At 34.3% G+C, this 221,368-nt stretch overlaps 2 protein-coding genes and 2 long non-coding RNA genes across 6 annotated transcripts; 3 read left to right on the top strand and 1 right to left on the bottom strand.

The window, feature by feature from the left end:
- Window positions 1-36,653: 36,653 nt before the first annotated feature.
- Window positions 36,654-39,272, top strand: LOC141447841 (uncharacterized). Its single transcript, XR_012454616.1, has 3 exons — window positions 36,654-36,912; window positions 37,518-37,678; window positions 38,130-39,272. It is a non-coding gene; the product is annotated as an uncharacterized lncRNA (long non-coding RNA).
- A 3,743-nt stretch (window positions 39,273-43,015) lies between these two features.
- LOC141447839 (uncharacterized) lies at window positions 43,016-201,518 on the top strand. Of its 2 annotated transcripts, none has more exons than XR_012454614.1 (3): window positions 43,016-43,251; window positions 56,833-57,041; window positions 200,363-200,501. XR_012454614.1 is itself a non-coding variant. In XM_074115720.1 (3 exons), the coding sequence occupies exons 1-3, from the start codon at window positions 107,825-107,827 to the stop codon at window positions 200,594-200,596; spliced, it is 1,224 nt and encodes a 407-aa protein (XP_073971821.1). In that variant the 5' UTR covers window positions 107,598-107,824; the 3' UTR covers window positions 200,597-201,518. The 2 variants fall into 2 exon arrangements, 1 of the variants encoding a protein (XP_073971821.1); XM_074115720.1 differs by lacking the exons at window positions 43,016-43,251; window positions 56,833-57,041 and adding exons at window positions 107,598-108,644; window positions 198,757-198,926 and having other exon boundaries at window positions 200,363-201,518.
- Window positions 201,356-203,020, bottom strand: LOC141447840 (uncharacterized). The gene is made up of 2 exons (XR_012454615.1): window positions 202,913-203,020; window positions 201,356-201,480 (listed from the first exon to the last, which is right to left on the bottom strand). It is a non-coding gene; the product is annotated as an uncharacterized lncRNA (long non-coding RNA).
- Window positions 203,021-203,554: 534 nt separating this feature from the next.
- On the top strand, window positions 203,555-220,140 carry LOC141447838 (maltase 1-like). Of its 2 annotated transcripts, XM_074115719.1 has the most exons (11): window positions 203,555-203,719; window positions 203,882-204,099; window positions 213,262-213,441; window positions 213,882-214,039; window positions 214,142-214,267; window positions 214,426-214,658; window positions 215,589-215,769; window positions 216,195-216,408; window positions 216,503-216,695; window positions 218,215-218,340; window positions 219,140-220,140. In XM_074115719.1, the coding sequence occupies exons 3-11, from the start codon at window positions 213,339-213,341 to the stop codon at window positions 219,270-219,272; spliced, it is 1,467 nt and encodes a 488-aa protein (XP_073971820.1). In that variant the 5' UTR covers window positions 203,555-203,719; window positions 203,882-204,099; window positions 213,262-213,338; the 3' UTR covers window positions 219,273-220,140. The 2 variants fall into 2 exon arrangements, with proteins under 2 accessions (XP_073971820.1, XP_073971819.1); XM_074115718.1 differs by lacking the exons at window positions 203,555-203,719; window positions 203,882-204,099 and adding an exon at window positions 204,977-205,209.
- Window positions 220,141-221,368: the final 1,228 nt, after the last annotated feature.

Here is a 221,368-nt window from a genome sequence, read left to right as displayed (position 1 = left end):
CTTCTGGAGGTGAAGTTGTGGCCTATCTAGAAGGCAGCGTATCCCTAATTATGTGATTAGAGATAATATAGTAAAGAGAACTATAGTGTATAAGAACTAAAGAATCTAAACGCCTAAAATGGGTATGGCGATCTATTGAGAATGGACGAAGATCGCTGGCCGAAAAGAGTTCACAACTACCTCCCCTCAAAAAAAAGGCGCAAACGAGGCAGGCCTAAGAAGCGCTGGATAGAAGATGTAGAGTCTAGCATGGTTGCTAGAGACTCAAAGAAGGAGTTTGGCTGTACCGAGAATTATGGCTTTTGGGTGTCGGGGATATGACCTAAAGGTTGTTACAACTCACCCTCAAAACATTGTTTTAATTTCCCCTTCAAGTTAGTTTAATTGGTAATTAAAACTAGTTAAAAAACCTAAACAGACCATTCTAAAGTGTTCAAAGAATAAAATAAATAAATAATAAAATAATAATAATCTTGTAAAGACTGAACCAAGGTAACGTTTTATAATCCAATTAGACCTGATAAGGCTGCTAGGTTCTGAGGTAGAGAGAAGGAGGCTGATATTCAAGATATGGTAAATTGCTCATGGAAAAGAGTCATTTCTATAAGCGACTTGTTTGATAAAATACTTGTTTATCAAGAATCTATAAACCTGCGGACATTCAAGTACTAGGTAAATGGTTTTCTTGAAAATCAAGCGAAAATAGCCCAAATGAAAGAGAGGTATTGTGACAGATCTTTGGCCAAATGGTGATTGATGCAAAAAGTTTCGAAATGAAGTAATGCGAGAACCTCAATTGTATACAAATAATTATTATTGCCTTGAATAGTAATCAGTAAATAAAATGGTTGGCTGAAATTATTATAAGGCTGCAGAAAATGAAATGAAATAAAAATAATAGTACCTTGTTTATCAACAAAGAATAGAACCAATTAAAAGCAATCCAGACAATTTTATTTATATTTAGATGGCCTTAGCTAATGACCTGTTCACGGCTAGTTAGATAATTGAAACAATGTAAATAACAAGGTTACTACAAGTCTTAAGAGTGTTTTTAACTAATCAAACATTATTAACTTAATGTTGTCTTATCTTTTGTAGGACAATTTAATGAAAAACCAATAACTTGTCCCTAACAAATATATCCAGTTAAGTCTTATTGGACATTACGGAAGTAGCTAATTAAATTTGACTGGACAAATTGGTTTTGTACTAAAGTAATTCCCACTCCTTTACAACCCTTTTCAATAGCTCTAATATTGTTTATTGTTTAAAAGACATATAAGACTTACCGCTTCAACTTCTAGCCGGCTATTTTTATTAACGTTTTTGCTACCTTAGCAAAAAGAAAGTTTTAATATGGATTTTTGATTTTAATATTAGAAATAAATTATTTACTCTACTATATATAAAATAAACCAATTATCTTTTATTTTAAGACGAATTGGGAATCAGTCTGTGAGAACACGCACACTGAGAACACGCACACTAAGCCAATTAATAATGTTTACATAATCCTAAATATATACGCATATTCTCTGTATAACTTATTTCTGAGAATTGAATAACCCAATTCTGTAAACCGAATAATTTAATTCTGAGAATGTATTAATCCAATTTAAATAAATTGAATACTCCAATCGATGTTGAATAATCTAATTCACCCAATCATAAATTTTGTAAATAGTTGAAACTTCAATAATATCATCGACATGTTTTTATTATTATTTTTTTTTTAATTTTATTTATCTTACAGTTTCGAAAGAGAGGGATCTGCAATCGTGCAGATTTTGAGGTTTTTACAGCACTACAAAATAGTTCTAAAAAAAAAAAATCACAGAATAATTATTATATATTTCTTGTGGTAAACTTTAGACAAAATCGATCAGCTAGAAGTGACCAAATTCTGAATCAATATTTTTCAGTTTCCGCGTTTTTTTTTCGAAAACGGTTTCAATTAGCTTCATAGATTTTTATTTTTCTAACCGCATTTAAGTAAATAATAAATCCTTATCCTCCAAATTTGAACCAATAAACTACCTAATCCAAATGATTATGTTTCTTTGATTGAGACCGGTTACGAAGTTTCATCTAACTTCATCATGCTCTTGTAGAGACTTATATTACGATATTCTACTTAAAACACGCTACCCAATGGATGAATTGCAACACATCGTTTTGGTTTTAAAACCTCAATCTTAAAGAATAATATGTTTTCCCTCACGGGAACTTGCCAAAAAAATGTACGTGCAATTTACTATTCTGTTATTTCAAGTTAAAGTGGCCTTCTAGATTAAAATTATTTTGTTTTCATTTTTCAGCGGGTAGCAGTATTTTATTGCTCATAAATACACAAAGTACTTACCGATCAGGACAAAATTTTTGATTTCGACATTTTACCCGAAATCTCCATTGAGTCCAATAAAGTATTTTTTTTGGTTTAGTGAATGGAACGTTTTGAAGTCGGAAAAAATTAATCGAAAAGTTTTTGTTAGAGATACTGAGAAAGGTGGCCTCGCCAAAACATGGTTCAAACCATTAGTTGAAAAGCCTTAAAAGTGGATGATTAAATTAGTTTGATTAACGATTAAAATTAAATTAATTCGGTGATTAAAATTAAAGTTCAATTAAATTCCCTGATTTAATCAATAATTTTATTTAACGACTTTAATAATTTTGATTAACGACTAAATTTGAAATTTAGTTCTCTAATTGTCTGTATAATTAATAGGATAAATTTCGCCGATTACATTCTGATAAATATTTAAAAAAAATTAAATTAATTATATTCATTAATGATTAAATTGTATTTTTAAAAAGTGCCCACATCTGGTTTTTTTATTTTTTTTTTATTTTTATTTTTTGGCAATCGCTTCCGCCATACAGCCAGCATTGTCTAGGTGCTTATCACTAGAATATCACTCACTCTCCATTCTTACCTACAAATACATTCGCTTCACACATTCATCATGCTACTATATACCGCTATTTACATAAACTACTGCTAATGGATGGAGCAGCACTCTGTGCTCCTGCCATCCTTCTACGGGCTTAACCAAAATTAAAATCACGTAATCCTTCTCTAAGCATTTTCTTCCATTCATTCTAATTCGGCTATAGCTTTTAAATACATTCATATTTCATTGCTAGCTCTGCTATCGACTTAAGCACATAAATGTTGGTGGAGAATATAATGTCTTCGTAGCGAACACATCTGGTTTGTGAACACGTTATCTCTAAAACTAAGCACCATAGAAAGCTCAAGACTTATATATCATTTGGGTACCACTACAGAACCCAAATACAACTTAGCTTCACCGAAGTAGTTATTTCAACATATGTTTGGGAAGTCAATAATACTAAATAATATATAAACTTCTTTTTTCTCATCCGCAGAACGATTTCTAGCAATTATCATGCATCAAATGATACAATACGATCAAAAACCCCAAAAAATTTGCTGTATAGATCCAAACGTATAGTCTAGACTAAGGAAAAAAACAAAAAAAATGAGCGGTAGGAACTGATTCATACATAAGCCAAGTGTTGGCACCCTCCGGAAACAATCTTAACGACGGATATGATGTAGTTCTACACCATAAATCTGGCCACTTTAATAGCATTATTGATAACTGTGTGGAAGGAAGAGGGCTTTCTTGCTGGAGTGGAGATATTATCTGACGTCAGAACGATTATGGCACCTTAAGTGTTAAAAGCGAAATCTCGTATTTCCATTTCCGGGGCCAATTAGAATAATAAATAAAAAAATCTCGGTTTAGTAAAATAGAATTTAAAAATAAAAAAAAGTCTAATATTTGTTCGTAAGTATTCTATTTATCAAGGTAAGTTCTTTTCTTCAATTTTACTTCCTTTCACTGATGGGCGGTAAGTACTGTAATAGTGATAAATTTTTGAACTAAAGTTTATACCGGGGATATGCGCTGTGAAAGTCCCTAAAGAAACTAATTTTTTTTTAAATTTTGATTTTAAAATGCGTCTAAATTTGAGATTATATGGCGCCTGGATTCTTTTTCAATGTAATTGCCAACTTCTGGACCATATTCCCTCAATTTCATCGGACTGTGAGTTTTAAAAATCCGGTTTCTGCACCTAAAAATCCTAGTAAATTAACCACTAAGCTAAATTCTACTCTCCTGGACTATAGTAATTTAATTGCTAAATTAAAATTGTAATTTATATGATTCAACTAGGGTTTGTTAGAAAGAAATACACCGGCCAATCATCAGCTAATTAGAGTAATCCCTCCAGTTCTGTCTGTGAACTAGTGTTTAGGAGTCTAGTGAGCGGCTCCTGCATGGCCAAAGTATGAAGGGTGGATTTAGAGTTTTCTGTGAAAATATCCGTTTTAGGGTCCCCTGAGACCCCAAAATTTTTTTTTGTTTATACAAAATGGTTTGTAAGTATGACGTGGGTTTTTGGGTTCTATCTGTGTATGAGTGAGGTCAGCTTAACTCTTTATTTATTGATTTACTTATTTACAATCTGTACAATCTGGAAATATATATAATGAGTAAATAGGAGGTAAATATTATGAACTGGAGCGGGAAGAGCAGGAGGAGAGAAGCTTCCCAGCGGTAGCACTCTCTATAGGAGAGAGCGGAATGTGAAGAGGAGAATATGAGTAGGAGAGAGGAGAGATAGGAGAATAATGACGTTTAGTTCTTCAGACTGTAAGGAAGTCCTGGCGCCACTGGCGATTCAGTCGGCGAGGAGGATTGTTAGGGATGTCAGAGGAGGCGAGAGACAGTACGAGAGGATTAGAGCAAGTAGAGAGAGCAGTATAGTACTGGCGATTCAGTAGGTGCGGAGGATTGTTAGGGTCAGAGGAGGCGATAGTTAGTACGTGAGGATTGGAGCAACTAGAGAGAGCAGTATAGTACTGGCGATTCAGTCGGCGAGGAGGATTGTTAGGGATGTCAGAGGAGGCGAGAGACAGTACGAGAGGATTAGAGCAAGTAGAGAGAGCAGTATAGTACTGGCGATTCAGTAGGCGCGGAGGATTGTTAGGAAGGATTGTTAGGGTCAGAGGAGGATTGTTAGGAATGTCAGAGGAGGCGAGAGACAGTACGATAGGATTAAAGCAAGTATTTCTACAATCTCTGCGATAATATGATTCATTCCTGTTGACTGGTTGTGTATATGTGATAATTTACACAACGCACTCTGGCTGTCCGTTAAACGTTGAATTTCACTACGCACTGGCTAAAGCATTTTTTAAATTCAACGGTTCCACTGCCGGCTTCTCAGACAGCTATACGAACGAACCGAAGAATGGTAAACGGATCAAAAGAGGGTAGTTTAGCAATAAGAAAAAATTGAATGAATAAGCCAGTGTGTTGGCACATATAAAGTCACTTGCACTAAGAAGGGAGTTTTATATTCATTATAATTACAGGACTACCTGCTGACCTATACAGCTAAAACATGTGTCAATCCAGCGTCTCCATGCCCTAAGCATTATTCCCACCGTAGGTAACACTAGGTTAAAACAAGAAAGTCGAATGCACAAGGGGGGGTTAATGTACAACACCCGTGATTGTGTACTGACTTCCGGGTGGGCGGTACACTTCAGTTCCCACACTTCCTTCCACAATACCTTGTCCTTATTTTCATTTCCAAAGTCCACTGACTTGACTTGACGAAATGATTATGGCAAATCAACTCATATCGGCAGAAATGACAAAAATAAATCTTTTACTTAGTAAAATCTCTTTTCTTTGATCCCCCTTTAGATTCTTTGACAATAATAGTTCAGTTAACAATGTAAGAACCATGCTGAATGTAACTACGAAACTGATGTTTTGTAAAGAATAGTTAATTGCTTGACTATGATGGAAGGCGATTTTTTTCATGGTAGGGCGATATTACGTTATGAGATGAACTGCAGTGAATAACAGGGCATTTGAAAGGCTATCCAGATTTATTAAACAGTTAAGCGCGTTTGACGTGTATATTCGTTGTGAAAAATATAAAATTGCCATTAACTATGTTATAAAAATTCGAAATTTTAATAAAATACAATAAGAATACTATTTGATGGGATGTTTCCTTTATCTTACCAATAGAACTGCCAAGTATTTTATACGGTTGGGGGGGGGTGAGGAGTCAGTCAAATGATAAGTGGTTGGTACATGTTTGGTCTCCGCATTAGAGATTGGGGAATTACGCACACAAATAGAAGCTCTCAACCCTTGTGCAATGCCGTTTTTACCTTAGTACGAGCATGATTTCATTTTGCGCAGAATTCAAAGCTCTTTTCTTCCTTGTAAGTCCTCTTGCGTCCCTAGTTAACTAGAGCAATGCATACGTGAAGCGGTGCAAGATTTTTGAAATGCACAGAATGCTCTGTAATCTCAAGCCCCAGAAATTGCAGAAAAAGTCGCTTGCAGTGACTATTACGACGTTGTAAACTTTTGGTTGTTTTGCTCTGCGTTCGACGTGTGTACACGTCATTGTCTAATTTTAATTCCGCACACTGTGAGGGGTTTTTAAAACTAAATTCCACTTAGATTAGATTAGATTAAATTAGGGCGGCCTCAAGGCCTACGCCACCGCGACCCCTATGGATCTATTATGGCTCCCCGACTTTAGAGCTCACCCTCCAGACCCGTCCGCTTAATCAGACTCTTAATTCTGGAGAGTGGCTCCTGGGTAAAGCTCTCAGGTCTTGGTTTTTCCTTCCCGAGAAGTAACATCCTTAGCCATACAAGCCCTTTACACTGACACAACACGTGCAGTGCCGTTTCCTCTTCTTCCTGACAGAACCTACAAAGACTATCATCTGCCAGGCCCATGAATTCCACTTAAGATACATCAAGAAATCTCTAGTTGAGTAAAATAGTAAAGCGCAAAATGTGATATGAAAAACTTACTTTGCTCCACGAAAATCCAAACTGGAACCTGAAAATAAATAAATTTATGAAAATATTGAAATATGAAGTATATAAAGTAATCGCCTATTTTTTTAGGCAGGGCTTAACGTCCACCAATTACCAATTAGGTGTCGTGGATGAGGGCGGAAGCACATACTTCATTATAAACACATTTTTTTAACAAATAAAAAGTAGCCATACGCGGGATTCGAACTGGTGATATCCGACTCACAAAGCCACAATCTTGACCACTAGACCAACACTCGCCCCAATATTGAAGTATAATAATGATATAATTATAATATAAAGGGCCCATAAATCATTTAGCGCAATTAGCAATCGTTTTAGCGACAAACCAAAATCGGCGATTTGCAGCAGTCTGACTGACCGTTACAAAAAACGCTTCCTCCTAATTCAACCCTAAGATTTCCGCCCTTAAAATCGTACAATAGAAAAGTTTCACCTTTTGAAATAACTTCTTTTCATTGCTAAACACCTTATCAACTATTCTTATCAATAGTAACGATTCTTAAGGGGACTTCTCTTAGCTATTCAAATACTCCAGAGTAACGGTTTTCAACAGTACTCGAATACTCTTTATTTTCCTATTGTACCACCACCATCACACCACGTTATGTACGTGTTGAAAAAAAGTCAATTGTTCCTTCTGAGACTCTTGGTAAGGAGTCCAATAATAATAATAGACTTCCTACCACGTCAAAATGGCGTTCGATTATTTCATTTACCAGCCCATTTTAGTTAATACTTGTACGTATTAAAAGAATTGGTTTATTGCTTTCCCACTGTTGTAGGTGCGAATGTTGCGATGTATTCAACCTTTTTGACGTTCAGTGTTCACCAAAACCAGCGTTTTAACTTTCTTGCGGCAGAAAAATGATTTTGGTCTTTATTAACAATGGATGCTTGCATATACAGGGTGTACCTGGAGCAGAGGTCGAAACTTTGGGAGGTGATTCAGCAGCTCAAATGCTACAAAAAATATTCTATTCACTTTGTCCCGATACTCATTAGTGTCCAAGATATTTGTATTTTTAACTTTTCCGACGGTATTCGCGTTTTTCACCATAAAAACGGCCGTAACTTTTCTACCCTTTATCCCACAACAAATCTACTTATTCCAAACGAAAGAGCATTAAATTTTCTATAAATCTGCTTAATTCAGAGCCTCGAAACGTTTCTTATAAAAATGAAATTTTTACTTTAATGCCTAAAAAATTTGTTCTCGATGATTTTTGTTAAAAGTTTCAACTGTATTTTTTCAATGATTTATGAATCAAGGAGTCACCCAATTACAGAAAAAGTTGCGCATTTATTGTGCTTTAAGATCAAATGGATTTTTTAGTTTTTAATAAAACCCTACCCCGAACAGAAGGATGTAAATGCAGAAAACTGGGAAGTTGCGGAACCGACTTTTCACTGATGTCAAATTATTAATTTCCTCGAATGTCCATTTCAGTTTTTAACGATTATTATTTAATAAAACGGAAGTAAAAAATACAGTAGCAATAAAACACAGTAGTAATAAAATACAATAGGTAAAACGACGATATATATCTTTGAATTTATCCGAGACTTATTTTAAAGCGTTCTGGTGGCGGTGATAACTGGGCAAGCTGCACATGCTGGGACGTGAATATCTTCGGAACGGAGACCAACATCGTCTGTAGTAAATGGTGCGGAGCTGAAGTGAGAAAGGTCATTTGACATTGTTTGGCACAGTATCCTCGCAGCATATTTAATTTTGGCCAGATATTAAGGGAAGACCTAAGTAATTTATTCTTACAAATTGCATTAAGGCAAGCAAATTTGGAGGTAACTTCTATTTTTTCTCTGTCTCCTTTCCGAAATTAGGACAATAGCCTTTGAAGGCTCAAGCCCTTCGCGTTTTGAGACCCTATTTAATCATAATAATTTGTATGTATTTAGCTACAAAACATTTACAATACATAATATGCAAAGTTAAGCAAAATAAAATAAATATAAGCAACAAATTAACTAATATTCACAATACGAGGGTCGTTTGAAAAGTCCGTGCAAAAATAAAAACTACTTAATTGTTTGGGGTAAACCTTTTTTATTTTTCAACATAGTCTCCTTTTAGGCTTATACACTTCGTCCAACGCTGCTCTAGTTTGTTGATCCCTTCCGAATAATAGGATTTGTCCAAGTCTGAAAAATAGCCATTCGTTTCTGCAATCACCTCCTCGTTTGAATAAAATCTTTTTCCCGCCAGCCATTTCTTCATATTGGGGAACCAATAGTAGTCCGAGGGAGCCAAGTCTGGAGAATAGGAGGGGTTATGAAACGAGTTGGAACCCTATTTCCATTAATTTTGCGATCACAACTGCTGAGGTGTGAGCTGGTGCGTTGTCGTGATGGAAAAGGACTTTTTTGTGGGCCAATCGTGGGCGTTTTTCTTGCAGCTCGGTTTTCAAACGGTCCAATAACGATGAATAATATGCACCTGTAATAGTTTTACCCTTTTCCAGATAGTCGATGAGGATTATTCCTTGCGAATCCCAAAAGACAGTCGCCATAATCTTTTCGGCCGAAGGAACGGTCTTCGCCTTTTTTGGCGCAGATTCCCCCTTGGTAACCCATTGTTTAGATTGTTCTTTGGTCTCAGAAGTGTAGTGATTTATCCATGTTTCATCCACAGTGACGAAACGACGCTTAAAGACCTGTGGATTCTTCTGGAACAGCTGCAAACCGTCCTTGCAACACTTCACACGATTTCGTTTTTGGTCAAGCGTGAGCAATCGCGGCACCCATCTTGCGGATAGCTTTGTCATGTCCAAATGTTGATGCAAAATATTTTGTACCCGTTTATTCGAGATGCCCACAGCACCAGCAATCTCACGCACCTTCACTCTTCTGTCATCCATCACCATATCATAGATTTTATCAATGATTTCTGGAGTAGTAACCTCAACAGGGCATCCAGAACGTTCAGCGTCACTTGTGCCCATATGGCCACTCTGAAAATTTTGAAACCACTTATAAACTGTTCTAATCGTAGGTGCAGAGTCACCATAATGTTTATCAAGCTTCTCTTTAGTCTCCTGAGGCGTTTTGCCTTTCATAAAGTAGTGTTTAATCAACACACGAAATTATTTTTCGTCCATTTTTTGAAAATCACTCGACTTCCTCGATTCAAACGAATGCCAAACACAAAAAAATAGTCCGATCTGGCTGAAACTTGGTGTGTGTTCTTCCAAGAGATGCTACTAACTAAACATAACCTCGATACGCACCAGTGGTGCTATCTCTCTGACTTTGCACGGACTTTTCAAACGACCCTCGTACTTAAGACATAAAATTAAGAAATATTCGTAGCATATACATTAAATTTAAAAAAATTGCTGGTAAATTTTTAGGTGCGATCTTGAATAACCAAATATTGCCTAACTTTAATCAATTTCTAATAAGTTTTTTAGCTACTACACCGTGAACACAGTGGGGTTTCCAGCATTTTTGGGCTTCTATTTCAGTAATAATAATGATATTATTATTGCGGTAAATGTCTATTTGCAACATTTAACGATATGCAAGCGACTGAATCAATCAATGGAATGCTATTTAAATATACATTGCAAGAATGAGTCACAGACTACCTCATCATCATCCGCTCCTTGTTCCTTTTATATTAACAATTATTGTATTGTCACGTGCGCCAAGGATTTTGGTTAATCCAGTCTGTAATCAAGGATTAACTATAAAATAGAGGGTGATGATGGGTTTTATCAGAAGTCAACATGTTCGTACAGGCCTGTACCATCAACATCATCGCACCACACTCTTTTTTCTAAACCCGTTCTTTGTAACGTTCAAATCAAATTCTAGGAGTCTAGGGGGCCATCTGTTTTATTGCACCTACCACTGCTGGCAAGTTGTATGCGTTGAACTTTCAACAAAAGGAATCTTGTTTTAATTGTATCTGGGCTTGCTTGGCCCACCACTGCCATTGTTATTATATCTTTTGTCGGCGCTCAAGGCATCAAACAAAAGTCATTAGAATTCATTTTATTAATTTCTATTTCATTGATTCGCTTCGTTATAACAGAGCCTAGTTAATTAGAAATAGTGCCCAATAATAAAAATATTATTTAACTCTTTTTAATGAACACATACTGGCACAATCTCCTATAGTGGAGTCTTTATTGAAACATACCTCACTCAACACTCTGTAATCCGACTGTCTTTTGAAAGGGGGACGGTAAAATGAAATTTACCAAATGCAAAACCCAAGTAATTGACGAAAATATTCAATCGTCTGATCAATAGATTGATTAGGCCAGTGTTTTCCTAACATTCTGGATGGTCATTCGCTCGCAATGAATGTTACGACTCGCTGCATTTTTAATAGTTTATGAATACTATTCGTCCAATAACTAGTTATCCGGTAACATTATTATCCGACTAAAAGCATTAATTGTAATTGCTCGCCATTGCCTAGACATTAGGCAATGGCGCACAGTATTCAAATGCTACTACAGACAAACTGATATCGCTAAGCCTGGTAAAGAGGTGGTATCGCAATGGATCCTATAAAGCTGAGGAAAATATATGGTAATGATAGGTGAATCGCTTGGTTCAATACCGTACTATGGAACTTGAGTTATAATGATTACATTAAAGTGAAACATTAGTAAATTTCATCATCCAATATCTCTTATGGCATTGCATCCCACATGTTCATATTTCTGTCGACTGTAGAGATAGTTGTAGCCTATAATTGTACCAAAATACGTAGAATTCCGTACAACAGAATTAGAGATATAACGATTCAAAGTTTAGGTAAGGAAGAAGCATTAGAGAATTTCATCATCCAATATCTCTTATGGTATTGCATCCCTAATGTTCATATTTCAGTCGATAGTAGAGATAGTTGTAGCCTATAATTGTATCAAAATACATAGAATTCCGTACAGTAGAATTAGAGATATAACGATTTAAAGTTTAGGTGAAGAAGAAACATTAGTAAATTTCATCATCCAATATCTCTTATGGTATTGCATACCTAATGTTCTTATTTCTGTCTATTTTAGAGTTAGTTATAGCTTATAATAGTAATTTTTTTCCCCAAGAATAAACTTTTTGAAATCCTACGGCTCCCAAAACGTGGTTTTTACAAAATGGTCTATATTTTGTGCTATATCTTGCCAGCAAAATTTATTTACGCTAAATTGCAGGAAGTTAAAATTCGAGATCTGGTTTAGGTGCTACTATCTGACTCAATCGAAAGTATTTGGACAAAATCAGCCAATCTGGCCAGAATCATCAATGGCCCCGCTAAGATCATCATAAATATCGCCATCTTGTAGAGAGATTTTCACCGCTGAGTAGTTTCTCTTTTCCTGCTTTTCATGCACCATTTACATCATCTCCATCATTTTTACTTATTATTATTGTATATATTTATATAGAGATTGTAAATTACTATGTGATTAAAAAATTATATCTGATGTAATTTTAAATTCTAAACTAGACAAATCGCAATATACGAGTATGTTGTAAGGCAAGTGTTGAAGATAGTATGAAGAATATATACTTTCCAAAAACGCTTCTGTATGACGAGCTCATTTATTAAATTCATCGAACATTAATTCAACATCAAAGCCCTACTACTTTTTGAAGTAGTTTTGGGCTGTCTGCACGAATAGTTTGGTTAGTGGTCTAAACAGCACGAACCATACTTACCACGGCGTGCTCATACACTTATAATCTTCACATGAGGTCTTACAAAAGCGAGCAGAGTAGGCTGCTACTTGGGTTTAGCTAGCACATGCTCGGCTATATAGTTAAGCACAAAACGAACTTATTTTTATGTTCACTCTTGGCTACTTTTTTTGGTGCTTGTATTCACCTATACTAGAGACGATTATGCTCGATTTGCTTCAAACGTACTTTGGAAAAGAATAAGTCGTAACTAAATTATAAAAATAAGAATCTTGTACGATTAGTTAGATTTTCTCTGTGATTTAAAAGAAAATGCTTTTTCTTATCCAGTAAACATGGATTTCCGGTGTCACGCAAATAATAATATTCGAATACCTAAATAAGTTCGGCCATTACACTCCTGAAATGAAGGCTCTTATTTTAACAGTTTTTTTTGAAGTACCGAAAAGCCAGCAAATGGGCAGATTATGAGATAATCCAGGCCAGCAACTTCCTGGGTCAGATTATGGCGATTCATCTTAGAAGGAGAAGAGATAATATAATAGAACCTAGACTACTAATTATGCCGATAACTGCACCAGTAGGCTAATCGATTGATTTGAAATTTCAGGTGCTTCCATAGTGACGTCACAATCATAATTTCGCATGATAGAATTTGAATCCCTCTTCTAGCAGTAAAGAAAAAGCAAACTACCTGGCACGCACATTTGCACTACCTGTTCTTACCGCAATTTACGTAAAAAATGGAATTTCGTTTTTAATATAAAATTTGTGCAGAAGAAATTTGCTCGAAACAACTAAGTCTATCCGGTTCAGTGGTGCTTCCGTTCAATCGATTTATTCCAAATTTGGATATTTTATTTTTAAATTCCAATTAGTTATATAGGTTATGAGGTCGAAAATACGACATGTCTGACACTTTGAAACCGGAATCTGAACTTCCTTTCTCCCAAACTTCATGAAAAAAATCATAAATCCCCTGTGGGACAATGGGCACCTAAGTTTTTAAACGTAACATAATTAAAATTAAAATAATAATTATAATTAAAATGAAATGTAAAAGAAAATCGTTACAGCTATTTTGGAGAGAGAGAGAGAGATAGAAAAATCAACAGGTATCGCTTTCGGTTGGCTGACTATCTAATTGCCATGTCCAATGGTAGATCTGTTTCGATAAATGAACTTCCCACTAAAGTAAAGTAATCGCCTATTGGCGGGGCATAACCAATTAGGTGTCGTGGACCGTTCGCGGAAGCACCGTACTTTACTATAAATAATTTTTTTTTCAAACAAATAATAAGTAGTCAAACGCTGGATTCGAGCTGGGGACGCTCGTTATCACAAAGCCACGCTCTTGGACCACTAGACCAACACACCCGCCCAAACTTCCAACTATTTGTGATTATTACCGTTTTTGAGTTTTACTGATTCAAAGCATACACACACAAATTTGTAGAAATCAATTTTTTTTTTTTCCTGGACATTTTGATGAAAACCCAAAAACTATTGAAAATGTGGTTATTTTCGCTGTACAGGATAATATCTTTGATTTGTATCCTTTGTAGCAGGCGTGTTTATTGTTTCTCTGACCGGTCTTTCGAACTTTCATGCATCATTATAGGTAGATTAATGGTTTAGTGGAGATTTCAAATGCACCTAAGTGCCGCCTCGTATTACACTTGATTGTTGAGCGAGACAGGTTTCATTACATACATATTATTATTTAATAAGAATAATATATCACCAAAAGCATTTTCGGCGTAAATTCGCTCACTTCTTCCTCCCTATAAGATATAACTCTAGCTTTACGATTATAAAACATTGAACGTAAAGATCCCTTAAACAATTCAATAGGTTTCATTGATTTTTTTCATTATTTCTTCGATACATAAAATCAGCGATATTAAATTCCATCAGCAAAATCACCATACGAGGTGCGGCTATTAAATAACGAGACTATTGCTGTAAAACATTTTATTTTTAATGTATACATATTTAGTTATTATCACCTTCAATATACACCCCTCCCCTATCCCTACAACGCTCCATGCGAATTTACCATTGTTCGAAACAGTGCTGGAAGTCTTTTACTGTGAGCTCCTCCATGACGCGTGCCGCTTTTTCTTTCACAGCTTCAACGGACTGAAATCGTGTCCCTTTTAATGCAGATTTGACTTTTGGGGAACAGATAAAAGTCAAATGGGGCCAGGTCAGGCGAATAAGGCGGTTAGCCTAAAACTGAGATGTCAGAAACGTCTTGACAGAAAATGCAGTGTGAGCTGGCGCGTTGTCTTGATGGAGAACCCATGATTTGTTCTTTTACAAATCGGGTCGTTTTTTTCCTTACTCTTTCACGGAGTTGAGCAAGCACCTCACGGTAGTAATGTTGATTAATTATAATCGATATTTTCATCCGTTTTGGACGTGGAAGGGCGTCCCGGGCGGTCATCATCTCCGACGTCTTCTTGGCCCATCTTGGAAACGCTTGAACCACTCGAAAACTCGCGCACGTAATTAACATTCAGCGCCATAAACTTCTTTTAATAAAAGATAAGTTTCAGTAGCGGTTTTACCAAGTATCATGTGAAATTTCACGACAATTCCTTGCTCTACTACATGTGTAGTATGTTGTTTTCGGCAAAATGAAACTAACAGCTTTTACAACAAACGACGGTTCCGATCAGACAGATTTCTCTACAAACACGTGAGACGCTGCAATCGAAAGAGAAGGCTTTACGCTGCACTGAGCTGCCGGTCGTTAGATTTTGGCGCTTGCATAGTTCTTCTGTAGCAGCATCAGTCTCGTTATTTAATTGCCACACCTCGTATACCTTCATCATCAGAAGTTAAGAAAAATAAAATATTTGTTGCAATTATTACTCCAGCTATTGACTGCCAGTAGTCAGTTTAGAAATAACTACCAACAATTTGAATAAATCAGAGTAATTTTCTGGAACGCCCATTAAAAAAAAAAAACTAAAGTGTGTAATTAGATGAATGTTTGGGCACATGCTACAAGTATGATATAAAACCTGGTCTTATAAACGGTTATCTTTTTTTTTAAAAAAAAGAAAAAAGCAAAAAGTTGACTGTGGGGGGGGGGCAGCTGTTTTGTATCCGGCGAGTTGTCAAGAACCGCAGGGAAACCATTGTCCATACTGGCGGGTGGTAACATCTGTATTAGATGTGCTATGAGCCCCGTATTTCTCAACAAATTGTTCTGTAATATTTAGCAAGGCTAAACTAATCTTAATCATTATATAAGTATTAATTTCTTCATTAAAAGTAATTTCATCCAGAAATTTGTTTTATTTCATTTTTAGGTTTATAAAATCGTAAAATGGTAATGAATTATTTCTATGTGGAAATTATCAGAGGTTAATTAATCGATTTCATGTAGAGAATTTGTCTTTACTTCTATTTCCGCCATCTGTTGGCAGCATTGTCCAAATTTTCTAAAATATAATGCAAGCATTTTATTTCTGATTCATCAGACATTTCATAGGCAATTATTCTTGCTAATAAAAGAGCAATAAATTCTCTAACCTCCACCGAATTTCTTTCTTTTAACTTTAAATAATTTTTTAAAAATGTCTTTAACTTTATTTGTGTATATAAACGTTTTTTAATTCTATGATTTAGTAGCAAGATGCATGGGAAGTGGTTAACTGTAAAAGTTGCAGTGAATTCTAGGTACAAAGAGTTAGTTTAAGAATATTTTGAAACAAAACCAAAAACAGGGAAGGGATTAGCTATGCGGTTAGCGTACTGGACTCCCACACGGAGGTCCCGGGTTTAAATCCAGCTGCTGACCCTTAGATTTTCTCTTCCTAGAAGCTTCTTACAGCTCCACTGCCCGGTGATGGACAGTGTTGTCTGTAACGAGAGCACACTGTCCGGAGGCCGGCAGTGCACTGAAAAAAGCTCTGGGCGCCAATAACCTGAGATTTGACGCGCCTTAAATCATAAAAAAAAAAAAAAATACCAAAAACTTAAAGCATTGAAAAATTAAGGTAAGTTCATAATTAAATCCAATCTAGAAGGCAGTGGTGACAAACAGCTGATGCTTTTATTTTCAGAACAGTGAGCACTTTCGCTGCACAAATCAACTTTTCTTGAAATATCTTAAATTTAAGTGTGAAAGCACTTAATTCCGTCATAGTTTTTTATATTTATAATAAATTTCCTAAATAATAAAGATTAACACCATTAAACGACAAAAATGTTTTGGCCATTTGATTATAAATAATTTATTTCAGAAGCCATTTTGCTAAACACCGTGCTGTAATCTTTGCAACTCAAATTTAGTAGCAGCTGCTAAATGATAACGGTAAATTTATTGAATTTATATTATAAACAGAATTATAAAATAAAACAATGTTCATTAATCGCATTTCGGCACTTTTTTTGTTTTATGGAGTTAATCGAGTTGTGCAACTGAACGGCTCATAAAACATCGGCATGTAGTTGGTCCCAATCTCTACAACTATCAGAGCCACTAATACGGGACAAACATTCATTGGCAAAACTTTTGGTCACTTTTTCAGAACCAACATCCAACAAATTAAGAGTTCAAAATACGAGGGTCGTTTGAAAAGTCCGTGCAAAGTCAGAGAGATAGCACTACTGGCGCGTATCGAGGTTATGTTTAGTTAGTAGCATCTCTTGGAAGAACACACACCAAGTTTCAGCCAGATCGGTCTATTTCTTTGTGTTTGGCATTCGTTTGAATCGAGGAAGTCGAGTAATTTTCAAAAAATGGACGAAAAATAATTTCGTGTGTTGATTAAACACTACTTTATGAAAGGCAAACGCCTCAGGAGACTAAAGAGAAGCTTGATAAACATTATGGTGACTCTGCACCTTCGATTAGAACAGTTTATAAGTGGTTTCAAAATTTTCGGAGTGGCCATATGGGCACAAGTGACGCTGAACGTTCTGGACGCCCTGTTGAGGTTACTACTCCAGAAATCATTGATAAAATCCATGATAAGGTGATGGATGATAGAAGAGTGAAGGTGCGTGAGATTGCTAGTGCTGTGGGCATCACGAATGAACGGGTACATAATATTTTGCATTAACATTTGGACATGACAAAGCTATCCGCAAGATGGGTGCCGCGATTGCTCACGCTTGCCCAAAAACGAAATCGTGTGAAGTGTTGCAAGGACGGTTTGCAGCTGTTCCAGAAGAATCCGCAGGACTTTAAGCGTCGTTTCGTCACTGAAACATGGATACTTCACTACACTCCTGAGACCAAAGAACAATCTAAACAATGGGTTACCAAGGGGGAATCTGCGCCAAAAAAGGCGAAGACCGTTCCTTCGGCCGGAAAGATTATGGCGACTGTCTTTTGGGATTCGAAAGGAATAATCCTCATCGACTATCTGGAAAAGGGTAAAACTATTACAGGTGCATATCATTCATCGTTATTGGATCGTTTGAAAACCGAGCTGCAAGAAAAACGCCCACGATTGGCCCACAAAAAAGTCCTTTTCCATCACGACAATGCACCAGCTCACACCTCAGCAGTTGTGGTCGCAAAATTAATGGAAATAGGGTTCCAACTCGTTTCATAACCCCCCCTATTCTCCAGACTTGGCTCCCTCGGACTACTATTTGTTCCCCAACATGAAGAAATGGCTGGCGGGAAAAAGATTTTATTCAAACGAGGAGGTGATTGCAGAAACGAATGGCTATTTTTCAGACTTGGACAAATCCTATTATTCGGAAGGGATCAACAAACTAGAGCAGCGTTGGACGAAGTGTATAAGCCTAAAAGGAGACTATGTTGAAAAATAAAAAAGGTTTACCCCAAAAAATTAAGTAGTTTTTATTTTTGCACGGACTTTTCAAACGACCCTCGTACATAAAAATGAGAAATATAAAAAGCTTAAAGTAATTCATTTGATTTTAGTAAGCTCTCAGATTATTTTGATATATTTAAATTATTTCAAAACGTTATGTCGACAATTTTATGAATTAATATTCCTCTGTTCGTTTAGAAAGAAGTAAAAATGTTAAGTTTTTTAAAAAAAAAGAAAAACATTTGTTGCAGTATAAGCTCTCTATTTCACTAAACAAACTCACCATAATGTAATATTGAAAATAAAATAAATAAATAAAAAATACGTTAAATAAAAGATATTAATAATGAAGGCAATAAAGCACATCTTGTTAGCACAGCAAAATGGCGGAATTTTGCATAATAAAGTAATTTTAGAAATTGCATTTATTCCAAGATGTCCATTAATTCACGCACATAAATATTACATTAAAAAAAAAAAACAGTAAATGGGTAATATTAAAAACAATTCATATGTATATGTAATGTCCTCTTCAAACAAGTACATGTAATTTACTTTACAGTCGCAATAGATCGCCATATTGTTTAATGCATAAATTACAATTTGCGCAGGAAATTACAAGTTCAAATTACATTCTTCCATGTTTTCTTTTTTTTTTTGATACTTTAGAAGTTTATTTTTAGTTAGCTGTTATATTCTTTATTTACTATTTCCATCTTTTATAATGTTCTGTTCTTTTGTTCTTCAATGGGTTATTTGTAATTTATCTGCTCCCTTTAACAGTTTCATTTATTTTACTCAATATAAAAAATTCATTTATTAACAAAAATCGTGTTTAAACACTTAGCATGACTCTCTCTACCCGAATTTCTCTAGGTTTCCTTTCTTAACTTCGAATTTGTGTGTATTTATTGCAGAAAAAAAGTGAGTATCCAAGAAAAAAGAAAAATCGATTAATTGGTGCGCTTTAGTCGATACAGTTGATCGATATTATCTAAAAGCAAAGAAAGATCAAGTAGTACGAACTTTATACTCTATTAAGACTCTGTTTTTTGTGTTGTGCTGACCACACGCAAATACAGTAAAAAGAACTGTTTTTCCCAACTGAGGGAACCTTAAAAACGTTTATTTTTCTGATGAAAATTGAAAATAGGAAATGTGAAAAATATAGTATTAATTTCCCTTAAATGGGAAGGAAAAGATGGGCATATAAAGAAATATGATTGAATCCGCTGTACTGAATAATCCATTTTTATCCATTTATCCCTCTTAAAATGCATATTTAGTGAATCTATGAATGGTTTCGAACTTTCATCCATTGTCAGGGGTCTTAGCAAGTTTATTGCGAGTTGGTAATATAAGTGAAGTCGAAATCTCTACCCCAAATTGATTATTCTACCTCTGATAATGGACTTCAAGTCCAAAATAGGACGGGGTTACAATAAACGTAATGTTATGTCGGATAAATTCCAAGATATATATATCGTCGTTTTACCTATTGTATTTTATTACTACTGTGTTTTATTACTACCGTATTTTTTACTTCCGTTTTATTAAATAATAATTGTTCAAAACTAAAATGGTAACTTTTCTTTTGGTTCCTTCTCCAAAACTTGACATACGAGTAAACTAATAATTTGATATCAGTGAAAAGTCGGTTACGCAACATCCCAGTTTTCTGCATTTACACCCCTCTGTTCGGGGTAGAGTTTTATTAAAAACCAAAAAAATCCAAATCATCTTGAAGCTCAATAAATGCACAACTTTTCCTGTAATTGGGTGACTCATTGATTCATTAATCATTGAAAAAATACAGTTGAAAATTTTAACAAAACTCATCGAGAACGAATTTTTTAGACATTAAAGTAAACATTTCATTGTTAATAAGAAATGTTTTGAGGCTCTGGGTTAAGCAGATTTATAGGAAATTTAATGCTCTTTCGTTTGGAATAAGCAGATTTAGTCTAGGATAAAGAATAGAAAAGTTATGGCCGTTTTTATGGTGAAAACGCGAATACCGACGGAAAAGTTAAAAATGTAAATATCTTGGACACTATTGAGAATCTGGTCAAAGTGAATAGAATATTTTTTGTTCCATTTGAGCTGCTGAATCACCTCCCGAAGTTTAGACCTCTCCTCCGTGTATACCCTGTATACATCTAATTGAAAATGATGGAAACGTCTCATTTATACTTCTACTTATACTTCCTTGGGCTTTACTTAGACCGAACACTTTCTTAGAACCCCCACACTAGACTTAAAAGAATAGAACTAAACAAAAGCTATCGACTACTTAAAAGACTCTTAGACGACAGATCAAAACTCTCTCTGGACAACAAAAGACTAATTCATACTTCTATTTTGAAACCCATCTGGGCTTATAGAATAGAGCTGTGGGGTTCAACCAAACGCTCCAATCTCCAAAGGATTCAGTCTCTTCAATCTAAAATACTTCGAACTATTGTACACGCTCCATTTTATCTCTCCAACCTCACTATACAAACTGACCTTAACATTCCTTTTGTCACCCAAGTTGCTAAAACAAGATACAGAAAACTCCACTTCAACCTGCAATCTCATATAAATCCTCTAGCTCAAAATCTTTCTTCTAGAACTCTTCCTGACAACCCGGACAAGACGTCTTAAAAGACAGTGGCTTCGTGATCTCCTCTCAAGTGAAGAGAGTGACTAACCATTTAATGTTTTGGAGTGTTACCACTGGTTAACTTCTCCACTCGTTACTTATCATTTATTACTCTCTTGTATCATTGTTACTTATAGCGCTAATTCTAACTGATTGTAGTACAATAAACGCAAAAAAAAAACATACTTCTTCAGAAAATTGTAAAGTTATACGCAGTTACTACATTCAAGATTTAAGTTATTTTTTTCAGTAGAATCAATGCAAATAAAAAATACGTTATATGCTTTTAGAAAAAAATAAATTAATAATAATAAAAAAAAATTAGACAAAGATGAAAACAGGAAGTAAATGTGTCGTTAAACAAAAGGAAGGACCAGAACATGACGTTGTATACAGCATATACACACACATATACATTGAATGCGGGGGCGGTTTTATACAACAATAAGAGAAGACTGGAGAAGGACTAGAGATATAGAGGCGGCAAGAAGGGGAATGGTGGAAGTTGGAATGGTTCCCTGCTGTGTTAGACCTGTCAAAAACTGGGTCCGATAAATTTTGGGAAAACATTACCGTAACAAAATTTATTAGATTTAATAACATAAAATACTGTGTACGAAAGTTTTCTACTGTATGTGTATGTGTGCTAGTAAAGATGATATCCTGCTGGGAGAAAGAACAGTGATGTTGTTGTTGATGATGCGATGATGAGGATGTTGCAGTGTTAGATAGATCGAAGCTTACCATCATCCCTTTGGAGTATTTGTGTGTGTGTGTCTATGTGGATGTACTTATAAGTACAATAGACATTATATACTTAATAACCATCGTGTACAACAAACTTACAAACATATTTAATAAATTTTACCGGCTCACTCACTCATTTATAAATAACATGAACTCTATGCACTCACGAACCCAAATACGTCAATGGTTAAGCACTGAAATATCTTTTACACTTCATTGATCAGTGAAATTTCCAGTTTCATTAATGGACAGCTTTTGCACATTTTTTTTTTCTTTTCAAAGCGGAAGTGACCTATTATTCAAATTTAAGAAACGAGGATGAAACCAATTGAGTTTTACTGAACAAATTGGGGAAGGAAACAATCATATCCGGCTTGCCTAGTCGGGAAGAAAAGCTAAAGTCTTCTTTGAACCCTAACACCACTTTTCTACAATTCCCAAAATCCGCACCTAGAAATTTTATCAAACTCGCAAAATTCGAAACTTATTTAACTCTGACACAAATTATAAATTGTAAAAAATAAAGAAACATTACGATATTAAAAACTTTCATCAGAACCTACTGTCCCTATTCTGTGGCCATTTATCATATCATCACCTTCTAGATCATCCTCCTAGACCAGTCTTTCTTAAAGTGGGCGATAATACCCCCTTTGTGGGCACTGAAGACCATCAGGAGGCCTCATAGAAAATTAAGGAGGTGTTGAAGTGGTTTAGGTGGGTGGCGATGACTGATTTTTGTTTTTCTAATATTTTAAACTAAAAATCAAAACCTACCTACTACACTACATCGATTATTTCGTTATTATTTATTTCGTTTTTTCGTTAATTTTGGGCTACAAAAGCCAATCCCGCAGCTGTACTCTGGATGGTCAACGATTTTTGATAGCATTCCCATCGTTGTATGTGTGTTGAACGTGGATTTAGTGCTGTGACAACGCTGCTAACTAGAAACAAGAAATCATTTGCGTGTTACCGAACGCGGTGACTTACCGGCTGTTTTTTTGAATAAATTCGAGCCTGATATTAACCAAACTTGTTAAAAATCATCAGATTCATCCTTCACATTAGATTAGTTATAAAATTTAAATTTAAATGTTTTGTTTTTAAAAATTTAAATGTTTATAGCTCTCATTAGAACAGTAAGTTGGAACTTAGAAACCAGATGAGACTAATATGGCATGCTGCAATTAAATTAAAGTAATGATTCCTATTATGATTTTTAAGATGTGGTAAAGTTAAAAATTTTTGGGGGCGCTAGATTGATTCTCAAAGTGGGGCGGCAGACGAAATAAGTTTGAGAACCTCTGCCGTAAGCGATCAAAACACCACTGGGTAACTCCTCGCAGTATTACAGCTGGGAAAGTTCTCTCCACTCAGTTAGTGTGTAGCAGTATCAGTTATTGTCACTGATACTCTTTCTCTTGCTTTGTGTTGCTGGGCCACTTTTGTAGCCCTCACAGGACTCCATTTTGAAAGGGAAAAAGAAGAATTACTAAATATTATTAGAAAATATTTCAGAACTGAAGACAACTGTTAGTCATTTGGAAAAGTTGGAAGATATTTTACACCGAATTTCCTTTTATTTTTATTTATTTTTTTTAAAGAAAAGAAAACATAGATTGACATCCTAAAGAACGCATTTCACTTTTCTAAAACGCCAGTTTACGGATGTCAGCAAATTAGTGCTATTACCGCTACTTCAATTGGAGAAAACAACGTTTTCTAACCTATTTCGTTTAAATCAAACCAATTCAAGAAATTAGAGACATTATTTTCGTGTTCCAGTTATTATACTGATAGTCCTTACATCTTTAGAAGTATTACATCTTTGGGCCTATCACTGAAGTGTTCAACCACTAACCACTCCTGGATACACCTGTGAGCAAAATTCTGTCATTCTACTGCCAAGATTGTTAGCGCCCTATACCAGAATTAACAATTATTCTTATCAAAGCCTGGGGAAGATTAAATACGTTTAGTTCAACAACAACGTAAAAATTCGTATTTCTGATAATAGTCAAATTAAGTTAATTAAAAGCCTGGAAGATTTTGATAAACTATTTAAAACTACTAAGAAAGATGTAAGTAGTGTATTGCTGTCTGAAGACGATGTTGAATATGGGTACCCTGATTCTGATTTTTCATCTACATCACAAGCATCAACCTCAAGTAAACCTAAAAAGAGGAAAGTAAAACCTCATGGTACTATGGATCTTTTTTTACGACCTTATCCCAAAAATCTGCCAAAACCAAAAGTATAGATTTGAAACTCGGCGCAAACTCAGAAGAATTTACTGGTAAAAAAACTAAAAAGGTAAAATGATGTCTAAATATTATTACCACCATTTTATATGTTTACTTTTCTTTGTCAACAAAAAGCGTTAGTTTATTTTTATAATTACTTTTTATTATTATTATTATTATTTTTTTTTAATGATTTAAGGCGCGTCAACATCTTAGGTTATTGGCGTCCGGAGCTTTTTTCAGTGCACTGCCGGCCTCCGGACAGTGTTCTCTCGTTACAGACAACACTGTCCATCACCGGACAGTGAGCTGTAAGAAGCTCCTAGGAAGAGAAAATCTAAGGGTCAGCTGCTGGATTCGAACCCGAGACCTCCGCGTGGGAGTCCAGTATGCTAACCTCATAGCTAATCCCTTCCCTTACTTTTTATTATTATTATTATTTATATTATTTCGATTTATTTTGTAATTTACTTTAGTACTTTGTGAATCGACTCAACCCTTGCTGTAAGAAATCTTAAAAGAAATAAAAAAAGATTGATTGATTTACTTAAGTACACTTTTTTGGAGATTTTTAATTTAAAGTTGGAGAACAGTAGATATAATGTGGGGTTCCCGGCACAGGGTAAATGGCCCTTGCTCCCTCACTAACCATATGAGAAAACCCCCTTTTTCTTTAAACTTTGCCTCCATTGCGCACTTTTAGATCTTTAACTGTTGTATGAAAAGTTTTCTTTAAAAGAAACAATTAAACGAATCGGTTGAGGGTGAGAAAAGAGTGGTTAGGTTATCCTTTACAGTGCCATTTCGGTATTATGTAGAGTTTTATTCGAGGTTTAAAGAAAATTAAAGGTTGGTACTTTAAAAATTGTATTAAAAGGACTAATTAAAAAAATAATAATTCTTCTAGAAGGTAGCAGTGCACTGCAAAAGGAAGATGATCCTAAGGATATCCAGCAAGAGATTCTGCCTAGGCATCCTTCATGGAAATCCAGGATAATAAACAAGTATACTGGAAGTGCAACTTCTAGTTACCAATTTATTTTTATACTTTTCTGGAATTTCCAAAATAAAAACATCAATGGTTTTGTATACCTACTAAGTAAGATTCTAAATGTGCGCCACCATTTTTGATTACAAAGTTTTTTTAGTGAACATGGATTTTGGTTCGATTCTGGGGAGAAAAGGAATGTCAAATTAAATTTTCATTCATAACCGAAGTAAAGAAATCGATTCTTTGGCTCTAGGTTATTTTTATACTGTAAAATCAATAATAAAACGAAAAAAGGCAAAATTAATTTGAATTTTACGAACGATTTTGCACCGAGAAGTGTAGGATAAACATGGGCGGTGTGAAGTGCTATAAATCTATGTCTCCCTTTTGACAAACCTAACAACTTCCTCCATTCTCACTTCCTTGATTTTATCTTCTACACTTTTCTTCCCTCGCAGTTGAAATAATATTTATTTACATTTTCTGTATTATTCGGTGGAATTCTGATCATTACATTATCAACAAAGTGTTTGCCCCTTCTTTTGGTGCTCGGATTAGAAGCTTGCTCCGTAAAGGCTGGAATCTTTCTCTTTTACGAGTCGATAAACATGAAATCATACAGTTCCAGTAACGTTAGACCATTTGGTAAATTGGCCAAAAACTGTCAGATAGGCCTCCAGTAAGCTAATCATTGGGATGTCTTCAATGAAGAGTTGGTTCCTGTTAATGAGGCAGTTGCATCTCCTTTGAAATGCATCAGTTTTTACTTAGTTTTATTTATTCTCTAGTTGCCGTCTGCAATTTTGGAGACTAAATTTTCTTTCACCGGAGACGGACATTTATGCATCATGAACTAGATTCAAAATTTCACCGGAAACCGGTGGAGATCCCTCCGTCAGGCTAAGCAAATTCTTGGCCTGCCGAAAACGGCTGTGGCTGGCTTCAACAGGTCCCGGATCCCCCATTTTGGTTCAGGTGTTTAGTGGATATGAGAATTTAGCGTATCATCTTTTCAAATGTGGCCTTACCCAGTCGCCGATGGTGAGGCCAATGAGACTGTGCGGCACTTTGTAGAGGTGTGCCCTGTTTATTCTAAAACTAGATTTCTCGTCTTCGGGAGGTTAAATGTTTCCCTACCGGAGATTGTGGCATCTGGTAATCTTTACCAGAACTTTCTAGGTTTATTCAGTCCACTGGGTGATTGAGTCGCCATGCTCCCTAGTGTCCTGTTGCTACTTTATTTGTTTATTGTCCTGCTATCCGCCGAATTTCAGCCGGTTTTGTTGGTCTTGAAGCCCCGGTGTTTTCAAGAAATCTTCATTGAAGACGTTTTTATGGAAGGCTATTTGTTCCTTGCGGGTATGATCAATTTTTTTTTTCTCATGGTCCATTTGAAGGATTCTGCAGCAAAACTTGGTAACCGAAAAATGGTGATAGATGGCAGGAGCTGCCGCGTTATTAGAAATTTGGAGTGACCGTTGGACTGCCAAAGAAAAACAGATTCATTCCTTTTCGTACGCTCGACCTGGCCAGTGCCTGGAATATCGTTATCGTCACTTGTAAGTCATACACCTTGTAAAGTAAAGTAATCGCCTATTTTTTCAGGCGGGGCTTAACGTCCAACTACCATTTACTAGGTGTCGTGGACGGAGGCGAACAGCAAACGTACTTTACTATTTCTCATTTAACCATTAAATAAAATCCAAGGCCTAAAGACCGGGAATCGAACCCAGTACCACAATGCATATTAGCTTTGCAGGTCTCGCCTCTTAACCCGCTCGGCTACCGTGGCGCCTAAGGAGTCATACACCTTGTATTTTCTTAGTATTATTTTGTATGGGAGTTTTCTATTATTTTTTGTATTTAGTATAATTATTTTGTGTATATTCAGGCGGGGCTTAACGTCCAACTACCAATTAGGTGTCGTAGACGGAGGCGACTAGCAAACATACTTTACTGTAAATTTCTTTTATTAACCATTAAATAAAATCCAAGGCCTAAGACCGGGAATCGAACCCAGTACCACAATGCATATTAGCTTTGCAGGTCTCGCCTCTAACCGCTCGGCTACCGTGGCGCCTTATTTTGTGTATACTTTTCAGTCTTTATTTCTCTAGTTTAGATCATATAGTTTCTCTCTCTGTTATGTTGAGTTATATTGTTCCTTTCTGTTAATACAGTTATTTTATGTTCAATTATAGCACACGAGAGAATCTTATTTTGCTCCCTGTCGCCCCGTATGATTCGCTTCCCTCCTCTTAGGCTGGAGTTATCTCGCCAGAGGCGCCTTTAAGGGTATTTATGTTTTGGGGTTGGTTAGGGGTATCGTCTCGGATAGCTCCGGCTATCTGGTGCCCTGATACCGTTCCTGAGAGAGGAACGAAAGGGATCTCTTCCTAGCCGGTCACAATGTGGCTTCCATTTCTTTGAGTTTTGTAAGAAAAAAATATAATTACAATTTCATTATATTTCGCTGTTCATTATATTCTAAGATGAACACTGGACAAGCAGAATGTAAGAGAATTTTAATGCGCTCCATTTTTCTGTTAATACCAGAACATTTATTGTAAATTAAAATTGGGGGATGTTAATAAGAAAAAAGGGACCAGAAAAAAGTATTATGAGCGGTAATATTTATTGCCCCAAGGAGAGGGGGTACATAGAAAAAAAGTTTGGGTAAAGTTTTTGGCCAGAGAAATGATATCATCGAAAGAGAAAATGTGATCATTTGTCATTAAATGGAAGATGGGAATATGGTGGGCGACAGCAGACAATGGGCCACAATTACACCACCGGCCCTTCTTCAGCGATGGGCCGTCCTACCGCCACACTAAGTACTCCGGCCAGCAGTCTACACACACAGAACTAACTAATGAAACTTGTCATCCTCAACACTTTATACTGATTTATTATCTCACCCTTCCCACTAATACTATTACTAATTAATTTATTACATTATCTCCATCTCTCTTCCCCTTTTACAATTTCAGTTTTTAATTTTTTAATAAAACCGGAAGAAAACGAATCTTCTTAAGTTGACCCTAAATTAAAACTCATCCTTCCTGTAAGGTCGTTCTAAGATTGCTTTTGAAAGCCACAAAGGATTCTTCGGGGCTGCGCTGGGTACACAAAAGTATGCCTAAGAGTTGCCTAAGACCCTATGCCTTAACTCGCACAAAACGGCTTAAAGCCGTGAATACACACTATAGGCAAAGCATGAAGAGATGAGGACTATTAAAATTTTTGAGGCACCTAGAAGAAGATCTCCCCACTCTAGGTAATATTTATCTTTTAAAACTTCTACATAGTATTGAGCGCTTTATTGCACAGTTTAGATTATCTGGAAAATATACAGGGTGATCCATTTAAAACGCACCAATCGCTAATAACCTTTTAGGAAACCGGAATTTTGAAAAAACCCACGAAGTAAACTATATGTTTTTTATTGTCTAGTTTTCAAATTTTTCAACCCCGATGCTGTATCTTCATTTTTAGCGAAGTTACGGCTAAAAACCTGTTTAAGGTTTCGTAAGGACCACTGGTTTTGACTATGATTATGAAAACTACATACAAAACTGTGAAAAATGACGTTAATTCTGTTTCGATATCCCTAATATTAGCCGAGATATTTAATATCAAAGTTACAATTTTATGTATTCGTTAATTTCGATATTAATTTTCCACCAAAAATACACGTTTTGGGAGGTCCTCTGACTGTAAAAAATGTTATTTGTGTCTCAAAGAACAAAAATAATAATTATTGAAGATTTTAAAAAATGTAGAGTATGTAATGGTTATGAGAGAATCAGGATAAATTTGTTTTATCAACAAATAAAAGTAACCATCACATCATTTTAATGTACTCCAGTATGCAAGGCTTCTTGACCTATGATTACGGTAAGAATATCTTGCCAGGGAGGAGCGGGTGTTGGTCTAGTGGTCATAAGCGTGGTTTTGTAAGTGGGAGATCCCCAGTTCGAATCCCGTGGATGTAGTCATTCACAATACTTAATGCATCATAACACTTTTTTAAATAAAATGTAGTCAAACGTGGGATTCGGACTGGGAATCTCCCACTTACAAAGCCACGCTCTTAACCACTCGACCAACACTCGCCCCCACTTATTTACTTATTTTTCTAAAACTACATAAAAAGCTTTGTAGAAAATTATTGGATACATTTTTTTAAAAAATTAAACAAAAAACTGGAAAAAATCGATTTAGTAATGGATTGTGTTCAGTCGAACTCATCTTTTCGCGGCGCCCCCTTCTTTTAAATTTCGCGCCATGCTTTTCCCGCGTTTTGGTTCCCGCCAAACTTCTGTAGCCTCGCATCTTGTAACCTTCATTGTGTTTTCACTTCTCTTCTTTCTAGGCTACTGTGCATCTCGTCATCGGCAAGAAGAAGGAGCAACAACCGCCTTCCTGTATCCTTTACATCACACTTCTCTTCAGCATCAGCTTTTCTCCATCTACATCTGAAGGGTTATCTCGGTGTCTTTTGTTTGCCCTCTTTATGGCCCTGGGCCCTTCAGGCCTTGACCCCACTTGGTGTCCAACCTTGTCGAGGTGGTGAGGCTTACGCACTAAGGGCACTAGAGATTAACCCTCTCTAAAACTATCGCGTTTTCCGCTTCTGGGCTTAGGCGTCTTCGCGCGCCTACATATTGATTGTTTTCGATTTTTGGTTACATCAAAAAGACCACTTTGTTTCATGTTCTGTGTTTTCCCACAAATTAAATATTTCAGTTAAATTCTCAAATTCATAAATCTACTTCCTTTTTTAGACAAATTTGGTACATAATTTTACATGAAATCTAAACTTCACAATTAAATAAAAAAAAAAGCGAGCACATGTACAAGGCGTGTAGATTCAAAACTAACCAATAGTTGGCCAGAACAGTAACATTAGAAAGGCCTTTTTTGTAGAAAGCTCTGCAATTGTCAAATTGCCAATACAATTCCAGAATAAATGAAATAAATAATTTATTATGTTACCTACAGTTAATTTAAAATCGGCATGAAAGAAAAAACCGTATTAATGCAAAAAAGAAAAAGAAATCCTAAATCATTTTGAATTTAAATTTAAGAACAAACTAAATAAAAAGAAAAGACTAACCGCTGTGTTTACTAAACTTTCGAACAAAATGGCTACCTGATAAGTAATGTATGAAATTTATTAGACAAAAAAAAATATATATATATATATAGAAAAATCAGAATATGGAAATTTAGCAACACTTGAATACAAGAATTGCATGTTCTCTCTTAATTGACAACCATTTTATGCATTCTGTTTGCAAAATGGCTACTTTTAAATTACCTACGGACTTCTTTATGGCATTTTATATTTATAATATGCTGAATGTATGGATTATTATTGCCAGAAGGTGGAATGAAGAATTATTTATTTTGACTTTAGTAATTTATGTGTGTATAATTTTTTATTCATTTTGCATGAATAACTCGGAGCTTTTTTAAGAAATCCTTGGACTTCAGGATTTCTTTTCCAAACATTTTTTTTAGCAACATTAAAATTGATTGGCTGAATTACTGCACTCCAATTAATTGAATGTACAGTTATTCCAGTCACCATCTTGTTTCTGCCTCATCCAATTGGGAAATACGTTTCATGTTATGTTCTTTCCTCATCAAAATCATTGGTTCCATAGTATGGGGAATATAAATGTGATTGTTTACAATAAATTTATGAACACATCAATGAAGGAAAATGGATTAGCTCCAGTGGTTATTGCACTGCCTTTAAAAATCTTCTTTAAAGGAGCCTCTTACAGCTCATTATTTGATGGTGAATAGTGGTATCCACAAATAACGAGAGAGCAATCTCAGAGACCGGCAGTGCACTTAGAAATATAACAGATGCCAATGACCTTAGAGGCTGGCATGTTCTTAAAAAAAGAAGTAAGCTATGTTTATGAAAATTTCAAAAACTACTATCTTAGGTCGTACTTGGAGTAACAGATTTTTTTACAATTTGGAATTTGGTTCAAGCTTTGAACACCTTAATAGCTTCTTAATATTATGTATGTAATGAATCTGTACATTATTCAGAAATGGGGCTTTAGATATTAGTTGTAGTTCCCTACGGAACCACTTAAAAATTCAATTTAACTGGCAAATTGCTTCAAATAAAAGTAAGGTAATATATTTAAGCGAAACCTACAGCAATTTTTAAATCTAAGGTGGCTCCCAAAAAGTGAGAGTGTTCCGGCTTCGAACTGGGCGTTTCTGAAATGTTAATGAGTCCGTGAAATAAGATGGGTGATAAGTAGAATTAGTTCGTTAAACTCAAATGGATTTATTGTCGAGGAAATCTCGAAAAAATAAAAATAAGCAACAGTTCATTTAAACTTTCGGTTGGCCAAATTTCGGACGAATTTGAGTTTATAGGACTTCATTGGAATTTCCTGTCAACAGACACAGGCAGAGTTTGCTCAAAACATTTATTTTTTGGGGGGTACCAAGCTAAAGGCGCTAAAAAAAGTATTTCCAAAAAAACTTTAATCAAAAGATGGGCCACGATCGCATTACCTCCTCTTATTTGGAGTAAGTATATTGTTCAATAAGTATTTAAAGATGAAAAACTGAACTTATTTATTTTTTTTTTACTGAAGGGGCGGGTGTTGGTCTAGTGGTCAAGAGTGTGGCTTTGTAAGTGAGAGATCCCCAGCTCAAATCCCGCGTGACTACTTTTTATTGTTAACAAAATACGTCCACGACTCCTGATTGGTAGTTGCTTAGTGATCTTAGCTTTGCGGTGCGTGGTTTCAAACTCCTAATTATCGTGATACTGAACGTCGATAACTCTCCTCTATAATTTTAATTCTCTACAAGTTTGTTTCGAAAATTCAGAATTTTAAAATTCAAAGAATTAAAAACATTATTAGTGAATCCAACTTAAGGCAATGGATTTTTTTTTTTAATCCTAATTTTCACTATGAATATTGATTTACTGGTAACTAAGATGCAGTGGAGAACAAATCACATGGCGACGCGGATGTTATTTTACAAGCAATTGTTAGCGCACAATGGATACGATTTGTTCCAAAGAATTCCAGCCATAGTATGAATTCATTTTATTTTCTCTTCCCGTCTTTAAAAACAGATTTTTTCTGGGAATAGAGTAACTCTAAAAATAAAAAGTAGGGTACCCCTCCCGGATTTGTAAATAAATTTGTAGTTAAATAATCCGTTTAACTAAAAAGGACCTTTTACTAAATGGATGTTTTAATTTTACGCGATATTCTAAAAAATGAATCCAGAGATTTGCTTTAGATTTTGAATTCCATGTCCTACGATTGTTCTTTTTTTAAAAAATATTTTCCTGGAAAATTATTTCTGGGGGGTCCTGAGAAAACTGATATTGAGTCCTGACCAAAGTGGAATCGGAAGAACAATTTGGAGATGTATCGCTAAAATAATTTTAACAGTATTAATAGGATTCATAGATTTAAATAAATCTGTCACCTGAAAAGGCGATTTTATTTTACAGGCTTTTTATGATGTAGAAGGAAAATATAAACTTTTTTCCCTTCAGCTTCCCTCTGTCTTTAGGGAGGAAGCCTTGAAACACTGTGATCTGCCTATTGCCAACATACACCCCTAAAGATCCCAGTACATATGTATGTATACTGACTTATCTTGCGTTCTTCCTAAAAATCACTTATACCATCCAAGGGTTTGTGCTCTACAAGGAGAGACGCAGCGTCCAACCAGGGTACCGGCCTCCTCATTTCTTGCTATACGAACATGTCCTGACTTTCCTTCTCTTTACCGAGGTTACTAAGTTTGTCTCGGGCATTTCCAAACCATTTTTAAGCTGGTTAGATGTGAACTGAGCGTTTTAATGAAGTCTAGCTTTTGTATTTAAGAAACAAGTGTTTTTTTTTTTTTAAATAACAAGGCGCGCCAACACAGCCTATCACCGGCTGAAAAGAAGCTCCTAAGAAGAGAAATCTAAAAGCCAGCAGCTAGATTCGAACCTGGGATCTCCACGTGGGTACCCAATAGCATAGCTAATCCCTTCCCAAAACCTGTATGTTACTGAGCAGAAAGATGTTACGTAGTGTTGTTTGTTATTGGATGACATACGTCCGGCTTCAGAGAGCAGGAGTAGTCAAAGGCCACTGAAGATGAAGAAAGATGAAGTAAACAAGATTAATTAATAGAAACCGATTTAATATTCAGATGGTATAAGTAAAATAAATTAAGTTAAATTTGAGAAACATATAAAATTAAGTTACTTGATTATTTTAGATTTTAATTTAAGAATTTTAAACAAGATTTATGCTCCAACAAGAAATACGGTTCTGAGAGCTTATGATTCTCATTAAATAACTATAATAAAATCTAAGGTGTGGTTAATATTAATTTAAATGCATGAAATCAGTCGTGATAAAGTAAGCCACGCCCTGACCAATAAAAGCAGAATAAGCCGGTACAAAAAAGGTGTGGTCTTCCCTTTCATTTTTTATCTTTATTTTACATTCTGTTACTTCTGCAAGTTGTTTCGAATCACACTTTTTTGAATCTGATTACATTAGAAGTATAAAATAGAAAACAAGTAGAAAAAATGTTTATTTTCGGCATTTTTACGATATAAATTTTTATTACATAATTCGATAATTTATCAAATACCTACGGGGGGAAAAATAGTAAAAAAAATGTAAATAGTTTTTTTCTCAGTAATTATTAGAAAAAAGAAATGGCTAATCTCATTGGACAATTGAAAGTGTGAAACGTAGGCGGTCTGTTGGTATTGTTGGCTAATGACGTCACGATAAAGTAAGCCACGCCCTGACCAATAAAAGCAGAGTTAGCCAGTACAAAAAATTGGTAGCCTTCCCATTCATTTTTTATCTTTATTTTACATTCTATTACTTCTGTAAGTAGTTTCGGGCCACATTTTTTTGATTCTCGATTGAATTAGAAGTATAAAACAAAATATTATAAAGAAAAAATGTCTATTTTCGGAATTTTTTGAATTTAAGTTTTTATTGCATAATTCGATAATTTATCAAATACCTATGGGGGAAAAATTAGTGAAAAAATGTAAATAGTTTTTTTCTCAGTAATTATTAGAAAAAAGAAATGGCTAATCTCATTGGACAATTGGAAGTGTGAAACGTAGGCGGTCTGTTGGTATTGTTGGCTAATGACGTCACGATAAAGTAAGCCACGCCCTGACCAATAAAAGCAGAGTTAGCCAGTACAAAAAATTGGTAGCCTTCCCATTCATTTTTTATCTTTATTTTACATTCTATTACTTCTGTAAGTAGTTTCGGGCCACATTTTTTTGATTCTCGATTGAATTAGAAGTATAAAACAAAATATTATAAAGAAAAAATGTCTATTTTCGGAATTTTTTGAATTTAAGTTTTTATTGCATAATTCGATAATTTATCAAATACCTATGAGGGAAAAATTAGTGAAAAAATGTAAATAGTTTTTTTCTCAGTAATTATTAGAAAAAAGAAATGGCTAATCTCATTGGACAATTGGAAGTGTGAAACGTAGGCGGTCTGTTGGTATTGTTGGCTAATGACGTCACGATAAAGTAAGCCACGCCCTGACCAATAAAAGCAGAGTTAGCCAGTACAAAAAATTGGTAGCCTTCCCATTCATTTTTTATCTTTATTTTACATTCTATTACTTCTGTAAGTAGTTTCGGGCCACATTTTTTTGATTCTCGATTGAATTAGAAGTATAAAACAAAATATTATAAAGAAAAAATGTCTATTTTCGGAATTTTTTGAATTTAAGTTTTTATTGCATAATTCGATAATTTATCAAATACCTATGGGGGAAAAATTAGTGAAAAAATGTAAATAGTTTTTTTCTCAGTAATTATTAGAAAAAAGAAATGGCTAAATCTCATTGGACAATTGGAAGTGTGAAACGTAGGCGGTCTGTTGGTATTGTTGGCTAATGACGTCACGATAAAGTAAGCCACGCCCTGACCAATAAAAGCAGAGTTAGCCAGTACAAAAAATTGGTAGTCTTCCCTTTCATTTTTTATCTTTATTAATACTTCTGTAAGTAGTTTCGAGTCACACTTTTTTGATTCTCGATTGAATTAGAAGTATAAAACAGAAAATATAATCAAGAAAAAATGTTTATTTTCGGAATTTTTTGAATTTAAGTTTTTATTGCATAATTCGATAATTTATCAAATACCTATGGGGGAAAAATTAGTAAAAAAAAAAATAATTTTGATCTAGTAGGAATTAGGTATTCATCTTTCAACTAGGAATCTGGGAGATGATTGGGAAACTTGATATTCCAGCGTCTGGTTAAGTGTTTTTGTCTCTCCCCAAAAAATGATAAATAAAATTTTATCCAAGATGTTCTGGAAGCCTAAAAAGTTAGTTCTGAAATGGAACGTAACAGTGTTGCCTTTCTTGTAGAATGTTTTTATTTTTTAAACAAAATTGAAATAGTACAAAGCTGATGCTATGTGAATTATAAAATCAACACGCCATTCCTGTTTTATTAATTAAAATATGTGGCTGTTGGTTTTGTCTTTTGTGTTGTGAGAAAATGAGGCCGGCAAGAAAAGAAAAAATTATAATTTCATAAAGCAGTGTTGGCGCTAATTTCTTTTAACCTTAAATTAAAATGTTCATTAAGTTATTTGTGTAAGTTTTTACGACGAGGTCATGGAGGGACGGCGCTACTTTCTGCGTAAGTTAATTTGGATTTACTTCATTTCATTCTGCTAGTATATCACCACTAATCTCATTTATATTTAATATTTAATAATTCAGGTTGTTTCCCCTGATTTCTTTCTCTCGTGGTTATTTATTTTCTCTTCTCTTGATGGTTGTTTTGTTAATGAGATTTTTTTTTCCAAGTTTTACATTTTTCATTTAAAAATATTTTTAATTTCTTATATAAATCTTTGCGTTAAGAAAGGTTGCGTTAGTTTGGGATGCTTGCTACCTAATTTTGGGCTGATGTGCCTCTAGGAAAGTCTCTAGGAACATCAGCCTAGATCTACCTAGAAAAACGGCACTCCTCCAAATGGTGCTGTCAGTAACTGATTCCATATGCCAGAAATAACAAATTATTCAATTCCCTGAACTATGAGGAGAGTGAACACATCTTGCATTGACTTCCACACAGATAGTTTGTATTCCTTCCTTAGAGAAAATTATGTTCCCAACAGTCATACACTTAAACAAATGAGATCAAAATAATGTGGAGATATTAATAGCTTAAGTATAATTTTGTTATTATTCAGTTTCTATATATATTTTATTTTAAGATATGTTTATTAATTTTTACCAGGTTTATATCAAAATGAGATCAAAATAATATGTATTCATAGCTTAAGTAAATTTTTGTTATTATTCAAGATTTCTAAATATTTTTTTTATGTAAGATATGTTTATTAGTTTTTACCAGAATATATAATCCTTGGCCCAATCTTATGCCAAAGAGTAAAGTATAAACCACAAATTTTCTTGAATAGTGTAAGAATAAACTTCATCCGATTCTCTAATATTAAAGTGTAGTTTCAATTTGGTAAGCTATGCTGTGATTACTGAAAAGTAGTATCAAAGCTGGCAACTAGAGGTCTCACTTACTAAGAAATATTCATGTGATATCCTAATTCCATTATTATTTCCAAATAGACTAACCTTTCTCGCGGAGGGAACAGAGTATGTTATTCTTATTCTATTTGTCAACTGTCTTTTGTAATCTGCCGGAGGGAAGTAAAAAACATTGTGTGATTTTTTACTTTTACAAATTGTGCGAAGTGTTAGTAAAGAATAAAAATTGAATAGGATGATCTTAAGTGCGGGCGAGTTGAATCAACGCTAGAGACATGTGCAAGTTCAATTGTTTCTATCCTATCAGGTAAGTTTTTATAACCTATAAATTTCTTGGTTTCAACAGTTATCAAGTAATAATATTAACCTCAATGAAGGGATATAGTGGGTATTGATGATAGTAAGAAAATCCATCTATGACAATTACTTCATATTGATTCAGTAAAAATAATTTGTTCTAGTAAGTAATCAATGAGAACAAGAAGGCTCTTCTTACCTTAGGTGACAGAGTGAAGCAAGCTTGATCTTCACAAACTAAAGCACATCATCAGATAATGTCACTGCACAATTCACCATCTACAATGAAGAAACGTATTTCAAAATATTTCTACAAAATCAGTTTTAAAACTGCAGATATATTTAATAGGAATTTAGCTTTACTGCGAAAAAAAATTGTTCACTCAAATCGCAGATTAGTAAGACGATAATCAGTAAAATATGTAGTTTTTGTGGTAGATTCGAATTGCCTTATCTAATAAGAACTATTATAAGAACTATATAGTTATGTAGTACATTATAGTTTCTTTCAATACTTTGTAATTCAGGAATTCAAACATCCTTTAAAGAAAATAATTTCCCTTCCTATTACTATTTTATTTTTCTCTGAAGGTAATGTGGTTTTTCTTCTTTTAGAAAAATAGAACAACTACCCGTTTAAATAGAAAGTTTGCGAGTAACTCAAGAGTGCTTAAACAGTCAGGACAGAAGCCACAATGTAAAACAGATAATTTTCATCAAGCCCTGGAGATGACCTAGCTAGTCAAGCTTTCGACAAAAAATTTAAAAAAATTATGGTATGTAATTGGCAATAATTTTTCTACCATTAACTCATTTAAGTTTAATTAAAAATTTCTGTTCAGTAGTAACATTTATGCATTGATTTAGTAATACTGCTTCTGTAATATGATGAGAAATGTTTTATCTGAACTGTTCATTCCTTATTCTATCTTCTATCTAGCAGTCAAAATTTGAGATTTTTTCCAATCTATTCAAATCAACAATAATTTGTTTTTAAAGATTACGTACCTTCTAATTAATATACTAAGTCACACATATAAAAAAAAATTAATCTATAAAAATTTAATTAAAATTTATTCTCGCCATATTGGATGTTTCTGATCCAGTCTACCCAAATTTAATTTGAAACACAAAGAACTATTAAAAAAAGGTACTAATAATGAATTCTCGTCATATTTTATTTAAGGATTTTCTTCGCAGATTATTGAAAATAACTTTAATTAACAGGCTAATAATTATTGTGAAAGTACTTCATTTATCTTGGCACACAATGGGCATTACCGAGGGAACAAGTGGCATTGGAAAAGAGTTTAAGAATACATATATTATATTTTCTTAAATATATTAAACTTATTTTGTTTCTATATTAAATAAAATAATTGTATTCAATAATCATTAATGTAATAATAATGAAAATATAATTAAGTATAAAAAAAATTTAAATGTCAAATTTATAGACTTTATATATAGTATTAAACTTTATTTTTGTTTCATCCACACAAAAAATTAAAATTTGGAATTACTCTATTTATTATTTACTACTATTATTTTAGAATTTATATCTATATAATTTGTCTTTTTATAAAAGTAATAAGTCTAAATCTTTATATAACATTTTCTACAAGTTCCTATGAAAGCAGTTGCAATGACGTCATTCTAGAAGTGTTCCAATTATATTTAATTAATTAAGAGCTTTTTAAAATTATATTATAAATGAGATTATACGTTCTGTGGTTAATAAAAATATCATTAATTTTTTGTGTAAATAAGTTTTTCAAGAATGTAATTTAGTGGAAACCTGGAATTTGAAAGCTGAATCAATTATCATTTAAAACATAAGAAATGGTTAGTAAAAATCTTAGATCTTGGATTTTTGAATTTAGTTTTGCATTTTGGAATTTAATTGAATAAATTGAATGTGTTGTTCAATATATGGAGAATTTGGAATTATTTTTACGAAGATTTAATTAGCAATTATGTTGTTCTTCGTTTAAAATGTGCATTTTAGTTCAGTACAACAATTTGCCATATTTGAGTTTCTCCTCCTTAAGCTTATGTTCAAATATGTTCAAGAAATGCCATCAACAAGTCAAGCTATCATCTTCAAGTAATTGTTAATTTTTACGATTGAAGAATCAATATCGTTTACACTTACCAGATTAAATTTCATATTAGGACAACAATCTTATTAGAAATACTCCAAGAATGAAATGCTAAGCATAATATTTTATGTGTTTAAGAATGAGATCAATTTTAGAAAATTAGTTAAGAATCTGAAAATGCGTACATAAAAATAGCATGGAAATGATTTGAATTATTTTGTCTCCAAGCGATTAACTTATTAAATTCCAAAACTTATCAACTTATTTTTTTTTTGCTTAACCTATTATTTTAATTTGAATTTGGTCATTCTCAATTTAGATCTGGTACTCCTATAACATTTTTATGAACTGCATTTAACATCCTACTATTAACATTTTTGTTTTCATTATTTCCAATTTTACATTAAACATTTAATTGTTAACATAAACTTTATTCAAAAGTACATTACCAATGCATCTCATGATTGCTAAGTTTATTTTTAATATTTCGGATTTAAAAAGATGTTGCAAACATGAGGAAGTCTTCCAAAAAAGTAAAATGTTATATTCTTCTACTCCTTATGCTACTTTTATCTTGGCCACTCTCAACTAAATATGCAAGCCTTCTCGATCATGAGTTCCTCAGCCACTGACTCCTCTTCTTAGTTACCATGTCGACCTCAACATCTGGTCAATGTAAGCCTTTTCCCTAAAGGGTACTCTTCATAGCTTTTCTGAAGTCATGCTGTCTATCCATTCTATGCAAATGGCTCCACTACCGAAGTCGTCCTATCAGATCTTTATCCTTGAATGATTAATTTTTCTTACAAAAATGCGACCACTTTTAGAAGACAATTTGCTATTTTCAAACGATGACTGTTAGCCAATGGTGTTCATACTCCATACGCTTCATCAATAGATAACCATTCAATTGAATAAAATGTAGCAAGTTGACACATTTTAGCCGTTAGATGTCTTTTTACGACCAAAATCCACTTAGATTGCAAGGTGATCATGTTTCATTACATATACTGATAAGAATATCTAACCTACAAGTATTCTCTTCCACTTCATCGAGTACATTTCTCCACTTTATAGAACTAGAAAATTTGTCACCCACCTGAACTCAGCCGCAAGCAACTCTTATCCTGGGTGCCATCATAATATGCCATCATAATCATAATATAGATATTATCTATTACAGGTTTTTCCTGTGTTAAATCTTGTCACATTTTGATTTGAATTTGATCATTCTCAATTTAGATCTGGCACTTTTATAATTTTTTTGTGAAGAATTGAGGTATTTTTGTTTTTGTTATTTACAATTGTGAAATAAACAATCTTTCCTCAACAAACAAAGATTATAAGATTCCAGTTCATTTATCACCTCTGTGATATTTAAATGCAGTTTCCCTACCTGTAGCCACATTAAAGCAAATTTAAAGAAACATTTCAAAATTTTTTAAGTTCATGAGCTTATGATAAAGGAAATGAGAAGTAAAGGAACAGAGAAAGGCTAAATTAGGTGCTGTTCTCTTCTTTAATAAACCAGAAACTGCGGATGACCCGGTTACCGAAGGTTGACTAACATACAGGTTTGGACAGTGAAGATTGTAATTACAGTTTGTCTATGGCTATTCAGTAATACACCATCTGAAAAGATATTTGCAACAGCATTTAATGAGTGTCACTGGTGCCATGAGGACTTCCCCTACTGCGGCCTTGGAGGTTTGATTAAATTTGCCCCCATTGCACATATATATTCAAGGCGTTGCAAAGGCCGTTGTCATTAGGCTTATGATAGGACAAGCTCCCATTACCGTCAGGCATGGTGGAGCGTATCAAGAGTTATACGAGGAGCTGGAGGCCGACCCAATTCGGCCGACCCAAATGGACTGCGACCATTCACTTATGGGTGCAGAGTAGGTCTCAGGAGTGGTGGCTTGCCACCACTGGGCAGAGACAGGCGAAGGAGTTTATTAAAGGCTATTCGCCGAGGCTGACTGCAGAATTAATCCGTCAAGGCCGTGGGGCTATAAGAATGATTGTAGGCCTATTAACTGGCCACTGCAGCTCAGAAAACATATGCATCGCATGGGCCTGGCAGATGATAGCCTCTGTAGGTTCTGTCAGGAAGAGGAGGAAACGGCACTGCTCGTGTTGTGTCAGTATGAGGGGCTTGTAAGGATGTTACTTTCTCGGGGAGGAAAAACCAAGGCCTGTGAGCTTTACCCAAGAGCCGCTCTCCAGCATCAAGAGTCTGATTAAAAGGACAGGTCTGGAGGGTGAGCTTTAGAGTGAGGGGAGCCACAATAGATCCAAAAGGGCGCAGTGGCGTAGGCCTTGAGGCCGCCCTAGTCTAATCTAATGGCACCAATGATCTCTGCAAAGAAGTCGTGGTCAAAGTGACATATCTTCCTTTTTTAAAATTACTTTTATTGAATTTAAAAGTACTTTTGCATTTAGCTTTCTGGTTAGTGTTCTATTTCTTTGAATCACAGTTTTTTTTTTAAATAAATAGTTTACCATGCAGTAAGCTAGTAGTTAAACAGAGGTTTTATTCGTAGTAACTTTAAATTGCTGTTACATCTGGTGACAGCAGGATACTTTTTCTAAATTGTTTCAATTATTGTCATTATATAATTAAACCAATTAAATAATGTGAGACACAGTTAAAAAAATAAAATGATTAGAAATGACAAGAAACTAATGAAATTAAAAAATGAATATACATAATTTATGAAGGGTGTGTCTGCTAAAAATAAAAATGTTGAATTTGCATCAAGCAATTATAAACATGAATTGCAGCACCTGTCAACAGTGGAGGGAATAAAAGAGAGAAAATTAAAGAATAGAAAAACATTTATTTTAAGAATGGTTAACGTTACAGATATTTAAATATAGCAACAAATACATATACTTAAAGTGGGCATACTCGTATAAGTGAGAGGCTGACTGTATGCATGGTACACCAAGATGTAGTCCAGCTGGTTGGTCAGCTCTTCTTGGTGGTCATTTCTCACCCTCACTGGAAATTGGTACCATCATTCTATCTTTGGCAGGCCTGCAGTAGACCTCCTGCTGACAGGAAATGAGTCCCAATATTTGGATCTTCAAACATGTATCATTCTCATCTATTTTAACTCAATATATTTGTATTCTTTCAATGGAAGCTGTTTTCCGTTCTTGTCTTTTATCTTCTATTTATAAAACATCTGAATAAGGACATAAAATGAATTAATATTTTAATTATTAATTAATATTTACTCTACAAAAAGATTAAGTTTGTTGCATTATTGATAAAGCCTATTTTTGATAGATATTAGTTATAAGTTTTCTCTCAGTAGTCCCTTGATAAAAAATTGATATTAATGATAAATCTTTTTTTCTATGATAAGACACAAATTCTTATCAAATTTATTGCTTTTAGAAATTCTATAATGGATATTGTTGTAAGAGTTTTTTTATATCTTATTTCTCAAGATCTTTCTCATAATTCTGGATTTTTTTTTCTTTAGAGCATAAATTCTTGAGAAATCAGATCCCTTGAAAATTTAAAATACTTGGAAAGAAGACTTTCCAGCTTTACTGCATGGACACAGCAATTACATATGTATGAGATTTGAGTCTGAAGCAAGTTTATTTTTATATTTCATATGAGCACAGATTTTGTTCGCTATCTTTTAGAAATTTTAGTAAAAGGCCATTCTATGAAATATTGCACTTTTTAGCTTTTTAAACGGGACCACAACTCGAATGTACACTGTTAATCCTAAAAGAAGTAGGTTAACCATTCGAGTAGGTTAGGCTGGTCACCAAGAACCATCAGAACATTGATATCATGCCTAAACTCCTTGCTAAAGGATAGAAGTTAATTTCTTCTTGCATAAACAAAATATACATATGCATAAATGTGTTTGTTTTGTAGGGATTTGTTTCTAAATAAGTTTATATAAACAACGATATTTAATCGATGTTGTTAATCGATATCCCAAACTTAGATGATATAGTTCGATTAAAGCATTGCATAAAACCAGTTACATTACTCTCTTCTTCGCGATATGATTTGTTATCTCTACTGTAATAATCATTACTTTCGTAATTTTTCAAATTCTTGAAAGAATATATCATGAAATTAAGTAACTTCTAAAGAAATTGTTGTATATCATCATTTAAGCTTCATTCTGCTTTTTGTTTTGTTTCTTAAACAAATTGAAAATAAAATCAGTCAGTTAGGATGTTATATGAGATTGTGATTGCAATTAGAGGTGAGTTTATACATTAAAATATAATTACTGATATAAGTTTTGTTACAAATGGCAGCTCAACTAAAACTAAAAAAATTATAGGGTATGAACTTCGAAGAATAGTTGCATTTTATCCTTTTAACCACTTCTTGTGAGCACAGTAATAAGTTGTGGTCAGCCCTTTGAGATTAATAAACTACAATTATTGCGTTGTAAATTAAAATAAATTGATTGCATGAGTATCTTAAAAGAGAGATCTAAGAATGTTAATAAATGTTGTGAACATAATGTACAACCTTCCAAACTTGAACAGTATTCAATAGAGTATTCATTATACCAAGTTTGGTAACAAAGTTGTATAAGGGTCAACGTTTTCTAGGAACAATTGTCACAAAAATATTTTGTGAGTAGGCGAGAAAACAGGTACAGTTGCCATTCTGGTCATTTTCTTTATTTTGTATACCGAACAAACTTTCTCCTTGTTCAGACAACATTTACAATTCATCACAACTAACTAACGCTTAAACACATTAAATTGAGACTTTTTTTTGTCTGTACAGTAGTAGCGTACTGTTTGAAACATCCTACTTTTGGGTGGTCCCCTTTTTTGGATAGGCGTTTGTTCTTAAGAAGAAGTGCTTACTAACCTTCAATATGTAACATACACCTAAGGTAATCATTCAATGTCATTTGTTTTTTGTGTTTACAAATAGCTTCTAGTCTTTGTAATCATTACCATCTCTGTTATCTATTAAGGATAGGGTAACCTGTCTAAGAGGGAGTAGTGTACGTCCGGGTACTTGGCATTTTTGGAGATATCTGTGCCAGACATTACTAACAGCACATGCTAACCTCCCATACATTCGTACAATATGTGCAGGATCTTCAATAGTTTAAAACTTCTTGAGATCCCAGAGGCAATCTCTAGCTTTTACTCATCATCTTACACATACACAATCCAATTCATTGGTCTTAGCATTTTATGTTAGGATATTCTATCCTAATTTCCGCCGACGGTCATTGACCATGGCAGATGTCTTTATAATTTATTTTGTACACCCAGAAATGTATTTTATTTTTATTTTAATAAAAAAAGACTGTATAAATAATATCCTATCCTAACATTCACAAAATACTTGGTTTGGTGTTCACAGAAGGCTATCACTAGAATATAATTCATCAACTATCAGAATTCACACGTTTATACTGCACACTGTACAAACGCCTACAATAAATGAACAAATACTAACTAACAGATTTAAGGGGACAACAAATGATTTGTTTTAGTTTGGCTTTTTAATCACTCCTCAAATAAACATAAGTCGAAGTATAGGTTATAATTGTGACCCGGATAATGGTATAATTATATTTTCTTTTAAATAAGTGGTTCTTGATGCGTTTAAACCTAAACATATTTTATGTTTATCCAGTAACTGCTATTTCATTCCTTACTCCCATCAAATCATCTGAATCCTCTCTCACGCCAACCATCCATCTAAGCTGTGGACGACCAGCTCGTCTGAAACCATAAAACTGCTCAGTCAGCCACATCCGGGGCAGTGTGTTCAGTTTTTAATTATTTGCAAGACTTTATACTGTTAGTAGAGCCGTTACAGTTTCAAGTTGGTCTTTTGCCTCCAAATGTGACCTTCTAGCACTGTACCATATATTATATTCTTCTATAAATCTTTTTCTCGACGGAGAGTAGATTTTCTTCATATTTATTTTAGAAACGGTCCTAATTACAGAGCCTTAAATTAATACAGGCTTAATTTAAACTTTGCCCAATCTTCATAATACTTATGGTCTGTGTTATTATGATTGTTTTTATCTTTAAGTGCATAGAAAGTGCAATTCATCTGATGGCACTTATGGTTTAATCCTTTCAAATAAACTGCAAGTGCACATTTCTGACAATATGAGTTTTTGAAGCAATATATTTTGGTGTTCAGGTTTCAGAGATGAAATTTTCCTTTTTCCATAAAATTATATTCGTACTCTCCTTGGTTCAACAAAACTTCTGTTTTGTATTTTTCACCATTTCAATGACCATTTTATATTGTATGAACCAAACATTTACAAAATAGAAATTACACCCTTTAAATACTGCTTTAGTGCGAAATTACTTTAAAATTGTCTGTTCAAATAGTAGTTTGCTTTGGTTATGGATATTTAGTGAATTCAAGTAATGCGTTTATACACTAGAAAAGTATAACAAATTGCCGGATAGTAGAAGCGTCTGGAAAGTGACATATGCGCACAAAGATTTCAACTAATGTTCTGTTTGTAGACGCTGGTGGTCCTTCTTCTCTTTACTGATTGACTGACAAGGGTATCGGGGTTTCAGAAAAGAAAAGAAATATAACTTTTTCCTGCAAGCCAAGTGAAAATGATGTCTTGGAGATGTTTAGTTCTTTCTTAGAAGACGAGTTTGTCATAACCCATCCAAACTACTATTGGACACATACTTTTTATTTATTTTTTTTTCGGTTCATTTTTCTTTTTGTTTTTTTTTTATTATGAACTGGAAATAGTTCCATTTTCTCCTGTTACAGTATTCTTATTCCAGATAGCGTGCAGTAGTACTTTTATTACTTTATTGTCCCATTTGAGCATTAAATGCTGAACTGTTTGAAAATCAAATGGACCCAGTATCTCTTAAAGAAGATGAGCCTAGACTTAGAGAAACATGGGTAGGTTATTTACATTTCTCTTTCTCTTTTGGTGTGAATCACGCAGGGTTTCAATTTTGAATTTTCGTTTTTAATTGAAATAATCGTTTTTGAGGATACCTGAACACGAAACCTTTGTTTTTCAGTTTTATTTTAGTTTATTTTTCCAATGGCACCTGGAGTCCTTTTTTACTGCACTACCCACCAAACGGTGTTCTCTCGTTACAGACACAAAAATATATTATTATTTTTTATAGTTTTAACCAAAAGAACTGTTATTAGCCCTCTATGTTTGTTCGTAGTTGCTTATTTAAACAAAACGAAAGAGAACTGATATTCTCTAAATAATCTTTTAAAGCAAATATTCGGAATGGACAATTTACTGAACCGATTTCTCAGTTAATTGCAATTTTCTTGATTGAATATCTATAACTTCACTAAAAGTATGAAAAGAATCTACGAGGGTCGTTTGAAAAGTCCGTGCAAAAATAAAAACTACTTAATTTTCTGGGGTAAACCTTTTTTATTTTTCAACATAGTCTCCTTTTAGGTTTATACACTTCGTCCAACGCTGCTCTAGTTTGTTGATCCCTTCCGAATAATAGGATTTGTCCAAGTCTGAAAAATAGCCATTCGTTTCTGCAATCACCTCCTCGTTTGAATAAAATCTTTTTCCCGCCAGCCATTTCTTCATATTGGGGAACAAATAGTAGTCCAAGGGAGCCAAGTCTGGAGAATAGGAGGGATGTGAAACGAGTTGGAACCCTATTTCCATTAATTTTGCGACCACAACTGCTGAGGTGTGAGCTGGTGCGTTGTCGTGATGGAAAAGGACTTTTTTGTGGGCCAATCGTGGGCGTTTTTCTTGCAGCTCGGTTTTCAAACGGTCCAATAACGATGAATAATATGCACCTGTAATAGTTTTACCCTTTTCCAGATAGTCGATGAGGATTATTCCTTGCGAATCCCAAAAGACAGTCGCCATAATCTTTCCGGCCGAAGGAACGGTCTTCGCCTTTTTTGGGGCAGATTCCCCCTTGGTAACACATTATTTAGATTGGTCTCAGGAGTGTAGTGATGTATCCATGTTTCATCCACAGTGACGAAACGACGCTTAAAGTCCTGCGGATTCTTCTGGAACAGCTGCAAACCGTCCTTGCAACACTTCACACGATTTCGTTTTTGGTCAAGCGTGAGCAATCGCGGCACCCATCTTGCGGATAGCTTTGTCATGTCCAAATGTTGATGCAAAATATTATGCACCCGTTCATTCGAGATGCCCACAGCACTAGCAATCTCACGCACCTTCACTCTTCTGTCATCCATCACCATATCATGGATTTTATCAATGATTTCTGGAGTAGTAACCTCAACAGGGCGTCCAGAACGTTCAGCGTCACTTGTGCCCATATGGCCACTCCGAAAATTTTGAAACCACTTATAAACTGTTCTAATCGAAGGTGCAGAGTCACCATAATCTTTATCAAGCTTCTCTTCAGTCTCCTGAGGCGTTTTGCCTTTCATAAAGTAGTGTTTAATCAACACACGAAATTCTTTTTCGTCCATTTTTTGAAAATCACTCGACTTCCTCGATTCAAACGAATGCCAAACACAAAGAAATAGACCGATCTGGCTGAAACTTGGTGTGTGTTCTTCCAAGAGATGCTACTAACTAAACATAACCTCGATACGCGCTAGTGGTGCTATCTCTCTGACTTTGCACGGACTTTTCAAACGACCCTCGTACATTTTAGCGATCTTTTGAGGAAGTGCAACTCTTTAGTATGTCTTTTTTAGTGGAAAATTATAGATCTACCACTTAAATAATGTTTATGCGGTCTTTGATTAAAACGGCTTGACCGGAAAGGTTCATTTCCTGGAAGGGGTCTCAGTTGTCTACTAATTTTCTCTGAAAAGATTCCATTTGTATTTAACTTACTTCTTTTTTTTAATTACTCGCATAAAAGCCTTAACAGAAAAATTAACTTTTGTGAATTCCGGTAGGCGAGTTGGGATAGTTCCTCTATCTTCATTTAACAGCTTTGTATGGTTTTCTTACTTGTCTAATATTAAATCAGAATTAAATTAAGAATTCGCTTTACCGGAAGCGTGAATCTATTGCTCGATTTATTTTTAGCATCAGTAGAACCTTAAAGACCTTCCGTTTCATTTTAACGACATTTTTATGAAAATTGATTTTAAAGTTTGTTCTGTCAAAAGTTTCTTTATTAAAAATCAAACTATGAACTCTATTTCATTTAATTTTGGAGGTCAATTTTTGAAACGCGTGGTCGTTGACATGCAATAAGGATTTGATCGTGTCGATTAACCCATCTGGTTACCGTAATCTCCGGTACATTTTCGTTGATTTTTTTTGACAGTATCTCTTTGCATTCACGGTTTCATCGATTTTTTTAAAAAAAATTGTTTTGAATAACTCTAGACTTCGACTGCTATAACCCCATGTTTTTGTTTTTTAATAGAGTTCCATCTTTGGGAAGTTGGCCAATGCAATGAACAGCTAAACTCCACACTTAATATTTTAACAAATCTTTCAAATCATACGGCATCCACTTTACGAGTTTTTTGTTTGCACTTTTCCAATGCACTTTTAACCATGAACTGCAGTAGTGTGGCTAACCTTCAGTTACATTTCGATCCATCGAACTGTTTGATTGGCCAGCTTCCACGATAATCCTTTAAAGCAGCGTTTCCCAACCTTCACTTTGTAGTACATCATGCTAAATTGTACCAGTTCGTAAAAATGATTGTATTTCGTGAAATTTGTTATTCCGAGTGTGTTATTTTATTATTATTATCTTTATTTGTATAGAAATACAGGGTATCTGTTAAATGTTCACTTTATAAACTTTGTAAAGTTTAAGATCTTAGTTTTAACAATTTTTTTAAATAATTAAAATTGCTTACATATTTTTCTCTTTAAAATTATTAAGTAATTTACAAAATTCTTCTTTAGGATTATTATATTTGTGCCCAAATCATCTAAATTAATTTCTTTTAAGCATTCAACCACCTGTAAGTACCAATTAAATTTAATGTTGCTTGGATAGAGCTTACTCATTACAATCAGTCTCTTTAAGCAGATTTTTACATAGTTATCATTTAAGTTCTGTCTCATGATAATTCTATTAAATTTTCTTTATCTTTTATTTGATAATGATGTAGCTTTTCCTAAATTTTCTTTATAGAAAGGGGTTTAAAATCCAATTATCATTTGTGTTCTTCGGTTTTTGGAAAATACTCCGACAATTTTAATCCTGTTAAATGTGCTATTATATTTTCTCGTATATCTTGAGACAGACTAACCTTATTATATATTGACAAATTTACTGTATAATATTATTAATTAAAATAATTTTTATGAATTATAGGAAAAAACTTCGTATGGTATTTTTATTTTTTAATTTTAATTTTTTTTAATGTCCGCCATTATTGATTATTTTTCACGTAACACAGGTTGTGAAACGATGCTTTAAAGCATCAACTTCGATTATTATGTGTGGGCTAACTTTTAGATCAAAATGACAAGATTTTTCAGGAATCAACGTTTGCCTAGTGCTTTCACTGACATTATCGTCGCTTAATCACCATTCATTTTTCTTGAAACCATTTCAGCAGTGATTTGTTCTAGATATGAACTTATAATTGAAAATACGAGTTCCTCGACACAATTGGATGGTTTTGGTTATGTTTCATGGCGATCTGTATTTTCTTTGGAGGATAGATAATTTGTGTTTTCTAGCCTCCATTACAGAATGTATTTTGTAACAGGAAACTAGATAAATTTTTAAAGTGAACAAAAAACAATTGTTTACTGAATTTTTAGAATAATGGAGAGCTAGCTGGAAAATATAATGGAGGCTGTGTATTTAAGATTTTGTGGGAGTGAGAGCAGATATCTTTGGAGGTGGTCCTCGGTTGGGGTCGGAAGTGGAAGTGTCAAGATATTTATTTGTGTAAGGAGGGCAACTATCCATATACCACACCAGCTTCCATATGTTCGTCTGTGTGTGGTGTGCATGAGTATATATCTCCTTGTGTTTGTTTGTTGGACAGTAACTTTGTTTGTTTTCCTTTTTACCTTCTTCTTAACTAATTAGTCATGGCTACTAACAAATCACGTGACCACGCCTTCTTCAGCTATTGAAACAAGCTGGGTATCTGTGTGTGACGATTGTATTACTTGAAACACACACAAATACACACCCAACTAACATAGTATCTCCTCACTTCATCCAGTTCCGCCATTGAATGCTTCTGGGTAGGTTTTGTCTGCTCCTTGACGGTGCGTTTAGCCAAGGAGAAGATAATAGGAAATACTGATATTTAATTATAACGGCTGTATTTTTGGGTAGGATTAAAATTCTACGGCGGGCCCTTCCCACACTGGGGTGTCATTGTGCGTGGCATTAAATTATTACCAACCTTAGATTCTAGTTATTAACATGAAAACGTGCTGTTTGTAAACATACCGTCTTCATTAACCAGTTAACTGTTTATGACGAAGATATTCGTCACGAAAAAAGTGTAAAAGTTTGTGTTATGACGAGTATATTCGTCATGCGTTTTCAGCAGTGACCATCGGCAGTTAATTTTGCAATTTTAGTTAAAACTAAAATCTGTACCTCGGAGGGAAAAGGCACCATGGTCCATTTTTTTCGATTTTCAGATTTTGGCATCATTTTACAAATTTTTTGTTGCTCTTTCTACAGGTGTAAAGCACTATGTCGTCCTATGTTTACTATTAAGCGATTTATGTATTTTTAAAAAGCACTATGATACTTCATTACTTAAGGGTAAAAGGTACTACATGGGCATAAATTTTTTCACAATGGAGATGAAAGTAAAATATTTTAAAATATGGGAGTTAAAGTGGCCGTACCTAATGTAATAATTATGGTGAGAAGTACAGGAAAGAGTATAACCGGAAAAGTGGAACAAAAAATGAATTTGGAAAAATATCTTTATTTGGCTCCCCTGTAAAATTTACTTTTTGTGACAAGGTGCCTTTTCCCTCCGAGGTACAGAAATATATTCGTAAACTGCGAGAAGTTTGGAATATTTTGGAGGCCAAGTCGAAATAAAAAGAACTAATAGAAGATATAGTATGAATTAGTCTTAGTAAATGTTTCCTTACCTTTTATTAGTCATCACTGAATCAACAACGAATTCATATATTCTGTTAGGCTAGACTATGCAATAAGTGGCGCGCCTGGTAATAAAAAACGGGATGAGGATCCTTTTGTTCCCTATTTACCTGTATTCAACAGGCGGAGCTTTTGGCTCCTGTGCGGGGTTCAAGATTTAGCGATCATCCAAATTGCTGAGTCGTGGGCTACTAACCTGCCAAGATATTTCCCTGCAAAATTGTTGGTATTTTATCAACTGGTCAGGGATTCATTTGCATAAATACCAGTCTGTAATGTTGCAACCTACTCGGGATAATTGCACCAATCCAATTTCATTTCAAAAACATACTCTCGGTTTGACGAATATATTTGTCATCGCTTAATTTGTTCGACGCACCTAGGGGCCAGATTTTCTATTTAGGTCGAAACAGTTAACTGGTTAACTTGGGTGGTGACTACGTAATCTCTTTCAACAATTTCAATTCGTTCATACAATTATCGCTTTCTAATTGAAGAAAATACCTTTTTTATCTATCTCTAATCTTTGGGGTTTTCACTGAAGTATATCGTCGTTGTCAAACCAATATCTGCTATATGCAAAAAGTATAACTTTCAGATATTGAATAAAAACGTTCTCCTGTAAACTTTTATATGAAGCAGATTTTCGAAAACTAATTTAAATTAAAGTTATATGTGATACGTTATTTTATTTGATATTTAGTTATTCCAATGTAATAATTTATTTATTATTACCAAATTAGAGTAATTTGTGCTCATAGCAGATTATAAATGGCCAATTATTGGCACATAACAGGTATTAGTGAAAAAACATGTCTAATTTACATTTGTATTTTATTATCGTTAGACTTATACATGAAATGGATGGTAGTCACGGTCAATCAAACCACATTTTCAATGTTATATCTAGTACCATTGAACCTGCCACATTACGTATACAGGGTGTTCTCAGCCTAAGACTACCGTTACTTCGGGAGGCGATTCTGGGCATCATTTGCAACAAAAAATTCCATATTAACTATGGCTCGATTCGGCTCCGTTTTATAGATATTTTTAATTTTATGTTTTTTCAAGGCATCACTACTTTTTAGCAAACAGTTGTCTATACGAGGGTCGTTTGAAAAGTCCGTGCAAAGTCAGAGAGATAGCACCACTGGCGCGTATCGAGGTTATGTTTAGTTAGTAGCATCTCTTGGAAGAACACACACCAAGTTTCAGCCAGATCGGTCTATTTCTTTGTGTTTAGCATTCGTTTGAATCGAGGAAGTCGAGTGATTTTCAAAAAATGGACGAAAAAGAATTTCGTGTGTTGATTAAACACTACTTTATGAAAGGCAAAACGCCTGAGGAGACTAAAGAGAAGCTTGATAAACATTATGGTGACTCTGCACCTTCGATTAGAACAGTTTATAAGTGGTTTCAAAATTTTCGGAGTGGCCATATGGGCACAAGTGACGCTGAACGTTCTAGACGCCCTGTTGAGGTTACTACTCCAGAAATCATTGATTAAATCCATGATATGGTGATGGATGACAGAAGAGTGAAGGTGCGTGAGATTGCTAGTGCTGTGGGCATCTCGAATGAACGGGTACATAATATTTTGCATCAACATTTGGACATGACAAAGCTATCCGCAAGATGGGTGCCGCGATTGCTCACGCTTTGTGAAGTGTTGCAAGGACGGTTTGCAGCTGTTCCAGAAGAATCCGCAGGACTTTAAGCGTCGTTTCGTCACTGTGGATGAAACATGGATACATCACTACACTCCTGAGACCAATCTAAATAATGTGTTACCAAGGGGGAATCTGCCCCAAAAAAGGCGAAGACCGTTCCTTCGGCCGGAAAGATTATGGCGACTGTCTTTTGGGATTCGCAAGGAATAATCCTCATCGACTATCTGGAAAAGGGTAAAACTATTACAGGTGCATATTATTCATCGTTATTGGACCGTTTGAAAACCGAGCTGCAAGAAAAACGCCCACGATTGGCCCACAAAAAAGTCCTTTTCCATCACGACAACGCACCAGCTCACACCTCAGCAGTTGTGGTCGCAAAATTAATGGAAATAGGGTTCCAACTCGTTTCACATCCCCCCTATTCTCCAGACTTGGCTCCCTCGGACTACTATTTGTTCCCCAATATGAAGAAATGGCTGGCGGGAAAAAGATTTTATTCAAACGAGGAGGTGATTGCAGAAACGAATAGCTATTTTTCAGACTTGGACAAATCCTATTATTCGGAAGGGATCAACAAACTAGAGCAGCGTTGGACGAAGTGTATAAGCCTAAAAGGAGACTATGTTGAAAAATAAAAAAGGTTTACCCTAAAAAATTAAGTAGTTTTTATTTTTGAACGGACTTTTCAAACGACCCTCGTATTCTTATGGTAGGTGAATTCCTTTCATAACGCCGACGCTGTTTTGAGGCCTACTTTTTTGCAATTAATCAAAAATAACCCCTATGTATTGTATACCTTTCGAAAGATGTTTGTATGTAGATGTTTTTCATCAGTAGTGCACGTTTTAAACTTAAATAATATTTTTAAATAAAACTATATATATATTATATAGTTTTATATAATATATATAATATATTAAATAATATATTTAAATAAACAAATAAATCATCGAGAACGAATTTTTTAGACATTAAAGTAAAATTGTCATCGTTATAAGAAACGTTTTGAGGCTCTGTATCGAGCCTATTTATAGGAAATTTAATGATCTTTCGTTTGGAATAAACAGATTTGTTGTAGGATAAAGGATAGAAAAGTTATGGCCGTTTTTATGGTGAAAAACGCGAATATCGACGGAAAAGTTAAAAATGCAAATATCTTGGACACTATTGAGAATCAGGCCAAAGTGAATAGAATATTTTTTTGTTGCATTTGAGCTGCTGAATCACCTCCTGAAGTTTCGACCACTCCTCCGTATACACCCTGTATATTATATTTGGTCTTATCAGGTCGTACAAGATTAAAATGTGTAGTTGTGAAAGTATTAGAAAAATATTATTTACAGAAATGGCAGTCAAAAAAAAAATACAAATTTCCGTTACATTAATTTCCTTTCTGTTAAGATCAATTTTCTTTCCTCTTTTCCCCTTCCCCCACTCACCGGTTTTCCATCAAGTTAGTTCGTATATAAATGTCAGGAGAAAACTCCTGTTTTTTTTTTTTTTAACGACATAACCTACACTGGGAAAACAATTTGAAAAAATATAATAACCCTGTGTCTTCCGCTACTTCTAAATAGAGAGTCCCCTGGATATGACGGCCTGGGAATAGTCAAAACTATGTTGAGCCGGCCACCGGCTGTGAAACGAATTTAACAATAAGAATGGAATATGGCAAATTATCTAGTGTTACAGATGTCTAATTCAATTTGTAACGGACATACCGTGAACTGTATATATACACAGCAAACGGATGATGCGTTATTTACTTCTAATACTACTTATTTGATTATGCTTGTTTTCAATCGATCTGGTTTCTTTTTTTGTCAACTAAGTGACAACGTGAAACTTTTTTTTTTCTTTTTATAGAAAATATTTCTTATTTTTATCATCATTTTCCAGTAACTTATCATCAGAAGTTTAGAGGAAAGTGTGAAATATTAATGGAATTATTACCGGAAGTAATTGTTCTGATATATTTAATATAAAAATCGTTAATAATTAATACAATTTTGCGGGAACACTCTCGCGCCTTTCATTTACTTAAATTTTCTTGAAATTTTGTATTATTTTGGCAGGAAATTTGACATCGCTCTTATGCCTTTCAGCGTCGAGCTCTTAACCAAAGGATGTACTCTTCCCTGTTTGCCAATTTTTGGATAGAAGACCTAGTCTGACCTCGCTTTTGTGCCAATCGCCCGATGTAATCCAAATAGCCCAATCTTGGTCTGCCTCTTGGTCTACAGCCTTCAAATTTGGCCTCCATCAAGCACCTAATCTTCTCCTCTCCACTTCTCCTGCAGACTTGGGCAAACCACCCCAACTGCCGATTCTCCAACTTGGTTACGAAGGCTTGGTACCTCTAAGCTGCTCCTTATTGTTTAATTTCTAATTTTATCACGCTTAGTTTTTCCCTTCGACCCGGCGGAGAAATCTCATTTCGGCAGCTGTAACCCGACTTGCATGCTTATCCCAGCATAGTCCACGATTTTCTTAAAACTTTTCAAATTGTTTTACTGAATAAAATATTTACTTAAATTTCATGTATTTTTAGGCTCTTTAGCAAATTTCCCCTTTGTTTTTCTAGAACGATTTTTCATTTGTGAGTTTAAAATAAGTGCATTTGCTGCTGGGGCGACTTAAAAAATTAATGCAGTTCAGTTAACAGTGATTTTCAGTGAATGCATTGCTTTTTAAAAGTTGATTGCAGGGATTTCCAGCCTGGAAATTCTTTCCTAATGGCCGGATGTCCATCCTGATGTGCTTTTTTAGGGCTATCTAGGAATTTCATGCGCTTCAGGGTATGGCAGAGCACCTGGTCTTGACTTTGTGGATGGTTTTTAAAGAGTATTGGAATGATGAATTAACATGAGAAGTGATTGAAATTACCTACAAATATTGTCACTGTTAGTTCATTGTTCTCTTCATTGCACTTGCGCAAATAAAATAGACCCATTTTATTGATCTAATTCGTAACTTGTGATGAAAGATGGATTGCTTTTGGCTACAGGAATCGTATTTTGTAGGAACTCTCTCGCCTCTTTTACTTACAGCACTGCAGAGGCTAATACCCAATAAAACCCATGGTTTTTTTGCCCTTTTTTTGGCATTGGCTTCCGCCATACAGCCAGCATTGTCTAGGTGCTTATCACTAGAATATCACTCACTCTCCATTCTTACTTATAAATACCTTCGCTTCACACATTCATCCCTCTACTATATACAACTATTTACATAAACTACAACTAATGGATGGATCAGTACTCTATATTCCTGCCATCCTTATAGCTTAACCGAAATTAAAATCACCGTAATCCTTCTCTAATCATTTTCTTTACATTCATTCTAATTGGATATAACTTTTAAATACATTCATATTTCTTTGCTAGCTCTGCTACAGATTTAAGCACATAGATGTTGGTGGAGAATATTATGTCTTCGTAGCGAAATGTTGCATCTAAATTAAGTACCTGTATATGTCGTCAAACACTATATATTTTTGAAAACCATTTAAACCATAACTGCTGAGTGGTTTTTTCCCCCCCAACAACTCGATAAAGTTACGCCTCCAATAGCCGCCATTGTTCAACAGAATGGTTTCGATCCAGTGGATTCGCATGACAACGCCCGTTTACGTGTTTTACAATTCATTTTCTGGGCCACCATACTATCCGGATCACTTGCCAAAGGTTGATAACGTTTTCAAGCCCCTGGATAACTTACTAGTGCGATCTTCACTATTCGTTGAATTCTTTGAATCCTGAGGAACCAATTTTTAATAGGGATGGATTAAATTGAACGAATATTGGTTAAGTTTCACACTTTTAAAAATGACCATCGGAAATCTTTAAAATTTTTCTCTTTACTCGTATATTAAAAACATAGATACCCAGCAATTGAAGCGTTACGTCATAATAACATGCTAATTGATGCTGAATGTGGTTTCCAAATTATGAATGAATGGTTGCATTTCCTCGCAAGATACACGCTTTTCTTGCCCATTTATTTCTAATTTTTCTGTTGCTTTTAAGTAGTTTTTAAATTTCTAAATATAATTTACACTTGATTGATTTTATTTTTATTTTCCAGGTACTTTTAGTGTCTCCGGGTGTGATTAACGAGAGTGTCTTTTTGTTGCTAATTTTAATAAAATGATTTTAAAACTTATTTATAAAACAATTTAGTTCAGATTAATTCAAAATTCCGTAGTTAATTAGTGCGTTAAATGTTTTTTTAAATTGTGTCTGATGTTGGATTTGTAATTGGAGATTGCTTCATGTACCATCCATCAGATAAAGGTAAGCTGTTTTAAGTTATATTTTGCTCATGCTTGAGATGCTATTGTTTGTCATAAAAATTAGTATAATTTTTAAACTATAACGTTATATTTGAAAAAGTCTTAGATGAAAATTGTGACCATCTTCTAAGATTGTCTCATTTGTATTATTACTGTGTTGTACTTTTTGTTTGAGGTTTTTTATTTTTAATCATTTATGTAGTTACAATCAATGTATTGCGTTATAAGCAACAAGGGTAACTATAAGCAACAAGGGTAACTATAAGCAACAAGGGTAACAATAAGCAACATATCAGAGTGGAGAAGTTACCTGGTGGTAACACTCCAATAACGTTTTACTCTCTATTGACTCTCTTCGTCAGATAGGAGATCACGAGGCCCACTGTCTTTTAAGACGTCTAGAAGTGTTGTCTGGAAAATGTTCTGGAAGAGATAGATGTTGTACAAGTGGATTGTGATGAGATTGAATGTTAAGATGGCATTTTCTGTAACGTGTTTTCAGCCACTTGTGTTGCACGAAAGGAATGTTCAAGTCTGTGTGAATGGTTACGTAGAAAGGAGCGCTTAATATAGAGCGAAAAATTTTAGACTGCAAGGACCTGGATCCTTTTCAGATTTGAGCGTTTGGTTGAACCTCCACAGTTCGATGATGAAACTTAAATACAAACTATTTACCCCTTTACATATTTTAGAAGAAATTAATGGAACAGAATAATGTATAGCTTACTTACTTATACACAATAAAATACATTATAAAAGACGAACAGATAACTTCAAACAATACAAAACTGAACATAACCTTATTAAAAAATAATAAAATGCCTTCTATTTATTAAACTTAAACTCTAAACCTAACCTACAATTCAATAAAAAGTAAATTCCTCTATTACAGTTTTCCTATAATTTAAGGCATTTACAGTAAAAATAAATAAATTTTGCCAATTCGATATAATATTACTGAGTAAAAACCCATTTCGGTAATTCGATATGATCGCAGTTCTTTCTTTTATAAAGAGTATCACAGAGAGTAAACAAATTAAAACTATCCGGTAGGACACTTGTCTAAGGGTTGATCGTCAAACAGTGCACGGAAAAGCGTAACGTTCAAAAACACCCAACCAGGGCCGGATTTAGATGAAAAGAGGCCCTAGGCTATTCCACTTATGGAGGCCCTTTCACCTCCCACTTTTAAGTTTGTAAATTACATGAGAGATTATAAAATACATCACTACTGTGATATACGTACAGTGGTCAAAAAAAGTATTCATACACTAAGTTTTTTTACTTTATCTACAGAACTTTGGTTTCTAGGATGAATATTTCTTCAGCACTGAAATCGAAGATAGTAACAATGAATTTAATGCTCTCATTTTCTTTTATAAACATAAAGAATTGATTAAAAAGCAGAAAAACAATTTATTGTATGCAAAATAAGTATTCATACACTCAGTCTGAATGTTATAATTAACGCAAAATACCTAAATACCTAATATTTTGTAAGCAATCCCTTTGCATTTATTATTGCCTGAAGCCTCCTTGGCATAGATTCCTGATGGTCTGTGGCGTAACAAGGGTTCCTGAAGTTAAAGCGAGGCTTTCTGAGAGTTGGCGTGCTCATCGAAAGCGCATACTTCTTTCTACAGGATAACGATCCCAATCTTACAGCCCAAAAAACGAAGGAATGGCTGCTTTATAATGCCCGGAAACAACTTCTTACCCCTCCACAGTCTCCGTATATAAACCCTATTGAAAATTTATGGTCTTGTTTGGAGCGGAAAATTCGAAAATTGAAATGTTCTTCCAGAAAAGAGCTCATAACCAATTTAAAGAAATCATGGGCAAAAATCACATCTCAAGAGACACTAAACCTGGTGGAATCTATGCCAAGGAGGCTTCAGGCAATAACAAATGCAAAGGGATTGCTTACAAAATATTAGGTCTTTAGTTTTGCGTTAATTATAACATTCAGACTGAGTGTATGAATACTTATTTTGCATACAATAAATTATTTTTCTGCTTTTTAATCAATTCTTTATGTTTATAAAAGAAAATGAGAGCATTAAATTCATTGTTACTATCTTCGATTTCAGTGCTGAAGAAGTAGTCATCCTAGAAACAAAAGTTCTGTAGATTAAGTAAGAAAACTTAAGTGTATGAATACTTTTTTTGACCACTGTATATCGATATGTTAAATGAAACAAGTTGTTATTGGTACTATTTTTAGAATAGTGTAATTTTAATTTTGCTAACAATTTGAATGTAGGCCTCTCTTGATCTTGAGGCCCTAGGCTGAAACCTAGTTAGCCTATAGGAAAATCCGGCCCTGCACCCAACTTTGACAATTTTTTTTCTCTTTTTCTATAAAAGAGAAAATTCCAAAATTTTCTTTAAAATATAGGGCAAACCCTCCTTTATAACTGTAATTTTTTTGCAACAACCCAGATCTAATAGATTTTGAGAAAAACATTGCCGAAAATGGGCAAAATAAAATAATAAATCCCTAAAAGGTTGATTCTATTAATTATCTACTGACCCTTCCATATGGATAGATGATATGGATGACATAGCGTGCAAAGTGAAATAGCAAAAGGACAAAACTAGGAGAAAATAAAGGGACAAAGAGTAGATATTTAATGGATGACTTAAGAGAAGAACTAGACATTTCTGTTTGAGGTCAACCCACCTTTTTGGGTATCATAAATCCACAAACACACACACACACACAGAGAAAGATGCCTCTTTTTATCTCTTTCCATATTTCTTGTCTCGGTGGAATAATTTTTTTCACCATCTACCGACAAGTTTGAGAGAAAAGATCGTTAACGCGAATAGGCTAAAGATGACACAAAAGGTTTGTTTTTTTTTTCGAGAACAGACCGCACAGTCTCCTTACTCCTTGCCCTAAAGGGAGGGTTATGTCCTTCCAGAATTCAATAACAGGTACGTCTCAGGTCTGGGGAACCCATATCTAAATTTTTACATTCATTATGCCCAACTATATATATTTTTTTCTCCTCTTTCTCTAAGACCTGAACTGAAGAAATGATGCCTTCATAATTTGTGTCCCCTGCTGTAAATACATAGTTGGGCAAACGCCAGGTAATAATTCAATATAAATTATATAACAATAACCAGAATAATATGGTGATTCGTCTGAATGTAAAACCTCTCTACCAAAAGGGTACAATAACTATAAAAATAGATGTAGTGGGGGGCGGATTGCTTCGTGATGTAAACACAATTTATAGTTGACACTATAAATTTTTGTAAAATAAATTTAAAACGACAAAAAAAAATGTGCGTAATTAGGACGATTTTCAAGGTTATATTCTTCAATTTATAGTTGTCATATTTTCTGGGCATTACGAGTAAAATATTTATTGAATTTCAGTAATGTGATGTGGAAAACCGGATAGTTTTTTGGTATGGGGTTCTACTTAATTGCGGTCCGAAAGTGTTTCCACACCATTGGTGTTTAGTGAAACTGGTTAAACCACATCGTCTTGGTTGATGAAAAAAAACCCTCCTGGTTTTCTATGGACATTTTACTAGGAAAATGTCAGAGCTGTTAATTAAGGATAACCATTTCCTTCCTTCTAGCTTTTCCTTCTCCTTACTAGATATTCTGAAGATTACTTTTCCAATTCAAATTGAGGAATCTAGTGCTCTGATAACTGCAATAGGATTTCTCCTCCATATGGCAACGTTGTCCACTGTCTTAAGCTTTACATCGAAGCTATACGAGGTGTGGCTATTAAATAACGAGACTATTGCTGTAAAACATTTTATTTTAAATTAAACATATTTAGTTATTATCACCTTCAATATACACCACTCCCCTATCCCTACAACGCTCCATGCGAATTTACCATTGTTCGAAACAGTGCTGGAAATCTTTTTCTGTGAGCTCCTACATGACGCGTGCCGCTTTTTCTTTCACAGCTTCAACCGTCTGAAATCGTGTTCCTTTTAATGCAGATTTGACTTTAGGGAACAGACAAAAGTAAGGCCAGGTCAGGCGAATAAGGCGGATGGCCTAAAATACTGGGATGTTGTACTTGGCTAGAAACGTTTTGACAGACAATGTAGTGTGAGCCGGCACGTTGCCTTGATGGAGAATCCATGACTTGTTCTTTCACAAATCGGGCCGTTTTTCCTTCACGGAGTTGAGCAAGCACCTCACGGTAGTAATGTTGATTAATTATAATCGATATTTTCATCCGTTTTGGACGTGGAAGGGCGACCCGGGCGGTCATCATCTCCGACGTCTTCTCGGCCATCTTGGAAACGCTTGAACCACTCAAAAACTCGCACAAGTAATTAACATTCATCGCCATAAACTTCTTTTAATAAAAGATAAGTTTCAGTAGCGGTTTTACCCATGTTAGTATCATGTTTTCGGCAAAAGGAAACTAACACCTCTTACACAAACGACGGTTCCGGTCAGACAGATTTCTCTACAAACACGTGAGACGCTGCAATCGAAAGAGAAGGCTTTTACGCTGCACAGCGGTCGGTCGTTAGGATTTGGAGCATTCATAGTTCTTCTGTAGTAGCATCAGTCTCGTTATTTAATAGCCACACCCTCGTATTGAAACTGACAAGAACTGAAGAACCGCTTTAGAGTGCTCTTTAGATTTCTATTCAGTGTAACTCTAGTAATATCCATTGGTCTCAGTTAGTATCAATTTATTATTTTTTATTTAACCAACTTTTTTGCTTTCCAAGACCATTTTCAGGGCTTTAACATGTGTACAATACATTAATCAGTGAAAAAGCAACTGTATATTACAATGCATCATTACTTTTTTGTGCACTGTCCAACGATAGCTAGAATCCCAGTAGCCCAGGCTGTCTAGCAGAACACTAGAGGAACGAGATACCGGAAGTAGGCGTACCGCACTTTGATCTGTTGATAAAAGTGGCATTTCCGGGTAAAAAATAATGTTCGCTAAGTTTACAATCGTAATTTCAATAAAAAATCGTTGAGTTGAAAAATAAATATTTCAAATTTGGGAATAGTATTTTAGAGATTTAGTCGCTCTCGAAAACAATACATGTTAATATGCGAACAAGATCAAAAAACACAATAAATAAAATGAATTTATTCCGTGATTTATCGGATATATTTTAACAACTTTAACCTTCTCAGTTTAAGTCACTTAACTTGACAATTGAAGCGTTTAACTCCAATTATAAAACATCTTTCGAAGATAATATTATAATCATGTTTAGATATACCAGGGTCCTTTGAAAAGTCCGTGCAAAAATAAAAACTACTAAATTTTTTGGGGTAAACCTTTTTTATTTTGCAGCATAGTCTCCTTTTAGGCTTATACACTTCGTCCAACGCTGCTCTAGTTTGTTGATCCCTTCCGAATAATAGGATTTGTCCAAGTCTGAAAAATAGCCATTCGTTTCTGCAATCACCTCCTCGTTTGAATAAAATCTTTTTCCCGCCAGCCATTTCTTCATATTGGGGAACAAATAGTAGTCCGAGGGAGCCAAGTCTGGAGAATAGGGGGATGTAAAACGAGTTGGAACCCTATTTCCATTAATTTTGCGACCACAACTGCTGAGGTGTGAGCTGGTGCGTTGTCGTGATGGAAAAGGACTTTTTTGTGGGCCAATCGTTGGCGTTTTTCTTGCAGCTCGGTTTTCAAACAGTCCAATAACGATGAATAATATGCACCTGTAATAGTTTTACCCTTTTCCAGATAGTCGATAAGGATTATTCCTTGCGAATCCCAAAAGACAGTCGCCATAATCTTTCCGGCCGAAGGTACGGTCTTCGCCTTTTTTTGGCGCAGATTCCCCCTTGGTAACCCATTGTTTAGATTATTCTTTGGTCTCAGGAGGGTAGTGATGTATCCATGTTTCATCCACAGTGACGAAACGACGCTTAAAGTCCTGCGGATTCTTCTGGAACAGCTGCAAACCGTCCTTGCAACACTTCACACGATTTCGTTTTTGGTCAAGCGTGAGCAATCGCGGCACCCATCTTGCGGATAGCTTTGTCATGTCCAAATATTGATGCAAAATATTATGTACCCGTTCATTCGAGATGCCCACAGCACTAGCAATCTCACGCACCTTCACTTTTCTGTCATCCATCACCATATCATGGATTTTATCAATGATTTCTGGAGTAGTAACCTCAACAGGGCGTCCAGAACGTTCAGTGTCACTTGTGCCCATATAGCCACTCCGAAAATTTTGAAACCACTTATAAACTGTTCTAATCGAAGGTGCAGAGTCACCATAATGTTTATCAAGCTTCTCTTTAGTCTCCTGAGGCGTTTTGCCTTTCATAAAGTAGTGTTTAATCAACACACGAAATTCTTTTTCGTCCATTTTTTGAAAATCACTCGACTTCCTCGATTCAAACGAATGCCAAACACAAAGAAATAGACCGATCTGGCTGAAACTTGGTGTGTGTTCTTCCAAGAGATGCTACTAACTAAACATAACCTCGATACGCGCCAGTGGTGCTATCTCTCTGACTTTGCACGGACTTTTCAAACGACCCTCGTAATTACACAAAAAAACAACTGTCCCTCATTTAGCTTGATTTTCCGCTATTAAAATAGTAAAATGGCGGAAAAATGGCAAAATTATAAATCACTTTCAGGTATGTTCCTCTTGGTCTGCACTAACCTTATGTTATCTAACTTTTCAGCACATCTGTTATTTTTCTTCATTCGTCCAAAATTGATTAACGATTTGCAATCGATTTACCGTGAATAACATTTCTCATCTTCTATTGCAAATTGCAACCTAAGTTCACACCTAATTTTCTGCAGGTGAAAACTTTGGCTTTTTATTAGCTAAATAATTAATTACCTGTCTTCTAGGATAATAGAGCTTCTTGTAGAAAGAATTATTTGTAGAGAATAAAAAGGAATCGATTTTGGCGTAAGAATTAAAGGAGTTTAAAAAAAAAATAGTATTCAATTTAGTGTGTAACACATACTGAAATCAATTTTAGTGGAAAGAATTTGAAACAGAAACGATGTCTTTATCTAGATAAATGGTTCAACTGAAACTAACAAATCGTTCTAGAGTCCATTCTTCTTGAGAAACCATTTTTTTTTAATTTCGGAAGTTTAGGAACATATTTAATGAACACCACTAATACCTGTTACTTCATATCTAACTTGCGGGGTACACGACCTAAAATAATCAACAAAGATTAATAGTTGCGTAGAGTCCGGTAGATCGCAGTACGCTTGGAATAAAATGGGTAGATAAAGTAAAAAGTTCAGAAATTAGAAAAAAATAAATAAAAACAAAAAACGCGAATACCAGGTGGTTCTATCAACGAAAATGCTCAAATAGAACTGAGAAGGACCAAGTTGGTGGACTGTACGGTGTTCCGGTAGGAAGAAAAAAGAACAAATAGGCAGTGCACTTGTTGAAGCGACGAACTTAAGCTGTTCTGTGGTTAAATTTGGACTTTAAGAGGCAAAAAATTAGGAAAAATTGGGAAATAAAGGGGAAGGATTTATTCCAAATTGGAACTAAATTCATTTATTTTATATAATTTGGTACATAGGAAAGTTCCAAGTCTGCGGAAAGTGATCAGTTTTCTCTCGATTATTATTGCGGAAATTGAGTTCATGTCACCCAAGAAGGATTTTCCGCACTACTAACCATTTGGTAAACATTGATTTTTCTCTGAACGGCTGTAGGAATTTATTATCTTTCTATAGCAGTAATATAAGCTGTAAAATATATAAGAATATAAGCTGTAGGAATAATATCTTTCTTAATGAACAATAATAATAACGGAAAATTGGAAAATTGAAAATAATAAAGGGTAACCAGATTTAAAGTTTGAGAATTTCACCGTTTTGGTGGTAACAGAAATTGGTATTCCTCGACTTTCCAAAAAGATAACAATAATAAACGACAATTCTAGAAATAATATGGTCACATTGGAGCTTCTTTTTTTTTAAACAACTTCTTTTAAAACTTCCCATGAACTTAGATGGAATGGCTGCTGAAGAATGAACACTGTAGTCGAACAGAACAAAAGGGATCACAGACAAAAAAACAACAAGTTGGACTTAACCCTTTTGAGCCATACACAAGTCCTATTCAGTTTATCTGCAGCCGGACTAAAACCTCTTGGCATAGTCTTTCAATCACTCCACAAATTAAGTCTACTTGGCATAACACACCCTAATTGGCAAACAAGCAGACATTTTGAATTGATTGTGGTAGTCTGATGGAATTATAGAGGAATCATGAAGACGGTATGAAGAATCAAGGGTCTTCAACGTGAATTTTGGTGCCCCCTTTTTTGCAGTTTCCAAGGGTTTAGGATTGCACTGTGGGCACTGATTAGGGCGCCAAATCGTGATATAAAGGAAATGACGTGGTACACTTCCGGTTGAGGAATCTACTGAACGCGGGAAGAGAAAATTCGTGCGGGTGTTTCACTTGTTTATGAAGTTTCGAAGCAGTTTTGAGGAAACTTAAAATTACTCAGGAAAATCAAAATGGTTCATTTTTAAATGTTTAATGTATTCAGAGAGGAAAAAAAACATTAATTTAATCTCAAATTAATTAAAAATTTCCAGAAAATAAGTCAACATTTAAATATTTATGACGTAGGTGTTTACAAATATTGTTGGGTTAAGAATAGTGTTTGAGGGAGAGGCCACCGATCGACTCCTGGCTACACCGTCCGGCAGAAAGAGCATGCTCCAGCTGGTAGCCACTCCCCCTAGCGTCATTCTATTGGTTGAACAACCAGTCACTTCCTTTATAAGAAATATGACTAACATTACCATTATCCTAGATTGGATATATATATCATATTTTGAAGGACATTTTATGACGTTTTCCAATTTAATGCAACTTGTTGATGTATTCTTTTGATCCGTACAATCGACCATTTTTATATTTCTTCTTAATTGGATTGTCTTTGAGTTATTGGTTGTTTCGTCCATGAAGAGGGGGAAAAAAATTTAAATTCAAAATTGTATTTATTGGTTTGCAAATTACATCACAATTCAAATGTTCTTATTTGCTGAAAAAAAAAAAAAAATAGTCCACTTATTTATTTGTGAGGAATATTGAAACAAGATGGCGGACAAATTTAACGCGCTCATGTGATGTCCTTACTGAAATGTTTCTGTTGAGCAGTAAAGTGCTCGCAGTGCCTCGATAGCCGAGCGGTTAGCCGAGATGAGGACTGTAATGCTAAGATGTGTGGTACTGGGTTCGATTCCCGGTCTCGGCTTTGTTTTTTTTTTTTTTTTTTACTTAATGCATATTCTTTCTTTTCTGTGATGCTGCAGCCCATGCAGATTCTTGGCCTCCATTAATTAAGGTTCCCATTCTTGTCGTTCTACCGCCTCTCTCCTTCACTTTCCTCCTTTTAGAGTCTTCTCAAAGTCGTCCGACTAAGGCGCGTCTACCTTGGGGCCATTTGCCCCTTGGCATGTCCTTAGTACGCTCCCGTCTCAAGCCATAATCTCTGTCCATTGGCGTCCTAGCTACTGGAAGCCTGTTACTCGTAACTCTTAAAAGGAACTCCGTTAATTTGGCACTTCGAGATATCTTCTTAGTTCTTACTATCAGCTTTAAGGTAGTTTCCGGCCGCAAGTCTGAACCAAATATCTTCGCTAAATCATTGTCATGATCTTCAGGTTTTTAAAAATAATCCTTCACTTCGAAACACTACTTACCCACCAAAAGAATCAACAAAACGTCTCTCTCTCCTCTTCATAAACCAAATACTTTGCTGCCTCCACATTTATCTGTAACCCATATCTAGCAGCCATCCGTTTTAAGTCTATAAAAACCTCTTATAAAGCACATGTTTGATCTAGCAACTGTAGCTACAACGTTTGCACGGACAAGACATTTGATAGTGTGATTTGTATGTTACCTCTTTGGTTTGGGAGTTCACAAACGATTGAAAATACCCGATTGACAAGAACTAGGTGATGACGAAATTCTGTGGAGACTTGAAAATTGCACTTAAGCACCACTAGACTAACACCCACCCCTCCTATTGTTAGTATTTCTACCTTATTTCTGTCTCTATGTTAAAGTATGCTTCATCTAATTATGGTATCTATACTTTGCTCTCTAGTCCTAACTTCTTCGAGGAACTAAGAGTACAATCTTATTTCATCTTTTGGTGAAATTTTTTATATTCTGAGCCCCCTAATTGGAAAATCTTAGTTTTTTTCAAAATCGAACCCTTTTTTTTTAGTGTCTATGTGTGTGTGATCAGTAAAATTCAAAAATATGAATCCATTAACCATGCTTCTATTTTATAGATGATTCTGTAACTCATCTATGTTCACGGCGCTCATTTCGAATCTAATTAATGTTTTGAGCTCATATGTTTTCTTATTGAATGGAAACATTATTTCATTGTAGGAGGAAGATAATATTATCTTATTAACAACAATACCAAACTTTATTATTGTAATAAAAAAATACACTTGTGGCTGTCCCCAATAGAATCATTAATAAACACATTGCAGCAATCAATCTGAAATGTCATTTAAAAATAACAATGATATGTTTAGTTGTGTGTATAATATACATCCAACTGGCTCAAGTTGATTGATGTTAGGGTAGTCCAAGGGGGTGTAGTGAAGGAGGACTGTTAATATAAAAAAAAAATACCCAACCCAAAGGGCCAGAAGATCTGGGCGTAGCAAAGGGTGACAATACATATGTAAGTTGTCCCTTTTACACGTAGATTGAGTATCTAACCTTTGTTAAATCTACTCTTTAGTAGATTTTATAGAGCCTGAGGCGGCCTTTTTTTAAACGTAGGCTTTCTAGTGATGTCTGATTAGAAAATAGATAACATTATTGTAGCATCCTTAGATAGATAACCTTACTGATAATAATAGCGGTAAAAACATCTAAAGAAACAAAGGTGAGGATTTAATGGGCCTAAAAACAAATCAAACAGAAATGACTCAAACCTGTATTTCAACTTATTAATTTTTCTAACTCCGAATTTTAAAATGCACTTAGGGTAAGGTTACTCAACTTATACCCCTTAAAAAAACGTTCTCAGAAATCAGAGAGTATATTGGTAAACACATACTTATGGGTATCATTGGAAACCTTAGTAAACCCTGCTTCTACTTATTGCACAAAAATTAAATAGTCTGCCCAATTTTTCCCTTAAAATCCAAAAATTTAAAAAATTGAAATCGGTACGACTAAGGAAACCAGTACCTTAAGTCGTACCACCTGCTGCTTAAGTCATATCTCGAGCTAAAATTAAATAAATATATAGTTTATTTACAAATAAATATATTTGGACTTGGAACTGGAGCCAGCAAATTCACATTTGCCTTTATTTCTCTCGAAGTCTGACGTGATAAGTTGGAGACTGAATGTGAGAAAATATCGGCAGCAAGTGTTTCAATTTCCTGTATTTGTCCACGACTTGTGTAGGTGTTGTCCTAGAGTCGACGGAAGTGGGTCGGGGCTGACGGACTTTCAATTCAGTTTCAATATTCTCTTCTGGAGTCGGTAATTGGACAATGAGCACTCATTATTGAACCAGAGAAGTCTTCATCCCGACGAAAGACGTTTCTATTATATGACCACAATCCTGTAGATTTTGAAGCCGTTTATGGTAATATCGAACAGATTTTGGTTATGCTTTACCCCAATAACTCCGAAACGGTACTTTGTTTAATTCTTTCGCGAAAGGATTTATTCTTACCTAATTGATGAGGCTTCGTTATAATAACTCTTAAGTGATTTAAAAGAAGAACTGTCCAATGGTTGAAGACGGAGTGCTCATGTACCTAGCCCCGTAGTTATTGAAAATGTATTTCAACTGATACAAATACCGGTGGTACGATTTAGGAAGCGTAAATGGATACGAGATGAGACACAGCGTACAAGTCAGTTAATAAAGCCCTAAAACTTTTTTGAAAAAAATCTTTCACAAAACCGCAAGAGGCAAACAGATCACTAATAGATATATAACTAATACTAAAAAAGCAAAATGTATTTACCTAGTGTTTTCTTGCCTTAGGAGCTTCCACACAACAGATGGAAATTACACTCAAGCCGGCGCGTTGTCTTGATAGAGAACTCATGATTTGTTCTTCCACAAATCGGGTCATTTTTTCCTTACTCTTTCACGGAGTTGAGCTGGCACCTCACGGTAGTAATATTGATTAATTATAATCGATAGTTTCATCCGTTTTGGACGTGGAAGGGCGACCCGGGCGGTCATCATCTCCGACGTCTTCTCGACTATCTTGGAAACGCTTGAATCACTCAAAAACTCGCGCACGTAATTAACATTCATCGCCATGAACTTCTTTTAATAAAAGATAAGTTTCAGTAGCGGTTTTATCAAGTTTTGATGTGAAATTTCACGACAATTCGTTGCTCTATTTCATGTTAGTATCATGTTTTCGGCAAAAGGAAACTAACACCTCTTACACAAACGACGGTTCCGGTCAGACAGATTTCTCTACAAACACGTGAGACGCTGCAATCGAAAGAGAAGGCTTTACGCTGCACACCTTTCGGCCGTTAAGATTTGGCACTCGCATAGTTTTTCTGTAGCAGCATCAGTCTCGTAATTTAATAGCCACACCTCGTATACCGAGAACAGTCTTAATTCATTAAAACGCAGATTGCACTGCCTTCGCGCATGAGTACAACTGAGCAGTATAACTGTACTCTGTTACCATTTGTACGACGGGAAGAGTACTTTTGAAATCATTGAGGTACGATTTAGGCACCGATACGACTTAGGCGACTTTCCCCTGATTATTTCTATCATTGCATTGAGAAACTGCTAACTACAACTTTGGTGTGCAGCGGATGGAAATAGATTGCGAAACTCTGCCCTAATAGTAATAATTTGAGTGCACTAAGTAATATTTAACTTAATGTGGTATTTAATTTCTGAATTTGTATATTTTTAAAGATGTTTGATATATTCTGAGCTCTTTTTCTGATATTCGTAAACTGTTCATAAATAAAATCCTTTGGCAATACGAGTATAATATGCCTAGACGAGGATATAAATTATTATTAATTCGATCGTCATTAAATAATGAAATTAAATGTAAAATGCAAAGTTATTTTTTAAAAAAGTTCAGTGTTTACAATAACTGTATTATTATGGAACCATCTTTTTTTAAAAAATGAATTATTACCAATTAGTGTTTGAATACAGGAGGCCAGTTTGGAGTATGAATAACAGGGCCAGGTATATAAATGTTCAGGAGTCAACAATATCTTTAAGAGATACAGATCTCCTTATCTCTGACATCTCTGAGAAAAAAACATTCTTTAGTTTTTTATCTTTTTCACCCCAACTGATCCACCCTTGCTAAACATAAAGTGGGTATACATTTACAAAGAAAATAATAGAGAAAACTACCCTCTCGTAAAAATGGACATGATAAATTCTAAAAATATTAATAATAAAAAGATGGCGGAGTTTGGTTTTACAAGAGGTTTAGCTCTAGAGTGCTGCGGTGGTGATAACTTGGCTCTAACTGTTGCTATGATTTAGCCCTCATGTAAATGAGCTCATTCTTTCTAAGTGTACGTGAGTTTTTGTGTTTGTACTAGTTACACACATCAGGCCGACCACACCACAGTTCCCCCGCGCCCGCGCTACCACAGCCTCTAACCATTATCCACAGCCTACACGATAAAAAAGTTTATGTGGACTTTCCTCCGCCCCCAATCTTGACCTCCTCCTTTTCTTCTTCGTCTTCTACCACCTCCTCTACCTCATATGAAGTTTTGTTTATAAGCTGGACATTCGAATAAATTCAAATAAGGTAACACTTTAATGTATTAAAAGTCCCCTCCTCCTCTCCTCCAAACTTCGACTTCGTGTCTGCACTTAAAAGAGAGAGACGAAAATAAAAATAAGAAAAATTGGTTGTATTCGATTCTTTGTATTCTTGGTAAAGTGGTATAACTAGCTAGAACAATGTCACAAAGAACTGTTTTACATACAAATCGCTACTATTTCCGTTTGCATATAATGATTCATAAAAATTTACTGGTTATTTAGTTATTTTTATTGGTGGAAAGAGATTATTTGTTTTTTTTAGTAGAAAAGTGGGGAGAATCAAATCCTCTTTAATAAAACAAATTTTTTATGGAACCAAAACAGTGATCAGATATCTCAGTTTCATTTATTTTTCTTTGTTTTTTACTACCAAAATATTCAAATAAATTCTGCTGAATGGTTTAATTTATAGACATTTTTTTCAAGATTTTCTGAAATTCCATTCATCTTTTGTAATTAACGTTATTGTGAATGAATCATTTGGGGCAGAGTAGATAAAATGAGAATTTTTGTCTCATCTGTTCTTCTAAATGTTAAGATTCTCCATTCTTCCATTGATAAAGTTCTGTACTTGGGACCCTAAGTGAACAAAAAGACTCAGTTGGTACTTGAATCATACTAAACTGACGATACAAAACTGCTCTTACGTCTTTACCATCTTACTCTGAAATCTGAAATTGAAGCCCTTTTATACGTAACTATTCTTGAACCTTGAATAGAAATGTCGTCTACTTTTCAACTCCTTTGTGGACCACATACATTGATCTAAACAATCAGAACAGAATACCCACCAATCTTTGATTTTTAAAATATAAAAATTATTGTAATTGTTAATAAGCACAAGCCCTGAAGATGACCTAGTCCCTTGATAGCAAAACTTTGTAGATATAAGATCCAAAAATTTGAAAATATTATTATTTGACGTGCCAAGTAGTTTTTATGTATTATTTATGATTTATTTATGTATTATGTATGATTTATTTATTCAATAGATCTTATCTTGTCTGAAGAAAGTCTTAACTTATTAATAAACCATTAATTAAAAATATAAAAGTTTTTAATCGGGCCCCGTGCCATGCAAATTTTGAAACGTGCTATCTTTGGCGCGATTGCCATTGATTTGCCATCACTGATCTAGTCCCCATGATCGAAAAGTTGTCAAAAATTAAATAAAAAAAATTATAACTGAAATTAGCAATAATCTTTTTTCCTTTTGAATCTATGAATCAGCCAATTCTACGGATTAAAAATACAATTTATGATTAAAAATACAATTTAATCATAAATTTAATTGATAATTTTTTTTTTAATTAAATTTTATTCTGAATTTAATCGGCGAAATTAATCCGTTACTTAAATTGATTTAATATGAGACTTCAACTAATGGTTCGGATCACGTTTTGGCGAGCCTACCTTTCTGAGTAACTCCAACAAAATCTTTTCGATTAAATTTTTAATTCTTTGACTTCACAAGCATGTGACTCACTAAACCAATCCATATAATCACTTTAAACCATTTTGGTGACTCATTAGAACCACATAGAACCACCTTAGATTCTCATTTTAGGAGGGGTTCATTTTAGGAGAAGTAAGGTTTTCTAAACTTCCGTTTATAGGTATTTTAAGGTTTTACTACCTTTAAGTATTTGATTATTAAATTTCTAAACAAACTTCCAAGAAGATAGGAAATTAATTTACCTAAAGTGCAATTTTAAAGAAAAGCTTTTTCTATAATTAACTATGGATTTGCAGAACGGATTCATTCGTAGCTGATCCAATGGCGTATTTTACCTTAAATTTCAGTTTGGCTTGTAATTACTCGTATTTCTCAATTAATAGTTTGGTTCAGAGGGAATGTGTCGCATTCTATCAACATTATCATTATTTTCTATGCAATTCTAAGTTATAAGAGAATTCAATTAATATTCGTAAGTAATGGTAACAAAAAGTCATGTGAGTGTTCATACGAGATTCTTTTCATGAGAAAGTAAAGCGAATCTTAATTTAATAAAAAAAATTCTTGAAAATTTAGAATTATTTTTTTCGAATAATTTGTTGGCATTATTTCTCAATATCTGCATAAGATTAATATTATTACTAAAATAATAAAAAAAAGTTAATAAAATATGAGAAAATAATGAAAGATTAAGAAAAATAAGTGAAAGGTATTGAAGAACCATTATTAATACGCTTTGACCCAACCCATAAGTCTGTAACTAGTTTTCATTGGACGGGGCGTGGTTACACTAGAGGTGGGCATGACCCGCCCACCGCCTGTAACCTTACTGCCTTGTGATTGGCCAATACTTTAAACGTGATAATTTCAATGAAATAATTAATTTAAAATTTTTTTTCCAACATTTCTCCCATAGGTATTTGATAAACTTTCCAAATAAGTAATAAAAAAATTTTCCCATTAAAAATACGATAAAAAATATTTCTTTTGGAATAATACTTCATAATTTACCCAAGTATCGTTAACAGAAACAAAAAAGTTGAGAATTTGTATTGTTTAATCGTGAAATAGATAAAAGAGAAATAGGCTAGTTAGCCGCCATTAAATAGGCTATAAGCTTACTTTACAGTCCAGTCGGTGGAGAGCTCTAGCGGCAATTTTTGTAAACATAAATGCAGTTTCTACATTCATATTTAACCATGTTAGATTTATATAGGACCACCTTCCACTCACATTTAACCATGCTGACGACTCACTAGACTTATATAGGGCTATCTTATTTACATTTAACCATATTGACGACTCATTAGACTTATACAGGACCACCTTACACTCATATTCAATCATGTTGACGACTCATAAGACGTATATAGGACTATCTTACACTCACATTTAACCATGTTGACGGCTCACTAGACATATATAGAACTATCTTACAATCACATTTAGCCATGTTGCTCACTCACAAGACCCTATATAAGTCCACCTTATACTTAACATATTTAACCATGTTGGTTACTCTCTAGACCTATATACAACCACCTTACACTCACATTTAACCATGTTGGTTACTCTCCTCTAAACTTATATACAACCACCTTACACTCTATTTAGCCATGTTGGTCACTCACAAGACCTATATAGGTCCACCTTACATTTAACTATGTTACTCATTCACAAGACTTATATAAATCCACCTTACACTCATATTTACTCATGTTGGTTACTCTCTAGACCTATATACAACCACCTTACACTCACATTTAACCATGTTGGTCACTCACAAGACCTATATAGGTCCACCTTACACTCATATTTACTCATGTTGGTTACTCTCTAGACCTATATACAACCACCTTACACTCACATTTAACCATGTTGGTCACTCACAAGACCTATATAGGTCCACCTTACACTCATATTTACTCATGTTGGTTACTCTCTAGACCTATATACAACCACCTTACACTCATACTTAACCAAGTTGCTCACTCACAAGACCTATATAAGTCTTCCTTACACTCATATTTAACCATGTCGGTCACTCACAAGACCTATATAGAACACTTTATTCTTACGTTTAACCGCGTTGGTGACTCACTTGACTTATATAAGTCCACCTTACATTCACATTTAACTATGTATGTTATTCACTAGACCTATGTAGAACCACCTTACACTCATATTTAACCATGTTAATTACTCTCCTCTAAACTTATATACAACCACCTTACACTCTATTTAACCATGTTAATTACTCTCCTCTAAACTTATATACAACCACCTTACACTCTATTTAACCATGTTGGTCACTCACAAGACCTATATAGGTCCACCTTACACTAACATTTAACTATGTTACTCATTCACAAGACTTATATAAATCCACCATACACTCATATTTACTCATGTTGGTTACTCTCTAGACCTATATACAACCACCTTACACTCACATTTAACCATGTTGGTTACTCTCTTCTAAACTTATATACAACCACCTTACACTCTATTTAGCCATGTTGGTCACTCACAAGACCTATATAGGTCCACCTTACACTAACATTTAACTATGTTACTCATTCACAAGACTTATATAAATCCACCTTACACTCATATTTACTCATGTTGGTTACTCTCTAGACCTATATACAACCACCTTACACTCACATTTAACCATGTTGGTCACTCACAAGACCTATATAGGTCCACCTTACACTCATATTTACTCATGTTGGTTACTCTCTAGACCTATATACAACCACCTTACACTCATACTTAACCAAGTTGCTCACTCACAAGACCTATATAAGTCTTCCTTACACTCATATTTAACCATGTCGGTCACTCACAAGACCTATATAGAACCACTTTATTCTTACGTTTAACCGCGTTGGTGACTCACTTGACTTATATAAGTCCACCTTACATTCACATTTAACTATGTATGTTATTCACTAGACCTATGTAGAACCACCTTACACTCATATTTAACCATGTCAATTACTCTCCTCTAAACTTATATACAACCACCTTACACTCTATTTAACCATGTTAATTACTCTCCTCTAAACTTATATACAACCACCTTACACTCTATTTAACCATGTTGGTCACTCACAAGACCTATATAGGTCCACCTTACACTAACATTTAACTATGTTACTCATTCACAAGACTTATATAAATCCACCATACACTCATATTTACTCATGATTAAGTTCCAAATAAATTAAAAGTGAATTTAATTTAATCAACTAATTTTGGTCGATTAATTTTTTTATTTTAATCGTGATTATACCTAATTAAATTTGGTTTTAATTCAAATGGAATTTAATTGTTTAAATTTTTGTCCAACTCTGCTGCGGAGTTTATGGGGTCTAACTTTAGAGTTATCTATTTGATTTTCATTTGAAACAATTCCAGTTATCACTAAATCGTCGCTAACTTTAACTTGAAGAAACTTATTTCTTCTAGAATTCCTTATGTAAACTAAAAGGAATATAAGTTGGGTGGGTGTAATAGTTTTCGAAAGAAAAAAGAAAGAAAAAAAATAAAAGAAGAAAGAAGTTAAGTGAAAAGATGGTACAATAACAGATGATTTAAGAAAAAAAATAACACAATGTGATCCATGAAGCGTGGCCAGAAGTAGCAAGTGTCAAGCATCTAGTCCTAGACAGGTGTCTGAGTAGGACATTTCTAGAAATGTAACTGTGATGCAGGTAAACTAGAAATACAGAGTTCTGGCAAACTTACTTATTACCTAACTAACCGTCCCCTGGTTGGCTGAGCAATCGCACGGTCTTCGTTACCTACTTTAATTTTCTTGAAACTTAACTTCCTCAAATATGAACTTTAGTTAAAATATTTAATCATTATCATTGGGTTAAAATTGCCAAAAATTACAAGAAATTTATTCATTGAATCCCGGTCAGCTTATTTTTTTTTTTTTCAAATTTAAAATTTTGGTTACACACTCACAGTTTTCATTAATATTTAAAGTGGGAAATTTTAAGGATAGCTCAAATATCCTTTCGCTTAAAAGTGATTTTTAGGAAAATCTCAAAAACGGCAAAATTAATTCTGTGAAAATGGCAGTAATTTTGTCCAAAAACTTAGGGCGGATATTGGTCTAGTGGTCAAGAGCGTGGCTTTGTAAGTGGGAGAACCCCAGTTCGATTTTCGTGTATGGTTACTTCTTTTTATTTGTTAGAAAAAAATTGTTTATAGTAAAGTATGTGCTTCCACCCTCGTCCACGACACCTAATTGGTAGTTGGAAGTTAAGCTACGCCTTAAAAAAAATTGGGTGATTACGTTTTTACTTGTCCACAAACTTATTGTAGGGATCTGATGATATAACATAAGTTACGCTGACAACACTATCTACGGACAGACAGACTTACAGATTCTCTAATTTGGAAAAGACATGTCAAGGCATCTCAAAACGGATATTCCTGTGAAAACTCAAATTGGGAAATTTGACACTCTCGGGATACGTTGAGAAATTTATAAAGAAATCATACTGCCAGTAATGTACCCAAATTCTGTTGGGGAATAGAACTTTTGATATAAAAATATATATTTTTTCTCTCCTGAATTCTGTTTGATAAAGGATTAAAGACTCAAAAATAAATAAGGAGCACCCAGCAGTCCAGTTTATTAGTATTCAAAGACTGCTATAGTCCTAATCTAGAAGGAGGAGGAGAACTTATTTCTTAGTTTTGTCGTGTGTTCTAAAAATTTTGGTAATTTATTTTACCGTTTTGTCGGGTGGTTTTGTTTATGTAACTGTTGGAATTAATTATATTCTTGTGAACGACAGATTTATTAGCAGCTAAAACGTCTTGTTGAGAATTTATTAAATATAAATTATCTTTATTAAGTTTGCTTGTTGACTGTGAATAAATAAATTAGAAAATTCGAGTCACATCCATTGGCGTTAACTAAATAAATAAATAAACTAAGTTTTGTAGTCCAGATATCTTTAGATTCGACAAAAATATTCATAGATCGATTGCTGAAACCAAGGAAATCATGTAGAACGATTTTTAGAGTAGAACACATCAAAAGTTTCTACATATTCAAACAGATTTGAATCGGTAGAACAAGCTGGGCTAAGGCAAAATGTCTTGCGACATGAAGTTGAGCATTAGAGATTTGGAAGGTGGCTCCAACATGATTTCCAATTAGGGATCTAGAACTAGATTTAAAATCTCATCGATATAATTAGGATCATGGTGAACACGGAAACATTGTGTTTTCTTCTCCGAAACACAATCTCAACAGGCTATCCACCGCCATGCCTTTGCATTCCTTACCTTTTTTTTCGTCTACAATGGTCTTTTATGAGTCCTACGATCATCCGAATGTCTGCTCTGCCTTGTATGAGTACTAGCCAATAGTTTGGCTCCGTGTACCGGGCCTTCCACTTCCACCTCTGCCTTCTTGGAGCCATCACTGCATATATGTCTTCTCTGTTGTAGTACACTCTTCCAAACCTCACCGTTCTGTGTAAAAACGGTTTGCTGAGGAGCTGACTTGGGGGGAAGAGACATCTATGGAAGATAGAATCTACAAACTGCGCGCATTTCCTAGTTATCTCATCCTTATCAGTCCACGACCTAGGGTAGTATGTTTAACAATGGGAATTAGGCGCCTCGGTAGCGATAACTGTAAAGCTAAGATGTATTGTTGGCTTAGTGGGTTCGATTCCCAGTCTTAGGCCTTAGATTTCATTTAATGGTTAATATGAGAAATTTTTTATTTTACTTTATTTATTTTTTTAGAGTTTTCCCCACAGTGAGGATTCCCTCGCCCAAACTAATTTAATTTTTTATTTTTCCCCTCTAAATCTCACTTTTTTTTGCATCTTCTATTGAAACACCATATCCAGCCATATCCTCCTTAGCCCCATCTTCAGCCATGACAGCTTCGGCCTACCTCTTCTCCTTCTTCTCTCTGGGTCCCATTCCATGTGCCGTCTAGGAATCCTTTGCTCTTCCATCCTAGAAACATGTTCAAGCCACTCCAATCTTTTCTCCGTAATTCTTTGGAGGATGTCCTTCTCTAATTCCATAGTCTTTCTTATCACCGAATTTCTAACTCTTTATAAAAGAAATTAATAAAAGTAAAGCATGTATGCTAGTGGCTCCGTCCACGACCCCTAATTGGCAGTAGGACTTAAAACCCGCCTGAAAAATTAACTATAGGAATTTGGATTTTGTTTGACCAGGACGATAGTCTGTTTTAAAATAAGGATTTACGCTGAAATAAAAGGCTCCTAATGATTAAGAAATATTGCTAGCCGAGAATGATGTGCATCCATTTTCAAATCCATAAATGGTTACCCGTAAAATTTGATTGCTAAACCAAACTATGTTCTAATAGTTACTATATTGTGACAATGGCTCGGAGAAATGCTCCATAAATGTTCATAACTTTTTATAGCATCAATTATAGCTTGTTGCATATTGTAGTAGAACATAACCAAGGAAATGAAAAGTACGCTCAGCATGACTTCTTCCGTTTCACTTCTTTCACCGATTATCACACTTCTATACACTGTTCTTTTTACACTTATAAAACTGAACAATAGTCTTCCTTCCGCTTTCAAATCAAGATTCTAATTTATTGATAAGTATTTATTATTTACTTTAATTTAGTTTAAAGCGCACTGTAGCCGAGCGGTTAGTGGCGAGGATAGCGACGCTAAGATGTTAACTAGTACTACGTTCGATTCCCGATTTAGAACTTGGAATGCGTTAATATCGTAAATTTAGGGTATCCACCTTCTTCCTCAACATTAGATCAGTAGTTTGGTATAAAAAATAATTTAATTTAAAATTTACGAGGGAAATGTAATTCCCTCGTAATTGTTGGGTAGTTCTTTGAGGGAAATAACTGCAAAAAAGTGTGCAAAAGGATCTACAGTTTGCAGACACCCTCAGGCTCCACGAGTCGCAAGAGCCATAGCCGTCCCTCGGATTCTGGGCCCCGCTCGGGCACTATCGTGCTCTCTGGGATCGGAGGAAGGCTCGATTGCATGCCTTTGCTCTATACCGTACGCCATCCATTTTCCAAGTAACCTTTCCCAACGGCCTAAAATTGGGTATCAAGCAATCTAGTTTAGAAATCTATCTGCGTTTATCCTCTTCATAGTACCACGAAGGGAAAAACCATCGAGCTAGTAGAGATCCCGCTAATTATACTCGTAAGGAGTAGTTCAGATTAAAAATAAATTAGATACGGTGGAATTAGGAACAGGATAACCAGACGTTGTTAAGGGAAACCTCGTACATAATTTAACGGTATGTAAACCATCATAAGTCATTAGATACTGAGGCAGATATAAACTCAAATTATAATATTTATTACCGAACTTCTGGTTTGGGAAAACAATATTTACATTTTGTTCAAAATATGGTTAAAAGGAGGTTGATTAGTCAATTGAGGTTTAATAATTATAAATACACTATATTGGAATGGGGTACTCCATAAATTTGAATGATCAGAGAGTGATTCAGCAGCTCAAATGCAACAAAAAGTATTCTATTCACAATGGCCCGATTCTCAATAGTGCCCAAGATATTTACATTTTTAACTTTTCCGTCGATATTCGCGTTTTTTACCATAAAAACGACCGTAACTTTTCTATCCTTTATCCTACAACAAATCTGCTTATCCCAAACGAAAGGGCATTAAGTTTCCTATAAATCTGCTCAATACAGAGCCTCAAAAAGTTTCTTATTAACACGTTCGCGGACGGCTACTGCATATGCAGTGCTTTCGCTTTGTTCTAGTGGGTCACCACTGCATATGCAGTGCATTCGTTTTCTTTAACTGCAATTGCAGTAGCTGACTCTTTCGATTGCAAAATTGAGCAAAATGAAACAGTTCTGCTAATGCAGTTTTTTTTTTTTTTCTTTATTTATATATTTTTGGTGCTATATAGTAAGATGTATCAAAAACCTCTTGTCCAATACCATCTAACAAACCGGGAAATTGCATTTACGGAGGGTGCTCATATCAGTACCCTAGCTAAATTCAGGCCGTCCGCGAACGTGTTAACAATGAATTTTTTACTTTAATGTCTAAAAAATTAGTTCTCGATGGAAGCGTTGTTTTACTTAAAAAAAAATTAATTTGTTCGTACATAATTATGAAATCAGACTTATTTGTATAAGATAATTGTATTTTAAAGCAAATAAACTGTCTATGTCCCCTCGTAAGGACTAAATAATAGTGGAGATTTCTGGCTTTTTTGAATACTATTAGGATGATTGCACTACTCGTACCTGCTGAAGATAAGGGAAAGATAATCTAACCAATGAAGTTTCTACCATTTTATTGTAAAGCGGGGGCGGTTTTGACGCATGTTTTTACGCGCCCAAACAAACGGCCAAACTCTTTTCACTACTTCTCTCTGTTCCCTTTAAAACATATGGCTTCGCGTGTAACCTTAATAATTTTTTATTGTCTCAACAATGAATAGCCATCTTTATTACTAAGAGTCACGCATTCAGAAAGAGCTCTCTCTCTCTCTTCTCCAGTTACTTACACACATTAATGCACAACTACACTGTTAATGCGTGTGCGTGGTGCTCGTTCAGTAAAAACCTGGCCTCCAGTAGACCTCGTGAGATTCCATCAGACTCATTATAATATGGTAATGGCCATCGCTGGACGACGTCCGCCACTCTAGCTTCACCGCCAACTTCACTTATTTACTTCCATCAAAGTGAAATAGATAGAGTGAGCAAAGAAACTAAAAACATCTTTTCTTTTTCTTTTTGTAAGTTCCACCGCATTTATATATTTCTATAAACAGAAGTTTTATTCTCTCGTCTACAGACACACAAAAGCGATTCTCCTTCCTGCTCACATCCTGCAGTTGGATTGGTAGCTCGTTAAGCTGTATCGCTTAATTGGCATTCAGATATATATATATTCAAAAATGGCCGCTTCCCTCTCTATAAAAGAATCAGAGATATAAAAATACGCTTCTGTCAAAAAGGACTGTCTATTGGCTTATTGTTTATTTCATATTTACTTCTCTCCATTTTATCTTTTGTCTAGTTTAAATATTGTTACGACTTTTAAAATAGCGGCTGTTACATTTTACCATCCCACTTAAATATCAATTTTATTATTGTTATTACTATAATATTCTTTTGGTTATTGTAAAGCTTTATTTATTACTAATACCATAGTAGAGAATGTTAATAACGAAGCTTTCAAAAAATTTAAATAAATATATTTTTATCGCAATGTTTAATTGTGGGAGAATTTCTTTCACGGCATCTTTTCACCGGACAACGTGGTTGGAGCATTGGCAGGGGCGTCTTTTCGAATTCTACTACTAAGATGGTTGATTGAGAGTGAGTCACCAGAAAGAGTTACCGACAAACTTACCAAATTATGCACTAAGTAGAGAATTAAAATAAACCACGATAAGACTAACACTATACTCTTCACCAAACGCAGACCCTCTTTTAATAGACGAATTAGACACAATAATTCTCTGATTTTGCGGTCTACCCACGTTAAAGTACTTAGGCATAACTTTGGGCAACAGACTGATTTTCGCTACACACGTTCAGAAAAAAGTTAACGCAGGCAAACTGGACTACAAGACTATTATTTCCTCTACGCTCACGTGACTCCAAAATGGCTGTGAACCAACAAACTCCTCCTCTACAATGTGGTCATTAGGACGATGTTGCTCTACGCCTGCTCCGCCTGGAGCCTGGACTTGTAGTAGCAACATCAATAAACTCCAGGACAACGCTAGAACAAATTTCTGAGACTCGCAACAGACTCTCCACGACGCACTAGAATTGACTCACTTCACAGAGACTGCGTCCATTATCTTCCGGTACACTCCTATATCCAAAATCGTCTGCTCAAAACTCCTTTTTATCCTAAACTGCCATCCCAATCCACTTTGCCGCGACATAGCCTCCTACAGATCCTTCTATTCCCTAAAGACACAAAAGGCTAAAACACATCCTTTTTTAACTTTCTACACCAGCTGCAGGTTTTTCCTTTTTTTCCCTGCATTCTTATCCTACATCTTAACCTTTCTTGTTCTTCTCATTTGTTATGAAGGTTACAGTGTTTATTGTAATAGAGCTTTATTCTATTCTACCAGAAAGAGTTGTTCGTCTATGGAGATGGATACTGATTTTTGGAGGTCTATTTGATTGGATGTACAGTTGAAATGCATAATCTTTTTTTGGGCGAGAGGAAATTAATTGATGTTGAGTATCCAGTAGCTTGGATTGATACTAACGTTCTGTGAGCGTTCCAGGTGCATCTGGAAGTTTGCCTGATCACTGGTCACCACCACTAGGCCCACCTGAAGAGTTTCATACTATTGGGGCATTCTTCTAGATCAGAGGTGTCAAACTGGTGGCCCCCGAGGTAATTTCTTGTGGCCCACGATGTTCTGAAATAAAATGAAAATAGAAAAACGTTTTTATGAAGGAAACAACTCTTAAGGGAATTCGAGACAAAATAGTACACACAATTCCCAGTTTCCGTTAACTACTGAAGACGAGTATACACATGGCCCAGGGACTTTCTTTCTTTGGAAGACTTAGTTCCAGAGACGTTGAAAGCGATATGTCTGCCACTCTCAGTGGAATTCCAGAATGATTCCCTTTTTAAAAGACAAAGTAGGAATTCCCAAAATATATTCTTTCAAAAATATCCAAAAATGTTTGCTGTACAAATTTTGTGTTATTTTTTGGGGTACGTTTTTGTGCGAGCAACTATTTCCGTCTATGAAATTAAATAAAACGGCATGCAGATCAAGATTGACTGATAAACATCTATCTGCCTTAATGAAGATTGTCTGTTCTCAGTCTCTGAATCCATATATTGGGAAACTAGGAAAAATTTTGCAATTATATTGTGGCCCGCATGAATCTTGCCTGTTGCACCAAGTGGCCCGTGGTTTAATTGAGTCTGACACCCCTGATCTAGATCCACTCTCTAATTGGAAGCTTTACATAACTTAATCAAAGTCTTCTGCGCGGTTCTCACGATAATCTGAGAGGATTCCTGAGATCTCGAACAGGCTGTAAGGCCTGTTCATGGTTGCAAGAGCCACAGATAATATATACATGCTCCTGTCTGGAACCATCAGGCTAACAGCAAAGTGCACCATTACTCTCCTCCTCCATTAGCTCGTTTAGAGTATTCTCCCCTAAATGACGCTTGCTTGATTATAAGTATGAATACGTCTGATTCAGTGTTTCTCAAAAGTGTGTTCCTTAAATTCGCCTCTTATGTTCCGTTTTGTTAAAAAGAAGAAAATACTAATAACAATAAATCATGTTTATTATCAGGGGTATTATTGAACAAATATCATTCTCCGGCAAGACTGCGTATTATGTCGGTAACACCAACGCGTTTTATGTTGAATGAAATGTGTAGGAGAGACTTAATCAGGTCCTTACCATTTCGGAAGTATGTAAATATTACATTATGTCTGCAAATCGAGTAACTAATCAATAACGCATCCTTCATATATTTAATTAAATATTTGAAAAAAAGGAACCCTGTCGAAAAGAAATATTCATTGGTAAAAAAAAAAGTATGATTGCTTTTAAATTTGTTTTATCGATCCAAGTCGATTAAAAAAAATAAATAAAACGCCATAAAATCGAAAAACTTAAAGCTTAAAATATGAGTTCAGTCCTTCAAATCAACTTCAACACGTAGAACTTAATATTTTGGTACTTTATTAATCCGCAACAAAAAAAAACATGTGAAATGTGTTCAGCAAATTTAAAAAGATTGAAAAACCACTGGTCTTATTTATGTAAACTTGCTGATATTAATATTGTAGCGATAATTTCTGCCCGGTCATTATGTACTACAAAGAAATGTAATCACACTTTATAAATGTAATACAAGCAGATAAATAATATTATTAAATGGAAGTGTAGAAAAGATTTAAATATAATAATAATAATGTAGAATACTATTCATTTATAATTAGAATTATAAATCTTGAGATGTTAAAACATGTCCAAACACAGCATCAACACACAAACTGAAAGCGACTTAAAAAGAGATAGAGAAAAAAAAGAAGATAAAACTATCTGTTATGTTTTTATCTTCTTTTGGCCAGCCTATAAGATACAATTTAACATTGAGTAAAATATAGTAGTTTGGGTTGATAGAGCGAATGTATAGAGTTTTAAAAAAAATAAACTGGTTTCCTCACAGAGAGTGAGAAAGAGAGAATAGAATCCTCTATGTCTCTCTGGTAATGCTGAGGAAGGACGCTGAAAGAAGAGAAAGAGATCTGCAAGTGTAATGAGCCCTCAGGGGGTAATATCATCCAAAATGAGCATTGATCATCTCTATTCTTCTATTCAAATATTCTAATTACATCCAATCATATTTATCTTCCATATAGTTTTAATTTTATTGTATTTTATTTATTATTTTACTTTCCCACTGATTTATATATTCCACTTTGTCTTTTTTTTGCCTGCGTTAAAAAATAAAACAAAATCAGATTTAATCATGAACATTAAATAGACTAGCACAATAACATTTGCCGGGCACAGAACAATATGAAAGGGGTAGTTCTAAATGTGTTTCCGAGTCTTCGAATCTGATTCATTCCAGAAGCTTAACTTAGAGAGAATATTCTAACGGGAAGATAGATTTATTGTCAATCTCAAGCATAAAATGACTGAAACAATTCGTGACTGAAATTTGCAGTTAATCTATCTGCCTCTTGGTTTAAAGAATAGGTTCCATCCTAGGTCCTATCCTGTTCATCACCTACATAAATTCTCTACCCAAACCTCCTCATGTCGACCTTGCCTTGTACGCTGACAACGTGGCCATTTACACATCATCTTGGAGAATGGACACCATCAAGAGACTTACTCTTGCAATAGACAGACTAACAAAATTCTGCAGTAAGTAGAGAATTAAAATTAACCACGACAAGACTCTTCACCAAACGTAGACCCTCCTTTAACCGACAAATCAAACATAATACTCTGATCCCGTGGTCTATCCACTTAAGTACTTAGGGCTAACTTTGGACAACAGACTGACTTTCACTACACACGTTCAGGACAAAGTAATCGCAGGCAAACTGGACTACAAGACTATTATTTCCTCTACGCTCAGAAGCCTCCCAAATGACTGTGACCAACAAACTCCTCCTCTACAAAGTAGTCATTAGACCGATGTTGCTCTACGCCTGCTCCACCTGGAGCCTGGACTTGTAGTAGCAACATCAAGAAACTCCAAGACAACACGGAACAAATTTCTGAGACTCGCAACAGACTCTCCACGACGCACTAGAATTGACTCACTTCACAGAGACTGCGTCCATTATCTTCCGGTACACTCCTATATCCAAAATCGTCTGCTCAAAACTCCTTTTTATCCTAAACTGCCATTCCAATCCACTATGCCGCGACATAGCCTCCTACAGATCCTTCTACAACATACAGACACAGAAGACTAAAGCATATCCTACTCTAACTCTCCACACTAGCTGCAGGTTTTTCCTCCTTTTTTCCCACAATTCCAATCCTCCACACCTAACTTTTCTCTTTCTTCATTAGATTAGAAGGTTGAATTGTATAATACATTACATTTACACTTTTATATTTATTTTATGTATACATTTATTGTAATAAATATTTATTTTATTCTATTCAATGAATTAAAGAATCAGTCATCAAAAAAAAAAAAGGTTAAAATATTCTACTTTCTATGACTATCAGAGTACCTCTTGGTTGTGTCTTGGCGAACTCTTAGTGGACTGCCTCAGTGTTTATTTCCTAAGGCTGTTTGCCCAGCAAAGTTCTGACATATTCCCCTGATTCTTTCAGTTCTGTCACTCAGGTTAGGCCTCCCCAATTCAGGGTCTTGAATCATTCTGAGTGTGAGCTATTTCCAGCAGAATATCCTTCGTCTAAATATCTCTCTTATTCTAAAGGATTTCCTTCAAAAACTAGAAGCTTCTTGTACTGCTACATTTGATTACTTCCGCCTGATCTCTTCCTAAACAGCCAGAACTTTAAAACACAGAGCTTATGCTCCTCCTGTATTTGTCACACTCTAGCTTAGGTTCTCCCTTTTAAATATGACGCGATGGGCACTCCCTTCTCCAGTTTTCTGGCATCATTTCTTCTAGTCAGTTTATCCAGTCAAATTTATATCTAGCAGGCACTTGTATTCGTGGATTTTTTTAAGAAAAATCATACGACATTACGGTTAAATAATGAAAACAGATATTTGTTTAAATTAAATTAATTGGTGATTGATCCGGGATGCAATAACATAGTTACTGAGATATTAATTGAATGCTCACTATGGTTTTTATCTATATGTAAATTTGTAATATATATAAGTAGTTGAGAGAATAAATAATGTGCTTTGGTCGAATATATTCGGTGTAGTTGTTATACGAGCCGTGGTTGTTAGCAGGGGGTGTATCAACGACATTCCAAAGAAGTAAACTACCCCCTTTAAGTCACCATCACAACCACCTGAAGAGTCTTCTACTTCTCTTCAGTTGGTCATTTACATCTTATGGATCATAAATCTATTTTCCTTGTCTCACACACTTATGTATGCATACAGCCATGATTTACTGACAGCTGTTTCTCTTAACTGTCTTTAATACTGACATAGTTTATACTGTTCCACCCAAACTATATCTTCTTTGAATATTAATTTCCTTTATGGTACTTAGAAATTACTATTTTTTTTTCAAAAAAAAGTTTGTAAATAACTGAAGGAATAAAAAAAATGATGAAGCTCAGACAGTGTTTGCTTTCAGCCACTTGTTTACATGAATAGATGGCATTCCTAACTCGAGGGAGGTAGAACACTGGTTAGTTTGACAGAAAGGAACGTGAGGGCAATCTTGATCGATTAGGAAGTTGAACATTATGTGCGCATAATCGTATTAATATTAGATTAGCTTCTACAATAGTTTAGTTCTACGTCTGAAGCGTGTAAGTTTCCGTCAAAACACTACGTTCATTTTACGGAGATGATGTTACATTAAGTTCAAGACTGTGCTTGATTTTACCAAATATTTGTCAACTAAGTGGTACTACAATCCTGGTTGGGCCTTCGGCTTCTCCAAAAAAAAGACAGTCACACTTTCCACATATGACACCTTACACCGAACACCTTCCTACATATATACAATGTGAATCAGTAAGTAATGCCCATAGGCCTACTGTGTGTAGTACATCTAAAGTGGAGTTCAATGTCGTATTGGCCAACTTCTTATTTTCCACTGTTCTTAGGTGACGTCACATTATTTGTTGTTTTTTTTTTTCTAAAATCATTACTTTTTTGCAATAAAAAATGTTATTACTCAGAAAGTTTTAGTCCGAATTCGATTCTGACGACACGGTTAGAAAGACAGATAAATTTTCTAAAAATTGACATCATTTTGAAGCATAAATTATTCTCCAAACAGCCTTAATCTTCCTCCTGGATACTGGAAAAATAAAAGTAATCGAAATTTTTAAGAAAAAACTCATTAGGCCCTTATGTGAACAATTATCAGACCTAGGTGCTGGCACTTTTTATAAAAGTTTCCTTGTTTAATGGGCTTTTAAACGGTGTATCATTTTCCAGGATTCCTTTTATGTTCGTACGAGAAATTTCGTTTGTTTTGCCAGAAAACTTGTTCAAGAGCACACAACAGTGCTAGCGTATTCTGTTGTTTAATTCACTGAACTCTTTTAGATGGATCAGTAGTCAATTTTTAAAGTAGACCGTCTTAAAATAAGGTAGTCAAAGGTTACCAATTGCACTTTAAAAATTTACTTCTAATCTCTCTGAAATATTTGACAAAATGAAATATTTTAAACTCGTGGAAACGGGCATGAGGCCATGGAAAATGCAGTCTGTATTCCGGAACTGCCTCCTGGTCCTCGTGCAACTCCATATATGAATACCATATCGACGTACACTAAGTACTCTAACTACTTTTTTTGTTATTAAAAATGTTTATAGAAAATTATGTGCTTTTTCCTCTGTGCACGACCCCAATTTTGGACATTAAACCCTGCTAGAAGGTTATTGATTACTTTATTTCGCTTACCGTTAAGTTTAAATCTAAATATTGATCTAGAAGTCCGTTCAGAGCATCTAATTGGTAGTTAGACTTCTTCTGCCTCATGTTAATATAGAAATCTTCATTGTTTTCCTCATATTTTGGATCCTGAATAAATACTTTATCTTGCAAGTCTATCTTACCTCATGCACTAGCAGATTGGTACGTTCCACCAGCCCAGGGATCCCCAAACTTTTTACACAGGGGGCCAGTTCACTGTCCCTCAGACTGTTGGAGGGCCGGACTATAAAACAAACTATTTTAAAGTAAAAAAAACGGGAACAAATGGAATATTTCAAATAAAGAACAAGTAAATTTAAATCACCAAACTGCCCAGTATTTCTGTGGGAATTATGGACCTGCTATTGGCTAATTAGATGGTCAATGTCCGGTTTAGTTATAGTGCTTTGCCTTTCTTCCTACTTCTGCTGTTATTTTACACTGTTTTCGGAGCCGTGACGCGTGCATCCCGCGTCATCGGTAGTAGTATCGACTGTACATGAGCGACGCAGCGCTTCGCGGCACCGCCACATATAGGCTCCTCTCACTGACCACCAATGAAAGAGATGCCCCTTCCGGAAGTGCGGCGGGGGCCGGATTAATGTCCTCAAGGGCCGCATGTGGCCCGCGGGCCGTAGTTTGGGGACTTCTGCGCTAGCCACTAGTATGATTTGATCAGCACCAAGGGTGTTGTTTTGTGGATTTTCTCTTAAGCTGAGGGTGGCCTATTTTTTGCAAGATTAATGTCAGGCCTTCTTCTCTTGAGAATGCTTCAACTGACCTTACCCTAACACTTGACTAACTTCAATTTTGCTTCGTTTTCCTTGCCATTCTCTAAATGTATGATTTCAGATTCTCTGGCCTAATCTTTTCCTGGTTGAAGTGAAGTCGTTTGCCTTGCTGCCTTTTCAGTCCCCTGGAATCTTACTTAAGATCAAAAGAAGCACAATTGCTCTACTTTTTTTGGACAAATTCACTTACTTCCTTTCAAAACTTGCGCATAAAGGAATCATTTGAGAATTTGTTTGTCATCATCTCGAAAAGGCTTTAAGAACTGAACATGTTACAAACGTACCTATCTTCTTTTGCTTCCTCTATGTAAAGAAATGGTTGGTGAATCGCAAAGCCACCCAGCTGTATAAACTGAGTGGCTTTGAGCGACAAGCGTTCATCTGTAGGTTGTTTTCCTTCTGTACGCTATACTTCGTACACCTTGTAGCATCTTTGAGCCGTCTGTGTAAATGATGACCTATTATTTAGGTATAAGTAAATATTACGAACATTACAGAAAGCCGTTTACTGTACGATATCACGTCTTTGAAGAATTACTCCTTAAGAAGGAGACACAGTCAGTAAAGTTACTTGATATTAAAAAGAACTTATTTGATTAAGCCGTGTATTAACCAACCTATAATGAAATTATTCTGGTCGATTGCAAAGGAAGTATGATGAATAGACGGCGGGGGCGGCTTTATATCCTAGTTTTGCGGCTGAATCCAAATCATACAAGGAAATTACCCGCCCATCCTGCCTCCCATCCGCCGATGTTTGAGGAGGGTAGCTGTTGTTCATCAGCCACACATAACCCAAATCTGGGTGCAGGGTGATGATTACAATAAATGTTATTTACCAAACCACTGTGACCGTACGTCGCTGACAAGAGAGTCAACTACTACCACTGTTGTTGATACGACTGCAGCCGCCTCTTGCCGTCTCCCTATATAAGGTGACTCATTGCGTTCCTCTTCTTCTTATCCAACTATACTGAGTCATATCAACATACGCCCACTTTTAATTCATATTTAAGTACAAGTTAATTCGGTTAAACTGGTGTTCTCTAAAACGTGCGCATATTATATGAATGATTTACTAGCATAATTGTGTTCTATTTGCGTTTATATGTGTGAGGTTTTATTCTCTCTCCCACTCTATCCACCGTAGGGATTTTATCAACATTTAGCATCCCAGAAACATGGAATATTGTGAGAGAGAAAAATCCATAAAATTGCTTTATGATCAAGTAATTTTAATGCGTCACTCCTCAAGGATACGGGCTTCACTGCGGGTACCTTAGCCTAGCAAAATAAACAGTAGCTTGGTGTACCGATTAAAGAAGCTGCCTAGGAGTTGATCATTGGATTCTGGCGAACCTAGAACCAACAACTCGAATCTCATCTCCATCACAATGCATATATTTAACATTTGTCTAAAATTCTATGATTAATGTGCATTCTGAAGAATATTGTTATATACTTTCTTTAATAATAATAGCAAACCGTGATTAGGGAACTGACTAGCTATGCGGTTAGCGTATTTGATTTCCACGCGAAGATCCCGGGTTCGAATCCAGCCGCTGGCCCTTAGATTTTCACTTCCTAGGAGCTTCTTATAGCTCACAGTCACAGGTGGTGGACAGTGTTATCTGTAACAAGAGAACACTGTCCGGAGGCCGGCAGTGCACTGAAAAAAGCTCCGGGCGCTAATAACCTCAGCTGTTGAAGCGCCTTAAAAAAAATAAAAAATAAAATAATAATTATAAACCGTGATTAAGTTTGGACATGTTAATTTCAGCCATAATTTTGTATTCAATTCTTTTGCCAAGCTTTCAAACAATAGATTCTATGCTATCTTCAAGGCTTACACTTATTAATAATTATAGTTCGTTTTACATTGTGTTAACATTAAAGGTGTCTTCTGTCCTGACTTGTTTAGCTACTTCTTCTTGGTAAATTGATGCAAATTAATTGGCGGTTGAGTTAGTGATTGAATCAGTAGTAATTTCTAAATTCTAAAGAAGTGAAAACTGTCATGAGCCTAGAGCCTGGAAATAAGTTGAATTGATTAGAGACTCGCTTGGAGCCGACCTACTAGACTTAAAAGACAAGCAATGACGAAACGTGCGAAACTGCTTTACAGACTTCTTGGACGACGCTCTAAATTACCCATTGAACTCAAACGCTTAATATACATTACTATCCTCAAACCTGTGTGGACTTACGGACTAGAGCCGTGGGGTTCAGCCAAACCTACAAACATAGGGACTGTACAGATATTTCAATCAAAACTGCTCCTTTCTACGGTGGCTAACCTCACTCTGCACAACGACCTCAACATCCCCTTCGTACACCAACTCGCCAAGACTAAATATCAAAAATTCCATACTGCTCTCTCCACTTGCTCCAATCCTCTAGTACAGTCTTTCGCCTTCTCTGACATTCTTAACAATCCTCCTCGCTGACTGAATCGCCAGTGCCCCGCGACTTCCTCGCAGTCTGAAGGACTAAAAATCATATCCTGTAGAGAGTGCTACCGCTGGGCAGTTTCTTTCCTTCTGCCTTTCACGCATCCATTTATACTTCATTCTCCCTATTTACTTATTGTACGAGGGTCGTTTGAAAAGTCCGTGCAAAGTCAGAGAGACAGCACTACTGGCGAGTATCGAGGTTATGTTTAGTTAGTAGCATCTCTTGGAAGAACACACACCAAGTTTCAGCCAGATCAGTCTATTTCTTTGTGTTTGGCATTCGTTTGAATCGAGGAAGTCGAGTGATTTTCAAATAATGGACGAAAAAGAATTTCGTGTGTTGATTAAACACTACTTTATGAAAGGCAAAACGCCTCAGGAGACTAAAGAGAAGCTTGATAAACATTATGGTGACTCTGCACCTTCGATTAGAACAGTTTGTAAGTGGTTTCAAAATTTTCGGAGTGGCCATATGGGCACAAGTGACGCTGAACGTTCTGGACGCCCTGTTGAGGTTACTACTCCAGAAATCATTGATAAAATCCATGATATGATGATGGATGACAGAAGAGTGAAGGTGCGTGAGATTGCTAGTGCTGTGGGCAACTCGAATGAACGGGTACATAACATTTTGCATCAACATTTGGACATGACAAAGCTATCCGCAAGATGGGTGCCGCGATTGTTCACGCTTGACCAAAAACGAAATCGTGTGAAGTGTTGCAAGGACGGTTTGCAGCTGTTCCAGAAGAATCCGCAGGAATTTTAGCGTCGTTTCGTCACTGTGGATGAAACATGGATACATCACTACACTCCTGAGACCAAAGAACAATCTAAACAATGTGTTACCAAGGGGGAATCTGCCCCAAAAAAAGCGAAGACCGTTCCTTCGGCCGGAAAGATTATGGCGACTGTCTTTTGGGATTCGCAAGGAATAATCCTCATCGACTATCTGGAAAAGGGTAAAACTATTACAGGTGCAAATTATTCATCGTTATTGGATCGTTTGAAAACCGAGCTGCAAGAAAATCGCCCACGATTGGCCCACAAAAAAGTCCTTTTCCATCACGACAACGCACCAGCTCACACCTCAGCAGTTGTGGTCGCAAAATTAATGGAAATAGGGTTCCAACTCGTTTCACATCCCTCCTATTCTCCAGACTTGGCTCCCTCGGACTACTATTTGTTCCCCAATATGAAGAAATGGCTGGCGGGAAAAAGATTTTATTCAACCAAGGAGGTGATTGCAGAAACGAATGGCTATTTTTCAGACTTGGACAAATCCTATTATTCGGAAGGGATCAACAAACTAGAGCAGCGTTGGACGAAGTGTATAAGCCTAAAAGGAGACTATGTTGAAAAATAAAAAAGGTTTACCCCAAAAATTAAGTAGTTTTTATTTTTGCACGGACTTTTCAAACGACCCTCGTATATTATATTATACAGATGGTAAATAAGGAAATAAATTAAAAAAAAAAAGAAATTGGTTAGATTCTTTATTTAAAAAAAGGAACTTAAAATTAATAATAATTAATGAAAATGGTAGAGTTGCTTTTATTTTTATGTTTCTTTAAAGATTTTTTTTTTTAAGTGTACTATAAAAGACATTTTTCTTTTAATGGTAAGATTTGGGTCGTTGATCAAATAATAGAAAACGCAGTTTTTAGAATATAATTATTTAGTTTATCTGCACGTTTCTCTGAGTATCTTTCTTACAAATATTTTAGAGCTACTTACAAAGTTTCTGTCTCTCATCATTTAATGATATTCCCGTGTTAATGGTCTTTTAAAAACTTGCTCGTTTTGGTTATTAAACCTGTTGATAGTTATATAAAAGCGTGAGTTAATTTAGAGGAACATTCCTTTATTGCAGAGCTTGCGTAATTCTGTTACCAAACATTCACCATTATAAAAAATTCTTAATGAATGAAAGGCATTAACAAGCTGAACAATATTTAAATGACACCTGTCTAATATGGACAAGAAATAAATCAGTTATTAAGTAATATGGTATTTTGAAAGTTTTCCTCCGGGAAGAAAACAAACCGTAAATTTGAATTTAAATAGATTCGTGATTAGTTGGAATGAGTAAATGTTGACAAGTTGTTTTCTTTGGAAGTAGTTTCATTATAAGGGAGTTGAGATAAGTTGAACTGGCTAAGGATGGATTAGAGGTAGTTGGAGAGCGTGTTCTCATTCTCAGTGTTTGGTTCGGGCTCCAGCAGCTCCTACTTCTCCTTCTTGTAGGAGCGCCGGCCAGGGCTGAAGTAGCAGCCACTCTGATGACCGCCTGCCCCTGGCCTTCTTCGCTAAGTCGTGGTTGTACTCAGTCACGTTTTAGTTATTAACTTCTCTTTGCTGGCCATCAAGTAGCCTCGGCTTCACGCATCTAACAAATATCATCCGCAGTTCGCCCCCACTTTTTGAAACATCCATTTTCTAGATCTACTAGACTTTTAGTTTTTTATATTGGTTATTGAACCAAACAACAATTATCTACATTTCAATCTATATTATTTATTTTCTTATTAATTAATGTTTTTAATTATTACTGTAACACGGAAGAGGAAAGATTGCAATCGATTCAAATTGTCGATGTCGAATCTCTCTGAGAACACCCTGAGGATACATGATTGTGGATCCACAGTGGCACGTGTGTTTTTTTTTTTTTATATTTCTTACTAATTTCGGATTTTCAACCATCATGAGTGGTTGAAAAAAAAAATTGAGTTCATATCCGAGTCCTTCATTCTTGGCACTCATCTAAGGAATGAAAAATTTCTCTCTTTTATTTCGGTACAATCTCAAAAACTTGATGGACTTCTTTTTACATTCCTTAATTAGAGATAGGAATCACTTCGTAAATCACTGAGATTCTATTGCAATTCTAAGGCTACAGTCTTGAATGGACTTGATTATTTGTTCAAGGATTTCCCTGACAAAATTTCTGGACTCCTGAGGAGCTTCTGTGACCTTCTTTTTTTTAAAAAAAAAAAAATTCCTGTGTTCCCCCAGAGGAATCAGGATGGTCTAGACACCAGCTATTAGGGTTTCCATTGAATTTTGGTTAACTTTTTTTTTTTGGCTCATAATTTTGTTTAAGTTCTAAACATTTTCTCGAAAACAATGCTTAGGGTCACGGTTTCTTAAAAAGAATAATTTTATTGTAGTAAACATATTTAAGTTATAAATATATAGGCTTCGTGACCGTAAATTATTAAACTAGGGAATTCAAGATTGGCGAGGAATCGGTCAAATAAACACAACAACTCGTCTTTTTTTTTGCCAACGATTCGACAAATATATTGTCTTCTTCAGGGCCTGGATATTACAAATACACAAATCCAATAAATTTAGAGAATCATATCAGTAATATCCAGGCACTGAAGAAGACAATACGAGTATATTTGTCGAAACGTTGGCAAAAAGTCGAGTTGTTTTTTATTTGACCGATTCCTCGCTAATCTTGAATCCTTAGTATAAGTAAGTAATATTGAAGTCAACTATATTTTTTAGTAAAAATGCTGTGTTTAAAGTAAATTTTTGAATTAATATAGTTAGGTTGAGTATTCTCACCAGGATTTACATAATTTGAAGCTTTTATTTCTGTTTCAGGTGAGTCACGCCATTCTATGAACAATTATGCTAAAATACTAATGGTAAGTGATATTTTTTTTTTGAAAAACTAGAGTAATTTTGCTTAATTTTTGTGGCAGCGCCAAATCTCAAGTTTTTATTACATTCGCTCATTCCTTTATCTGATTTGTCCATACACGAAATTCGATTAACTCATTTTATGCAGTTTAATTTAATGAAGTTGGTTTTTTGTTTTGCATTTTTTTTTGGCATTGGCTTTCGCCATACGAGGGTCGTTTGAAAAGTCCGTGCAAAGTCAGAGAGATAGCACTACTGGCGCGTATCGAGGTTATGTTTAGTTAGTAGCATCTCTTGGAAGAACACACACCAAGTTTCAGCCAGATCGGTCTATTTCTTTGTGTTTGGCATTCGTTTGAATCGAGGAAGTCGAGTGATTTTCAAAAAATGAACGAAAAAGAATTTCGTGTGTTGATTAAACACTACTTTATGAAAGGCAAAACGCCTCAGGAGACTAAAGAGAAGCTTGATAAACAAGGTGACTCTGCACCTTCGATTAGAACAGTTTATAAGTGGTTTCAAAATTTTCGGAGTGGCCATATGGGCACAAGTGACGCTGAACGTTCTGGACGCCCTGTTGAGGTTACTACTCCAGAAATCATTGATAAAATCCATGATATGGTGATGGATGACAGAAGAGTGAAGGTGCGTGAGATTGCTAGTGCTGTGGGCAACTCGAATGAACGGGTACATAATATTTTGCATCAACATTTGGACATGATAAAGCTATCCGCAAGATGGGTGCCGCGATTGTTCACGCTTGACCAAAAACGAAATCGTGTGAAGTGTTGCAAGGACGGTTTGCAGCTGTTCCAGAAGAATCCGCAAGCGTCGTTTCGTCACTGTGGATGAAACATGGATACATCACTACACTCCTGAGACCAAAGAACAATCTAAACAATGGGTTACCAAGGGGGAATCTGCGCCAAAAAAGGCGAAGACCGTTCCTTCGGCCGGAAAGATTATGGCGACTGTCTTTTGGGATTCGCAAGGAATAATCTTCATCGACTATCTGGAAAAGGGTAAAACTATTAAAGGTGCATATTATTCATCGTTATTGGACCGTTTGAAAACCGAGCTGCAAGAAAATCGCCCACGATTGGCCCACAAAAAAGTCCTTTTCCATCACGACAACGCACCAACTCACATCTCAGCAGTTGTGGTCGCAAAATTAATGGAAATAGGGTTCCAACTCGTTTCACATCCCTCCTATTCTCCAGACTTGGCTCCCTGGGACTACTATTTGTTCCCCAATATGAAGAAATGGCTGGCGGGAAAAAGATTTTATTCAAACGAGGAGGTGATTGCAGAAACGAATGGCTATTTTTCAGACTTGGACAAATCCTATTATTCGGAAGGGATCAACAAACTAGAGCAGCGTTGGACGAAGTGTATAAGCCTAAAAGAAGACTATGTTGAAAAATAAAAAAGGTTTACCCCAAAAAATTAAGTAGTTTTTATTTTTGCACGGACTTTTCAAACGACCCTCGTATAGCCAGCATCGTCTAGGTGCTTATCACTAGAATATCACTCACTCTCCATTCTTACTTATAAATATATTCGCTTCACACATTCATCCCTCTACTATATACAACTATTTACATATACTACAACTAATGGATAGATCAGTACTCTATACTCCTGACATCCTTATAGCTTAACCGAAATTAAAATCACGTAATCCTTCGCTAATCATTTTCTTCCAATCATTCTAATCGGCTATAACTTTTAAATACATTCATATTTCATTGCTAGCTCTGCTATAGATTTAAGCACATAGATGTTGGTGGAGAATATTATGTCTTCGTAGCGAAATGGTGCATCTGTATAAGTCGTCAAACATTCGTTTCCTTTCTACTGCATAACGTGGACATATCATTATTATAGGTTTGAAATCCTCCTCCTCATTGCAATCTACGCAAAGAGGAGAGAGGACCTTTTGTTGGTCCTGTGGAGATAAGATCCGCACACCGCGTGGTTCGCTCTCAGCCTGCTTATTGTCGTAACAACCCATTTATTAGTGACAGTTCCTTTAAACCATGGTTGTCTAGGTAACTGATCAGCCGTAGTTTTTCAGAATCTCCCTTTATTATCATTACTGTAATCTGTAATTACTTATAGCGAAAGTTCTGCTTCATTTACCGAGTAGAAAAATGAAATAATCAAATATAGCTTGGTTTTTCCGAATAATCAGTGCCAATAAAGTTGTTAACTTAGTATAAAAAAGTCAAACGAAACTATTAAACTATAGTTTGATCTTCAACACTGAACTGAATTAATCATATCATCCTTCACACCTTTCTTGTTTTTTTTTTTTACTGTCCTATTTTAGATCTTCTTCCATCTTCAGAATTGGACTCATTAGGTTTGTGTAAACAACTTTGACTTGCACATTATTAAGCTTCTGACACATTTTCTGACTGTATGGTGACTTTACTGACTAAATCGAACTATATTCACTTATTCTATGAGCTAATTCTTTCTCTCAGCATTATTTTTTTGGGTTTTATATTCTTTATTATTAGCCAGGACATTAAATGAATTTGTTTTCTCTCAGTTATTCATGCACAGAACACGGTACCTAGCTTTCTTCCATTAACAACTTCTTGTAATGGAAAAAAAAAATTATTTATAACAAGAATTCTCAATGAATTAATGCCCCTGTCCCCTCAGGAATGAAGTGAGAAAGTTTTGGGGCTGCCTAGGGACCCCTCTCTAGAAGAAGGAAAAGAAAATTACGGTTATTCAGGTGAAGGCTATTTAATAATAAACAATAGCAGTGCGGAGGTTATTGTGCTCGGCAAGGTTATTGTGAAGTGTGGACATTAGGAGGGTGAAGAGGGCAGTCCTCCTCCTCCTCCTGCTCACCCCCCAAACCCCCTTATCTTAAATAACTGCAAACTAACTGTTCATTAATTGTGTTTTATTTCGGTTCCCTTCTTTCAACCCTATTGCCCTTTCGCTATTTTTTTTTCAACTATCTAAATCAATAATATCGTATATATACAATAAAATTATATGGTTTGGTAGTTTTCGAAGGAGCATTGTGATATTCTATTAGTTTAATTCCTTACTAAGTTCATTGTTAAAATTGTAAATAGCACTTTCTAATATTGGCAATTTTACGCGAATTCGTTGGAACTAGTATTATATTTTTTAGTAGTTATAAGTGATTGAAAGAAAATTGTAATAAATCAATTCCCTAATTGGAAAGTAGGACAAATATTAGGTTTACTAGAAGAAAATAAGGCAATTGTTTTATTATTCCCTCGTGAAGGAATGGCGATCATACTAATCTTCTATTTAGGGGTTTACACGGAAAAATACACGTACGGAGCGCCTCTGAGGGCGGAAACAGAGTTTTTTACTTAGGTTTGCTACGTCACCCATCCTGACTATTTAGTTACTGATTACCTAATTACTGTGTACCTAAACATTCAAGGATAGCAGACACTCTAACCTTTGATATTAAAAAAAAACAGTACAAAAAAACTGTATAATTTTAGTTAGGCAAAAGCCCTAGAGATGATTCCTTGACCAGGGGTGAGCAAAGTGCGGCCCGCGGACCGCTTGCGGCCCGCGCCACAAAACGGCAAATAATAAAAATTTAAATCATAAAATATTTCATATTTTATGTCAATAAAGTTTGGTAATTTTCGCTAGTACAATTATTGTCTCAGCGTTCAAATCTTATATTAGTAATCCGCGCTCTTTCTTTGTACGCCATTTTTACACCGACACAAAGCGTGTTGTCGCCGACGAAGCTACGGATTTTCGCTTCTTCTCTAGTTATTTATTTTATGGTGATATATGAATGTGAATGCAATCGCATTATTTTTATTTCGTCTGGCTTTTAATAGAAAAAATGATGAAGGAAGAAATGAAGCAATTTCATAGAAGTAACTAATGCCGTTTTTTTGTTGATTTGTTAATAAATTTCATTTTAATTAATAATCTGTATTATAAATAGATAAAAACAATTAATACATAAGAACCCGAAATAAATATAAAAAGAAATATATATATACTGCGGCCCTCGGTAATATACCAATACCCATAATTGGCCCTTTACAGAAAAAGATTGCCCACCTCTGCCCTAGACAAAAAGCTCGGCAAATAAATGCGAAAATTGTGACTTAAATAATTGCAAAACAGTCACCAAAAATGGTGAACGATTTTCCGCAATATTATTTTAGTTTATTTTCTTGCCAGAGTCCTAAAATTATTTTAATTGAAATTAAATTAAAATCATCAATTTTTTTCTATTGAGACAAGAAAATAATAATTAATTCAATAATTAATTGTTAATTAGAAAGTCTTGGTAGAATTTACATCCATTTCTTCAGCTTTATGTCGAACTGCCAGTTAAATATCGACACCGGAGACTAAAAACTCGTTACTTTAAATAAAGTACTCAATTAAAAACTGGTTTCATAGTGTTTTACCAAAATATTAACATAATATAATTAATTTTTTTGTTTTGCAAAGAACTGCACAGATATTGCAACACTTAAAAACTAAAGAACATGATAATAGAACTTGCATATCATACATAACATGTCATGCGGCTAAATATATGACAAAGGTAAATAGAAATCACATATTGCTGTTATTATACCTAAACTATAGCTAGAAATACGCATTGATCGGCTTGGTTTTCGGAAATATTTACATGTATGAAGGGATTACGGCTTTAAAAGTTTACTGAGGCTCAATTAAACCCAACTAGTACCGCAATGCATCTCTATATTGCGGTTCTAGCCTCAAACTGCTCAACTATAATGACGCCTTCATTAAGTTTAACTCTTATCAATGTCATCTCAATATTTTGTTAATAATGGCGTAGATGTAAACAACAAGAATGCTAAACTGATTTTAAAAAGATTTTACCCTCGATTTTTAAGTGGTCCAACTTACTCTAGATCAGTGATGGCGAACCTATGACCCGCGGGTCAGACACTGACCCACAATTGCTAGGCAACCATTTGTTTGTTTAAGCGGTTGATTTAGATTTTCTAATTGTGTGAATAATTTATATTCTATCTGAATTTTTTTCAATCACGCATTGACACAAAAGCAATTTAAATGCTATCTATAACCTTTAGTTTGACTACAGTTTGATTACAGTTCTAAAACGCAAATGATGACAAATGCTTTTTCTAGTATTTGAAATAAAGCAAAAGTATTTACAAAATATCAAATAAAATGTACAATTTTACTCATATTTTGTTTGTTAAAAAAAATCACGAACTCAAAGCAAATAACCATATTTAGATTTTTCTTCAGATAAAACACACTTTTGTAAGGTTTTGTTCAGTTATGTTTGTAAAAAGAGACTTCCATAGCACTTGTTTCGTCCCGTTTTACCCGTTAAAGCAACTGAATTTTAAAGATGTTTAGTTTTGAAAGTATTCAGTTTAAAATTTTTAATCTTAACTCTTGTGTAAATGGGCGTTAGTGACCCAAGAGCTAGTACTAGAAAAAAATGAACAAAATTTGACCCACGTCTCAAAAAGGTTCGCTGCTCTAGATCCTTGCCATCACTGCGGGTACCTTTGGCCACATCAATAACAACACTTCATTCACTCACATAATAATACCCACATGGTCTCTCTTGAGGTAGTTGTTGTTATGTATAAACTACCTATTTAGGTGTAGCGTACCGTAAAGTAAACATCAGCTCACCGCTTCAATCTTAGGTCCTACACTCTGGGACAAACTTTTTGTAATTAATTAGAAAATAATTACCTAATCACTTCAATAGTTTACTAAAAAAAAGCATTTTGATTTCTAAATAAAAAAAAAAAAGTTCCATAGATAGCTTGGTAATATAATTAAAAATGCAACATAGTTTACAAAAGTTGTGTACAAGACACAAATATACAATACTGTATATGCATTTACAGACTTACAGACAAACAAACTTTAAAAAAAGTGAACTATAAAAAGCATTATACAGAACCTATAAACTGTCTTGAATATATATATAGACAACGATTTCTTTTACTTCATATAAATAATAAATAATGTTTATAGTTTTACCAGTTTTAATAGTTATGTTTGTGCGTAACGCACCGTGTAGGCAGAAATTTTATAACAATATAGCGTTGTAATAAATAAAATACAAAAGATTTGTATTATACTAATATAGTATTAACAACATTGTGTTATTTTTATTTATTTAGTTGGAATATTCTTAAATATGTAACAAACTGGGATAATATGGTAAAATTAAAATAAAATAAAAAAATCTTTTTTATGCTTTCTTAGCCATTTTATGAATATTATTTAAATTTTCGATTAATAATTTCCGATAGTTTGTGGCAAAAGTTATTGGGACGATAGCTATATTTATTAATAATAAGCAGGGGTGCCATTTACAAGGGTCGTTTGAAAAGTCCGTGCGAAAATAAAAACTACTTAATTTTTTGGGGTAAACCTTTTTTATTTTTCAACATAGTCTCCTTTTAGGCTTATACACTTCGTCCAACGCTGCTATAGTTTGTTGATCCCTTCCGAATAATAGGATTTGTCCAAGTCTGAAAAATAGCCATTCGTTTCTGCAATCACCTCCTCGTTTGAATAAAATCTTTTTCCCGCCAGCCATTTCTTCATATTGGGGAACAAATAGTAGTCCGAGGGAGCCAAGTCTGGAGAATAGGGGGGATGTGAAACGAGTTGGAACCCTATTTCCATTAATTTTGCGACCACAACTGCTGAGGTGTGAGCTGGTGCGTTGTCGTGATGGAAAAGGACTTTTTTGTGGGCCAATCGTGGGCGTTTTTCTTGTAGCTCGGTTTTCAAACGGTCCAATAACGATGAATAATATGCACCTGTAATAGTTTTACCCTTTTCCAGATAGTCGATGAGGATTATTCCTTGCGAATCCCAAAAGACAGTCGCCATAATCTTTCCGGCCGAAGGAACGGTCTTCGCCTTTTTTGGCGCAGATTCCCCCTTGGTAACCCATTGTTTAGATTGTTCTTTGGTCTCAGGAGTGTAGTGATGTATCCATGTTTCATGCACAGTGACGAAACGACGCTTGCGGATTCTTCTGGAACAGCTGCAAACCGTCCTTGCAACACTTCACACGATTTCGTTTTTGGTCAAGCGTGAGCAATCGCGGCACCCATCTTGCGGATAGCTTTGTCATGTCCAAATGTTGATGCAAAATATTATGTACCCGTTCATTCGAGATGCCCACAGCACTAGCAATCTCACGCACCTTCACTCTTCTGTCATCCATCATCATATCATGGATTTTATCAATGATATCTGGAGTAGTAACCTCAACAGGGCGTCCAGAACGTTCAGCGTCACTTGTGCCCATATGGCCACTCCGAAAATTTTGAAACCACTTATAAACTGTTCTAATCGAAGGTGCAGAGTCACCATAATGTTTATCAAGCTTCTCTTTAGTCTCCTCAGGCGTTTTGTCTTTCATAAAGTAGTGTTTAATCAACACACGAAATTCTTTTTCGTCCATTTTTTGAAAATCACTCGACTTCCTCGATTCAAACGAATGCCAAACACAAAGAAATAGACCGATCTGGCTGAAACTTGGTGTGTGTTCTTCCAAGAGATGCTACTAACTAAACATAACCTCGATACGCGCCAGTGGTGCTATCTCTCTGACTTTGCACGGACTTTTCAAGCGACCCTCGTATAGTGATTACCTTCCGTTAGTTAATTGCAACATCTCCGATAATATAGCTAAAAACCGAAAAATCAATTTCAGGCGAAAAGTCCCTTGTAATGCTTTCTCTCCTACAATTGCTGTAGTCAGTGTTTTTAGAAAATCTCTCTCGAACCTGTGGCCGAAAAAAAGGATCATACTTTCAAGGATTCTGTAAAAAAAATATATACGCATAATTTATTCGCTTTAAATAAAAGAATAGAAACTAGGTCCTTCATTTCGAATTCTTAGCCAAGGCAATCTAGATTTCAAGGTTCCATTATTATGAATAATTTGTTAGCCGAAACTATGAGATGAAAGTTCTGGTTTTGGTGTAGAGGATTGCACAAGTACTAGTCGACTTTTCTGACCATGTTCATTGACGTCGTTTTAGAATAATTACCAAAGAAAATTATGCTTGATTCATCATGCCTAGGCACGTTTTCACGTATTTATGTATGACCAATTAAAATATTACTTCTCACAGTTGACAGTTCAATAAGATCATTATAGTTTTTTATTATTAGGTTATTAAAACTAGTTTTCTGAAGGTAGTTTACGACAGAATCACCAAGACTCTTGGATAAGCGATTTCTCATTTTATTGGGTGAAAATGATATTTTTATTAAAAGTAAAGTAAAGTAATCGCCTATTTTTTCAGGCGGGGCTTAACGTCCAATTAGGTGTTGTGGACGGAGGCGACTAGCAAACATACTTTACTGTAAATTTCTTTCATTAACCATTAAATAAAATCCAAGGCCTAAGACTGGAGAGTCGAACCCAGTACTACAATACATATTAGCTTTACTGGTCTCCCCTCTAACCGCTCGGCTACCGTGGCGCCTAATATTTTTATTATTTTAATTTGGTGTGCAACCAAAACTGTTAATGTCGCTTGAAGACTTCTTATTACTCTGCTTGTTAGCTGCCAACACTATCCATCTAACAAATAAGAAGCTGATAGTTGGATACCAATCCCGGATTTGCGCGTGTGAGTCCATCGTACTAACCCCAAACAAATACCTTCAATTATTATTTAAAACAAATACTATTCTTGCAAAATAAAATATTTTTATTTCGTCTTTTTGTTACCATTCACGCATATTCCTCGGTTTATAATTCAACTTTGGACGTACAAAGTGGCTGAGACAGGTGTATTATTGCTATATTAACAGTGTTGCCAATAGTCTGCCTTTTTCTTTTTAAAAAATATTGAAGATATTTTGAATTCTAAAAAAATGATTTTTTGTTTTCTACTTTAGAAATAGCTTTAAAATCGTGTGAGTCCATTTTCAAGATAAAAGACTAATTTTTTTAAAAACCAAGCTCTTGAAAATCAAGAGAGGTAGCCCCGAGGCACTTTCCATTTATGTTTTAAGTGTTGTTGAAAATGTAGAACTTTATTTGTTAAAAAACACAAAAATCTGGATATTAATACAAATATATCTGAAATAGAAAAGTTTTAAATAAAAGTGAGATTACAAATTGGTGAAACTGGCACCGCTTTCTCTTCTAATTTTATTCCAATTCTATTGGCTAATTTCCTGCTATTTTGCAATTTTAAAAGAAACTTTTTAACTGCACTTACCGAATATTGAAGGAAAATAGCCATATTCCAGAATCAAAATGCAAAATATGAAAGTACAGTAATTTATAATAATCATAAAACAACATAGAACCAATCTGCAGCATGCGCTACAACGTATTTGGTTGCGTTGGGTATTTTAATTAAAATATGCCTTTCTTCTAAATGATATAAAATCGATACTAGAAGGAAGTGATCATGGGGAAGCGAAACATATACTTGCTGAGACCATTGCCTCTTAGATCGCTTAAGTGTAGCTTATTTTTGTATAAACATGGGCTTCTTCTAGGTACAGTTGAAATGTGTAAGTACAGTGTAACCTCGCATAACGAGCACCTCTCTTAACGAGTAATTCGCATAACGAGTAATTCGCATAACGAGTAAAACAAATTGATTCTTATAGCGAGCGATGTTTCGCATAACGATAGTTTTCTAATGACATTTCGCTGACTGCGCAGTTTTCGCTGACTCATCGAAAACTGCGCATTCTTCGATTAGTCATTCCTGTTTACGCATATGCGTTTCATATTCTCCACGTATCTAATGCATTGATACAGTCGAAACCGAACTTCACCGAATGAGTGGTGTATAGGGGAAGTCCATATAGTGATATTTGTGTTTAAATATTATTGTGTTTATTTTGTTATCCCTCTAACAAAATGGCTTCGAAAAGAATTAAAATAACGTTAGAATTGAAACGTAAAATCATTGAGAAACGAGAAAATGGTGTAAGTGTGGCTGATCTAGCAATTATCCCCTTTTATTTTAATTTATATAAAAAAATTGTTTCGCTTAACGAGTACTTCGCATAACGAGTAAGGTTCTGGAACGAATTATGCTCGTTAAGCGAGGTTCGACTGTAGTTGGATTGCAGCACCCTTCCGGGCTAGCTTTTACACCCCCATAACTTTACACACAAACGACACAATGTACTCATAAAGGCATTTGTAATTTAAAGATAGTTATTTGAAGGAAGTCATGATAGAACTCTTTGGCTATTTTTTTGGCTTAGCCAATTACTGTGCTCATGGATATTAGAGAAAAACTTAATTCGTGAACTGATTTTTAGCCACTCATGGCCATTTTCTGCAGTCTCTTACAGTTTATGGTTAATTATTATACATATGTTTGGAGAGAACTGAATAGGAATTGGTTGGGAGTTAATACTTGTTTGAGATCAAGTATTAGTGTACTGAAATGGGCGATAACCGACGACGAGGAGCTTTAAGCGCGTGGAAGAATACATATATCTGGGCACCCGAATAAACACCAGTGAATATATGGAGGCGGAAATTTAATGAAGAATCCTTCCTGTGTTACTAATAATCTACGTACGAATCTAATAGGCAGGAACCTCTTCAAATCTATAATAGAATGATATTTAAAAATATATTATAAGCAACCAGTTCTAATGTACGTCTCCAGAGTGCTGGACATGAAGAAGAAATGACGAGCCACTCTGTAAGATCTTTTGGGCTATTAAAGGAAGGGTTATCATGAAGAATACGTAATTGGAAGATGGTACCACAATTTAAGAGTCATCTGATGTACTGCAGTTGCTTTATCATCTCACCAGTTTTGTACGAAGGCCGTTTTAACCAACAAGTATATCGTAGGAAGCTGTTAAAGATAACATGAACATTCCTATTTCTGTCCAGTATCCTAAGATGGGAACAATAGGAAAACCAGGCGATCAATCCAAGGAACCAATCAAATAGATTTATTGGAACCAATTTCTTGTTTGGAGCTGCCAACTAACAATAGATAAAACACCAATGTTTATGATCGACTCTGCTGTTTGGAATTTGCACTTGTTTGTAAACAAAGTGAAATATAGTTTTGCTTTAATATTAATTAATTAGATAACTTGCTAATTTATCTGCGATCTCACTCACTACTTAATGAACGGCTGAAAAGAAATTCATCAAAGAGGAAGTTGTCTAAATCAGGTTGATTTCCAGGATAAGGAAAAAGAGATTTTCAACGGACAAAAAAGGATGTTAAAAGCAAAATTAACGAAAATTATATTTAAAGGCTATATTTTTTTCACATTCAAAATCTATTCATGTTAGGCCTAAAATATTGTTCCATCTTATTTCTACGACCATTCGATTTCACAAAATACATATTATGCTGTAATCAGAAAAATTAAATAAAGTACATATTAGTAATAGGAATTATAGTGAAGATATTTGGGTTTATAGTGAAATGTAGTAGACGAACTGTTATAAATTGTTTACTACAAGAAAATAAAAGTAAATATCGATAGGGTCCTTAAGCCTGAATTTCAGATGTTTTCTGTTGCTAAAATGCATCTAGAAATAATTGTTATTAAAGAAATTATATATTAAAATGAAATATTGTTAGCATTCGTTTACTTTTAGAATATTTTTATTACTGTAGATTTTTTGTTTTGAAAAGTGATGAACTGGAAACATCTAAGAAATAACCTTCTATTTCTTCAATTACGTCGAAACATGTTAAAAATATCGTACAGTTCGTCCGTATAGATTTGTAAAAATTGAATTTAGTGTGCGCTCAGTAACCTTACCTGTCTCACTGTTAAATTTCCCTAGACTATCAACCTTATCGGCAAAATTCGTCATAATAATTGAAGTTAGTTGGTAGAACGTAATTATTGCACGATATTGTTACACAATATTCCTGTAGCTGATATAGGGAGACGGCCAAAAGTTGTATGCGCAGCATATAAATGGCTCAATGCATGAAAAAAAAGTGCCCATGCTACCTCACTTTTCATGTTACTTATTTACCTTAAATATACAGTAAATTCCCGTGTAATTAATAGTAAAGACATGTTCCAGTAACCTGTAGTGAGATTGGATAGTTATAAAATGGGTAGGGTAGTTTGGTGCGCAATGGACGTAATATAGGATTGGTGGCTCGTGACTTAAACAGCCAATAAGAGGTAGGTATAGGCGTGGCCTTGTAATGAGGGGGTTTGGCGCTATTCCAGCAACCGCAGGGGCTCCAGTCACGCTGAGAGCATACTGCTTGATGTGTCTCTTTACGAGAGTTTTGCTAGTGTACGGGCTTTGAATATTATTATCATTGTTTTTATTATTATTATTTTTTAAACTTTAATTTAATTTAATTTATTTTTGTTGGTTACTATAACATTTGGGGCAGATGAGTGTTACCGTGTTTGGCAAATAACGCAAGTGAATAATATGACAATCAGGTGACATGTGTAGCACAAAATGTTGAACGCGTTTGTGGAAGGCGGCCCTCATCATCACGCGCATCACCACACTCACCCCCATCACCATCATCATCACCATCACCATCCTGGACTGATGGGTCTGAAGGTGTCACCACCGCCTCCGGCCGCGGCGCCGCCAACCGCGGCATGCACCTTATCGCAGACCGTGCCGCCAGAACAGCACCACTTCACTACGGCACACCACCAGCAGAACGGCTATCATCATGCCGCTCCGCCGCCCCCACCGCCCCACCATCACCATCACCATCATCATCACCATCATGGACCTCCTCCACCGCCACCGCCGCCGCCGCCACATCACCATCCTACCGGATATCACCTATTCAAAAGGGAAAATGAATTCCCCCAACATACGGATATGTATAGCCATGATGCTTATCATCATGGCCATGCACCACCAAGTCTAGTATACCCAAGACCAGATAGTTACCATCAAGATCTACTACAGTATCCGCCTCCGCAAAATGGTGCATTCTTTAGGTATATGCGACAGCCGGCCAATTTAACTTGTTTATGGACAGAGACTAATAGTAAATCTTGTGGTAAAACGTTTTCTTCTATGCACGAAATAGTTACACATCTAACTGTTGAACATGTTGGCGGACCGGAATGTACATCGCATACCTGTTTTTGGCAAAGTTGTCCAAGAAATGGTAGACCGTTTAAAGCTAAATATAAATTGGTTAATCATATTAGAGTTCACACTGGGGAAAAACCATTTCCATGTCCATTTCCTGGTTGTGGAAAAGTGTTTGCAAGATCGGAAAATTTGAAAATACATAAAAGAACTCACACAGGTTAGTGCTCTTTCTTTTTTTTAATTTTTTTGTTTTGTTTTTGCTGGAAACAAGAATCACAAAGGCCGTGGATATTTGATTGAATAGTTTTAAGGTATCACAGAGTAATAAATTAGAGGGGAACTACTCAAATTAAAACTAATTTCCTTTTCGCGTACGTTATAATAGTTATATTGTTATTCTACACATTTTGGGGGGGGGGGGGCTTTTTATGCTGTGAAGTTGTGAATTTAGTTTCTAAGTAGATATAAATTGATCATTTCAAATAACATGGCGAGAAGGAGCTTAACATATTATACCAAAATTAAGCGTATTTCATTTTATGTCTAATCTTATCCAGGCAGTAATAAAGAAGAATTCATTGAAATGATAAAAATCGCAGAAATCTAGAATAAAAAATAATACACATCTAGTTAAGAGAGTTAGTCCTCGTTTATTTACTGTTACCGTGTACGTATTTCCTAAAAAAGTCACCCTACAGTGGGGCTAATCGTTTCACTACCCTAGAAATGCCCCAAAATAAATTTGCATAGAAAAAAAAAAGTTTAAGATAAAAGTTTTAGAAATTATGTCCACAATTAGTGTGCGCAGTTAATTGAAAATAGCTTTAAAAAATTTGCTAATAACTGCAAAATCTATTGTTAAAAAAGCCCTTCCCATTGATTGACTATGTTCAGTACCTTGTTTCCGGTTCGACTAGTATCACCTAGATGAAATTTCAAAAAAATTTAAACGTTCTACTATTCTCAGTTTTTTTGACTTATGGTCGATAGATACAACAGATAGAAGATGGCTCTGACAACGGCCAATTTGAATAAACCAAAAATTGTCCATATTTTTTTTTCGATTGCAGTACTTCATTTCAAAGATTTTTTGAAGTTTCACGTTTGACTGCGTTTTTAAACATTTTTATTTTATCTATATAGTTTCTAGGTTTGCAATTTGGTTTGCATCATTATAAGCCGCTGCTTAAGCTGAACATTTCCTTACGTTTGGAAGTTTGTCCAGGTAGAGAGATAGTAAAATTAAAATATTTCGTCATTTTATTATTTTTTTTAAGATAATTTTAACTTTTCATCACTTAAATTTTTGAATTTATTATGGGAAGTATTTATTTTTTAAAAAATCATTTTTTGCCACTTGTAAGAGAAGGAGGTCTGTAATCGGAAACGAAAATTCGAAGTATAACCCATTGCTGATCTGCGGTATTCTATTTCCCATCATAAGAGAAAATTGATTTAAGAAGGGTAGTTGAATACCTCAGGCTAGCAATGGGTTATACTTCGGATTTCCGTTTCCAATTACGGACCTCCTTCTGTAAGTAGTGGCCAAATGATTAAATATAACTGCTCCCATAATGATTACAAGGATTTAATTTATTTTGAAAATTTAAAATTATCCAAAACAGAAACGAAATATCTTTTTACAATTTCTTTCTGGCCAATCTTCAGTTACAAGAATCAAATTTATTAAGAAAATTTCAAATTTGTAGCAAATAGGTTCAACGGAAGTTTGTCTTTCTTGAACATTTTAATCTCATTGTCTCACAAAATATTTCCAAACCATCCGTGACAGTTCAATCACATGTAGGTCTAGTGCTTTTTTATTTGAAGTATTTCACAATTAAAAAAAATATTAGTGATTCCCAAACGGTTGTTTGTAATTATCCAATGAAAGCTGCTAATATAAACGGCATTCAATCGATTCTTTTCAATCGATTCTTTTTTTGTATGGGCGATTAAAATATGAAACATTTCTTCTAAACGACATTGCAGTTTGTCTGGTGTACGATAATCGAATTGTTTCTTTTAAAAATCCGTAAAAGAATCGTGAAAATTTTATCCATTACCTAACATCAAAGAAATGAAGCTAATAACTGCGTATAATCGCGGAAAAGGAATCATTTAATGAAGCTCTTGTTGTTGACTGATTCCGTGATTCCGCATGAAACCTTCTATTATGTAACTCAAGTTGAATATATTTGAATTTGGCGATTCAAACCCATTAAGATGTAGTTGAGTTTGTGTGAAGCATTTTAGGCTATATTAAATAATGATTTAGGTAAGTTAAAGTTAGGAATTATTTTTCTTAACATTTTTAACAGTACTTAATTTATTAAAATCCAAATTTAAAATTTCATATTTTGCTTCAATCAAATAATATTTCTCTTAATTTATTTTCTAAAAGTAAACTTTTAAAATAATTTTTATTTTATTAGAAATTGTAAAGTAGTTCTACTTTTTCTGAGTCAAAGTTAAAATTTTTGCTAAATTTTGCGCAACATGAGAAATATAATAGTAAAGTCCGGTATGCTGATTCGGATCTTCAGTATCCGAAGCCTCCATTAATCCTGGAGACTGCAGAATGAATACCTTTCTCTGCTTATCCTTCTTTTCACTTGAAATCGATAGGCTAACGATCATTAGCCATAAGCTGTTAACCATTCAAAATCTTATGCGCTTTCTTTATTAATACACAAAACTTCATCATAAATTTTTAAATATTTCTCTCACAAATTTAATTAAATTCAAGTCAGAGTGTTTCTACTTAATCTTGATGAACCATACCTCTTTTTAATGGCTAGAACTATCAAAAAGAGGAGGTATTTTGCTATGACGGACAAATTTCAGATCATTAAAAAATTAACCATCTAAATACTAAATTTCGCTCTGGTTTCAATTTATAAGCGATCCATATTGGTGCATTGCAATACTGTTTAGTCTTCTACAATCAAAGAATAGAATTAATAATATTCTCTGTCTAAAATATTGAGGTTCTAATCAAAACTTAGTTTTCAAAAACATATTTTAGTAGTGAACTTTCGGATAATATGTTCTCTTTTACCAGCATTGATTGGTATTAATGATTAATATTCTCGAGAATTTATTACTTTTATGCAGAAATAATAATTTATATTTTCCTCAGAGTTTTTTTTTCTAAAACGCCTGTAAATTAATAATCTAACGGATCTAGTTTTTCAGTTATAATTTATTCTTGCCGTACCTCTTTGGCAAAATAAATATAGCGAAAGAAAATTAATAGAACAAATTCTTAACGATTAGTTCGCTTAATTTATACCATGCTATAAATCAAAAAGGCAATAACGACTTTTTCTTATTGTAAAAGAGAAACAAAAAGCTTTGTTATTTTATGGCAAATAATGGAAGGTAAAATTCTTGACCAGAATTAACAATATTGCTGGTCAGAACGAGTCTTACATTGTAGTTTTATTTTCTAAAGAACACAATTGTCTTTGAAATTTGTCAGAAAATAAGCATTTTTCGGAGATTTTTCGTTTTAAGAATCCCAGCAGAAAATAAAATATTAAATTTTGCTATTTTTTTATTGATCTCTAGATTTAAACTATGCTATTGTAGGCTTTGGTGAGTTCAGTTTATGAAATACAAGCTTCTAACTTGCATCATTATTCTTAGGATTATTAAGTTTTCTTGCCCTACTCAAGAGGAAGTTTGCTATCGTGAACATTTCCTTTTTTTTTTCTTCGATGAAAATGCACGCTTTGAAGACCACGCCCGGTGTACAAAATTATTGTTTTTACACGTTCATTTTTTTTTTTTTTTTATAGTAAGGGCAAACACCCAGTTACAATTAATAAAATATAAAACACTGCTATACATAATGTATTCATTGATTTGGGCGGCCAGCATAATCCCAAAAAAAACTCAATTGAACTCAAAAAGTTTCATTTCTAAATTCCGGGATCACGATTGGACCCTCACAATAATTAAGCTTTTGCACTAATCAACTAAAAAAATAGGCATTGCTTTAGGTACTTCATTATCTCCAAAACAAGGCAATGAAAGCATATTAAGTATTTATTCGGCACATAAGAAGATAAAGAGTATCTTGGTGATAAGCACAATCTGCATTTCCTTTGCTAATTTTTGGTTTCTATCAGGGTATTTACTTAGCTTATGAATTTCCCGTACGCTTCTAACTGTTTTGCCATTAAAAATCGCTAATTTGACTTCTAGCAGCTCACTCATTCTCAGAATGTAGCATTATCGTTTAGCTTGTCCGACATTGGCGTCCAATACATGGCAGGGCAGACCGAACTCTCTTCGGCACGTTCAACTTTGTTTCTATTCAACGCTTTAAAAATATTTGTGTTCGGTTGTCTTTCTGAATTAAGCCAATCTGTCTTATGTTTCTTCAAGGCCTATGGTTTAGAATTGTCCTGTATTTCCTTTGTGATCAATCTAGGAAACATCTTTAAAACGCTAAAATATTGGGTAGGTTAAAGATTAGATTGTTATGGTTCTAGGTCTTGATGGAAGCCTCTTAAAAATTAACTTTATTTTTGCGAACAAAATTTTAATTTAAAAATATTTAAAAAAAAAATCTAGAAAGGCGCAAAACTAGAAACTATGGCTGCCCTTTTCTGTAAATTCTATGGTTTTTTTTTTTTTTTTTCAAAATTACAGATGTGTGCCCAGTTTTAAGATAGATAATCTAGAGAATATTGTTTTCTTAGCTGTGTCGGCAGCATGCTAAGTTTTGGGTTCGAAATTGAACTTTGAATGGCAGTTTTGTCTCTGAAGGCGCACCAATTCTTGCGCAATCCAACACCTCTTTTTTCTTTAAAAAATAAAAACGTTTTCTGGTTGCGAGTTTTAAGTCATGAAAGTGTCCAGACAGTTTCTACATGGTTTGAGAAATGACTTACTTCTTCACAAGGCTGGAGAATGAGATTATTGCGCTTCTGAGGGTCTTCTTGTAGGAGTTCGAATACAGCTTATAGCCTCTAGTGGTTTCAGAAGTTATTACTTCAAAATTCTATTTTACAGGAGGTTTGTAGTCATGGATTAGAGGTTATCTTAGAAATCGCCAATTCCATATTTTCTGAAAAAGCGACAAAAAATAAATATTGGAAATGAACCGTCTAATACGGCAGAATTCGAGAACTGCAGTCCGGGAGATCAAAGAAGCGTAGGTGTTGAACACTAGAGAGTTGTATTTCTTATTTTGTGAATAAGTGTAAATAGAATGAAAATTAATTGAATATAAAAATGAAAATTAGATGAGACCAGTTTCTGTTACAGTAGCTGTAGAGGACAATCTCAAACTTCTGCAGATTAAATTCTTTCTGTTTTTACTTTAGCTAGTTCTTCTTCATTTATTTCTTTGGCCAAAGATAAGGGTCGGCATGTTCTTTGTGTTACCGTCTCAATGGGCTAATTTGTCCACAGATGTATATTATTTTATCAGATATTCTCACAATCTCACCAATGTTTATTTTATATTTTGACTTTTCTTACTGTTCACACTATTCACATTTTTATAACTTTAATCTTACTTTAAGAGACAGCCAGCTATTTTATTTAAATAACTTATATTTACACTCACTTTGGGTCGGATTAACTTTTTCATAGAGTTTCAATATCTCGATAAATTTATTGTATCGATTATTTTATACACTATTGTTATGCGTTATTCTTAGTTTTATTATTTATTAGACTACTTCATGCAAAAGAAGGTCTGCTTCTCTTTTTTTGCGGCCATCCAAAGTCTCGTAAAACCCTCATTTGCAAGTTGTGTAAAACTTTTTTTGTAGACTTAGAAGAACGTTTTCGCTCTTGTAATTAATATAGTTATGAATGATGTTGAGTCATTCAGCGGTTTGAATGAAATGAAATAGACAATGTGAGCTTCAAAAGCTAATTACCAGTTTTTTTAAGTATAAAAAGCTTTAAAAAAGTTAATTTAAACTTTTTTTTTTTTAAAGGAAACTTTATTCTAGGAAGCACTGGAAAAGCGAAGTACGGTTTTATAGTTTTACTTTTACCGTTTTAGCGAAACTGTACGAGGGTCGTTTGAAAAGTCCGTGCAAAAATAAAAACTACCTAATTTTTTGGGGTAAACCTTTTTTTATTTTTCAACATAGTCTCCTTTTAGGCTTATATACTACGTCCAACGCTGCTCTAGTTTGTTGATCCCTACCGAATAATAGGATTTGTCCAAGTTTGAAAAATAGCCATTCGTTTCTGCAATCAACTCCTCGTTTGAATAAAATCTTTTTCCCGCCAGCCATTTATTCATATTGGGGAACAAATAGTAGTCCGAGGGAGCCAAGTCTGGAGAATAGGGGGGATGTGAAACGAGTTGGAACCTTATTTCCATTAATTTTGCGACCACAACTGCTGAGGCGTGAGCTGGTGCGTTGTCGTGATGGAAAAGGACTTTTTTGTGGGCCAATCGTGGGCGTTTTTCTTGCAGCTCGGTTTTCAAACGGTCCAATAACGATGAATAATATGCACCTGTAATAGTTTTACCCTTTTCCAGATAGTCGATGAGGATTATTCCTTGCGAATCCCAAAAGACGGTCGCCATAATCTTTCCGGCCGAAGGAACGGTCTTCGCCTTTTTTGGCGCAGATTCCCCCTTGGTAACCCATTGTTTAGATTGTTCTTTGGTCTCAGGAGTGTAGTGATGTATCCATGTTTCATCCACAGTGACGAAACGACGCTTAAAGTCCTGCGGATTCTTCTGGAACAGCTGCAAACCGTCCTTGCAACACTTCGTTTTTGGTCAAGCGTGAGCAATCGCGGCACCCATCTTGCGGATAGCTTTGTCATGTCCAAATGTTCATGCAAAATATTATGTACCCGTTCATTCGAGATGCACACAGCACTAGCAATCTCACGCACCTTCACTCTTCTGTCATCCATCACCATATCATGGATTTTATCAATGATTTCTGGAGTAGTAACCTCAACAGGGCGTCCAGAACGTTCAGCGTCACTTGTGCCCATATGGCCACTCCGAAAATTTTGAAACCACTTATAAACTGTTCTAATCGAAGGTGCAGAGTCACCATAATGTTTATCAAGCTTCTCTTTAGTCTCCTGAGGCGTTTTGCCTTTCATAAAGTAGTGTTTAATCAACACACGAAATTCTTTTTCGTCCATTATTTGAAAATCACTCGACTTCCTCGATTCAAACGAATGCCAAACACAAAGAAATAGACCGATCTGGCTGAAACTTGGTGTGTGTTCTTCCAAGAGATGCTACTAACTAAACATAACCTCGATACGCGCCAGTAGTCTATCTCTTTGACTTTGCACGGACTTTTCAAACGACCCTCGTATAATTACCTCTTTTATTATTATTATTTTAAATTTTTTTGCGTATTTCATTTCTTTTAAAGAAAACTAAAATTTTATTATGAAATTTGACATTTGAGATTATTTAAATGAAATATGCGAACAAAAAATTTGTTTTTTATATAAATTCTGAAAAAGAAAAACTATAACGTTCGCTTCAAATTGTTTAAAATTTGGTTTTCACCTGATTTGATTTAATATTTTCATATTTTCTCGCAATTAGTGAATTTTCTTTGATTTTAAAATATATAGATTACATATTAATAGATCTAATAGTTGGTTTTGAATAATTTTGTCTCGGGATTTATTTTGTATTTTTTTTATAAGGTTTCGAGGGAGGTTTCGGTGTTAGGCTCCCTTGTAAGGTGTTATTTTAATTATTCTGAATTTTGGAAAATCTGTGTTGAATTTTTTCTTTACCATCTGTTTAATTTAAGGGAAACTGAACTTTTAAAGATAATTTATCTATAATTATAGTTCTTTTTTTTTTTACATTTCAATTCCATCAACAAATGAGATTATTAAAGCCTTTTTCAGTGCGTTGCCTGCCTCTGATTACCGACAAAATGTCTATCATTCGAACCCAGGATCTCTAAGTGGGAATCCAATACGTTAAGCACTGAACGAATTATCTATTCTAATTACACTTCGGACTATTTGAGGTCCTCTTGTGTAAGAGTAAAACTATTCCTGCGTAGAAGAGATGATGGATTTTTTTTTTGCGCAGTGATTACGTTGACTCTAAGTGTAATGCTTACCATAGCTTTGCCAGAAGTTCATCTAATTTGTGGAAGTATGCAGCTAAAAGCTCCAGAGAAGCAGCTGCATCCATATTTCCCCCCCACTTTGAGAGCTGGATTACGAAAATGCACTTACTTCCCTCCAGTTTTTCTCATTTTATTGGTGTACAAAGTTATGACCTTGGTCATGCATGGGCTCCACCTTAAAAGAAAGAAAAAAAAGAACTATATCATAAAAACAACTTTAATTTTTAGTTTCTTGTTCAGTAACTTAAAAAAAATAAAAGTAAACTTTATGAAAATAAAAACCAAATAAATAAATAAGTAATGTAAGAGAGGGTCTGGCTGTGTGTTAGTGGGGAACTGAACGTGGTAGTGGCTGCCCAAAAATGCCCAACCTCGTGCTGCCCACTTCTTGTAGCTGTGCTCAAGGAATAACCGGCTCGTCCAGCTTCTGGTTTAAACAGACCTCCTTCCCGTCTCCGCAACTTTAATGTTGAAAGATTTTTAGATTATACTTTTTTAAAAGAAATACATAATAAATTATCCGTTCTTTATGTTTAATATTTCACAGTTAAATTAATATATTAAATAGATTAAGATCTTTACTTTAAACAAAAACACTGTAAAGTCTTTAATCTGGACAGGATATGGATCGAAATTTAGGTCTCGTACAGATTACGTCACAGTCTGGAAACATTCTGCTGTAATCTTCTCCATTATATAAATTTTTTTTAACTTTTACGATGTTTTTATCAAATTAGCTGAACAATATGGATGAAGTTGGCTAGTATATTTTCGATTTTTTTTAAATTTTGTAATATAAAGGTGGCACTGTTTTTTGAGCCAAAAATAACACGCTCCTAATGAGAAAGAAGAAAGAAAAATGCCAATTTCAGTCATTATTATTGTTCTCTCTCTCAATGGCACTAGAACCCAGTTAGTTGGGTCCTGGCCTCCTCGATTTCACTCCGCCAGTCGTCCCTCTCTCTTGCAACCGCCATCCAGTTCCTAGTACGCAATTACTGCCTGGGTCATCCTGCGTCACACTGTCGAACCATCTTAGCTTTGGTCTCCCAACTCTCCTTTTACGGTCAGGGACTTTCTGTAGAAGCCTGTACGGGATCTCTTCGTGGGCCATTCTTGCGACATGTCCAGCCCTAATCTAAGCCTGATTAGCTTAATTAACGCTATAATGTTCGGCTCTTTTATCAGAGCAAACAGCTCTCTGTTTGTTCTGCGACGCCAAGTCGTGTTCTCACGTATTGGGCCGAAGATCTTACGCAGTATTTTCCTTTCGAATATTAAAAGGCGTTGTTCATCTGCTTTCGTGATTGTCCAGGTTTCGGAGGCATATACCAGGACAGGGCGAATAAGAGTTTTATAAATTCTTAGCTTGGTTGCCCGGTCCATCAACTTACTTCTCTTGTGCCTATAAAGGCTGAAGTAGCACTCTTTCGCGGATATGATCCTCCTGCTGAATTGTTATTATTATTACTACAATTATTATAACCATTATTATTGTTGTCATTTTCATTATTATTATTTATGAGGCGTCAACATCTGATGTTATTGACGCCAGGAGTTTTTTCCAGGGCCCTACCGGGCAGTGTTCTCTCGTTTAGATTTCCTAAAATGATCACAAAGTTAAATGATACAGCAGAAACTAGGCCTCAAAGTAGCTAACTCCAATAAACTTATTGATCAGGCTCACTTTTATGATTATATTATATTGTATTATACATACATGCAAATTAGATGGGTTGTTTCGCTTCTGGTCAGACATAGCCATAATTGAAATATTGGCCCCAAGTTAATTTCTGAATTCCTATAAAATTAATTGAACAAGATAGAAGCATTGGCGCTGGTAGAAATGGGCACTTCAAAACCTATAAGAGCTGGTTCGACTGAAGGGAGCCACTTTACCTGTGATCCAACATTTATTGTTTTTTTTATCTACTCAAATTTTATTATTTATAGTTGGCAAACTAAAAATATAAAAAATTATAACCAAAAAAATAAATAGAAAGCTAAAAGATTTATGATTTCAAGTTATTTGGTCGTGGACGGAAGTCATCAATTGTCGTGTAAACTAGAGTTCTAAAACAGGTATGATATATGTCCGGCTAAGGCAGAGGACACTTGGGAGTCGCTTGGTTTCTTTTTCTTATTCTGAAGTCCCGTGTAGTTAGTTGGCCACAAATAAAACATCTCATAACAGGACGGATAAGCTGGATAACAGTCATTCTACCTTTTGTGTAATAAGACATTCCTCCTCACTTGGCCACGGCCGTCTCCGTCTTCTCATGCTGGCCAAGATCACTCTTATAAACCACTATCTTCTTCTTGCTTTCATTGATTCTTATGTCTCCATTCATAATTTAATAAACTATTTCAAGTATTCTTAAACCTTGTATTATGATATGTAGCACGCGACAATATATATTATGTACTTGGATTTTATTTAATAGGTTTCTTATTTATCTTTATAAACTGTCACTTACTTACTATACTAGACACTCCGGAAGGGTAAAATTTTTGAAGTTGAATTTGAATCGGAAATATCCGGTTTTAAGGCCCCTTTAGTACAATTTTTTTTTCACTTCGACTAGTTTGTCAGAGTATCCGCCATAACGAAAAATCATGACCATATGGTTTTGGTTAAAAATCGGCCAATCAAAATTACCTCTTTACTAAGTAGATATTTCCTTTTGTGGGGCATTTTCTCGGAAATGGCTTCCATAATTATGCAGTTTAGTTGCAACTATACTATCCGTAAATGTCTATTTTTGGTATCCAATAGCTAACATCGTGTTGAGACCAGGTAGTTATGATTTTATTGATAGAACAGAAGCTTTTTTTACTGTAAGAAATAGTTTCGGCTGTAAGAGATAAGTGTAGTCTAGGGAGAAGAAGAAGGGACACTGTTCAGTGACATCCTCACCTTGAAGGTTTGTAGATATTGGAAGAGGATGGACAGTGATTATTAGAAATTACCACTGTTTGTCGTGGCTGCAGTTTAATAACTAAATAATTACTTCGTGAGTATCCGTTGCATGGTTAGACTTCGGCTGGGACGCCTCTTCTAGATGTTGCTTCAACAACCATTAATTCAGGTCATAAGATATAAGTAAAGTAATCCCCTATTTTTTCCAGGCGGGGCTTAACGTGCAACTACCAATTAGGTGTCGTGGAAGGGGGCGGAACCTCATACTTTACTATAAACATTTTTTTGCGAACTAATAAAAAGTAATCATACGCGGGATTCGAACTGTGGGGAACTCCCACTTACAAAGCCACGCTTTTGACCACTAAACGCAACACCCGCCCCCAAATTAACACATAAGATAGCTCTGTAATGTATTAACATATAGTCTAGGACAGGGATCATCAAAATGGTCGATAATAAGGGATCGATCCGATCTAGGGGGTCGATTAAGGTTCGATGAATACCAAAGCTATGCAATCATAAATGTATGGACAGCAACCCAGTTTTTTTTTTTTTGACAGATTTTTCATTTTGGAATGCCATTTTTAAAAACAAAACAATCCAAAACTTTGTAATGGCGGCATTCCCTATTTTTCCTAAGCTCGTATATGGTTGAATCTGGTTGAGACCAGGTAGTTATGATTTTATTGATAGAACAGAAGCTTCTTCTTTTGTTTTTACTGTAAGAAATAGTTTCGGCTGTAAGAGATAAGTGTAGTCTAGGGAGAAGTAGAAGGGACACTGTTCAGTGACATCCTCACATAAACTGTAAACTGTATGTGAAGCTTCGAGGCAATTTAAGACTAAAACTAACCCAATTTCGAAACCAAACATTGCTAATCTTACCAAGCGTCATCAAGCATCATCCTTCTCATTGATTTTTGCAGCAAATTTGTAAGGGTCGCTAGTCAAAAAAGGTTTGGCTGTACCTGGTCTAGGATTTTCGCCTTAAAAGTCTTTATCTATCCTTTCATCTTTAACGCATCATCACATTTCTTCATCTTTTCTATTCCCGCTCACTGCGCAAGATGATCTAGCCTAAAAAGTCACTCTCCTAGTTCTAGTACAGTAGAATATTTTAATTCGTTCTACTTTGTGTTACCTTTAATAATAATAATAATTATTGTTGTTGTTGTTGTCGTTAATAGTAGCATGCTCTTTATATAGAAGTGTTTCTCATTTTGAAAACAATAAGCCTCTTGGTTAAAGTACTAAAACATCATTAACTTATTGATGAACACAATGAAGAAACTACATTGATGGCCGATTGAAGTGGTTATAGAACGGCAGAGATGGAAGAACAAGAGGTGTTATTGGAAAACAATGAACAATTATCTTCATTGCCATATAGCACACGCATACATTGGACCAATCACTTCCTTTTGTTTGTACATGTTTTGTAATAATTCATCATAGACCAACTTACATTGTTCGCCTTATTTTCTAGTTTATTGTCTAGTTAATTGGATTAACTGTAGCTAGCTATAGTTCTTATATCTCCTATTTAGCTATAACGTTATTATTAATAAAATACCTGCTGAGGTACCCCTTACATTTCTTACTTTAGTATATTTTTCACAAACATTTGTTCGTTAGGCCCAATAGAAAATTAAATCGCATTGAATTCGAACTTAGAAAAAATAAGATTAATAGCACAAATGCGTCTAACAGGTAAAAAAAACTTGGTAGAATTATAAAATTAAGAAAGAAAGATACAAATTTAACCCAACAAATACTTGCTTGCTATGTTCGCTAAAAATGGCTGATGATTTGTGTTCATTTTCTTTTTGAATGCCCAAAATTTTCTGTTCAAAGAGACAAATATTTAAATAGTTCAATATGTTGTAGGGTTTAATGCCCCAAATAATTGTTTGGAAAATTTACTAAAAATTGATAGCGTTGTTAAACTTACTAATATTTTTGTTGTACAGTCTCCTATGTATAAAAGAAAGAAATTAAAATAGGAGGCAATTTTAGAATAGCGAAAAATGAGTTTAGCAAAGTCGTATTAAAGGAGCGGAATATTCTAAAACATCAAAATTTTTAACTAAGACTTCATTGCATAAGACAGAGGGCTGTACCACATATTGTCACGGTACTATAGACGGAATCCTACCCATGTCGTTCTTCTAGAAGTGCCCTTTTTGCCAAATTCTGCTAGAAGAATGTATTAAATGAAACCATCATCATTACAAGTCGTTTATCAAGGTTAAAGGAAATGTGAGAAGCCATTTTGTAGAAAATCATCTAAAAATGAAAAATCTCGGACTTCCGGAAGAATGATTTCGAGCATTAAGTTCCGGTCAGGTCCCCTGCAGGGACTTCAATTGAAATAATGTTGTTTTTTCTTTTTTTAAAATTTAAAATTCACGACTGCAACAAGCATATGTGATATAAGATAATAATATCATGATTATGGATAGGAGAAGGCACCCAGTGATGTCACTCCATTATCATGCTCTTACTATACTGCTCTTTTGATGAGCGTAGAGAGCGAAGCCATCATCTTGGAGGATTACCTGGTATTGCAGAAGAAGATAGGTGTTCTGTGAGAGGGTTAGGATGAGCTGCTGTAGAGGAATGAAATTTTAAGAAATGAGATTTAGCGAGGTCTTTGACGAAAGGGATTTTGAGATGGTGAGGTTAGAAATATAGAATGGAGCGTTAAGTAGTTTTCGTAGTATTTTTGGACTGTAATGTCTGGGTTGCGTAGAGAGTTGGAACGCTAAGATCGATCCCCATACTTCGATGCCGTATGACCAAATAGGTCGCAGTAACAGAAGATATAAGAGTATTTTGTTATGTAGGTTAAGTTTCGAACGTTTGTCAAGTAGTCTGGCGTGAAGTTTGTAGCGTTGGTTAGTTTCTAGTCTTTTCAGTCTAGTTTGGGGAAGTTTTCTGCGATATTTTTTAGACATTGTCCATTTAAACCTTCTTTTACGGCCCAGAAGACCTCAGAAGCTTAATTTTTCCATCTGAGTCCACGACTTAGACAATTTACCTATTTATAGACGATTAAAATCATTCCATTTTTCACAATATTAACCAATAGACGTTCTGTATTTCTATTTCTCCACTTTAAGAGGACTTTGTGTTCAGAACTAGGGAGGGGAGGACAGCCAGTCTACCATGAAATTGTCGCAATTTAATGGGGGAAGACCATTGCGGTAACTCACCAATCAGATGTTGGTAAACATCTCCCTTTTTGTATAATTCATCCCTTCCCCAATTATTTTATTATTTTTTAAAGCAGATCTCCCCTCCCTTATCTTGTTACAACAAAAAATCTTTTGAACAGTACATAATAATTTTTTTTCAGGTCACCTATTTCAGTAATTTTGATATTACAAATCTGATTTGTGCCACAGCTTCTAGAATAAGAAAATTTCAGCTGTGGCACTGCATTTCATTTTAGCCACTTTTCTTTAATTTTTATCAGTTTTTTTCCCCTTCATCTCACTCTAAGAACGTTACGTACCAATGTCATCATTCTTTCATGCAGAATGCTTGCATAATCTTGGAGACTAACTGTCCAGTCATCTTTCTCAATTTCAAGAAAATTTAATTATCTAAATGGCCGTAAGAGGAATTCGAGCTCTGTGTTTACGCTCCTACTCAATAGGAACTCACCCAAAAAAAGACTAAAATTAGTTGTAGTTTTCAATTCTTAATTATTGGAGAGAGAAAACAAAATGAAATTTATTGCATTTAATGTGAAATTATTCAGTGGGATGGAATTAATTTTTAAAATATGTCTGTAAAATATATAATATATTTTTAATCATTTATTGAAATTTGCAAATGCAACGATTGTTGCAACAAGCAAACGTGATATAATATATAACAGTGGCGTGAATGAAGATAGGAGAAGGCAACCAGTGGTGACACTCCATTAACGTGAATAGATGCACTATCCTGCTCTTATGATGGGAGTAGATCACGAGGCCCTCTTCTCTGCTATTCTCCTTGGAGGATTACTCTGGTAATGTGGAAGAAGATAAGTGTTCAATTAAAGCAGTGGTTCTCAACCTTTCTAATACCGTGACCCCGCAAAACAGTTCCTCATGTTGCCCTGACCCAAAGCCAAAAAATAATTTTGGTGGCTACTTCATAACTTTAATTTTGCTACAGTTATGATTCGGAATGTTAATACCTGATATGCATTATCTATTCTCATTGCTACAGATCAAACATAATTTAAACATAGTGATTAATCACAAAAACAATATTTAATTATAACGGCGTGCGTTCCAGCTGAATAGCGCGGCTTCTCAGCGGCTAAAGCCATCGGAAAATACATATTTTACATATAATACATATAATATGGGGTCGCGACCCACTGGATGAGAACCGCTGAATTAAAGGATTAGGATGAGCCTGCTGTAAAGGAATGAAATTTTAAGAAACGAGTCTTAGTAAGTTCGTTAATGAAAGGGATTTTTGAGGTCATTATGATTGGTAAATTTCATTTCATTATGAATTATGAATAATAAATTATTATGAATGAATACATAGAACGGAACGTTAAGAAGTTTTCGTAGTATTTTTGATTGTAAAGTCTGGATGAGTAGAGGGTTGGAACGTTTAGTCGTTCCCCATACTTCGATGCCGTATGACCAAATAGGTCGCAGTAGCAGAAGGTATAGAAGTCTTTTGTTTTGTAAGTTGAGTTTAGATCGTTTGTCAAGTAGTCTGGCGAGAAGTTTTGTAGCGTTGGTTAGTTTCTTGTCTTTTCAGTCTAATATGGGGATTCCATGTCAACCGTTAGGCTAGGTACGGTCCAAGGTATCGTACGCTGTAAAATACGATATAAATATATGTGTTCTTTTTTTGGCATAAGAAAAAATTCAGTTATGAAGATATCCTAGTAAAATTTGGGTATACAGTTTTTTCTTTAAATGAAGATGAACCGTTCGGCTTAACTCGCTACAAATTAAGGATGGTCACGATAGAATTGTTACGATGAAAATGAACGATTGCCCTCAGGTGATTTAAAGAAAAAGAGAAGCGAGAATCCGATTTCTAGTCCTAATTGATGCTTGCTAGGGCGCCTAAAAGAGGCAGCGGGTTGTGTTCCTTCACCTTCAGCTGAAGATAATGGTCAAAAAAGTTGATGATGGGGGGGCCTTCAATCAGCCTGCTGAAGACCTTCATTCTTTCACGAACACTTCACACACTCAGAGACATATTCATTAGTACCCTATTATTTCAGCGCCTTTGGGTTCCGCCCACATCTACCGTGCGCCCATAAAAGCCCTCTGGGGGCTTCTCTTTTTTTCCTCCACCCCCCTCTCTCGCGGTCAGCTCTTCCATCTACTATTTGCTTTTTGTAACTTACACTAATTTGATGATAGCCTGCCCCCAGGGCAGTCCGCCCTCCACATTATTGAATCTGCCACTTTACGTTTGCTTTTCATCAATTCATTCATACTTCCAAAGCCATACCATTGCCACCGCTTTAGTATTTTCATTCATTCTTTTTTTGCTGTTACTTTTGAATTTAGTAGGAGGTTCATAAGCGGATAGTTTAGTATGGTAATTACCAGCTGTTGACTAAATTGCTAGTAGTGTGGTATAACACTGTTTCTAACCCCGAAGGTTTTTATATCAGTTTGATGGAGAGAATTCGACTTCTACCTGAGTTTCTGTCACACATTGAATTTGCTATCAAAGTGAGTTCTACTTACGCACTCTTTTATCGAAGGTCTTTGCCGAGAATCATCTCTTCACCCGATTGCCCTTAGGTTTTTTCGACTGAAGAGATAATTACTGAATGACAGCATACGAATCTTTGCCACAAGCCTCTGTTGGTCCAGGTTAGCGACAGTTATCTCTGGCAGTTTATCCATAGATGAAGGATAAAAAAGGCTAATAGAAGAACCCTGAACCTTGTTGTAGTACAAGGGCGATTCTCTTCCCAGCATATGGCTGGATTAACCTGGGAGCCCCCGCCTGCAGGATGTGTCAGAAAAAGAATGGATATTGCCTCTCTTGTTCTGTTTGACGGTGTGGCAACTGCTGTAGCTCGCTGTGGCCACTGGAGTTCACGGTGCCTTCGGGTATTGGGCCCTCTTCATCACTGTTTGCTTTAGAATGATACTTGTGTGTTGCTGATGATTTCCTCTATTTATGACGAGACTACCGTTATTAGTAATTAAAATAAATAATAATGCTTGAAATGTTTTAGCTAGGTCACTGTTCTGTTACTAGAATTTGTATATATTTTTCGTGTAAGTCTAGCCAGTTTTATAACAACTAATATAACATGTCCTTCGAGTTAATATTGCAGGTAATATTTGTTAGTGGGAAAAAAATATCTTTCTACAACCTTTTTTTTTGGCGTTTACTTTTGCTACAATCAGCGCGTTGACGCTATAAGTAACAGTGACAAGAAATAACAGAAATATACGAGTGGAGAAGTTACCCAGTGGAGAACACTCCAAAACATTAGGCTATTAGTCACTCTCTTCACTTGAGAGGAGATAACGAGGCCAGACTGTATTTTAAGACGTCTTGTCCGGGTTGTCAGGAATAGTTCTAGAAGAAAGATTTTGAGCTAGTGGATTTACGTATATGAGATTGCAGGTTGAATTGGAGTTTACTGTATCGTGTTTTAGCTACTTGGGTGACAAAAGTAATGTTAAGGTCAGTGTGTATAGTCCAGGTTGGAGACATAAAATGGAGCGTTTACTTATAGTTCGAAGTATTTTAGATTGAAATTACTGAATCCTTAGGAGATTGGAGCGTTTGGTTGAACCCCACATCTGTATTCCATACGCCCAGATGGGTTTCAAAATAGAAGTATAAATCAGTCTTTTGTTGTCTACAGAGAGTTTTGATCTTTCGTCTAAAAGTCGATAGCGTCTGTTTAGTTCTGTTCTTTTTAGTCTAATGTGGGGGTTAAATTCTAGAACCTAAATAAAAAAAAAATATATTCACCTTTATTAAACTACTTGTTTTCGTAATCAATGTTTTAAATTAAAATTTGAAATAAAAATTTAAATTTAGAAGCAAATTTAATTATTATTTAAGCGTAATTTACCGTAAAAAGATTTTATTCTAATCGGATATAACTTAGGAGAAAGACAACTTAGATGAGATCTAGAAGGCTTCTGATATATATATGTATATTTGTAGTGAGATAGAACAACAATAAGGAGCTGGCATGATGTCAGTAAGTGGGATTGGCAGGCCTGTATATTACAAGACTAAGAGCTCGGTTACACTAAATTAGATGTAGTCACATCAGATCTTTGGCCGACAATATTACCAACTCCTAGCTAAACTTTTTCCATTGTCAAGGCACACACTTGTACCGATCCAATCTATGATGTAGTGGTTGGTATACCTCGTCTCTGATACACACACATAGAGACAAACACAAATTATATATACATCTTGACCAACCGGTTTTCAACTAAACTTACAGATACCCCACTCAGATATAATTACTATACCATTCTAATGTAAGATTTTTTTATTTTATTTCATTTTTATTATTATTTTTCATTTTTAAAATGTTAAATAAATAAAATGAAGAAGAAAAGCAAAGGGTTCCCACAATAAGTCAACACGAAGGCCTCCTCCATAGAGGATAGAGGTTCCCGATATTAATAGCTTATTTGCTCTGACTCATGGCTTTAAAAAAAGCTAAAAGCTATAACTGCCTAATATATCTATTTATTTCAGTTGGCTATTCATAAATTTAATAATTTTTGTGAATTACCTTTCGTTATTATATATATCTGGTTCCAATCCAGTCTATTTATAAGTTACCGGCAAAGAGGGTAACCGTCTTATTATAATCTAACGCCTAGTTCTTTATACAAATTTTTGTGGGGAAAAGTTAGATACATATTTGTTAAATACATTTCCTTTTTACAAATTTAAGTATAAATTAAAGCAAGACCTACAAGAGAAGAGAAAAAAGAAAATTAAATAGCATTTTAAGTATAAGTATTAAAAATAAATACTGGGACCTTTAAGGAAATAGCTTCTAGCCAACGAGATGGTTTACTGGGTCAGGACAATAAGAATTTCAAGGTTTGAAAGAGTAAGAAATGAAGAAATAGAAAAAAAAGTGAAGGTTGCAAAAAAAAGAAAATTACTGTAGAAGTTAGGAGGAAAAGAGAACTAGATGGCTAAGGAGATCCTAGACTGGGAAGCTGGAGGAAGAAGAAGAAAGAGCAGGCCCCAGGAAAAGAGAACTAGATGGCTAAGGAGATCCTAGACTGGGAAGCTGGAGGAAGAAGAAGAAAGAGCAGACCCCAGGAAAAGTGGATAGATGGCGCCCGAGAAAGCCTCCACTGTTCAGGGCTGAGAGAAGAGGATATCCAGGACAGATCCAGAAGACTGAGGAAAACCACAGTATTCAGGAACTCTTAAGAAAAAGAAAAGGGAAATTATTGTAGTTTTAACGAATAATTCAGTAATTAAGATTTATTAAGGACAGACATCTATCTAGCCTTACAGACAGGGTTGGCCCAATTATAAGTATAGAAAAAATGATATAAATCTAGAGTAATATAAAAAGCGTTATAAACAAAATAAATAAATAAATAGTAAACTGAAAAGTAATAATTATAAATAAAAATATTTCTCCGTCAATAATTAGGAATCAAACATATTTACAAATTAGCATATCTATCTCGAGTAAATTAAAATTTAAACAATTTAAAAAATAATAATATTAAAAATAAAGTAAAATATTAATATTAATAAAAAAAAAAAACATAATACAAAATGTAAAAAGAAAAGAAAAATTATAAATTACAAATTAAAATAGAGCAATTTGCAAATAAACATATTCTCCTAACCATAAATTAATAATTTTTTTTTTTTTTAATTTATTTCGTTATTTACAATCTGTATAATATACTATACAATAAGTAAATAGGGAGAATGAAGTATAAATGGATGCGTGAAAGGCAGGAGGAAAGAAACCGCCCAGCGGTAGCACTCTCTACAGGATATAATGGTGTTTATGTCTTGAAACTGCAAGGAATTTGCGGAGCCATTGACTATTCAGTCGGCGAGGAGGATTGTTAGAGATGTCAGAGGAGGCGAGAGACAGTACGAGAGAGGGTTAGAGCAAGTAGAGAGAGCAGTATGGAATTTTCGGTATTTAGTCTTGGCGAGTTGGTCTATGAAGGGAATGTTGAGGTCGTGGTGAAGAGTGAGATTAATCACCGTAGAAAGGAGTGTCAACTATCTGTCGGCAGGAGTTTTGACTGAAATGTCTGGTACAGTCCGTATGTTTGTTGGTTTGGCTGAACCCCACAGCTCTAGTCCGTAAGTCCACATAGGTTTGAGGATAGTGTTGTATATTAAGCGTTTGAGTTCAATGAATAATTTGGAGCGTCGTCCAAGTAGTCTGTAAAGCAGTTCGCACGTTTCGTCATTGCTTGTCTTTTAAGTCTAATATGTCGGTTTCACGTGAGTCTTTTGTCTATTAAGGGCCCATAATATAAATTATGAATAATATAGTAGTAAATATCTGCAATTATTTAAACGAAATCAGCAATTTTCTGTATTTTAACAAATTATCTAACCAGTAAATAACAAATTTGCGTATTTATTTGTACAAATTAAATCCAGGCCAGCTCATACATATCGATACATATTCCTAGTAGAATGTTCAATTGTTCTAAGATCTTGATACAATCTTGGTCTTCTTTGGGTTGTAGGCTCGGTCAAGGTGGTAATGAGATGTGGATGGCCGTGGTGTGAAGGGTGAAGAAGAAGTTTGTCTGTTAGTTTGGTCATCTTGAATGTCGAGTTCTCTGTGTAATTCGCCTAGTAAGCCATGGGAGGAGTTCAGTGGGCTATTCGTAGTACTTTATTTTTGTAAAATCTGTAGAACTATGACTTGTAAGCAATTTCACTGGTATGTACCATTATTTTAAGACAATTCCAAAAAAAGACCAAATAATGTAAGAAATTTACGTATGCATAAAGCGATACAATTAAGTGAAAGATAGAACTCATTGTCCGGAGAGAGGGCGCTGACCAGTACATTCTTATTGGCTCCCTCCTTGGTGCTCACTATGTGGCCATCGTAAGACTCGGGAATATAAATTAGAAGAAACAGAAGACAGATTTCCCACCATTTATTACATTCAACTTTGTAACTACCCAAAAATAGATTAGTCCTATATTCGTGTCTGGCATTAATATCTTTTTGTTTATTTATTTTTATTTTTTGGTTAAACAGAAAAAAATTCCCTCAGTTCAAAGTAACAAGTTTGTATATTTGAATCGATTAATTATTTATTGGTGTTTACAAAAATTTAAGTTGCCTGTTTACTGCTAAATAATAAATCTTCTTTTCCGTCGTAGAAACAATTAAGTTCCTCATGTAACTAATTCGATTAGACTTGAAGTGAGCACCCAGACACTTTGTCCTTCTGAATTGTTCTGAAGGTAGTTGGCTGCCCGGAAATCCTTTAAAGCTGAACAGATTTCTTTAGTTTTTGGGATTTTTTATTAAAATAAATTTTTACACCTATAAAGTGAAGGTTTATAATATGGCGTATAACCAAATTTGGATACAAAAAGAAAGTTTAAAAACAAACAAACAACCGTGGACAGTTACCAGTAGACTCGATATGACTTTTTGAACTACAGTACAACCTGGATTAACCGGGCTGACCGCTGGTTATAACCACCCCGGAAAACTGAAATCCCGGTTAAACCGAACACACAGTATTACGTAGCAATATATTACTGTTTCGTCCCAGAGATCAACTCGTTCCTATCTTAGACGGTAATCCTTTTTTTTCTTTTTTACATACATATTTTTATTTTATTTTTTTGTTTATTATAAATCTCATGGTCTTTTGTAAGACCATGGTAAATCCCAAGAAATACAGTACTAATTGCACCATATTTTGGGTTTTTACTTACATTCATACATATACGAGGGTCGTTTGAAAAGTCTGTGCAAAAATAAAAACTACTTAATTTTTTGCAGTTTTTCTTGCAGTTCGGTTTTCAAACGGTCCAATAACGATGAATAATATGCCCCTGTAATAGTTTCACCCTTTTCCAGATAGTCGATGAGGATTATTCCTTGCGAATCCCAAAAGACAGTCGCCATAATCTTTCCGGCCGAAGGAACGGTCTTCGCCTTTTTTGGCGCAGATTCCCCCTTGGTAACCCATTGTTTGGATTGTTCTTTGGTCTCAGAAGTGTAGTGATGTATCCATGTTTCACCCACAGTGACGAAATGATGCTTAAAGTCCTGCGGATTCTTCTGGAACAGCTGCAAACCGTCCTTGCAACACTTCACACGATTTCGTTTTTGGTCAAGCGTGAGCAATCGCGGCACCCATCTTGCGGATAGCTTTGTCATGTCCAAATGTTGATGCAAAATATTATGTACCCGTTCATTCGAGATGCCCACAGCACTAGCAATCTCACGCACCTTCATTCTTCTGTCATCCATCACCATATCATGGATTTTATCAATGATTTCTGGAGTAGTAACCTCAACAGAGCGTCCAGAACGTTCAGCGTCACTTGTGGCCATATGGCCACTCCGAAAATTTTGAAACCACTTATAAACTGTTCTAATCGAAGGTGCAGAGTCTCCATAATGTTTATCAAGCTTCTCTTTAGTCTCCTGAGGCGTTTTGCCTTTCATAAAGTAGTGTTTAATCAACACACGAAATTCTTTTTCGTCCATTTTTTGAAAATCACTCGACTTCCTCGATTCAAACGAATGCCAAACACAAAGAAATAGACCGATCTGGCTGAAACTTGGTGTGTGTTCTTCCAAGAGATGCTACTAACTAAACATAACCTCGATACGCGCCAGTAGTGCTATCTCTCTGACTTTGCACGGACTTTTCAAACGACCCTCGTATGTACTTAATGACCCTTCAAGAAAATCAGGTATAAAAGAGTTGCTGCCTCGACTACAATTATGTTACATCGGAAGACAAAAAATTTGTCCTGTCGCCACCGAAAATTAACTTTCCAGGTGCACCGATCCAGGTGTTCTTATGATGACTCAACATGATTCCGGTTAATCCGAATCCCGGTTAACCGAGGGCCGGTTAATCCGAGGTTGTACTGCATTTGTCGGAAAATCAGGTGAAAACAAGACTTCCATTATTTCAGGCTTGCTTTCTGTCCAGTCCTATCTTGAGATCATTAAAGAAGATGGATACAAAATTTCTTACATTCTAATTGGTAATATCCATGTCCAAGGCCAAGTATTCAAATTGGGCATCATAATTCATCAAATCCCAATTTACCGGAATTACACGAAACAAACCAGGTTTTGCCATAGGATTTTAAAACAGGGAATTCCCTTGAAGATTTGGATTGAAATTCTGTCTTCATTGAATATGGAATACCTTGAATATTAAATATTTTACTTACGATTCCATTATATACTTAGATTCCATTATATACGGTTTGAAAAAACAGAACTATGTGAGAAAAAGCAAAACGAAAAAACTACTAAAAGAATAGATAATGTTATCAAATAATCTTAACAAAAATAGACAAACTGAATTTAAAAACTTATTAGTTTCCTTATTTACTATTGCTATAATGTCTATTTTCTATTTATCTAGTATCTATTTTGTTATTCTTTAAATTTAATTTTCTTAATTAACAATTTTGTTCAGGGATGGCGAACCTTTATGAGACGTGGGTCAAATTTTGTTCATTTTTTTTTTTTTTCCTGTAGTACTAGCTCTTGGGTCACTAATGCCCAAGAGCTAGTACTATGATCACCCTATATGTATATAAACTCTCCTATATATTTACAAAATATATACATCGAGCACTTTTAACAGTATTTTACGTCATCAACAATCAACTGGAGTAAAAGGGAAGTTTTACTGCATATTTTTTACTAGTTACTTTTGGCCTTTTCTCTCTATTATTAGGGTTCTCATTTCTGGGATGTTGGCCTTAAAATAAGGGGTTTTTATCTAATTACCAAACGCTTCGAAACGGATATGTACCTTTATATTGATAAAACCATTGGGTTCTGATACGATAAATAAGTTGTATGGAAGAAGGTTATAGCTGTTGTGCTTGTAGTCAGGTGACTGCAATGGCGGCCTATTACTATGGCCTTCTTGATTGGGTTTTGATTACGTGGTTTATTATACATCAAGTCAGAATGCTCTAAAGCAGGGATGGCGAATCTTTTTGAGACGTGGGTCAAATTTTGTTCATTTTTTCTTTAGTACTAGCTCTTGGGTCACTAATGCCCATTTGCACAAGAGTTAAGTTTAAAAATTTTAAACTGAATATTTTCAAAACTAAACATCTTTAAAATTCAGTTGGCATAACGGGTAAAACGGGACGAAACAAGTGCTATGAAAGTTTCTCTTTTTACAAACATAACTGAACAAAACCTTACAAAAGTGTGTTTTATCTGAAGAAAAATCTAAATATGGGTTATTTGCTTTGGGTTGTCGATTTTTTTAACAAACAAAATATGAGTAAAATTATACATTTTATTTGATATTTTGTAAACACTTTTTTTGCTTTATTTCAAATACTACAAAAGCATTTGTCGTCATTTGCGTTTTAGAACTGTAATGATCAAACTAAAGGTTATAGATAGCATTTAAATTGCTTTTGTGTCAATGCGTGATTGAAAAAAATTCAGATAGAGTATAAATTATCGCACACAATTAGAAAATCTAAATCAACCCGCGTAAACAAACAAATGGTTGCCTAGCAATTGTGGGTCAGTGTCTGACCCGCGGTTCATAGGTTCGCCATCCCTGTTTTAGTTGTTTATAAACAATTACATAAATATTTTGACAAAAAAAGCAACCAACAATGGCCAATCACTTCCATTCAAAACATTAACCACATCTATTACTGATAATTCGAAATTTCCAAAATATTTTAACCTTATTTCACTCAGTCTGGGGCAGACGTCCAAAGAAGTGGTATATTCGATCGACTATTAAACCTTCACACAAATGGCAGCACTCATCTTCATACTGGTGGAAGGAATAACCATCCAGTCGAAGAACACCGCGCGCTTTCATAATCAAAGAATGTAATTAATTATATTTCTATAATTGATTTTTTTAAAAAAATGGTTTAAAGTATAGAATAAATGAAGAAACGGAAGTAGAAATCTTAAGAAAACTGAAGGAAATAGCTGTCTTCAGTAAGTAAACAGGAAACTATGAATGAATGGACAAAAACTAGTATATTGATACAAAGTATTGTATGTTGGTCATCAAGATAAGATTTTTGGTACAATAAAAAATACAAATAGCAAACTAGAATGGATGTCTATGTACACAAAAACGCAGATAAACAGTGAGAGAGATGTTTGTGTAAACTAATACTATAAGTGTAGTAGAGGAGCCTCGCAAGTAAGAAGAAGTATGAAGCGTAGTGAAGTGGGTTTATAACACACTTGGAGAAGTGGGCATTGTCGTTGATCGTGTGGTGCGACACTTAAAACCACAAAGGTATTTCTTTGCAAACAATTACTAACTGGCAGGCAGCCCTCTTTGTGATAGCGGCTAGTTTACTGGCAGCTAGCAGCTACTTTAGGCTTTCGGGTTCCCCCTATTTTGATATTTCTCCTTCAGTTACTATTCACTAATACATTTCCAGGTAAACCGAATAACAGATATTCATTCTCTCTACAACACCTTAACTTCAAAAAAAGTTTCTACTCTCTTGTAGTATATGTTATATTTACAGTTTCCGTTTTCTAGGTCTTTGCTTAAAGTAAAACTTACAAAATAAGCTCGTTTCTTTTTTTTTTTAAACCATTCCAATAACATAGAAGTAGGAATGAGATTAACTCAATGGTTGTACTGGATTCCCACGCGGAGATACAACCGACCAACCCAGCTTGCTTGCTCCAATATTTTCTCTTCCTAACTATCCGATGCTGGACTGTAAAAAAAAATAAAAAATATAATAATCATTCTGTCCGACGCTGTAGATTTTTAGATGTTAGATAGATAGATAGATTAAATTAGGGCGGCCTCAAGGCCTACGCCACCGCGACCCCTATGGATCTATTGTGGCTCCCCGACTTTAGAGCTCACCCTCCAAACCAGTCCGCTTAATCAGACTCTTAATTCTGGAGAGTGGCTCCTGGGTAAAGCTCTCAGGGCTTGGTTTTTCCTCCCCGAGAAGTAACACTCTTAGCCACACGAGCCCCTCACACTGACACAACACGTGCAGTGCCGTTTCCTCCTCTTCTTCCTGACAGAACCTACAAAGGCTATCATATTGCCAGGCCCATGCGATGCATGTGTTTTCTGAGTCTGCAGTGGCCCAGTTAATAGGCCTACAATTATCCGTTTTAACCCCACGCGGCCTTGACGGATTAATTCTGCGGTCAGCCTCGGCGAATAGCCCTCTAATGTACTCCTTCGCCTGTCTCTGCCCAGTGGTGGCAAGTCTCCACTCCTGAGCCCTACTCTGCACCCATAAGTTAATGGCCGCAGACTTAACACATGTCTTTTTGGATGTTAACGCGCATTTACATTAAAAATCTCAAACAACAAAAATAACACTAAATAAACTGCTCCACAAAAAAAGTGGCGCACTTTGAAAAAAGCGTTTATTTTTTGTTTTATCACATTTTGGGGAAAGATTATTAGTTTTAATTATTTTCATAAACTGTCAGGGAACAATTAATCGAATCAAGGCCCAAAGTTTCTTGTAAATAGAGAAGCAATTCCTCGTTTAATCCCCTTCGGTCTTTTTGTGTAAACAACAACGTGAACTTTACCTCAACAGTAAATAAATTTATTGACCTCTACAGTCGCGTTTCGACTTTTTTCAAGCTGAAAGCATTGCAAACTCTTAATTACAGCAGAGCAAGTGGCCCGTATTATTGCATTAGTTGAGGATGGACGGAGTCAGCGGTACGCAGCACGAACGTTAGGGTTGCCTGAGACCACCGTCCGTAGAGCCATCCATCGTTACCGGGAGACAGGCCTCTGCACTCGCAGACAAGGTTCGGGTCAACCAAGAGCCACAGAAGCACTTGATGACCGATTTATTAGAATTCACACTCTGAGAAATCGTACATCAACTCCTTCTGAAACTGCTCAAACACTGCTTACTGTTCGTGGAGTTTCATTCAGTGCCGAAACCGTACGAAGAAGGCTCGCTGAAATGAATTTACGCCCTAGGAAGCAAGCCACAGGACCATTGCTTACCGTAGACCATCGGAGAGCCCGTCTAGAGTTCGCTAGGAAACACCGCAACTGGTCTGAGAACGATTGGAGAAACGTTCTCTTTTCAGACGAGTCCCGTTTTGCTCTCTACGCACCTAGATGGGAGGCGACGAGTTTACCGAAGGCCTGGGGAGCGCTACGCTCCGTGCAATACTTCTGGTAGACTACCATTCGGAGGTGGTTCAGTGATGGTGTGGGCTGGGATTTCTTTAGGGGCTTAGACTGAGCTCCACGTGTTCAACACGGCAATTTTGAATGCAGATTTGTATGTGAGGGAAATTTTGCAGCAATATGTGATATCCTATGCACCATTTATTGGGGAAAATTTTATTTTTATGCAAGATAATGCCAGACCACACACTGCCGCCTGTGTTGTTCAATATCTACAGGATACTAGCATTCGTGTTTTGAGGTGGCCAGCACGCAGCCCGGATTTAAATCCAATTGAACATCTTTGGGATGAGCTGGGTAGGCGATTAAGATGGAGAAACAATCCTCCCAGGAGCTTAGAAGAGTTGCGAGGTGCTCTGGTGGAGATATGGGAGGAATTAACACAAGATTTCGTGAGAAATTCAATAAGGAGTATGCCGAGGAGATTGGATGTAGTAATGCGAGCAATACACGTTACTAAAATTCTTTTTCTCTTTTTTTAATCGGAAGAAATACTTTTTTTTTCAAATTCATTTTTTGCCGAGAAGTACTTTTTTGTTAAATTAAAGGTTTTTATTTCTTTTAGATCATTTTTTATTTTATTTTAGCCCTTCCGTAACTTTATACTTCTTATATTTGCTAACCAAAATAAAATGTAGAACAAAAAAGTTACAGAGAAAAAAAAATAACGCATTTTTAAAGTGCGCCACTTTTTTTGTGGAGCAGTGTAGTTCAATGGTTTAAACATGGCGAGTTACTTGATTATATGTAGTCAGCACAACTTTTTTTATTTTTTAATCATTTATTTAATTACTATCAACGCATTGCGTTATAAGCAACAAGGGTAACAATAAGCAACATATCACACATATCAGTGTGGAGAAGTTACCGAGCGGTAACACTCTAATAACATTCTACATTCTACTGACTCTCTTCATCAGAGAGGAGATCGCGAGGCCACCTGTCTTTTAAGACGTCTAGAAGTGTTGTCTGGAAATGTTCTGGATTGAATGTTAAGATGGAATTTTCTGTATCGTGTTTTTGCAATATGTGTGCATCGAAAGAAATGTTCAAGTCTGTGTGAATGGTTTGATTGGTGACGTAGAAAGGAGCGAAGAATTTTAGACTGCAAGGACCTGGATCCCTTTGCAGATTTGAGCGTTTTGGTTGAACCCCATAGTTTGCAGATGCCATAAGCCCAGGACTGGCTTTAATATACTTACATATATAAGTCTTTTGTTGTCTAGAGTGAGTCTTGATCTGTTGTCGAGTAGTCTTTTCAGTTATCTCAAGCGTCTGTTGAGTTCTGTTCTTCTTAAGTCTGAGTATGAGGGTTCCATGTAAGTCTTCTGTCAAGGTAAAGCCCCAAGGTAGCGGACTACGTTGACTACTGGTAAAGGAATAAGATTGTAAAAGATAGGAGGAAGAGTGAAAGTAATGTTTTGAGATTTAGCACAACTTAAAATAGAAAATAATTGCAATAAGTTCTAAATTTCTGATATTTATTAAAGAAAAATTATTTAAATAAACAATCTTTTAAATAAATAATCTTTTTATTATTATTATTGGTTATTATTGTTTTAAATTAATGTAATGGTTTGTTTACGTCGTTGCGCTTGTAAAAAGCTTGTTCAACGATGTACCGGAAACAAGTAGGGCTGGATAGAACTGAAATTACGAAATTCTGTAGTTATACTGTCTCAGACGAGCGATTAAAGAACGTTATAAGTCATCCGGACTGAAATTAAAAAAAAAACGGAATCTAGGTAGCAGCGAAAGTAATGATAAAATGTTTTAATTAGTGACAAATTAATATTTTGTTAATGAACAGTTTGTTCAGAGAACTGTGTGTAGAGAAGTGAAAGAGGAAATAAGAAGAAAAACAGTGTAAAGTAAGAGTTTAAAAAGGTTACTTGTTTTTGCGTCATTTGTTTACAAGCCATAACTAATTACAAGCAGCGCTGCCATCTAGATAAAGTGAGGGGTCGTCCCAGTCTGTCTGCTGTTCCCCGTGTCTGTCCTGTCTGTACACTCATGGGCACGCACACATGTCCGCCTAAATACCCCCATTCAGGACAGAAATAAAATACTCTTTACTGTTTTGTATACATCTTATTTACATTCTGAGTCTTCTTCCCCTAACGCCTTTTTCTTCTAATTTGTTATTCCCTCCTATTTAACTAAATTTAACAATAAATATAAATCATATTATAATATTTTATTAAGTGTTAGTCTGCCATTATTTTTAAACTATTTTCCTAGTTACTAAGCGGATACATGCACTAGTTGTTGTTCCACAGATCTGAATAGACACTGAGAGAAATCTAAAGCTATTACTCTCCTCTCATTGCTCCAGTAGACTCCAGTCTTCTATTCTTATTGGATGACTTCGCCGTTGGATATCAAGAATTGGTTTTAGCTAATACTTTCACCTCTTTGGCTGTTTAGCTGCTTTGTGAAGCTCCCATTGGCTACATTTTCCCCCTCCCTTATTACAAGCCAACCTTACTGCTAATGCATCGTTTTAAATTGAAATTTTTTTGTTTTATTAATAAAAAAAAATAAATAAAAAGGGAATTAGCTATGAGATTAGCGTGTTGGATTTCCACGCGGAGATCCCGGGTTCGAATCCAACTGCTGGCTCTTAAATTTTTTTCTTCCTAGAAGCTTTTTACAACAGTTCACTGTCTGGTGATGGACTTTGTTGTTTATAACGAGAGAACACTGAACGGAGGCCGGCAGTGCACTGGAAAAAGCTCTGGGCGTCAATAACAATAATGTTGACCCGCCTTAAATCATTAAAATAATAATAATAATAATAATGATTTTTGGTGAATATCGAGGTGCGGTCTTAAATAAAAACAACTTTTTTGCTCTATACCAACGTTTCGGTAATTTTTACTACCTTCTTCAGGGTCTGTACAAAAGGAATATTACACTAATATAGATAAATTTGAAAACTAAAAAAATACAAAATAAATTAATAAAAATCTATTTAATTTTATATTTTAGAATTTTTGTATTTTTTGTTGGTAAGTCGGCAGTATAGAGAATATAAAGGAAGGGGGCTAGAATGCTTCCTTGAGGAACTCCAGCGAGTATTGGAAGGATAAGAGAAGAAGAAGAACCTTGTTTTACTTGGAAGAAACGGTCGGAGAGATAAGACTTAAGAATGAGGTAATGGTTAGAAGACAGTAGGCGTTTGAGTTTATAAAGCAGTCCCGTGTGCCATACCCTGTCAAATGACTGAGATATGTCAAGGAAGACACCCGGGCAGTACTGCTTTAATTCAAGGGAAGTAGCGATTACATCCACCACTCGATGTGCTTGGAGAACAGTCGAGTGGCAACTCCGAAATCCGAACTGATGGTCAGGAATGATATTTAAAGGGGCTATTTCAGTTTGGAGACGGAGTAGAAGAAGTTTTTCGAGGACTTTCCCCAGGATGGGTAGAATTTATAATAATCTACTTTCACAACATATTATTATTTGTGATTAACACAACGGTGAATACTTATTTTTAAAAATGGCAATCAACGAATAAAGTAGCGCAGAAATTGTATTTTCTTCATTAAATTTAGTTTCATACAATTTTATTCGAAGATAACTTTAAATTTCAATTTTATTCAAGTCTTTTCCCTTCTTTCTTCTTTATAAAGAAAATCTTTATATAAAAAAAAAGTCTCAAAGAAGTCTTTAAAGAAAGTCTTTTCTTTGGCCAAAGTGTCTTTTGTACTGAAATGAAAAGTGAAATTAAAGTCAACTTCAAATACTTTTTCTGTAACCATGTAAGAATGTTCTCATTACTCAATTATAATCAGCTGTGTAATGCCCAACTTTACCTCACTAGTGGGGAAAAATTCCCATTAGTGTCACTTTCCTCACCAGTGAGTGAAAAAACTTTATTGTGCTTCCTTGATATAAGAAGTTTTGTTATTAAATATTTTCTGTAAAACTTTAATAAGCTTATTTAAATTTATTTTATCTAAATAATTAAAAAATAAATATTAAAAAATAAAATAAAAATTGAAAGGAATATAGAAATAAAAATAATATTTTAATAAATAATTAGATATTTTTAATTATAACAGTTAAAAAGGTTATAGTGTTACCTTATAGAAATTTAAAATGGATTCTAGTGATTCCTGTTTAGTTTTTTTTTAGTTAATAACCCAAATGGTTGCAGAAAAAATATAATATTTAACTCGAGTGTAAAGTATTTTCCACACACTCGGCAATTTGCACTTGCACTCGCCTCGCTTCGCTCGCTCGTGCGTGCAAACCCTGCCTTGTGTGAGGAAAAGTACTACTTTCCACACTTGTTAAATAAATAACTATTTTATAGTCATTTTAAATTTGTACGAAGAAAAAAATATAGCTAAAAGCTACTGTGTGCAAACGATACTTTCTCTTCCTTTAGTGGAGTAAGAGAAAATGGAGAAGAGAAAAGAAAAACAGACCAAATGAAAGGCTTTTGTTGAAAGAAACTAGATTAAGATATTTCCTTATAAGTAAGAATATGAATTTAGTGGAGGGTGCAAAATTTAGAAAGGGGTTCTAACACTAAGGGTGCGACAGTTAGTTCTTGATGTGTGAGAAAGGTGTTTTGATGGGCTGGGGTGTGAACTGAGGTTGTATAGGTGTACAGGAGAAGGGAGATGAAAGATGTGGAAAAGCCTCCGGATTGTATTGTGTATTGAAGAAAACAAGGTGGGCGTTGTCTGCGGGTACTTGTAAAGATGAAAGGGACAGCCGCAGCTCTATGGACCACTTCACCTAAATCTTCACCAACTTTTTCTCTCTCTTAATAGCATTCCGCCTCGGCTAGTTTGCTTCCCTTCGTGCCTCCATTCAGCTATACACTCTATTTACACCTACATACCTCATGGTGCTCAACGTACTTCACTCACAACTAAGTGGCCTCCATCATGACCTGTAACATATTTCCTACCTAGGTATAGTTCTTGATTATGTAGCGTTGCATGGCAATGATTGTGAACAGTAGCTCATTTCTCCGCAACTTTCCCTTCTTTACTCCACCCTTTAACGAAGTAATGGAGTTCTAGTCACAAAGCTTTGTCCCGATCTTAAAGAAATCGTTGTTTTTCTTTAACGACCATGTTCTTTTGTAAAAGCTAAATCATTTCAAAGCTGAAAACTGTCATTCTTTCAGCCATTACATAAATACAAAGAAATAAAGGGTAATTTCTGGTTATTAGCAGTGTTACAATTAATTTACCCTTTAAAAAAAACACAGTTTAAAAAATTAAGTATTAATGGTAGATTAAACGCTAAAAGGTGTACAAATCAGCAAGTACCACATATTTTATTAATACTTGAATGATTTCATTGAGTAATTTTTCTCTACATTTTAGTCAAAACTTCATTGAATTTTGTTTAATACGAAAAAAGATATAACGGTTTGAAATTTGATTGATTTGGAACCCTCCAAAATTCAACCTTCTATATCTCATTAACTATTTCCACCAAAACATCGCAATTCATATCAGTTATAGAGCTAACTTTTCTCTACATTTTAGTCAAAACTTCATTGAATTTTGTTTAATACGAAAAAAGATGTAACGGTTTGAAATTTGATTGATTTGGAACCCTCCAAAATTCAACCTTCTATATCTCATTAACTATTTCCACCAAAACATCGCAATTCATATCAGTTATAGAGCTAACTTTTCTCTACATTTTAGTCAAAACTTCATTGAATTTTGTTTAATACGAAAAAAGATATAACGGTTTGAAATTTGATTGATTTGGAACCCTCCAAAATTCAACCTTCTATATCTCATTAACTATTTCCACCAAAACATCGCAATTCATATCAGTTATAGAGCTAACTTTTCTGTACAATTTGATGAAGAATTCATTGAATTCTATTCAATAAGAAAAAAGATATAACGGTTTGAAATATGAACGATTTACAAAACCTCCAAAATTTAACCTTCCACATCTTAATAACTGTTGCTATTTGTAATAATAGTTTTGGAGAGGTCCTTACTTGCTGGCGCAAACTCCGCTTCTTAAGAGACTTCTAAAATGCAAGTCTGTACAAAAGAGAATTTCATTAAGTAAATCGCAGAGAGAGAATATGATCTGTTTTTGAGCCAGTTTTTTCTCCCCTATTTAACCAATCTAATAAATCAAAAAAATAAGAACCATTTTTAAAAATTCATCAAAAACTTTGTATTAGTTCCGTTAAACGAATTACATATTCTACTTTAAAAGAAGCCTAACTTTAAAAAATTGTCTACGTCTGCATATCAGCCTTCTTGCCTAGGTCGCCTGGAATTATAAGTTTTCATCTATAAAGGGTGTTCAGCATAAGACTACGGTAACTTCGGGAGGCGATTCTGGGCAACATTTGCAACGAAAAATTACATATAAACTATGGCTCGATTCGGCTCCGTGTAATTTAATAATTAATTAATTTAAGAACTATATTCAAAATATAAAATTTACATTATAAATAATAAAATAAAATAAAAAGAAGAAAAATGAATATGATGTTAAATATATAAATTTTGCTAAAAAACTGAGGTTATTTCATGCAACTTCACGCTCGGTTCTATGTTATGGGGCCCAAGTTTGGGGCTGGCAACAGTTTGATGAGGTTGAAAAAATTCAGCGCTTTTTCCTTAAAAAGATATTTGGATTGCCACAGAATACCCCTACCTACTTTTTGTTGCTTGAAACCGGTCTAAACAGTATGTATATGTATACGTATCGGCTGCATGTAAGATATGTTGGAAAGGTATTGCTGATGGCTGATGGCAGGTTACCTAAATTTTTGGCTAAATCTATGATTAATAAAAAATTAGGTTGGGCCAAGGAATGGCTATCTCTTGTCAATCACTTTAATATTGACCTTGGCAATAATAGAAACATTGTAGAACAGTGGGATGAGAATTCGGGCACACTGTTGCGAAGTATGATTAATTTTGAAAATAATAATTTATACAAGAGAGTTAATGATAGCACGTTTCATTCACTATACAAGCATCTTAAGTTTCAGTTTAGTACAGGTCACCACTATCTAACAACTCAGAGTTTTTTGGAGTGTAAATTAATTATAAAAGTAAGATCAGAAATGATTAATTTAAGATGTAAACCATGGATATCTGAGTTCTCATCGGATTGTTTATTGTGTAATATGGGGCTCAAGGAAGACTTGCACCACTTTTTGGTGGTATGTCCTGCTTTTGAAAATTATAGATTGGAAATATTGGGGGAAGATAAGATTTCTACGGAAAGCATGTTAAAACTATTGAATGGCCACAATTGGTCTCAAATTGTAGCCTATGTACGATGTGCTTACAAATATAGACAGTCTGTACTTGAAAACTGTACATAGTCCACCGGCATTATTCTGTTTGTTACTGCGGTTGAGTTTGTTTTCATAGGTTCTTATATTTAAAGTGTACAATATATGAAATAAAATATAAGTATAATAAAAATTAAATATATAAATAAATAAATAAAATATATATATATATATATAATATAAAAAATATAATATAAATAATATAATATAGTATAGTATAATATATATATGTGATTGCGAATTTGATTTCATATTAGTGATTATTTCATGTTACTGTTTGTGTTGGTTCATTGGATTTAATTATATTTATTGCAATTAATATGTAGATATGGGACACATTAAGTAAATAATAAATAATTGGAAATGTAGGCAATAGTTATATTGGTTACTATAGCTGTGTTAAGTAATTATTGAAATTGTTTATTTGAAAATTTTTTGGGTTTGTTTGGTTATTTTGATAATTATAAATATCCGATATTTTTAAATAAGTTTATTTTTGGGGAATTACGATATGTTATATACTTGTATTGTAACGCGGAACTCGCCTGACGGTCACTGTACCCTAGGCTATATGATTCAATGAATATTATTTGTGCAATTTATGTATTTTGATCATAAATAAATAAATAAAATATGATGTTAAATGAGTGTTAGGCACCAATTTCGAAAGAAAGGATTTTCGTTTAACGAGTTTAGAACTGTGTGCTATTCTTTAGTTAATTAAAGAAATATGCCTAATAATGTGAATAAATCATCATTTTGAACTACTCAATAAACTTTTGGAATTAACAGGTTGTGGAGAGCTAATGAATAAGCCGAACACAGGAGATTGTGGAGAGCTAATGAATAAGCCAAGAACTTATTACTCGCTCTGATCCCCAAATTAAATAATAGTGGATGGAATACTTCACGGGACCGCCAGTACACCTCCACGATCGTCTTAGCGTTCAGAACACGCTATCTTATCTGGAAAATATCTAGATTACTCCCGCCTAGCTTCTTCACTATTCCAATCTACGAAACCGTAGATGTATAACATATCGCGATATTCAATATTCGAATACGTTGGCATAATGATAGCAAAATGACAACTAAATATCTAATGAAAATGTAGACTTTAAACTATCTTTTCTTCTTAATGTGTTTATTTGTTTTTATAAGCCGTATTAGGATAAAACAGTTTTTACTTGGAGATTAGAGCGATAAGTAAGTTCTCGGCTTATTCATTAGCTCTCCACAACCTGTTAATTCCAAAAGTTTATTGATTAGTTCAAAATGATGATTTATTCACATTATTAGGCATATTTCTTTAATTAACTAAAGAATAGCGCACAGTCCCAAACTCGTTAAACGAAAAATCCTTTCTTTTGAAATTGGTACCTAACCCTCATTTAACATCATATTCATTTTTCTTCTTTTTATTTTATTTTATTATTTATAATGTAAATTTTATATTTTGAATATAGTTCTTAAATTAATTAATTATTAAATTACACGTTTGCAAAAAAATCGTACTGGATTTGATGATTCTGATCAGTTATATTCTTATGGTAGTTGAATTCCTTTCATAATGCCGACGCTGTTTTGAGGCCTACTTTTTTGCAATTAATAATAGATTTCTGCAACAATTTTTAACATAACCCCAATGCATTGTATACCGTTCGAAAGGTGATCGTATGTAGATGTTTTTCCTGAATAGTGCACGGTTTTTTCATATAAAAAGTTTTTGGAAAAAATTAGAAACTTGCAATTTCTTATGTTTGGGCCACAAAGTAAAATACTTATTATTATTATTTTGGAACACAAATTAGCTTATTTAAAAGGAAATTTAACCTTCTTTCTAATGAGCTTATTAAAATAGCTGTAGCTTTAATAGTTTGAGAAATATAGACAAAGATTTGCTAAAAAGTAGTAACACCTTGAAAAAACATAAAATTAAAAATATCTATAAAACGGAGCCGAATCGAGCCATAGTTTATATGGAATTTTTTGTTGCAAATGATGCCCAGAATCGCCTCCCGAAGTTACCGTAGTCTTATGCTGAACATAATAATTCATTTCTGTTCCTGACAAGCCTCTTTCCTGGATGAAACCGCTGTCCAGTAGTTCCCTATTCTGAAAATGAAGTAATGAAAAGAATGTATTTGCAGTTTTTTTTTTTTTTTTTTTTGTCTGGAGAGGCTTAATACCAAAGAATAAAATACCAAAAATTAGGTATCCTGAAGATCGGTTTGTACCATTAATATTTCCCAAACATGTTGAAAGTTAGGTGCACGCAGGGCTCGAAACTTTGGATCTCCCATTTTCCAAAGTCTATGCTCACAACCACTGTACCTAATCACTCCCCACAATAGATTATAACGCTAGTAAAACAAAAAACTTAATAATTAAAATAGAAAAATTGGATAGTTTCATATTTATTTCTTCTGTAAATTAAAGATAGACAACAAAGATTAGCCAGTACATATTATATCCTAAAATAGGTGAGAAAATTTATGTCACTTGAGAAAGTGTCCATGAAGGTGTTGCGTACGGACATACCACTACCTTGTATTTGGTGTGTAAGTTAGATAAGGTCCTTCTCAAACATAATCGCAGTGCATGTTTAGACCAGCGTAAAGTACATGAGCTCAACTCCTTACAACCATTGTAATATGTGCATAGACTAGATACCCATGTACAGCTGGACCACAAACCTACCATCACGTATACAATACTACCAACTTACATCTAGTATTTTTCCCTTTTTTTTTTCCTTTCTTAACTTATTCTTCACTTTTGGTAGCCCTGACCAAATTACACGCTGTTTTGCATCTTTATTTTTACACTTCACTTAATTTTAATTCTTAAGTTCCACTTCATTGGTGCTTACAATTTACTAACACATCTCATCTTTTTTTCATCTGTCGTATATTTTTCGAGCTTAACATGTACTCAGTACAAGGGCTACTGTATAACTCAGCCACAATTATTTTGCCCTTAAAATATGAAAATGGTGCTTGTTACTTTACTTTGAAACTAACAGCAGATTTGTTTTAATGCTGTGGATATTTAGACATGAAAAAGTAAATATTTTAGGTTGTTCATTCATTCATCTTCAGATGAATTCATTTTACCATTAATTAGTTATAATACAAACTTAAATTTGTTACGCCATAACTCCATAAGTAAAGTAATGCCTGGCTTTATGTTCATGTGCCAAATTAAGTGTCGTGAACGGAAGCGACTAGCTTATCTATATACAAAAAACTATAGTTTACGACAGAGTAAATTATAGGGCATGTATGAACGAAATTTCCGGTTATTTTACTGCTTTGAGTTTTAGCGGCCGCAATTTCAGAGCTGGTTAAGACCCATAAAAATTGTCAACTCTCAATATCTTCTCAATTTACGGATCTCTACACAAGAGAACTATAGCTTATATCTGAGTAAAGTATAGTGTATAAGAGAACAAAATTTCATACTAATATGTGGTTTACACACGCAGATATAGGGGGCGCAATTTCAATTGGAGTTATTACTCAATAAAATTTCAAATATCAATAAAATCTCAATTTATAGATCTGTACTCTATAATACTGTAGCTTATGAGTAACGTATAAGTAGAGGGAAAATGGCGGTTCTGGCGCACCTAAATTGTGCCAGATCCAAACACTTCCAAATCTGACCGGGTAATCATCGAGTTCAACGAAGCTGTAAGCCATACCCATCAGCCCTTTTCTACCCCCACCTATCATCGAATTTGACGAGGCTGAAATCCGCACCATCACAAAAAAAAGAGGAATCGTTTTAAAAGATCTAAAGATTTAAATCGGTATAGATATACTCAGATCTCAGAACTGTTAAATAATAATTTTGTTCAGAATAATGTTTGAAATAAATAGGTTTATGACAGAGAAGTTTAAAATAAAAAACAGACTAAAGGGTTTTTTTAAGCGTATGCTTATTTTTTTCGGAAAATCAGTTTAAAAAAGCACTCACACAAAACAAATAGGGTGAAGGGACCGGTAATTTAGAGCTTAAGAAAAAATTCTAGTTTCGTTTAGAATATCTTCCGTTATTTTGGCTCCAGGTGTTGGTTGGTACAGTTGTGCCGCTCCATTAGATTGTATTATGTATTATTAATATTTAAATAGTAGTAAATTCGATTTTTATGTCAACCAAAAATTATTACTTTTTTTTTAAAGTATTTCGGTGATTGACATACCGAATTTTCGGTGGTACCAGTGTTTGACATGGGGTGGGACCAGTGATTGACAACAAGTATATTCCTGAAACGACCTAAAAAATTCAAAATACCTAAATCACTGTACCACTTAGATTTTTAACAAAAAATCATTCTTATTCATAATTAATAACAATCGGTTTTTAAATTGCCATACCTAAATAATGTAATATTTTTCAACATTACTCTTTTTCATGCAGTTATTGACGATCAACCCTTATACAACTATCCTACCGGAGAGTTTTAATTTCGTTCAAACCTTCTAGGGCATCTGCGTCATTCAATTATCGAGAAACTTCATTATACAAAACGTTCAAACTAGTATTGGTTACTTTGGCTCAAGAAACAGTTCGCTTATCCTTCTTGCAATGATAGGATGACGGTTCCGGAATGCGTTCTACCAAGATTTACCTAGTAGGTTATTATTGAAAGGGTTCGGTATATCTAGTTTTTTAATAAGTTGCCACACACTCATCAATAGATGGCTTTTAGTGATGGGAAACCCAGCTAAAAAAAATCCTCTTCCGCAGAGGAGAGTACTGTACATGCCTCCATTCGTCTGCTGACTGTAGATTTACCTTTCATTGTACAGTAGGGTAACTGGCGCGACTGGGTGTTTTTTAGCAGCTTTACTAATTGATGTTCCTTGACCTACAACTACCTCCCGCAGTTAACAACACATTATTGGCTTGAAATTTTGTTCATTTATATACTACACTATACTGAGTTATAAGTTATATGCTGTAGTTTTCTTGAGTACAGATCCATTAGTTGAGAAGATATTGAGAGTTGAAATTTTTTTGGGTCATGGTTTTGCTGTGAAATGGGGCCCTTATAACTCCCACAGTAAACAACAGATTATTCGTATGAAATTTTGTGCTCTTACACACTCTGTTTTACTGAGTAGTATGCTATAGTTTTCTTGAGTACAGATCCATTAGTTGAGAAGATATTGAGAGTTGAAATTTTTTTGGGTCATGGTTTTGCTGTGAAATGGGGCCCTTATAACTCCCACAGTAAACAACAGATTATTCGTATGAAATTTTGTGCTCTTACACACTCTGTTTTACTGAGTAGTATGCTATAGTTTTCTTGAGTACAGATCCATTAGTTGAGAAGATATTGAGAGTTGAATTTTTTTTGGGTCATGGTTTTGCTGTGAAATGGGGCCCTTATAACTCCCACAGTAAACAACAGATTATTCGTATGAAATTTTGTGCTCTTACACACTCTGTTTTACTGAGTAGTATGCTATAGTTTTCTTGAGTACAGATCCATTAGTTGAGAAGATATTGAGAGTTGAAATTTTTTTGGGTCATGGTTTTGCTGTGAAATGGTGCCCTTATAACTCCCACAGTAAACAACAGATTATTCGTATGAAATTTTGTGCTCTTACACACTCTGTTTTACTGAGTAGTATGCTATAGTTTTCTTGAGTACAGATCCATTAGTTGAGAAGATATTGAGAGTTTGACACCTTTACTCTAAACCAACAATACATCCTAGCTTTGCGGGTCTAGCCAATAACCGCTCGGCTACACTGCCACTTAGATCATAGTTTGTGTTACTTCACATGGAGTATCAAATTTAAAAAATAATAAGTATGAACTACTTTCACTTACTGCAATAACCAAAGTTTAGATAATACAATTTATTCAGAAGACTTCAAAGTTTCAAAACTTATTAAGCTCTTAATCTATTATACAGTTTGTAAAAGCGTACATTATAATGAAGAGGCTCTAGAGAGAAGTCCATCCACACAACTCGCCCTTCTACTCCTCAAGAACTTTCAATATCCCCAGAAAATGAATTCAATTAAAAGTTATAGACCTCGTCATCCTCTGGTGACTTGTTGGTCGGTAAATAATTACAGAGATAAAGCTTGTCAGGAACGTGCATACGTGGTGTGGCTATTAATTAACAAGACTATTGCTGTAAAACATTTTATTTTAAATTTATACATATTTAGTTATTATCACCTTTAATATACACCTTTCCCCTATCCCTACAACGCTCCATGCTAATTTACCATTGTTCGAAACAGTGCTGGAAGTCTTTTTCTGTGAGCTCCTGCATGAAGCGTGCCGCTTTTTCTTTCACAGCTTCAATGGGCTGAAATCTTGTTCCTTTTAATGCAGATTTGACTTTAGGGAACAGATAAAAGTCACATGGAGCCAGGTCAGGCATAAAACTGAGATGTTGTACTTGGTTAGAAACGTCTTGACAGATAATGCAGTGTGAGCCGGCGCGTTGTCTTGATGGAGAACCCCGTGACTTGTTCTTCCACAAATCGGGTCGTTTTTTTCCTTACACTTTCACGGAGTTGAGCAAGCATCTCAAGGTAGTAATGTTGATTAATTATAATCGATATTTTCATCCGTTTTGGACGTGGAAACGCTTGGAAAACTTCTCGGCCATCTTGGAAACGCTTGAACCACTCAAAAACTTGCGCACGTGATTAACATTTATCACCATGAACTTCTTTTAATAAAAGATAAGTTTCAGTAGCGGTTTTATCAAGTTTTGATGTGAAATGTCACGACAATTCGTTGCTCTACTACATGTGTAGTATCATGTTTTCGGCAAAACGAAACTAACACCTCTTTCACAAAACGACGGCTCCGGTCAGACAGATTTCTCTACAAACACGTGAGACGCTGCAATCGAAAGAGAAGGCTTTACGCTGCATAGCTGTTCCGGTCGTTAGGATTTGGCGCATGCATAGTTTTTTACTGTAGCAGCATCAGTTTCGTTATTTAATAAAATAATCTAAAATTGTTTTAAAAAAAATAATAAATTAAATTTTCATACTCTTTAACAAGGGACATCAAATTTTTTTTTCAAGTGATGGTTTAAGTTTCGTAAATTTTGGACAGATCGTAATATTTCAAAACTACGCTTAAAAAAAAAGTAAAAATGATTCAAAATTAATAAAACTTGAATAAAGTAATAATTTAATTGTAGCATAAAATATGATTTTTAAGTCGTAACAAAAAAAAAAAAATTAAAAGAAATAAAGCCACCGGAAACTATAGCAACATAAAACTGTAACACAGAAAAATAAATTTTAATGAAACGAGTTGTAGATTGTTATGTGTGAGCTTCATAAAGAAAAGTGATATACCTTCAGTTGTAAAACACACACACATTCAGGAGTTACCTTGCTATAACAACATACACAAAAACAAAATGAAGTTTAGGTATAAAAAAGACAAAAAAAAAGTTTTGGTATATTAAGAAAGACGTGGCTAAAGGAATTATATGACACAAAAGGTACATTTAAAATCAAATCGTCGTGGGTCTCCTGGTTGCGTGGAGTGTCTATATAGTTGATGTAGTGACTGTATGATACTATCTTACTAGTGAGGTTTGTATGTTCGTATGTTAGTGAAGCTCCTTCTTTGCTTGGCCAGCTATATACTTGCTTGCTGCTTGCTTCAAAAGCAACCCATCTTCACCACTTCTTCCATCTTCAAGAGTTCGTTTTTTAACTACCCTCCTCCCAACATCCACTCCCTGCACGTTACACCAACTTCCCCCCAAACGTCCTCTCCAGGGTATTATTTATGGCTCTGCGCTATTGTTTATTTGTACTTGTGTGCATGGTATGTATATTTATATATATATATATATATATACTTGGTCACGTGACTGGTCGCATCCTCTCCCTTTATCAGTCCTTATCTCTCTGTCTCTCTCTCCTGCACTTCTGTTCTACGGCCTCATTTTATTTTAACACAATTTTATGAATAAGAATTTCTTTCTCTAATTTATATCCGCGATTAAAGCTTAAATATATTGTTACACTTTATCATGATTTTGAAAATTTATTTCTTTAAAAAGAAAAATGAAAACCAAAGAAAATATCTGACTGAGAACTCTCCTATAATTTTTTTTTTTTACTCGAGGATTTTTATTTTTGAAGAAAATCGTGGAAATCTAGAAGAAAACTTTAAGCAGAGAATTTTGGTAACTCTTATAAGAAACCATGAGTTCTCCTAAAATCGCACTTTAAAGCTAAACCTAACCCCTTCTTACGAGGGTCGTTTGAAAAGTCCGTGCAAAAATAAAAACTACTTAATTTTTTGGGGTAAACCTTTTTTATTTTTCAACATAGTCTCCTTTTAGGCTTATACACTTCGTCCAACGCTGCTCTAGTTTGTTGATCCCTTCCGAATAATAGGATTTGTCCAAGTTTGAAAAATAGCCATTCGTTTCTGCAATCACCTCCTCGTTTGAATAAAATCTTTTTCCCGCCAGCCATTTCTTCATATTGGGGAACAAATAGTAGTCCGAGGGAGCCAAGTCTGGAGAATAGGGGGGATGTGAAACGAGTTGGAACCCTATTTCCATTAATTTTGCGACCACAACTGCTGAGGTGTGAGCTGGTGCGTTGTCGTGATGGAAAAGGACTTTTTTGTGGGCCAATCGTGGGCGTTTTTCTTGCAGCTCGGTTTTCAAACGGTCCAATAACGATGAATAATATGCACCTGTAATAGTTTTACCCTTTTCCAGATAGTCGATGAGGATTATTCCTTGCGAATCCCAAAAGACAGTCGCCATAATCTTTCCGGCCGAAGGAACGGTCTTCGCCTTTTTTGGCGCAGATTTCCCCTTGGTAACCCATTGTTTAGATTGTTCTTTGGTCTCAGGAGTGTAGTGATGTATCCATGTTTCATCCACAGTGACGAAACGACTCTTAAAGTCCTGTGGATTCTTCTGTAACAGCTGCAAACCGTCCTTGCAACACTTCACACGATTTCGTTTTTGGTCAAGCGTGAGCAATCGCGGCACCCATCTTGCGGATAGCTTTGTCATGTCCAAATGTTGATGCAAAATATTATGTACCCGTTCATTCGAGATGCCCACAGCACTAGCAATCTCACGCACCTTCACTCTTCTGTCATCCATCACCATATCATGGATTTTATCAATGATTTCTGGAGTAGTAACCTCAACAGGGCGTCCAGAACGTTCAGCGTCACTTGTGCCCATATGGCCACTCCGAAAATTTTGAAACCACTTATAAACTGTTCTAATCGAAGGTGCAGAGTCACCATAATGTTTATCAAGCTTCTCTTTAGTCTCCTCAGGCGTTTTGCCTTTCATAAAGTAGTGTTTAATCAACACACGAAATTCTTTTTCGTCCATTTTTTGAAAATCACTCGACTTCCTTGATTCAAACGAATGCCAAACACAAAGAAATAGACCGATCTGGCTGAAACTTGGTGTGTGTTCTTCCAAGAGATGCTACTAACTAAACATAACCTCGATACGCGCCAGTAGTGCTATCTCTCTGATTTTGCACGGACTTTTCAAACGACCCTCGTACCTCCAAAAAAAATATCTAAAATCGATTTGAGGGGATATCATTTACAAAGAGCTAAATTTTTCCAAAGATTGTACCAAATTTTATAGAAATTAGTTTTTAGTAAATCTCAAAAAAAAAGTAAAAAATAAAAACAAACATTATTTTTTAAAAAAATCACGCTAATTTCCAGGCATTAGCCACTTCAACGGATTTTGGACTCGTATAACCGTTCCCAAATATCGAGATTAGTAGGGCGTTTGGTCTAGAAAGTCTATGGACTTTAATTCAAATCCAGGCATACTTCCCTTAGATTGTCTCTACCTATATGAGTCTCTACGGATCATTTTAGAGAACTGCAACGAGAGAAAACGCTTCAATGGCCGGCATTGAACTAAGATATCTTTGGGCGCCAATAAATTGAGGTTTAACTCACCTTTATTGCAAAAATAATTAAATAAAATTAAAACCATTCGTAAATCTAAACCACATTTTCTTAAATATCCTAGGATTACTGGTATTGAATATACTTTAGATCAGTGATGGCGAACCTATGACCCGCAGGTCAGACACTGAGCCGAGCAAGCTTTTTCACTGATCCACAGTTGCTAGGCAACCATTTGTTTGTTTACGCGGGTTGATTTAGATTTTCTAATTGTGTGCGATAATTTATATTCTATCTGTATTTTTTTTCAATCACGCATTGACACAAAAGCAATTTAAATGCTATCTCTAACCTTTAGTTTGATCATTACTGTTCTAAATCGCAAATGACGGCAAATGCTTTTTCTAGTATTTGAAATAAAACAAAAGTGTTTACAAAATATCAAATAAAATTTATAATTTTACTCATATTTTGATTGTTAAAAACATCGACAACCCAAAGCAAATAACCCATATTTAGATTTTTCTTCAGATAAAACACAATTTTGTAAGGATTTCTTCAGTTATGTTTGTAAAAAAGAGACTTCCATAGCACTTGTTTCGGTCCCGTTTTACCCGTTAAGCCAACTGAATTTTAAAGATGTTTAGTTTTGAAAATATTCAGTTTAAAATTTTTAAACTTAACTCTAGTGCAAATGGGCATTAGTGACCCAAGAGCTAGTACTAAAAAAAAAAATGAACAAAATTTGACCCACGTCTCAAAAAGATTCGCCATCCCTGCTTTAGAGCATTCTGACTTGATGTATAATAAACCACATAATCAAAACCCAATCAAGAAGGCCATAGTAATAGGCCGCCATTGCAGTCACCTGACTACAAGCACAACAGCTATAACCTTCTTCCATACAACTTATTTATCGTATCAGAACCCAATGGTTTTATCAATATAAAGGTACATATCCGTTTCGAAGCGTTTGGTAATTAGATAAAAACCCCTTATTTTAAGGCCAACATCCCAGAAATGAGAACCCTAATAATAGAGAGAAAAGGCCAACAAGTAACTAGTAAAAAATATGCAGTAAAACTTCCCATTTACTCCAGTTGATTGTTGATGACGTAAAATACTGTTAAAAGTGCTCGATGTATATGTTTTGTAAATATATAGGAGAGTTTATATACATATAGGGTGATCACCCCCTACTAACTTGGGCTTCATCAATTCTGAGTCTTGAAATAAGAAATAATTTCCTCTTGAAATGGGGACTGGAATGGTTACATTGCGATTGACAGTTGCAGAAGTGGTAACTTGTTAAAAGAAGAGTTCAAAGATTTAAAATGTTAACTTAATCTTTGTATTAAAAAGATGAAAAGTAATTGAAAACAAACTCTTTGATCTCTTATAACCATTTAAAAGGTAAATAAAAAAAAATTAACTGGCTTAATAATTTCAGAACCGAACAAGCAGCACTTTGAAACTGAGGTGCCTTCTTCGCTATTCGTCAATTAATAATTAATGTTACTCTCTTTTACTCCCTTGGAGAGTGTTATTGTAGCAAAAACTTACAGAAACTTACACAGATTATTTACACTAGGCCAAGTACAATATTTCAATGGAGGTAAAAATGAAAACAAAGAAGGGTGAAGTACGTAGGATCTGTTGGTAACTAAATCAATTTTTGAATAGGTTATATTCAATAAAATAGGCAGCCCTTGTCCATTGAAATTGGACTGTTTCAATACTATAGAACTAAAGTTAAACGCAGATAACTTGCATTGAAAGGGACAGAGTGTGGATAGGCAAGAAACATTCCCTTTCTGAAAGTGTAGTTTAATTGAAGCAGTTCTTCTGGGCTTCCAGTCAAAAGATCTTCGATGGAGGGAGAAATCCAGAATTGTCCTATTGGGATGGATTGGATAAACGAGTTAAGAAGAAGAGGGTCCACTGTCCTAGCGAACAGTTCACTCCTACCTAAGGCTACAATTGGCAGGCTTAATCAAGCAGCTAGGACTTCAGTAGTCTTGGTGAAATGTCCTGTTTTTGTGTAAGGCGAAATCAATCACGGAGCAGTCAATGATTGTCGGTAGCAAGGTTCCTGAGTGGAGGGGGTAGAAGCCGGAAGTTCTAAGGTTTTTGGCGCCTGGAAATTTCTCTGATAACCTTCTCATAGGGTTTTCAAAGCTACATGCACTCTTCATTTCTGTATTGGTCCCCAGAAAGAGAAAAATCTGAGGTTACTGCGCCTGGATTTGAACCCGTGACCTTCGATTTACTAATTCACCGCGCTATCATCTGTACTAATGCCTTCCAAGTTTTATTAGCCTGCTGCTAAAGAATAAAAGAATAGACAATATTAAACACAAAGCTAAATAGATAAACAAAATAATCCAGATCTAGGTAAATAAATTTACTACTGAAGTAAATAATCTGTTGATGACAGGATATACTGATCAGCGTAAGATATTATGTTGGTATGATTGTTAAATGTAAAGAAGTAACATATAAAGTACTTTTGAAGCGAATATAGTTTGTGTAAAAGTGTATTTATGTGTGTTTGTGTAAAATAAAAAGAGTATTCTACCAGAGATACCAACTTTGGAACTGTAAAACAACAAAGAAATCAAAGCAGCATATATCTATACATATATATCCATATATCAAGTATATATATATTTTTTTGTTTGTATGTGTGTAGTGAGTTGTGACCTCTAGGCCGACCTTTCTCAAGAACACCTATATACCTTCTGGGATGCCATGGGAAAAATTCTTACTAATAACCGTAAAGGTAATATTGTCAACATTGGTGCATATCTCAAAAAGTTTTATAGTCCCTTAATTGTGTACGTATATACCGAAAAAAATAAAAATGATAATAAATAAAAAAGAAAAAAATAACCTCGAAAAATTATCTCTACCTAAAATTACAATAATACATCATTTTAATGACTTAAATGTGAAAATATAATAATTTTAGCCGAACATTATGATAAAAAAGGGATATAATAATTCATAAATTAAAACTGATAAATAAAAACTGTATTTCTTACAAATGTGATGAAATATATAAATATAACATTATATTTTTGGATTTCTGCGTTCTTTTGGAACTTAATTCTACGTAGCACTTGGATGCTTCGGGCTGATGGTTTTGAAACTGTTGAACTCTTCTTTAACAACACTTTAAGTTTACAAAAGAGTACAAACCAATAGTTATCTTGAGATGAGGTAGATATAAAATTGGGTTGCTAGGCAAGCGAACAGTGACGCTGAAAGTCTTGACGAAGATTGATGTAAAATCTACTTAAGACTTACTTTAAGTTTGTGGGCTAGCCGTAGATTTAGAGTAGCAAAACCGGATATTTCCTTTCTAGAATGTAAATCTATTTTCATATATTAGATCTGGGTTGTTGAAAAAAAATTACAGTTATAAAGGAGGATTTTCCCTATATTATAAAGAAAATTTGAGAATTTTATCTTTTATAGAATAAGAGAAAAAAATTGTCAAAGTTGGGTGTTTTTCAACGTTACGCTTTTTCGTGCAGCTTTTGACGATCAACGTTTATACAACTGTCTTACCAGACAGTTTTAATATATGTATGTATTGTGGAATTGTCTTCTTCAGGTTATAAAGGTGCATATTAAACCTTCTCTGTCGTAACTGCTATTTACCGTTTTTATAGTGTTTTCGGCATTTATCATTGGAATCTAGAACTCAGCGGGTCATTCACCCATCACCTACGAGTCCCTACTAACAATACTGCGGTTTTTTGACAGGAATATTTGATGCCACAGATCATTCTGTCAGACTGCCCTTATAGAGGCTCAGACTCCAACTTCTTGGCTATATTGTTGGCCTGAGTGGACCACGGGAAAGGCTGTCCGGATTGTAGCCACAGAGGCTGCTACAATGGATCAACTAGACCTTCCCCTCTAGGAGGAAATGAGAAAAAAACGTAATGAAGACAGCAGGAACAAAATGGATAAAGGTCAAAAACCTAACGATAAAGTTGGGCAAAATTCTGCGCGGATTAAGGCGGACGCGATTCGGTAGCACATTCTATTTATATATTGCTTTCATTAATAACTGAATGTTGCTTTGATTGAAAAAATCTAAAATAATTACTTGATTTACAAATAAACGAAGCTGAATCTACCCAAGAAAAATACCCAAGGCATTTCACAGCCTCCTGCACTTGCGGAGTTCTCCACACAAGTTGTGGTCACCACTTAATTGCCTTGAAGATTCGAAATGTGTACGATTACCTTCGGGAGTTGTCAGATGGATACGGCGAGCTTTTAACAGGACTGTTGCTTCGAACTGTGTTTTGTTCTCCATATTCCAAAAATGGACAAACCAATCTTCCAATTCATCCGTTCATCTTTACTCACAAATAGTAAATAATGCTTGTTTAAATTTAAAAGTTACTTCCAAAAACAGTTTCGTACGTATTTCTGTCAGTAAATTTAAAAAGTATTATTTAGAAGTCTGTGTTAAATTTAAATTTTACTGAGAGTTCCCTCCCACATTGAGGGCATCTCCCAACTTGTTTTTCATGACATTTTTTTTGTATTTTATTAACATTGATAGAGGTACGTTAATATTAGGGGAAATCTGACATCAGCTACAGTCTATCCAGATAAAATAACTACGCTCCTACATAAGATTGGTTCTGTTCTGAAACTGTATTTTAAAAAAAATGGGATCTTTTCTAAGAAATCATAACAATGAACGTATAATAAATTTTATAGTTATGAGAAAATCGAAGGCATGGAATACAATGCAACATCCAAAAAAATTAAAAAAAAAGGAGATTAAGTAGCTAATCTCCATGGGATGCTGTAGTTGAGATATCCCCGATAGCGATGGAACAGGTAGCGACAGGTGTAACAACTTGTTTTCCAATCCATGTTATCATCAAACATTGGAAAAACTGTTGTCGCCATGAGATGATGGGACATTAATCACATGTACTACCGTTTATTTATCTTCTTATCTCTTTTGTTGTTTTTATTAAATTCAACGCGCAAATAGTTTAATCATACATTTAATATAGTCAAAACAAATATTGCTTCAATTGTTTTTTGTACTCCACATTATCAGTGTATTTATTTTTTTTCACTGAGCTTAAATATTTATCTAATTGCATTAAAATATTATTTTTCTTAAATAAAAGAAAGATAAATTTATGTATTTTCCTCCTTCACGTCTCAGCAAGTGTATAATTTATGCATTAATTTGGTTCATAAATAATACATGGACTTTGAGAAGGTCGTGGACCTGCAACCTATAGTTCTAAGATATGACTGGTAATGGATTCCAGTTGTTTTTATCGGCGAGTTTAATCGCTTGTTTAGGATTCTAGTTTTTTATATTTTTAATTTCAATTTAGAACTTTTATAGTTTATTTGGCAGTTGAACTTTTATGATGGATTGATTCTGTATTGAGAAATCCTGACAAAATTCTTACTGAAGGGTTCTGAAGTCTTGTAATAAAGCCTTTGCCGTTCATCCGATCATCTGCTTTGAGAACTCTTTATCTTCTTTCACCATCTTTTCAGAACATTCCCGAGATTATCTAGTTCAATTCAATTTAGATCCCTCCTTTTGGAATCTGCGGCCTTCAAGGGATTGATCTGTATAATTTTTTTTTGTTTTTAAGACCTCTTTTTATGGCCTGGCACAGTCGTAATCTTTATAAACCACGGGCTTTCCATTCTTTGTCCTGGTTAATCGGGTCTTGGTATCTTTTTCTTGGGGAGTTTGTCAAATCCCAAATTATTGAGGTAATGCGAAGTTTTTATTGGTAATATTCTTGTATTCTGCCCTGGCTGTTCAGAGAATATTGAGTTGTGATTCGAAATTTATTGATCGATATGATCTACTGAAAGATTTGTAGTGTTTCAGCTTAGATATTCGTTGAATAAAAAAATGATACTCAATATTACAGTATTTCCTGTAAGAACGATTACGATGTATTGTGCATTTCTGCTGCTATTGATGCCCGATAGCGAACTCTTGCAATGTCTCCTCTACGTCACTGCTTTCATCACCATATTCTAGCACAACACACACACACACACAAAAAAGAAAAGGGAATAAAATTGGAGGGGGATGAAGTTGAAGGGAGAGGTAGTTTTTAGGGGAGGACCAAGGTTAAAAGCTGTGTTCAAATTCTCCCGGATATACACATTGGACGGAAGGAGTCATATGCTTTGAGCTGACGTCAACCCTCAGGAACCTCGACTCCCCTCTATATTTTTCTTTTATAAAGATAGCAATCACTTAGTAGATATGTTTCTGACAAGATGATCATCCACTTCAAGAACATCTGACGTTCAATATCCTCTCCGCCTCTCGCTGCATCTTTAGTTTCTACGTCATTAACCTACTAATTGTTGTCATATATTGAATTGTCGTTTACTTTGTTTGTTGCAATAGCGTTTATGCTGCTATTACATACTTAACAACAGTAGAATCAAGTATAAACAACATCGTTTAATCGTAAACAATTTGGCATTGAACTCGTCACTTTCAAACTATAATTATGGAGCTTTTTTCCTTCATCCCCTCCACAAAATAATCAGATAAATCCCAATTATAATGAAATGGTACTTTGTTTTCTGTTTTTTTTACTTTCCTATTGCTCCTCAGAATGCCCTAAAACAGGGGTCGGCAACCTATTTCAAGTAGAGAGCCATTTTTCTTTAAATAATTTTAATAAATCTTACCAAGAGCCGCAAGGATGATAGTGTGAACACTGAACAACTCTGTAGATCATTTGTATTTTCACAAATTATGATTTTATGGTATTCAATAACATTTAAATGTTTTATGCATTTATTTTTACATATTACAAAGTAAATAGACAAATAAATAATAACTAAACTTGTGTTTGAATGAAAGTATTATATAATTAAGTACTGTATTTTAATATAATTCTATTCAATTTCAAACCTATCACATTTAAAATTCTTTTTGAAAAAATATATTTACCTACTTTAATAAATGAAATTTTCATCTGTTTCAATAAAATTAAAATATATAATATACACTGATGGACAAAATTAACGCACCACCCTTATTTTTTTTCATTATTTCCAATTTGTGCAAATTTTGGACTTTCAAAATATTGTTGGCTGAAAAAATAAGCCATTTGTAACTACGGCCATCTGAAGAATTTAGGCCTACTCTCACCTCATCTGTAAAGAGAACTCTCTTCCAGTTGTCTTAAGCCCAATTCACATTTTCACGTGCAAACTGAAGCCTGGTCATTTTGTGAACTGAGGTAAGGAGGAGAGGGCCACGAGCAGGATGTCGGGCTCTAAGGTTACTTTCATTAAGTCTTCTTCTAACAGTCCTGCTGGAGATGGAAACATTTCGGACTTGCCTTTTGAGACTTTTTATCTCATTTCCCGTTATACTCCTGTTTCGCAAAGCCAGGTGCCGGATGTACCTATCGTCTCTCTCTCTCTCTGCTGTACATCTCTTCTTGAATGACCTCTTGTCCCCATAAATCGCTTTAGACAAGTGATGTACGTCAAAAACAAAAGCGGAAGATAATTTATTTAATTTTAACTAAACAAAAACTGAGTGGTGCGCTAATTTTGTCCATCAGTATATTTTGGACAGGCTGAAATGCCATACAATTTGGATAAAAGAGCCGCATGCGGCTCGCGAGCCGCGGGTTGCCGACCCCGGCCCTAAAGCGTCTTTTCCAAGACACAAAGTTTTTTTTCTTTTTTCTTATTCGGGCGCATCAACTGCTAAAGTCATTAGCGCCTTTAAAGTTGCTTCGCACATGAAGCTAATGGGTTGCTTTCTTATTTTGGAACTCAGATAAAATGTAAAGTAATGCCTATTTTTTTCAGACGTGCAGCCATCAAATTAGGTGTCGCGGACCCCTATATGATTTTTTTGGTTTAGTTTTCAAATTTTCCTAACCCCCGATGCTGTATTTTAATTTTTGGCGTAGTTACTTGTCAAAAAAACTGATAGAGATTTCATAAGGACCACTGGTTTTTGACAATGATTATGAAAACTACATAAAAAAATGATGTTGACACCGTTTTGATATCCCTAATATTTGTTGAGATATTTTAAGATCAAAGTTACAATTTTATTAAAACTGTTCGGTAGGGCAGTTGTATAAGGGTTGATCGTCAAAAATTTTGACAATTTTTTTCTCTTTTTCTATAAAAGATAAAATTATCAAATTTTCTTTAAAATGTAGGGCAAATCGTTCTGTATAACTGTATTTTTTTTTTGCAACAACCCAGATCTAATAGATTTCGAGAAAAAAGTTGCCGAAATTGGGCCAAAACGATATTTTCAAAAAAAATATTCTTGTACTTGTTCTTCACTTATTCATTATTGGTTTTCAATATTAATTTTCCACCAGAAATACACGTTTTGGGAGATCCTCTGACTGCAAAAATGTTATTTGTGACTTCTAAGAACAAAAATAAAGATAATTGAAGATTTTAAAAAAATGTAGTGCAATGTAATGGTTGTGAGTGAGTCAGGATAAATTTGTTTTATCGTCAAATAAAAGCAACCATCACATCAATTTAATGTAGCCCGTATGCAAGACTTCTTGACCTATGATTAGGGTAAAAATATCTTGCCAGGTTGTTGGTCTAGTGGTCAAGAGCGTGGCTTTGTAAGTGGGAGAACCTCAGTTTGAATCCCGCGTATGCAGTCATTCATAACACTTCTTTTTTTTAAATAAAATTTAGTCATTTTTTAAATGTCTCTAACGTGATTATTTTACGTTAATGTGTGATTGTATGTGATTTGATGAGAAAGAGAGAGTTTATGTAAGAACGGGCGGGGGAGAGAGATGAGAAACATTGAGCGAGAATAAAGTGTCTCGAAATCTGATGCATCAATCATTGATGGTCCTCCACAGAATCCAATCAATAGAAAAATCTCAACGGAAAATCCGTTATTCTTACCGAAATGTCCTCAAAGTGGGCTGGCTGGACCATCAGAGAGCAGAAGTACTTTCATCCTCTGCTATATAAAATCCACCCACCCATACAACATTACTTCTCCAGCGACAGCGAGTATGCGTGCACTAAACATAGACGTGTACAGAGTTGGAACACCTTTTTAAATGATTTATGACGAGTCTCAACTGGACGTAAATTTATGCTTTGGCTATAAGTACCATTGGGTCGCCACTTCTCAGACCTACTGCACTACTAAAAATACAGGACCTCTGGCTATGTTGTCCAGAAATGTGACCCATCGTAATATAAGAAAGAATCCCTTCTATGGAATTGGAGATTCACCCTTCTCGCCCTTCGTACCGATACCATTGTTCTTAAAACTGACCATCATCCACCCATGTCGCCTGTATGTAGTCATAAAAATTTGTGTATAAGTTTCTTTATATATATATTTTTTGTTTTGTTTTCTATACATGAATATGTTTAACCAGAACTATTTAAAAGACCACCTACAGTAATTATTTAGGAATATTCCTTTTTAGAAATAAACTTAACTGGTCTGCTTCTTCGGAAAGTATTAGCGCTAATTATGAATAATTTCGTGTAAATTGCTCACTAAATTGTTTAGGATAATAAGAATTAGTGAGTAAAGTTAGTAATTTTGGTACTGACATTAATACAGATTGTTCAAATTTATTTTTCTCTCTGTTTTCCACATTTTACTTTTTTGGTAATTGAATGCAAATTTTTTCATCAAGATTTCTTAAAAAGTAATTAGGATTTTCTAGTTTTAATATAATATACTTATTCGTCCAAATGTAATTTGCGAGATTAGAAGTCGCAAATTCTATTAAAATATTGTATTTAAAGTTTCTTTGATCTTTGTAAGTGATTATGTATTCACAAAAATGATTCATTAACTCAATTTTAACTTGCAATATAATTTGCAAAAAATGTAGTCTAGTTATACACTTCTTTCTTCATTATGGGATCTTTTGCAGTTTTTCTTTGTTCGAAATAGTTTTTCTATCGGTCCCTTCTGTAGTACTTTCTTATTTCATTTTCGTGCAGCCAGTATCGATCGCTTTAATGCACTCTTGGAAGCTCTGATTGTATGCATTGGTGTCAGATTGCCACGATAGCTGAGCTGACTATAGAAGAGGGGTTGCAAAGCTAAGAAGTGTTGGTAGTACTTAGCAAACTAGGTCAATAACTTATTAATAAACTATTATTTTAAAATTACGTGGCCAATCAAGGAAAAAAAAAATTGTCTTTGAACAATTAAGTATCTTTGCACAAATTAAATTTATCCTGCTACAGAGGAATGAAATAGAGGAAGTGGTATCAGGGAGCTTGCAGGATGCCAAGTCAAAAATGAACGCCATGAACGTTCTACCACGTCTGACATCTTTTCTCGTTCAAAATGACAGTAAGATGAACTCCATGCGTGCCTCCCCTTTTACAGCCAACTCCAGATATTGCCGAAAGTTAGTCTTCATGTTCTCAATGCATTCGTAGCTCACGTATTTAAAATAATTTGTCAAACTAAAGCGGTTTAATTCATACAGGAAATCGAACAAGTTTTTTTCTTTTTTCTGAAAAATATTTCGGATAGACTCAGGTTTGGTGTCAATAATATAAAGCTTCGCATCTGGGTGCAGTTTTTATGAGTTCCATATTTGTCGAAAATTTGAATCTTTAGAACAGGGATGTCAAAGTGGCGGCCCCCGAGGTGATTTTCTTGAGGGCCACATTGTTCTGAAATAAACTTAAACTAGAAATACTTGTTACGAAGAAAATATCGCTTAGGGGACATCAAGGCAATACCGTACACACAATTCCCTCTCTCGTTAACCCTTTAGCTACTGAAGACGAGTATAAACGTGGCCCACCTGAAGATCAGCGGGCGTGTATAAACACGCTGACTCAGTTCCTGGCGACGTTTGGAAGCGATATGTCTGCCACTCTAAGTAGAATTACGGAATTATTCGGTTTAAAAAGACAAAAAGAAGTAGGAATTCCCAAAATATATTCTAACGTTCTCAGTCTTTGAATCCGGATATAGCAAAACTTCTACGAGGATCGCTGCCCAAGTTTCGGCTAAAAAAAGAATAATTTTCGTTTTATAAATACAATTATATAGTGTTTTAATTATTCTATCCATATTCTTGAATCCTCACTTCAGAATATAAATTGAACAAGATTTGTAAATGAGATGTGGCCCGCTTGAATCTTGCCTATAGCACCAATTGGCCAGTGTTTTAATTTAGTTTGACACCCCTACTTTAAAAGTTGGTTGATTCCGTAAAACGAAGTCATTTTGGTGTTTTCAGGTCAATTTTTCCTTTATATTAACACTAAAAATCCATTAAACAGATTATAATAATGTTCTTATTCAGGTGTATATTAAAAACATTTTTTTTTTTAAACAAGGTATTAAAATTAATGAATGGTGGCGTGTGTTATGAACCAGAAGGGAAATTCTAAACAGGCAGGTGTTTGTCTTAAGCGGAACACTCGATATCTCCAGACACTTCAGACTGGCTGAAGTACTTGCAACACAATCAATGCACACAACTATTTTACTCTAAACAACACTAAAAAGCAATTGTTTTGTGAATAATAACAATACTAAAAACAACTGAAGATGGTCGAAATCCTTTCTCCTCACTATTGTCTGTAGGACACAGGTATTATGGTACATTGGAAATAATGTATTCTATCGGGCTAATTGAATTTGTATATACCGCTATCTTTAGTTACGGTTGGTTCACCTGCTTCTTGTTGTATTTCTTTTCTTCTGTAATATTATTAGCGTTCTCTGCTCTCTTAGCCCTCTCAAAGGTGTTAGTTTTGGCGAGACGTTTTTTAGGTGACAGACTCATCAATCAAGAACAGTCAATGCACTCATTTGTGTGATTCCCAATGAAGATTTGAAGATGATTTCAAGATAGTAGCCGGGTGCAAATTTTTGGGAACTTTAACTTCAAATCTGGCATGAACAGTCACACTTCCGTTTATCTCACTTCCGTTTTCCAAATTCTGTCTAACCAATTTTCCTTCAAACTCCGAACGGTTTGTCTTATTAAATTCTTAACGCTTTAAAAGAAATCTGTCCCTTTAGTTTATTAAATTTTTCCAATACAAGTTGTAGATTTATGTATTTGCAATCACTATATAAAATTGTAATAGCCGTTTGCGCTGAAAATCTAAAAATAATGAAAAATCTATTCAATTAAGTGTTATTTCCGGTGAGTCGATATTCCTAAACTCAGAAAATGTATTTCCACATTTTATTTTTATTAATGTTATATAGGTGGTAAGTCAGTACAATTAACAGTAATGGCACAATAGAGGTAATTCTAACTCTCCTAAAAGTGCCTTTAAATAGTATTTTTTTGGGAAAATGTTTAAGTTATAGATCTACATTAGGCAAACCAGGTTTAAAGAAAATCGTTTTGGTGCCGTTTGCAAGAAAATCCTAACAATTAGCAAAATTGCTTCATTAAGCCAATTAAGGTGGTGTAACTTTTTTTTGGTTGACCAATTTTGACCAAAACTTGATTGGTTCATCCTCTTTTTCAAAAAGAATTACAATTCTATATTGTCACCTTCAAAATAACTTCCTTCTGAAGCCACACAGCGCTGGAGACGTTTCTTCAAACTCCTCATAGCAGTGCTCGAACTCCGATACTGGAATAGCCTTCAGATGGTCGGTTACAGCCGTTTGATTGTTTTCCGACTATCCCAAAATGAGTTCTCTCGAAGTGATTTTTCAACTTCGGGAAGAGAAAAAAGTCACAAGGACTCAAGTCAGGCGAATAAAGAGGCTGAGGAGCCACAGGAATGTTTTTACTGGCCAAAAACTCTGGTTTATTGAAATTGCTGTGTGACAAGGAGCATTATCGTGATGCAACACCCCACTTGTTCTTGATGTCTGGTCTCACACGAATGACCCTTTTTCAAAGTTTTTCAAGAACCGGTCAATCAACACTTTTACCGTATGTAAGTTTAAAAATTTTATTTAATGAATCGGGATGGATTGTTACGGTTTTCTCACTCTTCAGTGGGAACAATAATTCCAGTAGGCTACTGGATGGGTTGGTCCTTTTTTGCTTCAAACGTAGCGTTTTATTGTATTAACAAACAGTTTTCACGCTAAAATTATGACCAATACAATGAAAAAAATAAATAGAAAGTCCAGGTGAATATATGAATAAGATTTATTTAAATATATGCAAACTTCATAAAGTTGCAGATGGAAACTTTCAGCCAAGATACAAGATTAATGATACACCCAAATGTCAATAAATAAATAACCAACAAAAAGGCGGGGAGAAAAAAAATAGGAGAGGTTATAAAAGAATGATGGGCATTCTCCTGGTGGATGATGTTAACCGTCTTTAGAGGTGTCAAAAAATGCCCGTCCAGTGAACGGAGAGTATCCAAAGAATGTCTTGGTCCCAGGTAGCCTCCAGTTCTAGTATGCGCAAAGCCAATGCCACCCGCTTCTTCCCATCATCCGCTTCTATCATCCTTCTAAAAGACTAAGGCTTCTGATATTTATGAGAGATTCTCCTTTTTTTTACTATATATAGATATATATTCCCTCTCTCTCACTCACTATAAGCAGGCCTCCCCTCCCTCCTCCACAATATTGAGTGTATATTCCTTGCGCCCGTGTGTAGGAGCGTTCGTTGGTTTGACGATGTGTTTTCTCTTGTTCTTTTTGGGCGCCTTCTCACGGATATGTTTTATTGGGACGGTCACCCGTTACATGGTGTTTGTGAGTTTTCCTTTTTTCCTCTCCCCTTTCCCCTATCTTCTCCATATTTACAAATAAACTACGAGACTTGCCAGACGAAACTCATTCCTGGCTCCTCTCCTTTAATTTTTTTAAGATTTATCAAGCTTGTCAAAAGAAAAAAAAAATGAAAAATTTTAAAATAACTAGTGTGAACACTTACTAGACTATATCTTACTAAATATTTCCATGGTTTAGATTAATTTTTCACCCGTAGTTATTTGATTAATTATCTGATTATGTAATAAAAAAAATCCCATCTTAAAAATGGGACAATTAATGCTCTTTTTATTATCATCAACGTAACTGCCACCTTCCGTTAGAAACACGAACTTTGGAATAAATGACCAAGATACAAAACCAATAGCCGTAAGACGAACTCCGGGAGCCATTTTACCACTATCTTTTTGCACAAATAACTGAAAATATTGAATTTATATATTTATCATTTAACTGCTGCATCTAATAACCAGTGCAAAATTTGGTATTTAGTTTGGAAGCCTAGAGCGGATGTTGGTATAGCGTGGATTTGTTTGTTAGAGATCCTCAATTTGAATCTTGCGTTTAGCTACTTTTGATTTGTTAGAAAAAATGTTTTGTAGTCACAAATATGTGCTTCCGCCTCCGTCCAAGACATCTAATTCGATAGTTGCAAATTGGGGATTACTTTACTTTTTTTTAGATTCCACTGCAGTTTACAGGGAGAAAAACATTATGCATTGAAATGCATAGCAATACATTTTGCTGGAAACATACTTAACATATACTCATATACGAGTATAGGGTTACAATTCGTCCCGATTTGGCCGGAACTATCCCGATTTTACACACTTGTCCCAGCAGGTTGTTGAATATGTCCCGGATTTTTAAAGGTTAAAAAAAAAAAAGATTTAGTATTTATTAAAATATGAAGAAACTTGTTCGTTTTCTTGGAAGACTGAGTGGTGACGTGGGTTTGTTATCATAAAAGATCTTCAGTACCAATTGAGCGCTTATTTTCAGCAATGAACAATATATGGCCAACCGAAAGAAATCGTTTGCTTGAGTGTAACGTCGGTGCCTAATTATTTTGGTAAAACTAATATAAATTTGAAATCTAGTGAATTTTATGACCTAATTAGAAATTATGGTTTTGGTTTTTTCGACCGTTGTTGATAGATGATTTTTGGTGAATATCGAGGTGCGGTCTTAAATAAAAACAACTTTTTTGCTGTTGAACTGTTGCTTATGATGATGTACTCATAGCTCTACATTAAACTTCACAAACTTTTTTTTATAATACCCTGAAGAAGGTAGTAAAAATTACCGAAACGTTGGTATAAAGCAAAAAAGTTGTTCTTATTTAAGACCGCACCTTTATATTCACCAAAAATCATCTAATTAGAAATGACTTTCTAAAAAAAAAAGAAAAAAGTACAACGTTACGGATGTACGTTTACTTTTGTGATACTCACTAATACTATTAATTTGTAATAGCAAAATATAATATTTACAAAAAGTATAAGTTAATAAAGTGTTACTGTCCCGGTATGGCGTAAGAAATATATGTTGACCCTGCTCATATATAATTTATCATTTGCAAAAAACATTTTTCTGTGTTCAGAGACCGCAAAACGTTCGTTTCCCGTAAAAATTCAGTTTCAAAAAAATTTGACAATCGCCAGGATTTGGTGAAAATAAAAATGTTGTTTTAAATTAATTTGATTGTTTCATGTATCAGAAAACTGCTCGGAAGTTTGGCCAGGTTACTCCCCAGACTAAGGCTTTTTGCGTTACTTTATCTCATCAAAGAAATTTTTTTTTTTTAGAACGCCCAACAAAGACTAGTACCGCCTCCTTCCCCGTAGGAGTACGACTAGTCTCTGTCGCAGCTCTTTACCTTCTTGAAATCAGGAACAGTCAGTGTGAACCGTGATATCTCTTAGACGACGTGATGTTTACATCTGTCAAAAATAGAGCCGTGACAGTCACGCTTCTTTGTTTGCCGTTATTCTATTATATTGCCTCCATTTTTATTTGTTCCTTTAGGGAAGAAAAAGTCAAACTTTATACCAACTAAGATTAAAGCCGATGAAATAGTTTTCTGAGCGTACCGCTTGTTGGAGAGTTGGATGAAGTGGAATTGCAGCTTAAAGTGAAATTCATTTACAGTTGTAACACTATAGAGTTGTGCTACGTATACGGTACATGATTCAACACTACCTGCGTCTGATCAGCTGTGGAGGATTAAAGTATTAAAATGTAGAATATAGAAAAGTGGTAAAACTCCGGAAGAAGTACCAAGAAATCAAGAGTTTTCCACATTCAGGTCAAGCCTACACCAGAAGTATTTGTGGCCACTGAAAATGAAAAATTTGTCTCAGCGATTGAGAAACTCTTTCCTCAATTTCCCTGGCGTTTAAATATTGGCTCGAAGAAGATGCCTTAAATAGCAATAATTACGAAAGCTGAAATCGTTCATTCTTTTAGAAAAAAAAACACCTTCGGATCCGAAACTGCGGTATCGTTCAAAAGTCGTTAGTCAAAAGGGCGCTTATTGTTTTTTCGCATTTTTTGTTTTTTTTTAAACGTCACCTGCAGTTTAGTACTTGTTCGCTTGTTCAGATATTCATTACCACACTCAATTTTATTTTGTAAATAGGTTTATGGCACAGCTCTGCGGCGACAAACCAAGCCTAAATAATTTCTCCAATTACCGTACAGTTCTACAGTGTTCAGTAGAGCGTGATTTCAGCGTAATGAACACTTTTTAAAATTGAATAATATTATTACGAGAGTAAATGAGTAATAATGTGAGTAAATATATTTCAAAAAAAAATTCAGAGCTTCAAAAAGAACATGAATATTTTGAAATTGAATACAATTTTAGTCAAACTTTATTTGTATAGAAATATAGGGTATATTGTTACAAAGGAGTTCAAGTTTATGTTCACTTTGTAAACTTTGTAAAGTGTAAGATCTTAGTTTTAAACAATTAAAAATTGCGTTCATATTTTTCTCTTCAAAATTATTAAACAATTTACAAAGTTCTTTTTTAGGATTTTTATATTTGTTTTTTATGGAGTGGAATTCTAAAACTTTCATAGACTGGGCAGCTGAAAAACAATTAATGTTACCGGCTCGTTCTTATTACACATTAAACAATGATCTTTGGAGTTTGATTGTATAAATTACATTATTAATTTTAAATTTAATAACATAAGGGCCACCCGAACTTATTTCAGAAACAATTCTTATACCATGAATAGAAATGAATTTATCTAAATATTGTTGACCAACATTTTGTTTTAAATTTTGAGAATTCCAAAATATATTAAAGATAATGTTATTTACTTTATTTAAATCAGTTAAGTGCAAAAAGAATATGTGAATTAGAAGCTTGAAAAGTTAGATGAGTATTTACATCAGGTGGTATCTTTTGCTTCAGGTTTTTGGGGTTTTCAAACTCCTTTTTAATCAGATCTGCTGGGATTTTTCTTCGGCCCGCTGTAAAAAGATTTGTGAGAATAAGATACCAGTTCAATCACAATAAGTTTCCGTAGTTAAATTGACTAAATTCATTAAAAATGAAGAAGCTAGTTTATCTCCCCGCTGTTATCCTCGTTGAACTCTATCCGAGAGCACATTCTTCAAGGATTCCATTAAAGAGCTAGAACTGAATAGTTTGAGACACTGATCGCTGGATTCTCTAAATGAGATTTAGTAAATTTTTAAATAATAATTATTTAAAACAAAGAAGAATTATTAAAATTACTTCCTAAATTTCTTCACAAGTGCTGACTAAATACAAAAGAAGATTCATTAGTCCAGAGTCCTGTAGGCCAGTCATTCTGTATTAATTTCTTTATAATAAATTAGGAGCAGGTAAAATGCAACAAAAAAAATGTATTGACGATCTTCTCCTTAAAATATCTACTAACAATGACTTGGCTGAAATCGTAGTTTCTGTTTAAATCTTCTTCATTATCATTAATCAATCTTATTGCCGACCATTAGTTTTTTTCTTTAAAAGGAGACAAAGGTTTTTTCTGTATGGTAATAATTCAGGATGTTCGTAAAATGTAATTTAATTCTCGTACAGGTCAATTAAATCAATATTCGATTGCTTAATTATTGGTGGGCTTAATAACGTACTCACTCAGCAATTGGCAACACTGAACTCTTTTGAAAATATGTAATTTTTTTTTTATTTATTTTATTTATCCTTTTAATGAAATTTCCACCTGTACCTGCAGGTACAATAAGTAAATGCGATAAGTGTATTAATAAATAACGTGGCAGACGTGAATGACGGTCATCCAGTGATGGCCGCCATTAGTCACCCAGTTGGTCACGGCGCCTCAGCCGTCTTCGAGGATTGGAGGGTAGCTGTAGTTGAAGACAAGTTTGCAGCAAAAAGGGTTGGGATTAAATGAGAGTTTTTGGTGAAAATTTTTATATCGGATTTTGGCAAGTTCGGAGATGAGTGGAATTTGGAGATCTGTATGTATTGTGTGGTTGCTTACATAGAATGGAGCGTCTACTATGCGGCGGAGTACATATTTTGGATTGGAGTGTTTGCAGTCTATTGATGTTGGATTTGTTTTGGCTGTTCCGTAAAGTTCGAGTCCGTAAGTCCATATTGGTGTGAGAAGAGCTGTGTAGAGTCGTTGTTTGTTCTGTAGTGAGAGTTTTGAGCGTTTGTCAAGTAGTCTGGCTAGAAGTTTGTATCGTTTGTTTAGTTCGGTACGTTTAAGTCTAGTATGGGGGTTCCAGGTAAGTCTCTTGTCTAGGTACATTCCAAGGTACCGCACATGGTCGGCTGGTCGGATAGGTGTATTTGTAATTTAAGATTTTTTTTTCAAAATCTGCATTAACTCTTCTGATTTAGTTTAAACTTCTACTTTCTTTTCACGTATGGAAAATCGAGAGTAGATAATTTGTTTAATGATTCTTAAAAAAGAAAAACCAAATCTTGAAAATAGTTCCAATTTGATTGATGTCGAGGAGACTACGTTGTAAGCTTTCAAAACCTCAAGCACTTTCGGTAAGAATTTTTAAACAAAATTTTCAGAAAACCTTTAAAAATGACATGCTGCCATTATTTTACTAAGCTTAGAAAAATTTGTTGCATTCATGATTGAAATTTAAGCAATTATCGAAGACCAGAAGTGCATCTTCGGTGCTGCATCTTCAGTTAATATATGGATATGTGCATCGGCCCTTAGTATCAAAACGTTGATTTTAATATTAAGTTTGAGCTTTCTGTCTACTTTAAGTTTTACTTTCGTACACCAATACTTAGACATTCACAAATAAGACCAATTGTAAAAACTCAATTTTAAAAAAATCTAAAGTAAAATCAAAATGGCCACCATTTTAGATTATTTAAATATTTGTATAACAAAATGTGTGACAAATAATGCCATCTTTATGTTGGTAATAATGCGCATAGTTTGACATGTTTCCCCTCTTGATTTAACGCTTCATTAGCACAAACCAGAATATGAAGCCTTCAAGGGGGACGATACTGCCCTCTTAGCCGTTCTCTTGTTACATCCCCACCAATTTCATCCATGATGGGTGAAATGGGTTTTGATGAAAATGCTATATAGTTTGGTGAAATCTGGTGAATAGGTAATGCTTTAAAATAATTTGATAATCTGGTGTGAAGAAAAATCGATGTGTCCATCGATAGATGGATTTGACAATACAAAAATGGTTAGTAATTTTACTGTACACCAAACACTCTTCAAAACATAGGCCATATTTCTTATTTCCTCTTACTGGGTAAGGAAAGTATTGCAATCGTGATCAATTTCCGGTTTCGATTTTACACCGGATATTCCGAAATATCTCAAAAACTAAACTTCGCGGGGCGCTGAAACTTAACATATAGGTTGGGGCCTACCAGTGGTTCCGACTGCAATCTGGTGGATCCCAAATCCTTTACAGCAAGTTCTCTCTTTTTGGGTTCCCCACAAAAAATGATTACAACGACTTTCTTCAAGTAATGCGCCAAAAATGGTTCTCAAGTTCACCTACAGCTATTATTTGAAAGATTTTTCCTAAAGAAATTGAATTTAGGACATTTATCCTTGGTTTTCTTTTAAAGGTCCCTCTTAATTTCATTTGCAAGAACTGTATCACTTTTTCCTTAATAAGTTTCTTATTGCAGAAGGATACAAGCTGGTCTAACTTAATTCATGTTTTTTTCTTTGTTCGGATTGTTGGGATAATTTCATTTATCATCTCAAGAAGTGAACCAGATTAGTGTTCGATGTTCAGTTATTTGTCCTAATGAGCCTTCTCAATCAATCTATTCCACTCACCTCGCAATACGGCAACCATCTTCTTATTTCGAAACTTCTCAAATCCAAAATTCCACCTCATCCTGCCATTTGAGTTTCAGTCTTACTCTGCTTCTGGACCATCCATGGCAGCCATTCAACATTCTCTGGGAGTAATTCTGGACTTCTCGATTCTTTTAAAGTGCCCCAATCATCCTACCAGTCCCGTGACCCTGTGGTATAGCTTCAATATTCTCTTTTGTCCCCTCATTTTGGGGCTTCTCTTCTTCTCTGATGGGGGTCACAATTCTTTCATAGGATTTCCTCTTGCATTTAATGAACCTTTCAAACCTCGTTTGTGATCACCCATGTCTCACTAGCTTACTACCATCTTCATTCTTCTGGATGGCGTTTTGAAACGTAACCCTTTCTTTAATGCCCAAAATCACCTACTAGTTGCCGAGATTTAGCCCCTGTCTACATTTCCTTATTAGTAGAAATAGAAATAGAAAAGAAATTTATTATTCTGGGACAATTGTCCCCTAAGAATAAATACAGGAACAAATAGAGGCCTTAACAGTTTGGCCTGTGATTATAGAGAAATTAAATAAATATTTACAAAAGTGAAAATATAATAAGTGAAAATGAAAGTAAAAATAAAATAATAAAACAGCAGAAATTAAGGAAATAAATTAAAACAATTAGAATTTCGGAGGAAGCTGAATAGAAAGGAGATAACTGAATAGACGGGATTTAAAGATGGATAGGGTAGGAGCATGGCGGACAGATGAAGGCAAGGAGTTCCATAGAGAGGTAGCACGTATGAGGAAGGACTTGTCAAAGGATGAGGTACGGTGAGAGGGAATATAAAGATCAGATGAGCGAGATCTAGTGTTACGGGAATGGATGGAGGATTTAAACTTAAGGAGTTGAAAAATATAGGAAGGCCTTTGAGACTGGATGACTTGAAAAAGGAAAGAAGCCAAAAAATATTGGCGGCGATAGACAGGAAAAAGCCACTTCAACTCATCGTAGCAGTGCGAAATGCGAGAGTCTCTGGAAATGCTGAAAATAAATCTTATGAAGCAGTTCATGAGGCGCTTAAGCTTAGCTTCAATATCACCAGATAGACCGCCATACACTAAACAACCAAAAAAAATAACCTTGCACTATTTTTTAATCATTTGTGTGATGTAGATACAAAGCATTCCGGATTTGAAAGAAGAGGCTTAACAGACCATCAGACTGCTAGCTTGGGCCGATGTTTTCACATATTGCTTCATCAACTTCTGGGTAACCATTCTGCTGCCATTTTCTAGTGGCCTTCTTCTCAGCTAGCCACTTGAGATCAAGAAGTCGCTGCGAATACGCGTTCCCTAACAATACCAAAAAACTTTTAAAATGGCAATCACAGTTCTAGTTACAAAGTAGACAAAGAATCTAATCCTTGAAGATAACTTTGATGAAGTTGTGTAACTTTTTGGGTTAAGCTTATCCACTGACAATCTCCTAGCTCATCATCCTCACGCACAATCAATTCAAGTACCGCTTCACATTAAGTTAACGTAGATATAGATTCTTTCTAATATAGAAATATTAAAATAATTTGAGATTTTAAAGGAGAGAAGTGATTATCATTTAATTCATTCGTTCTGTAAAAACTCAGTTCCAAAATGGGTTCTCTTGAGCTAATTTGGAACTAGCAGTTTGATTATGGTTGAAATTAGGGTTTATACTTTTTTGTTTTGTTTAATAATATCATACGTATTAACTGAATGATTGAATATTATGAATACAAAATAGTAATTTGTAACTGGAGACAGTATAAGAAGGGATTGAAAGCGCTGTATGAATACTACAGCTCAATTATATAGTATTAAATGGTTGTTGTTAAGGGTGTAGGGCATTATGTATTCATGAGTTGTCATAGAGACGGGACGGACAGATAGTGTGAGGCTGCACTGTGGCAGATGTTACTGCTATCTGTTCGGGTAGCCTGCAGTGGCAGCTGATCTGCCCCCTCTTACACCGTTTCTAGATTATTATATCCCACTCACTTCACAGAGAACTGTTTTACAAAATGGCTGCTCTCCTCTTTGGAGAGTTATCTGCCACCACCGTTTACCTCTTGTATTCCAGTACACAACCTCCCTCTAGCTGTTATCGTCTTCATTTCTCTATTCACCTACTTCTCTACCACCAAAATGTATTTACTATCACTACATGAAACGTCTTTTTCGTTCCATTCTTAGTACAATATTCATGCAAGATTCTCCTATCTTCCTTAAAAAAAATGACAAAATTTGGCGTATTATAATAACTTTTTTTCTAACTTATTCTGATTTACGACTGACTCAGAATTATCTCAGACTCCCAATAACCAACTACTTGATGGTTTAAATAAGTCTTCTAAGTTCGTTCCCTAATCTTTGGGAGGACAGGAGTAAATAATTTGTTTGATGATTCGACTGTAGCAATTGTGGCTGCTGGTACTACTTTGGAAATTTAAGAAAAACCTTCCATCGAAAAACCTTCCATCGAAAAACCTTCCATCGAAAAACCTTCCATCGAAAAACCTTTCACTTCTGGCAATTCCTGCCGAAGATACATCAGGGGAGTATTCTCTGGCTAGTCCTACACAATGGACAGTCTTCTACAAACTCGTTTCTTAGAACTTGCCCTGTTAATACAGCAATTCTTGTTTCTCATCCTACGACATTAATAAATTACCTTCACTCTGCAGCATGCCTCTAGTTCTTCTGTCGGCTTTTACTCTTCAACAGTCCACTCTGCAATCGCCGTACTTTACCACTGACAAGCGACTAGCTTGGAACTCACATAAAAGTTTGAAATGATTGGAATTAAATAAAAGGAAACAAACTGCTGCTGCAACTAATATGTAGAAGATCAAAATTGCCTCTAGAATGTAAACTAGTTATTTAAAACTGATTACACGAATCTTTATGGACTTGAGGATTTTATTTCTTGGATTTAACCAAACGACTAAATGCTAAGAAATCGCAAGACTAAAATTTCCCGATACAACATTTACCACTCTATTCTCCAAAAAGTTCTCTGCAATTCCTAAATTGCAGAAACAGTAACAGTTAAATAAAAATTTAACGGCTCTCTTAAATTCTGCTCTATCTTTCATAGAAAAGCTAACCTCTAAGGCAATTCCAGACAGCTCACCACGTCGGCTGACCGCTGTTGGCAACTCGTGGACTTAACCGAGACTTGATCACAATCTGATTCATAGGCGCCTTACCTGACCATACCTTAAGCTGTGCTGGATTTGGTTGTCCTTGGCCTATTTCTGATCCTGTTCTCTTACAGATAATAGAGATATAAGGCTCGAAAACACCTAAATCCTGAGGTATGATAGAATAGATAATATTTTAATTTCTCCGACGTAAACTTTTTTTAATGTTAGTCCAGAAATTGTTTGCATAGACTTCATCGTTTATTTTAAACGCATAGAAAAAGAATCGTAAATAACATGTTTGTAAAAAGTTGTTTTACGAGTTTACAACAATAATTATGGGTATATGGCCAATGTGGGTTTGATGTGGTTGACATTTTTTCGACCAATATTCCCCAAAGGGCAAGAAAATTGAGAGGCAACAAGCGACATGAAGTCTTATGTGTCTGTTGTAAACCATTAAAAAGGCAGAGTAATGGGCAAGGTATACTCCACCTGAAATCTAAACAAAACACCATAGTATTGTGCTCAATATGGGGGAAGAACTATAGAATATATTTTGTGTGGAGAATAGTAAAATTCTAGGAACTATTCTTAACCTTGCTAAGAGCAAGAGAGAGGAAGAAGGTTATAGTGTGGTTTGACTTGGTGAATACTAAAAGTTGAAGGTTTTTCTTTGCGTTTATTTAAAGGAGGAAGAAATAAGTAATGGAGTTTACGAAGAAGAAGAAGAAGCCTATAGTAATGTCCTTTAGGACTAATGAAGGTTAGAGGCCACACGCACTGACGTGGCACCGTAGATTTATGGCGTTCGAGGGTGCTATATGTTGTTGTGAGAATCAACTCGAACACAATACTGGAACCAATCCCTTTAAACTGTTTGCACACAGAGTTTCAAGTTTTCAACTCCCCCTCCCCCTTTGTACACTCACACTTAGAAATATAAAATAGTTGACACATCCACACCTATCAGAGTAACTATTGTACGAAAAAAATATCACAATTTATTCTTGTATAGAAACTAAAGTTTGGTAACTTTATTTCATAATTACCGATAAATCTTCCATTTATTGCAAACATTTTTTACACTCACACTTAGAAATATAAAATAGTTGACACATCCACACCTATCAGAGTAACTATTGTTAAAAAAAATATCACAATTTATTCTTGTACAGAAACTAAAGTTTGGTAACTTTATTTCATAATTATCGATAAATCTTCCATTTATTGCAAACATTTTTTACACTCACACTTAGAAATATAAAATAGTTGACACATCCACACCTATCAGAGCAACTATTGTTAAAAAAAATATCACAATTTATTCTTGTACAGAAACTAAAGTTTGGTAACTTTATTTCATAATTATCGATAAAACTTCCATTTATTGCAAACCATTTTTTTTAAATTTTTACGTTAATTTTCGTTAAATGGCTTCTGTATAATTGGTTTTCTCCCATATTTAATTAGATTCAATTAATATTTTGTAATGCTTTATTCCAGTTTTACAGAGGCATTAACCTGTTAAGTGTGTTTGACGTGTGTATACTCGTACTCGTTTTGAAAAATATAAAATTGCCATTAACTATAAAAAAAACATTTTAATAAAATACAATAAGAATATTATTTGGTGGGATATTTCCTTTATCTTACTAATAGAACTGCCAAGTATTTTAAACGGAGTTCATGTATGGTCTCCGCATTAGAGATTGGAGAATTACGGACACAAATAAAAGCTCTCAACCCTTGTACAATGCCATTTTTTACCTTAGATAGAGGTTCAGACCTCAGTACGAGAATGATTTCATTTTGCCTAGAATTCAAAGCTCTTTTCTTCCTTGTAAAAGCACTTACGTCCCTAGTTAACTAGAGCAATGCATAACGTAAAGCGGTGCAAGATTTTGATTGAGCACAGAATGCTCTGTAATCTATAAACCCCAGAGATTGCAGAAAATTGCTGTGACTATTACGACGTCGAAAACTTTTGGTTGTTTTGCCCTGCGTTCGAAGTGTGCTAAATTCGAAAAACTAAATTCAACGCTTAACTGGTTATAAATAATTATCTCTAAATAAGGCTAAAAATTATAAAATTTTCTTTTAAGTTAAATAAATTATTTTTCTATTAGTAAATATAAAAATTTAGTTTAAGTAATTTAGACACTCTTAAATTATACGAGGGTCGTTTGAAAAGTCCGTGCAAAGTCAGAGAGATAGCACCACTGGCACGTATCGAGGTTATGTTTAGTTAGTAGCATCTCTTGGAAGAACACACACCAAGTTTCAGCCAGATCGGTCTATTTCTTTGTGTTTGGCATTCGTTTGAATCGAGGAAGTCGTGTGATTTTCAAAAAATGGACGAAAAAGAATTTCGTGTGTTGATTAAACACTACTTTATGAAAGGCAAAACGCCTCAGGAGACTAAAGAGAGCCTTGATAAACATTATGGTGACTCTGCACCTTCGATTAGAACAGTTTATAAGTGGTTTCAAAATTTTCGGAGTGGCCATATGGGCACAAGTGACGCTGAACGTTCTGGACGCCCTGTTGAGGTTACTACTCCAGAAATCATTGATAAAATCCATGGTATGGTGATGGATGACAGAAGAGTGGAGGTGCGTGAGATAGCTAGTGCTGTGGGCATCTCGAATGAACGGGTACATAATATTTTGCATCAACATTTGGACATGACAAAGCTATCCGCAAGATGGTTGCCGCGATTGCTCACGCTTGACCAAAAACGAAATCGTGCGAAGTGTTGCAAGGACGGTTTGCAGCTGTTCCAGAAGAATCCGCAGGACTTTAAGCGTCGTTTCGTCACTGTAGATGAAACATGGATACATCACTACACTCCTGAGACCAAAGAACAATCTAAACAATGGGTTACCAAGGGGGAATCTGCGCCAAAAAAGGCGAAGACCGTTCCTTCGGCCGGAAAGATTATGGCGACTGTCTTTTGGGATTCGCAAGGAATAATCCTCATCGACTATCTGGAAAAGGGTAAAACTATTACAGGTGCATATTATTTATCGTTATTGGACCGTTTGAAAACCGAGCTGCAAGAAAAACGCCCACGATTGGCCCACAAAAAAGTCCTTTTCCATCACGACAACTCACCAGCTCACACCTCAGCAGTTGTGGTCGCAAAATTAATGGAAATAGGGTTCCAACTCGTTTCACATCCCCCCTATTCTCCAGACTTGGCTCCCTCGGACTACTATTTGTTCCCCAATATGAAGAAATGGCTGGCGGGAAAAAGATTTTATTCAAACGAGGAGGTGATTGCAGAAACGAATAGCTTGGACAAATCCTATTATTCGGAAGGGATCAACAAACTAGAGCAGCGTTGGACGAAGTGTATAAGCCTAAAAGGAGACTATGTTGAAAAATAAAAAAGGTTTACCCCAAAAAATTAAGTAGTTTTTATTTTTGCACGGACTTTTCAAACGACCCTCGTATAATAATTATATCAACACTATATTTGGTTTTATATTATTCATTTTTTTAAAAGTGTTTTTTTAAATGACATTATTCATAGATTACAAGTTTTTATTACGTTATGTGTGTTAATTTAATGCTAATTATTAATTACTTTATAATTTTTTTGCCTCTTTACTGAACTTTTCTTGCAGTATGTCAAAGACAACCGGTACGAATATGTCCCGTTTAAATATTACAACCTGACTGAAAACTGATATCCTTAACGTTAGACTAGCGAGTAAAACAAGTCGATCATATGATCAAAACAAAAATTATTATTAAAATCCACAACATCCGCCCGATCATTGAGAATATCATCATAAAGCCTTAAAAAAAAATACTAAATCGTGAAAACTGCTGATGATTAGCAAAACCAAAGAATTGCTAGTTTTTCTAAACTTGGAAAAGTGTAAAAAAAAAATAATAATATGAAATCTATACATTTTCAGCTTTTTGTGATTTTTTATTTTCATGTTATTATTTTTGAATTTATTTAATATTTTAATTTTTTCACTCGGCCGTTTTTCTGAAAACTACTATTTTAGATTCAGCAGGCCACTGAAAGGATACTTCCGCTTCAAAAAATGCTGATCTATTGCTGAAATGCTAAATTTGTAAAAAAACAGCTGATCGAAATGTTCCGAACAGTTTTTATTTTCTCGCACATCCTTTATGCGGAAGTATTGCGATCGTTCACTTTTTTTTTTAATTTTCAGATTCTACCGGAAATACACAATTTATGTACATACTTTAGGGTTTAGATAGAATAATAGAATAATTTTATTTTTATTCTATTAGGGTTTGAAACAAGTTTTTTAAGTATTGATGTGTAAATCTGTTTGATAGGGAAGGGATTAGCTATGCGGTTAGCATACTGGACTCCCACGCGGAGGTCCCGGGTTCGAATCCAGCTGCTGACCCTTAGATTTTCTCTTCCTAGGAGCTTCTTACAGCTCCACTGCCTGGTGATGGACAGTGTTGTCTGTAACGAGAGAACACTGGTTCGGAGGCAGTGCACTGCAATAAAAGCTCCGGGCGCCAATAACCGGAGATGTTGACGCGCCTTAAATCATAAAAAAAAAAAAAAAATCTGTTCGATCCCCCCAATATAACTCAAAAATGGTCACGAAACTTTAGAACGTTCAGTGCAGTGTTCATGACATTTTTCACACTCGTAAACATTGTGGTAAAAACCGCTTTCCTGTGTGATCAGTGAAATCAAGATTTCCAATTTTTTGCAAAACTGACCTATCTCGTTTTGTTCACTTATTTCTTAGAGTATTTATGAAACAGATCAGGAGTGGGGGGAGAACAGGAAACCAATAAAAGTTTATTAAGTGAGTAGCCTAGGTAAAAGAAGGTTAGCCTTCCATAGCCTAGACAACAGCAATCACCTTCTCAGACTTGCCTAAAGTGAAGAATAGCACAGCATGCAGCTGGGGCTCGAACGGCCGAGTGATTTACCGTTCCAATCCTCCTGTTTCCAAAATGCTCTTTAAAATGCTGACGTTTTACTCCTTAATTCTTCTTTCTTCAAAAAAGAAATCTCTTCCGATGCTGGCAGAAGTTTTCCTTTATGAATGTAACTTTCTATCCACAGTTATAAAAGTCACTGACAAGTCTATTTTGATCGTCTTAAACACAATGAATTTACTTTTACAGCAGGAAGTTACGTGAAACTGAAGCTGAAACGAATATTTCCTGTAAAAAAAAAAAAAAAAATAGATTTTTTGCCGTGATTGCAATACTTCCCTTTACCAGTAAGAGAAGATAACAAAATCGTTACAAAATAACTGTGGGCACACTTCTATACCATTTTTCGAAGAAATGCACAACACACAAAAATACAAAAAATAAATCTTTTAAGGATTGTTATCTCTAAATAATTAATCATTAGCTGACAATTCTAAAGTAGTTAATAGTTTACCTCGTCCAGATGTAACCAATGGTTTCTAGTGTAAAACCTAACTTACAGGTCAAAAAAACGTCATTTCATTGTTTAAAACTTGGGAAGTATGTTATTTTGCTACCTGGATGGAAGAAGTATCTCTTTGACTGGCAGTTAGTTACCTGAGTAGTCATTGAAGTAAACTTTATTTGATTTGAATAAATTTAAAAAATAAATAAATAAATAAAATTGTTCCTTTACCTCATGGTAAACATCGATTTATTGCTATTTACCAAACATTTATTAATATAAAAGCGGACAACCTTAACCACAGCCCCCCAAAAATTCAGTAAATTCATTATTTATATAAAATAAAAGTGGAAACCCCGTTGGTTTCTTGATCTAAAATAAAAAATTATTGAAAATAATGTCTGGTAAAATCCCCACATAAATGAAACTAATTTTCTTCAATTTTAGTGTTATATTTATTATTATATAATATTTTATTATTAGATATTATATTTTATTCTTTCGTTCTTATTAATGTTTGCTTGTTACAAAATAAAATCCTTTATATAGCAATAAACATAATAATAATAAAATGCCTTGCCGAACCAACACTTTTTGTATACTGTGCTAAGTAGTTACAATAATATTCCATAGAAAGCGCTAGCTGCTTGTTACAACACCTAGTATGGTAGCTGGGCTAGCAGTTTCATTTCCATTGATCTTCTTCTATAAAGTTTTATTGTAACTGGTCTAATTGTTTACACATATCTCATTATATTAACACTAAACAACAATTATTTTAACACTCACACGGGTACCATAAATGAATTTTGTTATCCTCATTGTCTAACCAATGTCTGCCGTGTGCAAAAAGTATAACTTTCAGATGTTGAATAAAAACGTTCACCTGTAAAATTTTATATGAAGCAGATTTTTTTAAAAACTAATTTAAATTAAAGTTATATGTGTTATACGTTATTTTATTTGATTTTTAGGTATTCAAATGTAATAATTTGCTTATTATTACCAAATTAGAGTAATTTGTGCTCACAGCAGATTATAAATGGTCAATTATTGGCACATAACAGGTATTAGTGAAAAAACATTAGTATTTTATTATTTTTGAATAAAAAAGTGGCATTAATCAGACTTATACTTTAAAAAAATCATAAAACGGATGGTAGTCAGGGTCAATAAGCGGTTTAAGTACCTGTAACTGATTGAATTTAGATCGAGTTACTTCCAATGGGCCCTTCAAACAATGTTGAAGGTTCAGGATACTCTCGAGGAAGACGCCTTCGTTGAGGAAGTATTATATAATCATGTGGGCAGGCGAAGTTTGAAGCACATTTCCACTATTAGACCTGTATAAAAATCCTCTGATATCATTAACAGTGGGATCATCAGGACTGATAAGACTAAAAATTGGTGGTTAGATGCTCCGTAATCTTATTTGATTACTTTAGTTTTCTTAGTTTTTATTCTGACAATATTCTGGCTGATGCACATTGCGTATTTAGTGACCACAGTTCACCGTATAATGAGTTAGAGTCACATAGCAGTCTTTTTATACAAAAATTTGGTTAGTAAACTAGTCGTAATAGTCAAAAATGTCGAAATCTCCAAAAAAAAAAGTGCAGATAATAGATATTGGTTTGACAAGGACGATATGTTCACAGGAGCCAATACATTTCAAAATTTGTTATTTTGGTTCCATATTAATACTTTATATATGACTAATTAATATATTTCGACTTGATCCAACACTCCCGCCGCCAAAAATAATGTAATTTTGCCAAAAAAATATTATAAATTAATTTTTTTTAACAATAATCAAGTAAATTGCGATCAGAGAAATGACTATTCCCAATGAGTAAATGACTATTCCCAATGAGTAAATGACTATTTTAAGCGATAAATTCTAACTTTAAAATATTTCTAAATTCCAATGACGTCATGTTCTTTTAATATAACTAAATCATTAAAACTAAACTCTTGCACTCCTCTTAAGTTTTTAGTATTTCTAAAAAATTCCCATATCTCATTAAATAAAATAAATGATAAGTGTTTACTAAAATTTGTCTGAAATTGTATACGTCATCACTTGATTTCATAGGAACCTTGTCTTTAGAGATAAAGGTCTCATGCCTCTTCTTTAAAAAAAGTAATAACTTTTAGTCTAGACATTTGATTTCATAATTTAAAATTATTATATACACCTAATAGAAAAGTACCTAAATTAAAATTGAAAAATGTTCGTCTAAGATAATATTTATCGCAAAAGAAAACTGATTGTAAGAACTATTGGAATGAAGCCCATAGTTTTGGGTTGTGGTTATAAATTTTGGTTAGTTCCATAGAATTCGAGTCCACTTTTACGATCTTCGAGTACAAAGCTTTTTACCACATTTAAAAGGAAGTAGTGCCAACTTGCTGATTTCCCATTTCGGAGTTTCCGTTTTGTGGTTCCCTAAGTTGTAAAACAAAACAAAAAATGGATTTTATAAAAAGTTTATGTATTTTTTTTTTTTTGGTCAATATAGCACAAAAACGCTTCCATAAAGTTCTGGTCTACTTCCGGCCAGTTCGTACTAATTTGAAGCTCGACGTTTTTCACTTCACATTCCGATTTCCGCTTCTTTTTTGTACTGCCAAGTGATCTTCTGGCAATGACATCGTCTGTGTTAGTTCTTAAAGATCCATCTAAATCTATATATATATTATTTTTTTTTCATTTAACTCGTGTAGAAACAGAAGCAACGATCTTGTAAATCTTCATTACAATGTAAAACTTAATACATGTCAACGTGAATTATAAAGTAAATAAAACTATAGTTCCAAATTAAGAAAACTACTATAAATCTACCAAAGGTAAAAAACAAATCTTGTACTTAAAGTCTTTAAATAGCAGTAAATTTGTAGTCTATTTTTTTTTTTAAGTTGGCCATTTGTTTGACATTTAATGCTGGCCACACATGGAGTGAGGTTACGTTTTTTTTAAAGACTGTTATAGACATCCGATCAATCAATCAAGATCTTCCATACACTGTACCACTTGTTCTTATTCATTTAATTGCTAAACGTCTATGTTTGAAACCTTTTCTTTCTTTTGTTTACGAGATTATACAGAGCTGTGTGATTTATAAAGTAGCTACTGATGTTTACCTAGTTTGTACCTTTAGTTACATTTCTTTTAATGATTAAGGCCTTTTTTTCCTCCTCGCTCTGTCTCTAAAGTCAACCTTGCGGGATGAATAACTAGTAAGCAAAAACTAGCATTTAACAGTGTTCGTACTTATTACCACTTTTTAATGGCGTGTTTTGTATTTGATCGGAGGGAAATAAAATCAGGGCTAACCTTTTTCGTTGGCTTGTTTTTTTCCCTTACTTCACATTGATTTATTTGTTCACTTTTATTATTTACATATTTCTAAAGAAGTATTGAAGAAATCGTTCTAGACGGCGATCTAGTTCTATTATTATAGAAACATCATTTCTCTATGTAACTAGATGTAATTAAGTTGCAGACAGAAAATTCCTTCTTTTTTCTGTTTTACCATTAAAACTGCAAACAAGTCTTTTAAGTTTCTGCAACCGTTTTTTTTAAAAAAACAATGTTTACAAACTATTTAAGAACTGATTTTTCTGTAGTAACTAATTTCTAGCCAATCTGATCTTCGTGCGCCAATTAAAGTTGAACCTATCAATAACGGACACTGGCGGGGGAAAGCAAAGTGGCCGCTGTTTGGAGGTGGCCGTTAGAAGGAGGTAGGCAAGTTTCAGAATGAAAAAATATGGGTTTTTTTCCAAACACCTATTTAAAAATTGTTTTTTATTAATAGATTTAAAAACGTACATAATTGCATAATTATTTAGCTATATGATATGCATCAAGTTTTTCTTAATTATCCAAAAAAATTGTCAAAAAACTACATATTATTGACTTATTTAATAATTTTTATAATAATCATCACATTTATTCATAACAATAATAATTTATGGTAAAATTATCATCAAACTATCATCTGTTATTAGAAAAATAGAAATAACCTTTCGGTAAGTTGACAATGGCTAGATTTGGTTTTTGTAAAATCTTCCAACACATTTATTTTCTCTTCTAGAGTTAACCACTTTCATTTTGGAGACATATCGGAAAAAATAATATTGTTCGTCCAAAGTAATATTGAAAAATGATTAAAATGGTACAAGATGTATGGAGCTTATATAGGAAACTTTAGGAAAAACCAGAAAAAAACAAAAACTTGAGAGGGGATAATTCTTTTTATCACCGCATCAAACGAACTTTTAATAATAAGGTGGTCGTTGGTGGGAGGTGAAACATATAATCCGTTCCCTAAAATCAATATCCGCGGTCGCTATGTTTGTAGAGTGACCGTTAGACGGAGTTTCTTTTATATAGAAAGTGTATAGAGGGGTAAAACGGGAAAATCCAATAACTGTCCGTAAATAGAGGTGGTCGCTAGTGAGAGTGTCGACTGTAATCGCATTTTTCATGGACATACTGGACCACAAAATATTTTAATAAATTTTCCAGAGTGGGGTTGGGATAAAACTAGAAAGCCTTTCATATGAGTGATTAATTTACCACTTTTTTTTAAAGTGGTTTTGTAATTTGTCAGACTTTAAATTGTAAGGCAATGCGGTGATGTTGGACAAAGAATATTTAAAAACTTTTATTGTTCTCAACGTTTCGGATACTCTTCACCAGAAGCTTCTTTAGGATCAGAGCTAGACCTTTCTAAGTTATCTTCGTGAAACCTAGAATTATACGGCAATAAAGTTTGAATTATTGGGTATTCACTCATAATTTCCGTTTATTTTATTATTTTTAATTGTTAAAATAATATCTTGATACTAGTACCACTTAATACCAGTATCTTAATATTTTAATTCTTAGTTGCCCTAAGATATGGTCTTGTAAGTGTCCACTCTAATTTATTTTTCACAGAAAACAGTTCAAAATTAGTGTCTTTTTTTGTCCTTCTTCGAACAAAACTAACTAATTTAATTGCGGTTTACCATCTGGACAGATCTATACCAAAAAAGAAAAACCTCAAAAGTTTTTTCGAGAATGATGGTATGAAGGCTGGAAAATGCTGTAGGCAAGAGATAAGAATCTTCGGCCACACAGATACCTGAAGTCCAAGTTACCCATGCTACAGTCTATCTATCTATCTTATATGACTGGTAACTGACTTCACTTCTACCTGAGACTACTAATCCCTGTAACCTCCTCCTTACACAAGTTACCTCTACGCTTGTTCTCTTCTGGTTCATCTTCATTCTAGCCACCATACCAAACATCAAACCCATAGCTCATCAACTCAACTGTTGCAGCTTGTCACGAACTACAACCATAACTTATATTACATATATGTAGACTTCATTTCACTTTCGGTTTCCATCAACTCAGAAACCTCCTAACCGACAGGAGATAATATCTCTAAGGTTATCTACTTTTTTTTAAGTATCCTTCTCTTTCATTCTCTTTTCTCTCTAAATCTCCCGGAAAAGGAAGTATTTTAATACTGCAGAATTTGGAAATTCGCCAGATAATAAAAAGTATTTCTTCTGTTAATGTTGAGTTTATGTGTTGTCAGCATTAATTACAAAACATGAATTCACTTGAAACTAATATTTGGTTTAGGTAACCAAATATTAACTGTTAGGTATAACCTAAGCTTAATAATTATTTGGATTACAAAATATTTATATACGAGGGTCGTTTAAAAAGTTCGTGCAAAGTCAGAGAGATAGCACCACTGGCGCGTATCGAGGTTATGTTTAGTTAGTAGCATCTCTTGGAAGAACACACACCAAGTTTCAGCCAGATCGGTCTATTTCTTTGTGTTTGGCATTCGTTTGAATCGAGGAAGTCGAGTGATTTTCAAAAAATGGACGAAAAAGACTTTGTGTTGATTAAACACTACTTTATGAAAGGCAAAACGCCTCAGGAGACTAAAGAGAAGCTTGATAAACATTATGGTGACTCTGCACCTTCGATTAGAACAGTTTATAAGTGGTTTCAAAATTTTCGGAGTGGCCATATGGGCACAAGTGACGCTGAACGTTCTGGACGCCCTATTGAGTTTACTACTCCAGAAATCATTGATAAAATCCAAGATATGGTGATGGATGACAGAAGAGTGAAGGTGCGTGAGATTGCTAGTGCTGTGGGCATCTCGAATGAACGGGTACAAAATATTTTGCATCAACATTTGGACATGACAAAGCTATCCGCAAGATGGGTGCCGCGATTGCTCACGCTTGACCAAAAACGAAATCATGTGAAGTGTTGCAAGGACGGTTTGCAGCTGTTCCAGAAGAATCCGCAGGACTTTAAGCGTCGTTTCGTCACTGTGGATGAAACATGGATACATCACTACACTCCTGAGACCAAAGAACAATCTAAACAATGGATTACCAAGGGGGAATCTGCGCCAAAAAAGGCGAAGACCGTTCCTTCGGCCGGAAAGATTATGGCGACTTTCTTTTGGGATTCGCAAGGAATAATCCTCATCGACTATCTGGAAAAGGGTAAAACTATTACAGGTGCAAATTATTCATCGTTATTGGACCGTTTGAAAACCGAGCTGCAAGAAAAACGCCCACGATTGGCCCACAAAAAAGTCCTTTTCCATCACGACAACGCACCAGCTCACACCTCAGCAGTTGTGGTCGCAAAATTAATGGAAATAGGGTTCCAACTCGTTTCACATCCCCCCTATTCTCCAGACTTGGCTCCCTCGGACTACTATTTGTTCCCCAATATGAAGAAATGGCTGGCGGGAAAAAGATTTTATTCAAACGAGGAGGTGATTGCAGAAACGAATGGCTATTTTTCAGACTTGGACAAATCCTATTATTCGGAAGGGATCAACAAACTAGAGCAGCGTTGGACGAAGTGTATAAGCCTAAAAGGAGACTATGTTGAAAAATAAAAAAGGTTTACCCCAAAAAATTAAGTAGTTTTTATTTTTGCACGGACTTTTCAAACGACCCTCGTACGAATAAATTGTCGATATAAAACAAATTGCCATTCTTTTTATTTTCTATACAGGGTGTATACGGAGGAGAGGTCGAAACTTCGGAAGGTGATTCAGCAGCTCAAATGCAACAAAAAATATTCTATTCACTTTGGCCTGATTCTCAATAGTGTCCAAGATATTTAACATTCTTAACTTTTCCGTCGATATTCGCGTTTTTCTCCATAAAAACGGCCGTAACTTTTCTATTCTTTATCCTGCAACAAATCTGCTTATTCCAAACAAATAATTTTTTGTGGCGATTTTACGTAGGCAGCTATTGTATTTTATTACTACTGTAATTTTTACTTCCGTTTTATTAAATAATAATTGTTAAAAACTAAAATGGTTACTTTTCTTTTTGTTCCTTCTCCAAAAATTGACATACGAGTACATTAATAATTTGATATCAGTGAAAAGTCGGTTACGAAACTTCCCAGTTTTCTGCATTTACACCCCTCTGTTCGGGGTAGGGTTTTATTAAAAACAAAAGTCTTGAAGCTCAATAAATGCACAACTTTTTCTGTAATTGGGTGACTCCTTGATTCATTAATCATTGAAAAAATACAGTTGAAAATTTTAACAAAAATCATCGAGAACGAATTTTTTAGACATTAAAGTAAACATTTCATTGTTAATAAGAAACGTTTTGAGGCTCTAGGTTAAACAGATTTATAGGAAATTTAATGCTCTTTCGTTAGGAATGTGCAGATTTATTGTAGGATAAAGGATAGAAAAGTTATGGCCGTTTTTATGGTGAAAAACGACGGAAAAGTTAAAAATTCAAATATTTAGGACACTATTGAGAATCGGGCTAAAGTGAATAGGTATATTTTTTGTTGCATTTGAACTGCTGAATCACCTCCTGAAGTTTCGATCTCTCCTCCGTGTACACCCTGTATATTCATCTAAAAGAAAATCGCCTATGGTAACCTTGTTCTTGCAACTACCAAATTACACTACTCCGATCTCGCAAACGGCGTCAATTCCCCGTACTCTGTATAAACAGAAGAATCGTACTTGAATTAGTTCTGTATAAATGGTTGCTAATGATTTTTTTTAATTTTTGAACTCTGGCGAGTTATCTGTTGCAAAATTTTAAAAGAAGAACTGTATGCCACAAAAGTCCGGATTTCTGAGAGTCTACTGTACTTATATTTATGCTGGGTAATCTCGTTATTTCATCCTTCTGTCTGACTTGCTGAAAAAATTGGCTTCCAAAAACTGATGTGAAATAATCAGAGAACTTTAATTCCCAACATTATTTATAGTTTGAACTCGAACTTCCAAAGTTAGCCTTAAAAGTGTATTGTCTACAGTTTCGACGAGGCTTTACTTCCAAATAACGATTGGTGTTGCGTGCAGTTAACATTATTTTATTTTAATATCTTTTATCGTCTTATTTAATAAATTCTTAGATTTGCAGTTCTCGTTCTAACCGCTCGGTTATCAGTTTCATTTTCACATTAACACTTCTTTATAGATTCAGATATCATCATTGTAACCTTTAAGAAAGCATTAAGCTTATCTTATTCTTGTTATCCAATCAATAAAATATTTTGAATGGCATTTGTATTTAGGACAGTGACATATTGTAGGTGCACTTCTTCCAGATAAGAGGCACTTGATTAGATAAAGGAAATGTATCAATTTTATAATGTGTAAATAGTTATTATTGTTAATAAATAGATTTTAAAATTATTCCGATATTATTGGGGCCATTTTCCTCGATTTTCCATTCTGAACTAAGACAGTAAACTTAACCTAAACAGTATACTCAATGGTCTCTTATCAGTGAATTAGTGATGATAACACAATGAATATAGGAAATAAGGAAATTTCTCTCCCACCTGTTCAAGTCTGCCAAATGATAGGAATAAAGAAACAAAACAATAGTACCAACTTATTAGGCACCTCCGTCGGGGTTGGTAGGTACTTCCTGTTACAATGAAGGATTACACCCTTCTACAATTTAGAACTGCACCGTCACCGGATCAACAAGAAAAGCTTATTAAGTTTGCCTAACATTATCAAGTTATTCAGGAACGTTTGGACACGTTTCAAAGAGGAAGGAGATATGAGTGGTTGGTAAAGAAAACAGCAGCCTTATACGTTCATAATCTCCGCCCAAGAACCTGTGGTCAACTGTAGCCAGTATTTAGGATGGTAACAGGCTATGATTTCTCGCAGAAAATGCCCAACAGTGCTTGGGTTTTGCTTGATTTCGCTCCATTTTCGCATCTTATGTTATCTTATGATTATTTTTGGATTTTTGGATGGCGGCATACCTTCATAATAGAAGAATAAAAAGATTGGACGCCCATTAGAAGGGTGTTAGGTTACTTGCCTAATGTGAGAGGTGACGTTTGCTTTTCTCAGTTTCTTAAATTTCCATCAGGTTTACTGCTTATCGATTGTTTAAGGCAGTGGTTCCCAACCTTTTTAAGACCAGGGACCATTTTAATATTTTTGTTGTTAGCAGGGACCATTAGGTTCAATATCATAATACACTACAATAGGATGAAAAAATAATTTGCCATTTCAGTCGTGATACATTTATTCTGCCGAACTTTCGACCTAGGGATTAGGTCATCTTCAGGGCTAGTTTACAGACAGTCCATGAACAGACAAGACAGAAGACACACCAACCCTGTAATGTAAAAAAAAAAAATACTTTGTAAACTAGCCCTGAAGTTGACCAATCCCTAGGTCGAAAGCTCGGCAGAATAAATGTATCACAACTGAAATGGCAATTATTTTTTCAACCTATTGAAACTATGAATCAGTCACCAAAAATAATGAACAACAATAATACATTACTTTTAGATTTTAAAAAGAAATTTTAATTAACATTGCGCTTATGTTTTCAGTTATATTAATGTGCTTTTTGAGCTTGCACTTTCTTAACAAGATAGGTAGGTAATCCTGGGATTTGATGAGATTGCTCAAAGCGGCAAGCACATCATCATCATTTGCTTTTTAGTCGACTCCCGGACTTGTTTTTAGGCGCTCTGCACACGCTCGACGTTCCACTTGCCGCTCTGCACACGCGGCCGCATGTCAAATAAATATATTATTTTAAAAATGTTAAGTGTTTCACGGACCATATTTTAGTTCTTGCGAACCACTGCTTTAAGGAAAGGTATGTTCAGTTAGAGCTTTAAGTTAAGACGATATTTGTTCAGTCACTATTTCTCAAAAAATATTTTCGAATTCTCATTACTCTAAATCAGCGGTTCCCAATCTTTTTTCATTAGTGTACCCCATTACCTGATTATTTCCTTAGTGTGTACCCCTAACATATAATATATAAATACAAAAAATAAATAATCGTATTCTTGATTTTACGTATTGGCCCTTTAAATTAACAGCAAAACAATCTGAATATAATGTGTCTTGTAAAGAACATATACATATGATATGTTCATATTAAAAAGATCATCTATGAATAGGTAAACATTTCAAACCAATAACTATTGCAGGGGTTTTATTATAATAATTTTGTAATTAAGTTGTAGGAATCATTTATTATATAATTTTTTTCTCATTAATAATTTATTTGTATAATTTTTATATCTTCCGCCATAATAACTTTTTTCTGCAACCATGTAGGGAAGTTCTCATTACTCAATTAAAATCAGCTGTGTAATGCCCAACTTCCCACACTAGTGGGGGGAAATTCCCATTAGTGTCACTTTCCGCACTAGTGTGTGGAAAAACTTTATTGTGCTTCCTTGATATAAGAAGTTTTGTTATTAACATAAATATTTTCTGTAAAACTCTAATAAGCTTATTTAACGTAACTAAATAATTAAAAAACGAATATTAAAAAAATAAAATAAAAATTGAAAGGAATATAGAAATAAAAATAATACTTTAATAAATAATTAGATATTTTTAATTATAACAGTTAAAAAGGTTATAGTGTTACCTTATAGGGTGCGTTCCACTTGGCGACCACAACGACCACGACCACGACCGCGATTTTGGCCGTTCCACTTGCTTGTGAGCGTTGCGATCGAAAACCCAAGTAGAACGGACTGTGGGCGTTTTAACCGTTCATGTAAACATTGCATATGGCGGCCTCGAAAATAAGTTATAAGCTTGAAGAGGTTGTTTTTTAATTTAAACCCCATTTATAAGCAGTTATAATAAACTTTATTAATTATTGGTAAAGTTGACTTATATTAAAAGAATATATATAATTCAATTTTTTATATTACATTTTAGTGGAGTATTTATAAAATTTACGTTTAAATAAAATTAAAATGTCTTTTGTGGCAACAGTTGGATATTTATTAATAATGCTTTAGAAAGTTCTTTATCTAGTTCCGATTAGAGTGGAATGTAATTTTACAAAATCGCAATGATAAAAAGCGAAAACTTAGGCCACGTATTATTAGCTATCAGAGTAATTGATCTTTATTCAAATGAAGAATTTAAAAGTTATTTCAGGTAAATGATTTTGTGTTATTCAGTGATTTAGTATGTAAAGGGATAAGTAATTATTTATTTATTTATTTTTTGGAGACTTTCGAGAAACACATTCTATTATTTACATGAAATAATACTTTCATTTACATGAGATAATTTTTTCGGTCGCCATATTTTGTTTTAAAAATTGCGCCAACTCTGAAAGCCCACTTCGACCCAGCTCTATAGATGGGGCGTTGTGGTCGTTGTGTGGGCGAAAATAATGACGTCATTAGTGACGTTTTCGCCACGACCACAACGACCGCGGTCGCCAAGTGGAACGCCTAAAAGTATGTTTTGGTCGTTGTGGTCGCCAAGTGGAACGCACCCATAGAAATTTAAAATGGATTCTAGTGATTCCTGTTTAGAAAACACTCCTCCATCAATAAAAGAAACAGCAGAAAATGTAATAAGTAATGTAAATACGTAAGTAATGTAAATAATTGTAATATAACAATAAATGTTTATAATAAATAAATTACTTTTTGTAGACTGTAAAAATGAAATTTTTAATTTTTTTTAGTTAATAAATGGTTGCAGAAAAAATATAATATTTAACTCTAGTGTAAAGTTAAAATCGCTTCGCTCGCTCGTGCGTGCAAACCCTGCCTCGCGTGAGGAAAAGTACTACTTTCCACACTTGTTAAATAAATAACTATTTTTTACGTACCCCTAAACAATCTTTCGCGTACCCCAGGTTGGGAACCGCTGCTCTAAATAAACATTATTTCACTCAGTTATTAATCATAATAATAATAATAAAAACTCAAATAAGCATTAAGTAGTTCCAATTAATTTTATATCATTTACTTTACAACAAAAAAAGCAACTCCTTCACATTCAGTAATTAAAAGTTCGTAAATACACTTTAAGATAATGGGAAATTCCAAATTTTTAAATTTTTAAATATTTTCTTTGATAATAATAATTTGAGGTTTTTTTGGACTCTGCGTTTTTGTCTATTCATCACTTTTCCTTAAAACTTTTTTTTTTCTTCTTTTTTGATTAATTTTTGTCTAAAAACCATCTTTTTGTCAACCGATCGATTTGTGTTTTTCTTTTAATAATATTTTGGTATTCAAGGTTATTTCTTAATTGTGAGTTTTCCACCTAGATTCTCTCTCCACTCTCTCTTTAAGTGATTGTACCATAAAGTATTTGCGGTTTATGAAGATTTAAGTATAAAAAATAGTTTGAAAAAGTATATAATTCTCCAATGAATACAGGTATTAAAGAAATGAAGCGAATATCATCTTGAATAGAAGCAAGCGTATTACGAGTAAATACATGTATATTATACATACACACACACAAAAAAAAAAAATTAATATGTTTATTGAAGGTGCAATGTAATGTAGGCGGTAGGAGAACAGTTACAATGTGTTCATCAATCTGTGATTACCAGCACAGCGAGGGTTTGGTCCAATGTTATATTATAGTTCACAGAACTTATTGTGAACTACCCTACTATAAACAATCTCTGCCCCCGCTATTTCTGGTAGGCTGGCTGATGTTGTACTTCAACGGCCTCTCTCCCAGATATCTCTATATCCCTACCTCTCCATCCAATAATACTTTTGTTATTCATTCAGTGTTTTTATTATATACTTTGAGAGCAACGTCTTACCTAGTCTTGTCAGCTGTTGACAGAGAGATTTTTGTCAACACTAGAGCTGGTGAAAACGCCATGGTACAAAAAAAAAATATTGTTTACCTCCTCATTGGCAAGGTTCAGCTAACTTGGGACAAGAGAAGTTATCCTCTTGGCTTAGGATTTCTAGCTGTAACCGCTGAGTTGATGAAATAGGATTTGTGTTAAGATGGATTAGACTGGAGAAAATCTTTTGAGTAAAGTAATAAATAATCGGAAAAATGAATTTTTTAAGCTTAAATATCCTTGGATTTTCTTGAGGAAATGCAAAAGAAATATGTTTGAGCACTATATAATTTTTCATTTTTCATCTGGAGTCTTCTCAGTCGCCATTTTCTGTAAAACACATTTTCCTACTTCAAAAAAATTATTTCTGAAACTTTGTCGCCGTCCCAATACTTCTATTTAGTATTTAGTAGTGAAATAGAGTAAAAAGACGCTGGCAATTACTTACCATTTCTTCGTTTTCCTTTCCTTATGCTTTATAAAATTTGTATAAGATATTTCCTTCAATGAAGCAAAAGTTTGAAACTGTCCTCCGGGTAGGGCAGTTGGATAAAGCGAGGTTGATGGTCAAAAAATTGCTCTAAAAAGCTTAATGTTGTTATAAACCAATCTTTGACAATTTTTCGTTAAAAATAAAATTCCCAAATTTTTACTTTAAAATATTGGCTACATCCTCGACTTTATGTATGATTTTTTGCAATAACAAAGCTCAAAAATAGATTTCAAGAGAAACTTTTTGCTAAAAAAAAAAAAATGGTAAACAACGGAATTTTTCAAAAATGGTTCTATTTCCTCTTACTTGTTAAAACAACGTTGCGCTAAAACGTGTGAATTGATTTTCATCACTGAGATGTCAATTCTATTCTGAAATTTTATGTAAAAGTGCCTTTTGGAGGGTTTCAACGCTGTAGATGCTATGGGAGAAGAGTTAACTCTATAACACCTGCAGATACCTTTGCCATAACAGAATAGATTTATGGAAAAAGAAAGATCCTTTAAAGAAAGCAAAGATAATTTCATACTTGTAATAATTATTCCTATTTCAATTATTTGGATTGGATTCAAAGTTTAATTTTTGCAATTATTCGTCAAGAATATTATTTCCTGTTTCGGCCGGAAAATTTAGAAAATTCAAAGAAACACATATCACATAAAGGTCACTAAAGTTAGAAAACAAAAATAAGTTATATTTACTTTATTAATTCGTAACTTTTCGAAATATTTATTGCGTCCATATATTTACGACCTTCGCAATTCGATAAGGTGGATGATAATATACGAGTACGTCCGTCACTCGCCGCTTCGAATTTCAACTTACTGTTCTTTCTGACATGCTTTTTTTTATATTTTTGTTGATAAAAAAGCAATTTATATAATATTTTGTTGCGTATTTGTTTATTATTTTATTAGATGTAATAAAAGAGACATTTTTTTTTTTTTTTTTTGCAATTCACTTATACCTAAACTGGGGCAGAATGGGTAAAAGAAAATAAAATCGAGGCAGTTTGGGGCTGGCATTTATACCAACCAGGAGGAATTTGGTCAAATTGTTTGAGATAATTGATTTCTAGAATCATCAGACGGAAGTGTCCAAGGCATTTTAAAACGTCCAAAACTCGAAATGGCCTGTTTTTTTTTTTTAGAATTAATAAGTTTAAATTTAGAACGAAAGTTTTGCGGTGTTCATTATAGTAGACTTTAAATTTGTTTAATAACTTATCTAATGCAATTTACTCGAAATAAGCACCATTAGCAGAAGCCCATCTTTGCCAACAATTGAAGTATGTTTTGAAATTTTGTTGTGGAACAGCTTCTCAGCAGTTATTCCCCCTTCATTAAAACTAAAGAACAATTTTAAATAATACTGATGCTGATTCTAAAGTTATCTGAGTTGGCGGAAACATTAATTTTTTAATTAAACAAATTAGTTTAGTGGTAACTGCATTGGACTAAAACTCAAGAGTTTGGCCTAATTATTTCCCATTTCTAGATGCATCTACAGCTCATTTTTCAGTTTTATCAATAATGAGCAAATATTTTACGGAGACTAGCATTAAATGCATTGATAAAGCTCTAGTCGATAACGATCTTTTCTGTTAACACGTTGTTGCAGTAGAACAATTCTTTTAATTATATCTCCATTTTTTTTTTCCTTGCGCAGTAAATTCATTCATTTTTAAATGAATAATATTTAAAATTTTGCTTCATTATAAATGGAAGCACACAGCTGTGTTGATCTGTTACTCATCTCTAGCGTATTATTCATACAGCAGGTGCAATATGATAAAAATACTAATTATGCCTGAAATATTGAAAGCAAAATGGCTAACAATAAGTAATGATTGGATCAAGAATTCTAATCTTTTTTTTAAATTTTTCTTTTAACCAAGAGGTTATCGCACGGCTATCTGTTATCTTTTTAGTTAGTATACGTGTACTTTATGATCTCATAAGCTTGTAAAATTGAATCATCATTGGCTTTTCACATAAAAATGTTCATATTGATTCAGTTTATGGCAAATTTAACATATTCTTCGCAATAAATTGGTAGTAAATTAAATTCTTGTAAAATAAATTTATATTAAAATACTTACAGATTAAAGGAAAATCTCATTTTGTATCAATCAAAATATTATTTTCTTAAAAACCGAGTAGATTTCTACTAATTTAGGAGTAATTTCTGATAACTAAATATCTCTTTTAATATTTTTTACCTTTTCTACCACTCAAAAGAGTAAATATTTTTATCTATAAAGAAATTATATCTTTAGTTTCAGTCGGAAATAAACATTTTGAACACAAAAAATAGTTATTTATTTAACAAGTGTGGAAAATACTTGACACTCGAGTTAAATATTATATTTTTTCTGCAACCATTAGATTTATTAACTAAAAAAATTAAAAATTTCATTTTTACAGTCTACAAAAAGTAATTTATTTATTATAAACATTTATTGTTATATTACAATTATTTACATTACTTACGTATTTACATTACTTATTACATTTTCTGCTGTTTCTTTTATTGATGGAGGAGTGTTTTCTAAACAGGCATCACTAGAATCCATTTTAAATTTCTATAAGGTAACACTATAACCTTTTTAACTGTTCTAATTAAAAATATCTAATTATTTATTAAAGTATTATTTTTATTTCTATATTCCTTTCAATTTTTATTTTATTTTTTAATATTCGTTTTTTAATTATTTAGTTACGTTAAATAAGCTTATTAAAGTTTTACAGAAAATATTTATGTTAATAACAAAACTTCTTATATCAAGGAAGCACAATAAAGTTTTTCCACTCACTAGTGCGGAAAGTGACACTAATGGGAATTTCCCCCCACTAGTGTGGGAAGTTGGGCATTACACAGCTGATTTTAATTGAGTAATGAGAACTTCCCTACATGGTTGCAGAAAAAAGTAATTTTTACATACATTACTTGAAAATCTTTAAGAGCAGATATGATTTAGAATAACTCAAACATAGAAATTCTCAGTTAATTCAAATTTAGATCTTTCAGAAAGGCGATAATATAAAGTTTTGGTTTTTGTTTGATTAACCAAAATTGTTATTTTACTGAAGCGATTGTTCAGTTTTTGCGATTTGTTTCGAAAACGGTTTTTAAAATTTTTTTGAAACTTTGTATACTCATTATATACGTGTTTATCTTTTATGAGAAATATTTTTTTTCGAATAACAGCACTTGTTGTTGAGTAATTTGGTGGTCCTGTTTACACTCACTTTCTTAAAGAGTATTAATCTTATATACCGAGTTTACAAAAACTCACAGAAAATGCATATTTCCTAAAGGTTTTTTGTTTCTTTGTTCATCACTTTCTTTAAAAACTAATACCCTTATTTTAATTACATTTGTTTTAGGTGAGAAACCGTTTAAATGCGAATTTGAAGGCTGTGACCGTCGATTTGCGAATAGTTCAGATAGGAAGAAACATTCACATGTGCATACGTCAGATAAACCTTACAATTGTAGAGTATCTGGCTGTGATAAGTCGTACACCCATCCTAGTTCACTGCGTAAACACATGAAGGTAACGCATAGGTTTTTTTGCATTATTAAAATGGAAATATATATTACTAGGTATGTATTTGGAATACATTGTACAACCTTATAGTTGTACAATTTTAAGCAACGATAGAAAGGCTATCAGAATGTATTATCTGTGGAAAAGGTTCTGTCTTTAACTAGATTTAGATTGTTGTCCATTCTTTTTGGTGACTGATTCATAGTTTCAATAGGATGAAAAAATAATTGCCATTTCAGTCGTGATACATTTATTCTGCCGAGCTTTCGACCTAGGGACTAGGTCATCTTCAGGGCTGTGGAACAGGTTTCAGATTGTTAACAATGATTCTATTAAAATGAATATCTATAATATAATGAAATTTACAAAAATTATTTAAACTAGGTAAAATTATGTAAACTAGGTAAATAATTTTTGTAAATTTCATTATATTATACATGTTCATTTTAATAGAATCATTGTTAACTATCTGTAAACCTGTTCCACAGCCCTGAAGATGACCTAGTTCCTAGGTCGAAAGCTCGGCAGAATAAATGTAACACGACTGAAATGGCAATTATGTTTTCATCCTATTTAGATTTAGATATTAGATTTTGAAAGGCGGGACGGGACCGATGCCCCACGGCACCGCAGCCACAAGAGGCTTATCTAGTAGATGAAACCTCCCCTTCTAAGAAGGTTGAGGACTTTCCCTACCAGTTCCTTTTGCGCTACTATCTCTTTTGGTCTCAAGGTACCAAAGATATCGTAGCGCAGTTTCTCGATTGCAACGCAATCGAATAACAGGTGAGAGGCCGTTTCTTCCTCTTCCTGACCACAATCTGCACAACGGTTCCGAGCTAATAAGCCCTATCTTGTACAAGTGCTTTCTGAACCTTTCTGAAGGCCTGTAATCAGAGTGATCTGATTTCTACCCAAGCCCAGAGTCACTTTGGTTCTTTGTTTGCACAACAAGGGCATAACTCTCTGGCTGTGTTTGACACCCAGGAAGCATCACCCAGTACTTTTCATGTTCTCTCCAGAAGTGGTTATCTAAAACTAGAATCGATGCTTGAATACTATGATTCAGAACGCCCTCCACAAATCGAACATAGAAGTTATCAGTGCTAAGTCCAAAAAAAACTTTGACAACGCATTATTATCCTCAGCCACTCAGTAACCTTTCTAATCAGGTTCATTTCAAAATTCCAACTGTGCTGAACCATGTTCCACTTCTTTTTCTTTCAATATTACAAAAATTCGTTGACAGATGCGCAAAGGTTGAAACCACATACAGTATCTGGTCCATGAACATCCGCTTTCATAATTACTTTTGCGTTTTATTATTATAATTATTATTATTAATGTTACAAATGTTGTTACTTTATTTTCTTTGTAAAATAATTGTTGTCAATACAGGTCTACAATGGTTAATAATAAACTCATGGAAAAAAAACTTGCAGGTACACGGCGGTGGTAAATCACCACCACATGGTTACGATTCAGAGGATTCTAACAGCTCTTCAGCTGGTTCGATTAGCGTGGCCGAGCCAGGAATTACGGGCGCCAACGGCGGGTTACAGTTGGGCGGACCGCCTCCACAGTGGTATGACCATACGGCCACGGGTCCCACAGCGCCTTCGCACTTCCACCATAGCTTCATGCCGCACCATCATGGTGCCACGGCCGCCTACTAGCACCAAGACCAGTATTAGCCAACAATACTCCTACTTACTACATTCTATTAAATGTTTAATCAACAAACCGAGGACTAAATTATTTTGTATACGTATACATTTGCTAGGAGCACTTGAAACTTTTGATTAATCTTCTACCGCAATATTGTAATATAAAATTAAAATTAAATATAAAAGAACGTTATATTTAAAAATTTAAAATTGTAAATACACGGCTAAATGTATCTGTAAATTTTGTACAAAAATTCAAATTTTTATTATTATAATTTTTTTTTAATTTTCTAGTATTGTATAATTATTTTTTGTAATTTAAGTTGCGAAAAATGTCCATGTGTGATTTGTATAATAGGTTTTTATTTTGTGTATATTTATGTTAACCTTTTTTTTTATTTTTACTTTTGCATAATACATGAAATTTAAAAGAGAGAAAAAAGAAAATCCAATTTCAATGCTTTTTAAAAATTCATCTGTGATATAGCCGTAATGATTTTGCCCCCATTTGCCCCTAACAACTAAAATTGAAGACACAATCATTGCCTTAATCACTTGAATATAATTAATCTTGTCAAAAAAGAGCAATTTTTTTAATTACGAAAAGTATTCATTGTCTATTCTCTTTCTCATTTAAATGCAAAAAAAATAAATAAATCTTTATTAAAATAAATGTGCTTTATGTGTGGAAATATTTACAGAAATAATAATCATAAAAAATAGTGTAAGTTTTCAGTTTTTCTTTATTTTTCTTCTTTTTTTAATTAATTTTGTTTTTTTTTTATAACAAAATGTTGTTTATTAAAATGCAAGAGACATTCACTGTTGTGCCTTCAGTTGTATAATAGTCATAAAATTGTTTACCGACAGCAGTTCTAAGTGAATGAAGTCCTCTAACAAACAGAATAATAAATTTAAAAAAATAAATTAATACTATGTTTTGTACTAATAAACTAATCCTTTCAGATGTTTATCTGTAGTAGCCACAAAGAAAAAAAAGGTTTGGAATTCTACGAATTTGCAAATGATTCCTTGAAATTGGTTTTTTAGACCTTTAAACTGCTCAAAATGGTTGAAAGCCTAAAGGTAATTTAGGGTAATTAAATATGGAAGCGTTATTATGAGATAAGCATAAATTGTGAATTACACTAATCTAATTTATTCATCTATACCACTATTAACATCAGTAATATTACGAGGGTCGTTTGAAAAGTCCGTGCAAAAATAAAAACTACTTAATTTTTTTGGGTAAACCTTTTTTATTTTTCAACATAGTCTCCTTTTAGGCTTATACACTTCGTCCAACGCTGCTCTAGTTTGTTGATCCCTTCCGAATAATAGGATTTGTCCAAGTCTGAAAAATAGCCATTCGTTTCTGCAATCACCTCCTCGTTTGAATAAAATCTTTTTCCCGCCAGCCATTTCTTCATATTGGGGAACAAATAGTAGTCCGAGGGAGCCAAGTCTGGAGAATAGGGGGGATGTGAAACGAGTTGGAACCCTATTTCCATTAATTTTGCGACCACAACTGCTGAGGTGTGAGCTGGTGCGTTGTCGTGATGGAAGAGGACTTTTTTGTGGGCCAATCGTGGGCGTTTTTCTTGCAGCTCGGTTTTCAAACGGTCCAATAACGATGAATAATATGCACCTGTAATAGTTTTACCATTTTCCAGATAGTCGATGAGGATTATTCCTTGCGAATCCCAAAAGACAGTCGCCATAATCTTTCCGGCCGAAGGAACGGTCTTCGCCTTTTTTGGCGCAGATTCCCCCTTGGTAACCAATTGTTTAGATTGTTCTTTGGTCTCAGGAGTGTAGTGATGTATCCATGTTTCATCCACAGTGACGAAACGACGCTTAAAGTCCTGCGGATTCTTCTGGAACAGCTGCAAACCGTCCTTGCAACACTTCGTTTTTGGTCAAGCGTGAGCAATCGCGGCACCCATCTTGCGTATAGCTTTGTCATGTCCAAATGTTGATGCAAAATATTATGTACCCGTTCATTCGAGATGCCCACAGCCCTAGCAATCTCACGCACCTTCACTCTTCTGTCATCCATCACCATATTAAATATTGTAGATTAAAAATGCGAATTTCAGTTGTTAGGGAAGAAAACAGGTTATAAGAAGGAATTGCGTTCAAAATAAGGAATAGAGAACATTCTTTAATGCTTAATTAAGTGAATACAATTTTTAGAATATACCTACAGCGGAATTTAGTTATATTAGGTATGGAAGATTTTTTTTGAAGATATAATTAAAGATGGGGATGAAGAAGAATATTAAAATAATTGTCTTTAAGTAAAAAAACAAAACAATTAGCTACCTTTAATCGTTGTGCACTGTGGGGTTGGAGATACGCCCTCCAATCATGGCTAATGGGGTTATATAATTGTAAGGTAAGTAACATTAGTAATTTTTATTAAGTTCTGCCATTAAACAGCTGATTTATTTAGTTTCTAGTTCTTTTGGTGTCAAGCTTTAAGAGATTTTCTTATTTGAGATGCAAGAAAAAAAATTATAGTAATGACAAGTCATATCCGATTGGTGGATGCAAAAAGAAAGAGAAATCGGTACATCTTCTCACAAAGTTTCCAACCATTTAAAGAAATATTAAAGCTAAAATAGCGACAATCTTAGTTGCTGATAGTTTGGTAGACTTACTAATAGGCGGAGGTTTGCGGGTTTAAGTCCAAACGTGCTGCCTTTAGATTATCTCTTCCTTTACTTTAAAGGGTTCTGTAGCCCTCTAACTATTGCTGTATAACGGACTAGGGTAGTGAATTGGAAAAACTCCTGACCCGTCATTAAATGATGATGGCACACTCAAATTAAAATAAAATTATTTTTTGAGGGACAACAATCTGTAACGGTGACATATAATTACTTCGTTAAAGAAGAAAATCCTTGAGAATATCGATAAAAAATTAAATAACTCTGTTGCTTGCACTCAATGCTACGTCATTTGGGTGTGCCAATTAATGTTCATATTGCTAGCTCTAGAGTTATCGTGATAAAGAAGTTTGTCAATTTCAATGAGATCAGTAAACGGTTGAAAAACAGCTGCAGTGAATGAAATTGATATGGATTTGTATTTACATTGGTAGTAATTATTACTTAAAATTTAGTGAAGGTAGTTCTAATTTCAATCACTGTTACGCAATTACTATGTGCTTAATTAGTTAGTTATACAATATCATTTAATATTATACATTTATTGAATTTTTAAATTCATTAATAATAAATACAAATTAAACCTTAACAATATTTTTTAAATATAAGTATGAAATTTCAGGAATCACTGTTCTGTAACCCAAAAGAAACCTTCTCATATACCCGGTGTCTTACCTCGCTATCACGAACGGTAATGAGTGATGTGTGTATGTGAATATTTTCTATCTAAAACTAAGTAGAATGCAGAAAACTAGTAGATAACTTTCTTAATACTTACTACTATAATAATAGCAAAAATTAACACAAAATTACGTATCACTACCAGTTATGGAAAGAATTGTAAGTACGCCAAAATTAATATATGTAGTTAATTTGTAGTAAATTAAAATATCTTTCGGTGATTTTTAATTTTTGTCTTAATGTTGACACTTTTAAAGGCAACCAAACAGTAAAAAAATCTTAGCCTAGCCTCATCTTCAGGGGAAAGGCTTTTTGAATGTTTAATCTACAGTTTATCTACTGAATTACGCTTGTAAAGAAGCGTTACACGACTGTTGGAGAACTCTAATCATTTTTTGTTGCCGTAAAATAATCTTTAAACTGGTCCAGAGAAATTGGGAACATCTGTTGGAAAGGAATGATCCACAGATCTGTTGGAATGAGCTGCAGTCATAGTCCTTTCTGTGAATACACGCAATACATTTCTACATGTTTCTATCAAATTATGTTAATTACAAAACCGGAAAAGTCGATCTAGAGCAAAAAATAAGATCATGTATAAGCAAATTGTGGATTCAGTTTCCATTGTGATTCGTTGCAAGATGTAAAATAGCTACAAACTAAAAGTCAGACTTGCGGTTATCGGAGTTCTGATAAAACCTTAACTATGGCTACAATAGTATCTAATTTGAGTTCTCAGCGATTTGTAGTTTTTGAGATATTTTATGGGTACAGATACGCGTTAAAAATATATTTTTGTATTCAAAGAACCTCAAAACATGAATTTCCAGTTAAAACGTTTGCAAATATTATTGTTATTGAAGTTTTGGATAGATGAAAAAATTTACTTTTTAATTACTAAAATAATTATTTTAAACTATTATTGCCTTTTTTTAATAAAAGACATTTAATCGATAGTTATCTACAAAAACTGAGCAATTTAAAAGAAAAACAACGGAGAAGGGATAATACATAAAAGTTGATAATAATTGTAGTGGGGGTTTTTCATTGCCCAGCAGGCAAGTGCCTCGCATTACTCTCTTCAATTGTGTACATCAGTATTCACCATCATCATGTCCAGATATCATTATTATTGCTGCAGTATTGTTCTGTTCTGTGTATTACTGTCTGTTGTAAACTGTCTAGAGTGGTACGATAGTAAAGTATTATATCAGATTTACCCAAAATCTTTTGCCGATTCTGACGGCAATGGCATTGGCGATTTAAAAGGTAAGCTATGTTAATCTTTGGCAATAATAATTTTAATTAATAATTAAAAATGACATATAAAACTATAAATTATGATAAATTAAGCCAGAAAAACAAGAGATGAATGCGTAAAAGCTACTGAATGGTCTTCAAAGGAACAACATTAATGTAATTTTTAAAATCTCTTGAGTAAGATCTGCAAAATATGTTATTGCTTAAAAATTATCACCTACAGTTTTAATGTCAGGTGTTAAAGGTTCCTTTCTTTAAATTGCTCCATTAGAACAGTCTAATCCAGAGGTGTCTACAAGAGGTGAGGAAATTATTCGAAAAGTCATCTACAAATTCTTCGTTTTTGCAGTTTTCTTACAAAGTATTGTCACAGTAGGTTTTCTTTATATCTACTTAGTCCTTTGTAAAACTCATTTCTTTTGTTTAGTTACTTTTTAAAAAATGTCTTATAACATGCGGCGTGACGTTACGATGGTAGTCTTTTCTTATCCCGTAACAAAATGACTACTAATTCTGTTGTCACTTTTTGTTTATATATCTGCTTAAAGTGACCTCTAAACTTTTCGTTACACTCACCCAAAAAATGGCACCACTCAGAGGGTAAGGGCAAAGGCTTGAATATGGGAGTTTTAATGAAATACTTGGAAGCCAAAGAAATAATAATAATTTTCTAAGGTAAATAAAAAAATTGAAAAGTTTAATGTTCAACGTAACCAAGATAAACAATTCATTTTCTGACAAGGCGACGCTTGCATTGAAATAGTTGATAGTGTCCTTTAATAGAATATCTACCCAGGCGTTTGGCAGGTGGCTCTTCTATTAATTGAGAAGGGTACACATGCTCAGTTGTTTTTATCCATAGCGCTAGCCACGATAAAATTTCTATTTATTTTTGTTGTAAAAAAGTGTGACAAATTCTTACATTAGGTCGAGCAATATCTTAATGATGGTAGTTGCCTCCAGTATGATTCTTAAACAAAACTGGTTTTTGGATATTTTAATGAGCATTGAATCTGCCTTAGATTAAGACATATGATGGCCATGAACTGAACAACGAAGGGGGTTAAAACTAGGATCAAGTCCAATCTCTACTGGCAATCCGTTCACAAATAGCAACAACTGAATGTTGTGATTCACATCATTTGCATGTACTGCTAGCGTTCAAGGCATGTCTCTGCGCTGTGATCTCCAGTTTTTATTGAAGAATCCTTGAACACAAGCTTTTGGATGCTTTTTTGAGCTATTCAAATCTCAGTGAGAACTATCCTTTTTTGGTGCAGTTGTGAGGTTTTTTTTTGCACACTTTATTAGCTTTTCTTGCTCTAACCTTGAATTTCAAATATCTACAATGGCGTAACCCATCAGTACTTGGTTAAAGCTCATTGTTTATTGTGTACTTGATACGTCATTGTGGTAGCTTGGTCGCTTAAGCACATTTGTCGAGAATCCCATTTCAATCTACAGTCGACTTAAATCCTTAAGTTCATCAGACCTCTTTTCCAATTCTTAGTGATATTTCACTTTAGAAATGTACTCTCCTTTCTAGTGAATACAGTGTCCTTTGATTCAATGTCTTCCGCTAGGAAATTTTCATTTATATATAAATTCACTGAGATTATTGGTAATCATTAAAACCTTATTACGATGATTGTAGCATAATGAGAAAGCAGGTAATTTTCGTATTTTTTAATTACACTGCTCATAAGCACCGATCTTTAAAAGCACGGTCAGAAAATCTCAAGCACTTATTTTTTTTCAACATCTTTTACTTTGGAAGCATCGGTATAACCAAAAAAATTTAACAAGTTGATGCATGTTTTTTTGTTTAATTTGGTCACATTTAAACATTTAAGAACAGTGATCTACGAAATAATATACTCAATTTAGAAAACTTAATTTATTGACATTAGTAATTTCTAATCCTCCACAGCCACATTCTGGCGATCTTTTTGCATTTCTATGTTGTGCCATTGTTTTTATCCAGCTAATTACTTCCTCCAGAAGATTTTAAATTACTTATAGCAGTTAAGAGTTGAATAAAATTCAGAAAAAAAGAAGCAATGAACGTTCTTTTTTTAAAAAAATACAATATATCAATAAAATATTGTGCACACTTTATCTAATCAATAAAAACTGTACAAAATTGATAAAGGAATTTGATTTTTACATCACCTCTTAAAAAAACTGATCGACTCTTAATACCTATTGATGGACTACAAATTCCCTTACATTATTTGTTCATTTCTCATTTAAATTTGAAAAGGTTGCGGATTAAACAAATAAAAAAACCTTCATTAGCTTACCAATACCAGACAAAAACCTGTACTAATACTAAAAATAAAACTAAATCTAGTTATTTAAGTATCTTCTGAGTGATTGATAACTTTGCACCATGTAAGTTCATATCATTGCACAATTCATGTAATATTGAATATTTACAACTACACTAAGAGTCCAGAACAAGTAAATAAGGTTTTTTATTTAATCAAAAAAAGTCCAATATTACTTAAATCATGAGCAAATGGCAATTGTACATAGTATTTAATGATTAAAATAGAATGCTTAGTGAAATACACTCCATAGCCTCAAACACAAATTGCATTTTCATGCAATAAGTACATAATGCCTGACCCATGCACTGCAAACTACGCTAAAGACCTGTAATTTACTCGATATTTCTGAAGAGCTGACAAAAAAAATCTTGAAACAAGTGCTAATTAAATCGTTCTGTAGTCAAACTATAATAGTGTACCAAATATGGGGGGTAAGAGTTCAGTAATAAAAAAATAGATGTGATTGTAAAAACTGGTAGTAGTCAACCTTTTTTGTCAAAGAGCCAACGGTGTCGTGGTTTGGTTAGTAATGATTGCAAAAAAACCTTTTTGCTTCAAGAGAAATGTTATTAAGTAAATCAACTTTTGATCAAATTTATTAAAAGTTTTAGAAATAAATGAGATGTTGAGGTATATGTGGATGATAATTGAATTGCAAAATAACTGCAGAGGAACATAGAGTGAAGAGTTGGTTAACAGTTAATTGTTGGACGTTTAAGCTGATACAAGTTTTTAGTGCAAGAATGGCCTAGATAAAATTGTAGCTTATACAGTAATGTTAGCTATGGGCAATTTTATGGTAATATCATGTTCAGAATTACACATATTTGAACATCAGAAACATCTCTTTTCGATAAAAACGCAATCTTTAAAAATTTACGCAATTGGAACTTTTCATTTTTTTGTTTATTAGAAGTCGGAAGAAGTAACAAATAGGCCTTGATAATAGTTTTAGAGTGTGATTATTCTTCTAGGTATTCCTAACTTCTTGCACACATTTAACTTTAGCAGAGATAACATTGCTTAAAAAGAAATTAGATAACCAAGGAGTTGTGATTCAATTCCTTTAACTTCTACATATGTTTGCAGATCAAACTTTCTGACCTAATTCTATAAACTCTGTTGTTGTGACTAAATAATAGTAATAATGACTTTGAAAATGGTGTCACTACTCACTAGTAAACTAACCAGCCAAGCATGTATTTTATGCTAGGAGGCTGGGAGAAATGTTTTTAAATTATTCGCAACATGGGAAATATCAAATTAAAACAATAAGCAAGGTTATAAGTAAAATTTTCCATTAACGTTCTTTTGACTTGGTAGATAACCGTGAGGAAAGTTTCAAGGTTTTACGAAGGTAATGAAAAATTAAGAACAATTATTATTATAGAGGAAACTAGTCATACTATTTAGAATGTTTGAATAAATTTCTTTTAAAAAAAAGGGGGAAATGGTTTTTGATAGTTATATTATTAAACATTTTAGAGCTTTTTATTATTTGTTAAAAGTCGTAATTTACCTTAAAATAGATAATCATTGATATTATAAACAAATATATACTTATCTCTTCTACACTCCTTACTTATTAATATAAAACAATACTAAGTTTTCTACTTATATATTAACAAATTATAAAAATATCACTAACGAACATTGAAGCACCAATGTAATATATTAAATGTGCTGTTAATTATGTGAACACATTCTTAGTACAAAGATTGTCCATTTTTTCAAACTGCTTGTGGGGATTGTTGAATTGAACGTGGTAATTGTTAATTAAAGGAAGTTTATATTGTTTACATTAAACTTTTTTTTTGCTTTGTTTAAATTAATTCTTGGCCAGTTATTAGAATTAATTCCCACTAAAAGCTAAATTATGTTCAGATAAATAAAGTGTTGTTGCTATTCCTCTTGACACATTTCTAAGCCGTCCTGCTTCAAATTTTGTTTGACAGTTTGGTTTGACTGATTATGTGTGCCGTTTTACTTATTTTTTCTTTTCCTCATCCACTTTGCGATATGGAGATGTTAAAAAGAGGCGCCTCACAAGCCTTTTTCTCTGGCTATAAAACCAAGTGGTTGTTGGGCATTTCAGTTTCGCTCAAACAGTTTACAATTTATTTGGATTAGGTTATTCCCTTCCTTCCCATCGATCTATTTCCAGAACATTCGACCTTGTTGCTCTTTTATAATGATGAATAATGCAAGGAAAATATTTTATTAGGTTATTTTGTGTTATTTTTTTTATTCCGTAATTTGAACATTCATAAATAACACACCTTTTTTTTTATTTGATTCTCCACGATCTGCTTTCGCTTTTTGTGGCAGTCTTCCAGTACCTTACATTTAATAGTACCTAACGTCCTCTCTTCCTAACTAATTCTTCATACACTCTTCAGTCTTTTCTCGCTTCTCATCCTGGGCACCTCATCATCTGCCGCCCTGGCTAGTTAACTTCCTAGCGCAACCAGTTGAATCTGATGACTTTAATATTGTTTGACTCACAATAAAACCATAACATCAAAATTTATTCTTCACCTCTTGTAGGTTATGACACATTCCTCACTCCTGAAGGTCCTACTTCCAAATAATATAGAGCCCTTTCACCTTCTGTGCCTTACACGGCCTTCTAGAACTATTGTGTCGTCTAAGAAATCTCAGAATCTGAGAGGATTGGGTTTATTCAGCACCGGCACCTTCCTTCCTTTGGACTGTCAGTTTGGTGTATGAAGTTTTTTCTATATCTCCACAGAATCTTCATCTGAAGTACGCTGTAGACCCATATCCTGTATTCTGTACAGGCCTGTTACCAATTTTCAGCTTCATTCTTTTGATAAACATATGGTAAAATACTGTTTATTTTAAGTACTCTCTTGAACTGAATCCTAAATTCTTGTACCGCGAAAATGTATAGTTTGGTTATCGCCAAACAATGAATGAAGGCCGAGTGCCTCATAAAACACAAATATATAACTTAAGAAGGGGAAAAAAAGTTTAAAGTTTGTTTTAAATAGAGCTGAATTCTGCTGAGCTGTCTACCTAATCTAGACCCTGAATTAATTGATAACGCAATCAAGGCACTAGAGATATATCTAAGATCATCGAGTTTTGATGTCGATAATGCTAAAAAAAAATGTAGGAACTTGTCGACAACTCGAAAAAACAGACATTTTTGTGTAATATTAACTATCAAAATTTCATTCAGTTATCTAAAATAGATTTTATAAACACTAATTACGTAAATATTACACCAATACTTGCTTAGACTTTCAAAATGAATATTTCCCTTATCTTTAATCTTTTAAATTTTTGTTTATCGTTTCACCATTCATAGATATGCTAGATTTGCATTAAACATGTATTCCATAACAACCATTTTTTTGTTTTTTTAATATTATTAAAATGAAGAGGCATTAAGAAAAGAATGTCGTGATTACACAAGCGAAAAATTAGTGCATACATTCTTTATATTTGTTAGAATTGTATGAAACACCAACTACCGAATATAAAATACAATGCATAGACAATAACTACTTAATGTATAAACTTTGACTAAGAATATAAACTTTGCACAATGGTTACAGATCTATACCAAAATAACATCACATAGTATATTTATTGTTTTTATATTACATACTTTTGTAATAGAAATTCAATTCAGAGATATATATATTTATATACATAAAATCTATATTTCCTAAATGTAAATTGGTACTTTTCCGTTAGCCGGGCGCAAGCGAAAAACAGTATTGGGTAAAACTGTTTTCTTTACAATTCATTAATATTTGTTTATAGTTGAACGTTTTCGACTTTTTTCCGTTGACTTGGCTCGCGTTTGGTTCACAATTGGCGACATTTGCGCCCGGCTAACGGAAAAGTACCTGTAAATTTTTACCATTTATAGAATTAATAATTTCTTTACTTTGTAAACATTTTTTCCCCTAAAAATCACCGCCTACATTCCGCCAAAATTGAACATGACCCATATAATCTTGGACCTTCCAAAAAACGCAATAAAAAAAAAAACAATCGTCACCTGCTCCAGCATTTATTTTTGCCAACACTGGGCTCTTGTTTAGGTGTTACATCCATAGTCTTACTTTAAAGAGCCACTATTTATTTATTTTTTTAAGTAAAGAGGTTTTCTGCGAAGGTAAATATTAAAAAGGAATCAGCGTAATCGAAATGATCCCAATATGCAAGTTGAAAAGCCCACCTTAACTGAAAATGAAAAAATTAAGAAAACCTTCGTTAAAGATCTAATTGCTTTACAAATACTTTACTCATTTGATAAAATACAATCAAAGAAAACATGTGATATGAACGTGCTCATAACTTTCTTTTATTTCAGTTCGTAAGGTTATCTTTATACAACAAATTTCACTAAATGTTAGGTAGCTCAAATTAAAATTCATTGTAACGTAGAGACTTTTGATGGAAACATGTTGTCCCAAAAACTTTCCAGACAAATTTAAACAAGCGATAGTTATTTGAGTAGCTGGTTAACGAATGCTAAAATTAAGTTCTAAATTTTCAATAATTAAATTAAGCTGATCAAAGGTACACATAGATAAATATGTCAAAACTATTTCGTCGCGTTGTAGGGACCTCAAAAAATTTTCGGAGAAATCTCAAAATAAAAAAAATATGCCTGTTTTCAATACTCAATAAACTAGGAGTGAAATGCTCATTATATATATATATATATATATATATAATTATATATATATATATACTTGTGATTACACAAGCGAAAAATTAGTGCATACATTCTTTATATTTGTTAGAATTGTATGAAACACCAACTACCGAATATAAAATACAATGCATAGACAATAACTACTTAATGTATAAACTTTGACTAAGAATATAAACTTTGCACAATGGTTACAGATCTATACCAAAATAACATCACATAATATATTTATTGTTTTTATATTATCTACTTTTGTAATAGAAATGTATATATATATATATATAATAATGTTATATATATATATATATATATATATATAATAATGTATATATATATACATACATACTTATCTTTCAAATTATATGTGACCACACCCACCGCAGTGTCTAATAAGCCAACTTGAAGTGGTTCAATACTTTATTAAAAAACAAAACTAACGATAACCGTGTTATATCAAGTTATTGTTCAATAAATACTATCCCATCCTAAATACTATCATTTCGTAATTTTTTCATGATGTTATTGTGTATTTCGCTAAGCTAGACTTATTGAAACAAAATATTCTGACTCATATTATTAATGATTCTAAAAAATTATATTTAAATCAATAGAAAAATGTCTCGACCGCTGTTTCATTCTCTTATTTAACTTAAAGAGTGTGGCTTTAAGTCAGTTTTTGATACTGGATTCCTACAGTGGCAATTCATATTGATGAATGTTATGAAGCATTCCTAGCAGATACATTACAAACCGATGCCCAGATTAGTAGAAAGCCTTAATAAAAGATTTCTTCTTGTCTTTTAACTGTAGAAAATTCTAGCACTAATTTTTAGATGACAAATTCGAATTCTGTACTCTTTCAACCGAAATAAATCAAAGAAGAGCATGAAAACCTTAATATTATAGGGGTCACAGAGGTCCTTAAATCAAGGAGCTAACTGCTAACTGATCTTTCATCTTAAAATATTCCTCAGCTTCCATGCCGTCTGGAACCGTCTGTATATCACTTAAGAGAATTATTTAAATTTTCAGGTATAATAAATAAAGCGCAGTATCTGAAGGATCTAGGAATAGGAGCAGTCTGGTTGTCGCCGATTTTCCAATCTCCTATGAAGGATAATGGATACGATATTTCAAATTACACTGCCATTGATCAAGTATACGGTACTCTGAATGATTTCAAAGAATTAATAAAAAAAGTTCATGATTTAGGTAAGTCCAGTTTTGCTTTGTTATTTAACAAAAATTGTAGTCTTATTTTGAGGTCTTAGTGTACCTACTAAGCTAACAACACCTGGGGAATTGAAATGAAAACACAGATCTTATCAGCTGATCACAAACATTCTCAAGCTCCATCATGTACCCGTACATATTCTGGCTCAGTTTTCCTAAACTTAATCTTATCTCCTCAGAGTCAGATTTGCTTAAGAGATCTAGGATTCACTGGTATTAATTAACGTTTGATCCTGTACGAGTGGGTAGAAGGTAATTTGAGTTTTCCCTGTAATTCGTCTTTTGTATGGTCAAGGTTTTAGTTTTTTTATATTTTTTAAGACATGATATTCAGTGCTGTTCTAAAAGTTCCGAAAATTTCGAGAAATTAACGGTACAGTATTTTATACCCGTATTTATGAATATCATTTATTGTGCAGGCATAAAAGTTTTACTAGATCTCGTACCAAATCATACAAGCGATGAACATAAGTGGTTTGTGGATTCTATTAATAAAAAAAATGGAAAAGAAGATTACTATGTCTGGGTTGATCCAGACAAAATGAGTCCCGCTGGATTTTTGCCACCAAATAATTGGGTTAGTAATCACTTATTTTAAAGTTATTGTTCTAGAAAATATTTACTAATGAATATAATCAAATCATAATAGTAATTATAAATTCTACTTTTATTCGATTAGGTTTCCTTGCTGGGAGGAAGTGCCTGGACTTACAATGAAAATCGCCAACAATATTATCTACATCAATTTGCAAGCTATCAACCTGATCTAAACTACCATAATCCTAAAGTATTAGAAGAAATTAAGGTAACTAAGTTATGTTCGTTCAATTTTATTTATTTTTCCCTTCGTTTGGATTACAATCAGTGCACACGTAACAAAGAAAACAGTGAATTTGTAGGATAAAAACTCTGTGTGGTATTTTTTTTCTTAAATTAATCTACTTTATCTATTTTTTATTGCAGAACGTTATGAGATACTGGTTAGATATCGGAGTAGATGGTTTCAGAGTTGATGCTGTTCCATTTTTGGTTGAAGATAAAGAACTAGTATCAGAAGATCAAATACAAGGATGTACTGATGTTAATTCATATAACTGTTTTAGGCACGATAAGACAAAGAATTTAAAAGAAACATACAATATACTTAGGGAATTGGGTACTGTTTTTGAAGAAAATAAATACAAGGACCAACCAAGGTAGGTATATTTAATGGTTATCGGGATGGAGGGTGTTGGTATACTTCTTAAGATCTCCAGTTCGAATCCCGTGCTTCCGTTCCCGTCCATGACACCATGGGTAGATAGGTGGACATTGATTTGCCTTAAAAAAAATATAACCTGTCTTAGATGGACGAATTTTTTTCTTCTCTCAAAAGAAGGAAAATTATTCCAGGCGCCAATTAGCCGAAGTTATCAGAGGAAAAGTTAGCCTGACAAGTTTCAAAATTTTCCTAAAAGGTGCCCACAGGAGGGATCTCTCAGTGATGAGCAGGGAGAGTTCTTGTAAAACGAAATTAGTTGAGAAAGATGGGAGTCAAAATAAAAACACTTTCGTTTAACGAAATAATTCGCAGGTGATAAACGAAAATGAACCAGTGGAAACTAAATAGAAATTTAAAAAAAAACCTTGAATATATGCTTAATATTAGAGTTTTGTTATATTCAGTATTTCTATTTAAACTGCGCAAAACATTTTTCGTAAAACATCCTGCACAAACCAGACAAAATCACCAGTTTGATATTAGTGGCAAACATTTAGACCAAGTATAATAAAATTGTACAGCATACGCCATCTAGCGGATTTTTTCGGTTTCATGTTTGGTTTGAGGAGGCTGCCGACTGTTAAGTTTGAATTGTTAGAAATTATTAAATTGGTTAACGACCATAGAAATATTTTTTTTTTTTTAACGGAATTATTGATATTCGTTCCAATAGTAAACTATAGTTTTTTTTATTGCCATTGTCTCGACTAAATGTGGTTTTTCTCAGAGCTTAAAACAGCGTAGGTTTTTCTTTACGGTAAAGAAGCTGATTTTTTAAAGTACTAAGTTGTTTGTCACTAACAAGCACTCTGCCTCTTTGTACCAATAAATTTTGTTTATAAATATTTTTTTGTTTATTTTTTAGAAAACTTTTCCTAGAAGCATATACTACTTTGAATGATACCATTAAATATTATTCTAAACATGCTACGCCATTTAATTTTAATCTTCTATTATTGACTCGAGATGTGAATGCAACAGAGGTTGAAAAACTTTTAAAAGATTGGACAGACGTTTTACCAAAAGAAAACAGAACTATCTGGGTGGTAAGTTTTGTTGAGTGTAACAATTAATTTTGATACTTTCATCTATAATTTAGTCTCATTCACAGCAGTTGAAGCAAAATGAATTACTAAATTAAGCTAGGGATATCTTGTCATTAATTTTTCCATTTACTATTTATTAAAATCATCATTTTCTGTAAGAGCATTAAGAATGATGTTAAAGAAAAGAGTAAGACTGTAATGTCTAGACGTTAAATTTATAGTACTTGAAAGATATTTGTTTTTTCAGAATGTAAATCTATTTATTATTTATCTGACTTGGTGACTCTTTTTAACTGATTTCTAGACCAAACTGTAGACTTTGCACACATTGGATTTACTCACATATATCTTGTATTCTTACTTTATGAAAAATTCTTACTTCGTTGGATTACAAAATTGCAAAATCAACTTTTTGTACCTTTCAGACTGGAAATCACGATAATCCACGTATTGGAACTAAAATGGGTGAAGATATGATTGATGCTGTAAGCATGCTCTCATTTATGGCACCAGGAAACACGGTTACCTACTACGGTGAGGAAATCGGCATGGTGGACACTTATATGGGCAGAAACTATAAATCTGATCCCAGAAATCCAGAGAGAACGCCTATGCAATGGAACAGTAATACTAGTGCAGGTAGATGAAGCTTCATTCAACTTTCTGTCTAAATTTGTTAAGATCTTTGGAAAGGTAAATCAGATTCTTAACTTGCCTGTCAACTAATTTTTAGGTTTTTCAAACATAACCAAAACATGGCTCCCAGTAAATCCTAATTACTGGGATATAAATCAAGAAAAAGAAGCCGCAGATAAGAAGAGTCATTTGACTATTTATAAGAGTTTGGTTGAATTACAAAATGATATAATTGAAGATAGCAACTATACTACACATATACTGGCGCCTTATGTATTCGCTTTGAAGAGGTATAAATTAAATACTACCGTTGAGGATAGGGTATTCATTATTCGTTCGTAAAAGTAGATTTTGGAAAAGTTACTCCATTAAATTTAATTTATAAATAAAAATTTAAAAACCAACAACTTGCCCTTTAAATACATGTCTAGGAAAATTTAATTGTTGCACTCTTTGTGGGGGGTTTAATCTCTCTCAATGGCACTAGAACCCAGTTAGTTAGGTCCTGGCCCCCTCGATTTCACTCCGCCAGTCGCCTTCTCTCTTGCAACCGCCATCCAGTTCCTAGTACGCAAAAACTGCCTGGCATCCTTGATACTGTCGAACCATCTTAGCTTTGGTCTTCAAACTCTCCTTTTACGGTCAGGGACTTCCTGTAGAATCTTGTACGGGATCTCCAGTCTTGCGACATGTCCAGCCCACCTAAGCCTGATTAGCTTAATTAACGCTATAATATTCGGCTCTTTTATCAGAGCATACAGCTCTCTGTTTGTTCTGCTACGCCAAGTCGTGTTCTCACGTGTTGGGCCGAAGATCTTACGCAGTATTTTCCTTTCGAATATTAAAAGGCATTGTTCATCTGCTTTCGTGATTGTCCATGTTTCGGAGGCATATATCAGGACAGGGAGAATAAGAGTTTTTTAAATTCTTAGCTTGGTTGCCCTGTCCAACAACTTACTTCTCATGTGGCTATAAAGGCCGAAGTAGCACTTATTCGCGGATATGATCCTTCTGCTGAAAAATTAGCTCTGTGGTTAGTGCAATGGGTGCTCACGCAGAGATCTCGGGTTCGTCAGCAATTCCTGGTTACCCTGCCCTTAGATTATTTCTTCCTAGGAGCGCCTCTTATTCTCACTTTCCGGTGACGGACAGTGTTGTATGTTAAGTAAAACTCTATCCGGAGGCCACAGTACACATTGAAAGCTTCGGGCAAATGACCTCAGAAGTTGGCGCGTCATAAATTAATATGGTTTATTTCATAGGTTTAGTATTAAGGATTATACATGTAAAATAGTAGTAAATAACTTTATTGTTGAAAAGTACTTTTTAAACGTAAAGGATAACAATTAAATTCGTAAGGAATAAGATATTGAATTCAAAAATCCCAGAATTAAATTGAAATAAATAATTAGTTTTTTATTTTGTTTTTTTGTAAAACCAAGGAGAGAATACCGACAAGAATTTAACCTTGAAGTAGAATTCAGCTTTGATTTCGTTGAAAAACTATTTAGTAACCAGTGGACAGAATCAGCCAGATCTCCACGGAATAACCTAAGGAATAAAAAAAAACTGTTCTTAGGTTATACAAATTTGAAACGTTTGCAATACTCCCTTTTATAATATTACTTGGTGGAAGTAAAAATAAAAATATTTTAGGCATGCTTTTGGATTCTCATAATAAAGGTCTGGCATTGGAAATCTGTCCAATCCCATTCACTTCCCGGAAGTAAAGTCAAAGTGGGACTAAACTCAAGGATACTCATAATCTTGTGTATAAGTATTTAATATTGTGTTTGTAATACATTTCAGAGCGAATCATTTATTGGTTATCAATTTAGATGATAGAGATCAAGAGGTAAATTTAACCAAAATTCATGATTTACAAGCAACTCTCAAAGTGAGAATATCATCATTGAATGCCGCCGTTACAGAAGGGTCAGTAATTCTTTTATCATTTTATTAAATCATAATAAACGCATACTAGAATATCAGAAGTTTCGGAGAAATGGCTTAGATCTATTTCATTCGTAATTTCAATCGTGGAAATAATCGGATTTTGTGTAGCAGTCATTAAAAGGCATTTTCTGGGTTAATATTAGCCTTTTTTAGAACTTTATTTTAAATTAAAACAAATTGAGATGCAAAAGATTCTCAATTGATCGTTTTAAAGATTGCAGATCCACATCAGCGAAATAAGTGTTGCGTATGGGTATATGAGAATGATTAGTATTACATAAAAACGAAAAACTGCAGCAATTTTAAATCTTATTTTTCAAATAGATCATGGCACCGACCCGTTAATAAGCGTTAGACCAAATGAACCAACAGAAACTCATTTTACTGAATCGATTTTTTAGTTGTCGCTCCTTCGATTATAATTGAACTGCGTACAATCTTTGTGCACAAGTTGATCTAAAACTTCTATTTGAAATATTTTCTTACATTAATACTACTCTTCAGTTGTGGAAGAGTTGAGATGAAGATTTCTTTTTAGTATCTTTAATATGATATATGCAGTCTTTAGCATAAGAAATTCAATATGTGTAAGTTAATTTCAAATTTAAAGAAAATATATTGATAGAAAAAGTATATTATTTTACTTAATAAATTTTGTGGTATTCAGCAATTTTTTCACATTCAATAGAATTAAAATAAATTTAGTTAAGTGAATTCATGTATGAATTCGCTATTGATTTTTTTTTTAGATATGTTATTAGATTATTTGTTTTTTTAGGGACGAAATTAAAATAGCAGATAAATTGTGGATGAGACCAAGAAGTGGAGTTATTTTATACAATTCAGCCGTTATGAATACAATCTCAATTCTGCTGATAATTGGCCTGTCATTTCTACATTCCTTGATTTGATTCTGTTGAAATTGAGTTTATAAATTATTCTAATAAAATGGAAACCAATATTTTATTGGAATATGTGAAACCAAGAACTTCAAAGTATTAAAGCAATGGTTGTTTACTATTCATTTTTTAATCCATCAAATAACTATTTATTTGTATTTATTTCGTAATGTGTAAAACTTCTTGGAAACAAAAGTTTTTCTTTCTGTCGACAGAATATAAATTTTGTATACAAATATAGCATATAAATTATTGTCTTTATGCTATAAAGTATAAGACGCCTTTTTTGTAAATATAGTTACATAAAGATAGACCGTTCTTGTAAATACTATTAAGAATATTCCAAAATTTTATCGTATTATTATTTAAAGTCTAAAAATATTGCATTTTTCATCTTTCCTGTAAAATTTTATTCACGTGATCGTTGATGGTGGAAACGTTATCATTATATTTTGTATTTTTCTGTACCTCAAGCTTTAAGTGGCATCTAATCCTTTATCCATACTTCTTACAATTTTCTGAATGGCAAGGGCCAATAACTAAGAGTTATTCCCTCTAGAGTTAACCAAAATAAAAAGTTACCAAATAAGTGCTCCATGTATTATTACAAAAAAATGGAAAATGAAGAAACTGAGTTAAATGTTGAATATGATTTATGTGATAGTAGAATTGCTGAATAGTTAGCTGAATACTGAAAGGATGCGCAGTGCATGATAAATTTGTTGCAAGGGTAACATGTTTCAAAAGCTTTGTTATTAGAAGACTATTTCATACCAAACAAATTAATCAACCTCTGAATACTGGTTGAATAAATGAGAAAGCAGTCAGAATTAAAGAAAACAGCGTGTGTTGTGAAAAATAAATAATTGTGAAGTTTTTTCTTTAGTCTTTTCTTACATATTCTCATCTTACTTCAAAATCCCCTTTACAGTGTATGTTTGCTTTTAATTATTTTGGATAAATATTTAAGTAATATTAATTTTTTAAGCATTTCATTTTATTTTTTCTATCAAGAGCCTCTTCTAAAACCAAAATGTTAATCAGGATTATAATTTTGTTATTTATAATTGCCAAATTCTAAAATAAAAAGAATTTTTCAAAACGATTTCATTTTGCTATTCAAGTTTCTACAATGAATAACTAGTTAATTAAGACAAATACAAAAAAGTAGCAAGAAGCCGCTAAAAAAGTATTTTCTTAAAACTTTTTTTTTTTTTTTTTTAGTTAAAATGAAACATTCCATAGGAAAACTGTTTTGGAAGGTATTATGGAAGCTGGGCAGTTTAATTGAAAACTCTGATTTATGTTCTTGTACTTTTACAAGTCAAATTAAAAAACATATAAAGTATTAAGTCTAATATAAAAATATATAGTATAGTATAATATAAATCTAATTGCTAGTTGGACGTAAAGCCCGCCTGAAAAAATAGGCAATTACTTTACTACTACTTACTTAATATAGTGGCATAAATTAGGTATTAATAAAATATCATGTATACAAACCAAAAGCAGAAAGTAATACCGAAAGTCATATGCTAGGTATTAGTCTCTTCCAATGTTCCATTCATGTGAGGAGAACCACTTAAGGAGTAAGGAGTTTCGAAGTGCGGTTTCAGAATTTCACACTGTAATTTATGATTGAAATGCTCAACTATGCTCTGATGTCTTTCTATTATGGAAAGTTCTCATCCCAGAATTGACCTAAATAATTTTGTCAGAAAAGTTAAAAAAATTGATTGGAGCTGAGGGTATTTTAAAATCTTCTAATGGCTCATTTCAACTGTATAGAATCAGTTTTACAAAATAATCTTGAGAATTGTAGTAATGGAGAACAGGCCCTTATGAAGCATTTGATTTGTGAGAAGTAATAAGAGAAAGTAGTTCAGAGTTTTAAAAATCTAGCGAGATTTTAATAGTTGAAGTGTAAGCAATAGAATTGTAAAGAAGGATAAGTAATTTATAAAATATTGGTCTTAATAATTTTCACTTTACCATGCTAAATATTTTCGTAGTATACTAAATTTAGTGAAGGAAGAATTTCTATTTCTAGTATTTTCTTTTTTAATCGCTATTTTTATTAACTATGTTAAAAATACGATCAGCCAAAT

Source organism: Rhodnius prolixus, unplaced genomic scaffold (assembly GCF_049639745.1).
Source record: "Rhodnius prolixus isolate KJV_2025 unplaced genomic scaffold, Rpr scaffold_13, whole genome shotgun sequence".
Lineage (NCBI taxonomy): Eukaryota > Metazoa > Arthropoda > Insecta > Hemiptera > Reduviidae > Rhodnius > Rhodnius prolixus.
The sequence above is the reverse complement of the archived record's forward strand: the minus strand, read 5'-3'. Positions and strand labels throughout refer to the sequence as shown.

Coding starts and splice junctions, on each gene's coding strand:
- LOC141447838 (XM_074115718.1), top strand. CDS start 205,053: ATGTCCAGATATCATTATTATTGCTGCAGTATTGTTCTGTTCTGTGTA. Junction 205,210..213,261: donor TGGCATTGGCGATTTAAAAG/GTAAGCTATGTT, acceptor TTAAATTTTCAG/GTATAATAAATAAAGCGCAG. Junction 218,341..219,139: donor AATGCCGCCGTTACAGAAGG/GTCAGTAATTCT, acceptor TTGTTTTTTTAG/GGACGAAATTAAAATAGCAG.
- LOC141447839 (XM_074115720.1), top strand. CDS start 107,825: ATGTTGAACGCGTTTGTGGAAGGCGGCCCTCATCATCACGCGCATCAC. Junction 108,645..198,756: donor ACATAAAAGAACTCACACAG/GTTAGTGCTCTT, acceptor CATTTGTTTTAG/GTGAGAAACCGTTTAAATGC. Junction 198,927..200,362: donor CACTGCGTAAACACATGAAG/GTAACGCATAGG, acceptor AAAAACTTGCAG/GTACACGGCGGTGGTAAATC.